This window comes from Bacillus rossius, chromosome 15 (genome assembly GCF_032445375.1).
Source record: "Bacillus rossius redtenbacheri isolate Brsri chromosome 15, Brsri_v3, whole genome shotgun sequence".
NCBI lineage: Eukaryota > Metazoa > Arthropoda > Insecta > Phasmatodea > Bacillidae > Bacillus > Bacillus rossius.
In genome coordinates this window covers 20487036-20729252 of record NC_086342.1, presented here as the reverse complement: position 1 = coordinate 20729252, position 242217 = coordinate 20487036, and the positions used below count along the sequence as shown (strand labels likewise).

The 242217-nt window shown below is 36.9% G+C and overlaps 11 protein-coding genes across 25 annotated transcripts; 6 read left to right on the top strand and 5 right to left on the bottom strand.

Annotated features, from left to right (window-relative positions):
* Positions 1 to 5886: 5886 nt before the first annotated feature.
* Positions 5887 to 19169, top strand: LOC134539695 (uncharacterized). 2 transcript variants are annotated; one of them, XM_063381906.1, is made up of 3 exons: positions 5887 to 6357; positions 10263 to 10498; positions 18306 to 19169. In XM_063381906.1, the coding sequence occupies exons 2-3, from the start codon at positions 10271 to 10273 to the stop codon at positions 18540 to 18542; spliced, it is 465 nt and encodes a 154-aa protein (XP_063237976.1). In that variant the 5' UTR covers positions 5887 to 6357; positions 10263 to 10270; the 3' UTR covers positions 18543 to 19169. The 2 variants fall into 2 exon arrangements, with proteins under 2 accessions (XP_063237976.1, XP_063237977.1); XM_063381907.1 differs by lacking the exon at positions 5887 to 6357 and having other exon boundaries at positions 10191 to 10498.
* Positions 19170 to 19582: 413 nt separating this feature from the next.
* Positions 19583 to 67914, bottom strand: LOC134539694 (extended synaptotagmin-2). Of its 2 annotated transcripts, none has more exons than XM_063381904.1 (20): positions 67435 to 67914; positions 67301 to 67342; positions 65333 to 65473; positions 65150 to 65226; positions 63905 to 63971; positions 62302 to 62447; positions 59822 to 59942; positions 57918 to 58088; positions 48344 to 48441; positions 37940 to 37988; positions 37577 to 37666; positions 36313 to 36399; positions 34491 to 34649; positions 33507 to 33659; positions 30713 to 30851; positions 29598 to 29787; positions 28636 to 28728; positions 27195 to 27291; positions 25483 to 25626; positions 19583 to 24790 (listed from the first exon to the last, which is right to left on the bottom strand). In XM_063381904.1, the coding sequence occupies exons 1-20, from the start codon at positions 67720 to 67722 to the stop codon at positions 24707 to 24709; spliced, it is 2436 nt and encodes an 811-aa protein (XP_063237974.1). In that variant the 5' UTR covers positions 67723 to 67914; the 3' UTR covers positions 19583 to 24706. The 2 variants fall into 2 exon arrangements, with proteins under 2 accessions (XP_063237974.1, XP_063237975.1); XM_063381905.1 differs by lacking the exon at positions 48344 to 48441 and adding an exon at positions 54908 to 54993 and having other exon boundaries at positions 67435 to 67913.
* A 5027-nt stretch (positions 67915 to 72941) lies between these two features.
* LOC134539407 (E3 ubiquitin-protein ligase RFWD3-like) lies at positions 72942 to 103807 on the top strand. 8 transcript variants are annotated; one of them, XM_063381415.1, is made up of 5 exons: positions 79779 to 81088; positions 84292 to 84393; positions 88759 to 88834; positions 89501 to 90946; positions 101950 to 103807. In XM_063381415.1, the coding sequence occupies exons 1-4, from the start codon at positions 81077 to 81079 to the stop codon at positions 90907 to 90909; spliced, it is 1599 nt and encodes a 532-aa protein (XP_063237485.1). In that variant the 5' UTR covers positions 79779 to 81076; the 3' UTR covers positions 90910 to 90946; positions 101950 to 103807. The 8 variants fall into 8 exon arrangements, with proteins under 8 accessions (XP_063237489.1, XP_063237490.1, XP_063237491.1 ...); XM_063381419.1 differs by lacking the exons at positions 79779 to 81088; positions 101950 to 103807 and adding an exon at positions 72942 to 73169 and having other exon boundaries at positions 84306 to 84393; positions 89501 to 93862; XM_063381420.1 differs by lacking the exons at positions 79779 to 81088; positions 101950 to 103807 and adding an exon at positions 72942 to 73169 and having other exon boundaries at positions 89501 to 93862.
* On the top strand, positions 74514 to 77920 carry LOC134539408 (uncharacterized). Its single transcript, XM_063381423.1, has 3 exons — positions 74514 to 74812; positions 74938 to 75082; positions 76312 to 77920. Exons 1-3 carry the CDS (start codon positions 74514 to 74516, stop codon positions 77119 to 77121), a joined length of 1254 nt encoding a protein of 417 aa, XP_063237493.1. The 3' UTR covers positions 77122 to 77920.
* On the bottom strand, positions 74802 to 79924 carry LOC134539409 (uncharacterized). Its single transcript, XM_063381424.1, has 3 exons — positions 77783 to 79924; positions 77323 to 77414; positions 74802 to 75952 (listed from the first exon to the last, which is right to left on the bottom strand). Exons 1-3 carry the CDS (start codon positions 78204 to 78206, stop codon positions 75275 to 75277), a joined length of 1194 nt encoding a protein of 397 aa, XP_063237494.1. The 5' UTR covers positions 78207 to 79924; the 3' UTR covers positions 74802 to 75274.
* On the bottom strand, positions 95675 to 127248 carry LOC134539404 (calcium-binding and coiled-coil domain-containing protein 1-like). Of its 2 annotated transcripts, none has more exons than XM_063381407.1 (14): positions 126967 to 127248; positions 126306 to 126450; positions 120361 to 120568; positions 119664 to 119854; positions 115908 to 116051; positions 114852 to 115019; positions 113131 to 113298; positions 111876 to 111936; positions 109017 to 109867; positions 107530 to 107814; positions 103664 to 103947; positions 102003 to 102108; positions 101114 to 101319; positions 95675 to 98042 (listed from the first exon to the last, which is right to left on the bottom strand). In XM_063381407.1, the coding sequence occupies exons 2-14, from the start codon at positions 126447 to 126449 to the stop codon at positions 97916 to 97918; spliced, it is 2943 nt and encodes a 980-aa protein (XP_063237477.1). In that variant the 5' UTR covers position 126450; positions 126967 to 127248; the 3' UTR covers positions 95675 to 97915. The 2 variants fall into 2 exon arrangements, with proteins under 2 accessions (XP_063237477.1, XP_063237478.1); XM_063381408.1 differs by having other exon boundaries at positions 113131 to 113286; positions 126967 to 127241.
* A 78-nt stretch (positions 127249 to 127326) lies between these two features.
* LOC134539406 (aspartate--tRNA ligase, cytoplasmic) lies at positions 127327 to 151316 on the top strand. Of its 2 annotated transcripts, XR_010076307.1 has the most exons (12): positions 127362 to 127532; positions 129787 to 129874; positions 131389 to 131669; positions 133407 to 133587; positions 136477 to 136620; positions 137539 to 137710; positions 140509 to 140656; positions 143238 to 143427; positions 144148 to 144228; positions 144598 to 144709; positions 146082 to 146354; positions 151135 to 151316. XR_010076307.1 is itself a non-coding variant. In XM_063381413.1 (11 exons), the coding sequence occupies exons 1-11, from the start codon at positions 127492 to 127494 to the stop codon at positions 146243 to 146245; spliced, it is 1602 nt and encodes a 533-aa protein (XP_063237483.1). In that variant the 5' UTR covers positions 127327 to 127491; the 3' UTR covers positions 146246 to 146371. The 2 variants fall into 2 exon arrangements, 1 of the variants encoding a protein (XP_063237483.1); XM_063381413.1 differs by lacking the exon at positions 151135 to 151316 and having other exon boundaries at positions 127327 to 127532; positions 146082 to 146371.
* Positions 148992 to 161350, bottom strand: LOC134539410 (mediator of RNA polymerase II transcription subunit 8). Of its 2 annotated transcripts, none has more exons than XM_063381425.1 (6): positions 161128 to 161350; positions 159629 to 159843; positions 157121 to 157366; positions 154972 to 155142; positions 151310 to 151430; positions 148992 to 149440 (listed from the first exon to the last, which is right to left on the bottom strand). In XM_063381425.1, exons 2-6 carry the CDS (start codon positions 159791 to 159793, stop codon positions 149361 to 149363), a joined length of 783 nt encoding a protein of 260 aa, XP_063237495.1. In that variant the 5' UTR covers positions 159794 to 159843; positions 161128 to 161350; the 3' UTR covers positions 148992 to 149360. The 2 variants fall into 2 exon arrangements, with proteins under 2 accessions (XP_063237495.1, XP_063237496.1); XM_063381426.1 differs by having other exon boundaries at positions 160951 to 161165.
* A 74-nt stretch (positions 161351 to 161424) lies between these two features.
* On the top strand, positions 161425 to 173897 carry LOC134539245 (protein KTI12 homolog). Its single transcript, XM_063381055.1, has 6 exons — positions 161425 to 161671; positions 163567 to 163618; positions 166499 to 166551; positions 167538 to 167848; positions 169696 to 169758; positions 172151 to 173897. Exons 1-6 carry the CDS (start codon positions 161509 to 161511, stop codon positions 172364 to 172366), a joined length of 858 nt encoding a protein of 285 aa, XP_063237125.1. The 5' UTR covers positions 161425 to 161508; the 3' UTR covers positions 172367 to 173897.
* A 732-nt stretch (positions 173898 to 174629) lies between these two features.
* LOC134539246 (zinc finger HIT domain-containing protein 2) lies at positions 174630 to 179266 on the bottom strand. Its single transcript, XM_063381056.1, has 2 exons — positions 178395 to 179266; positions 174630 to 175346 (listed from the first exon to the last, which is right to left on the bottom strand). The coding sequence occupies exons 1-2, from the start codon at positions 178523 to 178525 to the stop codon at positions 175058 to 175060; spliced, it is 420 nt and encodes a 139-aa protein (XP_063237126.1). The 5' UTR covers positions 178526 to 179266; the 3' UTR covers positions 174630 to 175057.
* Positions 179267 to 180509: 1243 nt separating this feature from the next.
* Positions 180510 to 209387, top strand: LOC134539405 (sushi, von Willebrand factor type A, EGF and pentraxin domain-containing protein 1-like). 3 transcript variants are annotated; one of them, XM_063381410.1, is made up of 11 exons: positions 180510 to 180860; positions 182006 to 182191; positions 183290 to 183478; positions 184522 to 184770; positions 188118 to 188348; positions 190624 to 190830; positions 191826 to 192121; positions 192940 to 193103; positions 198440 to 198619; positions 199527 to 199735; positions 203098 to 209387. In XM_063381410.1, the coding sequence occupies exons 1-11, from the start codon at positions 180767 to 180769 to the stop codon at positions 203223 to 203225; spliced, it is 2133 nt and encodes a 710-aa protein (XP_063237480.1). In that variant the 5' UTR covers positions 180510 to 180766; the 3' UTR covers positions 203226 to 209387. The 3 variants fall into 3 exon arrangements, with proteins under 3 accessions (XP_063237480.1, XP_063237481.1, XP_063237482.1); XM_063381411.1 differs by having other exon boundaries at positions 198440 to 198645; XM_063381412.1 differs by lacking the exon at positions 198440 to 198619.
* The last annotated feature ends 32830 nt before the right edge of the window (positions 209388 to 242217 follow it).

Below are 242217 nucleotides of genomic sequence, written 5' to 3'. Positions count from 1 at the left end.
TGGTGTATCAACTTCAGCTAGAAACCTTTTTGATGTAGTAACCATATCTTAGCTCTTGGTAGAAGTAGGCCTTATTTCGTAAAAATGGAACGGAAGTCGATGAACGAAAATATGACACATAGATGGCGGACATTTTCACTCATCCCTAGCTGCTATCTGCGTATAATGGCCCGTCTACAATAGCAATGTCCTAAACTGTGTCCGAAGGACTCTCGTCGCTGATTGGTCCACGTGACCCTCTGACGTCATGCGTCATGTGGGCGAAGGTCCGAACCTACCTGGTCCGAAGACATTCGTCAATTTGAACTTTTTGTCCCAACCTGTGTACTTCGGACACAGAAAAAGAACAGAACACTCACGATATTTGAATTTCCGGTTCCCGTTTGAAAACGTGGTGTTTGTTTTTGTTAAATATCTGAATAAATATATAATATTGAACTCCCACACCTTTCATAAGTTCGATCTCAAACTACAAAGCATCAAAACAATAAACAAAAACATTTGGTTTGGCACATTTACTGCGCTCTGGTGACAACTTTAGAAATTAATACATTCGGACATCGGACATCGCAATTGTGGACAGGGCAGTTTTCGGTGAGACAATGTGACGTCACTCACATTCGGATAAGGACACGGACCACGCACAGCACAGGTTCGGACTATTGTAGACGGGCTCTAATTGTTGCAAACAACTTAACGATTCAGGCAGCGAAGTATGTGTGTGATTAGCATCCAGAAATGTTGGTATTTAAAAAGCGAATATTTTATTTGTCAAGCTTGGCATTTTTTTAAAGAATTCTACGTTAAATTCTGTGTTCGAGTTTCGTATTATAAGTTTATTTGAAACATGAATACCACGAGAACACACGAATTTGCTCGTTACCGAGGTTCGATGTTCACACATCACTGACGAGTACTGAAAGACTCATTCAGATATTTTTTTTTACTATAAATATGGACTTGGCCCTTTTGGAAATAAAATAATTATTTAATATTTACACAGCACATTATAAGTGTCGTAATTTTCATGATAAAGGAAAATGTAATCAAAGCATAGGCCCTACATATTTTCCCCCTGTTATAAGCTTTCAAAGACCTCTTTTAATAATTTTGAGACCTATCCATTACAAGAATTAAATATGCAGAATCGAAACATGACAGGTTTAATTTTTAGCTGCTTGATACTTTAATTCATAAGATTCTAAGAGGAAATGATTTTACTTTATGAAATCATGGGTAGAGCCCACGTAACAATATGTTATGCCTGATAGAATATAGCCAAATAATAAAAACACTCGTAAAGCCATTTTTACTATATTATTTACCAAGATTAACATATAAACTGAAAAAAAATATTATGTATAAGTTTATACGGTAGATTCGACCAACACATGCAAAAGTAACAAACTTTTTTATGAAATAAAGATAGAAACACAGATTCCCATTAATTCGTATATTTGTAATTGAGTGCACAAATGTAGGTCTACTATTTTCAAGTAAATGTTATTCCCAAACTTAAATTTGTTTCTCGAGTAAAATATATTATCAGCCAAATGTTTATCTGACTAATTCCGTTTGTAGATGCCAAAAGTATTTCACCGAGTATTGTGAAAGTTAAGCATGAGAGGTCACTTACATGACAGTGAGTTTGGATTCGAAAGAGGTTTAAGACTGATATTTTTTTCTCGCATCGCTGGTCATCGCCGTCTCGTTTGTTATTATTCAAAGAAGTTTCCTGAAGCATTTGAAGCATTTTTTAACGCCTTGGCGACGGTCCTGGGTTCGATCCCAACATCACAACATGATTGAAATTCATAACTGAATCGATACCGCCATATGGTTTGGAGCACATTTAAACCTTGGGATGACATCGTAAGAAACCCTGACTTCTATCTTCCGAATACCTACGAGGTGCGTTTCAAAAGCAATAAGAGTGTTTTTCAAAAATGCATATTTATTGGGGGGAAAAAATTTCAGTTCAATGTTATCTCATTCAAAGTATGATCCTTGAGAATCTACACAAACTGCACAGCAATGGGCCAAATCTTTTTATGTAAGTCTGCGGTGAGCGCTCGTCACAGCTTGTTGGATGTTTTTGATTTCCTAACACGAGTCCCCTTTGAGATGCAATTTCACAGTGCACTTTCTCCACGCGCTGTTTTGATCAGTTCCAGTTGCGGTTCAGATTTATTGAGTTTCACGCGAAATTTAATTACACATAACGCTGTTCGAGGGACAGTTGCATCTTGCATTGCGACGACCAGAAAATACAACTCAAACGCGTAGTTGAAACTCGCTCGACTGAAGGTCACAAAGCTACTGACTGACTGAGCACCTTCCCCCTCCACGGCATCTTGGTGGGACCCGACACAGCGCTTATGGACGGTACTGAAATCTCATTACTTTTGGAACGCACCTCGTACAAACCATCCGAGGTTGAGCCGCGTTGAGGTGGTTCACTGTTAAATATTTTCAAGAACTCTGGTTACAAATTATCCAGAAAACTTCGTAAATTCACTGGTGCTAAGATTACCTACTTTGAACATGAATTCACAAGAATAATCTTGTTAAGTTGGTAAAATATTCAAAAGCTTGTTAAGACTACTGCGTAAACACACGCTTTATTTCTTTCACGTGTGTGTGTATCCTGTGTATAAAGAAAAACTGAACTCCGAAGTCAAAATTCTGCGCAGTTTCTATGCAGATTCAGTTTACCTGCATTTATAAATAACTCTTCGTTTATTTTAGATGATTTATTCTTTGGAAAAATCCGCAAATTTATAGTAAATCTAATAGTGTAGTTTTGTATCGACGTTTCGCTCTGCATTGATGGAGCCATCTTCAGGGCTGAGACTCGCCTGCTTCACTGCAGAGCGAAACTTCTGTACAATCCTCAACCTCGAGAGCCAAGTTTAAAAGGAATATCCGTAGACTAATGATACGATATTCATACGTAAACAGTTTTACAGACCTATTTCTCCCTAATGATCACTAGCCATAGTCGGCTTTCGATTTGCCAACAAAATGCCAATGTGCCAATCTCAGCTGGTACATTTACGCACACTTGTTTACAAATGGTAATCGAAGGTGCGTCTCTGTCCTTCTTAAGTTACTGCATGTTGAGTAATGCGTTGTTGGAAGCAGGGGCCCCACATGGCCGGTGCTACCGTTGCTATGACAACGGGGCCCATGGGTCTAAGGGGGAAAAAACTTAAAACATAAAAGTAGACAATTTTAAATAAATCATAGAAAAAAATTAAACAGTAAGGCCTAAATTTAGTTACCGATTAAATATTACACCCAGACTAATATTATTCGGAATATGCTTTACGTACAGAACGTGTCTGAATCTACAACTGTGAGTAACAAAACCACCACCAATTATTGACGTGACATCATGTTGACAGTGCTGAACACTTACACTCATTTATTTGCCATTATTCAAAATCAATTTACGTTGACAATCGAAACACTGACTTAAAACTAGTTTTAATATGTTAAAAATAATTGTGAAAATTTTAAAATATTTATATAACTAAAACAATGTACATAAAGGAAAAAACATTTTTTTATCTCTGTTATAAAAAAAGGGGGGGGGGGGGGCATCATGACTTCTAGCAACGGGGCCCACAGAATGATGTGAGGGGGGGGGGGGGGGTGTCTGGTTGGAAGTGACACAGGCTGTGCCTGGAATGCACTGTGAGTCGTGGTGTGTCCGTTACGCCGCCGAGAAAGCGGACAGGCCTCGACTTATATTTAGCGTTCCTCCGCGGTACCTCCGGCAGGCGACAGCAGTGGCCACGGGGCAGGTTGAAAACAGAGTGTCACGAGTTAACACTGTGAATTAAAAGGTCTTCAAGATATGACTCTATGCCCACTAGGAAAATGATTTATGATTTTCGTGTACGAGTTTTGACGTACAACGTACGAATCAGCCGTTGACATAAGAACTAACACGAATGGTTTTGTTTTATAGCTACGTTTCCTTAAGAAGAACATCAATCAGAGCCCAGTAGAATGTGTTGTTGGTGCAAAAAAAAATTGTTTCCCCTAGGGGAAAGGAGGTTATAATGTATCACGAAAGAACTAGGAAGAGGTTAATTATCAGCAGTATATCAAGAAAAGATAAAATTTTAGAAATAAATTGCCCCCCCTTGTTTTTGGAATTTATTATTTTTATTAGTTTCAGGTTAATTTTTGCTAATACACGAGTCTTTAAAAATGGGTACATTATAGTAATTATTTATGTATACGTTTGTAACTGAATAGACATTCCACGTTACACTGATTGGCTCTGGATAGATTACATTAGCTTTACACGTAATTGTATTTATAAATAAAAATTAATTATTCATGATTCTGATTTTTGTAATGTACGAATTCTAGATCACGAGATGAAATGCTGCAATATAAGGTTCAATCGTAGCCACGTGTGTGGTATTTCAATTACATGTATTTCACCATGAATAAAAAGTATCTACACATTAAAAAAATTACAAATCATCAACGATTCCTAATTAAAACACACCTAATATTTTTCGACGATACCTACAAATTCAAAAATTCCGCTATTTTAACAAAGATTCATTCTCACCTGTTTTCATTGGCTGAAAAGTAACGACCAATATTTCACTCATAAACTGGAAATTTGAAGTATTTTACTTAACTGTGTACAGAAGTTTATAATCTGAAGTTTTTTTTAAAACGTAAACCTAACTTTACTATTGGTATTACTGTATGTGGCGTTCTAAATTTAAAAAAAAAACAGTAACAGTATGTCGTGTGCACAAGATTAGACCACCATGTTTTCTAACCCATTGATTCACAATAGCGCATAGGGCAGTCGTGTGCATGGGTGAGAGGTCATACACATAGAAGGAAAATGAATTTTTTTTCTGTTACGGACGCAGTAGATTAGGATGTCATTTTTGTGGGTCTATAGAATATTTTTATTTGTCGATCATATTGTGGCAATAATTTGTCGAGATATTACAATGCTGGATTCTAATTTCTGCTTTAAAAATAAATTAATGCAATTCATACTAAACCTAAAACTTGAAACTGTAAAACTGTAGAAACGATTTTCATCAGGTTTCCTTTCATGATATTTTTTTTTTCATGTAAACGTGTGAAATTACTAATAATTTTATTCAAAAACGTTAGTTACTTACACTGCGCGATCGTTAATTAAAGTTATTCATGGGACAAGAAAAAAAGTATGTTCCTACTGTGACGTCTGAATATTAAAATGTTTTCGGAACACTTAAATTTCAAATAGGTGGAAACATAAGAAGTTATGTGTTGGCCGATGCTTACTTTTTTTTTTTAATGTGTGTGCTACATCTTAGCTCTCGGTGCACGGCATTTGGTAGGAGTGATTTCGTGAATGGGACGGAAGTAGCGTGGAACGGAAATGTTTACGGTGCTGCCATCTGTGGCGGATGGCGCTAGCCAAAGTTCACAAAACCAAAAGGAAACTTTGAAACTTTACAGTATTAACTGTTTAGTGAATTTTAACAATATGGGGAGTATTTTAATAAAATTCCTTGTCGAAAATCAGGTCCAAAGTTTTTTTTTTTTTTTTTTTTTTTTTGTCCTTATCGCTTTTATCAGAGCCGTTTCATTAAATTTCGGTCGGCAAATAGAATTCTAGCAGGTGTGATTCACGGCCTTGAAATTTAGTCGAAAACAAAATTTGCATATATTTAACACACTCTGCATTATTATTTTTAATAATTGTACGTGAAATTTATGCGTCCGAGTTTGGTATTATAAATGTATTCGTTACACATCTCTGGCGAGTTCTGATAGACTTGCTCACATTTTTTTTGTATTATCTTTGAAATATTCGTGCAATGGGAGTTGCATGACTTGATGTAAGCTTTTGGACATACGCCATTGCTAAGCACATGTATGTCTGTAGAAGAAAACTAAAAAATACCAAAAAGACAAAAACACAAATTAAGCAAAAAATTGCTGGTCAACAGACTTAATTTGTCTTTTTGGTATTTTTTTTAGTTTTCTTCTACAGACATAGGTACATGTGCTTAGAAATAGCGTATGTCCTAAAGCTTACATCAAGTCATTTTTTTTGTGCCTCGAATAATTCGTAAACCGTTATTTCGAAAATGCTGTTACTGGTTACTAAAGTTTTGTGCGGTGTTGCGTTCCTCGCGTGCTTGTGACCCCGGTACCGGCGGGTCAGCGGGGTTGAGCGGGGAGGGCTATATCCGTGCGCCCCGTTACCGCGGGGGAGGTCATATATACCGGCGCGCAGCCCGCGACCCTGCCTTGTCGCGCCAGACGCCACCCCTGCGGCCGCCTGGAAGCTCCGAGTGCTCGCAGCTACCCTCACAGGTAAACCTGGGCGCACGACTCAGAAACAAAATATAACAGTGACAGTCAAAGTAGGTCGCGTGCACAAGATTTGACCGGCATGTTTTCCAACCTGCTGATTCACAACAGCGCGTAGGACGGTCGTGGGCACGGGAGGGAAAAAGGAAATGTTTTATTTCTGTTACGTACGCATGGCGCTACAGCCATTGAGCGTAGAGTAGATTGCAGTTTTGACGAGACTATAGAACTGTTTATAACTGTTTACAAAGGAGGGAACCAGTAATTCATTGTTTACATGCTGTAGTATGAGGTTATATTTGGGGAGTGAGTTCTCATAAGTGTTTAAATAACTCAAACGTGTTCTGTTATATTTATGGTAGTTATGTAACTGCTAAGTAAAGTAAAGTCATCAGTAGTTTTGTGAGAAATGTGTATTATGCTTACTTCGGCATAAAGCTTGGTGATCAAGCCAAAAACTGGGCACCGCACAAGGTATGTCGTACATGTGTCGAGGGACTGATACTGTGGAAAAATGGTGCAAAAAAATACTGAGAAGAAGTTGGCTCTATCCGGCCGCCCGGGACAGAGAGCTTGGGACAACAACAGCCTAAGTTATTCCACGCAAATACGGCAATTTCCAACCAAGTTTTAATATTTTTACAAGAGAATGAGCAGACAAAACGTTAGAGCAGTTGCATGGTGACCTTCGTACATGTGTTTACTATCAATAAAAATTAAATTTAGAGTTTAAACCATCGTACAGCTTGCACCAGGGCCTCTGAAGGCCTCCAAAGTGTTGTTTTCATGGAATATACCACAAACATTTTATTATTCGGCCACTGCTCTAACGTTATGTCTGCTCATTCTCTTGTAAAAATATTAAAACTTGGTTGGAAATTGCCGTATTTGCATGGAATGACTTAGGCTGTTGTTGTCCCAAGCTCTCTGTCCCGAGCGGCCGGATAGAGCTAACTTCTGCTGTCAAAAAAATCAGTCCTTTGCAATTACAATGGCTTGGAGGTAGCCACAAAATCATATTAGCGATTGTTAATTCGTATGGTTAACGTTCAAGGTCGTAACGCCAAAACTAAGGACATACAATGTCGGAACATTCCTTCAACCATACGACTAGTTATATATACATTGTGAATCTCTTCGTATCCAAGTTCCACCCCCTTTCTCGAAAATGTGCTACAGTAGTGCAGTTCAAAAAATGAATGTGATAATGCTGATGATTACAAGTCCTAAAAAAATTCCACGCCAAAATTTTTCACTCAAAATGAACTTAACGATTTAACTCGTGATATAATTTTAAGTTTTCAGCAATTTTCTCTCTTGCAATGTAACATTTTTTATTGGTATCAGTTTTAATAATTAATTTACATTATTATCTAAATTATGTGCCACAATCGTCATTATAAATAAAGTATTAAAGAAGTTAGGCACAATTTAGCATCCGAAAACTCTTGTTCAAACCAGGGGTGTCTTATTGCCCCCCCCCCCCCCCCCAAAAAAAAAACTCAAAACTGAGTTGTATAAAAACTTTACGTGATACAGGAAAATTAAAATCATATTGGACATCAGCCTTAAAAATACTTCTACAATCACTTAAAATTCTAAAAACTTCTTTCCTAAAATTTTAAAATGTCACATAGTGTTATTTTTAACCACCAAACACTATTTTTCATCCCTTGTACTAATATGTAGTCGTTATAAAAAATTTGTCTGGACAAAGGTTTAAGGTAATATTAAGATGGTTATTAATAAATTGCGATGAATTTCAATAGGTTATGAAGTTTTAATTTTTTTTAACATTGTTTTTACGATCATTTTGTTTTATCAAATATTGTTTTAGCCAAAAAGTTTTAGATAAAGTTTAGTAGTTTAAAATAAATTATAATGGATTTGATAGTATATCTATTTACAAAAAAGTAATGGCTTTGTTGTCTTTCTACCCTTGTTATTTCCACTCCTGGCAGTAATGATTTGTTACATAAAATTTACATTAGACTAAAGCTTTCGAAGTTAAATAAAAATAAACATTAATTGTATTACATGGTAGGAAATTTTATTTTATTATTTAACCCCCGGTTTTTTTCAACCCCTTCCAATAATTGTTTGTATTATTAAAAAATTTATCAGACAAAATTTTAGATAAAAATTATAAGATTTATAAACAATCTAAACTGATTTAATACTGTACATACTAAGGGAGTTATGATTTTTTTTTAATTCCACCCCTCAGTTTGTAAACCTCTTGCAACAATGGTTCATCTAATCAAAAATTATTTGAGACAAAAGTATTCAATAAAAATTATAATATTTACAAAAAAAAATTGAATGTATTTAATGGTGTGCCTACGAAGGAAGTATGAATTTCTTTTTTGTCCAACCCTGGTTTATTCTACCTATTGCAGTTATGGTTGGTTGAATAAAAAAATATCTGAGACAAAAGTTGTAGTTAATTTAAGGTTTTGCAATAAAACCGAACAGATTTAATAGTGTACATGGTACGGAATATATTATTTTTTTTTTTTTTAATTTCTACCTCTTTATTTTTTCAACACCCTGCAACAATGATTCGTCTTATCAAAAATTGTTTTAGATAAATTTTTTTTATAAAAATTATAAAATAAGCTCACAATTCGTATGTATTCGATGTGCCTACTAAGGAAATTATGATTTTTTTTAGTGTCCTCGGACCCTTGTTTTTTCAACCCTTAGTAGTTATCGTTGGTCGTATCAAAAACTTATTCAGGAAAAAAATTGTGGTGTTACTCGTTCGAGCTATAATACGTTTAGATCAATGTGAAATTGTCCATATCGAAGGAGTTACTGCAATTTTTTAATTTTTCAAAAAACCTTTTTCATTTCTACCCCATTTGGTCGGATATTGCCCATTAATGAACTTGACCGAAATTTTCCACTATTAGATTTTATGTATCAATATTGATGTGTTTATTGTTAAAAAAATGTGACACTTATTGCATCCACAAATGTGATATATATATAAACTTTTGAGTTGACGTTGGTTTTGGGATCTATGTACCATGAAACTAAAAACTATATACAAAGTTACCAGAACGGCTAAAACATGTAGTATTTCTTTGAAAACTACCTAGTAGCAAAGTAACTAATAAGCATAAAAAAAGATGTCCACCACGAACACTCAGCTGACGGTCTGGTTGTTCCTACTGTTAAGTTCCGACCGATGAGTCCCGAACTAGTGGTGCCCTCGGTGCTTGCCGGAGGGGCTTAGCGAGTGAGTTACTGCTGGCTGCTGAATGAGTTACTAGTGTCGATGCTGGGATGGGTTCACCTCAGCCATGGGCGTCGCAACCGGGGGGGGGGGGGGGGGGACACGTCCCCCCCAATAATAAAAGTCTTCAATTTCGTCCCCTCCAATAATATATTTAGTTTCGTAGTTAAATTAATAATATTATTTTATTATTTCTGTGGTATAAGGTATAACCCATATGTTGCGCATGGTGCATTTAGCCCAATCGTGGTATAATGTGAGCACTTTTTAATTCGATCTTTGTGTAAAATAAAAAAAATCAGGTCCGATACCGAATACAGATATGTTAACTGTGTTTTTACAAATTTGTTCTCTGAAAATATTTTTTTGTAAAAAATAAATTATATATTGCAACCAACTATAATTAGATATATTTAGGAAAGAAAATGCCTAAAAAAAAACACCTTTTTACACCTTCAAACCCCAAATTTTCCCGGGGCCCCGCTTTTTTCCAGGGGATGGATATTCCTCAACACTAAATCAATTGAAGTCCCCCCCAAAAAATACATCCTTGCGACGCCCATGCCTCAGCCTCCCGACGTAGCCTCGCCGAAGTGGCACGGAGCCAAGCCAAGCAAGGGGCACCACCTGGCGTGTGGCTGACACGGGGGCACGGGACACCCCGCAGGCGGCGGGATGCTGAAGGTGGCGAGCGTGCTGCTGACGATGGCGCAGCTGGTGGTGTCTGCGGTGAACACGCTGCTGGGGGGCTCGGACCTGCTGGAGCACGAGGACCACGGGCCACCCCACGAGGACCACGGGCAGTACCTGCTCCCGGTGCTGCTGGCCGGGACCGAGGGCCAGACGGGAGGGCTGGACCTCGTGCACCTCCTGCCAGAGCTGCTGCTCCATAAGGTCGCCAAGGTCAGTCCCCGACACTCGCACATTCATCGCCAAACTGTCAGGGACGTCTCGGAACGTTTTCATGAGTGTTGTGGGGGGGGGGGGGGGGGGGGGGGCGAAAAGATGTATCACACTTACCTCAGTCTCCTAGAGCGGGGGGTCCGGGAATTTTTAGATGCAAAATTGTGCTATTTAATGAGTTTCCGAATAAAAATATTAATTATACCGTTCCAAGAATTTGATGACGTAGTATGTATTAAATACTATTCTGACAGTAGATGTAGTACAATTTAAATAAAATACCATCTAGGAATTTGCAATCATTATTTACAGTATATCGACAATCATAAATTTGATTTTCTAATCAATGTGATCACCAATGCAACGTTTGTAACTACTGGTTGAGAAAAAATAATACTACTAGGACCAAACATTTATTCTGGGAAAAGGAGGGGGGGGCGAAATGCTACTCTCGCCCCCCCCATGCATAACAGCACGGGGGCGACTTGCCCCTGCTGCCCTCCCTGTTCCGACGTCCCTGCCAACGGTCTTTCATCACTTCTGCTGAGGATTCAACTACAAACTTTAAGTAAATACATCATCTTAGTACAGCAGACTTTGCTAGTGGTCGTCAGGCATGACTCACCCGGTCAAAAATTTTGCAGTGATGATGTAATTAGCGTTTGAAATAGAGTTAGTGGTTCCAGTGGCGGATCCGGAGGTTCACCTCGGAGGGGGGGGGGGGGGGGGGGGGGGGGGCACTCTATAGGATTTCAGAATAGCCAGAGAAAAAATAGTCTTAAAATTACTAAATTTGTATTTTATCTACTCACACTACACGTAACATCCGACCACCAGATTTTATGATTCTACTAGAAATTCATTAATTATATTAAAATATTTTATTGGTTTCAGAAAAAATCATTTTTGTCGGCAATATTAATGTAGCAGACAACTGGTTTTTCGGGGGGGGGGGGGGGGGGGGGGGGGGGGGCACTTTCCCCTGGTGCCCCCCCCCCCCCCCCTGGATCCGCCACTGAGTGGTTCTGTAACCCCGAAGGTAATAGACCTATTTGTTTTATTTTTTTTTACTTGAAGTTGCTCGTGAGTTGAGCAATGATTAGGTGTTATTTGTGTGGAATAACTATGAAATTACTAACTTTGGTTTTTGGAGCCATTAATCACAAAATGCCTAAGAGAAAACTGGTTATGTTGGAGAAAATAAATGAAAAAAAAACAAGTGAAATTCTCAGAGCATAAGCAATTTAAAGTGCACATACGTGTCGTAGGTGTCAAATGAGGGAAAAATCAGCCGAAAGAAATAGCCAGTGGGGCAAAACGAAGCCCGGAACGAGGCGACAAAATTTGTGCTCAAGCGAGCCTCAACTGTCTACCTTGCGAGAAGCGATGGCGAATGTTGAAAATTGTTTGGTAATGGTCGTGGATATGCTCTCTGATGATATGGAGTCAATTGAGCCAGTATTATTGAACGATGGGCCTTTCAGCGTGATGAAAATTCATGAAACAAACCCCTGGCTGCTATAGCCTACCCAGAATTTTTGATGTGTAAACATCTTAGCTCTCGGTATACGGCATTTGGTTGGAGTAATTTCGTGAAATTGGAACGGAAGTCGATGAATGGAAATGTGACATTAAGATGGCGTACCAATGTAAACTTAAACCCATATATAGTCATTTTCGTAATAATTAGGGTACATACCAAACTTATTGATGTACCAAATGAAACTTTATGATAGTGAAACTATATATTTGGTAAACTAAAATTATAATAAAAACAATTAGAAGTTTTAAAATACCTAAGAAAACTGCCATTTCAATGACTATAATACATATACTCTTTTTAAATTCTCAAGAAGCTTAGAAGCACAGCAGTAGAGCGTGCACTTGGTAACCTCAAGTGGTGCAGTTCAAATATCGTTACTTGATATTTTTCAATAACATAATAATTCAGTAAATAGTGTTTAATCAGCTCAATAAGGTTGTTTGTTTGTAGGAAGTATTTACAGACAGATTTCAGTTGTTTAAGGAAAAACGAATATACAAATATATACCGGTACTTAGTGTTATAATTGTGTTTTAAAATATTTCAGGTTTATATTTTGGTAATACCACAGAAGTATAGCTTATAATTAGGGGCAGGCATTTTTCGCGAATAAATCTGAACGCCTATTAGACTGCAACAAGGAGTACCCGCACCAGCGGTTTCTTCCTTGTGATTGGCAGCCGCCTGCGAGAGTATATGCCTTATTTGGCTGAGCCACTCAGGACGCATTTGCTTCCACAATGAATTACTGTGATTGGTGTTGTAACAATCAACATGTACCTGAAAGAAACTCATCCAATCACGAAACACAGACGATGCTACAGTGTTTTAACTTTCAGCTAGTCTCGGAATCTTTTCGCGAAATATGCATGGCCCTACTTATAACGTGTACAAAAACTTTATAGTATTAACTATTTAGTGAATTTTAACAAGATATGCAGTTATTTAATAATAGGCTACAGCATTGACACATCAAAATTAAGTGGAATATGAGCTACATTATATCAAAGTGATATTCATTCAGTCAGTAGAAATGTCCTTATAATTATGTAAATATGCTGCTTGTATCATCTGCAAACATGACAAATATTCTTTTCTTTTGAATGAAAAAAAAGAAAGAAAATTAAAATGCCAGTGTAAAAAATTCGCCACAATTTTGATGGTTGTAATGAATTTTTAGTCGCTCTTTGCAATTGGAATAGTGAATGATAAAACAGACCTTCATGCCCAATAACTGATAGTATTAACTGTTTAATGAATTTAAACAAGATTGGAAGTATTTTAATAAAATTCCTTGTCGAAAATCAGGTCCAAAGCCAGGGTTTGGTATTTTTTCAAGTCTTTTTTACTGTATAGTTTAACATTTAGGTCTGCTAATCAGATGATTCAATAGTTTACGTAGCTGCTCCGGCAGTGAATTCTAGTGGATGTGCGGAAACTACATGTAATTAACGTCTAGAAAGTTAGTTGAAAACACAATTTGCGTACCTTCATCACGCTCTGCATTATTTTTAAGAAATCTGCGTTAAATTTTATGTCTGAGTTTTGTTTATTAAGTGTATTTGCAACATGAGAACACATGAATTTTCTCATGACCAAGGTTAGATGTTACACATCACTGACAAGTACTGAAAGACTTGATCACATATTTTGTTTGTTTTATTACGCTTATTAATATGCACAGGCAATACTGGAAAGCTATTCAGGTTTAAAAAATAACTTTAAATATGTAGGTACTGTAGAAAACAAAGCACAAATGCCCGGAAAAGAATCCGAACCCATTATTACCTACTGTGAACTTTTTTTTGTGATACTGTTGCTTGCAAGAAAATATACAAATTTTTAAATATTTCAAAATTTACAGTATTATGTATTTCAGTTCTATTTACTGTGTACGTTCCAAGTTTCAAGGGCGTACGCATGGGAGGTCGGTACAGAGGGGGGGTGTAGTACCAAGAGTTCCAAAAAAAAAAATTCCATCATTCCCACCAACACAGGGAAACCATTTGAAAGCAAACAGTATGCACCCCTCCCAAATGATACTCTACATACGTTCCTGCCAGACTTCCACAGAGACAAGCACTGCTCCAGACTGAGGAAGGCGATAGCCCCTCCCGAACCAGAATTTTATTATTATATTTTTATTTTTGAGTGGATATTAATGCTTATTTTAATTCATGTGTTAAAACTTTTCTTTCATAAAATTTGTTTACAACTTTTAAAGAACAGTATTTGAGATCATATATTTGTAAATATTCTAAGGCCAATCTTTAACATCCTTTCTTTTTTACAATATTCTCTCCAGAATGTCTTTCTGTAGCCGCCCCCTGAAAGGGATATATCTAGGCTTTCCTTCCACCTGGGACAGAAATTGTGATTATCACCCTTCTCTCTCTCTCTCTCTCTCTACATAAACTACGATAAACACATCAGGCATAATTTGTTTTGCATCTGTGTGCATTACATGTAACATTTAAAGTTAAATTAACTAATTATAAACAGAAATAAAGACCTCAACATTGAATACGTATTTATTGATAACGGGGAAAAATGAAACACAAAAAGTAGTTATTGTATAATTTATTTTTTATAATGTCCTTTTATTCCACATTTTATGTAGTTTATAAAAAAAACTTGTCGGGACATCCTGTGCCCTTTAACCCCTCCTCCCCTGACCATACCGAGAAACATCACTGAGTCCAGACATGATTACCGTATTTACTCGCACATAGGTCGCCATCACAGATAGGTCGCACCCATAATTTGAGGTCTTGAATTTGGTATTTAAGATTCCCCCCATATAGGTCGCACCGGTAATTCATTACACATACGCATTGCACCACAGTAAAAAAATTTAAAAAAAGGGCCGCAAATTGGTGGAAATTTACCGTCAATAGCGCGCCGTGCGCGGAGAAAGGTCATTGTACTCGGTCAGCTGGCTCTCTTTGTTCACTGAGCTGCGCATGCACAGTATAACTCACTCAATGCTCCGCCCCGACTCGTGACTTTCCATCAGCAGCCAACCAATAGATGCGAGCTTAGCGGAAAAAAATGTAAGCTCCACCTCCCATGTACCAATTTTGTCCAGTTCTAATACCAGTTTATTGGTATACGCACCAGTTTTCTCGCTGCCGTGACATGTTCAAGTTTACGTTCATCTTGATGGCTTTATACCAATAATTAATTAATTATGACCCCCAGGAATATTGTTAGTTTAAAAAATATGCATCAACTGTACAATACTTCCGAAATTATAAAATACGTATAAAACAGTTACCAAGACTCCGCTCATTTTATCTTGTGAAGTTTGTCTCGTACCAGTATTTCGGCTAAGTTGTGACATAAGTACAGTATCAGAACTTAACAATCAGCCACGTTTATACATTAGTGAGTTTACGTTTTTCCGTCGTGCATTTTAGATTGTCTCCTGCTGTAATTACTCGGACTTTTACACACCCAGGCTTAAATTATTACATGTTTAGAAATAAAAGCAACTTTTCATGTTATAAAATATGTATATTTTGCAATTTAAAATGTTCATTGCCGACTATAAATGTTACGTTTTTCACGATGTTTTAAGGCCTACTAGCTAATCTTATCTACTCTTAAAAGTACCCACGGTATTTTCTGGTTGTTTATGGTTGTTACGTGACACAAATAGCGGGATGGATTCGATTTTTCAGACGTAATTTGCGTGAAAGTATTGTATTGGACTAAATGGGAACTAAATGGGACCTGAAGAATATAGTGCAAATAACGGGAAAACGTAAATAACGGTAACGTAAATAAGGAGTTTCGCTGTATGTGTACATTGTAAATAAATTTGCCTATACCTATATAAACTTCTTTTTCGCATTTTAAAGCAAAATATTGCAAAAAATATTCCTCAAAAATTTTTTAAAATTTTTCTTTACATATAGGTTGCACTTTATTTTTTCCCCATCAAATCTGGTAAAATTGCCGCGACCTATATGCGAGTAAATACGGTATTTATTTCTTTATTTAGACAAGGTGCGTTGGCCGCCAAGCAAAATAGAAGTGAAACTTCATTGATAGTGGGGCAGGAAATTTGCAGGGCATAAAAAATATTCTAAACAAGTGTCCAAGTACATATGTATGCAAATGTACAAATATGTAGGTATGCAAGCGTACAGGTTAGTGTGAAAGTATGTGATTGAGCACTATGCAAGTGCGCAAGTTGGCAAGTATGCTATATTGCTTTACTTAATGCGCTACTGCTGCCGCCATCTCTTGTTGTGCTCTGATATCGCCATCACCTCGACTTAACCTACCAACTGTAAAAACTAAGTTTCACTTCAAAATAGTAACTTCAATTAACACTGAAAATGTTATCCTACTGAATACTGTTACAAAAAGAAATAATATAAAAAATATTAATGTGCCGAATGCAGATTATAATAGAAAAGTTAAATCACAAAAAATATAATTAAAAAGTACATGATAAACTTTTATGTTTGCAGTACAGTATAACCCTGTAATAATGTTCCTGCTTATAACGTCATATTTTTAAAGTCCCAACGTTTTCCCCATAAGGACAATATATTTATTTCCTGCATAAAGCATTTCATGAATGGTACATTTCCTGATTATAATGTAGGCTTTGAAAATTTCAATAAATACAAAAAAAAAATAGAAAACCTAATTGTTTTAACATTTATTCCATCTGTGAAGTTTAACATGTTAAATCTGTTTAATTTATACCTTTGAATATATATACTGTATAGAAGTCGCCAGCCCAGGTTAAAACTTCTAATACGGTTTTGAGGTAGTTGGTTAATTCACCGCCGCAATCGTCACCATCTCTAGGGCATCGACTTGTGGTGGTCCCTAGCGGACAAGTCTCGAACTCTTCAAACACCCCTTCCCCCTCCCGTTGAACGACGTTGAGCTGCAGTGAATGATGGAAGAGGGGAGCGGGGAATGACAGCGGGCGACAGCGCTGCGCTCTAACGTGTAAATAACAACTAAGACGATACAGGGCGTTACGGCAGCGCACTGCAGCGGTGAAGTTCCCAAGCTGCTCATCATACGCTTCTGAAAAACGTAGAGTAAATCCTATCCACTCGCGACTTCTATACAGTATATATATTCAAAGTTTATACTTTACATGCAATTTTTGTTTACAATCATGGCTGTACATAAATGTAGATTATTCAAATAGGAATGTATGTAAAAAACAAAATGTAAGTATCATAGAACACTAACGCTACATACTAGTGCTAGCAAACGGTGTGTATTCAATATATCGAAGGTACATGACATTCACCCTTGTCTTGAAGAAAAAAAATTTACAAATACGTATTTTCATTCCTTGCCATTCTAGCGTGTTTTCAGATGTATGAACATAGTCCTACAATATTTTAGTTTGCTAACTATTCCGCTATGATAATAAAAATAAAGTGTTTTCTATTGCTGATAAGAGTTAAATTTATTTCATCATCATCACGAATTGATCTTCATTTTACAGAAACATAACAGTGTGTCTTTAAAGACAAATAAAACAGAGGCTGGAAGCACTATTAAGTTAAAGGAAAATTGTTGGCTTGGTTTTAGCAAATTTGAGCATCGAGAATTCCCATCAGTTACTTTTAACCTTAAAATTAGTTTACATAGCTTGATGAGTCCATCATTAAAATGTTCAAACACTGATATTTCCTGCTTATGGTCTTGCCTTATGCCCGCTTGAACAACATTATAACAGGGTTCGACTGCATATTGCACCTTATAAAAAATATTTATTCTTTTTCTGCTGAGCAGGAGTTACATTTCTAGCACAACACCACAGTTAATGCGATTCGGTACCTGAAAATTTACATTTGTAGCATTTATTGGTTTTTTGTCTTATTCGTAGCAGCACTGAACCAGGGCTCGACCTCTCGTCGTCATCGGAGGTCATTAGTAGAGACCCGGAAAATTCGCGTGTTCAATGACCTCCAGGATGGAATCCAATATATCCTCTACACACTCGGGCAAATGCCAACTGTTCACTGGCTGCTGACTTGTGAGTCGTCTGGACTGGGTTGCCTGTGATTCGACACTTCTATAAGTGAGGGGTCTCTAATTGGCCCTCATGTCCTCCAGATTAACAGTGAACCAATGACAGAAGCGGCGCTAAGGTATAATATTACATATTTGAATTCTAGCACAACACGAAATGAACCCGCGAATCTTCCGGGTCTCTAGTCATAAGATAGGAGTTGGAGGTGACAAGAGAATGAGGAAACCGCACTTGTTGTGTCGCAGGTGGGGGTGTGGGCCGTGGGCCTGGTGCTCGTGGCCCTGGTGGGCACCGCCTTCTCTGCCGCCCTCTGCAGCTTCACGTCGCTCTGCTCGCTCAAGTTCCCCGCGCTGGACCACTTGAAGCCCGAGGCGCGCGGCATGCTGGCCGAGCTCGCCTCTCGCGTGGCCGGCGCCCTCGAAGAGTACGGCACGCGAGGGACCCGGCAAGAGCGGAGCGTTTCCAGCGACACATCCTTCTAGGGCGGTGTCCTCACATGAAAACTCAACTTGAAAAATTTTTATTTATACTGTTGCCTAAACAATGTACTTTTAAAGGCTAAATTTAATAAAGTTCTGTTAATTTTTAGCAAACAATTTATCTTGGGCATGGAGTGGATAAAACGGACATAGCTTTGCAGCTGGCCGAGAGCCTGGCTCATGAGGCACCCTAGCGACACAACTACCGCGACTTCAAACTTCCAGGGCGGTGTCCTCAAATGAAAACTCAAGTTGAAAAATATTTATTTATACCGTCGCCTAAACAATGTACTTAAAGGGCTAGATTTAAAGTTCTGTTAATTTTTAGCAAACAATTTATCTTGGGCCTGGAGTGGATTAAACCTTTGAATATATATATATATATACTGTATAGAAGTCGCCAGCCCAGGTTAAAATTTCTAATACGGTTTTAAGGTAGTTGGTTGATTCACCGCCGCAATCTCGCCACCACCTCTAGGGCATCATCGACTTGTGGTGGTCCCTAGTGGGACAAGTGTCGAACTCTTCAAACACCCCTTCCCCCCTCCCTTTGAACGAACCTTGAGCTGCAGTGAATGATGGGTGGAGGGGTGCGGGGGGAATGACAGCGGGCGACAGTGCTGCGCTCTTAAGGTGTAAATAACAACCTAAGACGATACAGGGCGTTACGGCAGCGCACTGCAGCGGTGAAGTTCCCGAGCTGCTCTTCATACGCTCCTGAAAAACGTAGAGTAAATCCTATCCACTCGCGACTTCTATACAGTATATATATTCAAAGATTAAACAGACAGCTTTGCAGACGAAAGTTGAAATTCGAAAGTGTTTCAAACTTATAAAACTCTGAAAGATTATCGACCAATTTTTCACAAGAGAAAAAAATATAAACTATACAGAAATGATTGATATTAATAACGACTAATTTTCTTTGCCTAGCAGGCACAATGACTGTTTAAAACATTGGAGTTGTGGTTATCAAATTGTATTCTGAATTTCTTAGAATGGTTCACAAGGATTACGAATGTTTAAGTTACAACACCACATTATTTTATGTTCAATTTATTTTTATTTGATGCAACAGTACAGTTGAAAAAGCAGCATATTTTTGACATTCTATTTGTAATTTTAAAAAAAAAGTACATTCCTGAATTTTTTTTAAGATAAAGCATCTCAAGGCCACGAGAATGAATGTACACTAGGCAGGTATTAAGAAAATATCAGCAAAGTGTTAGACAACTAAAAAATAAAATAAAGGCAGATAACAGTACTTAATAAATATTTGTAGTGAATGTACTTATCACAAAGCAGTAGTATTAGAACTGCCATAAACCAGTATCAGTCACATTGGTAAATGCACATTTGATTGTTAAAATTTATATGTACATGTTTAGCATTGTTTGTAGTAGTGATGGGCACTGTCAAATGATTTAAAAAGTCTGTGAATGCATAAGTTATGTATATTGGATTAAGAAGACTTTCATATTATAATATAAATGAAAAAAAAAATGTAATTTTATTAAAAGTCAATTATACCAAATCAAAATAATATATAAAGACGTAAAACCCAAACTAGAAAAAACTAAACTGTTCAGTGAGAACTGGGATGTGTTTAAATGGATTTTTTTTTTTTCCCTTCTTATTTTCCATGACTCATTCATTGAACATACGTAATTAGATAGGTAATTACTTGTTAACAAGACATTCCATTAACTTTTTGAAATGTTTTAACTTTTTATTTAAAAAGTAATATTATTATATATACTTTTGAAATCTTTATTTTTCTTTCAATATACTGTACATTATTCTATTTAATATGAAGCACAATTGCAAAATGAAGGTTTATAACAACGGTTACTACCACCCTGTTTTCCATACTATACATTTACTTCTCATATAATAGTACTAAAAACTATAGAAATATTTAACAGTGCCCATATACAATACACAGTTTATTATTTTATACATACAAACTATGACTAGGTATTATAAATATAAATAAAAAATTCATGTGCAAGAACAAACCAAGTTTTGGTTTGGTAAAATTTAAAGTTAACATAATCTTTCAACTTTGAATTAGAAAGATACCCCATTATCAGGCATCAAACAGCTAACTTTTTCACTAATACTTAAAACATTACTATAATGTACACACAATAATTAAAACATGCAATAATATTATAATGCCCAAATTATGAATTGAAAACAATGAACAATGTGTTTATTCTAAATAAAAAATTCTTTAAAAAATAATAATAATACATGCAATTAAAAAACATAGAATATGTAAATAAAAACAAAAAAAAAATGGAAAAATTTTAGCATGTTCTCAGATCTGATAGCAATTTAATAGTTTCAATGACATATGTAACCACAGTTTACAAATGAAAAAAAAGTGCTAGTAAAATAATGCAATTAGCTTTCACTAGCAAATATATTTTCTTACTAACACAATGGCATCAAAATAAATCCCGCAACTACATCAAAAAATGTTAGGTACTCTTGGCCAGTCATTGAAGGAAGACGCTGATGAACATCTGTCAAGCTATTTACAAGAACCTGTTTCTAGCAATGGTTTGACAGATATTAGAAACAAAATTACGGTAGTATGGCTACAATGCTAAATGCAACCAATTAAATTTTTTTTCATGATATGTCCAATGTAAAATGGTTCAGTATACAATAAGTTAGGGTAAATCATTGGGAAGTGAAAAGGAAGAAGTGGTGGGGTGGTTGTTAAAACATATAAACCCCCCTGTACATCCCACCCTACTCTTCCCACAATCAAATTACAAACAAAAGTGTTAGGAAAAATTTGGAAACTGGTAACAAAGTGGCAAAGGCCCTTTTGTAACGAGCGATGCCCCAGCTAATAATGTTAAGCAGTTTAAAACACTTAAACAACATTTATTTGATTGTGATCATATTTTTTTTAACACCCAGTAAAAACTTCAGGATGTTGCAAAGACAAGACAAGGCATGAGAAAGAATGATCACTCGGTTCAAGTCAGGCAAGCAAGGTTAACCAAACTTTAAAAGTAACTGAAACATACATTGAAAACTTCTTAACTGAGATTTGAGAATAGTTTGGGGTAGTGATGGGTCAATTCCTGTTTTTTCCCGGTTCTCGGTTCGGTACCGGTTCTTAAAAATCGGTTCTCGGTTCTGACTTAAACAATAAAATAAATATTATTCACAAGGTGTTTTAAGTAATAAACTATTTATTGTTTTGGCTACAAAAAAAGCACTGTTTCAAGCTACAGTAAACACACCAACCTATTAAGAATGTAATATGTATTAATAAAATAATAAATTCAAAATAATATAGAAAACACTTCATAAAACTAAAATTTACTATATCAATCTAGTAATTACCTCAAGAAATCTACATACACCCACCTTTAAAACATAGGAATTAAAAAAAATGTTACAATAACGGAAATAAATACAATGATGGGTGAACTTTGAAAGAATTAAAATATTAAATTGTCCATCAAACTTATTGCCTACATTGAATTCAGTTTGTTTGCAGTCAACAGTAAATTACTGCCACACTTCTGATGCCATTTCTTACACAATTTGCTCTATTTGGCCAGAATAATTTTACTTTAGAAGTGTCAATAAGCATTTCGTTTGACCAGCCAATAGTAAAATACATCTACACATCCATACACCACTTTACTAAAAAAAAAAACTTCCCCCTCCAAAGCAATCCCGTTTACCTAAAAGAGAAAGTTACTAGCCATTACGCTAGATGGATGCAGATGCAGTGAACTTAAAAGCACTGCACAAAAAGCATAAAATTTTAGAATGCCGAAAATTATTACGGAAAATTTTAAATCAATCATTAATTATATTAAACAAATATTCTGTGGAATTTTGCACTTTTAATTGTTTTTTATACACCAGTCACCCTTACTTACGTGTCAACGACTCAATTAACTACCTATTTTTAAAAACAAATTGAAACAAACATGGCGTCTTTCTGTTCTCACATCTCTGCTGAGGCACATTATAGAGTTGCACACATCTATGAACTACAAACATCTATGGCACCTTCAACTGTTATGTTTTGATTGTATAACGTACTTTGTTTACAGAAGTGACGAAAACATTAAATATTTTCACGTGTAATTTATTTTATAGTTAGAGATGAATATTATTCCACAGAAGTCCAAAAAAATAATTCATAAGTGAATTGAACGTGAGTTGAGCCATTTCATGCTGCAGTTAAGTTGTAGTGAAGGACTATTTTCGTAAAGTGTTTTGCTACACTGCCGGTACCGGAACCGGCACCGACATTTTAGCTGCGGTTCTCGGTGCCGGTTAAAATGCTGAGAACCGTAGGAACCGAGAACCGATACCGACCCATCCCTAGTTTGGGGTCATGCCAGTGGTACTGTGGCATACAAATAGTTTATTACCAGCAGCTAATCACGTCAGGTCACGTGTAATTGCTGTGAGCTGCCTACCTACACATATTTGGAATATGTCTAAATCTTTATATATCCTGTTTCAACTCCTTATGAACTCAAAAATAAAAATAAACTTATTTTGCAGAATTTTTTCTAGGTTTCTTGAAAAGTGTCATTAAATTTTTGCACAATAAACACTCCACTTTAGGTGGCAAAAAAGCTATGACCAAAGCAGTTTTTAAATTTGTTATGTACACATCAGGAAGGATTAATCACAGTATTTGAAAATTCAATTAGTACTCGTTTCAAATGTCTACTCCCAACAGCAAAGCCTGATACATCAAGATTTCACAGATGCTGTAAGAAAAAAAGGTATATTAGAAAAATATTACTAAAAAATTTCCAAAAAGTATTACCTAATGTATGGACATGTTATAAATGTTATAGTAGTTGAAACCAGCTAAAATAAACTGGAATAAAAAAGGGGGTGTAAGTGACATTTTAATGGGTAAAACCAATGCTACTCAGTTACCATTCAAATGGTGATAAATGCATGTCTATAAACACAAGGCATTACAATGTAAAAAAAGTGAAAATTACATGTTGTTTGAATATACAATACAGTACAGATATTTAGTAGAAACAGGCCTTAACATGTAAAAGCCTACAAACGAACGTATCTAGATTTTTATTCTGTAATATTAAATAATATTCATGGTGTTCAAGCTTTATTTAACAAAAGATAAGCTTGTAGGAAGAAAAATATGAAAATTTTAGGTTAAATGAGAATACATCAAGTGTACTTTAAATTCTGCAAACATTGTTAAGTAAGGATGTCAGTGTTGTTATTTCTAAACAAACTGCAGTTAGAACACCATGAATTTATAATCATAAAAAAATTGTGTTAACATATTATCCAATAAATCTGCAAGTGTCAAATATTACCAATATAAATTTAAATTCTATAAACTTGTAATTAAAATGAAAATAATGACTAAAAAGTGACAACTTGTTTAACAGTGACACAAATCCTTTTAAAAATTAATAATAAAAAAATTAATACCAACTAAAATATTACAAATATTGCCTATTTAAAAAAAAACAAGCAGTGGAAAAAAAAACACAACTTCAGTAGCATGCAATTTAAAAATATAAATTATAAATATATAATAAAGAACATAATTTTAACAACAAAGTCAGTCAAGATCATCTAGTAACTCATGAGAATACACACCCAGCGTAGAATATCACAATTAGCTGTAATTAACAATTAATTTTCCAAAACATGTGTGGCTTGAGAGTCTTACACATTGCACTATTGTATAGACCCGCTGAGATGCCAATTTGTTTCTCCGACAACATTTTATAACTTTTGCAATTTATATCTGATACTGTAATACAAAACAAAAAGAAAAATGAAAAAGTACTGAATTAAAAATAACAAGTGCCAAATCAAACCTTATGTACATAGTTTTACTGACCACTGAAATTTTTTAACCATATTGTTTCATCATCTTGACTTTTTTGGAAAACACAAAAATTGAGATTAAAAACATACAAAATGTCAGTTGAACAATAGGAGCTTAAAAATAAAGACAGAGATGGAAATGAGTGGTGAAAATATAACAAGCCATCCACAACATATTTGTGCCCGTGTTGTGTGCAGAACATAAGCAACATGAAAAACAATATGTTCAGCTTTACAGCATGCAGCGCACGTGTTCAAGTTTGCGCCACAGTTCCGAGACAGAGCTCGGGCTATTCCCTGGCTACTTCCGGCTGCAGATCAAACCACGAGGTGATAGCTTTCGTCAGGTCGTAGTCTGCAAGGCTCAGTACCACCTATTTCACAAAATAAAAAAAAAGAAGTTATTACAGTGAAACAACTTTATTTTAATTACTTGAAATAATTTTGCACTGGATCCACATATAAACACGCATGTCTACAAGTCATGTTTAATGCATGAATACCAGGGATGGGCCAGTAGAATCCTCGAATCCTCAAATCTACAGTTTTCAAAAAATTCGGGATTCTAGGGAGAAAAAAAATATAAGAAAAAATATTGAATTAAAAATAGTAAATTAAAAAATGTAACACTGGCAAACTCTTAAGTTTACTAGGTGTTGGATTTGTAAATAGTGCTTACCCTAGATTTATGTTAACTAATCCAAAGTGTTGGACGCTTCAAAATTCAAATATGGCGCCATTTTGCTGCCATTAACTCAAGCGATCCTGGTGGCCACCAGGAAAGACTCAGTGGTTCATCTGGTACCGGCGTCATTGGACGTCTGGCTATCGTTTTAGACTTTCATGTTATCTGGTAACAGTTTCAGTACGAAACACTAGGCTTATTTATGTTTTATCTTTGTACTTCTAATACCGTTCTCCAAAATATTCTTTTGATCTACGTATACTTATTAAGTAAATGAAACACACACCCTGTACTCATCTGGAAAACTTAGTTGACAGGAGAGGAAAGGAAATATGTGTAAAAGATTGCGCCATTGGCATTGACAGCGGTGGGTGCCGGTACCTGTCCCATGATGGGGCTGCCGGACGAGAAGAAGCCCTTGCGGGTGACCACGGAGACCTCGAGCTGCTTGGAGTTCAGCTCTCCCTGCGACATGACGTACTCCAAGGTCTGGTCGTACACTGGGTTGCAGTTGTCCTTCACCGTCTGCCGCACCATCCACAAGCCAACACGGTAGTCTTACGTCTCGGCGTCGGAGACGGACACATACGTACATTGCAAGACAGAGATAACGGAGAAGAAAAAAGGTCGATGCCTGTAGTATGGAACCATCCCCGCATTTGATCGAAATAATTTCTTGAAACTATGGAAAACCAAAATTTGGTTGTTTGGACCGGTATTTTAACGTTTTACCACTGCCGTACCTCACTTGGTCATGGTCAATACGGGATAACAATGATTACTATTTTCATATCTGTACCTTGGGAGCATGAGACACCATGTCACATAAACCATATTTTTCATGAGAGCAGTAGACAGGAATTTTAAATATGTAATACTTCACATGTTTACTCAAATTTTTTCTACTCAAAATATCTGAATTTTTTTACATATTGTCACGTAGTGGAAATTTTAATTTTTGGAAGTTTATTTTGTTCTGTAGTTGAGTTGCTTCGTTTCCTCGGGCTGTCCTGGCACGCTGTTTGCGACGCCGCCCGTGTTCAGTAATTAGGTTTCACCGGACATTTACAAAGCTGAGAGGGAGGGAGTACTGTTAACACGGCCACATGACCTCATGCACTAGCACACACACACACACACTCTCTTGCTCTCTCTCTGGCTGATTATTTATAGATTTTCCCCTCCTCTCCTTCCCCCAGCAACGCAGCAGACAAATCACTTGCGAGCACCGACCCAGTGCGCGGCAGACGCACACACATAATAACTGCGCTGATCACGGAGTTTCACACGACTCATGAGATATTTTGATTAAACAAATTATACTTACTTGTGGAGTTATATTTATTAAAAACCAACATAGGTTAGTTATTTATGCATATATTCAACGACACAGTACAAAAATATTATTTTTTAACCCAAAATCAAACACTTGCATAAGGATAGCACTTCTTTTTTTTATACTAAAAATCAGCATAAAATAAGTAACCCATGTGCAGGTAAATAGGGTAATGTAGAAGGTCTGCTACTCAAGCTAACAAAATCAATTTTGATGATTTTTTCAAATAAAATTAAAATTAGTTAAGTCAACTTTGAACCTAGCAAAATTCTATGTAGTTAAAATCTGCTGGGCATTTGTACACTCAGGTTTGAAAATCACTGAATAGTAATGAAACAAATCAAGTTTGATTGTTTTAAGTTTATAACAAATAATTTTTATTTTTTTTATTATTTTTTTTTTTTACTTTATGATTTAAATAATGATTTACAATGAATTGTGACATTCGTAATTTTCCTCGTACACAAATGTGGTCGATAAAGATTCGGGACACGTGGGTGATAAGTTTTTGTAGAAAGGTTTAGGTAGAATCAGGCAGATATCATACGCAGGTATCGAGACATGTATGGAACTGTACATTTAACACAACCTTACTAATGATATTAAATATATATTACTAGTGTGACACCACTGATATTCATCCTACATATAATAGAAATATATATATTTATTAAAAAGAGCACTTTCTATATTCATGAACAGTAATTACATAAACAAATACAATCTAATTATTTTAAATAGTTACAACACTGTTTACCTCTGTTTTCCTCTTGGACTCCTTCGACCTCTCAGGCAGGAGATACAGCTTCACGTACGGATCTGGGATGTATGCCGGGTCCTTCAATGGCAAATTGCTGTTGGAATAATACACTACGTTACATTCTCGGAACAGAAAGCAGTTTTTAATCCTATAGTGCCTTCAAATGGACATTTATTCATATCAAAAACTAAACAACATTTAACTTAAAATTTGTCTTGCATCTGTTTCAAATTGCAGCATATGTATTATGACATAGAGTTTTTTGAATGAAAAATATGATATGAACTTTATTAAAAATCACAACGCATGTGCAGGAGCTTTAATTAGAAAATATTCATAATTCGTTAATGCAGCAATTTATTTATTTATTTATTTATTTTTTTTTTGTTATTTTTTCAATCACATTCAATATTTCTTAATATACTTAGCCAACCTCTGCTCTTTGCACATACTCTATCATTCCCCTCCTATGCTCTTTCCCACCTTTCCTCTCCTCTCCTCTCCTGAAGCATCTTACTAGATGCTATTAGGAGCTCCTAACTCTCATTCTGAAGCTTCTAGGCTGGGCGGTTGTGGCAGGCTTTCTCCCTTTACCCTGCCTATAAATATGTGATTGTGCAAGCTCTCAAGTGAAGTCAGCCACCAGTCACGACACTTTAAAACAAGCCCAACTCATCAAGATTAAACTAGTAGTTCGCCTCAAACTGAGATTTCCCCATGTTCCATTTTTTGGACTGTAAATATTAACCCCACAACTATAATAACTTATATTTACAATTCTGACGTCGACCAGGGCTACGCCCTCCCTAAGCCCCATGTGCTTCACGCCACTGCCGACCCCTTCTCCTCCCACTGACACCCTCTGTTTCAAACCTCCCGCCAACAAGTGTGTGTGTCCGGTCGCACTGCGTGAACCATTTCGGCGCCCACCCTAACTGGAGCAGTGGAGACTGTATGTGTTTTAAATAATGTAATTCTTAAATATCTGTAATATTTAATCCTTAAATCTTAATTAACTTGCAATTTTTAAAAGGTTTTACTAGTTATGTTTAACTGTCAGTGCCTTCACACTACGTACTTAGTTTTCCACAGTTGGAATAAAATACTCAATTTTAAAAGATATTATAAATAGGTATTACTGATAGTTATATTTTACTTATTCACTTAACACAAATGATTCACTCAGACCTTTAATGCAATGCTAAATGATAAATTAACATAAAACACCAGGAACATAAAATTAATCTCAAACATCTCTGCAATTACTCAAGCTCTGCCTCAACTAAAAAAATTAACAAGTGTGGACTCAACTTGAAGGCATTATTACTGAACTCGGCTTGACTCGATCCAAAAATTTACAGAATCATTTATCTCTAATAATAACATAACTGAACAGAAAGATACTCCAAAATAACTTAAAACGACTGGCGACACTCACGCAACTTTGTGGATGACAATAATCAGTCTTTGTCGCTGGATGCTGTAACGGAGAGTGAGCTGTATCCTGCCGAGTCCTGCCTCGCCAGCTGAGCTGCAACACGGCATGAACACAAGTTCATTCGGGGTGTCTTCAAATACAAACAGATTAAGTTGTTCACAGTTGTAAACGGTGCTGCTATGACCACACACATGAAATATCATATAATAAATAAATTAACACTATTCACTTTCAAATTTCGTTGTTCTGCCTAAACTTTTCTGATGGTTGCTACTAAATGCAGCGCTACTGTAACATAAATTGCGGGAAATGCTTTAGCATAAAGAGGGAATGTATGCATTAATACTATAGGGAAAATGAGGGTGCAAATAAAAAAAAATATAAGTTAATCAAGGGAATTCCTAAATCCTGGTTACATAAAAATGAGGTTTCACGGCATTTCAACTTCCCGCCTAGATAAAAAAAAAATTATATTGCCAAAATAATGATGTCAAACTATTCCAACCAATATAAATTAAATGTTTTTTGAATGATTCTTGCAGTGGGGAATATTACTTTTAACTATTATTTTGGACATATGTCATTGCTAGCAGGGGCACAACAACTAAATTTCCAAAGGGGGGGAAATTCTTTTTATAAACAATCATCGATCCCCCCTATTGAAGCGGGGGGGCCCGGGGGTCCTCCCCCGGGAAAAATTTGTATTTCAAGGTGGAAAATGATGCTATTTAAGCAGTTTTATTATCTAAAAATCGATTACACAGCACTTTCTTTGCCCCCACTTCAAGGTTTCAGAGGGGGGGTAAAATACCCTTGCCCCCACCTGTTGTTGCGCCCTTGATTGCTAGATTGCACTTTTGCAGCTTTGACCAATTGAACATACTTACTTTCATACAATCTTTGGTCGCCCTTTGGGGCAACATTTAGAACCTAGATGGGAAGGTGACACGGGAGAGACTCACGAGGTGGAGCTGGTGGTCCGGTTGCGCAACTCGCTGGCGGCCGGCAGCGGCGAGAGCTCGGCGGTCGGCGCCGGGGCGCCCACGGAGACGCTCTCCTCCGCCAGCGGCAGGCTGGGCAGGCTGGTCGAGCTGCCCTGCCGCAGGGACTCCTTCGAGAGGAACTTGCTGACAGGGGTCGGGGTCGACTCGCCTGGCACCAGCAACACAGAGGTTCCACCCAGCTACCACCACGGTCGTCAACTACTAAGAGACTCCACATCCTCACCATCTCAAGTCACATGCAATGCTCGTGTTTGTTACTTATTGTGAACTCTTGTATATAGAACTGTTTTGTGAGTTGACTTTGTGGCACTTGTACCGGGCCAAGTGATAGACACAGTTTAAATCACCCGTGCCCCAGCTTTTTACAGTTGGCACCACGTTGGAACACTGCAAGTGTTGGCGTCCATAAACCGTGAGAGTGGCATCCCTGCAGTGAGAAACAAAAGACAGTCTTCGTTTCGACCGGAATGATGGCGGCAGGTCGCATTGGTGCGGGCCGATGCTATCGTGTAATTTGTGTTGCATTGTCGGTTAAAAACATCTCGATACAGTCAACATATGTTTATCAACATTAACAGCTCGTTATTTAATTTTTTTGTCATTTCATAACTATTATGTGATGGCTGGACAAAGTGGGATTAGAGATTGCCAGATTATCTAATGTCAATATGAGAATATCAAGTAAGAAATTGAGAAATATAACCGGCCAGAAAACAAGAAACACTGCATGTAAATTAAAACTGACAATGATGATAAACCCTGAGAGAACTAAAAACTATTTTACCTTCGAAAATGATGATCAGAATTTCCCACTCCACATCAAAATGCCAATAATACAGTGTGCCGGAATATCATCAAGTACCCGATAGTAAACTATTTAAACTTTTTTTTTTAGTTACGCTTAACATCTCGTCAAATACAAGTTCACTAAAGATTTTTAAAGTATGACATCATATAGCCTCAAGAAAACTCGGCCGCACAAGTCAAAGTCTACAAGAAGGAGTGCACATTCTTATGCAACTTGTATGAAGTAACTAGAGTATTATAAGTTAAAAAATAAAAAAGTGTGTCACCTGGGGTGCCAGGCAATGTTTTCCCAGTCTCCGGAAGAAGCGGTTCAAGTTCTTTGTCCGCGACAGTCACTCCCGCTCCATCAGTCTCCGTAGCTACCAAAGACGCTGAGTCCCCCTCTGTCTTCCCTGCCTTCATAATCTGCACGGAAAACAAGCACATCAGACATAGTTTTAGTAAACACATTGTACATGTGATTGGTGCATCCATAACAGGTTGGTATTTGTAAATCTTCTTAAGAAACTAAAACATAAAATTATGATTAACATAACATGTCTAGCATACACTAGAGGTTAAACTTAAAATTAGGATGAAAAATATTTTGAAGCATACACAAGTATAGCACCATCAGAAATATAAAAGTATAGAGTATGTTCCATTTGGGTACCAAAGAATGAAAACATGTGCCTTGCAGACAGTTAAAGTAATGGAACACAACCTAGTCGGTCACCATATTCCTTTCTATGATGTTGGTACTCATGCAACCAAATTATCTATTCAAATATTTTAAACTACTATGCTTATTTGATGTTTAATTTTATGCTGATTTCTATTAAAAATGCAGTACAGTTCTCCAAAACCCAAGGACAGACTACACGCCAGTGGGAACAACTTGTATAACTTCAATGGCTGTATGCAAGAGAAAGAAGAGATATTTCTTGCATTAACTGCAGCAGCTTTTTACAAGTATAATTTGATACATATTTTAATAAACTTTAATATTTTTATTTAAGTCCAGTGTATAACTGAACTATAGGGACCATGAAATCATCCATGACCTTTTGTAAAGAACCATTCCAGCATTTCCCTGAAGTGCTATCGGGATATCACGGACGACATAAAACATGGTAGTACGAACTGGGATTCGGATCCTATTCCTCTGAAACGGGAGTACAGTATCACAGCACTGAGTCCCATGGCGCCATCATACTACAGTGAAAGGCTTTTAATCCAGCATGATATGGTTCGGCACATTCGGTAATCCAGCACCATACCAAGCCACTTGCGTTCAGTTTTATGAGTTAACATTGGCTGCCAAATCATATTACCGTGCTGCCGAAGTTTTAGTTCGCTCAGAGTTTATCATTAGTGTTGGTTTTCACTTCAGTATATTGTTTCCTGTTTTCTTACAGGTTAAATTCCACATTTCACATTACATGGGTACATCTATCCCTCACTTAGCACGTCTTCAGATTGCGCGGATTCATTTAGCGCGATGTGAATTTTACTGCCCCAGTCTTGAATAGCACGTCTGTAAATTTCAGTTAGCACAAATTCTCGGCAGGCAAAAAAAAAAGTTGAGCACGATGCCACTAAGTCTGTTTCAACTTCTGTAAACAGATGTGCCATGGGATACAGTTAGCCAAACAAGGGGGGAAGAGATGCACGCACAGGTCTGACTACGCTATCGGCTGTTGTACAAACATCAGCTATGGCAAGTTAAATTGCGGCTATGCAGTGTAAAGGACCAAATGATTTTACGTCCGCGCATATGCCGCCGTGCCGTACCATCGTCGCCTGGCCACAAACCGGGCCGTGAACTCAGTCTAGCCAGTGGCAGGGAATTCACTCAAACAAAAGCAACGTTTGCCCATTCAGCTGCCGGTAACTGTACGTGCTTGATCACTCATAATACATTGCGTTTAAGTATTTGAGACAAAAATAAAAGTATTACGGCGCGCCGATTATCATGAAGGCTACGCTTATGTTGGTCGCACTTTAGTTTGAAGCAAGTCAACTGTACGCACAATCGTACGAAATAAGGAGTCTTACCAAAATTTTATATAAGTCTGAAGCTGTTGGTTGTACTAGCGGGAATATATTTGACATTAGATACCGGAACAGAAATGAACAGATGATTCACGTGGGAAAGATTGTTAAATGAATGTTGCAATGAAAAAAATAATCATTGGCCTGACAGGATTGATGTGAACCAGGTAGTGATATGCGAATAAGCATTTTATTATTTGAAAAATTAAAATGTTACTATCCGGACAGTAATATCGGTTTCACTGTCAGTAAAGGATGGTTTGGAAAGGTACGAGACATGAGTTGAAGGTCATGCTCGCGACTGACGATAAAGTACATAACCACGTATCTCCCGTTACGTGGTGTTGTATTTGTCATACAAAGTGCGATGAGAGGCATATAAAGATAAATGGTGTGACATATTTATAGTTGAGTGTTATTCAACGCATTTATATTACGTAAAGTATATTTTCTTACACAAGTTTGGAACACATTAAATAAATTAGCCTTGCTATTTATGGAAACTAATGCTTCAGAATACGCGATTTCGAATAACACGAGCATTTTTAGGAACGAATTAGTCGTGCTAAGTGAGGGATAGGTGCACTTTTCCAATTTTTTAAGAAGATTCATGCTCACATATCATCTATTGGTTTTGAATGAAAACCTCGTATATAAGAAACAAAAAATTTAAAATCAGAAGAAATAGGTTTTTTAAACATATCTTGTAAACATATATTGTATAATTTAATACATTTTAAATTAATTTATTTAGTAAGTTTTTAAATACTTAACCAAAGTTGATATAAAAGGTTTTCTAACAAATAATGAAATAAAAAAAATATTTTTTTTTGGGATACCATTTTTTTCATTCTAAGTCACCACTATTTTTTTTTTTGTGATAGAGAAGCTTCTCACAACTTGTTTCTACATTAAATTTTCTTTGGTATTCCCAATAAAACTACGTATATCGATGTTTGACGATCTGGCGCGGCCGTAGTCCCGAACGCGCCGGACTAAACACCGACCGTGAGGCAGTAGCGTTACCCTCAGTTGCAAGGACAGGAAGATCTTGGTGTCGGGTCCCGACTGCGCCAGGCGGAACGGCTGGCTCTCCAGCTCCATGTCCGGGGCGTTGAGGAGCTGGGTCAGCGGGTAGCTGAACAGCCCCAGCAGCTTCTCCGTCTTCTGGTCCACGACCTGTCGTCAGGGGGGACACGTCACACCGCAGCTGCCACCTCTCAAGCTTCGTGGGCTCCACCTTTTACAATCATGCAGCCAGAGAGGAAGAGAGTGCACCGAAGACAGAGACAGAAAGAGACGCAGAGAAAACGAAAAGAATATAAAGAGGAAGAGACACCTAAAGAACTAAAAAAAAAACAATATACCACTCATCACAACTTTCAGATCAACAATCACAAATGAAAAACTAATACTTTAAAGTGTTTGAATGTTAAAAAAACATTTCCATTTGATTGGACGTTCTTCATTGCCCATACGTGTTTCGCTATGGAAAACCTACATTACAATCTAGCAAGTGGTTACATGTATTTTTATTACTGCCATCAAACTCTGAAGATATAAGAGATCCTACATAGATTTAAAACATCTTTCCCAAATAACAACTAAATATGTATTATGAAACAAATTTAAGAATAAAAAAAGTTAAAACATATTTAACATATTGAAGTAAATTTGTTACTTCACATGTTTATGCACAGTAATGTTCAAGATTATGGAGTCTCTGAGATAAAATGATTAAATTGAGGTTTTATCACTTAATTATTAAAGCCTGAGGTTAAGTCCGAACCATAGCAGTCTTGATCTTTCCACTACAAGTTTGCCGCAATTTGATAGGCATAATTGAAAAACCTGACAGAAAGTAACCTATTCTAGCACACTTCATATGAATTCATGACTAATTCTTTTACATCCGGGATTGCTTCAAGTTGATACACCCTGTGGTAAATGCACTCGCACATGGGCAATGACACTACTCGGCTACTCAGGAGGATGGACGGAGGCAATGACCTTGACGTGAACAGTGTCGTGCTCGGGGTTGCCGACGAGGAACGTGAAGCCTTGCTCCCACACCGGGTTGGGGTTGCGGAACTGCATGGTGGTGCGCTCCTCCTTCTTGCCCACGGACACGATGACGAAGGGGTCGGGGTTCTTGGCGGGACGCGCTTCCTGCAACACACGGCACCGCACAGCCTTCAAATCATACCCTTTCATGCGCACATACCAGCAAAAAATTATACTTTCAAATGATTCATCTATTTCATCCTATTTCGTGCCATACAATCAACGGTAGATTGCAGTAGCCAAATCACACAGTCTAAAAAAAGAAATGTACACTTGTGATTGTACATTTAAAAAAAAAAATTACAGAATAATTTCTCAGAGTTCAAAATTATAATGTCAAACACAGTATTCTGTAAACTTAAAAAATTCTAACATTATCAAACTAATAGTATCTACAAAGTAACAATGTGTGCTTGTCACGTGTATGAATACTTCTGAAGACAAAAGTCTGTATAACAGTACATGCATTGAAGCACACCGGTAATTCAACTCATAATTAAATATAATGAAAAGTATCTAGAGCATTGAACATAATAGTAGGCATGTGGCACATATAGTTCCTTGGGCAGAAGTGGATTCACGTAAACATCTATCAAGATGACAGAGAAAATAGGAGAACATTAATATTTTTCTTCAAACTCTAAAAGCTACATTAGTGAGTGGCCATACTCCAGTGTTGTTTCATTTCTAAACAGCCTGGACCTTCCCCCATGAGGGTACCATTACTTGAAAATAATAAGTCAATGTATTCACAAGTTATTAACACCAAACATTTACTAGGTGTACAGGAATCAGAAATGATTAAATTTCCTCAACAGAGATCAAGAATTTACAGAAGCAAAAATTCCTTGAACAGAATAAAGATTGTAGCACAGCAGGCCATAAGAACTATTACAATCGCAGCGGTTTGTCCCAAGAAAGTAAGAAACACCTAATTTTTTAAAAATAATAAAAAAAGTAGCAATAAGCCTACAATACACAAATGTGGGGCATAAATTTAATGGGTGACAGAGAAAGCAAAACCAAGCAAATTTTTGTTATGGAACATATATCCGGAAGCAAAACCCTGTAAAGTTACAGGAATGAACAGAGGAGCACAAATTTGAATTTTGCCGGTTTCAGAGAACTGTTTAGGCATACGCACCAGTGACCAGTAGTCTTAGTTTAAATTAATTAGTACTCTTCATGGTATGAAAATCCAAGTTTCACGCAGTCTTGCAGTAATGCAGTACGAAGGTCTTCCTGTCCGATACACGTCTGTGTTGAAAGCGCCCTTGGTAAATGCACACTGCTTGCTCCTGCTGCAATTTGTTTCGTCTGCCCCTACGTCATTGACATACCAGCCATCTCTGCGAATGATAAGTCTTTGTGCAATTACTGTTAGTCAAATCTCTAACGGCAGCATCGTACTCAAGTCAACACTGTACTAATCACTAGTGAGTATGGCTAATTTTAAAAGTCTAAGAGCACATTGCCTGCTTCCTGCAATGCGTTGGAACATCGTAGAGCTGCGATTGCATGTCCTCTCGACGAATGCAGTAGTCCTCTGAAGCCTGCCAGATTCAAATTTGCGAGCTACTGTTCACGCCTGCAACCAGGCCCCGATTTCAGGCAGCTAGTGCTCTGGGCAGATATTCTTTAGCACAACTCCCCCTCCCCCCTTTTTATCCAGTTACTACCATACAAAATAAAATTTTAAAAATTCAAGCTTATTTATAATCTGTTTTAAAACACCACATTATCCAACTAAATATTAGGAAACACTTACAGGAAGTTGTTTCGCAGAATCAACAAACACCATTAGAAGAGCTGTGCTCATTGAGGTCACCCGAAGCTCTTGAGTTTCTGCAATAGCCTGAAAAACGTAACAACAATGCTAACAGTTGCATATTACTTAATGTGATGAAAGTTTACGGCAAATACTTTACACCGCAAAATAATTGAAACATTCAAACGACTAATCCTTTAAATAAAAGTTTAAAAATTACACAGGTATAAAAACAATTTAATATTACAAAAAATTAAAATAATTACTATCAGAACTTGCATTTATGTTATCATTGTGTGTAAAATAAATGCAGTATTAAATTTACACCAACTACTAGACTTTAAAAAAAATTAATCTTTACTCTTTAACAGTAACAAACTACCTAACTCATACAATTAGTTCAAAAACTACATAGGTTTTAAAAAGCTAAAGAATAAAGAAAGATTCAGGATTTTTTTTTGAGTACTTGACAAAACATTTACCTTATTATTACATTAGTTACATCAAGTTTTTGAGCAAGATTTTCATATGAAACGCTCATACAATAAGTTTTTTGCCTGAGGCGGGGTCTACATGGAGGTAATGGGGCTGACACTCACAGAAGTCGGATGCTCTACCTGAGGGACAGACCTGTCATTCTGTCCAGCCAGGAGAATACGTTAGTTTGAGATGAGATGGATATGGAGCTGTGACAGAATGAATTGGTGTGGAGTTTTCCAAGAAAACCCGCAGGCCACAGCAACGTCAGCCACGTTTCCCAATTGCAAAAAATCCTGGTGTTGAGTGGTCTGACCGCTCAACCACCACACCTCAGATATCACGAATGTACACCTTATTAAAGATGGTAACATACCACACAGAGGTAGATCTCTGGGATACTGGTATTGGAATCAGACGTGGTCTACAGAGCAGCTTTTGCCTGCAGTAATTCTTGGGAAAACGCACAAAAGCAAATCAGGATGCACCGACAGGGATTTGAACCCAGGCATGTTGAATTTTATGTCAGCTCACACCATATTTCTCTAAACAATCCCATCAATATGCAAACCTTTAAAAAAAAAAAGTGAACACAGAGTGCAAGTTAAATAAATTTTATGTAAACTCTTACAGTTTAAGAAACCTTGGAATATGTGCATCTAACCAACGATGCATGAAAGTACTGGAAACTAATTTATAACATGATCTTGGCACCATGTATAGATTTTAATGATGAAGATATCTAAAGCATTGGTCCTCATATACCAATAAATTGTAAATTACTTACAGCTTTCAGGTCTGTAGAATACTTGCTTAACTCCATCCACATCATTCGAACATGTAGCATTCCATGCTTGGCCTCTTGCAGGTCAACCCACTGTAAAATTTGTTGTTTTATCATTATATGAAATAAAAGTTTCCTTTTAATACTTTAAATATTAAATTAATCATAAAACCCTTTCAAGAGCACAGCCAATCTATCATCACAGTCTTTACAAATAAGATCAGCACATCAAATAAAAAAAGGGCAATAACTTCTAAAATAGTAACTACATATCATTTGGCCGGATAAAACTTGAGAAATTCAGGTTGGGAATTTAAGAGTTCCTAAAATCCAGAAATTGAAAATTCATTTCAATTTAAAACTCACCAAATCTACTTGTCCTTTCTTTTTTACATTGCTGACATCAAACGTAGTCCTGAAACAGATTTTAATGTGTGTGTTGTTATCAAATAACTGGGTTACACACTACAAATGTTACATATGTTTATAAATATAATTATTACATTTAAATTTTAATTCAATACTGTTAAATGATCCATTATTTAAACACATTTAACCTTTGAGACACTTTTAGATGCATTTGCAGTTTGACAAATTTTTTTAAGATAAATTTTTCATCATTAATAAAAAAGGACTGGTTTTATTAATTTTTATTTTGTAACACATACTATTACAGTTTAATTTTATTGATTTCTGGTCTTTATTTCAGCTCTGCCACACAATTTTAATGGCGAGCAAATGTCGATAACGAAAACAGTTTACGGATGAGTATGTGAAATAGGGAATACTAGTAAAGTCTGCATTTGGCACTCATGTGTGTCTGGTGCTGCTCTCTACGATTCGAGTGTAAAAGTTGTGCGAGAGAGGATTCGTCAGGAAGAGATGTGTTTTGAGTCGCAAGGAATAACAGAGTGGTCGGAAAGTGCACCAGCCTCAGGTTTGCGAGAGGGTGGTCGCTGTGTGTACGAGATCAGCAGCTACGTATCACGGCACTACTTCCCGACAAACTAAGATAATGACAGCTCCCTGAAGGCCCAGAGGCAAAGTGGAACACCAACGACCCGAGACTGCCTTTCTTGCTGTTCGACATGAGCTGGATGAGACCAACGAGGAAGCTCACATGAAAACAAACAGCCAGGTAGGAAGATCTGAGAAGAAATTCCCACTCCAAGTGAAACGAGATATTACAATGATAAAAATACAACAGTAAAGTTACAGAAGAATTAATATTTTTTCCTTAGTAAATAGTTTTTCTGGGCACATTTAGCACTGATGTTTAATTACAAGTGGACAAACTAGTTATTGTAGTAAAACTCTCAGCAGAGATTTTTTAAAATAAAATTTTTTAATTCAAGAAAGGTGTCGTTTCTGAAAGAGGTTTATGTACCCATTAAGAAAGTGGATGTTGGTACAGTTATTTTACATGGATGTACATCCATCTATATTACTTAAAATCTGTAACTATTCTAAAGCTGGTTGATAGCCAGAAATTAAAAGTTAAAATAAATGCACAAATCATAAATTTTCTGTGTTTCTAGCTTGTGATAGGTCTAGGCTGTGTTTTTCTAAGTTATGCAAGAGAATTATTACGTTATGTAACTTAAAGTAGTCTTTTATAGATTTTCTAAGTAATGAATTTTAAAGTTGTAATTTTGTAGGATATTGTGATGTTTCTAAGTTATGTAGATCGGCATCATGTATTTCTAAGTTATGATGCTCCTCTGTAATGATTTTATTTTATTTATAACATTTCTAATTTGTGTAGTCTAGACTTGTATGTTACTACATTTCATTTGCCTAAGTTATGACACATCTAATTGTGTGTTTGTAAGTTGCAATGGTTCAAATGTTCAATTTTTCATGTTGTGTTTCTAAGTTGATCTTTCTAAATAAAGAGTGTTCTAAGTAATGTGGATTTTTCCAAAAATTCAAAGTTATGATCATTTTAAGTTGTGAATTTATACGTTGTGCGTGGAACACAAATAATTACGTTAAAGTCTTGTAATGACAGTAGTTAATTCTCATTTTAACCTGGTTGGTAAAAAAAATTTTTGTTTTGTGTAGAATATGTTAGAAAGAGTACAACTGTAACAAATCCCAACAAAACCATGAAAGACACCCACTTACAAACCTCTTCACTTTAAGCTAAAAAAATAAAATAATAAAATAAACTATGAGATAGTACTCACGAGATGTAAAGAATTGCTGTCAGTTAACAGAACACTACATTTTAAATTTAAGCTGTTAACTGCAAATACTTCTAAAAGATTATTGTAATTTATTTCACTACATGCAATATATGACAACATGCGTTTTAAATTATGTAAAAACATCTTTTCAAGAGCAAACAAACTGTTTTAATTTTAAAATCCATAACATATATCAAGCTTGATGAAAGAGAAATCAAGAAATGTTTTACACTTTATGGAATAAAAAATTCTAAAATAAACTTATTTATGCTACAGCTTCATATTAGTAACTAAAAACAATTTTTTTGTTGAAAATAAAATAAAGATAGCATGCAGCAACACAAACCCACATTACTTTATCAACTATAAAAGGAATGCACATAATAACAAAAAATAAAGAAGATGTATGTACAGTTCATATAGAAACAACTAAATGACTTAGCAACAAAGATTAACTCCTTTCTCAGAAATATGTAGATGAAATCCTGAAATAACATTTTTTTTTTACAAATGAACAATTTATCAAAAACAGAAACCAACATCCAAAAATGTAAATAGAATTATTTAAAACAACATTTCTTGGCATACCTTGAAGGAAGTTCATTTTTCTTTGACTATATAATACAAGTAAATTGAGCATCTCTGACTCAATGTGACAACATTATTATGAAAATAAATTATGTGCTATTTTTTCAAATAAGTAAAATGTATTATATGTATTTAAACTTACACACTAACATAAAATACACCTCAACCACTGCCACCACAACCACCACCACCACCAAAATTAGGTATTCGCCAACCCACCACCAAAACAGCTCGGGCAGTTTATATTTGTAACAAGTGTGTGCAATAAAATGAATGATGAATACAGAGACCAACTAAATCCTTCTTTTAAAATATATACCACTTTATCTTCAACATTTACTAATGAAACGGCTAAAGAACTTAATGGAATGTCTAACAAAACTAACAATGAAATAATCCCAGGTATTTCAAATACATAATACACACCACAAAATAAAGTTAGACCGGTAAAAAATTATTCATTTTTTTGCTCGGCGAAAGACTAAATAAGAGACTAGTTCCTAAAACACAAAAAAAAAAAAAATAGTGCACGATTTGACAAGGGAAAGAAACAGTAAGAATCCCAAGTGCCATCACAAAAAGCAGTACCTGCCCAGGAAGTCGTCTTCACCGGGGTCTTTGTCATAGAGTCTGACGTGCAATATTTGGCCCCCAACGTCCTCTACCTCAAACTGACAAGAAACATCGCCAACGCAGCGTTATTAACAGAAGCAGGCAAGCCCACACAAGGCCTGTGGAGCCCAGAGCGTACCATTCTGCCCCTTCACGAGTTCGCACCCCCGCAACAAGGAAGGTTTGTCACGCGAGAGTGAAACAGACAGCAAACTATCAATAACTATGTCTTGCAGCTTAAAAAGATTCTTCAGTAAACTTTGTATTTCATTTTAGTTTTTTTTTTCTTTTCAATTTATGTGTATTATGAAGCAGAAAGTAATTTGAAAAAAATAAATGACTAAAAAATATTAAATTCATCATTTACTTATTCACTACGATTTTACACACTCAAGTGAAAATTGAAAGGGCATGGCAAAAACTGTGTAAACTAAAACTATTGTACATAAAAAAATATATAACACGTGAAAATAAATCCATAAAGTCGTGTCAAGTACGAGTTGAGCTGATTATCTTATACACTTCACGAATCAGAAATTCTCACCTCATTATCATAATATATAATGCTCACGATATATTCCAGATTATCTCATATCTAAAACTTCTTAAATTCTAAATAATTTTAAACTAAAAATCATTCATTAAAATGTTTATAATGATTTTATTTAATATCATCTTGTATTCAAAATTATCTTACAAATGAAAATGTCTAATATAGACAGTCATCCATCATGTTCGAGATTTCTTACATTTATTCATGTATATACATAACATTTGAGAGAATGGCAAAATTATTTGAAAGTTTGCTTCTTTTTTAATTCTTAATACAAGATCAACAGTAAAAATGAACTGCATTGTTGCATAGTAAAGCTTGATTTGTGACTACTCATATTTTTGAGCTGTTTGCGCAAACTAAAAACTGCTTATTATTTACGAAAGAATCTTCCACAGATCGAAACCAGGAAAAAGAGCAGCATAACGATGAAAACTAACATTTACACAACATCAAACTCTGAAACTAATATGCTTTTGACCTTCACTAATCAGCAAAGAAAAAAACTGTCTTTGTTGAATCAACCTTCTGAGTTCCTATAATACATCAACGCATACAACTTCATTGCACCAAAGCAGGGCATGCTCTACTTAATTCTACTCAATTTAAGCTACATAGCACAACTATACACATTCACTAGTCATTATTGCACAGTGCATTTACAACCAAGCTTATTATAAGTCGTACCAGATAGTTTCATCAGCAAACTTTAAAACATGTAATCAAAAGCAAACAAAATAAAGTAAATGCACATGCAAAATAAAATGCTTGTAACCAATTCACATATTTTCCATAAGCTTATGCATTAAAATAAAATAAAAACTTATCAGTCAAGTAACATTAATCATTTTAATACATATGGATGTGAGAACCCCATTTCCAGGGGGCGAACAAACTAAAGTAAGCTAAAGTTCAAGGTCAGTTTCTAAGTTGCATAGTTATGCACAGAGGCATAAGGTAAGGTAACATGAACTCCAAAATTATAGTGGGTTCCAAACCATGTGACTTAGACTCAATCTCAGTGCTCATAAATTCGAGCCATGCCACGGAACAAGAATCAAAAATTCTGTTTAAGAAGCCCCACGTGTATGACACTTCATCAATACGGCCACAGAGAACCTGCCTGTAGTAAGATGGTGGTGTAAAAGTGACCCTACCCAATACCAACCCCTTGCGAGCGATATAAGCAATGAGCTACAAGCAAAAAATTAATGTGTGAAATGTAGACAAAAATATTACTTCAGGAATACATACATACACACACACACACTCATGTGTCTATGTGTGTTGCAGAACACACTCGTGGATATGCTACTGCCACGCACGTATCAAAATCCTGCTATAACTGTGGTTTTCTCAAAATCTCATGGTGTTTCACAGGTCAAGTCTGAAAAATTTTGTTGAGATCCAAGTAAAACAGTTTTACTTGGATCTCAACAAAACAGTTACTGTAGATCTGTACAAGAAACAAACATACAAAGGGAAATTCTACTTTACACATACTGTCTACAGGCATTAGAAAAAAAAATAATAATAATCTCTATCCTTCATTCCCACCTCTTAAAGTAGAATTTTGTTAATTCTTGATGGAATTTTGCAAATTAACATAAAAAAAAATAAGAGTAAAATTATTACCAATATTTATTTTGGTTATTTGTCTTCTATCTAGTAAGTAAAATCTACATTTTCATTCCAGCTTGGTAAAATTTTGCACTATCGGCCTTGGACCAAAATAAGTTTGTCTACCTAAGATTTAAAAAAAAAACTACTCCTAAATGAAGCCTCTTCACTCAGTGCAAAGCATGGGCAATGCCCAAGTACTTCAGCTAGTATACACATAAAAATATTTGCAACAAAATATATTTTGAAAATTTATTATCATTATGAAATCGTAAGCCTTTTCCAAGAAATTCACCAGTTGGCATGCAAGTTAAAATAGTAGTGTGCAGACTTTGCTATGAAAGCTGAGAAAAATAGGTAACAATAATGGCTGACTATATGCACATACAACATTTTTATTATTCCTGTCCCAACTTATTCTACCAAAGCTTATGTTTCACTTCGAAAACAAAGAGAAATGTGAATTAAATTTTAAAGTGTATATCAAAAACATTTAAACATTGCTTATATTGGAATTACATATGAGGAAGTCAATAAGCAAAACTAAATATATAAAGCAAGAGAAAATTTAACTCAGAGAAGATTCAAAAACACAACTAAAGACACACCAATTGTTAATAAGGCAAAAAAAAAGTAGCACAAATATTATATTTTCAGTAATTTTACAATCGCTAAACTGTCACAGATAAACATCTTTAAATTATGCTTTGAAGATCAAGGAAAATTACAGTAACATTCAGTCCTTTAGGAAATATACCAACTTGTGTTTAGTGTCCCAAATAGATGATTTTTAGCAAGATAAAAACTTATAAGCTTTAGAAACATGCATAATTTAAATGAAAATAATGTACCGTAAATAGCACAACTCAATATGACAGCAAGCTACCTACATTAGCACATACCAAAAGCAGTCTGTTTAAAAACTCAGTATAATCCAAATTTACACAAAATAAATTTGTAATAGAATTTTCCTTACTTTCTCCTACTAAAATATCAAAATTTCTCTATACACTTTTTGAATAATTTACATATTTTGTAAATATTTTTTAAATATATAACAAATCTCCAGTTTCCACCATTCCCATAGCTGGCCTAGTTCTCTCTGTGTGCTTTCTTTGTTTCTTTTTACATTGAACAGAACTTTGCATATGCCAGTTTACAGTAAGTATGACTACGTACTAAAACACCATCTGAAAAAAAAAAAATCTTTCACAGTCTGAGTAATGACAGACTTGATCATGGAATTTCCCCCTCAAATTACTATCACTGGGAAACTTCCACGACTTTTGCTGAATTTCAAGTAAATTATTGATTTTACCTAACCATTTTCAATTTCCTTAACTTTCCTCTGATTTTCCATGACTTTTCAGTAGTATAGTAAATTTATTGTTGTTTTTTTAAGTTGATTGATTCATGAATGATTCATAAGTATTTCTAATCACGAAACTGCCAGACACTAATCTAGAGCTTGTACACGTAAATAAAGCACTTAGAGTAATTTGAAAAGTGTGTGGCAAAGGGGCAGAAACAAATGTTAGCTCTGAGCCCAGCAGGCCAAGCAAACAATGATGTGAAATATTAGGAAATGACAGACACATACAGACAGACAGACAGAAATAACAAGAATTGTAAAGCCATAAGTTAAATTAACATTGACACAAAGCAAATATCACTAACAATAACTAAGTATCAGAATAAAATTATAACTAGAGATGGGTTCATGGAATTCTCAAACCATCAATTGAATCTCTAGTATTTGAAAAAAAATTATATTTGAGAAAAAAAGATTCAAAGAAAAGCAATGAAGAAAATGTAGGAACTTCAAAAATTCAATACAGACAACCCTGAAGTTTAGTATTTTTTTTTCATACCTCTCACATTACCATTCTTCAAGATATTGTACTTTTGATATGTAATTATGTAAATAAAAGTATGATATGTATTTATTCAGGTAACTTAGTTTGTGAAACAAACATTTGAAGATTAAATGTTTTAACACTATAGTAAAAAAAATAATTTTTTGAACGTTATTTTATTTTTGAACCTTGAGACCCAGTTTTAGATTCAAGGGGTAGATTCGAGGCATTCTTTGTGATTCTAACTAGAGATTCATATTTCAAAAAATTGGCATTTCACCCTATCGCTAATTGTAATATAAAGACCTCAGAAGTCATCACGCATCAGGTATGGTCAACAACAAAAAAAAAAATAGCACATTCCTTTTTAAAATAATAAAGGACTATTTATATTGCAACACACAGTTTTAATAGTTACATACACTATTAGCAGTTATAGGACTGTGCGAATATCCAATAATTCAAACATCCAAATTAATAATTATTTATTTGTATTTGATTTAAATTAAATATACCTATGCTTCAAAATAACGAACATATTATTGCATTCAAAGTGTTTGAAAGAATCCTAGTTAATAATTTTTTTTTAGTTCAATACTAATTGCCATTGCATGATACCAATTCCAATCATACAAATTTTAAAAAAAATTTCTTACTCTTGCTTTGTAAATCTGATATTCGTATTCTAGAGTATTTAGATATTTGTATTCAAATTTCATTTGAACTAAAAACACTGAATTTCGCACAGGCCTCAGCAGTTATTTAGCAATTATCTACACATTCCATAAAAAGTTATTCAAATTCTGCTAAATTTCTTATCTCAATAGCAAATAGAAATTAGACAACTCAAGTTAGACCAAATGACTAGTTGCTCTTGCAGTTCACCCAGTATGATTCCATCCACACTGATGGAACTAATTTGCCTGATTTTCACAATTCCAAATATTTATCTAACAAACAAAATTCAGCAGTTTGAATGTGTAAGTACTACTGCATACTTATTTTACATTTCCTACCAACTAGAAGTAAACAAAAAAATATTTATTCTTAAAAAATTTATTTCAAAACCTTTTTTTGGTAATACTTTTTTCTTCCCAACCATTTTTAATTCTGATTTTTCTAACTTGTTACAAAAACCTTAAGTAAATATCACTTGTTTAATTACTTTTCTTATTTAAGAACATGAAAACCAATCACCCAAAACTTTACCCCTTTTCCAATAACCTTGCCTTCGCAGATAGCAGTGATGTATTTAGCAGAATGAGACAATTGTGATTTTGTGCAATGAACACATTAATTTTGGCTCGTAAAATTTTGCTAGTATAATTGGCATAATTCCACGATCCAGGATTCTACAGATCAAAACCTAATAAATGCAAAAATAGCTAAATAACATTTTTTGTTTGACAATGGATGAATCACTTTTTTTTCCTTAAGGTGCAGGATTACTTACACTGATTGTATATGAAGGCTGATATTGTGCAAGCGATCATGATATACACACTGGTTAAGCACTTTGTACAAAGTTTTTTCCTTTAACTGTACACAGAAATTCATAACTGTACATAATCCACCGTCGCACACAACTGCATTGCTGGATGGATTGTGACAATTACTAAGTGGGATTATAAGCAGGAGCTGTAAGTACCCACATACGTTTTACAAGAAGGCATCAATAAATATTATACATTATTTTTTTTACATAAATTTTTTACGTATTTTATTAAAATTAATTAATTAATTAATTAATTCTCAAGCATTAACAAAATAACAACTAGAAATACGTGTTAATTTAATATCATGCACAACATGAGGAAAAAAAATCACATGAATGATACTACCGAAAATGTAAACTAAATATTCAATATATGTCATTAAATTGGTAGTAATATAACAACCAATATGAAAATGAAGTGATTAATATTATAACTGCATTGAATTTGGAGCCACATACTTCCAAATAATTAAAATATAAATAATAATAAATAAATAAAAAATAAATAAAACATAAATACAGACTATTTTTACAATTGCAAAAACATGTTCAGACCACCCTAGTATTTTTGTAAAATGACATCAATAGTTAACAACCTAAACTGATAATGCTGATTGAATGTAAACTGCCTAAGATGCAGTGTACTGTTTGTTTTGTTAAAATATTGAGGGAAACAAACTACATAAAACCAGCTAACCCGTTCATTCAGTATTTCTGAAAAATTATGATGAAATGTAGTAATGTGCATGGTTAATTTTTGATCACGATTATTTAAGGTACAAAACTAAAGTAATAAGTACAAATATTGGGCAAGTACATCTTTAATTAATTAAAGTTGACAAAAAATTATTGGATGGAGCCAAAGTTCTGCATACTACATGCTGGTAGCTGTTATTATTTTAAGTAGTTGTGCATAAACTGTTTTTTTTGTATTTACGTTCAAGGTTTGAATATCTGCCCACTCAGTTCTGAAAGATTCTCAGTGACTATCACTGGAGCTCCACTGAAAGCTGTGCAAGATCATTCTCACAAAAATCTCAGGTTGATGGCTGCCTTGTACATGACTTGTTGAATACATCCAACAAGTAAATTTCAGAGACAGTGCAATTATTTTCACCCCCTGGCAGGTATTCCTGTCATTAATTTAATTCAGTATTTCTTTTTCACCTACCATTTATATTAGCATACCCTGACAGGAATGGTTTTAGCAAGCGGCTAAGAAAGTTCGTGGTCAAAAACCAGCTGTAACAAAATTACCTTGGAAATTTAATTTAATAGTTTTGAGAACCTTCAAGTCCAATTCGCTTTTCAACTTTGGTATTAACTAAGAGCATGCAGTTTCGTTTTTACTGTTTGTATCATAAAATTCTTAACTTGTACGATATCATTCATAAATCTCTCGCCAGCAGTGTCAGTACTCAAATAAAATAAAATAAAGCCAGGGGAAAAGTAATACATCTTAGCCATTCAGCTTTAAAAATTTCACAAAAACTAATTACATAAATAATTCTTCGTTAGTAAAAAAGTTTAACCTTACCGTCGTAAGCGTGCAAAAACACAAGATATGGGTGCGATTATCTATCACTTACTTACCGTGTGTCAATTTACCACAGTTGATTAAAAGGAAACCATAAACGAAAACCAATTTAAAAATAAATAAGACTTACTAAAATATGCGTTTTAGTTTTCGGCAAGTCACAGAAGGCCAAAGTTAAACACCCATTACACCACACAAACACAGACAAACAACTAAAAACTCTGCGGTAACACAAAAACGAGGGGGGGTTGAAAGAAACAAAGCAGGATGTTAGCGTTGGTTCTGGGTACTCGCAGCACACGCAACTGAATTGTTTCTACCTTCCGAGGAAGTCGTCGTTTTGGACTCCTGGGAACCCTGGATCCCAGTCCCAGACTTCCAACGACACAAGCTGTTGATTAAGGGACGAAACCATCGCCTCCGCGACCCCGACAACACACGGCCATTGTTAATACCACGACAGCAACAGTCAAGAGAGAGACACACACAAACACTCCCTAAGGGGTCGATCACACGTTGCTACCACAGAGCTGACGAACCCAGGCAGCAGACACACATTTTCTTCGTCTGATCTGCATTTAAGTTTACAACCTAGCCTGGGTCGACCTAGGTCAATATTAACAAAGCTTTATAATGCTTTGGTGGTTATCTCAGGATACTCCCAATTTTCTCATGTTACGTTAAAATCACATTCGATTTTATTAGTTAAGAATAAAACTAGAAAATGAATGTTAATATGCATCACTCATCCGGTTAGACTAGTACACAACCTGAAACCCACCAAACCAAATAACATAAAAAAAAATTATTACCACAAAGCCATGTCATAAGAACAAAGAACCAGTATTAGACAAAATACTAAGTACAAATGAGACATAAGACTACCAAAACCACTAGCAAGAAATGAACCACAGATGAGGCTTCATTATCTCAAAATATTGAGTTTTATTACTAATAAGTCTCTACTGACGAGACTTTTTAACCCTAACATTTAAAACTTATAGGAAATAACATGCTTCATTTTCAAAAGCATAAAAAATTACTGTTTCCATACTGTTTTCTTAATGTAGGTTCACAAGATATAATGATTCACAAGATATAATGATAAGTAAAAGTTGGTTTTTACAATGAAAATTTGGTTAGCTACAATAAATTTTTTTGGGTAAAGTTGTTTTAAAAAAATTGCAATAAATACAACACTAGCTATTAAAATACTCAAAGTATGAATAAAGGATGTCATAATTGACTCTCTATTCATCAACAGCCTAGATTATTAACAGAATTAAACTGATTATTAAATGATCAAGAATTTAAAGGTGCATTTCTAAAAATTCCAGTTTACCTACTTTTTATAGTTAATATTAGTAATGTGTTGGCTATAAATCCCGTAAGTCTGGATAATAGAACAGATTGGTGACATATCATAATTACATCAAAAATAATATGTAACTAATATAGGTATTGTAAATACACTACAATAAATTGTAACTATGCAATTATGTAATTTTGTTAACAGGTAACCAGATTCATTAGAATTGTAATAGTGAATGAAGAGTTGAACTTATTTTTCCCCCCCATCATTTTAATTGAAAAAGAGTGAAAAACTAAGAAGTTAATAATTTCACCTTATAAAATAGAATTAATATTATATTTTCTTGTATTTTTTTAAAATTAATGGTTTTTACCTTAGCAAATAGTCATAAATAAAATAGAACATACTTTGACCTAAAAAGTAATCTTATATATATATATATATATATATATATATATATATACACACAGGTAGTTAAGTTATAGTTATGTTTTGATTAAGTTGCTACATAGTCAATTCAATAATTTACAAAAGTAACCAACAATATAAAATTGAAATTATTTTAATGAAATAATTTTCAAAGACTCAAATATAGAAATGAAGTGCTTCGGTGGATTTGTACGTCGCCTGGACAGTGGCGATTTAAACGGACTTCAGCAGTGACCTCTTGAGGCATCAAACATTTTGCAAGGCAACGAATGTTGCAAACCAGGCATGTAAACGTACAAATGATGGGGGTTGAACACTTCATCAACATCACATCAAAGTTATTCTGATGAATGATGATGTGAACGAAGCAGCAACGGAATGCCTCCGCGGGGGAACGGGAGCGTCTGGAGAAAACTCAGCGGCTCGTGGCAAGTTTGAAAACTGGCGAAAGTTAAGTGTGTGTGACCCCGCCAGGAATCGAATCCATGTGGTCGAACCACAGCCACTCTCGCCTCTTTGGCAAAGTCAGCATCAGCTCCGCGGGGCTTTACATTGTCGTGCCAGCGATGCAAGAGTATAACACTTTGAAAACTGAAAGTCAGCACCTACTCTTATGATCGAGCCCTACACCTGCAACGCATTATCTTTCGTAGACTCCAATATGAGAAGCAGGTGTGAATTAAACCACTGCAAGGTTGATTGGAAGAAAGAAATTCTAGGGTTGTTTCCAATAACAATAAGCAATCATTAGCCAAGTTTCAAATAACTAACCTATGCTGATTTGGGAATGCAATGTCTCTAGTGCTCTACTACCAGGATACTCAATGTACCAATTTAAATTTGTTTAGTGAACACTTGGCTACCTGCCAAGAATTTAAATCATCACAAACAAAAAGAAAACTAAGAAAGACTAGATGAGCACTTACAGTGCTACATACAGTAAAATCTTGATTCAGAGACAACCCAACCTTTCACACAACCTTAAGAAATAGGGACACCCCAGATTTCACTTACAGCAATCACAATGCACATTCACACTTAATTGAATCTTCTGGCTCTTCCTTCACAAAATGTAAACAACAGTAAAACACCTGAATAACTGTGATGCAGCAATTAACTGTCTTCTTTTCTTTCTGGTTTTGTCTTTTAAAAACTTGTATTGCATTCTACATTGCAAAAAGCTTGTCATTTTCATTCAGAAACTACTGTGTAAATACTGCCCTTGAAAAAATTGATTTGAAACATTGGGTGAAATTATTGTTAACTGGAAATAAGGCTGTAAAAATGTGTATATTGATATAATAAAAAAAAGGGATAAAATAAAAAAATTGGTTGTAAAAAATAAACATTTCAACAACTTCAACTCCAACCCTACAATGTAAATTTTATATATTATATAATTACGTATAAAAATTTTAACATCTCTCTAAAATTACATTAATAAATAGGTAAAATAAAGGGTAGAAGAAAAACTAAAACAAGTTATCGATAAAAAAAATTGATTTAGAAAAAAAAAAAAAAAGAAACTGTTGTACATTCTCAAGGAGACGTGTTATTTACACCTTCAACCTGCAAAACAAAACAATCTCTTTTGACACAAGTGAAACAGTGAAACGTTAATTCAGTCGCAGACAGCATACGTGCTAAGAACTGTACCACCACATCACCCACAACCTCGTTAGGGTCAAACAAGGCAAAAAGCGACAATAACGCAGGCACTGATGCACCTGCGAACAAATAAGCATCATCGTCACCGCTGCAGGCCCAGGCTGTCATGTCATGCTGTGGTCAATGAAAGCTGAGATGCAGGCGTGCTCGTGCTTACATTATAGCTAGTCCACCAACATATCATAACATCCAACATGTCAGAACATGCCATAGTTCAACGTAACTACAAAGTACTATACAGCAAACATATCTAATTCTTGTTCCTTGCAACATAGGCTCTCTCTATAAAGAAAGAAAAAAAAGAAATAATTATGATGAATACACCAAAAGATGTCAAGAGTAATAATTAAACAGAAATCATAACACAGAACAGCCCATCTGTACCATTTTCTGTGTTCAATTATAATATTATATATACAAACTTAACCACTTACCTAATTTACAAAGAGTAAGAAGTTTTTGTGCAAACTAACTAAATATTTTCTAAAAAGATACAGTAAATGTGAATCAACAAATGTTAAGTTTGAATGTGAAATACTAATTCTGAATTAGTCCAAATTAAAAATCAGGCTTATATTATCAAATGCAAACATGAAACATATAGGCCAAATTCATTTTTTACGCAAAATTGAATGTAGAAATAAATAAAATATGAAAGTACTTAAATGTTTTTGAAAAATTTACATCTGCTTTAAGATTTGTAGAATTAATAATGTAGATACTGTATACATTCAAATTTCTTTCACACAAAAATTTTAAGAAATTTTTTTGAATAACTGTTTTCAATTTTTTTTATCAGATTCAGTAGCAAAACAGAACAAAAAGATTTTTGAAGTGAAACTTCTTTGGGTGCAATGAGAGTAAAATCAAGGCCAAATTGGAATCCATGTTTTTGTGAAACGTTTCTGACGTGAAAAGGACAGAGAATAGATACTCGGCCAAAGAGATATAAATGTTGCTGAGCTTATTTCCATTCTCATTTGTCCCCCACCCAAAAAAAAAAAATAGAAACGAGAGAGATAGATGAACAAAAGAATACACAGAGTGTAAGCGCATGCACTTGTTTCAGAAAATAGATATAGGTATCCCATACAGTAGGCTGTGAGTGCCTCAAATTTTATATTCGCTACCAGCGTGCTCGCGTTCCCCTTGTTCAACCAGCAGCGTAGAGAGCGCTGTTGAGACAGTCCCTGCATTTCCCGCGTAGATAGCGCTACCTGTTATGAATTTTATATTACGTTCAGAGATTTGGCGTGTTCCAAATGGCAGAATTGTTTGAACAAACAGTACCAAGCACATATTTTTTATTGTGTGTGTATTTCAACAGTGAGTAATATTTATTGTTAAATTATCATTATTAGAAAATTGCTTTCTTTCTGTTTCTCTCTCTCTCTCTCTGCCGTTTTACCCCTTACGATATACCTACGAGTCGAGGTTTCAATTTCCAAAGAAGTTTCACTTCTATCGCATGTCCTGAGTTACAGGCGCTCTTTTTTCTTTTTCACCCAAAGATGCAGGCAAGTTTACATCGCTACTGTCTGACCACCATCTCAACGTGACTTTGAGCTGGGGAAAGGAAGTAGGTCATAGTTTGACTTTCAAGAACACAGCGTCACATAACGACAAGTTACTTGTGTAATAATTAGCAAACACTTTATCTATGCAATAAATGTTTTATGGCAAAGGCTCATTTTATGCAGATAATTACCAACATGCTTTAGGTTTGGTCACATGCCATGTTGTTTTGTTAATTTTTTCATCATTATTTTTGTTTAAGAGCTATTTTAAAATTTAAATTTATTACATTCCTTGAAACTGGTGCTGTCACAAATATTTTCAACAGATACTCAGTAAGTGTAGTACAGTAGATGTAAACGGCCATGCGAATCTTTTTAAGTACTATCACTTCCGCGACATTTTACAACCATTATATTATTCTGGGGATATCTAGTGACTGACAGTGATAAATGGAATAAAAAATTTAACATATAAACTATTTGGCAACAAAATTTACAGCCATAGGAATTGCCCCCAAAAAAAAATGACATGAAAATACATAGATGGTGACGCTGAGCATAAGAATTTTTTTGGATTTCTGCAACCACGGAAAATTATCTCTTCAATAGGGCATAAGACACTATAATTCTTCGTCTCCAACACCCACACTGTGCCACTATAAACCTGACAGGGCTAAAGAGTGGTGCCCTGAAAGTTAACAGATGGTAACTTGCACAACATTCTGTTTATTCTTTTCTGATGATTCCAAATATCCAATCTTGATTAAAGTTTTTTTTTTCAGTTTCATCAAAAACTTTTTAAATGTTTTAAATAAACTTAGTGCTACAAAAAAAAATTTAACACAAATAGTAACCTCTAATTAGGGCTGAAAAGTAAAGTACAGTATCACTAATTATCTGTAATGCTACAAAAGAGGAGCTGAAAATATTAATAAAAGCAAAGAAGGAAGGGCTACCATTCCAACAACGGGAACTACTTAATTGAAAATATTAGCAAATACAGTGAAAGGACTTTAGACCTGCATCCCATGACTCGGCACTTTCTGTAATTCAGCAGCAATCAAGATGCTTGCCTTCAGATTTTTTTCGGATGAATTCCAGCTTTTGACCTTGGCCTCCAGCTCCTGATATTTTTATTTCAATCAGAGTTTACTGTTACTTTCAGTTTTTATTTCAGTTATAGATGGGGTCAAGTCCCGATTTTCTCGAATCCGAATCCCAAAATCGAATCCCAAAGATTACTTCAAATAAAACCCCCAAATCTGAATTTAGGTCTCAAGGATCCCAAATAAAATGATGTACAAGAAAAGAAAAATACACACAATAGTGTTGAAAAATTTAATCCTTTAAATGTTTTATTCATGAAATAAGTTTCCAGAATTAATTCATACTGTAATTTTATTTATATAATTACGTGTTAAAAATTCAATATCTTGAGGAATGGTAACATGATGGGCACGAAGAAAATAATTTACCTAGTAAACTTCAAAGGTTACCGGCACTGAAATTTTCATTTACTTTAATATTTTTTCTTTGAATCTTTTCTCTCAAAAATATCAAATCCTTCGAATGCTAAGAATTTGATGGTATTTGAGGATCCAATTGGTCCATCCCTAATTTCAGTACAGTGTCCTGTTTTCCAGTGGGTTTACGTTTCACATTCAGTATTCCCGTTAAAAAAACGTATTCACGTTAAAATAATCCCGCAAAAAATCGCTAATCCCGGCACGGCTACGGTCCTTTCACTGCACTGGCCTACAGAAATGAAGGGAATTGTGTGTCCTGACACACACTGCAACATGGATGGTGAGCTGTGAGTAAGAAACCTTATGCCTACAGTTACAAGTACGGACGCGGCACAGCCGCGATTGCGGGGCGGGGGAGGGAGAGGGAGGGAGGAGCGGGGGGTGTTAATGCCGGCAGGTAGGTAAGGTCGTGAAGAAGGTGCCCCGTCTCACCTGCCCAACAACTCATCGTCGGCCACATCGTCGGAGTCAAACAGCTTCACCTCGAGCGTCTGGCCCTGCGCCTCAAACACCGTGCTCTGGGGGGTCACAAGCAAGCACACGCCGTCACAGCCACGGCACGGCACGGCACACAAGAGCCTCGCTCGACACTGCATGCTCCACTCACTGGCATCGCACTACCGCAGAGGCGACCGACTCGGGGGGCAAAGTTAGGTCGTGGACCAATGTCACTTCGAAAAAAAAGGATGGCTTAAAACAAATGTCATGCGTTAGCAAACCACACAACTGCTTGAAAAAAAACTCAAAACAAACAAGCAACATTTAATTAGTTAAAAGATATGTATGGAAGCCGAAGTTGGCAGAATAATGAATAATACAATAAAATAATTTTCAAGAAAATTATGGGGAGGAAATAAACACAAATAGAACAGGAGCCAAAAGACCACTAGATTGTACAATTTTTTTATTTCATTATTATCACTGCGCTGTAAATGAATGCTTAAAAAGCAGACAATACAGAAACTTGCCCCACAAATTTTACAATTTTTTTTTTAAACTGGAACCTTAATGATAAAATGTTGGACACCCCCGCCTTAAAACAAAATCGCACAGCATAAGTGTGTTACGGCTTCAAGCATGCATTACCTTCATTCTAAAGCTGCAACTTTCAAAACTCAAGTACTAAATAGTCACCTCTTTATTTATAAAATTAATATTAATTGTTTTATTAACACCATCAATACTAATTTAAAAACTTACATTTATCACATTTATTGTTCACGACATATTTTAATTCACATTAAGATTTTTCCATTATACTTTGATAAAGATTTGTATGACAAAATATATGAAACAATAACTTAAATGAACCATGTATAGTAATCATGAACAAATATCACAAGGTCCTCCTCAAAACCAGAACACAAACATAAATTAAATTTATGTAATATGCTGCTGAGATACCTAACTACAATGTTATTATTGTACGAGGTTTGTTTAAAAAGTTCCTGACCGCAACATGAAAATGGCAGCACTCGTCAACAAAAATTAAGGAATGTGTGTGCGCATGCTTTCTAATATACTCTCTGAAACTGAAGCCATTTTGAACGTGCAGTTATCTTTTTAACAATTGTTTGCCAGACTCTCTGCAAAATAGTTGTTTAAGAAGGTGAAGGCCTCCTCATTTGACAAAAATCTCTGTTTTCCGAGCACAACTTTTAGCCTGGGAAATAAAAAAAAAAAAAAGTAAATTGTGTTTAGATCAGGTGAGTAAGGAGGGTGGTCAAGTAATTCAAACCACAACTCGTAGATTTTCGCCATGGCGACAACTGAGATTTCAGCTAGTGCATTGTCTTGGTAAAACAACATTTTTTGTTTCTGCAAATAAGAACTTTTTCTGCAATTTCTGCCTTCAGTTTGTCGATTAATGATGCGTAGTATGCACCTATCATGTTTTCTTTTTCTTTTTTCAAGATAATTAAGACAGTTTCAAGACTATCCTAGAAAAAAGTCACCATCACTTTCCCAGCTAAAGGAACAGTCTTTGCCTTTTTATTTGAGCGGATTCCTCCTTCGCCAGTTTTTGGTTTTGCAAACGTTCATCATCAGCCAAGCTGGTACAGCCATGTTTGAATTCAGCTGCCCAAAATATCACTGTGGTGCACAGTCCCAGTACGCAGTGTCCAACTCGTCTTTAATTTGCGCAGGCGTATTTGCCTTTCAAAATCAAATATTCAATGACAGCTTGATACTCCATTTTACATTTTCACAAAAACAAGTGCATCGACTCACACAAACTATTGTTAAAAAAACAAATATTGTCCAAAATGGCTGAAATTTCAAAGAGTACATTCCAACAAATTACCCAACTTTTGTTTACAAGCACTGCCATCTTCATCTTGAGGTCAGAAATTTTTCAGGCAAACATCGTAAAATTGGAGCATTAACAATACGCTAAAATCAACTTCTGTAAGAAAAACTGAGTGAGTTGTTATCAAATATTTTGCTTATAAGCAGAACTCTTTCAGATCAGCATTAAGTAAAAGAAATCACATCACTCAAGCATATGCATTTGCTGGCATTGGCTAATTTATCATTCCAGCAACAGGCATTAAAAACAAATAAACAGCCTCACTTACCTGACACATGGAGCACTAAATTGGATCGGCTGTGGGGTACAAAGTAAAATATCTTCCAGCTTTGCAAATACATAGCTACAAACTTTTGTAAGATACTAATAATAATTTAATATTTTTCACAGACATGGAAATAGAGACCAACAGTAATTATTAAATTTTAAATGGCAGGTTTTCATGAGTTTGGAAAAATACTATTAATCTGTGAACACTATAATTTACTAACTACTCCATCAATATACAGATGCATGCAAGGTAGAAACTGATGTGAGTACAAAAATGAAACTACCTATTTTAATTCAATGTGGTGAGAATGAGTAACCTTTTTATATATTGCCAACCAAAATCTGTATGCATAATTTTAGATCATTTCACTATCATAATAATATATATATTTAATTTTGTAATTTATGTTGTTATTGGGTCTCCCATTACAGACTACTCTTACGATATCCAGCATCAAAAATTTATAAAATGAACTTAGCAGGTCAAGTTACTGAAACTAACAGGGTCACAGATAAATCGCTTAGCCTGAGACGTATTAAAAATCGACTGAAATGTGTGTGTTCCTACGTAACTGAAGATAAATTAAACTGGCCGGCGATTCCAATGGGGCATTTTCTTATGGCACTGATAGAATTTAAAAAAAAATTATAAAAATTAAAAAAGAAAAACTGTTCTGTAAATAATCAGCACCACAGTTCCTGAAATTAAATCAAATGTGTGAAATGCCACAATATGACGAGAACAAGCATGACAAGACTGCTGTCAAATTTCCAAATCTGAAAAAAAAAAAAAATTACAAAAATGAAAAAGTAACGACTGCCGCACAATCCCACGGGAGGAAACGGCGCGGAGCGGCTCACCTCGCACCAGAAGTCCCACTTGGGGTTGACGTTGTTGTCGATGATGGGGGTGCGGAACTCCTGCGCCCCGAGGCTCACCACGGCGTAGGGGTCCGACTTGCCCTTGCCCAGCATGCTGATGTCCTTCTTCATGAGGTGCTTCGCCTCCACCACGTGCACGCGCAGCACGCCCTGTGGAACGCACGCCCGCCGGCTGCAATAGCCGTGCCCTCGACCGGGTCCACACACACACACACACACACACACACACGTGCACGCGTGTTGGTATATAGTAATATATGTATTATGTTCTGTAGATCCCACATGGCATCTAGCACTCCACAATAATAAAACCTTCAAGTATACTTAACAAACCACACACATACAATGGGAAAAACTTTTCTAACTTATTAAAATAGAATATAAATTTAAACATGAAACAGTGTGTACGCAAGAATGGTATAGAGTATCATTTATCCGACCTTCACTTATCAATCATTCCACTTTCCTTTTATGAACGAGTATTGAATTTACGTTTCGCAAAGAGGGCTTACGTGTGTTTTTTGTGATATCTTTGTGCTTTTATGGGTCAATACAGGTGCAAAGTTGCTGTTTGTTTAGTGACGTTGATGGTGTCGACAACTTAAGCATACACTGTTTTTTTTATAATATAAAAATTAGTTTGCCGGAGGTTTTTACTATTAAAAAAATTGGTTTTTTCCATGATACTATCCAGAAGAGAAAAATTATTTCCCCGAAGTTTAGGAATGGTTTCTTTCCCGACTCTTATCCCGAGTTTTGGGATCCCGTCCACCTCTAATAGAAATTAAAAGTCATTTATGAAGTCAGGGTGGATAACAAGGGGTTAAAACACAAAAAATAAATTAATAACTCCCTTAGTAGTCACACCATCAAATTGTTCAAATTATTTGTATAACATATAATTTTTATTTTAAACTTTTGTCTAAAGTACTTTTTTACAATACAGACCATTATTTAAAGGGGTTGGAATAAGAACATAAATAAAACTTTCCTATAATGTACATTACTGAATCCATTCTTATTTATGTTTAACTTTCAAAATATTGTCTAAGACTTTTGTTCAAATAAATTTTTATGTAACCAACCATTACTGCAAGGGGTGGAAATAACAAAGGTTGAAGGGAAAAAAAATCATTACTTTTAATAGATATACAATCAAATCCTTTATAATTTATTGTATAAATCCTAAATTTTATGCAAAACTTTGGCTGAAATAATTTCTGATGAAACAAATTATTACTGTTTTAAACAGGGGAAACTTCTTTAGTATCAAATTTGTTCGAATAGATTTCAAACCATCTTAATATCATTGTAAACCTTGGTGCAAAACAAATTTTTATACGACCACATTACAAGTGCAAGGGATGAAAAATAGTGTTTAAATGTAAAAAAAATTGAATAACTACCTTAGCTGACATAATATGAAATTCCCTTTAAATTATTCAATGCTGGATGCATTGAGTTAAAAACTTTCATAATTTTTTTTGCAGTATGGAAAATGAGACACAGTTTAACAGATCATTTTGTAATATTGGAGAACAATAGAATGTAATGTACATTAAGTTCTTAAAATGTTCCAGAAAATTACAGCAGTTTCCAGAACTTTTCCAGAAGAAATAGATAAGTTGGAATCTAGCTACGCTTGTTGGCTGTGCCAAAAGGGATTTTTTTTTTTACTTTGTAAAATAAGTGTAGTTACAGCTTAGCTGAGAACAATATTTGCGATTCAATTTTTTTAGTATTTTAAACATCCCATTTGATATTCGCTTCACATAAAAAAAACAACTAGTATTCGCACAGGTCTACTGAGCGGTCCTTTATTTTCAAGACCTTCCTGACCTGTAGGCATCCTGGTACTTTAAAATGACAGTCTTCAGCGTTACCTCTGGCTCTGGAATCTTGAGCAGCCGTGCTGGGACCAGATCGCTCAGCTTGATTGGCAACTTGTTGGGAAGCACCATCATGTTGGCTATCTGCTCCACGACAACTCTACGCAGCAGGTCACTGGAACCAAACAACACAGCTCCGTCGCACACCGTTCGGTTCCCCACGCATCAATTAACTTTTCTCAAACTGCATTACAGCCAATCCTAACACTAAGAGTATTATTTCATTTTTTAGGGTTGCTACAAGCTTAGAATTTAAAAATTCCCTGGATTTTCCAGGTCTGAATCGACTAGTTTCCTGACCTTCCAGACACAAAAAAATCCCAGGGTCCACTTGGTGTTGCTTTCTAGTGCAGGGGAAGTGGGGGGAGGGAAGAGGGGAAGGTTGTATATAGGGATTGCAATCCGGCACCAATTCCAATATGGTCGGATCCTGCCGGCTCTCCATCAATCCGGCCGGATTGGTCACAATTAAAAAATATTTTTTCGTTCCAAAATAATCTGTATAAAAGATGTTTAAATGAGTGTATTAAAAGTTTATAAAAACAGACTATTTATTTCTTAGGAAATCAACTTTATTTACTCCTGTATAATACTTATAATTAAGCAATGATTACGAATAAAATCAAATGAAGATGTAGCCATGGCATGGTGGCTGGTGGCAGTCTCCATGTGCAAAGCTGAAAAATACTGCGGGTTCTACAGCATTTACAGATTGTCTGTGCTAGCTCAGTACAAATTGTCAAATTTGATTTGTACAAGTGGTTGCTAGTTGGTTCACGACTACATTACATGTCGCGTGGTTGGATTTTGACTTTGTCCGCAAAGTATTTTCTTTGCCCAATTTTTTGATTATTTCTTTAACACGTATGAATGTATTAGTTTTTACAAAATATTCAGTGATTTCTGAAGGAAATTCTATGCATCTGTTTAAAACTTTGCTTGTATCTTTCTTGAAGATTTGTTTTTCTCAACTAAAAAAAAAAAAAAAGACATTAAATTAAAAAATATATATTTTCAGTGCTTCACCGCATTCATAAAATTTTGACTTGAAAACATTACTTACTAGTCCATGTGAATCAAATTTAGTCCATGTTTTTTATTAAACGTTTTATCATTTTTTGCGATGTCTAAAATATGTGGAAGCTGTATTTTCAGATTATTTATGCTGTCACAAGAAAATTTTCCAGAAATATTTGGTGATACCCCTGATTTTTCCAGGTATTCCCAGATCCATTTTAAATTCTTTGTTTTCTATACCTGTAGCAACCCTGATTTAAAATGACACAACATCGAACTACTTACAACGGCAGATCCCACTTCGAATTTTGGGGAGGATTTATGGCTGTTAGGGAATACTTCCCAATTAAATATGTGAAACAAAAATTTGAAAAATAGAGCCCTTTAAAATGCTATTTTAACAAATTTGTGACATCTTGAAAAGTCATAAAAAACTATCTTTTTTACATGATATATTTTTCATTGGGTTAAAAAGAATTACTGTGCAGCAGCACTAAATAATATAAAATAATATAATACAAAACATTTTACATTTTACAAAAATATTGAACAGACTTCAAAGATCTGGTGCTGATTGAAGATTGTTTAACTTTTTTTTAGTTTTAAGGGAACTATGAAAGGAGATGCATCGTACCAACTGTGATTTATTGTCCGGAATGAATGACTTAGCTTAATGTCTCGTCATTGAGATCAATGGAGAAGCTGAGGTGGAAGAGGGAACTATGAAAGGAGATGCATCGTACCAACTGTGATTTATTGTCCGGAATGAATGACTTAGCTTAATGTCTCGTCATTGAGATCAATGGAGAAGCTGAGGTGGAAGAGGGAAGTTGAGGTGAGAATGGACTATTGAATGAATGAGGGGGGGAAGCAGAAGCACTCAGAGATACCAAACGGCTCGCCGGTTCAACCCCGCCAGGAATTAAATCCAATCCGGTTCACCTTGGTAGAGGGCGGATGTCTGCCTACTCGACCACCACAACCTGCCCAGACACTTAAAGATCAATAACAAAAACCTTTTGCTGTATTTGCGACAAACTTACGTCACATGTCCCATGTAGGAATTACGATGAGCAACGGGTTGCAAGATAAAGTGAAAAGTCTTTAATCCAGTTTTCCACGGTTCGGCACAGTCTGTAATCCAACACCAACGGAGCCGCTCGCGTTCAGATTTTTCGGGTGGATTACGACTGTTGACATAAGCCACCAGGTCCCGTTATTGCCCTGCCGCTGTTTTAAGTTTGCCCAGAGTTCATCGTTACTGTCGGTGTTCATTTCAGTTCATTTACTTCCTGTTTAAAAGCAGGTTGAATTTCACATTTTTTCATTTGTCATTCCCATTAAAAAAAAAAAATTTGATGGCCTGGAAAAATTGTTAGTTTGGCTTGGCCGTGGTCCTGAATGAGCTGGAGTAAAGACCTTTCACTGTTCTACCATTCGCGAGCACCGCGACGCACCTCAGACCGGGCATGTCGAGCAGGTCCGCCACACCGACCAGGTTGAAGTCGATGACGGGGTTGTTGAGGAAGAACAGCTGCAGGCCGCCGAACAGGGGCATGCTGCTGATGAGTGGCTTCATCACCACCCGCATCATGCCGTGGATCTGCGGGCAGCCCGCACAGCGACACTTTCACACTTCTGCTCCTTTCCTTTTCTTCATGTGTGACATTACGTCAAAAGTCAGGTCATTGGAAAAAGCAACACACGAAACCGGCCAGAAACATTTTGAAAGAAATCAACCACAGGCTATGCCAACAGACCATCCCAGCAGTCACCTGGAGTGAATTCAGAATGATTGCCGGATCGGGATTTCACCACGGGTCCTCTTCAAAGCAAGCCCAGGGACTTATCACTTTGCCACCTCGCTCCATTGTTTTTAAACAAACACACAAGCATGCACGCACAAATACATACGTAAGTGTCATTTTCCACAATCATATTGCATAGTGAGAAGATATAGGAATTAAATAACACTGCTGAACACAGAAATGTAAATTACTACCCCTCATAGCCTATCTATGTAGCTCCTCTTTGGCATTCCACCTTACATAGTTAACATTTATGTAATCCACATAAATGCTGGAAATAAAATCACACATGTGAATAAATAACCAGTGAAAACTTTTAACTGTAACAAGTCACCGGACGCGATGCATCACTTGGTCACGAGACACTGCACTAACGGGTACGCTGGTTTTCAGAAATACGTGTCCAAGGCAACAGCTGACTAAGGAACCTATATCTTTGAACTTGCTTGCGGACAGAATCTCACTTCTCCAAAGACACGGCTATGCTACCTCCTACGACAGCAGTTTGGGAGCGAGCCTCCGTTGCAGCACACTCTTGCGCTGATAAGACCCATCTTCAGAGCTATGGCAATGAAAACTGTAGTAGCAATTGAGATTATGTTGCTTTTGAAAATATATTCCATTCATTGTGAACATCTTTCATTCTTACGACCACCATCTAATTTTAATAACAAAAAACTTTGCCAATGATCAACTTTTTGATGTCAGTTTATGAGAAAATACCTTTTCGGATTTAAAAAAAAATTATGTAACCAACGCAAAGATTGAAACATGAAACTTGAGATTTATTCTGTGGTGTTTTCAAACATGAATTTACAAACAGAAAAAAATCTGAATTTAATGCAGCCTTATGTTAATATTGTTTAATGAGATACAGTTTGGAATACTTTTAGACAGTTCCCAGTACTAAGATATCTGATTGCATTTCTAAATAACACACAGTTGTTTGTATCTGTTACATATAATTAATGTTAGTAAAATCTATGTTTCGATTGTCGAGAGCACACAAATTTATGATAAAAATACATACCATTTTTAAGACCTTAAGATATTATTTTGTATGAAAAATTACTGAAATGTTTTTGTAACTAACATTATATTTTTTTTAATTTCCCAGAGTTTTGCAAGATTTTAAGACTTTTTTCAACTTCTAGCTTTTTCCCTGTAGGCAAAAACCCTGCATAAGGCTTAAATTTAGCTATCTCATGTATACCACCTGTAAGTAAATGCAAGTTTAAATAATCCAACTTACCTGGAAATCTTTGATGCCTCCTCGCACCCCACTCAGAAAGAATGATATATCACAATCACCTGCATAGCTGAAATAGAACAATCACTCATCAATCTAAAACACAAACTTTTTCCCAAATAGCTGCTAAATAAAAGATTGCTGATTGCATGGATATGCAATGTGAATTATGTCACGTAAGTACATATTACAAGTGACACAGGTGATTCCTTACAAGAAGATACAAAAAACTTAATAACCTTTTTTTCCCCCTTGAGATAATGAAGAGAGTTATGTGACACCAAAAAAATTAAATTTTTAAAACACTTTTTTATTAAATTACAAAAACTTCTTCCACATAAGCAACAAATTGGCAAATAATGTTAACTTATAACAGAAATCATTTACTTGAGAAAACATGGGTGACAATATCATTCTCCTTCATTAATAAAGTGGGGGAAACTAAACTTGTTGATTAATTTAAAGAACTAAGTAAGCCATCCCCATTTCATTAACAAAGTGGAATGATACTGCAGACCAGCGGTTCCCAAGTAAAGTAAATGGAAAACCACGATGAAATGATAGTGCTGGTGACAGGTTGCTCAATCTCTACCTGTACCAATCTTAAAAATTAAGATTGCAATTTTTATGATTTAAAATTAAACATACATCTAAAAATAATAATAAATAACATATTGTAAGCATGCTCAATAGTTACAGCGGATAGCAACTTTGTTTTATACTATTTAAAATAAGAAAATTTATTTGCAGGTATGTGGCTTAGTGCAAGTAATTTTCAATGTTTAAAAATTTTTAATGGTGCATAACTCTCTTAGTAATAATTTTAAGGAAAAATTTGCAAATATGTTTTTTTCTTATTTCCTTTCTGAGTGTTATCTAGTGTTAATTGAAAACGACCTAAATAGTTGATTCACTGTAAAATCAACACATGAATGTCCAGATTTATTTTAACTCTTTGTATCTCTAAACAGCCCAGTAAAAATAAAACATGAGGGTGACAAATAATTTGAATTCACTAGTTGATCGAGTGCATTTGACACAAATAGGTACAAACAGGCTGCTATACTGCCAATTCTTACTCTAAGCCAAACAGTGAAAGTATAGTTTTTACCCATCAAATAAAGAATCAAAAAAGATATAAAATTATTCCATTATAATAAATTTAGCTGATTAAATCATACACAGCATGCAGTAAAATCCAAATACTAATTCAATTTTTTAATTGTAATATCAAACATTACAACTTACAATAAATCCATATCCATTATTACTTCATTCCTGTCGATGTTGCGGTCATAAACTTTGACACCACCTATTCTCAACGGCTGCAAATAAACAGAATAGTTTTGTAGCACAAAGGTATTAAAAACACTTTACAGAGATAATTCACAACAAAGGAGTTTGTGTTATCGTACATTATAAAACACTTACGATACTGCCGAGAATCATCTTATCGAATCGGAATCCGTACATTTTGTAAGATTCCAAACTGGTGCGAACATTAGGCTCGATGGATTCCTTCAAGAGTCCTTTGGTCCAATTGTTCATGTTTGGCCAAACTTGGCGTAAAATCTGTAACCAGTACACTTCCTTTTAGCCGGTCAACGCAACAAGAGAAAAGCGGATGTTCACAGTGACAGTGTGGCTACAAGCGCACATACACTCACAAATCTTTAAAGTTATTAATACAAAAAGTACAAGTGCAAATGTAATAATGGGTATTTACGTATTAACGTTACCACAGCTACAGATTTGGCGGTTTTTAAATGCCGCCAAACTACACCTAAATTTTTTCAATACCTGTGCGTTGCTGCTACAGCCGCAAAAAATTGTTTACCCATGTATATTTGTGTGTTTGTTTTGATGAACTTTATTCAAATAATGTGAATGGTAATTTATCTACATTAAAAAAAAACTATAAACTATTTATTATGGTTGCTTAGGAATTAAAAATTGAAGATGTGGCTATTCTGACCTTTGGAATCTTATTTATCAGAGTTCATATGGCGACAGAATCAGTTGAAAGAAAATAGAGACTGTTTTGAATCTATGTTAAACTCTATATCAACCCATTTTCCACCGAAAATGTTTTAAATTTTGAAAGTGTAGATTGGCGGCACTTAAAAACCGCCAAATCTGTAGCTGCGGTGGCATTAATACGTAAGTACCTAATAAGGTACATAAATCCCCAAATAAATGTGCACAAATAAAAATCAGGAAAATAATCATCTAACACTAAACATAACAATAAAAATTATAAATATTCAATAAAAAATGAGTTTATCACCAATGGTTTTAATTATTAAACTTCTCCATTTCTAAGGCCCACTTGGTTGTGCTTCCAGTAGTTATATAGTTAAGTAACTCATCTGAAGACGCCAAGCTACCAGACTAATGCACCGTTGGCTAGTACTTTGATGGGTGACGGGAAAAGTGGAGTTTATTCCAGTCCACTGGACTGACTGATGCTTTTCATCCCTCTCTTCAAATTGTATAATATATTAACGAAACAAGAAACTTTTGCGGGTAAAAGGGTGTGTACTCTGAGCTCAATACACTTACACTTCGAGAAGAAAAGTGGCTGGCACAGATCTGCTTTGAAAACAGGAGAAAGGAATCGCTTTTGCCGGATAAGAAAACATTTTAGTATCACCAAAAAAACCACAACTATTAGAGACAAAAATACCTATGTACAAATTTCATGAACTTTTAGAGATACTTATAGCAACTTTTGCAATGTGTTTACTTTTTTCTGAACTTAATGATAAGTCACAGCTACTTTAGTGTACAAAATGTTATCCTGTTACTACATGAATCAAAATTCTACTTTAAATGCAAATGTCAGAAAACAAAGATTCCGTTAATGCAATTAGTCATTTACAAAAACTACAAACAAAAAAATTTAACATAAAAATTTCCCTTGTATTTGCAAACAATCATCATATTAACTATTTTGATTATCAAAACAATACCTCTGTTTACTAAATTTCTCCGAAACAAATGCACAGACCCACAAGGAAAAGAAAATAAATGGCAGCGGCCACGTCAATGCACAAGCTTTTTAATGTAAGGTATAAACTGTAATTTCTTAGAAACACAGTCCATCACTGATAGCCAGAATTGGTTTTTGTTCAGTTTGGATATGTCCCCCATCCCAACGATGTTCCACTGCTATTAATTTAAAGGTAGCACAATCAATAGCCTGACAGATTAAGACAATCTAACAAATATAATTTACTTAGAGCTAATTAATTTCAGCCATGCCGGGCCCACAGTACATAAATATTATGTATCAGCAGTCACAACCAACGAGTCCTATACTACATGTACAATATAATTGTATATTTTTGTAGTCGACTTGGACAATAAAACTACTATACTAATACTGTTCATACTTACCCTGTTAACCCATTCCACTCTCTCTACGTCTGGGAAAAATACCTGTAAAGAACCCAAATATGTTAAAAGGCTATTTCACAAATGTCAACCCTTTTAACACAAACATATTAATCAGGGTTGAATGGAAACATTACCCATGCCGGCAGATCATCAATTCGAGCTAATATTACATCTTTCTCGTTGGACAAGGCAGCTGCTTTAGCGATATTTCTTTTGGATTCACTTTCTTTCTTCCATTCTTCCCGCACAACAGCAAAAATGACGGGAGTTATTAACCATGCCACGCTCAAATTATAATATCCCAGCATGTAAACAGCGGCAACAGTTCCGAGTTTCTTCACGAAACCATATAATACACCAAGAATATTCATTCCACCTAATTTCTTCGAGGCCTCCGCCCCATCCTTATTTACTTCCGACATAATAAAATTAAAATTATTGACAAGCAGCCGGCTGTTTCACAGTTCTGGAACTGAAGCCACGCCCACCAGTAACAACACTTTATAGAGCCATTCGTCCCATTTAGAGGACGTAATGTTTATTTTAAGAAAAACCAGACTTTCACTTTCCTATTAAAGAGATAGATGTGCATCACCAAAACAAACTAATGACATCAGAGTGCGAGGTTGTTTTCCTACACTAATGAATACTTAAAAAACTGCTCTTTACAAATTTACTAAACGAAAATTAATTATTAATCGAAGTAGGCTTAAGCGAACACACATATTAATTAGCTGAGTGTGGGGATAATTTTCATTTATTTTACTCCTTCAATTACACTTCGATTCGTGTGCTTCAGTATTAAGAACAAATTAATATATTTATAGAGATGTGTAGAGACGCTTATATTATGATAATTACAAATTTAACTTAAAAATTGACATTAAATGTGTCTCTAATTGTGTAGTTAAAGTTGAAAATGGTAGAAAGACAGTTTATGTAACCTTACCTTAGTATCAACTTGACGTCTCTCGGCCTGCGGTCCCTAAGTCCCTGTTGCGAATTGTCCTGAGACTCGCCCTGATTTGCCCGCGTAGCTCCAGTCGGATAGATGTGGAGTTCAGGCCAACGTGGCCGGGACCGTGAAACCTGGGACCGGGAGGGAAATTGGTATAGGTAAGGGGAAATGTAGAAGGTCGCTAGGAGAAGATGTTGATGTCCGTTTTCACGAGCTCCTTTATTCCGTCGAAGCCCTATCGCAGCCTGGCCGACGCGTTGCGGAACGAGCGTCCTCCCTCACCACGACCCGGACTCCCGGAAACACACTGGTAACAACTGGAACGCGACTCGATCTGACTGCGGAGGCAGTCCCGTAACGAAACGTATGGTTATGAAAGTGCAGACGTGCACAGCGTGCGTCTCGAACAGAGCGAATTGCGAAGTGAAGAAGACGCAATCTTGTTAACGAGATTTATCACTGGAAATCCTGTCACAGCCTGGACGACCACGTCGGGTGACGGACGTTTCATCCACGCTGCGACCCGGACTCCGTAACGTGCTACTTCTCGCGGAGCGGAGCGATGCAGGTCTGCCCCGTGCGGCAGGCAGATAGCAACTAACTCCTCCGCCGCCCGCCCGCGCGGTCTGCAGAGGGGAAGGGGAAGCGGGCTGGCGTGGGAGAGACGAGACTCGCGTGGCGGGCCAAGCTTCCGGTTCTACATGATAACATTGGCACTGAAAAATATATACAAAAATATTTAAATGCAAAATCATTTAGGAATCACAAAACATTATAAATTACTTTAAAAAGACGCAAACACAAGTTAAGAACTATGACATTACAAAGTATTACACAAAATATATTTTACAACAGGAAATGTACTGACACGATAATTACAAGATAGAAGGAATTATTTACAAACACATATTCGTTAAAGGACGTTCCAGGGCGCACGCGGGTGCGTCCCTGATTGTAAACACCACACTGCACTTCACTTAATGCAAGAGAGGACGCTGACGAGGCATAATGGCCTGAAGAAGCTGGGGAGACACTTGGGTCGACGTCAAACTCATTAAATGTAGACTCCTATGGAGTGCATAAACATGGAAGATGTCTCTCGGTAGCTTCGTAGTTAGACTTTATTGCCCGGCGCAAGCTCTTTCAGTGTGACGTCGTCCGACCGAAGGCCACCCTAAAGCCCGACCTGCAACTGCCAGTATTCACCCCCGCTAACGGAACGCGCCCCTAGCCATGGCCCACCCGAGTCAGGCGAGCCACCAGCAACCAAGGTAGAACCCGGCCCCCCCAAAATAAACAGACTGTCATTAAAACCAACCACGTTGAAAAACAAACATAGATTATTAAACAGTGTTACGTATTTATTTGAAGTTGGTCAACGAAAGTGCGACGTAGGAGTGCCCGGGCACTCACGTGTGTAACTAGAGCAATACGCGTGTGAGTGTCCCCCTGGCGGCCTTCTGCCTGAATCAGCCAATCAGACCTTATGACATAATTATTCAAACCTTGTGTTGCGTCATTAACCCACCAGAGCAATCCGACAAGAGACGAACAGTCGCTGGTGTGACGTAAAAATTCAAACATAATAATTCTTAAATATAATAACTTTCAATTCGTAGAAGGGACGAATGACCTTGATTCAGCCTTTATAATTAATGTAAGAATTTAACATCATTAAATTCTCTTATTAACATATCAGATCAGAAACTAGCGTAATGAGGTCAACCCTGGCGCGAGGGCCACCGAGCCTCGGCCAGACGCCATGACATGACGACAGTACAGCGCGACTCGTGGACCGGGGCGGACGCACGTCCCACGGAGAGACATCATCCTTTGTCCACACCGAGTTCACTTCTGGTAAATATAGTCATTCTTCAAACCCCTTTTTAATAATCTCTCCGTGTGTACCCGGTCCAGTTTTTCGGTCCAGGACCTAATCCGGCCGCATAAATATCAAACCCCCCCCCTGCACCACACTTTGTCCGCGGGGTAGGTTCAGTATCCGGTACGGGCTGTCTCCCGAGGACAGAACTTTGGTTAAACTCAGTCGCTCCGGCACTGACACTCCCCGTAAGGGAACTTTTGAGCGAATTTAGCTGCGGTCCGCGCTCCACTGCCGTGGACGCGAGCACCGCCTCGATACGCAGATTTACGGGATTGGCCGCCTCCAATCACCCTCACCCCTCGTTGAGCAACCAGGCTCAGAAACGCCTAGGGACACGATAATACGGAATAATTAGTGACTTTGTAACATTTCTTTGTAACCTTGTGCAACACACCCTCGTGTAACATTTTCTTTTGTAAACTTGTGCAACGCAACCTCGTGTAACATTTCTTTTGTAAACTTGTGCGACGCACCTCTCCACGTAACATTCGTAAACTTGTATAACGCAACCTCGTGTAACATTTCTTTTGTAAACTTGTGCGACGCATCTCTCCACGTAACATTCGTAAACTTGTATAACGCAACCTCGTGTAACATTCCTTTTGTAAACTTGTGCTACGGTAATTCAGTAACTCTCAGACTTAGTTGCGTGTAATTGTGTAATTTGTATCTTGTGACGTCACCTGTTGTACGACGTGGCGTGTAACCAACAACGTTACACCAGAGCCACCGTCGACTGAATAAATGACGCACGTCATTTATTACCTCACTTCAGCGTACGCTTCTTTAAACCTGCTACCCCCAACCACCGCCGAGTAGGGAATTCCTTAAACCCACGCAACACCGCCGACGGTCCTAGTGGGCCACGCAGGGCAATCGACCCCACGACCCAACTACCGACTAGCACCAGAACTAGTCTGGCGCCCACCCGGACTCATTAAATTTGCAACAGCCACTCCCGCTAGGAACCGCACCGGGACTCGAGCCCGAGACCCCGGACGACGGCAAGTGAGAGTACTCTCCCATGGGGAGGTCAGTCGTGGACCATTCGGTCCGAATGGCTTACCGAGGGATGTTACCCATGCTGGAGAAGAATGCAAGTCAGCCTAGCCTTAACCCTCACTGACCCACATGTTGCAGATCTTTGGGTATGAACTTAGCTAGACTGGATACTTTGTGGGCACTCACTGGGATAAGATAATGATCTGTATTAATCAGTACTTACATGTCAATAGTGGTCATGTCTCTGACTTTACTGCAATGCCCACGTGTACTTACAATACAATGGCTCGAACCTCTTTATTACTAGATAAAACAGTAATTTGGATGGTTACAATGGCCCTTGCCCCTAGTCAGAAATATTGTGGCCTGCATGCATCCATGCTAGTGAATTACTTGGCAAACACACACCAGAGTTGGCCAGTCTCCTAAATGTGGTATGGACAGTGACAGTGAGAGGAGAAAAAATAAAAACTTGGGGGGGGGGGGGGGGGGGGGGGGTTAAGGCCCAACTCAAAATAGTACACTGTGTGCAGAACTCCATGAAAAAGGAAAAACAATGTTTTAAATAATACATAAAAAATACTGCATGTACTAATCAGTTAAGAGATAATGATAAGATCACCATGAAACTGTGTCTGGGTGTGGGTCACACAGGACTGGAGCAAGGGTTTCAAGGCCATGACTTCTGCTCCATGGGAGTTTACGTCGTGTCAACAATATTGACGTCACCTCAGGTGCTCTTCCCAGTCGCTTAGACCGTTGTTGCACATTACCACCTCTTTGCCCCGATGGCACCATCAGTGCGCATGTGGGGAAAAGTGTAGACACACTGTAGAAGTGGGGAGTGTGGTTAGGGCAGAGATAATCTTGTGGGCTAGACAATCGTGCCGCGGCAGTATCGCGCGAGTCGCAAAAGCCTTCACATCTGAAGGAGGTCACAGCTGCCGCTGTTGGCAGCAGAGACGTCAGATGCGCAGGAGGCGCGTGCTACCGGACGGATGCCTTGGCTGACGCGGGATGCAACCATGGCGAAGAACCTTCTGAGGTTCGTCATCTCGTTTCACGACAAGAACTTGCGGTACACTTTGGGACAGTTCCTGAGCGGAACTGTGCTAATCGTGCGGGATAGCTACATACCTGCGCTAGGCTAGATCCCCCAGGCCACGAGGCTCGAACCCCTTCTATTACCTATCTGAACAGCCAGGTCTTTAACCACATTAAACAGGTTCAGCCCCAGCGGCATCATTATCACTAATTTAAAACTCAGAAGTTGCTTGTTTGTAACTGGGGGACTGTAAACGAAAACATAAATTAAACAAAATATATAATGTCAATCATCATGCTGGTTTAATTTTTAAAGCAATATCTATAAACACTGGCGACGGCAGGCTCTGACATCACAGGGTGGGCTTCAACAGTGGTGGATGTTACTGCGACTAGGCTTTTACTAACTGTCCAGGACAGTACCATAGCAGATGCACTAAGCTGCATGGATAAGTGTTTGTCGCATATTTTAGGCACCCGCAATACTCACGTGGCTACCTTATTATAAAACATAGTTAATTACAATGAGTAAATATTTCTAATATACTCTTCATTAAATAACGAAATTTTAATATATAGTAAAGCTATTGTGGTTAAAAAAATACTATATTTTTTTATAAAATGATTAATGATTCTTTCAGAAAGTGGTAGCATCAATTGTTTTTTAGTCTGTGCCAATTTGGCGTGTGAACACATCCTTTTTCTTGCATCTTTGGTTTCCCCCCCCCCCCCCCCCCTTCCCTAAAGAAATTCGTTCCAAAATCAACATGTTTATATTAAATTGGCGGTTTTGCAATGAAGCTTTCTAATTTGAAAACCCATGTTACAAAAATATAAACACAGAAGACGACAGTGTAGGAAAATGAATGTTGTAGTGAAAACGTCGTTTGTGTGGAAATTTTTAAGTTGTGAATCATTTAATGGGTAGTATTTATTGTATTATTTTCAGAATGTTTAAGAATTTAACAAAGTGATACAGCGTAAGTGAATGTTAATAAATATAAGTTATTTTAATGTGTTGTTATTAAATACTTATGTGTCATCATTTCATTTTGCATGGTACTGTGTAAGTAGATTATTTAGGAGTAAACTGTTAATTTTTTAAGTGCCTTTAAAAGTTTAATCTTAGGCCGGGTTTATAGAAAACGCAAGAACGCAGGACGCGACAACCGCAAGAAATTCACAGTCGTTTATAAAAATCGCAAGGACGCCGGCCATCGCCAACGTCAAAATATAAAATTTCAGGAATAAGTCATGATTATTTTTAAAATGTTTATTGTACTTATCGTACAGGCAGGGAAAATTGTGGATAAGCTGGGTAAATATGTATTGTACGGATTAGCGCCAAAAAAAATCGTACAAATATGAAATAACTTTCATTATATGCTATCTTACGTCCTCTTTTCAGAACCGCCTGCGGAGATAAAAAATTCCAAATACTTTTGGAGATATGGCCGTTCTTATTTTGCTATACCAGACGTGTGTAATAATTTGACCGTCACCATTTTATATTTTGCCGTGTGCGCGTGAATGTCTAAATAACAGAAATTTTCCATTAGGTAAGGTTAGTTACATTATAAATACTTCAAAATAAACCGAAATTAAAAATAATATCAATTTATTTTACATGTTGTATAGTTTTAAGTATTTATAATGTAACTGACCTGACCTAACAAAATGGGACAAAGGTAGATTAGGTCAGGTCAGCTACATTATAAATACTTTGAAACTGAACAGACATTAAAAATAATAAAATTAATTTTATTGGTTGTTTAGTTTTAAAGTATTTATAATGTAGCTGACCTGACCTAACAAACCGGGAAAAAGGATGAACAGAATAAACTCACGTAAGTTTCTTTTTACATGATGTATTCGTTCGCGTGAGAGTCCTAAGATCCACATAAAGTTCTGCCATTCCCGATTACACCTGAATATTTACCTTCGGCCAACCTCGGGATTTATTTATTTTTGCGCAGGAAAAATGAATTTAAATATTAAAAGTGGTCGGATAGGTTAGCTACATTAAAAAAAAAACTTTAAAACCATTTGGATGGTTAGTTAGGTTAGTATAGCTACATTAAAATAAACAGAGAAATATTAATAAATAAACCCGAGGTTGGCCGAAGGTGAATTGTTCGGGTGTAATCGGAAATGGCAGAACTTTATGTGCATCTTAAGCCGCGTACACACTTGCGCGCCGCGGCTGCAATGCAACACGAAACGCGCGCCACCCGCGCGGCGCGGAGCGACACAGCGCGCCGCGAGCGCGCGCCGCGCACCCGGCGAACCACCTGAGACTGACGAACACCGCAGTTCAGCCGGTCATGTACGACGAGGAAGACGAAATTCTTCTCGTTAGCAGTGCTGTGGTTGTAATAGCTGCTTACCATTGTATGCAACGAAAACATAAGCGTCGATCTCGACGATGGTGGTGCTCAAATCTTTTTAAAGATCGTGTATCTAACCAGATGTTAGGAGTCCTGAAAGCTCAGGAAATAAGTGGCCAATACAAAAATTTCACACGAATGAGCCCGACTACTTTTGAAGATTTATTGATTAAAATTGGACCAAAAATCTGTAAGAAGGAAACACACTTGCGAGAACCGATCACTATTCAAGATCGGTAAGTAGCCTATGAATTGTTTACAATTTGTACTAATGCCTGACAGCAATTTCCCTGTCAGCATTATTAAAAGTGTTAATGTTCAATATGTTTAAGTACACAGGTTTTCAATTTTAATGTTCCAGGTTAGCCGTGACATTGCGGTTTCTAGCGACAGGAGACTCGTACTCAAGTCTGCAATATCTGTTCAGAATTTCAAAGCAGGCTATAGGAGGAATAGTAACAGAAGTCTGCTCAGCGTTAATTGAAGTGTTGAAAGAAAATATCAAGGTAAGTTGAACGTTAGAACAAATAAACGTTCTTATTGCTTAAGTTTTTATTTATAAAACGATATTTTCAAAAATACAGTACTCAAATGATGTAAGAAAGAAAAATTAAATAAATGAACTCATTAAATTCAAATTAAATCAGAGTAGTTCACATAAACAAATAAATAAATTAACACAAAAATTGTGATGCAATTTACACACAGTCATTAAAATCATCAGAACACTGAGATGAATGCGATAAAGGACTTTGCATTGACGCCAGCGGTGAAATGGTGTGACTTGAATTTGTTTGTATACTTGTAGCCGAGGCACTAGGTAGCATAGTAACTTGTGCATGTGGAGTCATTTGTCTCGGGGACCGACCAGCTGGAGAAGACTGCGACAGATTTGGCTCAAAGGGTTGTTGTTGTTGTTGTTGTTGTTGTTGAGCAGGAAGATAAACTGATGAAGTTGATGAGTGGGAAGCTGGCTGTTGCATATACATGCGAGTAGAATAGTTTTCAGGTGCATTGGAATGAAATAGTTGACCTTGACCATAGTTGTATGTAGGTATTTCAAACAAACCTCGATCTGCTTTCATCAAAATGTCATAAACAGCGTGCTGAACCCCCAATCTTGTAGCTGAAGAAAATGTCGCCATTTTGGAAGATAAATATGCGCAAAATGTTTTAATCTCGCTCTGTTCAGGAGACATGTTGAATTTTCCAGCAGTAGCTTGTAGAATGCTAACAGCATCCGCTAGCAGTGCAGTTCCATCACCCTGTTGCCTTCCTTTTGCTCGCTTAGGTGCACTTGGAGAAAGAAATTCTTGGTCTTCATTTTGCACATTCAGTTCTTGATGGACGTGGTTTCCTTCAATGATCACCGGCTCCTTAAACATAATAATTAATAAACATAAATATACTTGCGATAAAAGTATTTATTACATAATCCCTCTACATTAAAAATTCTTAGCTTTGTCAGTACAGAAAGTTTCAATATTTGAAAACAAAGGGCAATACTTGTGAGGGAATGTAAAATTTCATCGAAAACAAATGTGGATATTTTCATATTAAATACTTTCTCTTAACAGTGCACAAAAATACGATTTAAATAGTTCCCAAAAGAATCTGTTTTCCTAGGTAAATTTCAAATGAAAATGAAGTAACCTGATTTTCATGTGAGAGGTCATACAGAAATATTATGTCTGTGACCACTATTGTCTTATCATGTATGTATCTATCCTTTCAGCTCCCCAAAAATCCCGCGGAGTGGATGGAAGTTGTGAAGGTGTTTGAAGATCTTTGGAATCTGCCTCATTGTGTGGGAGCTATCGACGGCAAGCATGTCATTATACAGTCTCCAATGAACTCTGGCAGCGAGTTTTACAACTACAAATCACAATTTAGTATTGTATTGTTTGCTTTGGTAGATGGAAATTACAACTTTTTATTTGCTGATGTGGGATGCCAAGGAAGAATTTCGGATGGGGGAGTTTTTAACAACAGTAAACTGTATGACATGATGACGAAGAGAACTTTGGGGTTGCCATCTCCAACAGAACTTCCTGGACGACAGATGAAAGTGCCGTATTTTTTTGCAGCTGATAATGCTTTCGCCCTTGGAGAAAATATATTGAAACCTTACTCTGGAGATTTAGAGAAGGGTTCTTGTAAAAGAATATTTAATTATCGGCTAAGCAGAGCCCGTAGAGTGGTAGAGAATGCCTTCGGAATAGCAAGTTCAGTATTCAGGGTTTTAAGAAAACCAATCCTCCTGGAACCTGAGAAAGTTCAATTAATCGTTACTGCGATTATACATCTGCACAATCATTTAAGACGGCATTCAACAAACCTATACACACCGCAAGAATTAATGGACTACGGGGAAGGTGGTGTCTTGACGGAAGGTTCCTGGAGAAAGGATGAAAATATGACATCCCTGGTTCCATTAAGAAGTATTCCTAGAAGATCCTCTGCCCATTTTCAAAAAATAAGGGATGAACTAGCAGACTACTGCGTTAAAGAAGGTGCGATATCGTGGCAGAAGTCATATGCTTGAAACTAACGTGTGTGCCTAATTCGAGAGGTTTACAATGGTGTTGGCAGACACATAAGTGTATTTGATGGTATTATATCCACTTTTTTACTATCTTCCATTTTAAGGCTAAATAATTTAAAACATAAGGCCAAGATACATCTCTCGCCATTTAATCATACTTATAAAAACTATCAACATGTACTGTTAAAATGTTGAGCTTACCGTGTTCATTGTTGGCCGTGGCTTATCTCTGCCTTCCAGAAATTTTAACGACTCGTAGGCGAACCATCGGCTGGTATACACTTCGGAAGTACCTGCAAAAACATGCGCCAGGATTACATAATTTTTTGTTAAAAATATGTCAATAATTATTTTATATTCAGGTGTGTCAATTAATTAAAAAGTATTAAAAATTAGGATATAATTTGTCATGTTATATAAACACATTGATTGTTCTATGTTCAGCAGTTTCATTCAATTAAAGGTAGTGTAAACTATTAAACATATACAATATGCAATACATTTAATGTACATTTAATGTACTGATAACAACAATTTCTATTATATATAAGAGCTACGTATTAACTACTAAATATGGTATTCAACGACGGTACAGCAAAATACTGTGAAACCTAAAATTAACATTAATTTACTTGCAATGAGAAGTATAATAAAATCTTACCTTTACCAGTCCCTATTGTGTTTTTTTCTTTTGACTTCTCCCTTCTGTACGACGACAGCAAACTAATCATTTTTTTCCTGCATTCATCTTCTAACTGCCCGACTGTAACAGCTATGTCTCTCCACGCATCCATTTTTTTAGCTTTTTTGTAGTAGTCTCTATTACTTGGGTCCCAAAGCACAGGATGTGTTCTATACACTTCAATCAAGCCCAACATATCTTCTTCGCTCCACTCCATGTTCGCTGCGTGTGCGCTGCGAGCTGCAAACACGTCCACACTGGCGCGCCGAATCCCTTTGTGTTCGTCGAAAAAACCGACAGCTGGCGGTTCGCGGCGCGCGGTTCGTGGCGTGCGCGGCGCACGCTCGGCGCGTGTTCGAGGGCCCGTACACACCTGGCGAATCCTGTTCGTGGCGTGTTGCATTGCAGCCGCGGCGCGCAAGTGTGTACGCGGCTTTAGGTTTCTCCGTTCGGGAACATCGCAAAAAAAAAAAATGATACTTGTAAACAAGCAACCGTTATCGCCGCACGAGTGCACAGGATGAAAATTAAAAAATTCGATATCTCCAAAAGTATTTGGAATTTCTTATCTCAGCCGGGATTAATGAAAAGAGGAAGTTTAAGAGCACAGAATAAAGGTATTTTCGGATTTTTAAATTTTTTTTTAAAAAAAATCGCCAAAAAATGAAGATTAAAAAATTCGATATCTCCTAAAGTAATTGGAATTTTTTATCTCCGCAGGCGGTTCTGAAGAGAGGACGTAAGATAGCATATAATGAAAGTTATTTCATATTTGTACGATTTTTTTTTGGCGCTAATCCGTACAATACATATTTACCATAAGCTGAACAAGAAATTCATCAGCTTCCTCCATTGCGCTGTATTCACTAGAAGAATGCCAGCCCAAAACGGTAAATATTTACTTGGGCGGTATTTCCGAAAAAAAATGTTAAATCCGAAAATACCTTTATTTAATGCTCTTCAACTTCCTCTTTTCATTAAAATCGGCGGAGATTATAAATTCCAAATACTTTAGGAGATATAGAGTATTTAAATTTCTTCATATGTAGTTGAGCGGTATTTGCGAAAAAAAATGTTAAAAATCCGAAAATACCTTTATTATATGCTCTTCAAATTCCTCTTTTCATTAAAAGCGGCGGAGATTAGAAATTCCAAATACTTTAGGACATATCGAATTTCTAAATTTCAGCACAAAACCAGCCCATTCCTGTGGCGTGCGTGCACAATTGTTTCTTGTTTACGTACGAGTATCTATTTTTTATTGGATAATGATGTCACGTGATTGTTCGTGATAGGCCAGAATTCAAATGAACTAATACGTGATTATTTAGTTCAATTATTGTTTAAAACGGTGTTTAATTACCGCCTCCAACTTAAGTGAGTTTTTAACGTTTCTAATTTTAAAGTCTTATTTGTTATTTTGATATTGTTGCGCAAGTAATAAGTAACAAAAAAATTTACGTGAGTTGTTACTGTACATCCTTTGTTACGGGTTTGTTAGGTAAGGTCAGTTACATTATAAATAATTTAAAACTAAAGAATTAAAATTAATTCACATTATTATTAATATCACCTTAGTTTGAAAGTATTTATAATGTAACTGACCTGACCTAATCGACCATTTTACTGTTCACCGTCTGTCCGGGTTTGTTTGGTCAGGTCAGTTACATTATAAATATTTTAAAACTAAACAGCCATTAAAATTAATTCACAAAATAATTTTTAATGTCGGCTTAGTTTGAAAGTATTAATAATGTAACTGACCTGACCTAATCAACCATTTTATTAATTACGCATTCACGATTCACGTATTCACGAACACACGGCAAAATAACAAAAATGGCGCCGCTCGAATGGTTCCACAGGTCTTGTATTGCAAAATTAAAAAATTCAATATCTCCTAAAGTATTTGGAATTTATCTCCGCCGCTTTTAATGAAAAGAGGAAGTTGAAGAGCATATGATAAAGGTATTTTCGGATTTTTAACATTTATTTTCGCAAATACCGCTCAACTACATATGATGAAATTTAAAAATTCGATATCTCCTAAAGTATTTGGAATTTCTTACCTCCGCCACTTTTAATGAAAAGAGGAAGTTGAAGAGCATAAAATAAAGGTATTTTCGGATTTTTAATATATTTTTTTTCGGAAATACCGCCCAAGTAAATATTTACCCCCAAAACATAAATAAAGAAACACAAGCGTAACGATTACAATCGCAGAGCCTTCTATATGCATTACACGACAGTTTCAGTTTCCACATACTAAAGCAACCAGTATAGAAGGCCGAAACGCAAGGAGAAAATGCAAGAAGTAGAAAGTTGAACAACTTCTGCATTGTGTTATTGCGTGTCTTGCGTTTTTTATAAACGAGCTGGTAGAAGAGTTAAGGTTGGACTTTTACCGTAGTTGCGTTTCTTGCGTTTCTGCGTTCTTGCGTTTTCTATAAACCCGGCCTTACTTTCAATCTTATTTTATATATTTTTTTGATTATCCATTTGCAAATACTACAGCCTTTGTAGGTAAATATGTAGAGTAACGGTATATGAGAAAAAAAATGCTAAAAATCCGAAAATACTTTTATTATATGCTCTTTCACTTCCTCTTTTCAAAACAACCGCCGGAGATAAGAAATTCCAAATACTTTAGGAGATATCGAATTTTTAAATTTTCATCACAATACTTGTGCAACCATTTGACCCTCGACATTTTTGTTATTTTGCCGTGTGTTCGTGAATGCGTAATTAATAAAATGGTCGATTAGGTCAGGTCAGTTACATTATTAATACTCTTAAACTAAGCCGACATTAAAAATAATGTTAATTTTAATGGCTGTTTAGTTTTAAAATATTTATAATGTAACTTACCTGACCAAACAAACCGGTGACAAAGGATGAACAGTAGGAACTAATATGGTCGATTAGGTCAGGTCAGTTAGATTAAAAATACTTTCAAACTAAGTGGACATTAAAAATAATGTGAATTCATTTCAATGGTTGTTTATTTTAAAGTATTTATAATGTAACTGACCTGACCTAACAAACCGGGACAAAAGATTAACAGTAGGAACTCAAGTAATTTTTTTTTTACTTATTACTTGCGCAACAAATCCAATTAACAAAAATAAAACATTAAAATTTGAAATGTTAAAAATTCAACTAAGTTAGAGGCGGGTACAATTCCTTTGCCATTAGTAGAAAATGATGTAGTCGTTCACCTGCGTTGCGAAAAAAAAAAAATCATACTCGTAAACAAGAAACAATGGTGGCCGCATGAATGCACAGGTATTGTGATGAAAATTTAATAATTCAATATCTCCTAAAGTATTTGGAATTTCTTATCTCCGCCGATTGTTTTGAAAAGAGGAAGTGAAAGAGCATATAATAAAATTATTTTCGGATTTTTAACATTGTTTTCCGCATATACCGCTACTCTACATATTTACCCCTTTGTAATAGGCAGTGTTAAGAAAAAAAAGCTGTAACCCTCATATAATACATTAAATAAATAACACTGTGCCTGATTTACATTGACAACAGAAGTCCTAGTGTGTGTTTGTATTGTATAGTAAGTATAGTAGGCATATTTATTGGTAAGAAATAGAATCCAACTGTTACGACCACGACTACATATCAAATTAACTGTGATTAGGAGACAGAAAACTAAAGCTGTATGCAAGTTACTTTGATGTTTTGGTGTATATTTCAGTTTTTCAATATTTCACTTTGATTTTAGTATGCTTTTGGATACTACACTGATTCATGTTCCTAGAAATGTCTTGTTTTATAGCCTAATGGTACCTACCCTAATTAAAGGCTCACATGAATAAATAATAAATTAATAAAATCACATGATTTGCAAAATTCTGTTAAAGATTAATTTTTTTTCCACATTTAGTAATTTTCTAGGTAATTCTGAAGGAGAGTGAAAAAAAAAAATATAACGAAAAAACTTCCCCTCCCCCCGGGCCACTTCTCTCAGTTAGGATCATCTTTATTTAAAACACTTTAAAATGTGGATGTTTGGTAAGGTTATGTTAGCTACATTGCAAATCATGTTATATTGTGAGAATAGTATGGTTAGCTACTTTAAAAATGTGTATTTGGTTAGGTTATTTATGTTTAAAATACTTAGAAATAGTGTGAATGGTTTGCTAGGTTAAGCTTTTTACATTTAAAATACTGTAATATAGTTTGACAAATTGGTTAGGAATTATCAAATTTAAATTACCCAACCAACCATCCTTACTATTTTACTGTATTTTTAATGTTGCTATCTTATCTGACCATTCTCTTTATTTTGTGCAATCTCTAAATGTTATAAAACAAAGTCGCTATCGGCATCTGTCCGTTGGTTTTCTTATTTATTCTAAATCGCACAATGGATTTTGATGGGCTCTCACTATTTTGGTAATTTCTTTGGAAGATTCTTGTGTATAAATACATTCATATTATATTTAAAGGTAGATTACGCTACCGTACATTAGTAGATCACACCCACGCGAAGCAGGACGGATTGCTTATTTTTAATATATAGAACAAAACCAATTTTTAAAACGGTTGACTAATGTTCACTAATTATCACAACAATCTCGTAAAGAATGGAATGATTCAAAACCATGCCAGGAAATGTAAAAAAAAAAAAAAAAAAAAAAAAAAAGTTTGGATTTTTTTTTTCTTCCAAAAAAGGCTCTGGTTCAGAAAGCCAAAGGTCCAGTCATGCATTGATTTAGCACAATAGGGTTTCCTGGTAAATGAAGTCACAAAAAAGTAATGAAATTGGTCACAAAAGTCCCAAAATGTTCCTTAAATATAAATGGTACTGGAAGTCATAAAACTTAAATTTTCAACAGCCTTTGTTAATTTACATTTTGACTTTTGATGCCACATCTCAGTTTAAAGTCGCACATGAAGTATTAGTAGAAGTAGACTGTGGACCTAAATGATGCGGAAACTATCCCTGGAATATTTTTAGGTTTCTAACATAAAAATTGGCATGTTCCTGCCAATAGTAGATCTATTTTGTACCATGTTTATTTTGATTATTATATATTAAAAAAATTACCCTTATATATTTAAAGTTGCAAGAAAAATAATATTAAAAGGTGCTGAAAGTCTTCTGGATTAGGTTCACTGGATATTTGTAAAGCACCATTCGTGTGCCCCCAAAGAGAAAACAGCAGAGAACATAGGTTAAGTATATACCTGTCCACATACTGTGAATCAAGAAGTCAATTCAGTTAGCAATTTTTACCACACATTCATTGAGCACAACCAAACATAGATGAATTAAAAACAAAATAGTAGCGGTGTAATAAATGGAACGCACATTTTTTTAATCATTTGCTTTTTCCCATTGAAACTATGCAGCTTGTGAAAGGACTCTTAGCTGCTAGATTAGCAAGTTTGCTGATTAATTGAACATTAGTATAGTTTTGATGTGGATGCCAAACATTAATTTTTAAACTTCTAGAAAACTGGAAACACGCTACTGAAATGTAAATCGACAGTAATGGTGATCTCTCAGAGAACTAAAAACTAAAGCAGCACAGTAATGCCCCAAAGGTCAACAGCCGGAGTCTGGCTCAAACACTCTGAATGCATACAGCTGGTTTGGTGCTGGATCATAGAATGTGCTGAACCATAGAATGCTCAATTCATTTTGTTTTATTTTGTTAAAGTGGAACTTCTTTGGGCACGAGAGTAAAATTTCAAGGGTGAGTTTTAATGCAACCTTTTCGTGAAACATTTCTTGCAAAGGTTTCAGACACGAAAATAGGTAGAGAATAGGTACTTGGCCAAAAAGATATAAAAGCTATATGTTGCTGAGCTCATTTTCGTTCTCTGTGCAATGATTCGTCCCCCGCCCAAAATAAAATGAACCGAGAGAGATAGATGAATGAAAGAATAATACAGAGAAAATAGATATAGGTATCCTATAGCCTACAGTTAGCTGTGAGTACCTTGAATTTTATATTTGCTACCAGCACACTCACATTTCTCCTTGTTCAACCAGCAGCATAGAGAGCGCTTTTGAGACAGTCCCTGCATTATACCGCTTAGATAATGCTACCTGTTATGAATTTCATATTTCGTTCAGAGATTTGGCATGTTCCAAATGGCAGAATTGTTTGAAGAAACAGTAACACGCATAGTTTTTCTTTATGGTGTATTTCAAGAGTGAGTAATATTTATTGTTAATTAATCATTATTGATTTATCAATAATTATTGATATTTTTTAAGCAGTTATTTTCAAGGGAGTAATAATTTTATTTTATTAATTCGTGCTTATTTAAAAAAATTGTCTTCTTTCTCTCGTTCTCTATTCTGTTTTACCCCTTACGATATACTTATGAGTCGAGGTTGAATTTCCCAAAGAAGTTTCACTTCTTTCACGTGTACTGAGTTACACGCTCTTACACCTGGTGTGGCGAAGGAGGCGACAATGCCAGGTAGGGCAGAAGAAAGGGTCTGCAATGAAAAGCAGCCGTGTGTCGGCAGGTGTCGGGACGGAGCAACATCCACGACAATGAGCGACCAGAGCCCCTCGGCAGAGCCACCGGGGGAAGTGGAGGACGACGAAAACGAGGTTCGTATCCAGCTTTTCATAATTGTTTACTATATCATGTCTTATCCTCAGTTTGCTGTCTGCATTTTAAATGGGCACTAACCATCTCTTTCCAATAAATTATTTCTTTAGCTAGCACTGTCCTAGTTACAGTGTACTCTGTTGCCAGACATACACCATAGAGCACAGAAATGTTTGAGACACAACTTTATAATGTAATGAAACATTTTTTTAAATGAACCTGAGACATTGTAATTTTTGAAGAAAAATTTGGAATGAGAATTTCGGAAGTACTTTTTATTGTATTTTTCAAAAGCATCATTTGAGCTATTTTGGTTTTAGACAAATTTGTCAAATTTTTTTTAATGTTATGTAATATTATAGCAAAGTATTTATTAAAATTAATGCCTTGTTATTCACAGTGGCTGACTGCTACAAAATCTTTTTCCTGTAAATTAATAATTGGTGTATAGCATAGAATTTGTTTTCTTTTTCTTTCAGAATGACTAAAACTGTAGTATAGTGTCAATAGACAATATTTTTGGTACATACTGGAAAAATCAACAAATAGTAAAACTAAAAAAATTAAAACTTATTTTAACTAACACTAGTATACAGAATAAAAATGAAATATAAACAAGCCGGATAGTAGCAGTCTGGCAACAGTGAGCACCATTTACTCTGCACTGCAAACTAAGAGTGCGAAACACTATTTGTAATTGCTGTACCCATTGTTAGTGGTTTGGATTTTAAAATTTTACTTTACACATGTTTTGGATTTATCCTGGGATCTACTCTGGTCCTTAAAAATTCTTAATTTCTAATTGTCTATTGCAGGAGTTGAAAGTATTATTTTTATTTGTTTCATGTTTTAACATACCTACTAGGGGAGGTAGGGGAGAGTTGATACACAGGGAGAGTTGATACAATAAAAAAATTTCAAGTAATTATCAATGTTGGTACCAATGATAAGTTGTGAATTATATGTTAGGTTCTAATAAAAAAACACACAGGTAAATCAAGATGGCAGCTTGAATAGTACACGAAGAAAGAAGCTCACAGTGTTTCTTCCAATGTAAGTTTTTTTTCAAGCCTACTGAATTCTTTTCTATAAAAGTTTTATATAATTAAAGCCTGTCATAAAACTTTTAAATTCAAAGAATATATACACTCAGTGAACCATAATTGCTTTTATTAGTTTGATTCTAACCTGTATGAGTGCAAGAGATTATGTTTCTTGTATAAGGCACAACAGGGGAGAGTTGATACACCCGAATCAGGGAGACTTGATACAGTGAATCATTTCTCCTAAAAAACATAAGACTATTTTTTATTTTGTTTTGATAGCCTGTTTGAAGAATCTGTTTGCAGAATTTCTTGATATTATTTTATTTAACTGCTGTAAGCCTTTAAACTATGGTTTAGAAATGAAGTTAAAAAATATTGCCATATTCCGTCACATTTATTAGGGCTCTGTTTGGATTGTACCTACATTTGGTGTTAAGACTATTTTAACCTTAATATGTTTGTTCTTTTTTAGATGCCATTTTTCTACAAAAGAAAAAAGGAGAACTCCAGGACAATCTATGATCTAGGAGAAGTGATTGGACAAGCATTCCCAAAATCATTTACTCCTGCAAACATCCTAGCCGGTTTCAAAAAGGCTGGAATTTGGCCCTTCAACAGAGATTGTTTTACTGATAATGATTTTATGCCATCATTGGTTACAGACTGCCTGCTAAAAAATGCTGCAGAACCTCAAGATGCTATTATGAGTCACGAAGAGGCATCATCCAGTTCCAACACAAATAACGGTTGCAACAACATGGTGTCACCTTCAGATGTTAGACCCTTACCTAAAGCTAAAGCTAAGGACAATGTCCATAACACCACTAGGAAACCAAGAAAAAGAGCCAAGTCAACAGACACGTCAGTGAAAAATCAATTAGAAGAGGAATATGCTGAAAAACAAAAGTCCACAAAAAAGGCTCTATTTCCTAAAAATAAAACAAATAAAAACAAAAAAAACGTTATCCTCAACAGTGTGCAACTATTAGTTCTTCTGACAGTGAAGAATACGAGACAGAATCTAAGAATGAAAACATCAGCAGCTCTGAATCGAGTGAAAGTGAAGCAAAGCGTATGCCTAAAAAGGGATAAACATAGCACACATAAAACGTTATAAAATGCTTTTAAAATTATGGAATTCTATTTTGAGGAAAATAATCATGTTCGGTTCTTGTGTCATTCACAACTAAGAAAACAATTGTTTATTTTGTGGGATTAATTGAAAATCTCTTTGATGACAGTGTGTGTAAAATAAAATTTGACAGGTATGTTTCCAATTCAAAGTTTAAGTGGCCAGAAAAAGAAGTCATTACTGTGATAGATGAAAACCAAATAGTGAAAGTTCTTAGTGAACCCACATTTACTCTACGAAATGACAGGATTGAAGGATTCAGTTTCAGAGAAGGTTTTCATGGTTATAACATGAGGTAATACTGTTAAAGAAGTTTTTTTTATGAGACTATATCGTTTTTTTCGTGTTCAAAAGTATAGGTAATTTTCATGATCTGTAGAAAAAAATGTAATATAGGCCTATTTTAAGAAAAATGTTAAATGTGTAGTAGTAAAGTGTTGTGAAACTGTTGATTCTGTTTTGTTTAGTTTAGTTAAATGTATTTATGGGTATTATTTCAAACTATTTATTTTCCTACCATTTAATTTGGTAAATCTTCATTTATTAAAACATTTATTTTTATTTAACATACTTTGTTTATGCTTCTGTGCAAAACCAAATCTTTGAAACCATTATAAATAAACATACTTAACAAGTGTATCAGCTCTCCCTAACATACGTATCATCTCTCCCTAGCATGGGGAGATTTGATACACTATGCAACACTGTGTAATATTATAATTTACAGGCACTCACGCAAACATAATTACTTTATTATTTTTTATTATGTGCTAATAACACCATGGATTAGGCAGACATGAAGATATGAAATATTTGGCTTTTATTGAGCACATAAAAAATATATATATAAAAAGTGTCTCAACTCTCCCCTACCTCCCCTACTATTGGCTGAAAAGCCATAGGTGGTAAGCATCACACAAAAAATACAAAAAAAAAAAAACTAATGCAACACTTACGTAGATATAATAGGTACAGTTTTAAAATAGACAGTTATAGAGACAGAAATAACAATTATTAAACACTACACACAACTACTGTTGCCTAAAAATTTCCCAGCATTTTTGGATGAATAACAGAAATTCTATAAAATTATGCTGGACTATTAAAAATTGTTGAACTCTTCAAATGCAGGGTCATTAGACAGACCACTAACATGATATTTATGCTATTTAAATGCTGCTAGTACCATTGTTATACTTATACCCAGTGGCACTCACAAAAGGAAAGGGGGGGAGGTGAGGGGATATATCCCTCCCCCCTCTGAATGTATAAAAAAAATTTGCAAAATATCAGTGAAGACATTATGTTACAGTGTGAGTTGAGCTATGTAACCTACGGCTAACTACTGTAGGTCCAAATGTTAGTTGCAGTAGTAATGTAAGTTTTTTGAATAGGCCTACATGAATTTAAACTTGAAATTTTCTTTTAATTTTTTTTTTTCAAATCTATCTCGCCCCCTTCCCTGAAAAAAAATTCCTGTATCCACCACTGTGAGGCCTACCACAAACACAAATATAATGCGTTATTTTGACTCATGTTTGCAGAAAGACGGAAGATAGAATTTCGAATATACATACATGCTGTCTAGTGGTTAGCTTTAAGAAAAGTGAATAAAACTCAAATAGTTGAACAACAAAAAAATCCGGTTGAACCACTTGGACAATAAACAAAATGACAAGTGTAGTTTGAGAACAGTAGGAAAACTAAGGAGATTGAGGGAGAAGAAGTGATGGGTAGGAATTGTGGTCAATGCTCTCTCCCAGCGCTATTATATCTGGCATTTTCATCCATAATGCCCTGTGACACACTAGTAGCAAAGCATTTTATTACCTTAACTGTGTAATCTATGCAGGAACTGTACATTGGATCAAACTAAACAGCAAATATTTGGCGTACTTATTATTACGTTCTTGCTATCGTAGTTAAAAATTATTTAATGTGAACATTAAATAAAAATAATGTCTAAAAATTTTATACGGATTATCCGGAGATCTGGATAAACGAGAGCCGGATAAAGGAGGTTTTAATGTGTATAAAAATGACTGTATATGAAAATGTTTCAAAAAATTTTATGGTAAATGGTTTACCAGTTACTTATTTCTAGACATTTTGAAACAGAGTTTTTTTTTTCAAGACTGTTTTCTTTAGTTTTAATTCACTTGTTGAGCTGAGAAATATTGTTACAGGCGCCGGGAGACTCCGATGTTGGGAAGACGGCAGGCCAGCCTGAAGAACCAGAAGAAGATGACCAGTGTTTTAAAGGTGAGCAATTTACGAGCGGCTCCTTTTGACTCTGCGCCTGTTTCTGTTCCTTAACTGTAAGTTGCTTGTTGTATTTCTCTTCTTGTGGTCTGCCAGATATCAACTTCTGTAACCTGATGTGCAGGAAACTGTTACAGGTAAAGAGAGGTCAGTCTGCTGTTAAATTACAATGCTGTTGTTTACGTGATTGTAGTAGATAGATTTCGTTACCATTTGGTGAATCCTCTCCAGTTTAGCAAACCTTGAAGTGTCAGGTTAGCTCTCAGAAGAAATGGCAGAATTCAAGCATTGGGGAAAAGTTAGCCAATTTAGAATTTTTGGGAGAAAAAAAAGGAGGAGTTAGATATATGTTAAATCGGATGAAATAAATTAATTCAACAAAATTTTCAGCATCAAAAAATTTAGAAAATGTAAGGTTTTACTTTCAATTAATTAAAATAACTAAGTTTATGACAGTGATACATTTTGTGGCATTTGTAGAGCTTGTTCAATTTAACATTATCCAGACTCTTGGAGCATTTGATTTGGTGTACGAATGGAAAATGGTCTGCTTTAGCAGATGTGTGCATTCCACTGCATACTGTGTGAATAGTAATTTTTGCTTCAATCCTTTTCTGGGCTCATGATTGTTATTTTGATCAGCGTGCAGTCATTTGAAGGAAGTAGGTGGTTGTGCAGGCCAGAAGCGCAAGCACATGCCGGACGAGACGGACGACGACGGCACGATCTGCCCCGTCTGCCTGACGGAGTGGACGAACGCAGGGGAGCACCGGCTGGTCAGCCTCAAGTGCGGGCACCTGTTCGGCCTGAGCTGCATAGAGCGCTGGCTGACCACGGGCTGCGGGGCACAGCAGCGACGCTGCCCCCAGTGCAACAAGAAGGCGAGCCGTGCGGACGTGCGTTCCCTGTTCGCGCGGCGCGTGATAGTGCTGGACACGGCGGAGCAGGAGCGGCTGAGGGCCGCGCTGGAGGCGGAGCAGCGCGAGAAGAACCAGCTCAAAGTAGAGCTGGCACACGTCCAGCTCAACAACAAGTTCCTGCAGCAGAAGCTGGCCGAGACACGGCAGCGTGCGGACGACGGCTGCACGCCCGTCAGCACGCCCTGTGGCACGCCCGGTCCCCTGCAGCTGGTGGCTCGCTCCACCATCGCCATCACCCGCGACGGTGGCTGCAGAGTGCTCGCGTTCAGTCCCGCCCTCAACCTCCTGGTGGTGTCGCAACCGTCCACCAACCCTGTGTTTGCTGGGTTCGGGGTGCGCAAGGTGGACACGCTCGACTTCCGTCCCACGCAGTTCGCGCATCTGCACCAGCAGCAAATCCGCGACCTGGCCTTCCACGGTGACAAGGTGGGCTTGCTGCTCAGCGTGGGCACGGACAAGCGCGCTCGCTTGTTCGACGTCAGGAGCAACGCTACGGTGGAGACTTTCAACACGGACTCCCCGCTGTGGAGCTGCTGCTGGGACGCGGACAACCCCTTCGTGTTCCTGGTGGGTGGGCAGAACGGCCAGCTGCTGAGGTTCGACACGCGCCGCTCGGGCGGGGCGGGGGAGGCCATGGACCCGGAGGTGCAGGACCGCTCCCCGCTGGTGTCGCTGGCGAGCGTGTCGTCCGGCAGTGTCCTGGCGTGCCACCTGAGCTCCGTGCAGCTCCTCAGGAGGCGGGAGGGGCGGGTGGTCGCGGAGCCCGTGCCCCTGCACGGGCCGTTCTTCTCTCTGCGCTACGACCCGGCCACCCAGCACTCGCTCGTGTCGTCCCGCCCCAGCGACCGCTTCCCGCAGACGCGGCACGCCCTCTGCCAAGTGGCCCCCGTCTCCGTGGTGCGCGAGTTCTCCGGGGGCACGTCCCAGAAGCTGCTGTCCCGGCCCATCATCATGTCTGTGGGTGCGAACGTGATGGTGGCCGCGCACGAGGAGAGCTCCGGCTGCCTCGCCGTCTGGGACGTCTCCTCCGGGTCCAAGGTCGCGAGCAGGCTGCGGGATGCCGTCATGGACATGTGCTCCTTCCAGGTCAATGGCTGCGTGTTCCTCACCGCGCTCACGGAGAAAGCTCTGCACGTGTACGAGCTCAAGAACTAATTATCGTAGCCGTGAACCATCAACTTGATTTTTTAAGGTATTTTCCACTCGGCATGTTGACACGCGTGGCTGTGCATTTGTGCACACTGTGAAATAGTTTTTGTATGTTAGTTTTTTCATGCCAAATGATTTACGCATCATCTGTTTTTTTCTTAAAGAATTTTTCAGTATGTTAGCTTAGACACAATATATAATAAATTTATGCATTTTAAATTTCCCAACCATCATGCAAGGGCGTCGCCAGCTGATGGTCAGTCGTTGGCCGGGGGGTGGGGGGGCAAGTTGTGGAAAAAGTATGTATTTCTTTGCATTTGGCTATATTTTTTTGAATCTCTAGGGCTCTAAAGGGGGGGGGGGGGTCTTATCCCCCCTGGCGACACCCTTGCCATCATGTAAAGCATGAGGCAAGATGTCAAGTCATTGCTTTCAAGCTAAGTGTTTCCATTTCTGTAAAAATCTTGCGAAAATATGAGTGAGTTGATACTGTGTTGCCACCATTGCTTCCAAAACAAATTTGAACTGATTAATTTGTTTTGAATGGTCCGTCACGAGTTAAACTCTTAAATGCTAGTCACAATATTGTCCAATTGTAAACAGTACAAATAGGGCTTTACTTAGTATGGTTATGCATAGATGCTTATGGCAACAGAGCCTCCATTATGAAAGTGACATTTGAGTCACTTGGTTAACAATTTGGTACTCATAACATTGAGTCGTACCAAGGGTGGGGATTGAGCCCTTCTATCATCCTCACCACAAGGGTACGATGTGTCAGCTATCACTGCCATAGAGGATCCACCTTTCCTAGTACAGGAAAGACTAGAATGTTAGAGCTCCAGTGCAAGACGACCTCAAAAACACAGTGAAACCCTGTTAAAGATGTTTTTCAAGATATTTAGAAATATTAACAGGGAAAAATTAAAAAAATGGAGAAAGTAAATTGATTGTATTAGTAGCTCAGTGCTAAATTTATTAAATTTACTTTGCAGAATTTATTAATAAATTGAAGTTTCTTTAGAGGTTTTTACTATTTTATTTCAATTTAGTGAATTTTTTTCTGTGGAATTGAGGTATAGTATAAATTTTACAAGGTACTAGAGTAGTTGAAGCTTAATTGAATTTTATAAAATCTGTTATTTTAAACAATTTTTTTTTGTGCATTTAGCTAATAATATGTTGTGTTTTTTTTTCTATTTTTTTATGTATAAATTATATATTTTAGTTTAAGCTGTTCTGAAAACAATTTTAAAATTTTAGACTCATACTCCATGCTTATTCTAGCAATGAGTGCATAAGGTGTTATAGTTATCATTAAAATGTTTGTGTTAAAATATCCGTAGAGAAACAAGATCTTATGGTTTTATTTTTAGTCCAATTTAGATTTTAAAAGAAAATTTTAGTGTTTTTTTATTATTTTATATAAATTTTTTTTGTGATACTTACTTCTCCAGGATGGTGGTAAATTTACATGCTGTATTTTTACGATGAAATAATTTGTCATATGTTGGTCTAAAACAGATACAGCAAGAAAAAAACAATTGTGAAGATTTGTGGTTTAAAAATTATTCAATAAGAGATGCACTATAAAACAAAAATTTTCTGTTCCAAGCCCTTTTGGTACAATTTAATTTCAAATGTTAAAAGATGACTTTTTTATGATTTTGATTAAGATTTAATTAAATGCTTCTTAATTCCATGATATAACTTGCATTTTGTTGCTATTTGCTGTATTTACTTGCATTTCAGTGTTATTTCGGTTTTATCACAATTCACTGTAATAATCTTGTCCCTAGTAATCCAGCACCAGTCAAGCTGCAAACATTAAGATTTTTTTGACGTGACGTCTAATAAATCGATGAACGCCGGTTGCACGCACGAAAAAGTGTCCCACTACGGATGTGTCCTGTTTGCTCATTGTACGCATGCGTGGCATCTCTCTTCATGTTCATTGTACGCATGCGTGGCATCTCTCTTCCACTCGATTGGAACAACCATCGATTTGACTTTTCAATCATATTTTCATCGTTTGAATTATTAATATTATGTAATTTAACGATCGTCCACCGATTTACAGCACAATTGGTACGGTTATTTAATAGTAATGTTGAATATTCAAATACGTTTTAAACCAACAATGGTGTTTTACAGTTACACATAATAATTCAAATTACACCAAGGATCTTTTGCACAATGTTTTAAAAAATATTGTAACACATTATAAATAAGTTTGGTGTATTTGGGATGCGTATTTGTTATAAAATCGTGTTATAAAAACGAAATAATATTATTCCCCTACCATGAACAAAATTGTTATAAATATGTATATAACATCTGAAACTATTACTTTTCAAGTATGGCCTCTTGGCCTTGTGATTAGCATCGCTAACTTCCACACTAAATGTTATCGGTTGGAATCCCGGCAGCTGCAAAATTTTTATTTTGTACTTGTAAAAATAAATGCGGCGCACGCAACATTTCAAAAGTAATAAATATATTTGAATTAATGAATGCAAATAAAAGTAAATTTATTAATTAAATTGTACATTTCATTTCACTCCTGTGTATCCATACAAAATAGTGATAATTCAATAAAAATGATTCAATTTTATTCAAACCGTCAACACTGCCATTTGGCCTCGCAGACACATGCACTCTTGATCCCTCTTTGACTGGTTTAGTTTTACATTTTCCTCTCCTCTGCTCTCGCCCTCGCAACGCAGTAGACTTGCCGGTGCCGCGACAGATAGGGTCGCAGGCACAACTCACGTTCAAATATATATATATATATATATATATAAATAAATATAAATAAATAAATAAACCACTTTACTATATTTATATAAAGTGGTTTATGGATGTGTAGATGTATTTTACTATTCGCTGGTCAAACAAAATGCTTGTTGACACTTGTAAAGTATAATTATTCTGGCCAAATAGAGCAAATTGTGTAAGAAATGGCATCAGAAGTGTGGCAGTAATTCTGTTGACTGTGCAAACAAACTGAATTCAATGTAGGCAATAATTTTGATGGACAATTTAATATTTTAATTCTTTGAAAGTTCACCATCATTGTATTTATTTGCATTATTGCAACATTTTCTTTTTATTCCTATGTTTTTAAAGGAGGGTGTATGTAGATTTCTTGAAGTTATTACTTGATTACTATAGTAAATTTTAGTTTTATTAAGGTTGGTGTGTTTACTGTAACTTGGAAACTATACTAAACCTTTTAATTGACTTTGATAGCCTCTTTAAAGACTGAAACATTGTCCAATGCACGATGGTTTGTATGCCTGGGAGGGATGAACCTTGAAGTCTTGACAAGGGAAGGAGAGGTAGGCCGTATGACGTCATGCATCCGCCGCCTGTGCTGCCGCCAGCCTGTCTAGACGGATTCCCGCGCTCCCATTTAGCTACTGCTGTCGTATTTTTAAGCATAATGTCCGATTTTTTTTCTCTTCTTGTACGAACATTAGTAAGATTATTATAAACTCACACAAAATATGTGCTGCGTGTTAAATAATGGCTTTTTTTTAATAAGCTTTTATTGTGAGTTTCACAATTTTTCCCCCCAATTATTTATTTTTTGCCAAAATATCAGATTTTTTTTCTTTGACGGTTCCCGAGAACGTATGGTACTTTTTAAGAGAAAATGTTTAACCATAACATTAAAATTTTGATTACATGTGATTCTAAACAACACAATAGGCCCAACTGCTATTTTTTATGGCACAATCGTGAAATATATTGTGTAAGTACCATGAATAGCTTAAAAAAATCCAATTTTTTTAAAAAAAGAAATGTGTTGTTTTAAATGACGAAATCAGGTTCAAAATAAAACCATATAATCTTGGCTCTAGTTATAAGGGAGGACACTAGATGGTTTGTGAAGAATGTTAACGAGAGGGGAGGGAGAGGTGAGCTTATGCGTCATGAAGCCGCTGCAGCCAGCGTCGGGCGAGCTTTGTGTGCGCCCACTTGCGTTGCAGAACCTACAGTTGCCATATTTTTAAAGGAAATGTCCCATTATTTTTCTGTTATTCTTACATGAACATTATTGGAAGTATTAAAGCCAACACAAAAATACGCTGTGTGTTAAAATTAACACATTTTAATGATCTATAATTTTTTTTAAAATTTTTTCCCCCTGATTTTTACATTTTGGCCAAAATTTCCAATTTTTTGACGTTTCCCGAGAATGTATTCGTAAAATCACTGCTTCGTTAAATCCGGGGTTCGTGACATTGGGGTTCTAGTGTATTTAACTACGAAAAGCAGAAAACGTACATGTAAACTAACACATATTTTCTTTAGAGGTGGCCTGTAGGGCGACAGACTTGTCATGAAGGTTGAAGTGGGTTTAAAGAAAAGCCGTCTAGCATTGTGAGTGACAGCATCCTGCCATTGTAGGGCTGGTTAGTGAGTAGCGGTTTGGGAAATTAACTGAAAATTTCTGAAAACATCTATTACGACCCCCCCTCTATTTCGACCCTATTCCTGGGAACCGTGAGGGGTCGTTTCAGAGGTTTGACTGTATTTTTTGGAACTGACCCTAGTTTCTATTTTTATTAATGTTGTACATGTCACTACTATTGTGTACAATGACCACCTGACTAAGATTACAGCTTAAACCCTTTGGAATGAATATTTAGTGTGTTATCATGCCACCATAATTATTTAAAATTGTATAAACAAAAAGCTATGGTTACCACCACCTTACATACAATAACAATTTTAAAATAGCAACACTTAAAAATGCATAAACTTGACAATTGTAGGATAAACTTTATTACGTTTAATTTTTACATATATTACATAATGAATTTATTACATATTAGTGATTACAATTTACATGACAATCAAATGTAGAGAGTTCTTTAAAATATAATAAATGGAAATCTTCAGTAGTATACAAAAGCATCTACACATTGTTTTTACTCAAAATGTTTTGTGCACTTATATACTCTACCTAATCACACTTTGGACATAACGTGACTGTACACTGTCCGACTCGACCACTATCTACATGCATTATCATTATCTGTACGCTAATCATAACACTACATGTGTGCCTGAAATTGAAATAAAAATAAAATTAAATGTGCTTAAAATTATTAAGATGTCATGCTCAGAGAATATGTAGTGCATCAAAAAAAACTTTGAACAGCAAATGTATGATTCTTTAGTTTTCTTAATAAAAAGTCTTCACTGCAACAATTGTAGAAAACACCGGACGAGTCGTAATAATCATAAAAAATGTAATATTAGTTAATATTTTTTTTCCTAGTAATTTAAGTGCATATTTGCAGCACTAGCCATTTAACCTGCACAAAAACAAATACTACTACATAAAACTAAACCATGGATACATGTCAGAGTAATATCAAGATGAGTAAAAACAGTATAGACAAGCAAGTAAGAGAATCTTTCACAAGATTCGTCCAAAATAGTTTTGTGATGCAAGCTCTTTTTAAACAATTTCATACTTGAGGAAATATAATTTGAGAATCCATCAAAAAATGCTAGCTCGTTAAGTTGCCAATTCAACTTTCAGTGATAAAAAAAAATGACAAAAAGGTTTGTCAAAATACTTATGCTTGTATGTTCAAAATGAATGTTCCTGTGGAACGACCGTGAAATAAACTATTACTGTATACGTTTGTGATCTTAAAGAAAACCTGTTTAATCATCCAACACAGAATATAAAATATTTCTGCACACATTCACACTTTTTTCCTTTTATACAAAATAACCATTTCTTACATGTGCTTCCATTCCTATGAAAAACTACGTACAATTGATAGCTATCTGTTACCACGTAGAGCAATTACATCGGCAAACAAACACCACTACGAAAATTTAACTATGTACCATTGTGGTTCTTAAGTTCTAAAGACTGACTCCCTGCCTGCTTTTCCTTCTCAGAAATCTTAGGCATATTTTAATCCCAATTATTTGCTGAACAGCATCTCAAACTTAACATCATTACTTGCTTAGTACTTCACATGTACACACATAAGTTTACATAACTGAGTCCATTGTTTAAGCAAAGATGAACACCACTAACCCAATGCTGACAGTTTTTATTTTTCACAGCAAATGCTCTTAATTTTGATTGCTTGCAAGATGATATTATGGAAGTAAAATACATGCTTTAATTTGCATCTATTGCCACTTGGCTATCACGTCAATGGGACAGGTGGAAACATGCACATTAAGTTTATACAGGTTCCTATAGATTTAGGTGAAATAGTAAGGTACAGATTAAAAAAAAAATAATAATAATTCATACAGATACATTGATGGTTTCCTCTGAACAACATACACATTATCATCTTTAAAAATAAAGTAGGAGAATATTAAATAAACATTATTGAATATTAAAAAAAAACATAAAATCTAATACATAGTTTAAAAGAAGCATTATGTTACTTCATAGGACTAAAATTGCACCTTAAACTAAAATATGACACTTGCTTGTGCATTCACTAAAATAATGTCATCATGCATTTGAAAGGTGCTAAATTCACACTTTTACATCAGCAACACTAAAGTAAGCACCAATTGAATCAATACACACAAAATTGCACAAAAATGTTTTTTGATACAACAAATAGTACATCCTAAATAGAGCCAGGATTATTTCATGGATTCATTGTGTAGCAAAGTAGACTAGGAGCACTTGTACATCTGTTTCACGCTGATGATTGGACTACCGTGCTCTTGACATACCTCTGATGATTCTGAGCCAGACAAAGGATGTGATTTTGTTACTAGCCTGGAGTGAGATGAATCCACAAAATAATTGTAATCTAGTACTAACTAACATAAATGAACAAATATAACTGCACCAGTAGAGTTATCGCTAATGGACTAAGCTCATGGGGCTAATATTGTTTGCACCATGCTGTTTCTTGCTAAAATATACTAAAAGAAAAGAAAAAACATACAAAGAGGTGTGCCCCAGGGCATGCAAGGGACGGGAGGGGGGAAAGGGGGGACCCCTTTATGAGAGGTGATTGTCGAAGTGTTCCATGAACACCTCGCAGCCCCCGCGTGGGAACGACGACGAACAGACTGGGCAGACAAACGAAAAGCTGGTGGCTCCTCCTGGAGTCTGTGATGAACTGTTACTGAAACAGACCGAACACCATAGTTCTGAAGTATCATCTTCTGATGTGTCTATCTAACCTATGGGCTGCATCAATTTAAAAAAAAAAAAAAAAAAATGGCAGAGGCAATATTGTAATTATGGTGATTAACGATCAAATACCAAGATTGAGATTGAAGTCGATATACTGCCAAACACCGGATGCAAGTCAATATAATACACCACATAAACCCAAAATTAGGCCTGTGCTAATATCAGTTTTTTTAGTTAGAAACAAAAATGAATATAAAATTATTCATCAATATGAATATCAGATTTAAATAGCAAGAAAGAATTAGAACCCCAATAAATTTTTTTTTCACATCATTAAGCAAATTTTTGAGAATTAGGCAAATAATACTAAAGTGAAATGCTGTTAAAGTTGTCAGTTACAATAATTATATGGAAAATGTTTGTTAAAATATTGAAATTATGAAATATTTATTTTTTTAAATTATGCAACTAACATAACTTAACCTAACCAACAAACCTAACTTTCATTAAACTTCCTACTCGCGTTATTTCCCAAAACCTGCTACTCTACATATTGATCCAGAAAATTTTCGTGAACCGTATATATACGGTATATATAAACCCTAGTCATTCACGAGTTTTAGTTGTTAACGGCAGCCAGGTCAATTGTATTTTAGTTCAGCAATATTATAACCACAATTTTTGCTTATTTCATCTGGAATCTTAAACCATTATTTACTTTTTTTAAATTTTTTGAGTCGCAATGTCTGTTTTGTCATAGACATACACAGCAATTAAGCAGCTATTGTATCACATGATAGACGGATTGTTACTACCGATATATACGATGTTGAAACGACGACGATTGAATTACTTCTTTTAATGCCCATCTCAATGGAGTTTCTGTATTTTGTGATGTTTTAGTCTATGGTTAATGATGTTTATTTTTTCCTACTTCTGGTGTAAATGATGAAAAAGAATACAGATAATATTTATACCATTTTTTTTCATCACTGTTTAGCGAGATGGTAGCGTAAAAATTTTTTTTGATTCTTGTTGCATGTTTAAAATGTTGCTTATTGTTAATGTTTTTGATTATGAAGTACACGAAACATCAAAAAAGGTTATTTATATAGCACACATGACAAATCTCAGAAGTGGATATTGATACATGACAAACTCACGAGATATTTGTAAGCAAATAAATACTTTTTATTTTGAAGTGAAAGTATTCGAGGTTGAATCGAATAGTTTATTATTAATATTCAAAAATTCCAATATTTGCATACAAGATGCGATGAGGGACTGATGCAAGTGTAAAGTATGGAACAATCATGCCGATAAACTACAAAAATAATACGTACTTCCTTTTTTTTTTGTTTTGCACCTCATACATTACTTTCCTCTGAATGGTACCAGTAAAGACCACTAAGTACATTTTTTTGACAAGAAATGCTTTTAGTACTCTGGTTGCAGACTCAAGTTAGGCATAACCTGTAACTAGGCAGACATGCCTGTTGATACCGCCACGTCTAGATAAGAATTTAGGTCTTGACAGCCGAGGCAGACGGGACTGAGAGTATAAAACGCAAAGTTTTATGGCCTGCTCTGTCTCGCTCCCGCATTCCTCATCCAGGCAGAAACACGCTCAGATGACAAATTGGTGTTAAAATTAGTTTTAGCAGTACAAAAAAAATACTGAGATTATGCAACACTAAACTATTTTTTTTTTAATTTGGTCCATATAAATATTTTCTACACAAACAGATAATGATTTGGCAAAGAAATTTTTTTTTTAAATTTAAAAACATGATCTTGTATTCTGCCCTACAGCAGGACCGTGAATATGATAAATCATTACTACTTTATTTTATTATTTTTCAATATTGACAACTGGCTCATTAGAACTTACGAGTGATGATATATGAATGGACGGAATGTGTCTGGGGATAAATCATAAGTGCCCTGAGAAAACACACCGGCACACTGCAACTTCCATCACGTTTCCCACTCACAGGCGCAAACCAGCGGGGAATCGAATCCAGCCCTCGATCGGAGATGAGCGATCCGAAAGCTCGACTGACCGGCGTGGTCCCCGGGAGGTAGGGATGGTCGGGTACCCGAAATTTCGGGCAGTGTTTCGGGTATCAAGTATACCCGAAATTCCGGGCGGGTATTTCAGTGCCCGAAAATATCGGGCACCTTGGAAAACGGCAATACCGCACGGCGCAAGTAAACAAAGCTTCTTTTTTTTGGAACGCGCGGCAGCTGCAGGAACATGCCCCGCCGCCGCCGTCCCGGCACCAGCCGGTGAAGTGAGTGTGCGTGAGAGATAAGATAAAGAAGGTGCCCGGTCAGCAAGTGTGTTTGTGGGAGGGGGAGACAGATATAAGAGAACGAGCCCTGCAGCAAGCGGAAGTGGTCAAGGTCAACATTTACCGTTACTCTCGCTGGCTGACAAACGATGCAGCTGGTCGCCCGTCTCTCTCACACACACACACACACACACGCGCGCGCGCGTACGCACGGCGGATGCTCACTGCTCAATAGTCACAAAGTAGTGTTCAAGGCCGGTGGAGCTGCTTGCTGTGTGCGAGAAGGATTATAAGCTAACTTTAATTACACACATTGTAGTTGCGTGGCATTTGCAGAAAGTGGTTGTGAATTGTTTCTATTTAATTCATGTCATTATTTTACCAAAATGGATACCAGTGGAAGTGTAGGTCAAACAATCAGCAGTGACAATGAACCTTCAAGCAGCTACCCAAACACAATTTAGTTAATAAGCACTTTATTTCCAAGATTAATATGCACTCTATTTTTTAGGTTAATGTTTAACTTTCATATCAGTGCGGTATAGTAAATAAATAAAAACAGTTCAGGTTTGTCAATGCAAACTTAAGTACGACTATTTTATGTTCAAAATTTATTTCATTAACTGATTTTGATGCCCGACCGAGATTGCCCGAGCCCGAAAATTTTGGACAATTACCCGCCCGAGCCCGCCCGAAGTCAAATTTCTCTGCCCGACCATGCCTACCGGGAGGACCCACGGACTCGAGCAGATTGCGTACGACTTACGAATCCGCGGCACCGGAGATGTTGACCAGCTCCGCGGTGGGCACCTCGGCCGCGGGCACGCCGGCGCCGGCCTCCTTGTTGCCGAGCCGCTGGTACAGCTTCCTGAGCCGCCGGTCGGCCTTCTGCTTCTCCGCATACAGCTTGCGGTACTCGGCGGCCGCCAGCTTCAGCCTCAGGGCCAGCTCCTGGGCGCCCTCCCCGCCGTTCTGCACCGAGACGAGGCCCCTTCTCAAGCAACACGCTTGCCTGTGCTAGTCCGTGTCACGCTCACGCTCAGATTGCACTGCAGACTTAATGGGCATTTTACTCTCTCTCCAATTTGCTGTTAGTGCTGCTATTTGTTTCTGTGTGCTCTGTTGTCGCATGTGTCCAAATCAGGGGCGCAACAACTAAATTTTCAAAGGGGAAGGGGGGGGGGGGGGAATATACCTTTTTATAAAGAATTATCGCTCCCCCCTATTGAAGCGGGGGTCCGGGGGTCCTCTCCCGGGAAAATTTGTATTTAAAGGTGGAAAATAGTGCTATTTAAGCAGTTTTTTTTATCATCTAAAAATTGATTACACAGCACTTTCTTTGCCCCCGTTTCCCCCACTTCAAGGTTTCAGAGGGGAGCAAAATACCCTTGCCCCCCCCCCCCCCCCCCCCCACCGTTGTTGCGCCCCTGGTCCAAATGCCACAAAAGTTTTAGATAAAACTATATAATGGAATGATGGAATGATAATTTTGTAGAATGTACTTTAAAATTTTATATTTTGTAAAAGAAAACTTTGAATGAGAATTTCGGAAATACAATTTCTTGTATTCATAAAATAATATTCAAATTCTTACTTTCTAAGGAAACCTGACTGCACAAGTTCAGCGGCGCCTGCGTCCCACCAGGTTGGCTCACCTGTGCGATGGCAGCAGTGTCCTCCAGCTTGCTGAGGACAGCTACCTTGTCCCCGTCGCCGCTGGCATCTGCTCCCGCCGGAGCAATCACCACGTCCAAGTGTTCCCTGCAACAGAATATTCCTAGTACACTGTTTACCCAAAAATAATCCATGATTTTCTTACTAAAACAGCTGAAAATGAAAGTGGGGAGGTCATATTATAATCGTAAACTTATATCTTGCAGCTGGAAGAACGCAAATTAACAGAGCTTATAGTAGCACCCAGGTTAGTAGTAGTAAATAGTCAATCCAACTCGATGAAAACATCTTAGTTGAAAAACTACACACACTTGACTGTAAAATGTATCACTTGTGCAACTAATGTTGCTGCAATTTTAAAACCTGCAAGATGAAGATTCTACTAACCGTATTTACCCTATTGCAAGACGACTCGAATGCAAGACGAGGTCAACTTTTTAACCTTTATAAACCAGAAAATAATATATAACAAGCTATAAATAAACATTTTACCGCCACCGTCGCACGTTTGCTTCGGATATGCCAAAACGTCTTGATGCAGCACTGTTGTTGTTTTCTTCTGCATATTTTACCACAATGAGCTTAAAATTTGCATCGTGATATGTTAGAGAGCCTTTCTTTATAAAAGAACTTGATGTTCCTTGCCTTTCAACACTATCCATTTTAGGTTCCCGCAATTTACCGCATTTGTTTATTAACGAAAATAAACAATTTCGTTTACATAGAATAACATTGTTAAAATGTATACAACACTTTGGGTTAATAAATTGTTACAGCGCTCGCAACATAGTGGAGATATCATGTACTACAAAATTCAGCATGAGAAATGACCTGGTTTACCAACGCCCAAGTCTAGGTTTCACGTCTTCTTTCGTGCATACTTTATCTATGGCGTGAGCGCAAATAAACAAAGCATGGCGACTAGTACCGTAGATGTTTTTTATAATCTTTTTGCGTACAAATTAGCTTTAAATTGTACTGTATTTTTCATTAAATGATTATAATGTTAATAGTTATTTATTGCCTGTACCCATAAAAGTAATTTCACATTGTATTAGCCTAAAAATGTGGGACAAACTACCATCAAAAATATTTTCAAATGCAAGACGAATGTGAAATTTTTTACCGTTGCCGGGAGAAAAAATAGTCGTCTTGCATTCAGGTAAATACGGTATAATTTAGTTTTTCCATGCCACACAACGGAATCAAAACGGAAACCTTACAAAACTAAACTTTAAAAAATATTTACACAGGTACTTCATAGATCTTATGCTGAAAAATAAAACTTTGTGTTACATGTGGATACACTTTCACATCAAAAGCGTGTCTTCAACTGTTTATGTAAATGGATATCATTGTGTTTATAGTCAACGTTATTACTCTACAATTATTCAAGATTTAATTCAAGAATGGACCAGTTCAGAGATGACATGTTTCACACATCCGGGTAATCACTGTCTACCACAGCATTCTTTGCTTTTGTAACGACCAATTTTGAATTTCAGGTTTTTAACTCAAGTTTATTATAACTGCTGCTTGCTGTTTAAAAAGAGGAGAAAGTGACACATTACATTTTTATTTATATGGAAGGTACAACCATGATAGTTCACGAGACTAAAACTCGGCCAGTGTGCGAGGATACCTGAGCAGAATGCGCTCCGACTCCTCGACGGCGGCCAGCCGGCGCTGCGCGGCCTTGCGCTCCTCCCCGTGGCGGTGCGCGCGCTCGACCGCCGCCTGGTGCTGCGCGGCCAGCACGGCCCGCTCCTGCCCCAGCTCCTGGCGGCGCTGCTCCAGCTGCATGATGCGCATGTGCGAGCTCTCCACGAAGCACTCTGCGTCCCGCATCTCGTCCTCCACCCGCGACAGCTCCAGGGGCGAGCCCACTGCCGTCCAGTCGTCCACCTCCGAGGTGAAGCCACTCGACTGTTCCCAGACAACGTTCAAACACGTCTCTTCACTCTCTTACAACATTCAACAGTCCAAATATCAACACCGATCATTTTTTTACTCATAAATTCAATTAAGAGGGAATGTGTTAAGAATACTGCTGTTCCGATACCCATCAGTGTTATTGAAAAAAATACCTACATAAGTTTTTTGCTTCAAATACTTGTCTTTGCTGATTTTTGATTGTGACAGATTACATATCCTATTTGCCGAGAGATCATGTCATTCAACTTTTATCTTGATAATAGTTTAATTTCTACTGGTTAAATAAGAGTAAACAAGAGACTGTTTACCTAACAAATACATGCTTTACAGTGTTTCAATCAGCTTACTTTTATTTTAAATTATTTATTTTACATTTAACAATAAAATTATGGTATTCACCAACAAATATATAACAAAAATAATGTTTCAATTACTTATTCTTAAAGCATGGCCTGTAATTATAAATGTTGGTTAAGTATCAAGTATTGGTGGTGGTATCAAAACAGCCATTAAGCACTGTATTCACCCAAAAATAATAGTACATACAACGATTAATACCAAAACTGCAGAAACTAAAAGTGCAGGTCGGATTATAATAGCCAACTTGTATATTGCCACTCTAAGAAAGAGAATTACCAGCGATGGTAAGAGTTGAAAAACTACAAGCTCTGTGTCATAAATGCGTCACTTAAGCCACTTTAGACAGCTGTTAATTACTGCTTCCTAAACCTCCAATAGTTGAAATTACCTCAATCTGCCTGGAAAACTCGCCACTAATGCCGCTTTAGTTAGCTTCTTCCAGGAGTAGAGGGGGTGTAGGCAGACAGATGAGAATGCTGAGGAGGGAAGGGGGAGACAGTTCAAGTGGAGTTTGTTCCCTCTACTTCCTTTTACTTCTCTTCACTGTGGTTGCTAGCCATGGCACCCCCTTCCCCTCCTCTTTCACCCTCCCAGGCAACACACAGTACATCAAAGCATTCTTTGCTTTCTGACCAATAACTTCTGAACTACAACCATAAAAGTCAATTTATTTTTTATAATTGCTTATTGTTTTAAAAAAGGTATAGTAAATAAATCTACTGATGAAATTTTCAGAATGTGAGCACCCTGATAAAAATATTTTCCCTTTTAATGAAATTTACCTGTTAATAGGTCTAAAATTTCTAAGTAACATGATAAATTCAGTATGAATTAACTATATATAAATATGTATCCATTTAAAATGTAATAATGGGGCTTATTATAACTTGCAATAATATTTCAACATAAGCAAAACATATGTAGAATGGCTATAGTTAGAGACCTGAAAAAAGTGGGGTTATTTTTTCTCAAAAGTGGTGTTATTTTCCCCAAAATTCGTGATATAAAAGCGAGGTTATTTTATTTAAAATTTATTTTTAATTTGACATCGTGGATGTTTCAAATGAAGTATTCTAAGTATTCTGAAGTATGTCTGATTATTTGATTAAACAAGTGTTATTTTTACTTTTGAAAACATATTCTGATAACACACAATTGCATAGAAAATAATAAATTTAAATCATCATTTAACAAAGTAAGTACTTACTGAATACAAGAAATTTCACTAAAGGAATTTTGTTACAGAGCACTTTTAAAATGGAAAGGCTAGTAAAAGGGTAGGCCTAAACTTACGATGCTAAATCATTTTATTGCATTAGGATTTATTTTTACATTCATTCTGCATTCCAAGAAATCAAATAAGTTAGTGTCAATGTTTGTGGGGTAAAAAAACGTAACCTAACCTAAAATGCTACAGAAAAAGTAAGTTGGGCCTAATTACTCTAATACCACAGTAGAGTGGCCTATTAAACATCAAGGAAATTAATTCACACACTTTTTGTAAATAAATTGAGATGTCAGATTTTTGTACTTTGAGTTTTGCCTACTTCGAAGCAGTAAAAATACTAAATAAAGTAGGCCTACAAGTTACCAACTTGCCACCGTATTTTTACTAAATAGGCTTAAGTTACATTAAGTTACTTTACTAAACACGTGTATATCACAAATATAATAAATATTTGGTGAGTAATTCACCGAAATAATTTTAGGAAACACTTTTAATATTGCAGGTATGTTGTGTACAGATCGAGGCGGTGTTTTCACACATTGCAAAATGCAAAAAAAAGAAACGGAGGAGGTTGGGGAATGAGTTGAGTTATACCCGGTTTATCAATGTGTATGGACATTGGTATTATTTTTATTAAAAGAGCGAGTTTCACCGACTCTCTGACATGGTTAGGCCTATGCACTGTAGGACCTAAGAATACATGATTTAATGACCTAGAATTATTAAAAACAGAAGAGCTTAACTCAGAATGCAACGGGGAAAAAATCCTACCTTCAACGAACTCATTTAACCATGACTTTAAATGTGGGTCTTCTAATTTCTCCAGCGGTATATTTGCCTTGGCGAATGCCTCTGTCGTTTTCATTGCCATGTGTTCAATGTCGATTTTACGTTGATTTACGCTGCCGAAATTCTCGACAACAGACGTCTGGATTTTCCTTTCAGAAGAACCATTCGTGTATTTTCTTTTAGAGTTGACATGTTTTTCACTTTTTGTGTGTTTTAAAACGGAATCTTTCCTCTCAAATACCACTCTGCAGTTGCAGTATTTACACATAAGCGTTGACGCATCTGACGCATAAACACCGCCACTTTTGAATTCGTCGGCTCGTTGCCGTACACTGACTGGAAGTTTTGGCATCTTTAAACTTATAATAACGGCATGAAACTTTAGATAAATCACTCGTATGCGACAATCACGTTAAAACCCAAGAAGTGAAATCTGAAATGGCGATCGTTTCGCGTCGCGTGTGGATGTTTTACTCCAAATCGATTAGTCGAACTTATTTAGATACAGCGACTTAGAGAACACGTATATCAAAGATAACGATAAATATTGATGTATTCAATAGGAAATATCGCCAGATCGTAAATTCGTTAAATGAATCGTGAATTGTTATTTGTTTACAACAAATTCGCGTTATTGACTAAAAACATAAAAAATCGCGTTTCTACTGTGAAATAAAGAAATTCGTGTTATTTTTCGGGTTTATCGCGATCGCGAATTTTTCAGGTCCCTAGCTATAGTTCAGAGGGCAGGACGATCTGCAATCCGAGAATATATTTAATTGGCTGAAAACAAGGAAACAATAAGCAGTTTGTTTGCAGTTGTCGTTTAATATTTAAAATTATTAAGGGCGATTAGGCCCTGGAATCTTAGATTTTTTTTTCCTCTTATGCTACAATTACAATTTTGAAATATTTATTCCAGTTTTTCGGCATGTCAAGGCATGAATCATATCTCCCTGACCTTCTACACCTTGTTGCTAGCTCGCACTTACTAACAGGCTCTAATCTGTCAGAACCGCGAGGAAATAACTTATTTCACGTGGGGGACTATAACTAGCTTTGATAATCACACCAGTTCACGAGCGTTGACTTCAAGACGTAGCCAAAGCTAAGTCCTATGCACGGAAGCTTTATTGTAAGCGGTATCGTGATGTCAGAAACTGCAAGATGGCAACGAAGAAAGAAGAGTCACGCACCTGGTTGCTGAGGGTCTGGAAGCGCTCGCGCAGCTTGCCCAGCTCGGCGCTGCTGGCCAGGTACGTCTGCTGCACCTCCCCCCGCTCCAGGTCGAGCGCCTCTGTCTCCGCGGCCATCTCGTCGATCCGCGCGGAGATGCTCTCCTGGCGCTCCAGCTGCTCCCGCTCGCAGTCCCGGGCCTCGCCCAGCTGCGCCTCCGCCGCCAGCTTCTGCTGCTCCAGCGACGAGAACAGCTCCCCGAAGCAGTTCTCCTTCGACGGACCGTTCCGCGCGTCAACCAGGTTCTGCGTTAACAGACACAGCAGGCTTCTGCCAGTTCTCATTTTCCCCTTTGAATCAAATATTAAACAATTCAACTATTCATGAATATGAATTTTTTTCAAAACAAATTTCTCAGGAGTCCAAAACATATAAATGCAAAAGCTACAAAATACAGTAAAATTAAAAAGAGAGAGACATATATGGAACCATTATAGTAAGGTGTAAAATGAAAGAAAATAAAACAAGTGGCTGTGGATTTAACTTAACCTAATTAATTTATAGTTTGAATATTGTTTTCTTGATCAAACTGATTACATATATACAAATAGAGTATTTTTAAATAATTTTTAACCAAAATATAAAATATATAATATAAAATAAAAAACAGCATTCGTGACCAAGCTTTAAATTATGGGACAATATTAATACGTTATTGGGCAGCAATTAGAATTAGACTAAATCTGGAAATAATAAATGATTGTGTATGCCCTTCTACGGCTCATTTTAATCATTAATACTTGTGCTTATTGATTCATATTATATTTCATTACCAACACTGTTATATTGACAGTAGGAAACATTGAATTATGACAATCACTTCAATGGCCCAATGGGAAATATTTAACTTCCACTAACCGTGATTGTAACAAGAGTAAGTACATGAGAATGAAGAAACCACTTAACTATGAATAACCTTAAATTTACAATCACGAGTCATGCGAGTTACTGTTTGTGGCTCATCACAAAGGAACTATACTAGAAGTATTTACTCACCAGCACTAATGTATCTTCTTAGCTTTTGCTTAAAGTCAAAACCATTACGTATTTCTAATTTGTAAAATGATATAAATTATTTCGAAATATAAAACATACAGTAGTTTAAATAATGTACAACTTAACCTCTATTTCTGCAGTCATATCCTGGGAAAAAAAGTGTAATAGAAATTAGAGCCAATTTAGCTTTAATAAAAAAAAGTTATGAACCAGGCAACAGAACATAAAGCAAAGTGAGAGGGAGAAAAAGCAAGTAATGTACAGTCGAGCAAGCCTTAACTCACTACCACTTAACTTCCAAAAACAAGCGGAAAGTTACTGTCTACAAAAGATTTTGAAAAACTTTCCAACCTCGTAAAGCAGAATTTTGGTACTTCTTGAAACTAAATGAAGCCTCTCCACTCTGGTGAATGCTGGTAGTAAGATAAAATCTTTACGAGAAGTGACTCACCTGCAGTCTTATCGTTTCCTTCTGCAGCAGTTCTATGCGATCCTGAAGCACAATCACCCGCTTGTTGCTGATCTTCTCCTCCGCCTCCAACTGTTCCACCCGGCGCTGCAGCGTCGCCCGGCTCAGCGCCATGTCCGCGAGGCACTTCACGTCCTCCGACTCGGCCTTCACGTCGCGCAGCTTGGACAGCTCCTCTGCGGCCTCGGCCAGCTCGCTGGACAGCTGCGCCAGCTGCAGCTCGCTGCTCTTCTCCTTCCCAGTCAGGCGGATCAGCTCCGCGAGCATGCTGTCGTGCTTCCTCGAGTTCTCCGCCTTCTCCTGCCGGAGCTCCTCCGCGGCCTGCTGAGCGGCCTGCTTCTCCGTCTTGAGCAGCTCGATCTCTTGTGCCAGGCCCACCTCCCGCTTGCTGTCCTTCGCCAGCTGCTCCAGCAGCCCCCTGAGCGACTTGGTCTCCTTCGCCTGCTCCGACTTCTCTCGCTGCAGCGCCTGCTTCTCGGCTCTCAGCTGCTCCAGCTCCTGCGTCAGGCTCGCCTCCCGCTGGCCGTCCTTCGCCAGCTGTCCCAGCAGCTCCTTCAGGGAGCTGGTCTCCTTGGCGTGCTCCCGTTTCTCCTGCTCCATTCTCTGCTGCAATTCCTCCAGGGCCAGCTGCAAGGCCTCCTTGGCCGCCTTCAGCTGCTCCACTTCCTTGGCGAACTTCACCTCTCGCTGACTGTCTCTGGCCAGTTGCTCCAACAACTCTTTGAGGGAGACGTTTTCTTCTCTCAACTTGTTCAGTTCTGCCAATGATGTTTGCTCTATCTGCAGGGCTTCTCCCACCAAGCGATCTGATTCAATTATTCGTTTCTCAAAAGCTGAAAACCAAAAATTTGTTTCATATTTAACATGCCTCAAAACTCAAGCATCATAGCTTTCAGTAAATAATTTTTCTTAGCATGAACATAGGTTGATCTCAACCATCTTCAAAATACAAATTATAACAAAAAAAAAAATACACAAGCAAAACATTTTTATAGTCACCTTAAATATTTCTGCCTTGCTTATACTTATATGTACTACCATTTAGCCCTTCTAGACTTAAAATTTTATTTTGTTAGGTATCAGTAATCATTATATATTTTTTTTTTCCAAAATTTAAGATGGTTTGTATACTACCACACTTTAAAAAGTTTTATTATAATGACATTTTCAACATAATAAAAACTTATCATTTTGGTCTCATTAAAGTAGTAACACCCAATTTTATAATAAAATTTTACTAATGATAATTTTTATACAATAACTATTGGCACTTATGAAAAGAATGTTGAATTACAATTTCAATTTAGTACAGAACTACCAGGAGCTTGTTCAATGCCTATGACTATCCAGCTATCACACTCATATGGATGGCAAGGATAATGGGTTTAAAACTCAATTAAACCCCCCACCACCAACACAAATTTAAAAGCACTGAGTCAATGCCACACTGGTTAGGAGTTTACCAGTCTTGGAAGTTTCATCACCTTCAGGCTCTGCCATTTAGCTCCATGGTGTGAAACCCCACCTTGTCAAAGATTTCTTAAAAAATAAATAAATAATACAGTAGAATCCCGCCGATGCGACCCCCCTCTGATGCGTCCATTCCGTTTATAAGACTGTTTTTTGAGAAACCGTGAAAAATTTGACCAGAGGAAGTCGAAAATTTGAGTAAAATCGGCTGAAAAACAAATCTGTTACACTTTGTTGTGCGCTATGTGTTCACGTTTATCTTGGCAGGTGCTGTACTGTAAGCAGGCAGGCATACAAAAGACGGCTAAAAATAGATACCACCCCTCTAGACTGTCCACGCAGCAGTGTCCAGCCGAGCTTGGCGCGTCCACTTTCGCACGAAAAGCCGTCTCAGCTGGCATGTTATCTTACCTGCCCGGCGGCTTGACGTCATACGTGAAGTGACGCTTACCTCTCCCATCCCCTGCAAATTCTTCAAGGCTCATCCCACCCAGAGCCACAAACATTGTAAAAACCACCCCCACCCCCCTCCTTCTTAGCAGCTAATATTTCAACACATTCCCTCCCTTATTTCAACTTTCTGCGTGAGAAACTGTCAGCATCCTCCTCCCCTCCCACACTGCGTGCGGCAAAAGCCAGGTTGTATAGTCCATTCTCTGTAAAATAAATATTTTTATGGGCTTATACGACTGTTCTTCGCCATTAATAAATACTTTATAAGTTTAAGTTATTATGATACAATTTGTTTATTAGTCACACAGCAGTTTCTGCTGAAAAATCACCAATACCTCAAATTTTATTGAATAGAAAAATTTAGCAGGGCCGTAAATATATTTATTTTACTGCATAGTTACTTTTCCATCTGCATTCCAACGTTTTTTCTTTTCTTTTTTCATTTTTACGCTGCGAAGGGACGATGAAAAGATAATTGCTTGAGCTGTCAAAATAAACATCGCTGACGGCAAGGGCGGGAACGCATCCTGTCGGTCTGTTGCTGTGATTATCTACTCCAAAAACATGTCACAGCATTTCAGGATAGCATTGTTCTCATATCTTTCATTTATAGCCGAATGTTTTGTACCTGATCCACACAAGTTCCTTCGCCACGTTTTGAACGAAAATACCAGCCGGCTAGCATAGCCGAACTCGCGTGACGCTAATTCATTTAGCGCGAGTATTTTATGTATTTGTATATATTTTTTTGGAAGGGGAAGGGGGGGGGGGGAGGGGGGGGGGGGTGTGTGTTAAAAATTGGCCCGAATTCTCTATTGCGACCATTCTGTTTTTAAGTCCGTTTTTTTGGGAACCGTGAGGGGTGGCATCAGTGGGATTCTACTGTAATAATAATAATAAAACACACACCAAACATACCTCCAATTTTCTCCTCTAGTTCTTTCTTCTCATCTGTCAATGTTTTGATTAAGCTCTGGTGCTGAAAAATAAATCATTTCATAGGGATAAAAATTTAAAGCCATAATCATTGCTTCATTATTAATTCCTGAATATATAAACATTACAACAAATTCATAACATAAAAGTTCAGAACTTAGTGTGTCGCAATTGACCGCAGGATTTTGTCAAAAGAACTATAATAAAATAGTACCCAAGTGATGAACTGATTTGTTTTGAAAAGTTTTTTTTGTACTACGAGTTTTGTTTGTTTTCGTGGTGTAAATATTACCGAGTCATAGAATAATGGCCATGTTTAGAGTTTGGTAAAGTAAAAATAAACTGACAAACTTTATGCAGGAATTATTTTATTTATGCAAGATCACCTTTAAGATAAACAGACTTAATATCAAAAAATAATAATCTATGAAACATAAATTAGTCTCAGCACTATCAAAATTCTCCAAGTGTTTTTGTATGAATAATCTAGACGAATATTGAGCTAGTCAGAGGTGTGGGTTGCTACAAAATAATTTTGAATACTTGTTTCATATTAAAACGCTGAATATTGTTCATATTTTTTCATTACACAGTTCCATTAAAACATTTAAACTGGATATTTATATCGCACAAATGACTTAACCTAAACAGTAAACGTTTGTATAACACAAACTAACGAGGTATGCTATGTCAAATGTTCGTTACCAACTGAATATTTGTCATGTTAGTATTCAAAGTTGAATCAAACATAAATAATAAACTAATCGTATTCGAAAATTCACATAGGTTTAATGTTAAATAATAATTACGGGTGTACAAAAAGTAAATTTTAGTGGTTGAATATTTTCGAATCTGATAGTAACATTACATTTTCAAATGAAACGCGAATAGATTCAAAGTCGAATATATGTCTCAATTCTCTTTGGTGTATTACCATACAGACCACAGCAGATTAAACAACATTCACAGACAAAGTTTCTGGGAGCAAGGCTAAATTAATTTAATTTAGCAACATTTGCTGTTTTCGAAACTTAATTTGGATGAAACAAGGGAACCCCGGTGTCCGAATGTTTTTTTCTTAAATGTGGTTTAAGGGATTCTTGAATGCTAATTGAATTAAAAACAACTAGATGCAGAGCAGACAAACTGGGACACACACTCACGACACTTCTACCGAGACATGGGCCGTTCAGCGCCGGGACTGCAGCCCGAGGCGGGCGGAGTGGTGGAGTCTCACCTTCTCGTTGGCGTTGATCTCGAGACGGAGCTCGTTGGTGATCATCTCCTTGCTGGAGGTGAGCACGTTGATGGTGTACTGCTGGTCCTCCAGCTTCCCTCGCAGCTGGCCCAGCTCCAGGGCGCCCCTCGCGGCCTCGCGCAGCTGCTGGGACACCTGCTCCTTGTCCTGCCCCGCGGGACCACACTCACGCAACGTCGGCTCCAGGGACGTGGTTTATTCGAGGGAAACACATTCGCGAACTTCAGGCAGACAAACTCTCCTTTTATTAATACAGATTACAATAATTGAAGTCAAGTCATCTAGACATGAAATGATTTTTTTTATTTAAAATGTTTTTTTTTTTTTTTTTTTAAATTTATTTTAAGATACGTCAAGGCTGGTTTCATCGTTTGTCACAAGAAAAATCCATAACCGACAAAAAAGAAAAGTTTGAATCAAACACATAAAACAAGCCAAATAAGCCAATATCCAAAAGTTAAATGCAACACTGATAACCTCTGAAGTTCACCAGGTCGGTTATTTTCTTCACACCCATCCTGTTATCAATCCCCTTAGATGCTGTACGTTTTAACATGTGATTATATACCGTATTTACTCGCGTAAAGGCCCCCTTTTTTTCCCAAATTTTGACTCCAAAAAAGGGGAGGAGGCCTATACGCGAATTTGGAGGAAAAAATAGATTTTTCTTTTCAAGTCGTGCGTCTTTGTTCTAATGAGGAAGGGCGGGGGAGGCAGCGACGCGGCAAGAGGAAGAGAGAGGCAACGACTCCGCAGGAGGGAGAGGCAGTGCTAAGAAAGGGGGGGAGAGAGGCAGAGGCAGCGCTATGGCAGGAGGGGAGAGAGGCAGAGGTGTGGCTTAACCTCCCTCCTGCCAGTTAGCCAGCCAACCAGACAAAGGAGTGTTAGAATCCTTGACCCACTTCCCTTCCTCCTTCACTTCCCCTCTTCTTCTCTGACAACACTCCACATCAACACAGAGGCAGCGCGCGAGTCCAGCTTTCTTTATCTTTATGTCGTTTGAGATAGAACTAACTGCTTACGTCTGGCATGCCTCACATCGGTCTTACTGAGAACGGACAAACTATAATACCAGTCTCTGTATCACTGCCGCTTACAAAATCACCTCCCGCCGCTCACAATACATGGCTTGTTGTTTGATGCATGCCAAGCTGCCCTGCCCTCAGATAAACCCAGAAAAACACGGTTATTAATTTTTTTCTCAAAAATGTTTACAAAACAAGGAGGGGAGCTTATATGCGGGCGGGGCCTTTACGTGAGTAAATACGGTATGTAAATAAAAATTAAACTTTGTTTTGCTCCCGGAAACTTAAGTTTGTGAAACAATCGTTTAAAGGGTAGAACACCATAATATTATATTTTTTTCTTCATTTCTTGTCAGTTTTTTTTTACCTTTAAGACCTAGATTTGAATTCGAGGGGTATATTGGAGGTACTATCAAGGATTCGAATTTGTCATTTGGATTCAAGAAAATCGGGATCTGACCCATCACTAACAAATACGACTACTTGTGTGACATCTACGGCTTGGAAATAATTGGCGACCCAATGCAAGGCAATAGCCGATAGCGCTACCAGAATAGAGTTGAAGGAAAATCCCTTAGTTAACGGTAATGAAAACCAAATTAAATAACCAAGCCTTACAGATAAACGCATAAAAATGATAGGGAAGACATTTTGTAAAGTCAGTCAGGTACTCACGGAGGTGAGGCTCTCCAGGGAAGCCGTGAGCGCTTGTATTTGGGCCTCTGCCTTCTGCAGCTTCGCCTGCATCTCCATCTTCTCCGCGTCCAGCGCCTGCAGCTCCTTCTGCAGACGCTCCATGTGCCGTTCCAGGTGCGCGCACTCGTCCAGCCGCTTGGCCAGCTCCTGGAGGGGGGCAACCCGCGCGCTCTTTCAGGGCGTGAGCGTAGACCTCAGGCTCAAGTTACACCGTAGCACATTTCCGGGCCCAAATACCACCGCATGCGACTCTCAACACAAAGCCACCCCAAACTTTTTCATTATAGAAAAAAAAACCTATATTGATTGGAATTCAGAATCCAAATACATTGAACCTGAAAATTCTTTAGAGCAGTAAATTTATATGTAGGCCTGTGCCGATAATTTTTTTTTATGTGAAGCGAATATCAAATTGAATGTTTAAAATATTCACGAATTTGAATCAAATTGCGAACACTATTCTAGGCGAATTTCTATTACATTTATTTTAAAAAATACAGGATTGAAGTAGAAAAAATAATAATTTGTTTGTAATGTTTGAACTGATTAAGTGATTAATCAATTGGGCCCTATTTATGACATCATTCAATAAAAATGATAAAAAAAAATATGCATAATATTAATACTGAGCACAAAAGCAAACGGAGGACCACCCTTGATTTTTTTTTAAGGTAACAAACTTTATAAAAGCAAAACAATTACAAAAAAATTTTTTTAATATTTTCATGAGCGAATCTTAGGCTTTAAATGTTTTGAAGCTTTGCAACAAATGCAAAACTTCACATCAGGGGCAAAGCTTTGCATCACAACCGACACTTAAAATAAAATGAATAGCAAATTTCCCGGCAAAGACCGTTATTCCGAATTCCTAAAAATCTATCATACCCACCCACAAATGGAAAATAATTTTTGAAAGCAAAAAAAAGCAGGAAAAAAGTGGTTCTATCTACTTCTCCAAACTGAAATCTTTGTAAGCTCCCGGCGGACGCACATATCGGTGTCATCTCGGTACCAGCGTTAAAGACGGCAGCTCACCTGCTTCTCGGCGGCGACGGCGGACAGCCGGCTCAGCACGTCGTCCTTCTCCTTGTTCTTGAGGGCCAGCATCTTGGTGAACTGCTGCAGCTGCCCTTCCACCTCGCTCTTCTCCTTCTGCAGCGTGAGGCTCGTCTGCTGCGCCTGCGTCAAGACCACCGGGGACCAACTCAGCTCGGCTGATCACGCCCCGCCATCTCACGCTTTCAAACAGGAACCCACCGCTTACAGCCATGTTTTAATATTTTATAGGGCTGGGCCGATGCCGATTCCGATTCTTAAGTATCGGCCGATATTCAGAGTATCTGCATCGGCAGCATCTGTAAAATATTTGCCGATACTTCGCGCCGATACCTTAATCCAAATTCTTAAACTGTGTTATATTGTTTTTGTTAGTAAAAAATCACTAAGGAATAGTATTTCACGCAAATGGTTTTTTTGGAAGTCAAAACTAATTTTTAAAATAATTTCCTAATTTTGTAATTTATGCACTATTACCCTAAGTTTCCTTCTCACAGCGCTACTGTTTTAAGGAAAACCGGCCGTGTTGATTGTTTTAAAAATACAATGGAGCCCGAGAACCATAGAGACGTGCATACTATAAATGTCATAAACTTGAGTTTATACCATTTCTTATGTACCAATGTACTTTATAATGTTTAATAATTTTACTTATGCAGTATGTATGTATATATGTATGTATGTATGTATGTATGTATGTATGTATGTATGAATGTATGTATATATGTATTATCTGTATAAAATTGACTTGACTTGTTCTGTATCCCAGAGCCTTAACTCCATATGGGATCCAATGAACACAAACTGAATAAATAAATAAAAAAATATTCATTGCCAACTGTGTAGCAAAGAAAGCCTCACGTTACGTTTACCAGTGCTCGCGATAAAGTAAATTGCACTCGTGATCACGTTTACAGCACTCGCGATCATAGAAACAGTTGCTGAAGAACGTCTGAGTAGCTTGCCTCATCTCTATGTTATTTATATATCTATGGCTTTGCTGATGTTATGTTGTTGAGTTTGTTTACAATTTAGTATTTACGTTAGCTTGAATTATTAAAATCTAAACCTAAAGTGATATTTTAAAGATTTTTCTGAGAGTGATGATATGGCTGGGAAGAGAAGTGAAGTATGGAAATACTTCACTCTTCAATCAAATGAAGATACCAAGGCTACATGTACTTTCTGCCATGTAAAAATATCACAATGTGGGGCAATGCTTAAACATGTGGGCTGAAAATAAAGTATTTGTGTGTGTTTTATTATTATTGTAAGATGCATGTTAGTAAGTGTTTTTGACCGTTTGATGGTACTCTGTCATTATAATATGAAATTAAAAAATACTTTATAACTAAAATATCCTTTCATAACACAAACATTTCTTTGGTAGGTATCGGCATCGTGTATCGGCAGTATCGGCCCATAAGAATCGCTATCGGTGGAATCGGTGAAAAGTGGTATCGACCCAGCCCTAATATTTTACATTCAATTAATGTAAATTATTTAGCGTCAAGACGCCTGGGTGACAACTAAGGACTACCTCAGCTCGGAGCATGAATTAGTTGAGGCTGATCACGCCCCGCTATCTTATGCTTTTAAACATTAACCCACCGCTTACAGTCATGTTTTAATATATTACATTCAATTAACGTAAATTATTTAGCATTGAGTTGGTATCAAAATGCATGCACTAAATAGATTGGAAAATTTTGCTTTTTTATTTTATATTGCAGCCTTTACTAACATTTAATTTTTACATGCCATTGGTACATTTTTCAAACACACATATACTTGATGATTTATTGCAGTGTTCCCAGTATAGTTTGCCATGCCTATTATAAGTTATTATACTGTAGAAGTGCATCATGTAGCAGTCAAAATGACACTGTTTTGGTAAAGTATCATTGAAGCAAGAGTCGTATATGTTTAAAATGGTGATATCTTCATTAATAATCAGAGTTCATTATGATAAAAATAATAACATCAAAATCAGTTTTAAAATAAAATTGGCATAAAAATAAAACCTTAAAAACTTGCTTCTACTTATGAGCAGACTTTTAACCTGTATCAATTGAACCAGACACCTAACGTATTAGACTTAGAAATTAAGGAAGAGTTAATTACCGAATTTTTACCTCCGGGCAAATCAAAATCTTAGCTGACCACTATCCCATTTACATGGACTTACATGGCGTATATACAGAAGTCAATAAATCTGGTAAAATCAAAGATTAGAAAAAGATAAATTGGCATGAATTTCAAAATTATATCATGCGATTAAGAATGAGGCTATTATGACCAAAGGGGAAGTAGATAAAGCTGTCACTTCCCTTACTTTTGCAATTCAATCAATTATTAGTTTATTCCAGTGCACGTACAAGAAAAAGAAATTAAACACTCTCTATAGACACTTTTCCGCCCTACGTCCGGAACAGTTTCACAGAAAAATATAGGAAAGACACATTAAAATCCACATCAATGAACTTCAGTATGAAATCCTTGAATAAGTTACCCAATGGCACAGCTGTGTGTGGGATGCAAAAATTGCTAAATTAAACACTTGCGACAATAATCTCTGGTACTAGGATGCACTGAGCACTGTAACAATAATATCTTCAGTTCCTACCACTTGTCTATCCGTATGTTTCACAAATCATTGCGTTAAAAGAAGCCTACAAATTATTTATGTATGGAAAAAATGAAACAATTTTTTTTTTAAACTTTCTCACCGTCTCTTCTTGTGAGGGAAAAAACCCTTGTCATTCACCAACATTAATTAAAAAATATTTTGTAAATAGGGAAATATAGTTTTATTCAAATAAAATCCTTTAATGTTATTTTTGTTTTATTGCTATTCAGCTTCTTTCCTTACTATATATCAATTTTAAATATTTTTATTTTAATTCCAATTGTACTCCTTCAGCAAAGTTTTGTGCTGAAACTTTGACACACATTTTCATCTATGTATCTTATCAATGAAAGATGAAAGATAATATAACTTCATATTTTGTGCGGTGAGATACATTATCTGTGATTCCTTGACAGTGAGTCACGGTAAACAGATTAATTGACTGTGATCATGTGCAACATTTTCCAGAAATAAAGTGAGAGCAACACAAGGATTGAAATCATTTGCAACACCAGCCACAACATTTAGCAATGTAGACTGATTAGCAAACTTGAAATAAAAGCAACTTATGATTAAAATGTGTTTGCTTTTGGTACAGTTATTTGAAAAGTGACAGTTCAAATAGACAGCTTAACATACAGTCCGTAACATTAAAGAAAAGTTATCAAACAGATGATTTATTGGATAGAAACTTGAAAATTGGCTTGAAACGAGTTTAAAAACGATTAGATGTAAGAGAACTTAAGATTTGAGGATTTATTTCGCATTTCGTCTGTGAAGGTTGTGAAGGTGTCGGAGCAGTGCAATTGTCAATGCAGCACCAAGGTCATAATTTCTGAATTTCGGTTTTCTCAATACATTTTTCTTTGAAAATAAGTAATTTAACGGTATTTTAGGATTTGACTGGTCCGTCCCTGGTCAGGACGTTTCCACCTAGTTTGTCATTGGTACGTTTCGGGAGGTCCAGGGGTGGGGAAGACCCCCTCGCCTGGCAGTCATAACTGTGTGTTCCTCCCAGCTGAAACAATGTGCCCGTGTTCTCAGATCTTGTGGACCTTCAGTCGGGAGGTCCAGGGGCGGGGCAGACCCCGAGGGGATGCACGAACCTCTCGCAGCCTCTCCTCGGCGACGGACGAGCGGGAGCGCACAATCACTAGGCCGTCCTGCTCCTCCACCGTGCACAGGTCGTTGTCGTACGGCTGGTGGAACTGGAACGGGCCGCTGGCCCCGCGCATCTCGTCGCCCGCCGTCATGTAGCAGAACTGGTAGATCTGGTCGTCTTTCGGCATGCTGCTCGCTGCAAGCAAAAAATTAACGATAAAAAGAAGGCGTTTCCCACTGGACGGTTGTACTCAAATCTTCGTTGATGGGATTTCACTGCCCATGATGATGTAAAAAGGCAGGCTGACCGGACATTTAAAAATAATAGTGACTCCACACCAATTAGATAAAAGTGCTCTAAGCAATCTCCTTTTACAGTGTACCCATTTTTCCATGTTTACAAGAAACAATACATATTTAAAATAGATAAATTATATAAAATCATAAAAATTTTCCTTTATTCTGTAAAGTTTTTTAATATAGCATATCTTGCCTGAGCTCTGAAACTTTTGGAATCAACTTTCGACACTTATACTCATCAACAACTGCGTAGAAATTTTACTTGAACATCCACTGCAGTACATCTCTTTGTACTGACAATGTATTAGGAGATGCATTTCCATAGTGCAACACCTTCCTGAGTGAAAAACACCACTTAGCAAGGATTTGTTAGTGTTCAGACTAATGCACAGGGTCGCTCACCCTTGAAGAGGACCTGGAACTCCGACTGGCCCGAGACGGCGGGCTGCGGCGCCCACATGCTGTGGAAGAAGTCGGCCGCCTGCCTCCACCCCACCTTGTAGATGTTTATCCTGTCGCCGCGGGCGTGGCTCACCCCTTCCGTGAGCGTGTACTTGCACAGCACGTCGGCGTCCGTGGGGTACGAGTCCTGGATCTCGTGGAATATCACCTGGGACACGTCACACACCCGTGCTCCACAACCATCTCGTTCTCTGAACGGAAGCCAACGTGATTAGAGGTCAGATCACGGTGTCCGCAGAACTATAGAGTTTTAAAATTCTACCACTGTTTCTCCGAATAATTATTTTATTTATTTCTGATCACTAAACGAAAACAAATAGTCAAATAATTAATCAGTGAATTTAAAGAAAAACTTTTTAAATTGCTTAGCATTTAAACTTTTGAGACAATAAGTCGCCGCCATTGCACATAATGTGTCGCACAACTATTTCCAAGCAATCTTAACAGCTGGCAAACTGAAGAGGAAAGAATTACCAGCACAAAAAAAATAAAAACATTCCTAGGATTTTTTTTTTGAAATTCCCTGCTCTTTCCTGTTTAATTCAGAGTCTCATCGAATTCCCGCCATTCTCCGGGTTTCCCTGAATTTCATGGTAAGAATACACTTTGACAAATCACGGACATTCCTTCAAGGCAATCTGGGAGGATGAAACCCAGAATTTGCATTAGGAAACTTGGCAGACATTGAAATAAGCTAGTGGGTTTTCTATGGCACTCTTGTTTCCCCTACATCATTTTTATTCTGTCAAAGTTCTTATGACCCCTCATTACCTCAAATGACTTTGATTTCAACGGGATATTAAGTTTGTTCATTCATTTACCAAAACTTCAAAGAAAAAATTAAAATTTCTGAATTCTAGACAATTTCCCAGAGTTTTCAGTCTCTGAGTTTTTTCCCTCAATATATACTAAATATATCATATATCACACTAAAAGTGTGTTTCAAACCATGTTATGACCACACATAAAATGTCAAATTGACCATAAAATGTTCCAGCACAATACACAGTTTATACGGTTGTTATTTCCATCAATGCTAAGCAACCAATCCTACTAGTTTTAAAATGACAATATATCTGATTAAAATTTGAAACAATATATGTTGATTTTGACAATGTGAATGACTATCAACATTTGATCATGCTTCAAATCATTAAATCAGTACTCAGTTGATCATTGATTTTTGTTTTTACATTTAATTAATTACCATATGATGAGATTGGTTTTCAACTCAACACAAATTTGTGATTAAAACTAAGACTTTCTTCAAAGACATTAAAGAAACATACTTATTAAAAAATTACCAATCCAGTTTTGTAATTAACACTTTGAGTAAATACAGTAGAACCCCGATTTTACATTACCGCTTTTTACGTTTTCCCGTTATTTGCACCATTTTTTTGGGGCCCGTTTTAACCTCATTTGATGCAATTCAATTAATTCCCGTTTATTACAACAAGCCCATAACCTACTTCCCGCTATTTACGCTGTTTGTTTTTGCAATGACCTACATAAATTCGTTATTCCCGTGTTTGTCACGGACGTCTTACCTTTGGAGATATAACTTTTGTATGACATACAAAATCCTAACTGCTGTTGGGAACACTAGCGCTATATCTCGTCGATGTTTCGAAGTTCTCTTCTATTAAAAACGGTATTAACAGGCTGCCAACACTGGTATAATCATGGACTTCACGAGAACGTTAGCACGTGACACTAGCGCTATAGTTTATAGAAATCCCTACTGTTAATCAATAACTTATACATTCAGGATTTCCGGCATGTATCTTTGTCAAGTCTGTTATTGACAACGTGGTCGGCAGTATCGTGAAAGGAAAAACGTATTTTACCCCTGTAATTACTGTGTTTTTAACAAGAGGCAACAGGTAAAAAACGTAAAACATTATCGATTGACGAAAAAATTAAGTTTTTAAAGTGCGTGGACGAGGAACTTGAAGTACTTTTGAAGGAATGGTTTGTTGCTGCAAGGGCCTCAAATGTACCAATAAACGGTGTTTTGTTAAGAGAAAAGGCACTATTTATAGCAACACAGCTAGGAATATTAGATGAGTTTTGTGCATCTAATGGTTGGATTGACCGTTTCAAACAAAGACATAACCTTGTATATAAAGCAGTATGTGGCGAAAGTAGAAGTGTAGACTCTACAACTGTAGAAGTGTGGAAACAAGAGCAGTTACCCAATTACATACAAGGGTTTGCACGGAAAGACATTTTTAATGCGGATGAAACAGGCCTGTTTCATTTTCTACTCCCAGACAAAACACTGTGTTTGAAAGGGGAACAGTGTCATGGTGGAAAACTTAGTAAACAAAGGCTCACTGTTTTGCTAATGAGTAGGGGCCGGAAAAATTCGCAATTTGCGATAGATGCGATTTTTTTGCGAATTTTGAGGTTAGATGCGATTTTTTACTAATTGTTGTTATAAATGCTATATTTGCGAAATCGCGGTAAAATTGCCATTATCGGGCGAAAAACCACTATAGAATGCAACAAAATGGCTTGAACACACATTCCTCAAAGTATTTTTTTTGAAAATAGCCACCATAACACAATTACCGTAAACAATAGCTTCTGACAAGGCTTGTTGAAGGAATAAAATCCGAATCCTAACCTTTATTTATAAAACATTCCTTAACCAAATATCACGCATGATAGTATAGAATAAGTAATTTTGTAAATTTATTCTTTACGATTTACTCAAGATACCGTTGAATGTTGTTTAGAAAAGAATGTTCACACTACTTATCGACGCAGTTATTTTGTTTTGTTAGATCACATCACGTTCGCCTACGTTCGCCATTGCATCGTGTGTTGCCTGTTCATGAAGAGTATCTAACCTAACAAAACAAAATTTCCCGGGAAGCGCATCACGGAAACCAACAACCTAGAAAATATCTAGGTCGTTGACGGGATCGTAGTGAACTTGCAAAGATAAAAATGAAAATATTTTAAATGCTGAAAACTACTACAAATATTTTAGTACGCGGTTTTTTACATTCGTTGATAATCACTTTAGTCTTCAAATTTTTTTTCTGATCAATATTTTACATAGGGACAAATCATACATTTTGTGGTGCACATTTAGCGTACTGAAGTTGGTCAACTCGAATCGTCAGTTTGTTTCCATCTGAAATTACTAGTGGTCAAACGTTTGTTTACAAATACCGTTTAATGATTTTGGTTTGTGTTAAAATTCGTCATAATGGGTATAAACACTATTACAACTTCTTGTATTGTTATGTAACTTTAATATCTTATGCAAATTTCTCAAAAATAGATGCTAATTTCTGGAAAATAGATGCTAATTTTCAACATCATAAATGCTAATTATGTAATAAATAGATGCTAATTTTTCCAGGCCCTACTAATGAGCAATTCAGATGGCAGTGAGAAACTTCAGCCATTGGTGATAGGGAAGGCACAAAAACCAAGGTGTTTTAAAAACATAAAAACTTTGCCAACAAAATATTTGGCAAATCAAAAGGCCTGGATGACGTCAAAAATCTTTGAACAGCAAATGCGTGCTCTGGATGCATCAATGGGTGTTAATGGAAGAAAAATTTTGTTGTTTCTTGACCAGTGCCCAGCTCACCCTCAAAACTTGAATTTAAGGAATGTACAGCTTGTTTTTTTTCCCTGCGAACTGCACCAGTGAGCTTCAACCTTTGGACTTGGGCATCATTCATGCCTTCAAGTTAAAATACAGGAAAAGGATTGTCCAAAAAATGTTGAATCTCTTGGATGCTGGCAAAAATCCAAAAGAAAAAAAAATCAATGTTCTGGATGCAGTGCATGAAATTGCCTATGCATGGAAACAAGTTGCATCAACAACAATTTCAAATTGTTTCAGGAAGGCAGGTTTCCCAAGCTCAGGAACAGTGTCTACAAATGAGGACAGTGAACCAGGCAGCAGCATAGCGGAAGAAGACTGGAAGAAAATTCAGACAGGCAGTTTGTTCAGCGACTTTGTCAATATTGACAGTCATGTGCAAACAACAGAAGTACAATCAATTGATGAAATAGTCAGTTCGCACATGAGGGAACAGCAACCTGAAGAAGATGATGGTGGTGAAGATGAAGAAATCCCTATACCTCACAAGCATGAAGCTCTCGAAGCAGTTTCTGTTTTGAGAAACTTTTTTTCTGGGTTAAACTGTCCTGACAGTTTGTTTGACCAGCTGAACCATATAGACAAAAAAAAATAGAAGAACTGAGCAGCCAACAATTAAAGCAAACAAAAATTTCAGATTTTTTCACATAGTGTTGATATAATTGTAAATTCTTTTTTGTAACCTATACATACTTATTTGCTTTTACTGAAATTAATTTTAAACCTCTTTCATAACCTATATTGTAGTAATTGTAAACTGGAATTTAATATAGTATGTAGTTGTGACTTTACCTTGTGTGTGTGTAGGTAGACTGTATGAGTTGTTTCTTTATTTTACATTTAAAAATTAAACTTTTGCATTAGTAAACTTTTATTACTATCTGTATCATTTTTATTAATATTCTTAGCCTATGAATGTCTAATGTTAGTATGAATTGCTAGTTAAAGTAAGTAAGTATGTACATAGACTGTGCCAATTTTTGCCCTCTACAGAATATATATAGTATGGGACTTAAGTGTTAATATAATAACCCTTTTTAGCTATGTGTCAGACACTCATAATGAATAATTATGTGTATACCAGAGTACACTGTGTTCAGGTCTTATAATATAACAGTTCTTCGGGCAAAAAATTTTTTTTTCCCATTTCCCTTATTTTACACTTTCCCGCATTTTACATTTTCATACACCCCCTTGAATAGTGTAAAAAAAGGTTTTACTGTATGTAATTTAGCGGTATTTGCAAAAAAATGTTAAAAATCCAAAAATACTTTTATTATATGCTCTTTAACTTCCTCTTTTCATTAAACCCAGCGGAGATAAGAAATTCCACATACTTTAGGAGATATCGGATTTTTTAATTATCATAGTTGGACGATATTTGTTAAAAAAAAAATTTTTAATTCCGAAAATACTTTTATTCTATGCTCTATAACTTCCTCTTTTCATTAAACCAGGCAGAGATAAGAAATTCCAAATACTTTAAGAGATATCGAATCTTTTAATTTCCATCACAATACCTGTGCATTCAACATTGTTTCTTGTTTACGTGTATGAATATTTTTTTTTTCCGCGACGTAGGTGAACGACTACATCATTTTTTACTAATGGCATAGGAATTGTACCCGCCTCTAACTTAGGTGAGTTTTTAACGTTTCAAATTTTAATGTTTTATTTGTTATTAGGATATTGTTGCGCAAGTAATAAGTAAAAAAAAATTACGTGAGTTCCTACTGTTTATCCTTTGTCCCGGTTTGTTTGGTCAGGTCAGTTACATTATCAATACTTTAAAACTAAACAACCATTAAAATTAATTCACATTATTTTTAATGTCCGCTTAGTTTGAAAGTATTTATAATGTAATTGACCTGACCTAACAGACCATTTTAATAAATTAGGCATTCACGAACAAATGGCAATAAAAAAAAATGTGACAGTAGAATGATTGCACAGGTCTTATAGGCTATAGCAAAATAAGAACGGTGATATCTCCTAAAGTATTTGGAATTTCTTATCTCCGCCGGGTTTAGAGAGGAAGTTAAAGAGCATAGAATAAAAGTATTTTTGGATTTTTAACATTATTTTTTCAGAATTACCGCTAAACTACATATTTACCACACTTTGTTGAAGGTTTTTTAAGATCCCTTTTTCAAATCCCTATAGTTTCTCTTGTTTTAAAGATTTTCACTGCCAGCGATAACTATGCAAGCTCGTGTGGCTATCGATGTATGCTATTTGAAAGAGTGCGACTCACTTTTCCATACTGCGACCTCTCCAAGAGGCTCTGCGAGCTGAGTCCTGAAATGTAGGGCATGCTGAACTCTTCAAAGGATATAGTCATGTCATTCATGTTCGACGACAGCCTGTGCATGTCATCGTCTGTAACCTGCGTCACCATCCTGAAAAACAAACAATGAATCATCACTGTGGATATCACTGCAACTGCCACAAGTGTTACCTCCGACCTATTCTTTACAGAAATACCTGGGCTCATTTGTACAAACGTAAGAACAAGTATTAACCAAAAAGTAATAAAAGATTTAAGGGACTTTAATTAAGGTTATGTTTTTATTATCAACACATACCGCCACACATTTCCTGAAACCCCCATCAAGTATAACTATAAACTGTCCTTTGTGTGCTAAGTCTTAGTGAAATCACCTCTCTAGTACTGTTATTTGAGAGAAAGTTGCCAAACTACACAATAACTAACGTTCTTAAAATATGTATTTGTATAACTTGTATAAACCTGAAAACGACATAATCTCTACAGACGGCATGTCAATTAAATATCAAAAAGAAATATTTTAATCTACTTACATTTATGATGAAAATGTAATTTCAAGAAATATTACAACTCAAAAGTTTATTTTGAAATAAAATTAAATGGCATTACGAAACTGTATTGCACTTACCTGCAATCAACCCCGCAATATAGTATCTAATGAAGCAAAGAAGAAATTTACAGGAAGTTAGCCAACATGCGAACATAAACAAACCTATCACAAAGTTTTTAAAAAACTACTTAATCCTACTTCTCAAAAAAATTATATTAAACTCAAAAATCATTCAATCGTGGCCTGATTTCACAGGAACACAACATATTATAACCATAAAACTTGACACATCGCAAAATACAGTCAACGACAACAAATACGCCAAAGAAGCCGTACTGCAGGTTTCGTTTTCCAGGTCATAAATTATTACTATTATTAGTGGTGACATTTCCTGGCCTTTGTGAATAATACAGCCATGAGTCAATATACTCTCGCCCCAAAATAATAATATATTCTAAAATAACCTTGTTTTGACTTGAGTGTGAGTGTTTGTAGGATGCTATCTGTGGGTTGTTTGTAATGTTAATTTGTCTGCATGTTGCGATAGAACCTGTAGTAAATATTTTGTTTGTTTGAGTGCTAACTTCTGATATCATTATTGAAATGGTTGTAGAAAATAAGCTCGGTGCTGAAGATACACTAGGGTAAATAATAGCTTAATCTCGTGTAGTCTAAGTATGTACAAATATTTGTGAATTTTTGCTGCTGTTGGGGGGCACGCCCGATGGTAGGCATTCCACCATACGCCTTACGAATCACATTCTTCTTATAATACTTTACAATCATCAAAACTATTCCATTCACTAATGTATCAATAAAAAGTGCAAGCCTGATTTTTTTTTTGCTCCTTCTAAATGTCAGAGGGTTGGAAATACAGAGGGATGTGTATTAAGGGAGTTGAGGAGACTGAATGTGAGGAAGGCGGTTGGGCTAGATGGGATAGGAAACAGACACCTCAAGCTGGGAGGGAAGGTGATCGGGAAGTACCTGCAAGTACTGTATGCACAGTCACTGGAGGAGGGACAGCTGCGAGGCAGTGGAAAGAGGCTGTGGTGGTGCCCATCTATAACCCTTTCCTGCCTGGCGGTACTTGTGAGTCCCACAATGTTTGAAGCCCCATAGAAATAGTGTGTGCATGTTTGAAACCACATGCCGCCTGTCGGGATCTCTGGGTCCCTGCATAGCTCCGCTCCGCCAGTTGTCGAAGAAGTTCGATTGACAGCCAAGAGGTTGCAGCACTAAAACGACAGCACTGCACCAGTCTGGAGCGCCCTTTTTTTTGTTTGTTGAGCTGGACATATGATAAATGCCTGTCAGGACTTAAAAAGTCCCATCATTAAAAAATATATTAAATATAAATAAAAAAATTTGGAAAAAATTATGGCCTCCTTTTATGCCTACTTAAATATAAAAATAAAATAAAAATTACAAAATTCAATTTTTTTACATTTCTAGGCAGGAAAGGGATAAAGGGAGTGGCAATAAGGCACACCCGGCAAACTATAGGCCGGTCAGCTTGATGTCGAACGTAGGCAAGGTGATGGATATGCTGGTAGTGAGGTACATAGTAGAAAGGGTGGATGAAAGGGACTGGATGGATGAGAGGCAGCATGGCTTCCGGAGGGGTTACTCCTGTGAAACGCAGATGGCGGGGCTGCTGGAGGACTTGGTGGAGGCAGTGGATGAGGGAAAGCAGGTAGACGCTACTTTTATAGATTTTGAGAAGGCGTTTGACAGGGTGCCGCACAGGAGGGTGATAGAAAAGGTGGAGGGTTTGATAGAGGACAAGAGGGTGGTAAATTGGAAAGGGGACTTCTTGAGGGACAGGATCCAGCGAGTGAGACTGGGTAAGGAATGGTCGGAAGAGGGAAATGTGATGTCTGGGGTACCTCAAGGAAGTGTCGTGGGACCCCTGCTCTTCCTGATCATGATGAATGATGTAGGGGAGGGGTTGAAAAGTAGACTACGGTTGTTTGCGGACGATTGTGTGCTCTATGAAACTGTGGGGGAAGGGGCGCACCTGGCGGAGGACTTGGAGAAACTGGAGTGCTGGTCGAGAGAAAATGAAATGGGGATAAATGTAGGGAAGACAAAGGTGGTGAGGTTCACGAGGAAGAGAAGGGTGGAGGAAATAGTGTACTGCTGGAAGGGACGGGTGATCCAGGAAGCTGAGTATTATAAGTACCTGGGAGTGATCCTGCAGAGCGACTTGGGGTGGGGAAAGCAGGTCAAGAAGGTGGTGACGAAGGGCAGGAGAGGGCTGGGGCTGCTGAGCAGGACACTGAGGGGGACAGGTAGGAAAGTTAAGGAAAAGGCGTACGCGACATTGGTAAGGCCAGTGTTGGAATATGCCGCGGTGATGTGGGACCCCTATGTGGAGAGGGAAATTGAGGAGTTGGAGAGGGTGCAGCGCAAGGCAGCGAGATGGGTGACAGATATGTGGAGGAGAAGGGAAGGCGAAGGCAGGATGGGGGAAACACACAGACCATCGGTGACGATGAAGGAGCTGGGGTGGGACACACTGCAAGAAAGGAGGAAGGTATAAAGGCTAGTGAGAATGCATAAAGTAATTCAGGGGGGGGGGGGAAGCAGGGAGCTAGGTTGAACAGAGGGCTGTATCGAGGAAGGAGGGATCATGAGTGGAAGATTCAGAGGGAATGGAGACGGACAGAGAGAGGAAGGCAGGTATTCCTTGTGAGGACGGGGCGAGAGTGGAACGAGCTTGAGGGGAGGACACTGGATCTGGAAGGAGGGAAGGACTTACGAAGGAGGCTCCAGAGGGGGGGAGGAGTGAGGGTAGTTGGGGGGTGGGAACTCCTTGCCACCGGGCGGATGCCCGTTTGCAAGTGAAATGTATATTATTACTATTCTCTATCTGTGGATTTTATCTACTTTCAGAGACAATGCAAAATCTAAAAAAGCACTGAAGAAAGAAGCAAAAAGTGCTGCAAAAATAGCAAAGAAGGAAGAAAAGAAGACACTTGATGTTAGTATAACTTTATTTATTATAATGAAGGAATATTTTTTCAACTGTTTCAGTACATAAACTAAATATTCTTGTAAATTGTAATTCATTTTAGCAATTTTGAGTTCACATCATTTAGTTTTTTCATTACAGTCCATTTTCACAAACCATGCACAGTAACACTTGTTCCATTACCATTTTAAGGCTACTACTGATGCAAATAACATTTCCTTTCTGACATGTTTTCCAATTATTCTGTAAAGGCCCGGCCACACACAACGTAATCTTTTCACAAGCACAACACAGTATTATACATATCTGTTGAACTACATCTAATTCAACCTGACTAGCTACAATCTTACATTGCGATAAGCATCGCACGAGCTCAGAATTATTATTTAGTAAAGCTCACTCTAGGTTTTGCGCTTGTAATACTATGTTACTACCAAAACTTGATATATTTTTGGCCAATCAGTAGCTCTGAATGTCATACTATGTTATCTTTTGAAGACTTACTAAGCTATAAACGTAAGGTTAAATTTCCAGGGGAAAAAATTATTCTGCATTAATTTTGAAATTCTTGTGCTATTGAGGAATTTATTGTGCCAATATTATTTTTTTCCCCCTATAATCACACATTACCATGTACAGCAAAATAAATTTTTCAAAGCCTAAAAGAACCAAAATGAACAAAGAAATTGGGTTAAGTTTATGTTTACGGTAGGTAGCCAAACCGCTGTGCTTGTTCGTATTGTGAAAGTGCTGATCGCTATAACTATCGATGTGTTAATACTTTGTTGATTGTAGCAGGGCCTCATGAGGGCATTGTTATTCTCAAGTAGTTTACAATCAGTTTATTATTTAAATGAGTGTTAAGTTTAGGTTTATATATTACAAATATTGTAATACCATGGTCTGTTAAGTGAGGTTAGGTACATAAAAAATAATGGTGTGCTGTGTTGGTAAGGTTAAGTGAGCTATATTAAAATTACTGTAAAAATAGTAACTATAGTTTGTTAGATTTAAAATTTGTGATTCCTAACCATTGGTCAAATGATTCTACCATGTTTTTATTCTAGCTAATCTAACGAAGTAGTACAAGTATCCATAATTGTTATCACTTGTGTGATTTTTTACAACCATTAGTTATCTTAAGTATATTACACTTAGTGATTGTCACCTGAAAATATTTGTGACAGGACAGGTAGTGTGTGTCTGCCTAGGGGAGAATACATTATTCTGGCTTGCCACAACTCATTTTATGAAACCATTGGACACAGTCTGCTGAAGGAACTGCTGCGATTGACATTAGTATATGTGTTGGAGTGACGTTTTGAAATTTTTTTTCAATTACTGTTTGCACGTTTAAAAAAAACACATTTTGTTTACAAGGATGAAAAACTCTTATTATGCAAATCAAAATCTGTGTACACAGTAAAGAGTATTTCTTTTACCAGGATTATAAATTGTTATTCCATTCATTTCATCACACCTGCCATCACGTGTAATGTGTGCGACACGCCATGTGTGTCCAGGAAGGCCAGCAGGAGGGCGATGCGGAGGACTGCTCCGTGGGCAGGTACGGCGTGCCGGGGCTGGTCCAGAGCTCGGAGCAGCCGGCGCGGGCCTTCGCGCACGTGCGGGAGCTGGCGGAGCCGCTGGCGGAGCGGGCCGTGTGGGTCCGCGCGCGCCTGCACACCAGCCGCGCCAAGGGCAAGCAGTGCTTCGCCGTCTTGCGCCAGCAGGAGTACACGGTGCAGTGCGTCATCGCCGTGGGCGACCGCGTCAGCAGGCAGATGGTCAAGTTCGTCTCCAAGTGAGTGCAAAAGGGATCTCAGATACGTTGAAAGATGATGTTTAATCCCGATTGTTTGGGACCTCGTCCATGCTGGATTAGAAATTTTGTAGGATTATCGAACGCCAATGTCACGTGTGAAAATGTAAATTGTAACCCGCTAGAAAACTGTAATCATTGTACTGAAATGAAAACCGACAGTAACAATAAACTCAGAATTAAGAACACACGCAGTGCAATAATGTCAACAGTCGGAATCCACTTGAAGAAATTTGAATGCGAGTACATAGCTATATTGGTGTTGAATTATGGAAAGTGCCGAACCATACAATGCTGGATTAAAAATCTTTCACTATTATTAGGGCTGTGTGAATACCTTTAAACGTAAATGTGTCAATAATTAGAGAAATTTTGTGAAACTGAAAATGAAAATTTATCTTTTATGTTAATTTCTAACAAGGATCATTTCCATGAATATTAACAAGTTCCTGGTTTTTTGAAGTATAATTAGTATTTAATTTAGTACTACTTTTTTTTACACAGCCTAATCGCTACTCTTTAAACTCATCAAACTCCTGTGAAAAAATTAATTGACATAATATTACATTTTTTTTGTAGTTCATCCTTTCACAATTTGAAAATAAAAATATTCTATATTCAGTATTTAAGGAAAGTTTTGCTTTAGTGAAATTAAAATAAAATCATAGTATTTTTGCATTTTTTTCATGATATTTAATATGTCTCATATTGGAGGTTACATTACAGTTAAGTTCTTGTTTTATATCTGTGTGTGTGTGTGTGTGTGCGTGTGTGTGCGCGCGCGTGCATGCGTGTCTCTCTCTCTGTCTTATATTTGTGGTAGTCTTAGGAAATTCTCGATAGTTTGATTTAAAAGCATGAGTTTCTTAGACTGTGCGATACTTAAATAAATGATAACGTAATGCATGTAATGAAAAAAAAATTGAAGTCTTCTACAAACATCATGTCTATGTGTTTTAAATTGTTTTTGGAGCAGTTCATTTCAAATAAGGAAGTTGGAAAAGCAAGAAATTGAAAGTTGGCAGATGATTGCATTGCAGGTTGCATCTTGGATTATTTATAAATAAGTGTTTGAAAACTTTAATTTTACTTGTTTTGTTTCTTGCCCCCTCCTTCCCCCCTCCACACCCAATATAGATTAAAATCTGACCGTGCCGTTGAGCCAACTTTGGTTTACTTTCTGCTAGGACAATGTTATCGTAAACCTTACACACAGTGGACTTACACACCTTCTCTTCTTCTTTTTTGTTGTAAATATTCATTGAGGATTTTAGATACACACATTGTAATATGAGAAGTATGATGCATCAATCTAAGGCAGGGGTTCTCAAACGTCTCACAGATAAATACTGTGGTTCTCAAACGTCTCACAGATATATACTGTAATAGTCAACTCAAGGCTTGTTCACAGACAGTAAAGAGCGACTGCAGTGCAGTTGTCCGTAGATCATTCAAGTAACACACAAATGATGTTTCAACAAAGGAGAGCCTTAAATCCGTAACGAAATGGCATCACGAATTGAATTGTAGAAAGTGCCGAACTTTCTATACTAATTATACGTATGTTTTTATATCCGGAATCCCGCAGAGCGCATCCGGAAGTCATGTAGGGTGTCGGACTTTGAGAACCACTGATGGAAGGAAATGAAGTGAGGTAACCTGGGAAGGCTGCACGGTGAGAGTAACGAGGTGGTAACTCGTGCTGTCTGGCGCGCGCAGTGTGACCAAGGAGTCGTTAGTGGACGTGGAGGCGGAGGTGCGCGCGGTGCCGCGCAGGATAGAGGCGTGCAGCCAGAAGCTGGTGGAGCTGCACGCGCTGCAGTTCTTCGTGGTGAGCGCGGCCAGGAGCCAGCTGCCGCTGCTGATAGAGGACGCCTCTCGCCCGGTCAAGGATGAGGAGGTGAGTTCGGTCGGGACGTTGGTACTTTTGCGTGCCCTAAATATCACTTGTAATGGGTGAAATGACTTGATGTAAGTTTTTGGACATACGCCATTGCTAAGAACTTTTTCTGTTGAAGAAAACTAAAAAATAAATAAATAAATAAATAAAAATACCCAAAAAAGACAAAAAAACACAAATTAAGCAAAAAATATTGCTGTTGTCAACAAGTATATAAACAAGCTTGTTTCTCTTTTGGTAAAACTATTGTGTTTGTTTCGTCTTTTCGTTTTGTCGTGGTTTTGTCTCGTTTCAACTGTTGTGCTGAATTTATTTTGGGTTCAATATTTTTCTGCTGTCATAATTTGTGGGGTTTTTTATCGTTCTATTCTGTTTTGGAAAATTATTGTGTTTGTTTCGTCTTTTCATTTTGTCGTGTTTTTGTTTCGTTTCAACCGTTGTGCTGAATTTTTTTGGGTTCAATATTTATGTGTCGTCATTTGTGGGTTTTTTTTTTCGTTCTCTTAGTACATTTTTCTTTGTTTTTCTTTGCTTGTTGACCATATTCCTGTTATGGAATATTTTGTGGTGTTTATATCCTTGTTGACAACAGCAATTTTTTGCCTTTTTTGGGTATTTATTTTTTATTTTTTTTTTATTTTTTTAGATTTTAGTCTTCTTCAACAGAAAAAGTTATTAGCAATGGCGTATGTCCAAAAACTTACATCAAGTCATGCACTCCCATTGCACAAATCTTTTAAAGATAATGAGTGAAATGATAAAACATGACAAAATTATGGGAATGAATGATTTTCTCCAAGATGGCTACTCTGCTTGGTTTTGCAAGAATAACGGTAGCCGATTTTCGCTAGGCTTCGTCGCTAGCGAATCCTTTTTTTTTTTTTTTTGAAAAGTATTATTGCAATGTTACAATAGTTATTTTTTTACAGAATGGGATAGGCATGATGGCTAAGCAACGAACTCAGATCTGCAAATGCCGGTTTCAGATCCTGTTTCCAGCCATCCCATTTTTTTTTTTGTAGGGAACCATCCTTGAAGTGACTTGATTTCAGGATGGATGCATCGGGACTCGAACCGGGGTCTTCGCGAATAGTGGGTCCGAGGTGAAACGGTTGCACCTCCTCGGTTGTGCACGGGTTTGATTGAGATCACTGGCCGAGTACCGAGTATTCTCGGCTCCGTGAAAATTACGGTGTGCCGGACGCTTCTGCCTCGAAGATGGCTGCAACGAGGCATACCAAAAACGTCAAGCACTCCTTTATGTATTCCCACGAATTAGTAAGAAATAAGTAACTCTGGCCACGATCGTGGTTTCAGGACCAGGTGTTGTGTTGGCCATACTGCGGAAGGGAATGGAAAACCATTGTAGAATTTGTAGAATCACCATGCCTAGTTTCAGTCACATCGGTTGTCGTTCCCTAACAGGGGGATCCAAACCATCTTCCAAGGGAGGTGCAGTCAACCCATCATCATTGAGTTGCCTAGTAACATGTTTTATGCCTTTTTTTGAAGTAAAAACTTCTTTGGGAAGGTTTGGATAGGGAGTAAATTCATGTAAGTCGTCATCGACATGGTTGCGTGACGTGTTAACGATAACACTATATCTGTTCCTATTAGTATAACTTATTGCGCTTTTAAATCTTAAGTATACGATTACTGTCCAGTAAAAAGTGAGTATAAAATATATTAATATTCTCATATGGTATATAGTTTGAATAACGAAGAAAACTGAGTCTTTGTAGCAATATAACCTAAAAATTAAGAACATTATTTACTTTTTTATACCTACAATTATTATGCAATGCATATATATAGTAATTTAGGAGTTATTTTACTAACGTAATAAAACAAATTTGTTGTGTGATAATATTTTTTCGTAAATATTGCGAAAACGTTTTCACTTCTGTCGGCAGTCCTCATGACTGCTTTGAAGTTTTTTTTTCAATGCTTTTTTGCCCCATTATTCACAGTGAAACTTAGTTTAGTCAGCCCCCATTAACTCTGATCTCTGGACCAAGCCTATTCTCTTAAAGAAATAAAATAAATAGAAATAAAGCAGTGCTCTGTAATTAAGAATGTGTCAAAATGAACAAAAAAAAAATAGTTTGAAACAAAAAATGCTTTTGTCTGCAATCAGAAAGCAAATACAGGAATGCTTCTCATTGTTCTTCAGCCATTTTCACAAAGCCTTGCAAAAAATTTTCCATTTCAGTTACAGCTGCATACTTACTGATTATTATCCATATAAAATTTGTTTTCAAAGTACTAACATCTATTGATCACTTTTTTATTCCAACCATGTGTCCGAAACTAAGAAAATGGCGGTAGTTTCCTCCTTGCTTAAATGTGTCAATTCAAAATGCACACAACTGTAACTGCATTTTCAGCGAACTTGTATTTGCTGGGAGTGTACGCATCACTGCAATGAATCAAGCTGGGCTCAAAGATAGTGTTGACGGGAGACATATCTGGTGATGTAAAGGATATTTTAAGTCAGTATGTTGTCTTGTACAAGTTGACTATTAATTCATGCAGATTTTTCCCGCTAATCTCGATTTTCACTATCCAGAATCTGTTACAGTTCCAATTGATCCTATTTAAAGATATTCTGCTGTATTTTCAAACTGAATTTTTCTCACATTCGAAGTGGAGGTGCTAATTTTCGAAATATAAAAGGATCACAGCTGATTTGTTTATGTAGGTAATGTTCTTTAAAGAATGCTTGGGATGTGGAGAGTTAAATTTAACTCAAACATTATAAGTCTTAACATCTTTTTTAATGGACAACCTAATATTGCAATTTTTTTTTGTACTTTTATAAAACTGTTAGCAGGAATTAAAATATATGTTCGGAATAGCTGGAATGGACTATATGTTGGAATTTTGCAGGAGTTGGAGGGTCTGAACATCCGAGTGAACCAGGACACGAGACTGGATAATCGTGTGCTAGACCTTCGCACCCCGGCCAATCAGGCGATCTTCAGACTTGAGGCTGGAGTCTGTCGACTGTTCAGAGACATCCTCACGGAGAAGGTATGGCATTTACAATCTTAGCTCGCCGACATGGGTGCTTGATCAAAATCACATCTTATAAATACATTTTTTTATGGAATTTAATTAAAGAAATCGATTAGATTTTTTAGACTGCTGTAAAATCAGCATAATTTAATAATTTAATAATCCATTTAATATATGGTAGTTACACGAACAAAATTTGTATTTATATTATTTTTCTGGTAAATGTTTTTATTATGCGATTCTATTTTTGTATAATTTGTTTACCCAACGTTAAATCATATTTTTTTATTGACTATGGGATTTGTGTTTCAACGTAATCGTTAGAGACAAGATTTTATTGTTTTATTTTTAATCCAATTTTGTTTTTAAAATTAAAGATTTCAGTGTTTAATTTTTTTTATTCTTATAAAAGCGGTTTTTGTTATACTAACTCCACCAAAATAGATCTAAAATTGATAAGTTGAATTTTTACGATTAAATAATTTGTGTTAAATTGGTCTGAAACGGATACGTTCAGAACAATAAAAAAAAAAAATAACTATTATTTGTGGTTTGAAAGTAAATCAATAAGAGATGCAAAAAAAAAAATCGAATCAATTTTTATGGTCTATGCACTTCTGTACAAATTTTGTCCGGAAATATGTAATGACGGGCCTCGAATTACAAATATATAAAAGATTACTTTTTTTAATGATTTGATTAAAGTTTTGGGTAAATGCTACTTGATTCAAAGTACTAACTTGCATTTCTGTGTTACATATATGGTGTTATGACAATATTTTCAGTTTTATTGCAATTGCATTTCTGTGTTGGTATATGGTGTTATGACAATATTTTTGGTGTTATTGCAATTCACAAACATGATCTTGTCAGTAAGGACTGCAAGTAGCTCGAAGCTTGTGCTATGCCGCACGTGCGCTCATCGGTCCCCAGGGGTTCGTGGAGATCCACACGCCCAAGATAATCTCGGCGGCCAGCGAGGGCGGGGCCAACGTGTTCACGGTGTCCTACTTCAAGGGCTCCGCCTACCTGGCCCAGAGCCCGCAGTTGTACAAGCAGATGGCCATCGCGGCCGACTTCGACAAGGTCTTCACGGTCGGCGCAGGTCGGTCCATATCCTTGCTTCGCTCACGAGCGGGGGCCAAAGGTGGCAGGCTTCTACTCGAGCCCGTGGACTTTCCTCTGGGCGCTCTCTACGACCTCAGTGTAGACTTTGAATATATATACTGTATAGTAGTCGCGAGTGGATAGGATTTACTCTACGTTTTTCAGGAGCGTATGCTGAGCAGCTCGGGAACTTCACCGCTGCAGGGCGCTGCCGTAACGCCCTGTATCTTAGGTTGTTATTTACACGTTAGAGCGCAGCACTGTCGCCCGCTGTCATTTCCCGCACACCCCCCATCTATCATTCACTGCAGCTCAAGGTCGTTCAAAGGGAGTGGGAAGGGGTGTTTGAAGAGTTCGACACTTGTCCGCTAGGGACCACCAACAAGTCGATGCCCTAGAGATGGTGGCGATTGCAGCGGTGAATTAACCAACTACCTCAAAACCGTATTAGAAATTTTAACCTGGGCTGGCGACTTCTATATAGTATATATGTATATTCAAAGGTGTAGAGGAGCAGATGTCACACTCGATCTCGTACACCATGATGGTTTTTATTTTTTATTGCTGTTTTTAAGGGCTATTCCTCTACTTTGACACTCAAATTTTTTTTTAATATTTATTCTCAAATTTAATCTCTAGATAATAGGCCTGTGGGAAGCTTCGAGTATGTGTCAATCAGAGGTATTTTTAATATTAAATTTGACTTGGCCAGGAAATTTGTCATTCGTATGATTTGAACGCTTTGCGTCTTATGTGAAGCTTCACGTTTGTTGCAAAGCTTTAAAACATTGGAAGCCTATGATTTGCTCATGTGTTGCTTGAATGAAGTGGGTTACTTAAAAATATCAAAGGTGACACTCCGTTCGTTCAAATGAACGCTCAATTTTAATACTATGCAATTTTTTTTGTTGTAATTTTTAATGGATTATGTTTTATACAGGGCCCAATCGGTTAATCACTTAATGAGTTCAAACGTTACAAATTTTAAACAATTATTTTTTTACATCAATCCTGTATTTTATAAAACAATAGTCACAATTTGATTCAACTTGGTCGCGCCAAACAACTGTCTTCAGTAGAATACAAGTGAAGTCTTTATGGTCCGTGTCTCAGCTTATTGCCGTGTAAGAAACACAGCACTGATGTCCTGCATCCTTCCCCCTCTCTATCCTTTATGGCCCTTCCTCCCCCTCCCCCATTGCCATAGCACTATCAAACAAGAAATACAAAGGACACTAATATTATTTTTTGTACCTGTGTTTCACTTCCCATCTTTATTTATTTATTTATTTATTTATTTATTTATTTATTTATTTATTTAAAAAACCGTTCCATTCCCAAGATAGAAAAGACCGCAGGCTATTTCCTTGTCTAAATTTTTTTGTCAGTTACCTGCAGTTACAGCAGTTTTGTCATGAATGAAATGTTGCAGTAGAAAGCGTAGAAAATCTCAAGCAAAAACAATGTTTGGCACACTTGCATCACAAATCCTGTTGAGATAGAAACGTAATGATTGAGTACGGTGCCAGTTCATTGACATTAACAAAAATGAGAGAGGGAGGGAGAACCATAAACACTGCTGCTTGGTTGGTTTATTTTTAGATTCTCCCTCTTGCCATGTGCCAGCCCGGCGACAAACTGTCACGTCACTTACTGGCACCGGCCAGATAGCCACCAGACAGGCAGCGGACACAGCTTATTGGCGCAGTTCATGATGCTTTACACTCACCGCTGAGATATTTTAACTAAACAATTTATATTTACTTGTGACATAATTTATTAAAAACCAACTCAGGCTAGTTATTTAAGCACATAGTTAACCACAACAGTGCAATGTTAATTTTTTTTAAACAAAAAATCGGGACAAAATCTGTGACTCATACGCAAGTTAATACAGTATTCGCCCAGACCTACTAGATATTTATTAAGTGTTGTAAAACGTCATGCCTGAAATTCACAGCGTTTCATTTTTTTTTTTTTTTTTTTTGCAAATAAGGTTCAGTAAATATTTCAATTTCAAAAATTTGCAACCAAACAACAAATGCAAAATAGCTATCGTGATAAACTTACGGGAATACCACTTTAATAACATTAGTAATGACAGGAAATTACATAACCATCAATGTGTGGGACAGAGCCTAATGTGTCCATTCATACAAGCTTGGGTTAGATGTGTGTTTCAGAGATGATTATGGACAAAAGAGGCTTATCTGTAAGAACTGAACTAACAAAGTTTTTTTTTTTGTTCGATGAATTAAAGGGGTCCAGAAAAACTCCTTAATTTTTGATTGCCCCAAAGGTTACGAACCATGATCTACAGACTGAGGGAGATTGAGCCATAAGATTTTTTCGGGGACGCACCACAACGCCGAATTACCACAACGCCGAATTACCACAACGCCGAAAAATATCATTGCAGGACTGCCACAAAGGTTAGGTTATGTTAGATTAGGTTAGGTTAGACTAGGTTAGGTTATTATAGGCTAGGTTATTATAGGCTAGGATAGGCTAGGTTAAGTTAGGTTAGGTTATATTACGCTAGGTTAGGTTAGGTAAGTTTAGGTTTGATTATGGTATTTTGGCGGTAAGGTACATTTAAGAAACACACACAAATTCATTCAGTTGTTATTTCGGCATTGTGGTACACAGCAGTTTTCTAGCTGTCGGCGTTGTGGTCAATTTTGACATTCGGCATTGTGGTATCTCGGCGTTGTGGAAACGACCCGATTTTTTCACTATAGATGTGTGACATCAGTTGTTGAGTGGAATTTGGGGGTGTGTGTTGTTTTTTTCCAGTGTTCAGAGCAGAGGACAGCAACACGCACCGTCACCTCACCGAGTTTGTCGGCCTGGACCTGGAGATGGCGTTCAAGTACCACTACCACGAAGTCCTGGACACGATCGGAGACACGTTCACGGAGATGTTCAAGGGGCTGCGCGACCAGTAAGTCACGCCGGCCGTGTCGCTGCGTTCCTTCTGTTCAGAGTCCAGTATCACTCTCGCACATCAAGTTGGTTGTTCGCTTCCAGGTCATTACTATTAGCAGATTCAAGATTGTGTGGTTGTATTTTTAGTCCAGTTTCATTTTTAATACCGTATTGGTCCGAATATAAGGCGACCATTTTTACATAAACGAGAGATGCAAAAATTGGAAGTCGCCTTATTTTCGCACCCAAGACGTCAGAACCGCAAACATTAGTTCCAAGCTGAAAGCTACAGTAGAAACATTGTTTAACAAAACGTTCACAATTTTTTATAATAACTAAAACTTTGTTACCTCACACAGGGAAAAACAATAAATCCACCTAATATTGCAGTAATTCACAATTGTTTGAAGTTTAAAATTAAAATATTTGTTCTTGAGTAAAAACGTGAATGTTGAAGCATCTCAAAATGGCAACCTTTTATTTCACAATTCATATTTGTACTTTGTGTACAATCGCGTGTTAACATTCACGGTATTTATCTTCATATTTTTAACGGAAATATTTGTACTAAAATATCACAGTTATTTTCAGAACGATTGTTTACGTTTACAAACATTTTGGATGTAATGTTTGGAAATTCACGGCTGACAACTGTCTTTCCACAATATTTCTTTGTTGTAAAACGAACATTGCCGAACACGCACGAAGACGCCATATTAACAGGAATTTGGTACGTTGCTTCAAAAGCTATTTTAATAATCCACTCTTTATTTATGTAAAAACCTTTCATAATTATAATAGATTATTCTTTCAAATTCATAGAACAGACTCTCTCTGTCAGAGAGTAATATGGACAAATATACGCGGTCACGTAACCGAAGTTATTCTTGGCCGTATGCTTCATCATGTCAGCTAGCCACTTGTTTTGTTCCGGCAAGATGCATTCTTTGTTTGCTTTTTTTACGTTTAACACACTACTAAATAGTAATACGCCTTGTTCTGTGGTAATATGTAGCTTAAGTCAAACGGAAAGTTAAATGCTGTATTTTAAGAGGGATTAATAGCCATTGTAAAAATTTTAAATTCGTAGATACAGTAAACTGTGAAAAATGAACAATCACACATCGGTGGAACGGCGGGGAACGAGCTCTAGACAAATAAACAGCTCTGAAGAAGACAATTATGCAGCTTCATTAGAGTAAACATACGAAAAAATTTCTAGTGTAATACTTGAAAATGTAAATATTTTTTAATTGTTTTCTTTTGACTTTTAGGGTAGGCCATTCAAACTTATTTTAAATAAGTAATGTGATAAATATAAATTAATTGTTATACATAAATGCAAAAACGATTTATCAACACAAAATGTATGTCTAATGAATTTTCACATTAATTTCTACCAAAAATTAGTTTTACATTTGTTTGGCCTCCTGAAACTGCAGGTCGCCTTATATTCGGGCCAATACGGTACATACTCCACACCACAATAGAATATTTTGCATTACCATATTTTCCTGCAGAAGGATCACCCCTGCGTATGGGTTGTACCTTTAATTTTGGACCAAAAAAATAACATTTTCACAGTTTCACTCTTCTGGAGGTAATTATGGTATTATTTTCTTATAATGTATTATGATTAAGATATGTTATCTAATATATCTGTTATTTTCCTTGGAGATTGATTACCCGTGGTGGGGTTAGATGAGACAGGTAAAACTCAGGGAAATTGGCCCAAAATAAGTGTTTGGGAACCCTGTCTACCAAATGTTATTTTTGAGTTGTAAGAGGTCCTGAAGTGAATCTTATTGTGAACATTTGCATGTACATACACACACACACACCCATACCCGCACACATGCATGCACACACACAGAAACATACACACAAAAACACACACAAACAAACACTCAAACTAACTTATTGTTATTGTTAACCACAAGGTAAATTTTTTTATATAAATATATATCTGGTCATTAAAATTCTTAAAACTTGAAAAAAAAAGTCTGAAAGTACGAACAGTAAGTTTGTCAGGATCCGCTAGGCGTTACTCGAGCACAGGTGTGTTAAGGCCCGTCTACAATAGCAATGTCCTAAACTGTGTCCAAAAGACTCTCGTCGCTGATTGGTCCACGTGACCCTCTGACGTCATGCGTCAAGTGGGCAAAGGTCCGAACCTTCCTGGTCCGAAGACATTCGTCAATTTGAACTTTTTGTCCCAACCTGTGTACTTCGGACACAGAAAAGGAACAGAACACTCACAATATTTGAATTTCCGGTTCCCGTTTGAAAACGTGGTGTTTGTTTTTGTTATTGAAGGAAATGGAAGGTGTTGTTAGTCACTTATAACTTACATAACTTTCATTAAGTTCAATCTCAAACTACAAAGCAAAAAAAAAAAAACATTTGGTTTGGCACATTTACTGCGCTCTGATGACAACTTTAGAAATCAATACATTCGGACATCGGACATCGCAATTGAAGACAGGGCAGTTTTCGGTGAGACAATGTGACGTCACTCATATTCGGATAAGGACACGGACCACGCTAGGTTCAAACTATTGTAGACGGGCTCTTAGGCAGTGGTGTTTGCGGCGCAGGTTCGGCGGTGAGATAGCGGCGGTGGGGCAGCAGTTCCCCGTGGAGCCGTTCAAGTTCCTGGACCCGCCCTTGAAGCTGGAGTTCCCCGTGGCGGTGGCCATGCTGCGCGAGGCAGGGGTGACCATGGGCGACGAGGACGACCTCAGCACGCCCGACGAGAAGCTACTTGGCCGCCTCGTCAAGGCCAAGGTGCGGCCACGACCCCCCTTCCCCCTCCCCCCCCCCAGCCCCAGTGGCAGGGACGGCCCCTGCCAGGGGCGCCGGAGGAGGAGCAGGAGGGGTGGGGCGCGATGCCGCGACGGTTTCGCGGTTACTGAACCATCCCTACCTGTTTTAATCCAAGAGGGGGCGCCACTTTCAAGTCTGGCCAAGGGCACCAGTAAACCTTAGCTACGCCACTGCCCTACCCCCCCCCCCTCCCCCCTTGCCCGGCGCCCAATCTCTGCTCGATGTCTATGGGAATGTCTCATAGTTTGTAACATTAAGACTTATGCGAATCTTGTTTTTTTTAAACAAAGTTTGAATAATAGAAAATTGAAATTTTTTTTCCAGATAAAAAAATTGTCATAATCCAAACGAAACATGCAGCGAAACCATTTTTTTTTTTAAATTTAAAATTCACATAATTAAGGGTTTAATAATCAAGGTTCTCGTTTACTTCTACATTTTAAATATTTTGATAATTTTGTTGTGTGCCAAACTGTCAAGTTGTTTTCGACACAAGTAGACATGTAAGCGTTAGTAATGGAGTTGGCTTGGTTTTCCAGTAGTTTATTGATACTACAGTATTTCTGTTTCATTGAAGGTCTTTGTTCTAGACATTTTTGAAATTGGGTCCAGTTAATAATTTTTTTTTAGTGTGTTCTGAGTAACGAAAGGTAACTTAGGCATACTTAATTTTTGTTCCAGTATGACACAGACTTCTACATACTGGACAAATACCCGCTGGCTGTTCGGCCATTCTACACAATGCCTGACCCTTCAGACAGTGTAAGTATCTGTGTGCCAGGTTGTAATGCTTATGTGATTGATAACTTATTAATTTGTAGTTTTAAGACCAAATGATTGATGTTTTAAAAACTGCAGAGTTTCAAAATAACAATTTCTGCCGTCAATCATTAGCTAGCAAAAATAACAAAATACAGGAAAACACAATCAAAGAAAGATACCGCTTGAAAAAATTGTACAAATGTAGAAAAAAATGGAAACAGGTACTACTACTAATACTGCTGCTATCAGTCACATGTTTTTGAATGTTTTTGTTTTCCTTTTTTTTCTCTCTCTCACTAACCCATGCTTGGCAATTGAAATCGTCAATTTAAGTCTCAATCGCTCATTATTCTGCTTTTTTGATTCCAGAAAAAGTCCAATTCATACGACATTTTCATGAGGGGTGAAGAAATTATGTCTGGAGCACAGAGGATACACGACCCTGAATTTCTCACCGAGAGAGCCAAGCATCACGGAGTTGGTGAGCTTCTCGTTAGCGTGTTTTTGAAGTAATCCTGGTATTGCTGGCACATGAACCAGGTTTAAGGGCCCTGCCTATCTGGGTGCACATATGGTGTGTGTGGAGAGTTTCAGAAAAAAACCACACAGTGTTTGATAACTGCTCATGATGTGAGTGGTGTCTATTTACGAAAAGTGTTTAGGAAAATGCTGAAGATGGATGAGTAGTCTTATTTGCATATTTCGTTTTAAAACTGTATTTTTTAGTAGCGTTGAAATGGTTGAAATTTGTGTTTTCAGAATAATTTTAGACATGAAACATCAGTTAGGGATTCTGAAAGCACTGACGGGACTTGTATTATACACCTTTACCTTCAATTCCCTGCCAATGAATGTTAAGGTTTCCTCTCAGATCTCTTAGTTGCTCCATGCAGATGCCCTATAAGGTAAATAAATACATATATAAATCTGGGGTGACCAATTAATACTTTGTAATTTTAATGTATCAAAAAAGTAGGTTAGTCATACATGTGAATTGTTGATGTGAATTTATTAAATAAATAGATATTGGTATAAAATTGACATATGTCACAGTTTTATTTCTATAAGTAAATTAAAGTTTAGAAAAGTAGCACTTTGGCAGTTTTTTTCAGAATATAAATTTATATTTGTCCATCTAGTTGTGAATGTGTATTTGTGTTTGCTTTTGGAGAAAATATGTATGTGCCAAAATGAAGCCAAAGTGAATTGTAATATTGCAATATAGTTAATCCATTCTCTAAAACAGCATTTTTATTTCATAACTTAACAGGAAGGAAGTACTTGTTTGAACTTTTCACTAATCCAGTAATTACTTACGTATACCTATTTGCAAATGTACAAAAAAGCAGCATTTTGTTTTGTACCACCTCCCCACAGTTTTCATTTCATATTCTTTTCATTTGTACATGCTGATACTGTCTCTGAACTCAATATGCAAGTCTATGATCAGTTTATCCCCCTCTGTATTTTATAAGTATTAGCAATTAAAAATTTAGTACGATTTCATACTTTGTGAGCTGGTGTTTGAAAATAAGACTAATGACTGTTTTGTTAACTATTGTACATTTGCTTACATGAACTTGTTTATACAATAAGTTATAATGTTATAATGGTACATGACATATATTCATTTCAATTTTTTGTTTTTTTTTCCGGAGTTCTCTTGTTTCCCAATGTCAACCTATGCTATTATTCTTTTATTTATTTATTCTCTTACAAATTTTGTATTACATACAAACTATACTTGGTTTTTTGCAATTTTTTGGAAGATAAAAGTGTTTCACAGATCACTGATTAAAACGAACTTCTCTAGTTGTGGGGAGTAATGAAATGAAATGTTTCCTTATGTTCAGACTTGGAGAAGATCAAGGCTTACATAGATGCGTTCCGGTTCGGCTGCCCTCCGCACGCGGGCGGCGGCATAGGCCTGGAGCGGGTGGTGATGCTGTACCTCGGCCTCGACAACATTCGCAAGACCTCGATGTTCCCTCGTGACCCCAAGAGGATCACGCCGTAACAACCAGTCGCTCCTGCCGTACACCGTCGTAGTGAACTTCCACGGTTCGCTGTGAATACTTTATCGCTGCTTGATATGATCGGTGCCCAAATGAAGCACAGATTAAAGTGTAAGCTGACTTAACTATTTTGTGATTACTTATTTCATTCTCCAAGCATTTTAGTACGTCCTCTCGAATTACTTTGGTAGGAATTGCAGTTATGGCCAGAGGCTGGAAAAATTAGCACCTATTTTTGTGGAATTAGCATTTTCATTAAGGTATTAAAAACTTAATAACACTCTTAATTGTAAAAAAATAAGTATTTAAGTATAGAAATACTTACAAATAGCACTAATATTTAATTTTGTACAAAAAACATTTGATTGAAGCATTTATGTGTAAATACTACCAAAAGCAATTTGGCATGTGATATTCATACGAATTTTTCTTAAAAAAAAAATAAAAAAAAAAAAAATACTTCAAGCTTTCTTGCAGCCTTACTAGAAACTAATTCATCATTAAGATTTTTAAAAAAAATTAGGGACAGTGAAGTGAAGTGAAATGAAATGAAATGAAAGTGCTGTGAAAAGTTCAGCATTATTTTTCTTTGAGTTTTGTTCTCCTTTCTGTTACAAATTTATTGTAATGGAATAAAAGTCTTCCGCAGTCAACATTGTTTGTTGGTGTCGAAACAGTATGCACGATTCGCTCCACATCCACTTTTTCCCCTTTCTTAACAGCATTTCTAGCAAAAGCTTTGATTACCTTGTAACCCATGGAAATAGCAGTGTAGGGTAGTTCTGAAAATCCTCTCTTTATTCCTGCTTCTTCCTCATCTTTTTGTGGAATCATTTTGGGGTTGGAGGCTTGTGCAACATTTCGGAAGAGTTCCCTACTTGGATCCCATTCCCTTAATTTAGACTGTTTGAGTCTTGCTGAACATGCAGCTTTTTTGATTTTATCAACAACTGAAGCTTTTTCCAAGGCACTTACTTCAGCCAAGGCTACCTTTGTTCCTGACAGAAACTTCCCCTCAACAACTTCCCCAAAAGCCATGTCCAATGTATCCAACTCTGGGTAGAGATGATGCAAGGTTGGATACTTAGAGCCTTCGAAAAAGTCAACATATCCATAATTTCCTTAGCATACCAAATTTTGCCAGAGCTGTAACGCCATTTACCTCCTTTTCACTGAGCTATGACAAGAAGTTGAGGCCAATGTTGTTTATTTCCTTCACTTCTGGACTTTTGAAGAACTGAACATCTGTGAAGAAATCAGCTAAATAAAAAAGAACAAAAAACGAGCTGTTCCAATGTGATAACACTGGGGATGGAAACAGCATGGCTGGTTTGTCATCTCCATGTGTTTCTGTCAAGTAGTTCAGGTACTCGTACTTTCGTTTTCGAGTGTTCAGAAAAGGAATCTTGACAGCAGTGACTACATGATTTAAGTATGCCATTTCCAAAACCCAAGCATTGTCTACCAGACTGATTTTGTGGACCCAGCATTGAATGTGCTGCAAATGGTCACCTAAAACCACTTGTAATGTTTGGATACAAGCAAACAGTCATGTTTGCAGCACCATCAGTGACAAACACTTGCACATTTTCGTACTTAATTTTATACTTGGCAAGTGTGTCCGAGAGAAAGAAGTTGCAGTGCATGCATCTAGGTAGGATACGCTAGCAACAAACAAATTGACATCACAAGAGCCAGCTAAAATTAATACAAAAACACCGCCCAACTGTCTGTTGTTTCATCACAAAGTATGTTAATTGTTTTTCCTTCAAGTGCTGCTGTGATCGACAATACTAAGTCTTCTGCAAGAACTTTTATAGATAAAGATAACACATATGTAATTGTTATTCAATGTAATACTTTACGTAAATAATTACCCAACGTAGAGATATGTTTTAATAGAATTATGTCCCCTCCATTTCCCTAAGGCTCATGCCACATTGATATTAGGATTTTAAAAGTTATGGTTTAATGTTACATATTATGGTTAAATAACTAAAATTTCTTAACTAACCTGGAATGTGTTTCTCTCGTAGAGTTTTGACACACCCCACATATCCACCTTTTCCAGTCAATTCATTGATCCAATCTCTAAGTGGTTTATTCTCCAAATTTTTCAATGGAATACTATTTGCTTTGGCAAATGCCTTTACATTCCTCTTTGCAAAGTACTCTATATCGTTTCTGGCCTTTCTCCCATATGTTTGTCCACTCACTCACGAAAGCTAGCATGTCATAGAAACCACAAAAAAACTGTTGTACGTCCATCTTGCAAGACAGCGTGGATGAGAAGCATTAGATGCATATTTGACAGCAGCGGCTGTCTCCTTTAAGAGTGATAATTTTTATAGGCCACCCATTTGCTGACACTTCTAGCTTCTGAGACCTTGAACTCAGAAGTACTACTGAAACCTTTGTACGTAATGGCAGGTTTGGTACAGAAAACACTAGAAACTAAGGTACATAGCCTTAGGCTATGCTTCATTGGCAAATAAAAAAAATTTGCTAAGGTGTAATGTGTTACAACATTCTGCATTACTTGTCTAGCAAATACTCTCATTACAATCCTCTAGACTGGTCACGCAACTGCTCACCTCCAATTGGTCAACCCTATCATACAGTCACTTTCAACTTCATTTCCACATAGCTGCATTCTTTTAGTTTTATATTTCATTAGCTTTGCCACGTGATAGTAACTCATTTGATGCTATTATCAGTTACTAAATAATAACAATAAAGAAAATCAGATTAATTTTAGCAATATATATATATTATCATCTATATGTTACAGATTTGTTTTTCCATTAAACACGGAATATGTTACAACTGTATTTATTTCTACGCATTATCAAAGAGCAATTTTATTTAAGGTGTTCACAACTGTGACCACTGTTCGGTACAAAAGGGCAAAGATTCCAATGAATTTGCCATGTTGAATGAGGACTTTCTGTTCAGTACATTCGCATTGGAAAAAAGCTTAGCTTTAAAGGAAACTAACTTCGAGAACATTAGTCACACATAATATACCCTCATTCACATTTTTTTTATGCCTCTTACCATTATTTAAAGCTTATGTACAAAGAGGCAGACAGATGTCCAAGTACCGCGCTGTACTGTTCACCGATTGTACGGGTGAATCTGTGTTGCAGCCTTGATGTTGGTCTTGATCGCACCGGGCGCCTTCCCCATGGCTCCCACTGAAACACACGCATCATACATTACAAACACTTGCACCGAAATAGTGCCAAGATGAAAACAGCCATCTTACAGCTATTACTCAATAAGTACGAAATTACATACAAGTACCTTCCTTGACTTTTAAAAATGTGAGGGGGGAAAAAGTTACCAAAGGTTGTATATAAAATATATTCAAGATCATTTTGTTTGAAATGTGAAAAATTTCAACAATAGTTAAAACAATTTTTATTATAGCAAAAGCCATTAAAGTGCCATATATAAATTTTAAAAAAATATCTTTGAAATTTTTATCATAAGTAAACAATAGCAATGTACTTTTTGATAAAAGAAACAAAAATATAATAGCAAAATACCCAGTTTACAATTTACCACACAGTCATAAATATACAAGGTAAGTTAAGCTTCTTTTCCACATATTTTACAATGGATCAGAAACTGTATGGTTTTGATAACCACAGTGTAGTAACAGTAATAATTATATTAGTATTACATACAATTGTAGAAAAATAAATAAGATACCAGCATGGAGCATAATATGGTACGTAAAACATGTCCATGATTAATCACATAGAAAATTTATTTGCCAATTCCATTTGTGTAAAATTATAAATCTTGTATACGGGCATAAATTTGAATTTAACTGGAAAATGCTAACTTAGTAACTGAATTTTCATACAGCTTAACTGAATTTGAAATTGAAAATACGTACATATAAACAGCTTTTCTTAACCCCTTAAATATTGGCAATATATTCATATATCTTCATTATTTTTTATAAGTATATATTTTTAATTAATTTATCATATTCTTAAAAAGAGCCCAAAAAAAAGTGTCTACGAATGAATAACGATTAAGTTAATTTATTTAAAATTTTGGTCATGACAATAATGGCTTAAAATTATAATTACTTTTGATGAGACATTAGGATCTATTTTAGAGTCACAATTTCATAAATCCAAAAATTTAATTTTGAAAAAATAAGCAAACTCATTACAAGTGGCACATTTAGGGTCTCTGCAGGTCATGAAAGTCGCAATTCGGTAACTAAATAAATAACAACGATACTGGAAGTCATGAAAATTTTATTTCCAGCAGCTATTCACTTGCTAACTTTTTTTTTATGCCTTCAGTTTATGGTTGCAAATAAATATAAATAGTCTCTGAAAACGGGTTTTAGCTTTATAACATAAAAATTGGCAGGTTCCTGTGAATAGTATATCTATTTCTTATTATGATTAATTTTGCTTATCTTTAGATATAAAGAACAGTTTGTGTTTATTCTGTTAAAATTTACGATTTTACTCTGAGCTTAATGAAATTTTGCACACTTGACTTTCGAACTCAGAGGAAGGTCACTGTCTACATAAGATTTTAAAACACTTCACTCTGAGGAAAGCCTGGGAGATACGAGGGTATTTCAGCTAGTTGCATGGGCCAAAAACTGTTGGATTCCCAGAGGGAGGCCTAGAGGGATAACGTTTATCATTCCCATTTCACAGGTACAATTTTGCAAGGGCAAGTCTTTTTGATTCCAGTGGGGCCGGGCCCCCCTGGGATCTACGCCCATGGCTAGTTGTATATGAAGTTGCAAGAAAATATTTTTTTAAAAGGTCCTGAAAGAGTCCTAAAATTAGTTCATAAGAGCATTTTCAGATATCCTTTACATAGTCGTAAACTGAACTATCATTTGTAGATCACGCTCGTCACCACGTAGTTCCGCAGCACCGGCAGCGGCCGTGGCTCACTGGAGTTCTGGACGGAGGAAGGGGAGGCGGGAGGAAAGGACATGCAGCCAGCGAAAGGACGGGAGGACCCTACGAGGCAAGTCAGGGACGGGACGGCGTGGGCTGCAGGCAGCGAGTACGTACTCTGGCCGGGCTGGTTGGGGTTCATCTGGCCGGGCTGCTGAGGGCCCCCCGCCCCGGGTCGGCCGACCGGAGCGACCATCATGCCCTGCGGCCCCGGCTGCACCGGCGGCTGGATCACCGCCTGCCACAGAGCCACGTCGCAACCCTGTAGCGCTCAACACGCGTAGCCCACCCCAGCACCCGTCGTCTTCCAGCTTTCGAATGCTCGGCTGTTGTATTTCAACTTCAGATCATCTTAATATATATAAATCCAGTGTCCTGATGTTTCTTTCCAGTGAACTCTTCACCAAGTCAACCGATTTAGATGAAAATTGCCATTTATGTGTAATTATTTTCCAACTTGAGAGATAGGATAGTTTTTATTTTGATTAATGGTATCAATAATTTATAATTAATAATAAATAACCAATCGCCATGGGTAAACAAAAAAAATCATAGGTCATAAACATACAAACAGTAACTGTGTGACATTTCTCTATGACTCTATGTCCAACACACTTTCATATAGCGCTATCCAGTTTGCTTTAACTCGCAGACAATAAAGCTCAATGTGTTTAGCCCGGGCAATGCCGGGTACTGCAATTATGGCAACAAGAGTGTGCACACAATATTTTCGCCTTTTTATTTTCATTTTATAGATTTGTAACATGCCCACAAACAGCCGAGGGCTTTAGCGGTGGGCACGGCACATACAGACAAGAAACACGTGGTCGCTGCAAATAAGTGGGAATCTGCAGCAGGTACGCACAAGGGTCAGCAGGCTACATACTTGCAGTGACCAAAACAGAACAATAAGAATAAATAAAAAATAAAGGTGCAAAGATAAAACATAATAAATAACAGCAATTTTACAATGAACAAAAGTATTCGAACAGCAAGTTTACATTATATAAGTTAAAGTTACTAAGATGATACCCTCTTATACAAAATTGTGATAAGAAATAAAAAAATAGCTATATATTTCCAACTGAACAAAGCCTGATTGAAACTCATTATTTGAATAAACAAATTACATTTTTTTTTTTAAAAAGCCTGATTTGCTGTCAAAAAGATTGGAATGTTTATCTAGGTTATTGAAGATATTAATTAATCTGTATAAAATATAATTGAAACTACACACAACACAGCATTTGGGGAAAAAAAAATTGTAAACCACAATTAAGATGGCCAGACCGTGATTCTAACTCCTCTGGGATGTGAATCAAAAGTCTCACTGATGAGTCACCTCACTCGGTTGTTTCAATAGTCTATGCATGTCATCTTCAAAAAGGGTCCTGTTCAAATATTCAATGAAATCTGTACTGCTAATTAGTACGTCTCAATATTTGAAAACATTAAATATTGCAGGAAACTCTGACTTTCCCCTTTTCTGGATAATATAAAAAATAATACATTATTTACTCGAAAATAACGCAACTCTGAATATAATGCGACCCCAAACATTTTTATTTTGAGTGAATGAAAAAAATTGTATAAAAAGGGAAATCATAATCAAAAGGTATAGAAATTAAATAATATTTTAGAAAAACACACACTTCGGTAGTAGGAAAAAAAATTATTTTGATTAATATTCTTATGGAAAAAAAAACTTATTTTATTAAAGCTGTTTTGATTAATACTCTATTTTCTTGCAATGAATTAAGGTGTTTCTTCAGGGGGAGAGTGAATTTAGGATTGTGTCTTCAAATAATAAGCACATAGAAAGAAAATACCCACAATTTTGTAAGTACATACGTATAAGTACATATAGTTCATATAAGTAATCATCAAAAGGAAGGTGGGATCACACTGTACATACTTGTTGCCACTTCATTAAAGAAAGAGAAATTTAAGGCTTAAAATCTTATCAAAATGTGAGCCACTAGAGATATTGAGTGGTAATACGATTTGAATTCAACATTGATGGAATTAATGGATGGGGAAAATGGGAGTACCATGACCATAAGTAAACATACCATCTAACAGCCATGACAGCCAAGTTTGCCACTTAGGAAAAATCTAAGTGTGAGCCCAAGGGAATTAACCTCGGATCATCTTGGTGGGATCTGAGTGATCTGACCACTCAACCACTGTAGCCCCAAAACCCTAACAAACACTTCATTAGTACAAGTAAGATTATATATATTAACGAAATTAAGTCAATACAGTGCCAAACACTAAAATGGAAGTAAATAACATATCATAACACCGAAATGCAGCAAAATCACCTCAGTTACCTCATTTAGGCTATTAAAATATATAATCATTTCATAACTTTTTAATTTGGTTTTTTTAAACCTAAAAGGTAATGTAGTAAGAATAAAATTATTTAGTTTCTATTTATGGTTTTTTGAAAGTAAATTAAATAAAGTCTATTGCTGATACCACAGAAATATAGGTTAAGGCCCACAGAAAAACATTACAAGGAAATGTAAAAAATATAATGAATTTGGTTTTTTTAGATTGCCTACTAAAATTTTTAATTATTTCATGTTTTCTTTAAAGTTTTTTTTAAAACTTACTTTCATCAATAAATGTAGAATTGTTTTATGTAAATATTTTAAGTGTCTATCAAAACATTCTTGAATTAAATGGTCAATGTAAATGTGTTTGAGTATTTTATTTTTTAATAAGAGAAAGATGACATCCACTATTTTTAATGACACAATTATTTTTAAGTAACACCATAAAGGCTTGACTCTATTTATTAGATGACAGTAGAATTAATTAAAAAAAGATTAGTCAAGAGTGTCCACACAAATCTAGAATAAAGTTTCCCTAACCAAAATTTTAAATCTAGAATAAAGTTTCCCTAACCAAAATTTTAGATTTTTTTAAAGACAATATCCCTATTTTTCAATTTTGTGACCATAATTCATGATATTGCCATGTCTCTGCTGAGATGCAGTCAAGTTACAGGCATTCTGAAATAACTTCAAAATATAACCCAATAGAATTACTCCAGTTAATTTGTGAATATATACTTTTAATATTTGCTAACATATTTAAATAACAATATTTTCCGCAAAAATAAATATTACATTATTTTTATGGTTTTAATCTATGAAGGCATTAAAAAAATTGTTTTTTTTTTTTTTTTTTTTTTTTTTTTTCAAAACTGAACTAGATGGTTATTTGCAGACTTTTGTACATGTGAATATTTAGTTTTTAAATATTTATAATGTGAATATTAAGATTTAAAATAAGTTGCATTTGAAATGCTAATTTCACAACAACAGATGCTAATTTATAAAACAAGAGATGCTAATTTTGGAAAAAAAATAGATGCTAATTTTCACAGCCCCAATTCATTAGACATGACCAGGGGCGCAACAACAGGGGGAGGGGGGGGGTTAAGGGTATTTTGCCCCCCCCCCCCCCCCTCTGAAACCTTGAAGTGGGGGCAAACGGGGGCAAAGAAAGTGCTGCGTAATCAATTTTTAGATGATAAAACTGCTTAAATAGCACCATTTTCCACCTTGAAATACAAATTTTCCGGGGGAGGACCCCCGGACCCCCCGCTTCAATAGGGGGGAACCATGATTCTTTATAGAAAGGTATATTGCCCCCCCTTTGGAAATTTAGTTGTTGCGCCCCTGGACACGACAGTTAAAAAGTATTTTGAAAAAGCTTGGCCAGAATGAAAAACAATGACGACGGCAGCCGGCGGGCGAGAGACGCACCTTCAGTCCCTTGCCCATGCCGACGGCCGCGACGAGCGTGTGCGTGTCGCTGACGGAGGAAGTCTGCACGGCCCCCGACCTGGCCCCGGTCTCCGTCTCCCACTCCTCCCGCGCCTTGCTCACAATCTCCCACACGTTCGTCACCACTTTCACGTACGCGGTGATCTGCTTCTGCAAAACAACAGCCCACCGCGCGGAACATGATGCGACCTTCCTTCACGGCTCCCGGCTTCATCGCCCACGGCATGTGTTTCGGTATCGTACATACTCAAGGCTAGGTCTCGAACGCAAATGTTGGTTATTTAATTTTCTTGTAACTGCTTTGCTTGAAGAGCTATTCATGCACATTTATCACGACAGCTCTCTTGCATTTGTTGCACAAACTAAAAAAAAAAAAAAAAAAAAAAAAAATCTTTAAAATCAAGAAATTTGTTTAAAACAACAGAATGAACTACAACTCTGTATAATGTATTTTTTTAATATGCTTAAAATATGAAATAAGTAATAAGCAAAACAATTAATTATAATGAAAAAAAAAACATTGGGTGCTCTCTTTATTCAATTTCATAATGACTCAGTCTTAAAGAATTACCATTTGTGGTAGAAAATTTAAGATATCCTATATGAAGCATGCATTGCTCTCTTTCATTTTCTTAATAACCAAAGAGTACAACAAACTTTCAAAACTCTATGGTTTCAATATCCCTCCAGCAAGACTCAATTTACAGACTTGACTTAAAAAAAAAAACAAAAAAAAATCACCTTAAAACTACTCTTGACTTTTTTGGAATATCAGAGAACATACAGTATGTTTAAGTTCCAAACATTTTCCAGACGTTTCCAGAACGTTACAGAAGAAATACCTAGTTACTTCAATATCTACCTGCGCCTATCGACTGTGCTGTGATTTTACTTAAAATAATTTACCAAATTTTGCAATTCTTCTGAAAGAAATAAAGACAATCCAGCCTGTAGCTGTACTACGTAGTTCAAACAGAACCTTGCACAAGCCATTTTACAGTGTGTGTGACTACGCACTTAAACACAATCTGGAAAAAAGAAAAAGTGTTCGAAGTCGGGATGACGGTGTTCCGGAACACGACATGACTATTACCTTTGAATATATATACTGTATAGAAGTCGCCAGCCCAGGTTAAAATTTCTAATACGGTTTGAGGTAGTTGGTTAATTCACCGCCGCAATCGCCACCATCTCTAGGGCATCGACTTGTGGTGGTCCCTAGCGGACAAGTGTCGAACTCTTCAAACACCCCTTCCCCCTCCCGTTGAACGACCTTGAACTGCAGTGAATGATGGGTGGGGGGTGCGGGGGAATGACAGCGGGCGACAGTGCTGCGCTCTAACGTGCAAATAACAACCCAAGACAATACAGGGCATTACGGCAGCGCCTTGCAGCGGTGAAGTTCCCAAGCCGCTCATCATACACTCCTAAAAAACGTAGAGTAAATCCCATCCGCTCGCGACTTCTACACAGTATATATATATTCAAAGGCATGCTTAAGTTCCAAAAATTTTTTTCCAGACGTTTCCAGAACGCTACAGAAGAAATATATCTACCTGCGCCTAATAGACCGTGCTGAAAGGGATTTCACTTGAAATAATTTACCAAATTTCGCAAATTATCCGAAAGAAATACAGACAACACAGCCTGTAGCTGTACACTAGTTCAAACAGAACCTTGCATGATGCCATTTTACAGTGGGTGTGACTATGCGCTTTATATAATAATAATAATAATAATAATAATAATAATAATAATAATAATAATAATAATAATAATAGTAACAATAATAAAAATAATAGTAGTTGTAGTAGTAGCAGTAGTAACAATAATAATAGTAGTAATAATAATAGTAGTAACAATAACAGTAGTAGTAGTAACAATAATAATAATAACAATAATAGTAGTGACAATAATAATAATAATAATAGTAACAATAATAATAACAGTAGTAGTAACAATAATAATAACAGTAGTAACAATAATAATAACAATAGTAACAATAATAGTAGCAGTAGTAGTAACAATTATAATAGTAACAATAATAATAGTAGTGACAATAATAATAATGGTAATAATAATAACAATAACAATAGTAACAATAATAATAATAGTGTTGAAAGCCGACCTGGGCCGCCTCGTAGGACAGGCCGGCGGCCTTGAGCTCCATCTGGGCGGTGCGGGCCTCCACCTCGGGCTCGGGCTTGGTGCGCAGGTAGTCGGGCACCAGGTCGTGCGAGAAGGTGTGCACGCGGTGCTCCGTGAGGCGCGCCAGCTCCTCGTCGCGGTCGGGGCTCAGCAGCAGGGGCAGCGCAGTGAGGCTGCGCAGCGGCGGGCACTTGTCGTGCGACAGCATCTTGGACAGCGTCGCCAGCTGCGGGCAGTCACCACTCTCTCACTCGCTCTCTCTCTCGGCCGGCGAACCAGGCGACCGCCCCAGGGCGCCAAGCGGCCGGGGGGCGGCGCAGCACGACACACGACAGCTCATGCAACATGTTTCAACGATCATTGAAACTAGACGAAAATGGAATTTTTTTGCTTACAGTTTGGAATGTTCATATTGGTACAAGTAATTATTTAAAGTCCACGTCGACCTGTTTATGATTTGTAATAAGTAAAAAAAAAAAAAAAAAAAAAAACACTAGCCTGCTTACATTTGATTGTTGACAAAATCGTAAGGCTTACGTGATGTATTTTGAGGCAAGGACAATTTTTTTTTGGGGTGTGCACGGGCCCTGCTCACCACTCTCGGCCGGTGTTAAAAAAAAAACTTTCAATACTCACGAATAATTTTGATATTTCAAACTCAATTTCCTTGAAGTATCGCCGATAATTTCTTCGGCAACTGGCCTCCAGAATAATCTTTCGCAAAAAGTACAGAACGTTGTTCTTGCGTGGGGGAATGAATCCCCGATCGGGCGAGCAGGTAAGGATCTCCTGAGCCAGACTCGAACCACATCCCCGAACCGCCCGGCAGGCGCCGACACTCGGTATTCAAAAATATATAACTAAAACTTGTTATCTCTTAAAGATAGGTACGTATCATTCTGTTGCGAAAATGTATATTTCAGTTGATCAATGTCGTCCCACTTTGAATTTGATATGCGTATGAATATGTATATTGTAAATATTCTGTGATATGTGTACAAATGACTTGTTCCATAGTCTCGTGGTACCCACCATAGCAAATAAAAATGTATATATTTATTTTTAGTCATTTGTTTCCAGTATATAGGCACAAAGCATGTGAGAATCTTCCATGAAACAAAAAAAAAAATTATTAGAGGAAAAAAAAGCAACATAAATGAGGCTTATAGAATTTATTGAGAAATTTGAACTTGTTTTTTTTTTTTTTGCAACATTCTTCACACATTGCTTATTTTATATTTGACAATCAATCAGTGATTATGATTTAAAATCATTAATAATATTCTATTTAATATATATAATCAGTTCGTCCAAAACAAAAATTCTGAAAATAAAAATTTATTGATTAAAAAAATACATTGCCAGGTTTTTTTTTTTTTAATTATTTTCCTTCATTTTCCACCTCTTTATTATGGTTCAATGTATTCCTTTCAAAACCATTTAACTGTATTTTGGATAAAAATTTTTTGGACTCTTGTGAAATGTAAAAAAAATAATATTTTCACTATATGTTAAAATTATATTTGAGAAATATTTGATATTTGTGAATATGATACGTATATTCAATTTGATATTCAGTTTAACGAGAGAAAAAAAATTATTCACAACACCCTAGCCTCAGTAAGTGAAAATTCATTGTATGAGCATGAATAGCAATAGAAAACTTTCAATTAGTTTCGTTCTCAGCGTTGTGGTTGGAAGATGGCTGGATTTGTACAAACATGAATTTTTGGTGAAGGTGAATAAAAAGCAGTAAAAATCTATCTTTGTGTTCTCGACAGACTTATTTTCATAATGAATCATTTAGAGCAACGTTTTTACGAAACCTAAATAGTATTTATGAACCAAACAAATTCAAGTGTTTTTATGTATGTGCAATTCAGATCAATTTTGATCTACCTGGGAGGTCTGGGTTGTAACAACAGAGTGAAAATTTACTAATACTGTTTTGTAACCAAGATTTGATCCATTTCCTCGTGTTTATCAGGTACCGGATTAAAGAAGTTACACTGTAAAATGTACACTGTTCTCCTCAAAGCCTACCAATAAAAAGTGCAGGAAAATTAATACACCCATTAGTAGGTACCGGAAAAATTCGCGGGTTCAATGACCTGTAGGATGAACTCCATAGTTCTATGTACACTAGGTCAAATGTCACCCACTCATTGGCTGCTGTCTTGTGAGACGTTCCAGCGTAGCAGCCTGTGATTCGATAAATTTTTGGTTGGGTGTTTCTCATTGGCCCAGAGTCATCCAGGTGAGTTGTGAACCAACAGCAGAGGCAGCACTGAGGTATAACGATTTGTATTTTAGCCTATCGTGAAATAAATTCGTGAATTTTTCCTGCCTCCACCCATTAGATAAAAATGATAAATGAATGAAAAAATAAATTTTTTAGACCATTCACCATAGCAGCAAGAATAAGCAAAAATTTGTAGTACCTACGTACACTATGTATTGGGATAACTTGGATGGGAAAGTATCTTACGTGACCCGACATGAGTGCGAAGTTGTCCAGGAAGGTCGGCCAGTGTAACGTCTCGTACTCGTGCTCCAGCTTCATGAGCATCGAGCCGATGGAATTCTTCAGGTCGTTGACGCGCATTATGATTGCGTCGAGCGCCGACTCTAGCTGCTTCTCCTCCCGCTGCATGATGTTCGCTCAGCGACTCTCGCGGCAGATGCAGGTAGCGAGCTAGAGAGCTGAGGAAGAACCCAAACATTGTGTGATGTACTGGCAATACACAAGACAGCAGGGGAAAAAATTATGACTCAATTTGCAAATTGCTCTATGAACTACAGGCAATATCTTATTAAATATATAAAAGGATTAGATTTTTTTTTTTTTTAATTGTACCTACGAGTGTACCAATGAGGGTAACATTACATAAGTCCAATAATCATTTGTAACTGTAGAAAGAAGCCCTTAAAAATTTGCTTAAAGACATAACAAATTAACTTATCTTTATTGTCCTAAGAACAAGTTAAAATTAATAGGCATTTCATTGAGATTAAGTAGAGGAGCCGACAAATTTAACAGTTTCCCTGCTGTGCAGAAAACACCAATTATTTACGTACATTCTAAAATGTATGCACTAAACAGTAAAGATGCAAACCAAGAGTAGGTGAATCACTTGCGTTAAATCTTGGTGCCCATCAATTTCAGTCGTGACACTGGTTGGTAGCAAACCCACAACCCTAGTTTAATGAGCCTGATGCATTAACGATCATTGCCACTAAGCATTCTTGAAGGCTGAGGCAATAAGATCTGGAGATGATATAGTAAAGCAAATGGAGATGCTAGTTGTAATTTTCAGCGTGAAAGTTATTTACCCTAGGTTTATCCTCCAAAAAACCTTTAAGGACCTTCCAAAGTTCCCTTGTCTCTTTCAATTTGAATACCTTACGCTAATGCTCATTCCAATCCCAAAGAGAACTGTTTTCCCCTTTACATTCTTCTCCACACCCTTTGCATCCTCCAATCAAGAGTCTCTTTCAACCCCTGTAATGCAATGTTTCCATCTTCCCAAGGGCCCTCCTCTTAATCACTTAATAGACTTTCCACCTATCTCCTATCCTGTAGCATGCCTAAAACTACAAGTCTCTGACTATTACCAAAGACTCCCTCTCTTTTCCCCTCCCTCACCAATCACACTCACCTACCCACATCGAGATTTTTTTTTCCTTACCTAAGTTTAAATCTAGGTGTTTTTGTGAGGTCTAGTTAGGGAAAACTCTTAAGTATGTACGTCTCATGCCAAAGCCTATACACTCTGCTATAATGCGTTGTACCTTTTACAACTAACATACCTCCGTCACCAAGTACGGGCCCTTCAGAGTTTCAGAACAATGTGGGGAGGGGTGGAACGTTGTTTGTGATAGAAGAAAAAAAATTGAATCTACAATATTGTCACAATCACTTAGCAATGTAGCAAGTTAACCCATGGTAATTATTAAAATATTAATACATTAATATCAGCAGTCTACCTTTTTTATACCAATTTATTACATCAAAAAAAAAATACACTTATAACCTCAAATTCAAGCACCACTCGTTCTTGTTTATTATTTTTATTTTTTATATTTGTTTGGGTTTCGGTACATATCGGCAACTGTTGATCAAAAAGACTTAAAGGTTTCCTCTTATATCTAGAGTTTCTTAAAGGTAATAATAAATATTAGTTAATAGGATAATATTTATTCATTGAGTATTTTTTTAAATTAACAAATGATTTATTTTTGTATGTTGGCACAGCAGTTTTGAATCGTCTGCTAGCCTTTTCATTTGTCGCATGTCTCTGGTTGTGCATGGTGTTTACATAGTTTATGTTTATAAATAATTGAGGTTATTTGTACGTACATATTGCAATGCCCTTAGTAGTAGTGACAGGTTTTCCTTCAAGTGGTAAAACAACTAGATCCCTAGAGTTGAAATCATATTTAGAGGACAGTCACAACTGCACTGTGCATGTGATCAGTGAGAATGTGGTACTCAAGAATTCTGGTAAAGAGAAGAATGCCGTTGTTTTCGGTAAAATTGTTGTTTAAATTAAAATTGTCCTTGCAATTGGCCATACTAATGTTGACTGTTGAGTATGTTGTAATTTTTTGGTATAGTGACATGTCTTATTCTATCTTCACAACAGTCTAATGGATGCAAATCATTTATTTCACTTTGAGTTTGTTTCAAATTAGTTTCATTAAGAGTTTTAATGTAAAATTTATTTGGATGATAGTTTGTTATGCACTACAGACTACCTTGCTGATTCTTCTTGTCCTAAATAAGTATTGTACATTCTTCCAGCCAATGCAAGCTTGCTGTCACATCCTGCTAACATACAGGTTTGGCAAGTAGTTTAAGTATTTGAATAGCTCGATCCAATGTCCACCAGTACTGATAAGTGTTATCAATTCAAGCCACATGTCCTTTCATACAATCTTCTTGATGTTTTTTAATAGTTCATTACAGTAATTGCCTCACATGAAATGATTTGTGTTTCGTTAGCTGCTAAGTTAGTGAAATTGGGTAATTATTCATGAAAGCTTAGATTCTTGGGAAGAATAGATAAATTCAAGTAGTAATTTTAGTTTTAATTATTTGGTTGTATTAAAATGCAAAATCAACTTTTATGGTTCCTGTTTAATTCTGCAAAAAAAAACAAAAAAAATCTAACAATATTTTTCAAATCATAAATGTGAATAACCATTAAGGGTTATTAGGGCCTGCCATCTTGCAATTTCACGTATTTTGATACTGCTTGTGATAAAGCTTCTGTATTAAATTTTTTTGGGTTGACAAGTTACAGGATGGAGCTTTGGCTACTTGTTGAAGTCAGCACTTGTGAACTGGTGTGATTATCATGATAGTTATAGTCACCCTCGTGAAGTAATCACTTATTTCCTCCCAGAGCCTGTTAGTAAATATCGTCGGACAACTGCCAAAAGTGCCAAAAGTCAAAAAGTGGCAAAACTGAATAAGTTAACTTAATAAATTTTTTACTGGTTCAGATACTGACTTAGGCATTTTTTTTTAGTTTTACTTTTGTCCTTTATTAGACAGTTATTTATTTAATCTCATTTTCGCCACTTTTGGTAGAGTACCGACAATATGTAGTTGCAAAAAGGTGTAGACAGTCTGGGAGATAAGATTAATGCCTTTACATGCCAAAAATGGGATTAAATAGTTCAATATTAGAATTATAGCAAAAAAAATAAAAAAAAGAATTCCAAAATGGTGGGGCCTAATCCCCCTTAAAGAAAATGTACGAACTGTGTTTCCATTCACCTAAGACATGGCTTTGCGCCCTTGGAAACTGCATCGAATCTGTATTGTCAAAATATGGCCGCAACATTTCAATTTTCCAAGCGCTCCTGAATGTGCCCTTCTAACCAATGCCATGAGCAGTATGCCTTTTCAGTCACCTGAATTGTCTGTCGCAATGGCGGCTTCAGACATATTTTTCAGGAGGGGCTATAGTAAAAAAAAAAAAAAAAGGATACAGATGCAAAAAGCATGCCATGAATAATTTTAAGATTGGGCTTGGAATATTTATAAATTTATGGTCTCAAATACATAATTTTAATACAACTTCTGATGAAAGGAAAGTTTAACACATGAATTTAATTCTTGAAAAGGACTTAAGGGGTTGAAACAAGTAAAGAGCAAAGGGGAAAGTGGACTAGGTCACTTTGCGACGAATTGGAAAACAGCTGAAGCCAAAATCCTCCACCTAGTTTTTTTCATATATTTTTTACCTTTTGTTCTTAATGCAACACAAAATGTCCAATATCAACCAAGATAAAAATGTATCTACTATATGCAATAATCTATTTATAGTTACTACTTATTATGCTATTAGCTATAAGTCTCAGATGTTTTGATCATATTTTGAATTAGATGCATATTTTGACTTTTTTTGTTTACAGATTCAGGCAAAGAAAAAGAAGTAAGAGGACTGATAAAAGCAGAAACTCAACGGTAGGTTTAATTAATAGCAAAATATTTTGCAGAAAACTTGTAATATGTTAGCAGTGCTGAAAACAACTAATATTAAAAAAAAAAAAAAAAAAAAAAAAAAGGAGAAGATAATTTTTTTATGCATAGGAACTCTACAAATAATAATTATTATTGTGAAATTAGCTTTTTAATGAATTTTATTTAAAACCTAATATTTACTTTCTAAATGACACTACAAATGACACTGTTTCAGTTTTTGTATCAAAAAAATTGTTTATGCCTTTTAAGATTAAAAACATAAAAAAATTCCATTGTTTATTTTACTTACAAAATTGGTAGTAAATCATGCTAGCAAACATTAAGTTGGATGTTTAATCTGTAATAATTCATAAATCAATTGGATTAATTGGGTTAGGCTCACGACAAGTGAAAATCGGCAGCAAAGATGTTGGTCGTCTTTGTGTGTTAACTGATTTGCTGGTATAGGCCTATCTTCAGTTACAAAAATATTTTTAAAAAATGTGCATGTGTCCCAGAAAAATGGGCAAGGTCCGAAAATAAAGTGATTTATGTTACTATGAGTCTACAAGACAGTTGTTTCTTTCTAAATGTGAAACAATACATATTTTTTCATAATTTTGATTACTTTACAAATGAATGACACTGAAACTTACTTAGCTGAATTAAAGCATTTACTTAAAAAAAATTAGTCCTAATACATAGCATCCACATAAGAAATTAGCAAAAAAATTCCATTGAAAGTGTAAATTAGCAATTCTATAAATTCTATAAAAAAGATGTAATTTTTCCAGCCCCTATTTATATAATGATTTGTTATTTATTTGGAAAAACTAAGCATTGAAGGACATATATAAGCTTTTAATTGAGCTACATTGCTATAAATGCTGTATTTTTTAGTTAGGAAACAACTTTGCATTGTTAAGACCCATGCATTCAAATTTTGTATTTTGGTAGATATAATCATACATACTAACTTCTGTTCTAAGAAGCTAGAGTGAAAGGTCTTAAATCTGGTTCATTCTGTGTATGGCCTTGCTGGATGAGCGGTTTTGCCACATTGTCAACCGTCAATATAGTTTCAACATACCAAAGAAAAATTAATATTCAGTATAATGCAGTGGCGTAGCCAGAATTTGTGTATGGGGGGTGTTAAGAAGCATCCCCCCCCCTCCCGTATTAAAGCGGGGGGTCCGGGGGTCCTCCCCCAGGAAAATTTTGATTTTAAGGTGTAAAATAGTGCTATTTTAGCAGTTTTCGGTGCTTAAATTTAAATATTGTAATGGTAAACATTTTATTAATTTTAATATGAAATTTGTTTGAGTGATGAATAAGAAATTAATTAAAGATTTGGTGCTAGGGGAGGGGGGGGGTTGAACCCCTAACCCCCCCCCTCCCCTGGCTACACCCCTGGTATAATGGTATTCAAAAAAAGTAGTTGTCATTTGCTCTATAGAAAAAAAAAACATATGAGCATTAACTGTTTATGACTGTCTGATATGACGTTGCGACCTTGATTCAGATCTCTTCTTAAAAATAATCATTACGGAAATGGACCTTTTCAATGCAACCCACTAGTAAACAGGAAACACTGTATGAAAATGAAAACTGACAGTAACTATAAACTCTGGCATCCAAGATCGACAGCTGGAATCTACTTGAAATTTAAATGTGAACTGCTCGATTGGTGCCATATTACAGAATTTCTGATTAAACACCCTTCCATGACGTTGGTTGTTACTTGTTTTACTTTAGAGGCCTTATTCCAAAATATTAATTTATTTTTGTATTGTAAAGTATATTTTTTAATATTCTAGTCATAACTAGGTGTACGTGTACCTTAGTAATGCATGCTAGAAATAATGGAAAATTACTGCTACTAAGCAGTTAAAATTGGTCAATTTTGTGATTTTTTATGGATCAGTTGGGATCCATTTGTCATTAATTTTCATGCATTTGATACTAATTACTAAACAATATTTTTTTTTTTTTAAATTTCAGAAGTTAAATATTGTGCAGTTTTAATAAGTGCATAGCTCAGATAGATCAAATAATCCTTAAAAAAAATTTTTTAGCTATGTATCATGGCTCACCTCAATTTATAATATATATTGATTTTGATTGTCATGCCTAATGAATAATTAAAAAATAACCTCAAACATGTTTTTATTATAACATTTCAAACAACATGGATGATACATGATGGTAAATTTTCGGATTTTCTCGTGCAAACTACAAATTATGTTTCGTTTGACTATTTTTTCTTCAAAATATATAAATTGAAAGAAAAAAAAACAGTCTGTATGAAATTAATGGAAACTGCTATTTATTGTTAAAGTAAATTCATATTATATTTGTTCAGTTTGTAAACATCCCCAATATTAATGTGCTCCAGTAAGAGTTGTAGAGTAATAGAATATATTTTTATATTTTTTTTTGTACACTCTCACGGAAGCACATATTATGCTGGTACCAATAGCAGCAATGTGAATGCAATATTTTATTCCATTGTATTTTTATTCACCTTTGAAAATTTGCAAACTTTTCATAGGTACCTGATTTGATTTTAAATGTAATTTAAATCAAACATTAACTTACATAAATAAAAGTTATTATATGTGCGTATTCACTCACCTTTAGCTTTCATAGCACACTATACAGACTCACAACTTAAATGAGTGCTACAACAGTTTTAATACATAAAATTAAAGTGTAAAAATTGTTTTTCATATGACTCTTCAAACAAAATGTAATAATTTATCAAAATCATCTCAGTCTTTTTTTTCCTCTATAAACAATGTGATATTATTATTGCTTCAAATATTACTAAAGACTTGAAATCTGCACTAAAAAGTAACTTTTTTTTCTTCCTTGTGATTACAGATTAATAGGAAGAGAGACAGTGGTTATTATTGATGCCGGAAACTACATTAAAGGTAATGATTTTTTTTTTCATGGGTAAAGACTTCCTATAAATTTTTACATGTTCACTGACCTGTATGCTAAATTAAACAGTACATACTAAGATCAGTTTTTTTATTCTTTGCTAAGAGAACCCATCTTTTTTTAAATATTGGATGAATATGGAATACCTCCTATTTAATTGGAATAAATAAATAAATAAATATATATGTATATAAAAAAATCCTTTGTAAATACTGTGTTAGCACATTTATGAAGTCATGTGAACAGAAGTAAAATCAACAAGTAGCAAAATAATGTAAAATAATACATTTATAATTTTTACGAAAAAAAAAATTGAACCAATTTAAATATCAGGTGCGGCATGAATTAGATTAGGTATTATTTTTGTTAGCACTCAAGTTTTTTCTTTTAGTTTTTGGGGGGAGGGGGGTAAGATTGGTCGGGAACCCCCCTCCCCCTATCACCTCTCACATAGAACCGCCACCAAGTGCATTTTATTTGGTTCATGTTACGTTATGTATTGCACTATGTATCTCAGTCGATTCTTCCTTTCGAACATGTGCGACACTGCCGCAGTCAACGTTGACGAGTGGAAAGAACGCGTGTAAGCATTTGCAGCCTAGCTTTCATTTTTTTTCTGCAGCCGCACAGTGTGGTTTATTTGAAATGTTCTGCTGGACTCATGATCTGAAGAACAAGCCCCGGGTGTGTAACCCACTCGAAACAAGAGCAGCCGGTGAAAACGTGATGTGCGATTCAATAGCGGGTGGTATCGAGGAAATGCAGTTGGCACCATGTACTAATCCATGAGCCCGGGGGCTGGGACTCAGGAGTATTATGTAGCCTGTAGGGTTCAAGGTCGAGGTGGTTTGAGTGCAACACATGCAAAATGATGCTTCATCTGGACAGTCTGTCGCGTGAAACTTTCAAAATTTTTTTCCCTGTAAGTGCCGGTGGTTGGTTGAAGCGGGGCTCCTGCGATGGTGCGTGTGCGCAGGCTTCAGGTACGAGCTGTACTGCATGTCGAAGGCCAGCAAGTGCACCCAGTGCACCCTGCACTGCGTGGTCCCGGTGGAGACGGCCCGGGGGTGGAACGCCGGCCGGGCGGCGGCAGCGGGCGGCGGCGACGACGGCTACTCGGCGGAGGCGTTCGACGCGCTGGTGGCCCGGTACGAGCCCCCGGACAGCCGCAGCCGCTGGGACGCGCCGCTCTTCTCCCCGCTGCCGGGCGACGAGCTGCCCGGCCCGGAGATGTTCGCCGCCCTGTACGGGAGGAAGCCCCCGCCGCCCAACATGTCCACCCAGTGTGTAGGTGTCTCCGCCCACTTTCTTTGCACTTTCGTACTTCGGTATGCATGGACGTCGCAAGGATATATATTTTTTGGGGGAGGGGGACTTCAATTGATTTAGTTTGTTTCAGGAATATCCATCCCATGAAAAAAAGAAAAAAAAGCGGGGGTGTCCGGGGCTCCTCCCCCGGGAAAATTTGGGGTTCGAAGGTGCAAAAAGGTGGTTTTTAGGCATTTTTTCTTTCCTAAATATTCTAATTATAGTTGGTTGCAATATAAAATTTATTTTTTATAAAAAAATATTTTTCAGAGAACAAATTTGTAAAAAACACAGTTAACATATCTGCTGGTGCTATATCCAAACAAAATCATTAATTTAAACATCAGGAGAAACTACGAAACTAAATATATTATTGGAGGGGACGAAATTGAAGACTTCTATTATTGGGGGGGGACATGCCCCCCCCCCCCCCCAACCCGGTTGCGACGCCCATGTTGGTACCAGCAAACATAAGTAAAATTCAAATATACATAAAGTACAGACATGAAAGTAATAAAAACTATTTTTCAGGTATAAATATAGCCTGTAAAAATAATGGTTTTGAAACAGTAATACAAGTAAAAATATACCGTATGGAGATAAATAAAGATGTAAGTAGATACAGATAAAATTAAAGCCGTAATGCAGTTACAAAATATATTATACTTTACAGTCGAAAAATTTATCTGAATATAAACATGTAACGGTAAAACAGTAATATGGATGCATTATACATAGAATTTAAAACATATAAGCAGATTACTTAATCTCGTAAACATTATTGAAATATTTGAGAAAAATGTGGTTGATTTCTGTTCAAGTGTAGTGCGTGAAGACCTGCATTGGTGGGTTTTTCCTTCAACAGAATTTCAAGATTTTATGTTTTATATATGTTTATGTTATATTTGGGCACATTGATGGTGAAATTTTAGCATGAAATGAAATGTGCACGCACCATGCAATGGAAATAAAACCTATGAACACATACATCGTAGCATCTGGTTTATTTGCAAACGAATGAAAAACAGGTTATGTAACAAATATGTAAATTGAAAATAAAATATGCTTATATGTGTGGGTATGTGTGTGTGAGTGCTTGCGCGAGAAAGAGAAACATTATAGCTGCAACTACTAGAAATTGTTTTTTTGATACTGAAACCACCAAACATGTTTTTGTTTCCTACAGGTTTGCTTGTTATTAGCTAAGAAAATTATTGTGTAGAACAAACGTGGCATAGATAATATCTGCCCCTATGTTGGTTCTCTTTGATACCACAAATGCTGCAATAGTTCTTTTTCTACATTAACTTTGTTTTATTTAGTCATGCCAAAGAAGTAATAAAGCACTCTTGTCAGATCACACTGAGCTTGAGAGCTATGGGAGTAGAGTGGTCAGATAACTCGTCTTTCACCAAGGCAATCTGTGTTTACTTTACCCCAGGATCGAAGGGCGAATCCAGAATGGGGGTCATAGAGGAACAAAATTAAATTTTCTAATACAATTACAGTACATTTATAATTGAAATATTCAGTGCATTTTATTTGTGGTTCAAAAACTGCCTGTTATCTGTAATTAGTAAATTTTGTTTTAGATTGAAATTGTGTCAGACCATCTACAAAGAGTTATTTACTACCATCTTTTTAAATTTAATTAAATTAGTGTAAAGAGAGAATTTTATTTTTAAAAATTAAATTACTGCAATTCATGTTTATAATGTTTAGTTAGAACAATAAATCTGTCTTAATGAGAAACCCTAGTTTTTATTTATTGTCTGTTAAGTATTCCTGTTCATGTAAAGTATCTTTTGCACTTTCTTTCATTCTAGGCACCTTTATCTTCGACAAACTTCTTGTACGAACTTGACCGCATCACCCAGGAGATTGTAACGGTAAGTCAGAGGATCAAACTTTGATGTGTTACATATTTTTATGTTGGCTTTACTGATGATTTGCATTATAGCTATGAAGTGCCTGATCTGATCTGATCTGATCCTATCCCAAACAGAGAGGTTAAAGTATCAGCATGTGGGGTTACCTTTAAGAGGCCCTCCCAATCATGGGTGTATTTGTGTTTGTGAGGCATAATGATAAGCGCAACGCTTGCTGGTGCTTCTAGCACTGTATTGCCTCTAAGTGCAAGTCTGTGAACTGGCACACAGTCTTCTTGTCGAGAGTTTTGAACGGTGACCACAACATTATATGGCAGAGATATGAAGATAATGTTGTAATTCAAGGCCCTGACCCCTGACTACTTTAAAGAATTTCTACTGGGAGTTTCATACCTAATAATTACTCTGAAAACACAAGTTTTAGCTATTTTCACTCTTCCAAAAATACAGTTTTAAAAAACCAACTACGGAAGTAGAACTTCTCATAGATACCGCCTTCAGCATAGTATTCTTAAATCCTTTTCGTAAACTGACACCATTCGGATATATCTAGCAGTTTCTAAATCACATAGTTTTTTCTGAAGCTCTGTTTGAGCTGGTAGACAGAGAGACCTTAAGGCTTGGCTTTATGCTCCATGTTGGAGGTTTGGTTTTTTATAGCGGATTCCAAATTTTTATGGAGAAATATTTTGAAATTGGGACTAAGGAGGTTAAGTTGTAAGCATTAAACAGCTGTATGTATAAAGAGTGATCCTGGTCATTATACATATATTTATTGTTATATATATGTAGTGTCATTATAGGTACCTAATGTGTAAAATATATGCAGTACATAAATTAACGTTAAAAATAATTATGCAAAAAAGCAGTAGGTCAACATTGCCATTTCTTAAGCAATTCTGCAAAACAAGCCATTAATGTACGGAAGATGTGAAGTTGAGCAAAATATTTAGTAGTCAAGGTTAGGAAAAAAAAACTAGAAATAATTTTTACCATGGAAAAAAAGAAGACATTTTTGTGATGTAGACCTATTACTTGCAATAAATAAACATTAAGAATTGAAATGTGTTTTTATTCATCAAAAGACAAAAAAAAATTAACTGTGTAGGCTAGAATATACAAAGGGATGTAGTCTTCTGGTTTTGAACAGACAATGTTAGAATTAGGGGTGGGCTAGCAAAATCCTCAAACTCATCAAATAATTACTAAACCAAAATATTTAGGAAATGAGAAAATTCCTATTTGAATACTATCAACTGTGAAGTTTACTAAATTTGTGTCTTCCTTTGTACTGTATCTATCCTAATTACCATTTGTAAAGATATGGTACTATTCATATGTAATTATGTAAATAAAATTATGACATGTATTGACTCTGGTAACTTAAGTTTCATGAAACAAACATTTAAAGGTTTGAATGTTTCCATCACGATAGTTAATATTTATTTCTTGTATCCTATCTTATTTTTGACCCTTGAAACCTAGAGCTTTACTTTCATAATTCACAATTTGGATTTGAGAACATTGTGATTTGACTCATGACTAGGGTTAGGAGTTTTCTGCACACCAAAGGCCAAAATTCTGCAATAGTGAAACACAAATTCTGCGATAGAAAACAAGAAATTCTGCGATAAGAAATGTAAAGTTCTGCAATTTATTAAAAATAGTTTATCACGTTTGAAACATGTATATACAACCTAAAGAAGCCAGTTTTTTGAACGAGCTAACAAAAACAATTTTGGATAGCTGTTTTACCCCCGCTGGCTTCTTTAAAAACGTATTTACTCAAAGACATTTTCATTTACTTTAGTGGATCACGATAAATCTATATATTTATATTTTTTAATATGCTGTGTGGCCTACATCTTGCGCCAACGGCCATAAGGTCATTTCGTTTGTATACGAAGCCTTGTATCGATCGATTAGTTGATTGATGCGCACATATTTCCATCGACTGTGACTACAGTCGTTTCATAAATGCCGGTAGGATCACTCGCTCAATGTAATATAATATATATATATATATAATCTTATCTTTGCATTCTCTGCAAACAAAATTTATTTTGCCGTACATGATATTTTGGTAATTCAAACTTGTATTTTTTAACGGCATTGCAGCATTAATCATATGAAAACGTATGTTTTATACAGTGTTTGGAAATTATTCACTCTGCCCATAATAATTAAGATATTATTTGGGAGAACGTAACCCTTGCACGCATTATTACTGCACTCAAAATGGACAAAAAAGGTACAGCAAAATCGGTTATTCTGCGATTATGCGGGACTCTTGTAATTCTGCGAAATATTCCGTGGCCGCGGAATCGCGGAAAACTCCTAACCCTACTCATGACTAGTTGCGATGCTCGTGAGCGTGACGCTGCCCGCGCAGGCCGTCCTGTCGGCCCAGAAGCTGGGCGCGGAGGGGCGGGTGCAGATACCGGGCCACGAGGGCCTGGCGGTGGAGGGGGTGGGCCCGGGCGTCACCCCCGCGCAGCTGGCACGGCTGCGCCGGCAGTTCCTCTCCTACACCAGGCTGCACCCCGTCGGCGACGCGGCCGCTGTCCCGCCCCTCTTCGCGCAGTTCCTCAACGCCAGCCTGCGCTGACCCCACCGGTGCTTGCCGGCGTCCGTGCGAAACTGCTGCCAGCAAGAACAGTGTTGAATCGTGATGAGTATTAATATTGATTTCATCTCCCGAAACTTTCAAGGCTCGGTCTCGTGACAAATATCAATAATGTTCGCAGGCTTTCCCACGGCCATCGTCCGAAGTGGCTCGGCTTCTCGGTTGTGGCCGCGTCCTCGGCGAATGATTCACCGACGTTTCGGTCGACATTGCAGTCGCCGTCATCAAGGACTGAATGTTTCTGTAACTTGCTCCCCGATGATGGCGACCGCAAGTGTCGACCGAAACGTCGGTGAATCTCTCGACGAGGACGCTGCTACGACCCGGAAGCAGAGCTACTTCGTAGCAAATATATACCTGTGGGGATATTATGGTATAAACATCAATTTTTTCCTGTGAAAAGAATATATGTACTGACAAAAATTGTGTGGAACTGAAACATCCATACCGATTATGTAAATTATACGACAGTTTGAAATATGACGACAGTTCGTTTATTCAAACAATAGTTTTCATGTAAAAAGTGATGTAAAACTGTAATTTTTGTTCTGATCATTTACTTAGAAGAGCAGGTACCTCGAGAGTTTTTCCCCCACCACTTACCAACTTCCACCCCTCCCTCCACCCTCTCCCTCTCAGAGACCATGTCAATTCCCAGAAAAACAGGATCTTCCGCTGAGGGGTTATGATGGCTGACCACAAAAAAACCATGCAGCATTAACAAGTTCCAAAGGAATAATTAACGTATGTTAACATGGTTTAAATTTTTAAAAAAATGTGTCACCATAATAGTTTTCATATGAAGGTATGTTGGTCTTTATACTTTGGAATGTTATTAGTGGTTATTACAAATTTAACCCAATAGTTATTACTGTGTGCTGAAATATACTTCAAGACAACTATCTGTTAATGGTTTTATGGCTAATACATTTCTATGACTGTAATGCAAGTTGAAAATGTGTTCTGGAGCATTAATTTTTTTAGACTTAGAATAAAGTTTTTTTAAATTATATTTTTAAGTTATTTTCCTATTTCGTTTTGTTGATATTATATATACTGAAAAAATTAGTAACGTGCAATAACTCCTGTTCATTTGCTAAATTTACACGTACAATATACCTGTATACAGAGTGATTTGTAGAGGGTTAAACAATCTGAACAGGCGGTAGACCCATTTAGAAGGAAACCCTTGGGGTTCAATTTTTTTTAATATATTTTTTAATGTTTTTCTTAAGTTTTATTGAAATTTTACCTCTTAACACCTTTAGCTTTTTTTGTCGCATGTTTTATATTTGATCCATGCAAGGTGGTGTTAGATGTAAAGAACAACTAAAGAATTATTTCTGAACACAAAGACAGAAAAATGGAAACAAATAGGAAAAAAAATCTCATTGAGGAAGTTCAAATACTTTTAATAACTTGCCTAGGTTTTATTTATTACAATGCTGTACTAAAAACTGGTATAAAACTTATATCAGCTTGTGTGAAAAATAAGACGTAAGGGGATAATGGAGTTAAATTACAAAACGAATTAGTTTTATTTGTATATCAAAACATTACAAATCTGACTAATATTACACCCTTTTTTCTAACACCAAAACATCATGCTACTAGAATAGGATTTGTGACTTTTTGTTTAAAAAAATGATAATTTTTATTATTGTTTATGCCTTTTTTTCTTCTTTGCATATATGAGAAAAGGATTTGTTGCATGTTACTAATTTTTTTGCAGTGTAAATATTAATTACTTCAGTATCTAGAGCTAACTTCACCAAATCTTCACTACCTCCACAACTTCTATACATTAGACATTAGAGTTATCATGGCGAGCTCCAAATACTGTTCTGATCTGCCATTGGTGCGCACTGCCTAAGTGACCCCTATACTTGAGACAAAAGAGATGGCTGTTGCTATGTCCAGAACAATGTGTTGATAAACCAGTGTGCGTGGCAGTTGCACTGTCTATGGATTAGTTTTTTTTTTTTTTTTTTTGGTAAAACCCAAGGCCTTTTCAAATGCTTTTTTTATATTATTTTTTTGGTTGCTACACTGTGCAAAAAATTATTTTGAATTTTGTATTTAACAACTTGGAGGTATGGTTACTAAAATACAATTAATTTTGTTTCAATTTCATATAAGGCTGGTTTTTAGTCTCCATGAGTATCACCTTACTACTGCAAAAAATACAATTAAACATAAAAAGAACTAATCACTAAAACCCATACTAACAAAAAGGAATCACAAATAAAGTAAAAACTCAAAGTTTAATAGTACAATAAATTAAAATGTAAAAAATTTTTACAATGCCCTTGTAAACTGAAATATATTTGCATCGTTGTGACCAGACTTTTTCGAACTGTGGAAATTTCTTATTTGGATGCAACTCACAAACCTGACCAATGAGTGAAAATTAAATAAAAGTAGAGTAAATGAGTAAGTATTCATTTTGTACAAAAAAAATACTACAAATATGATGTTTATTTCATAGTTATAAAGGTAATGAGTTGAAAAGTTTATGTCAACCCAGAGGGTAGATTTCTACTAAAATAATAATTTTAGAACTAACATTCTGGTAACAATACTCTCTTATAGTCCTTACACCCTGTTCAGTTTAAAACATTTCAATCTCGCAGACTTCAGTCATAGTAAAAGTACAAAAGGATCGTAGCCTCATCACTGCTTTGCGTGACTACTCGCCGATTCCTCGTCATCACTGCTGGAGGGGTCATCGTCCGCAAATATATCGCCGATGTCTGGCTCCTGCTGCGACATTTCGTAGGCCCGCTGCAACATTTCCTCTGCTGGTTTGGGGTTCACGGGAGAGCTCTTCATTTCTTCCATCACGCACTCCCGGTAGAACGCCTCCGAGCAGTTTGAATGGGCTGGCGACTTGTAGCACGGAAGTGAACAATACGGGGCATTGCACCGCGGGCACACGTATTTTTGTGGCACTGAACGACATCTGAAAACAACATAAAAGCCTGTCAGGAAGTAATACTTACCTTGTTCAATTAAATTACATGTTTCATAATTTAATGCTAACATTATTACATGCTTTATATTAACTTCACCTGTATGTTTGTCTGTCCGTCTGTAACTCTTTCGACTAAGAGTGAGTGGCTCATCACTATAAAATGTCCCACCAATTTCATTATGTTCGTTAGCCGAGCGGTCTAAGGCGCGCGACTTTTGTGACGTCAGCTTGCGGATTCAGCAATCGTGGGTTCTACTCCCGGCCACGCCGAAAAAAAAAAAATTTTTCCCGGTAAATTCTAAGTTTATATCCATACTTCTAACTGTAAATGATTCGGAGAGACTTTACCATTTCTTTGTGACGTTGCAACTCCAAATAGTTATCTCAGATGGTAATAGGTAGTGTCGGTAACTCATTTCCCTATGATAACTATACATAAATATAGTTTAAAAAACTAAAAAAACATGCTTTTAAAGAATATCAAACTAAAAAGTAAAAAATAATTTTAAAATTTAATTTATGACAATAGTATATAAGCAATACTAGTATAAATGAGAAAAAAGCATGGGGCGCTTAATATACAAAAAATATGGCACAAAGCGCCTCAAGCTTTTTTCTCATTTATACTAGTATTGCTTATATACTTTTGTCATAAATTAAATTTTAAAATTATTTTTTACTTTTTAGTTTGATAATCTTTAAAAGCATGTTTCTTTAGTTTTTTAAACTATATTTTTTTCCAGATAATCTCCAAACCATTAATTTTTACTTAATAAAAATGTTATATTATTTGGTTTACAGCATTCAACCTTTTCAAAAAAAAAAGATCTTAAAAGGTTTCTCTAATTGTTAATTTTATAAATTTGACATGTTTTGTCCTCTATCACATATTCCAATACTGTTGCTATTTTAAAATCACATCCTCTATGCTACAGATTTCATTTATTGCTCCACAATTGCTTGTTAATTCCTAACTTTAAACATTAGCTGAAATGCATTAAAATGGTTTGGTAAAATGGAGATTATCTAATTAAAATATTTTTACATAACATAATTTAAAAAAAAAAATTGTGTTAAACATCTTCAGTCTAAATAAATTAAAATGAATATTTTTATTTATCAAAAGGGTATTACAATTACACAAAAAAAAAATAAAAGTTATACCCTACTGAAATACTGCAGCGTACAATTTTACATGATGAGTGAAAATGAGTTGAAAAATTTACATTTGGACATTGTTGGGAAGGTTTTGTCCAGTAGCAGGTATTGATATATCTAAATTTTTCAATTGTTGTGTTTTGCCTGTGTGGCGGTATAGTGGCTTTTACCCAGGGCTGGGCCAGCCATGCAACAGCCCAAGGCCCTGTGAATGGTGGAGCCCTGCACCAGCCATTTTATTACTGAAGCACAAGCACTGTAATGTAAAATGTTTGTCATTAAACTGTAGAATCCTCTTTTTATTATATAAAACATAATTTACTCAAAATTCAATACCTCTATTATACTTATATTAATGTTATACTTTCAACATACAAATAAATGAGCAAAACCATCATTAAACTTTAAGTTCCTGTTTGGCTTTAATTTTAATTTAATTTTCTGGGTTAGGGCTGTTCAATTCTACCATGCCCTTCAGTAAGTGTCCTTTCCAAAATATTACATCCCTGCAAAGTCTACTGCAATGTGCTAGTTTGTTTTTGGTTGTATAACACAATTTGGGAGCTAATATTTGGTTAGCATTGGCTACCTGTAACTCATTCATCTAACTGGTTCTCTTCCTTTTACTAAACAACCTAGGCTAGGTTTGCAATGGTCCCTAGTTTTTCACCAATAGAGACTTTGTTATGTGTAGGCAACCATGCTCGTTAGAGCAATTCAGCTACATTCTGGTCATTATGCCTTTGGTACTGATGATTGTGCATGTGAATGCTGGGCTCTTGATAGGCTGCTAATGCTCTTGCAGAATCACCACCAGTTAGCAGGTGTGGCAACTCACCAAACCTTAAACTTACGAAGCCATCAAAGCATCTGCTATTACATAAACACAACCAACTAAAAATTATGTGATTTCCAAATGTTGAGGTGCATGAATATAATTTACAAAGTAATATTTTAACACCAGTTTTGAAAGATGGTAATACGGAATGATAAGTGCAGCTTCACGCTAAACTATTCTGGAAATCTGAAGAGGGAGAGAGGCTCCTTACCACATGTCAGTTGCCCAATTGCTGAATTAATAGAATAGAGGAAAGCCATGCAAACAGTGCTTTGGTGGGTCATGAGGAGAGGGTGCATCCAAAAGAAAAAAGTATACCTATTTGAAAATTCACTTTGTTACTTCTTAACTTTTTTCTGATCATTCTGTGCAACGGAATAACGATATTCTAAGTAGTATACCGGTAGTTTACCGTTTTAATGGTTTGATAAGTTAGGTTATTTACATTTAAAATACTGTAAAAACAAGTCTTTGATATGTTGGGTTAGGTTGAGCTACAAAACAAAAAATATACCTATAGTAAAACCTCGATTATCAGTGAACCGATTAACCAGGCATTCGGTTAACCAAGTTTGCAATTAAAAATTAACATATTTTTTCTGGAAAATTTGGGGGGGAAAAGGGGGGGGGGGACCAAGCCCGCAAAGTGTAACTGTGTCTTAAGGTGATTACAAATAATTTCATTCAACATATTTTTTAAAAAATTAATAATTAGTGCCAGTAATACTTGTATACATGTTTTGTATAAATTACTTACGAAATTTTGCTATATTTTATAATAATACATCTGAATCCGATTATCTGTGCTGACCCGACCTAACCGACCGTTCTCAACTTTTTACAGTATTTTGAATGTAGCAAACATAACCAAACATTTAAACAGTAAAACGACTTAAAATGTCACGCTGCTGTTTAACAGAACTATTATAAAGATATGTCAGATTTTATTTGCTTTTTTTTTTTTTTTTTTTTTTTTTGAATGCGCTCAATTCTAAGATAACGAAGTTTTGTCAAGAAGTAATACTAGAACACCGACTTACATTGAGCATAGTCGTCGATCTGGTTTGTCACTGCTATTTTGATTATTTCCTGGACTCACGTATGAAGCATCAGATATTTCCGTCAATTTTTTCACTGCCTTAATAGCGCGGAAATTAGGAGCACTCAACATTTTTTTAAAATAAAAATATTATTCACTTAGGGATGAAACGATACTCCAGAGGTATCGATACTTTCACTCGACACCCTGTCGGCCGTAAAGTATCGATAACTACTCGATATCGTATGAAAAGTATCGATATTTACTTGTATCGAATATATCTGTTGTTTTTTCAAACAAAACATAACAGCAGTTTTAATATTATGTTTATTAATGAATTCAAAAAATTAGACTAAGAAAAAACTCTGCTTTAGACATACTCCCCAAGAATAATAATTTTTCGAGGCGTTTTCCTGTTAAATAGTTTATCGATGCAGTGATTGTTGCACCAGCTTTTTTAAAACAATCTCTCGCAAGGTACAGAGGTACCAACAATGTGCATATACATTCGCGCTTGTCTGCATAGCGTTGGAAATACATGTTTTAATTCTTCCCATTCTTCTAATGGGTTGGCTTTTAATGAGCAAACAGGATTAGCCAAATATATTGACACTTCATCAGTTTTTGAGCTGGCACATCGCTACTTTTGGCCCACTGCTAGTTGTTTATTGTGAAACTAAAAGTCAAAATCTTCAGCCGAAGTTTCTTCTTCAGATCCACTAGTTGAAGCTGTGAATCTTCTTTAACGATGTTTCTTAATTTTTGTATTACCCTTACACATGCAATTGCATCTGGGAAATGATTTTTTAAGCGTGGGTCTAAAATTGTAACCTACGACACAAGCGTATTAAATTCAATGAGACCAAATCTTTTTTTACACTCAGCCAATATTTTGTTTTGTAACTGAGTGACACATTCTATTGATGAGGAAAATTTCTGTACATGCGATTTTGAAGCATTTTTTGCAGCTTGCTGTTTTATCGATTTTTCTTATGAAGTATTGGTACACCTTATTCTTTTGAGGCCCCATTTTAAGTCAGGCAATAAATATTACACTCACATTAGTATAAAATATCATAATTTATTGTTTCGTAACGTAAACATTGACAAAGCCAAACCAACAATGCTGCCAACTGAGTAAAACTAGGAAAGGATGCATTCAGAAATTTAGAAATATACATAACTTAGACCGGGGTCACATTAGAGATCAAACCTCAGTATAGGATCGTGGATTAAGTAATAACGCTTAGAAAACCAATTGAGAAACGCGTAAGTGTACGATTACATGTCAGTTGTATAAAGTAAGTTCAACTCCAATATTGTTTGCCTACTGTCATCGAATGAATGCATTGTGATCATATTTATTTGAGCAAGTGTATATCTGTTACCAAAATACTGTCAGAATAAATTTCAAAACAATAAAATATATACCTGTTGATCGTTTTTGTCGCACTTTATACATGTCTTGTGACCCGACTAAATAAATCTCAGTTGTTGCTGCATACCGACTATCGATTATGTCCGATACAAATACTTTTGGCTAATACCTACTCGGTATTTGATGCCAAGGTATCGATACCAAAAGTACTTGGTATCGAATGGAAAGTATCGAGTAAGTACTCATATTTAATAGTAGCGTTTCATCCCTATTCTCATAGTCTTTGCATTTCTCTATCCTTCCATGTTCTGTACCTTTCTCCCCTTCTGACTCCTGACCAATTTTTCGCACCTCGTCCATCCTTATCTCTAAATTCGTTACGCACAGCGACTATTAATGTATGTAATGTATAAAATATATCTGACTGAGCGAAATAACTTAATTAATAAAGTCAACATACATCACGCAGTTTTCAAATAATTACGTAAACAAAATAATTCGTATCAGTGCACCAGTCTAACCAAATTTAGCATACAAAATATTTCCTTATGTGAATACATTTCAAACAGATAAAAAATTATTAAACTAAATGACTCAAGTAATAACACAATTACAGATTCACCCATCGCTCGAAAACGAAATTCCGAATGAATTTAAATAAAATCGTACCCACCACGCGATGGAACTAGATAAATATTTTCCGTTTGACTGTTCTGTTGGTAACATAGACACACAGCTGATCGATAGAATGATAGAACATAATAAAGAAATTGTGGCGATGTTAGTACCTACTAGTTTTAAGCTTTAGTGTTGATCAGAAGTTCGGTGATAATTGATTGTGATTTCACGTGTTGGGAGTTATCGTACTATTGACATTCGTATCTCGTTATTATGAAAAGTAATTTAGTTTTATGAATATGTATTCATATAACAAGTCGTGCGATATTATTCACCAGAGTTAAATTACATTTATATATTTCCAGCAGTCTTTAAAAATGACCGTGAAGACTTTATTTATATTATTCGGTGGCATAATTATTATTCTGTCAATGATACATTATTCATCAGCAAAAATCAACAGAACTAAAGGTAAATATTCAAGGAACGTTATTTTCTGACGATAATATTTTGGGTTCTACTAATTAAATATTCTTCAAATGCGCTTTCTTAAATTGTAGTTTAATCGTTTGCAATCGCAAATCTTTGCCATTCTGCTTCTTAAAGCATGATGAAAACTGGTGATAAATGGTATTAAGTGATTCAGTGCTCGCTCATCCCCCTCCCTTTTTGTTTTTTATAGTTGAGTATTAGTGTTAGTATTAATGCATACAAGCACAAACGTTGCTCTGGTGGAAACATGAACTCAATTAATTAAGAAAGGTAATTAATTTCTTAACACAAACCTGCAGTAGTATATTTTGTTTCTCTGATATCTTAGATGCGGAAATCCTCCTTCAGTAATCTGGTATGTTCTGAAAACCTTCATGTCAACAAAACCAAATGACTTATGCTGAACTTAAATATGTTCAACTCACGAGAATTTGCATCCTTGCACTTAATATGGGAGAAAATTTTGGGAGGTGGGGATTTTTTTTTGTTGAAAAGCTACACTTGTGCAGAATTACCCTTAAGTGTTAGACCAGGAAATTTAAATTAATTGGCTGTACAAAGGCTTGCCCTTTATTGTGAACCATTAACTGTGCCATTCGTGTTTTACTGGGATTCAGTCTCTTTATGTTGCAAAGATGTTTTGCCAAGTATTTTTGAGCACTCGTGTTTTATGGCTTGTGAGGCTGAATTTAGTGTGTAACTTAAAAATGCCTTGGAGTTTACTGTAACAAACATCACTTTGTACATGCCTAATTTCCTGGCTATTATTGTTACTCTATAAAACATTTTTGTTACATCATTGAAGAATCTGTGTGGGAAAACTATGTCAGTGTTAGCAAGTGGCACAAAATTTTTTTTGGTTGTTTTGGCAGAGCAAAAAATTTATGTTGGTTGGGTTTCTTTAGGAATTTACAATTTTTGGTTTGGGAAAAATTGAGACACCTTGAAAAGTCAGAGAATTGGGTTTATGGGTTTTGATAGAAAAATTTATTCCTATGCAATAAACTAACACACGTAATAAATATTAGTTACAGTAATGTGAATATAATAGTAGTGCAACATTATGTTTACTGATCTGACTGTGTATGATTATTTTATAAGTAATTAATAAACGTATGTTCCAGTATCCTACAATGTGGATTGCCCTGACTTTGGCAGCATTGAAAATGGGAAAACATCCAAAATTGAAAACAGCAACATTCAATCACTGCACATTGATTGCCTGCCAGGGTTTTATCTAATTGGGCGGCCTAAAGTATTATGCAATGATGGCCAGTGGGAGCAGATACCTAGGCCACAGTGTGCAAAACGTGAGTCATGATTATTTTTGCATGTAATTTTGCAGTAAGTTGGAGTGAATTTCATTACTGCTTGTGACTGCCCTACACAAAATTTTAATTTTTTATTTTTAATGATATTTTGAAAAGTCTTGGAAATAAGTGCGGTAAAAATGAAGCTACATTCACATGTAAGGGCTGGAAATGTGTGAAATTGTCAGTGTCTACTTTGGACTGGGCAAGGATAGTTGCTGGTTTGGCACTGTCCATTTGCTTGTCATTCAGCAAGCAGTTACACTCTTAAGCTTCACCTTAAAGAGTGTGTGCTGCGTTTTTTTTAATGTTTACATAGAAAGTGTTTCATTCGGTAAGCTGTGTTTTGCTTAAGAATATAAAATATAAATACAAATGAATCATTTAATATTTCACTAAATTTCTACGTTAGACCAGTTAAAAATTTTATTTTCTCTCAAAAGTAATTGGTTATTATGGCTTCCTATTTCTGCCAGGAGTAATTAGTGAACCAGCAGAGTTTTTTTTTAAAAAATAAACTGAGATGTAGTTACAAATAAACAAGAACGTATAGAATAACTCTGTAAATTCAATGTCTGTCCACAACCCAAAAAAAAATTTTCATTAAAAATGTTTTACTAATCACTGCCCAGCTTAACTGATATTGATTTTTAATGGTTGGGATGCTTCTTTACCAGTGGCGTAGCCAGGATTTGTGTATGGGGGGTGTTAAGAAGCATGGCCCCCCCCCCCCCCCCATATTAAAGCGGGGGGCCAGGGGGTTGTCCCCCGGGAAAATTTGGATTTTAAGGTGTAAAATAGTGCTATTTTAGCAGTTTTTGGTACTTAAATTTAAATATTGTAATGGTAAAAATTTTATTAATTTTAATATGAAATTTGTTTGAGTGATGAATAAGAAATTAATTAAAGATTTGGTGCTAGGGGGGGGGGGGGGGTTGAACCCCTAAAACCGCCCCCTGGCTATGCCCCTGTTCTTTACCATAGACCCTGACCAATTCCTTTTCTAAAAGTGTGTGTATGTGTGAACTCGCCACTGGTGAGTCACAATGTCAAACCAAAAATACAAATGGGCCATCATGTTATGAAATCTGCTTGCAGAGTGCCCACCTCCGCCATTTGTGCGCAACGCAGTCATCACGATGGAGAGACACAAGGATGCCAACGACCACTACCGCAAAGGTTCCGTCGCCACGTACAGCTGCGGGGGAGACTTTGTCCTCACCCCGGCCAGCAGCAGCGTCAGGATATGCAAGGACGGAGTGTGGACCGGGACGCAGGGAACTTGCGGTAAGAACACCGGCGCTACCTCTAGTGTATCCTGGCATTCATTTCAATTTGTTGGGAAAGAAGGAAACTGAACTAAGATGACCTGGACCACACAATAGGAGTTGTGGACGCTTTTGCGTATTTTGTTATCATGATGGTCATTTTTTTTTTACAGTCTAATTAACTTTATATTTTATACCTGTATAGTAATTCAATTTTTTGACACTGGTCTTAATTATTGTGCAATATTGAGTTGGTGAATCCCACATATATATTGAGCGGGGTTTAACTAGTGCAGTGTAGGGATAATCTAGGAATAACAGTGAAATCTGAAATGATGCAATCCTTCTATAGTTAATGTTTCAATGACATTGCATGGTTAAAACCCAACTGCCACAGAGAAATTTCAAAAGATTTCATGTTATGGTTAAAGATATACATGCACAAGACACAGAGGTGAAAATGTTATTAGTGGTAGCAGGTTTATTGACCTTTATCGTCATCGTCTCCAGGAAAAGGCAGTTTCCTTTTTTTTTTTTTTTAATTTCTAGTCTCGGTTGTTGTGTTTTTTACATTCTCTAAAGGCCTTGCTGTTGACAAGATGTCGAGCCCAAGCAGAAGGAAAACTAAAATGAAAGTACTGTGATCAGGACCGGTGCAAGGTAAATTGGCGCCCTAGGCGAAAAACCTTAATTCCCCCCCTCCGCGGGGCAAAAAAAAATTTCCTTGCCTCAAAATACATCATGTAAGCCTAAGATTTTGTCAACAATCAAATGTAAGCAGGGTTGCGTTTTTTTTACTTTTTTACTTATTACAATTACAAATCATAAACAGGTCGCCGTGGACTTTAAATAATTACTTATATGAATATGAACATTCCAAACTGTTAGCAAAAATCCATTTTCGTCTAGTTTCGGTAATCGTCAAACATGTTACATCAGCTGTTGTGTGTCGTGCTGCGCCGCCCCCCAGCTACTTGGCGCCCTAGGCGGTTGCCTGGTTCGCCTGCGTGGACGCGCCGGCCCCGACTGTGATGTTCAGGGGCTGCACCTCGTGTGTTCCAGTGGCGTACGGATGCCCGGCCCCGCCGGAGATCGCAGACGGCTACTACGTGCTGGAGCACGTGTTCAACCCGGGCCAGCCCGACGGCTCGGCCGGCGCCGTCAAGGCGGCCGTGAACCAGCGCGCGCACTACATGTGCAACCTCGGCTACGCCCTCGAGACGGAGGCCTCGGGCTCGGCCACGCTGCAGTGCATCGAGAGCGGGGACTGGTCGCCGCGCATCCCTCCGCAGTGCTCCAAGATCCTGTCAGGTGAACACGCGCGCGTCTCGGGGCAGTCTCTCTTGTTCCCGGATCCACGTTACCTCCCAGGCGTTCGTTGCAGATTATGGGCTGGTCAAGGATGTTCATGACGGAGTGGTGGTTGTGCAGTGGTGAGGCGTCGATCTTGCATTCTAGTCCCGACCCGACCATCCTGATTTCGTTTTTCCACCTGGTGTGCCGAAATCACCCCATTGGGATACTGACAACAGATCACGCACATTGCCAACTCCTGTATGAATATTCTTGATTTGTGTCGCGTGTTGCCATCTTTAATAACCTCGTTGTCGACAAACCATGTAGTTCAACACCATACACAAACTTTTCTCTTAAAAAATTATTGGTTAAGAATAAATCATGATTATGTAAAGTTGGTTGTTAGTTGTACAGGATGTCCATAAAAGAATGTCCCAGTTTTAGTGGTATATTATAACAGTTTAATTTGGACTATGTACAGCAAATTATACATCAAATTGAAGGTAAACGAACTTAGTTTTTCTTACAAATGTTCACTATTTGCACCTTTAGTTATACAGCACTCATCCAATCTGAAGTCCAATTCTTCCCACATTTTGGTTAATGCATCCGAAGTAATGGAAGCAATAGCCTTTTCAGTTCTTTGTCTCAACTTTGGCAAGTAATAAGGTAGCGGTGGAACGTAGACACAATGTTTTATAAAATCACATAGCGTTATGTCAGGTGAACGTGGAGATCAGTGAAAAAGATCTCTGTCTTCTCAGCCATTACTACCAAGCCAACAGTCAGGGGCTTCAATGTTCAACAACTCTCGTACAAAGGAAACGCACATTGACCTGAAATTACAGATTCATTCGTAGCTGATTCCAGGACATAAAAGCTTTACGCTCAGTAGTCGCCATTTTGCGTGGGTGGTGCTAAAAGCGAGAAGAAAACAAAGCAGTACACATGCATGCGCTTATCTAAAACTGTTTTGATTTACTCTTTAATAGCGACTTTGAACCAATACTCTATAACCTGTAAGGCTTACAGTTGATACTATTTAAATTTATAACTGGGGCATTCTTTTATGGACATATAGTATTTTATGTACATTTTACTATTTCTCTTGGAATCTTTTCCTTTACTTCATACATTGCTGTAGTTTTACCATAATCAATATCTCATGTAATTGGTTTTGCAATTGTGAATCTAGCTGTTTGTTTTATTATCTGCAAAAAGCAGTATCTTATAGGGCACATTAAATATTCATTCATTTCTTTCTGAATATAACATAATATACATACTAGAATGTTCAAATTTTTTTTATATATACTGAGTTTATTTCTGTAGCAGTATTATTATTTCAATGTAACTGGAAAACAAAACATAGTTTTTTCTTCTAATTACTTTAATCATTTTTTATTCTTATTAAAGAACTTACTAAATTTCGTCCTAAGTTTTGCCCTCTGTTAAAAGATATTTAAAAAATGGTGTTTGCAGACGTAAAACATCCTTGTACAGTAAATCCAACTTATTAAAATTTCCAGAAATAGTATGTTAAAAAAATTTAGCACTTGACCTATTAATACATAATTTTGTCCTATTAATAAATTTTCCCGGTGAAAAAGTTAAAATTCCTAAGTACCTTCTGGACAGGGATTTTCTGCAAAACCCAAAAATAGAATAATAGTTAGTCGTACGTGCAAAAAAGCAAGAAACTTAACATAAATAATATAAATGTACATACGTATCTGCTCATAGAATACTGACCATACACTATACATAGGGACACCTGTATTTCGCGAATACATTTCGTGTCAAGGTATTTCACAAAATACTGTAGCTTTTCTCCCGTGGTTATCGGCCGAGGTCGGTGAGAGGTGTCGTCCCGCTCTTGACGGGGCCAATGTGAATGTGGTCACCGTACTGCTGCAGCCCTCACAATTTGCCATGGCTCTTAGAAAAAGCTGCAGTGTTTTGTGAAATACCTTGACGTGAAATGAAATCGCGAAATACAGGTGTCTAGTTATGATGTCCTAGTAGTGAATGGAGTGTACTAGGCAATATGGCACCATGATATTTATTTGTTTACTTCCGCAGTATTTTACGGTAGGGAAAATTTTTTTCCCTCAAGTGAAAAAAAAAAAAAAAGAGAAGATACTTCCAAAAGCCAGAGATTGAACACCGTTAATAATTTTCACCATAAATTTACGAAAACGCAGATCACACTCATCTTGGGATCTTCGAAAATTTACGGATACGAGGTTTAATAACTTTGAACATATCAATCCACGAAAAAAAATCTTGGTGTAAGAGCAAAACATTCAAACACACTCCTGCAAACACACTCTTGTTTATTCTACGTGTGTGTTTACCCCTAAAAAAATACTCAGATGTCAAAATACGGCCTAGTTTCTACGAAGATTGAGATGCCAGAAATTACGAAGACCTCTACCAAAAATAGACTAACAGTTAGTCAGATGTGCAAAAGCAAGAAACTTAAGACTTAACATGAATGTGCATAACTGCCCGTAGGACTGACCGTACACTCACTCTACGCACCGTGAGATGCTGACAGACGATGACTCTCGAGTGTCATGCGGCTACATATCTGCCCGTAGGATACTGACCGTGCACTCACTCTATGCCCTAATGTGTAGACCAACGCTAAATAAACCACCCAAAACAGTGGTTGAGCCTTCAGATTTATTAACAGATTACGGTGAACAGACAAATATCTTACAGCTGTGTACAGTTATTAAATTACTCCTTTACATGTTCTAACATACACCCTATTGGTCCTTTCAATTTACAATACTAGGCCTCTGGATCTTAATGCCTGGTACGTGTTTAACTGGTCCGTCCCCACCTTCAACTTGGAGTTGTGGTTGTGTCTGGTTTCAGCTGTGAAACCCTGGCTGCTCCTGTCCACCCGGGGTCGGCCTTCGTCTCCCAAGCGGCGCTTCCCGACGATAGCTAACAAGCAACCGCCACTATGGGGCTCCGCCACCATCCGTTCCCCGCAACCTTCGGCCTCCACTTCCCAGAGACGAATTGTCCTAACACCTCGCCCGCCACTATCTGGCCGCCAGGCGCGCATGCGCACGAGCTGCCTAGCTCTCTTGCGCGCACCTGGTGTGACGTCACTCGGCGCAGGTGTCTAAACGGACTTGTCCGTTTCAACTCTACGCGCCCCGTGTTACAGACGAGGATGACACTCGGGTGTCGTGCAGCTACATATCTGCCTGTAGGATACTGACCGTGCACTCACTCTACGCGCCCCGTGTTACAGACGAGGATGATGCTCGGGTGTTGTGCGGCTACATATCTGCCTGTAGGATACTGACCGTGCACTCACGCTACTGTGCCGTGTGTTACAGACGAGGATGACGCTCGGGTGTCGTGCGGCGCCCCGCAGCTGGGGCCGCACACTTCCGCCACCACGCTGGCCGGGCTGCGCACCTCGGACGGGCGGGCGCTTCCCGGCACGGAGCTGGAGCTGAACTGCCGCGAGGGCCACCGCGACGCCCGGGACTCCTGCCCGCCCACCGCCCCGCCCACCGTGCTGCGCTGCGTGGAGGGCCGCTGGCAGGGCTCTGCCCCGCGCTGCGGTGGGTGCCCGAGACACCCTGATATCCGCCGTGGCATTGCTCCAGTTCCCGCACACTCTCTTGTGGCTTCCTGCGGGCCGGGAGCTGGGGATAACTCTTCGGTTCAATGCCTGACCGTCAACGACACAGGATTTTTATTTTTTACCTTACACATTTTAGTCTTAATACCGCATTTTTGCGTGTATAGGCCCCACGCGTGTACAGGCCGCACCATAGATTTAAAAATAAAAAACTTGTGTACAGGCCGCACAGGAATTTTAAGCGCTGGAGTGTTCATTATCGCCATCGGTAATAGGTGGCAACTGCGCGCTCCCATGAAGCGACTGTAGGCCGCGCGTACTCTTGGCAACGCTGCAGTTACATGTGTTGTGCAGCACGATCTTGGCGCGTGACCTTGCTAGCTAGTCGCCTAGCCTGCGCCATATTGATTAGCCTGTTGCTTCAGATCATCACTTGCGTGCGTTGCCTACAACCTTTCTCGGTCAAAACAAGTTCTTACACGTGAAAATGGGTAAAGTACGTGCAGTGTACAGTGCTAAATTTAAACTACAAGTAGTTAGTTACGCGTTAGAACACGGATAAAGGGCAGCTGCCCGAAAATTCAGTGTCGATGAAAATAATTTTATATTTTCGTGGTCACTTGTTTTTGTTTACTTTGTTTATGGTGGGAATATGGAAATATTTGTTTACTTTGCACAAGGGCGGTAACATTGAAATGTTGCAACATTGCGAGGGCATTTTGCCGACGTATTTTGTCGAACAGTTGCCAAGTTCAATAATAAAAGTAAAATTTTATGCATACAGTTAATTTTCATACGTTTAATGCTGTTTTATGCTGGTATCGGGCCTTTGGTGTTACTTTATTGTCATAGAAAATTGTTTCCTAGGTTAAAAAAGAAGTAAATAAATAAGTTGAGTGTATAGGCCGCACCCTAACTTTTTATCTAAAATTTAAGTAAAAAATGTGCGGCCTATACACGCAAAAATACGGTATATATAAATCCAGTGTCCTGATGTTTGTTTCCAGTGAACTCTTCACCAAGTCAACCGATTTCGATGAAAATTGGCATTTATGTGTAATATTTTCCAAGATAGGATAGTTTTTATTTCGATTAATGGTCATAATAATTTATAATTAATAATAAATAATAAATAACCGATCACCATGGGTAAACAAAAAATCATAGATCATAAACATACAAACAGTAATTGTGTGACATGTCTCTATGTCCAACACACTGTCGTATAGCTCTATCCAGTTTGCCTTAACTCGCAGACAATAAAGCTCCATCTGTTTAGCCCGGGCAACGCCGGGTATTGCAGCTAGTATTTTATAATTAATAGTGATACAGACTCACTTTGAACAATTTTTTGGTATTCAATTTGACTGCGGGAATATTTTTAGCATTCATTTTGATATTCGCTTAGAATCACATTTAATTTGGCATTCATTGTTTACGACAGAGGTAGCTATAGGGCTGTATCAATTTGAATATGGATTCATCAAAATCAGTTGAAATTTCTACATCGGTATCGGAAAAATTGTACCAGTAACCTCACAATTACGTGAACTGAAAATCATCCAGTTGGTGGCTCCGAAATGTAAAATAGAAGTCTATTTTTAGTTTTCAATTTGGTTGAAATAATCGTACGTATGGTTTTGAAGCACTGAAATAAACGTGTAACTTCTGTTAAAACAGCTTTTTTTTTTTTGCTTCAATTCCAGATTTTCGTGGTGGGTATCTGTTTACTCTTGTTGATTTCAGCTGAAGTTGAGTTAAGTTTTTAAGCTGCCATTTTAGTGTGCATTAAAAAAGATTGAAAAAAAGAAATGTTATTTTATTAATACTAGGCATAGGAGAATCAGATACCCAAATACCATTAATATTTGGTATTTCATAGATTTAATGTTCGAGGAAAAAGAAGTGATAAAATTTTTTATTCTGAATCTACCACCAGTTATAATGATCTGAGACTGTTTAGCATATCAGAAAACACAAGAGGACATTGTTTCCATCATAAACATGTAAATTAATTTTCATTTTAAAATTAAAAGTTAATAGTTTGAAATTTTTCTTAAAATTTAAATGACTATGTCTTACTATATTGTTTCATTTCTGACTCGTTAAATCTATGTTTAATTTGAGGTGCTTTTATAATAACCAGATTCAAGTACTGGTATTAAGGAAAAGTGTATTCCACCCAAGTGTATTCACTTGTTGGATTCCAATGGCAGTTTTGGTTAGAGTGGGATGGGGTGGTGTGTTGGTTGCAGTGGAAGTGAACGGCTGCGTGTCCCCCACCAACATCCCGAACGGCGTCTTGTTCGGGCAGTCGATGGACGGCCGCTACCAGATCAACGAGCAGGTGGCCTACACGTGCGCGCCGGGCTACGTGCTGTTTGGCAACCCTGTGCTGTCGTGCGGCTCCAGCGGCTGCTGGGAGCCAGCGATGCTGCCCGAGTGCCGGGCCGAGGTGTTCGGTGAGCCCCCCCCTTCGCCCCGTTCCCCTAGGGCTGGACCGCTCTGGATGCTTCCCCCCATTAACCATCAAAGTATATCATTGGTCGTTCATGGAATCATTGGTGTTATTTACCGTGTTTAATCGCATAATTGTCGCACGCGCGTAATCTTCGCATCCATATTTTAGGCTGTCGAAATTGGGATAAAAAAACTTCTCGCGTAAACGTCGCATGATGTTTTTGGTCCCGCTAGTAGATGCAGAGCGCTTTGTGTAGGTATCTTTTCCGTATAAAACGATATATTTTAAAGTAGAAATATAATATTTATTCGGTCATTACCACTTACTTAATAATTTAACGGAAAAATACGAAGTTGTTTGACGTGTAAATTTTCTTATAAAGACGTTTTTAAACGTTATTTCCTTTATCTGATTGTCTGCGTTGCAGCGGCGTACCGCTTATAAAAATGTAGCCAGCGCATCATTCATGTTTGGTTATGTTGCTTCCCGTATAGAGCGCGAGCACGTAGTCGAATATCGATATCTCGCCGAGTGCATACAACGCGTGCTCTCTGTACGGAGCCGAGTTAACTACATTTGATATCCCACATTGTTTCGTGGCAAGTGTGTACTACGACACGTTAGTTTCACGTCAGATTCAAGTGGCTTGCGTTCGCGTCGGAGTTTTTGGTTTTTCTATTTAAAGTTGAAGAAAGGTTTTTGTTTAAGGAATTATTAATATAGATTGTTTGGCGTGCTCTTGTATGCTCCACCTTTTCTTTTTAAATGAACGTACTTCCCACGAACGGGTTTTGTTTTTACGAATAACTTTACCTAGCGGAAAAAAATTTTTTCCGCGCAATCGTCGCACCCCTAATTTTCAAACTTGATTTTAGAATAAAATGTGCGACGATTGTACGGGAAAACACGGTGAACGTTCCGTTTGTGACGTTGTTTTTCCGAGGAAGAGCTGGGGGTTTCGGAAGGGCAGTGACCGGACCTTGGTGGGTGTTGCAGTGAGTGCCGGCTACATCTCGAGCAGCTCCCTGCTGGTGTCGCTGGTGACGGCTCTGGGCGTGATGCTGGTCCTGCTGGGCGTGTGCCTGGTGGTGGTGTGCCGGCGCCGGCAGCGACCCTGGCACCACCGCCCCGGCGGAGCGGCTGCCATGCCGTGCCAGCGCTCCCGCCCCCGCCCCCGCCCCGTGGTCTCCTCCCCCTCCGCCGCCGGGGCCCCCTCCCCCTCGGGCACCGCCCTGCACGACCCCGACCGCGTGGCGCTCATCGCCTGCGCCGACGGCGTGCTGCTGGGCGAGGTGAGGGTCAGGAAACTTTTATCGAATTTCGAAAAAAGTTTCTGAAATTTCACTAGTGATGATAATTCCAGGGGGAAAATATGTCATGAACTTGTTTTCGTATTGTAGTGCATGGTCATGTGTACTATAAAATGTGGCACGTTCCCAAGGTCTGTTTTCTTTTCATATTTTTTGTGTAAAAAAAGAAATAAAAAAATGTTGAAGCAGATCTCGATCAGCTGGTGGATGGTTGGGGGCTGGATTTTTTTTTTTCATTTTTTATAAGACAGTTGCAAAACCTGTAATTTGTTTTCAACATTAGTCGAGGAAAATTTTTTTGTACAGTTGTACTTCCAATTTTCTAAATTCTAGGCTGTCAGATGTAGAGTGAAAGTATAATTTTACTTTTTCTTTTCCTATAGAGTTTGGAAAATTTTGACTTATATTATTAAAACTCAATGTAATGAATGCTGTAAATAATGTTTTGATAATACAGACTATTGCTGCAAGTGTTTTAAAAAAAGGGTGGAAATTAAAAAAATATATCATAAAATCCATTCCTTTTACACTGTTAAATCCATTCCTTTTTATTGTAAAACCTAAAAATATTATCTACAACTTTAAAACTCCTTTAAAACTTCATTACTATAAAAAGTGCAAACAATGCAGTAAGTGATGTATATTATGAATGATGATGATAAACAGTTCAGACCTCTTATTGTTGAAGCATTTTTATTTTTATTTGTAGAAAATAAATAGTTATTCTATATTATCCCCCTATTTGTTTCCAATCCCTCTTGCCTGAAAGAGTTTTCCTGGACTATCTGGCACTGTTGCAGTCGGTGCTGCCGAGCTACGAGGAGGCGGTCAGAGAGCGGTCGGGGTCCAGCAACCCTTCGCTGCTGGCGTGCCGGGCTCACCGCCCCCACTGGGCAGCTCTGGGGACCGGGCGCCGGCCGCGGCCGGCCGGGGACCAGGTCTACATCACCCGCCAGTCCTCCAGGTGAGGTTGCTGCTGCCCGCAGCTGTGGAGCCCTGCCGGCTTTATCCGGCATGTCCCGTACCACGGATCATTCAACGTCAGTGTAGTTTAAAGGTACTGTTTGATGTTGTGTATCAATAATGGCAGACCTGCCAACTCTCACGATTTTGGTGTGAGGCTCACGATTTTATGGTCCATCTCACGCCCTCACTCCAAAATAGTGTTTCCTCACGATTTTTGGGGTCCCAAGATTTTGTTTGTAAAAGTTACAAAACAAGTTTTACGAAAGCTTACAGTAACTAGTTTCCATCAATACTCGAGTCACGTAAAGGAAGCAATTTTGCGTTTTGTAGCGTGTGCCGTGCTGATTTTTCTATCTCGCATAGTGGAAGAGGAGACATTGTGAAACATGTCTCTACAAAAAAACACAACTAACACGTAAAGTGTATTGCTTCCAATAAAAAAAATTAATTTTGCTGTGAACAGTGTTAATAGTGTTACATGAGCAGAACATTATTTTACATCTTTTTTAGTTGCGGCCCTGCATGATCACTACACGACAGCGCTAAATTATGTTCAACTAAATAAAATCTGCAACCTATAATTTGTTGAAATAAATTTTGAAGCAGAGACCATGTAACATATGTACAGGTATGTCACTTAAATTTAAAGATTCTCATTTGTTGTTTTTTATATCTAACCTGTATTTATGGGCCTAAAATTTTTTATCGAGGACTTCATGATTTTTTAAATTTGAATGTTGGCAGGTCTGTAATGGTGATAGACAGACTGTACTGGCAGAAGAGGGTCATGGCAGGGGAGGATTGAAACCGGTTTTGAAGGGTAGCGGACAGAGGGGTGTGGTGAAGCGGGAGCGGCAGGGCTCTCGAGGGGTCAGTGTGCTTGTAGGCTCTGTGCGTGACTGTGCATGCAGAGATATGGTGCCCAGTAAATATTACAGTAAACAATGTTGTCTCATCATTTCACAGCCCTGCATTATAGTAAGCTTGCAACATTTTGGATTATTTAACGTCAATGTAGATTAAAGGTACAATGGCATCTAAGAAAAGTTGTAATAAAGTGCTTTATGAAAAATACAGAGGAGTCTTGGCCTTCTTAATTCTTACAAAATTTTACCTTGAAATGTGAAATGCGTATTTGTGGAAACAATAAACACTACTGAAATTAAAAATTGACAATGATGAGAAAAACTGAGTGAACTAAAAATGCCAGCAGCGTAGTTACGCAACCTGGCGGTCAAGGTAAACAGCTGGAATCCACCTGAAAATAATCCGAATGCGATCGGTTTGATTGGTGTCGAATTGCAGAACACGTTGAACCATAAAATGCTGTATTACCCTCTTTTATCGCATAATCGTCGCACGCGCATAATTGTCGCACCAATATTTTAGGGCGTCAAAATTGTATATTAAAAAAAAACCTTTCGCGTAAACGTCGCATGATGTTTTTTGTCCCGCTATTAGATTCTGAGCGCTTTGTGTAGGTATCTTTTTCGTATTTATTCTGAAGTTACCTCTTATTTAATTAATGGAAATACGAAGTTGTCTGACGTGTAAATTTTCTTTTAAAGACGTTTTTAAACGTTATTTCCTTTATCTGATTGTCTGCTTTGCTTATAAAAATGTAGCGAGCGCATCATTCATGTTTGGTTATGTTGCTTCCCGTATAGAGCGCGCACACGTAGTTGAATATCGATATCTCGCCGATTGCATGCAACGTGCGCTTTATGTTGAGTGCCGAGTTAACTACATTTGATGGCCCGCACTCTTTTGTGGTAAGTGTGTACTGCGACGATAATTATGCGTTAGTTCAGGCTGGCATTTACATTTTATTTTTTATTTAATGTTATAGAAAGGTTTTTGTTGCATGAGATATTAATTTAAATTGTTTGGCGTGCTCTTGTATACTCCACTTTTAAATAAATGTACTTTCCATGAATGGGTTATGTTTTTATGATTAACTTTACCTAACAAAAAAAATTTTTCTTTGCATAAACGTTGCACCCCTACTTTTCAAACTTGATTTTAGTATAAAAAGTGTGATGATTATGCGATAATACATGGTAGATACCATATTTACCCGATTAAGCTTCACCCCTTTAATATTTAGACCATATACACAAATATTTAGAATAAGCGTTATGCTTAAATTTTTGAAACAGAACTTGTAACCATATTTCCAGTTTCTATTACATGAATATTTATTGTGAACTAGTAATTATTGAAAATTATAAAGTCCCTTAAAGGTTTTTGGTATAACTAATATCATTATTGGTACTGGTGTTGATGTCTGCCAATTATTTTTTTCAGCACTTTTTATTGTTTCCACAAAAGTACTATTAGAAGTATCAACATATCCAGAAAAAAATCATAAGTTAAATGGTAGTGGCAATAGCTTCCAAATAAACAAAGTTGGCTTGTTTATGAAAACATGCATGAAAATGACTGTGTTGTTGATATTTTGTGGTTAGTGATGGTATAGCGTTTTTTTTTTGCTGATAAACGTGTATATTACATGTAATTTGCAGCTAGTATATCATTGAAACTATTTTCCATCATATTTAACTATGCAGCATTGCCATGCAACATTGTGAGGTTTCGAATAAGCCACATACATACCATGCTTTATCAACACACATTTTTACAAAAAAAATTGTACTCGGTATATTGTGGTGATTAATGGTACCTTTCGCTTGACGCTTGCCCGCCCTCCCTATATTAAATATCACGTTACTTTACGTTATAATTAAACCCAAAACGAGTTTTAATAAGCTCAGAAGCAATTCAGGGAAAAAGGTATTTTGGCAATAGGCCTACTCACGTAATGTGCGGCGACGAATCTGTGCGACGTCGTAGGTTATAAACAAAGCGACGAACAATAGAATAATTCATTAAAGCAACCAACCATCTTCGTCCTTTATTTTTTATGTTGGTATAACCACGCATATTAACGTACTTCAGAATATATTAGTAAATATGGACGAGTTATGTAAACAATGTATATTTTTCTTTTGTCACAGCTAAATATGTACATTGGGACGCCATCTTGTGACCGGCGATCTACCAACTATATTTATATTTTATAAAAGTATATAATTAAGTTGTAAAAGCAAGTTTAAATACTTTTTAATACATAGGATTTAATATTAGAGATGTACGAACCTGCAAATTTTTAAGTCGAGTCGAGTCGAATTTTACAATAATTATTTCGAGTCGATTCGAGTCGAGTTTGTAGATCATAAATTCAAGTCGAGTCGATTCGAGTCTGAATTTTTATTTGAATCTTTGACACTTAAGTCGAGCTTGAATATTTGCACTTTATTGCTAAGAGTCCTTAGATGTATGTCTTGTTATATCATGGCCCACTTAATCAAATATATTTAAAATACAAGTATTAATACAAATAATTCATTTAGGTTAAATTCTTAACTGATATAATACAATTCAATAATTGCGGTTTAGAGCATAGAATAAAAGTATTTTCGGAATTTTTAAATTTTATTTAACAAATATCGCCCAACTGTGAAAATTAAAAAATTCGATATCTCCTAAAGTATTTGGAATTTCTTATATCCGCCGGCTTTAATGAAAAGAGGAATTTAAAGAGCATATAATAAAAGTATTTTCAGATTTAAACATTTTTTTTTTTTCGAAAATACCGCTCAACTACATATTTACCTTATTTTGAACCGAACGAGTTATCTGCGGCCTGTAGCATTCACGAGTCAATAAAAAACATTGAATATAATTTAGACTTGTTGGCGCGAAGGTTAGGGTTTCACACAATCATTAGAACATTTTTGAAAACTTTCACTTATGGGAAGTGTAAGGCCGTGCTACAACTGGCGCAACATTACAATAAACGTTCCCATAACAAATATAATACATTTAAAGATTATTGCTACAACACTAACGCCGTTATGTTGCCGGCCAATCGCAAGCTGGCACTTCCAACCAATACATGCTTTTGTATTTGTATTGAATAGTTACACTTTATAAAATACTTTATACTTCATAATTAATTTTAACTTGCCACTTAACTTGGATAGCAAACAATTATACAAAACGCAATTTCGCCGAACGTAATATTGTAAACAAACACGGAAAAAAAATCATGTTCGCCAACCAATACTTCCTAAAATTAGTCGAGCAAAGTTTTTTTAAATGCCATTTCGTGATTGGTGGCGTATCAGTCGCAAACATGCGCACAAATATAACGCTACCGTTAATTTATTATTGTAACGTTGCGCCGATTGTAGCACGGATTTACTAAAAAAAAGTAATATTTCTGCCGATATTATGATTATAAAATTTAATTCGTGTTTTGTTTATTAAAAATGTGTTCGTCTTCTTTGCTATGTGGTTACACATGTTAAGTTGGCAATATGTAAAACTAAAATATAAATAATATAGCCGATTGTCGTCATTGTTGGTAAGTACGTGTTTCGGTCGTACGTACGTAATTTTTAGTGTCGGCCGAAGTCACGTAAGGAGATATTAAGAATTTATTGTAATTCAATTTTATTATATTTTATCATCGAGTTTTACCCAAATTTCCTTTCGAGTTTCGCCCCGCCGAGTAAAATAAACTCGAATTCCGAGCCGAGCCGAGCTGATGCTACTCGCTCGACTCGACTCGAATTTTCGAGTCTCGGCCCATCACTATTTAATATATATATATATATATATATATATATATATATATATATATATATATATACATACATATACATATAATTATTTATGTCAAGTTTATCTTTTCTTTTTAATTATTACTATCTAGTTTATACTTCCACCACCAGGGCAGGGAAATTTTGGCGAGATTTATGCGTGTGCATCTCATCCCTTCCAAAGAGGAGTTAGTTAGCCCCTCCCTTCTTTTTCTTCGTTCCCGCGCATTTCTCCCTATATAAAGGCGAGGTCATCCACTTGAAGTGAGTTGATCGGCCCGACGGCCAGTGAGGCTGGATTCCGCCCACTGACCATAGGACGATCATAGGGGGAGCAGCAGAACGACTGGCTATCCGTTTTCTGCTGCTCGCACCCCTCCTTCGCGAGTCAGGCCATCCGAGGACCTATCTCGGCCTGTGGAATTTGTCCCCCCTCCCTCCCCCTTTCTTGACGATAGGGTGTACTGTGTATAAATTCTGTGTATGTAGTGAAAGCGGACGCAGGCGACCAATGGAACTGTTTGGACATTCAGGTCAATAAAAGTTCTGTGTAAAATACGGACATTTTTCAATGAATAGTTTAGTCCCATCCCTCACCCCACTAGCTATTCGCCTTCACCAGCCAACTGCGAATCCTGCCGCAAGACCAGCTCGACCTTCTCTACAGGATACCTGGCAGTCACTCAAGAGGGCTCGGTGCGAGACGGATCAACAGCAGACCGCACTTCCGAGCATCCGTGCATCCACCGTCAAGAGAATGTGAATCCTGCCTCAAGACCAGTTCGACCTTCTCCACCCCTGTCTACCCCTGTAAACAGGATACCTGGCTCTCACCCAAGAGGGCTCGGTGCGAGAGAGGAGGAGGATCACGCTGTAGTTACGCTTCAGCTGCCTTAACTAAAAAAAAAAAAATATTTACTGCATTTAACATGAGTTGTTTTTAAAACAGTCAGAAGTTTATCTTGAGTTCTGTACATGTGAGACATACTAGTGTATGTATTCAAAACCTATAAAATGAAAATTTAGTATACGTGTGTGTGCAGCATACTTTATATTTAACTGCGATAATGTTTCACTAATATCATTTGTTGGAAGAAGGTACGGTCACCATTTTTTTTTGCCCTCACTGGGTTTTAACTGAGAACTCCGAACTCCGTGCCGTAAAAGTATGATTTTTAAAAATTTTTTATTAAAATTTTATTATTTAATTTTTTTATAAATTTTAATTTTTTTTCCATTAAAATCGGGTAATAAATAAAGATTTTAAAGATGGCGGCCGTAACGGAAATTGCAATGGTGACGACATTATCCATGATGACATCAGAGGCTTATCGGAGGCTGTAGACATGGATGCTTAAGCCTATATATGGACATTTATAGCCTGTGGTATTTTTATGGACTAAAAACGGGAAATTTTCTCTTGAAACGGGAATTTTTCCCTCAAAAAGAGAATTTTTTAATTTATCAAATTTTTTGAGATTTTTTGGCGGAATTTTTTTCCAAAAAAAAAATTGAAATTTTGGCTATTTTTGAGGAATTTCGGGCAAATTTTGAAGGTTAAATTTCAAGGTCAAGGTCAAGGTCACAACCATCCAAGATGGCCGCTGTGACGTCACAATACAAGTGGCGTCGACAATCTTCAATCCACACCCTGGACCCTGCGCCAGCTCCGTCATTTACATACTACATTTACATTGACTACATATTCAAATCGTCTAACTGTAGTTGTAGACGAGGCTGCACTGTGCTTGCAGCACGTCGCACTCTGCGTCGCTGCGCAGCGGCTCGGCGGGGGACTCGATGGGGTCGACGGACACGATGGCGCCCAGCGACGTCTCCACCAACGTCACGCTCGACACGGTGTCGTCGCACACGTGCAGCAGCGGCTCGCAGACCGCGTCGTGCCGCGCCATCTGCGGCAGCCTCGCCTCCTTCGACACCAGCTCCGTGCTCAACACGGAGGGTGAGCGCTCGCCGGACTGTACCTATACCTCGCAGTTCATGGGGGCCCGCCTCGTCAGGGGTGTGTGTGTGTGCGTCAGTGAGGCGGGATGATGAGCGCGACGCTCGCTGGTGATTCTAGCGCGCTGTCCCCTCTATGGACTGGCGTGCAGTCTTCTCGTTGTCACAGGATAGCTGTGAAATTTGAGCGGTGACCATAACATTATACGTATCAGTGGCATAGCCAGGATATGTGTATGGGGGTGATAAGAAGCATGCCCCCTTCCCCCCCCCCCCCCCCCCGTATAAAAGCGGGGGGTCCGGGGGTCCTCCTCAAGGAAAATTTGGATTTTAAGGTGTAAAATAGTGCTATTTTAGCAGTTTTCGGTCCTTAAATTTAAATATTGTAATGGTAATTTTTTTTATTAATTTTAATATGAAATTTGTTTGAGTGATGAATAAGAAATTAATTAAAGATTTTGTGCTAAGGGGGGGGGGGGGTTTGAACCCCTAAACCCCCCTCCCCCCCTGGCTACGCCCCTGCGCTGTATTGCGGAGAAATTTAGATAAAGGTGTAATGCAAGTCCCTTAAGTGCTTTCAAGAATCTGTACCGGTTGTTTTACGCCTAAAAATTACTCTGAAAACATGCGTTTTAGCCATTTCAACTCCTCTAAAAATACAGTTTAATAACCTAATCAGAAATCAAAAGTACTTTTCGGCCCTCAGCGAACTCTTAAATGCTTTTCTTAAGCAGACCCCACTCGGATATCTTCAGTAGTTTTGGAATCGCGTTGTTTTATCCTGAAGCTCTGCGCACCGTGTGTGTGCCCGGGTAGGCGGAGCCTTTAATGGGGTGTTGAAGTATCAAACTGTAACTAGTTCAAGTTCAAATTAATTACAGTAAATCTCTCTCTCTCTCTTAACCCGTCATTGGTCGCTTTGTAAAATGTTACACCAGTGGTCGCGCATGAGCATTTTGCTCACAGACTTTATTTTACGATTAGAGGCGTGCTTAACCACTTTTAAAAGGCCAAATATTTTTACTTATTGTAAATGAAACAACTCTGCTTGTTTAAATTATATTTTATATTATTATCACATAATTTTTAAAATTTTTATTACATAAATCATCATCTTAATAAACTACTTGGCTGTATAGTGAGTTTCCTTTGTCCGGCCTACGAATACATCAACAATAAATGCAGAAGTGTTGGAAGCAACAGAAAATCACACATTATTCACAATTTCATCATTTTCTAGCACAAAAATTATTAAATCTACTGAGTCTTTTGAGGGCACACTAATTTATGTTATACATTTGAGACTATGACTAATAGAACACACATTATGCAATAGAGAATTTCTACATCAAAATTAACTGCTTTCATGGAAATTTACATTTTCTAACACCTAACTTTATTAGGATTTTTCAACATTATCTTGGTCAAAGTTTTGATCATTGGCAGCTGCTTGGTTTTCAGGTAGTAACCTCTCCGGCAACCATGGTGGAACTTCTGTAAATACAAAGCACAGAATATATATTACATTACTGAAAATTCTAGTGAAAAATAAAATAGAAACATAAAACTATGGAAAGACTACAATTACATATCTTCCTCTGGAATTCCTAAGTGCTTTTCCAAAATTATAAAAATTTTTCTCACTTCTATCCAAATTCAGATTTTCAGCTTCCGTATTCCAAATTAATTTCTTATTTTATACGAAAATCAACAATTTTGTGACAAAATGTTAATATTTACTATAATTGATGTTTTATGTAATATATGTTTTTTTTTTGTATTTTCAAAAAAATATTGATAATTATAACACAACTTACCTGTTATGGAACATTCAGCGATTTGTTGAAAAGCCAAAGCCACAATTTTCTTCCCCCGATTCATTTCAATAAGTAATACCACGAAACATTAGATTTAGTCTCACGAGAATATATTCCACGACTAAACACAGCACTTTGCAAACCGAACAGTCGTCACAAGTGTAGCAACGCGACTGGTCGCACTGTGAGCAAACTGCTCATGCAACGTGCATGCCTGTAAGCGATATCTTATATCAAGGCCAAGTATCAGTTACATCCTGTCAGCCACCTGGTGACTTAATAAGGAAGGTTCAAAACTCAGCTAGAAAAAAGGACACCTCCAAGCAGCAATAAAAACAATAACAGTAAAACAATATTTCTGAGGGTGAGCAAAATGCTCATAGCGCGACCAATGACGAGTTAAGAAATATCATTTAAGAAAATTTATTGCATAGTAAGTTTTAAAAAAATGTTTAGTGGATCTGTAAATACATACAGTTTTACCCTTTTAATAAAATATTTCCTTGTAAAGAAGTTTTAATTTCTAAGCACCTTGAGAAACTTATTAATAAATATATATATACAAGTATCCAAATCGCTTTGTCAAAAACGTAGTAATCTGCAAACTTGCGTAAAGCAAAGCAAAATGACACATTGGTGCTACTATCACTACAACTTGAAGCCTCTAAATTCAAATGCGGCCCTAGTCCTGTGTTCATGCAGACTTGTGAACTTGTTCTTTAATTCCCAGTGATTTTTTTGTGAGCTGTTTATTCCAAAAGTGTTTAGATAATCGTGGTTGTATTCTTAGAATATCTTCCAGTTAGTCTAGACACTCTGTTAACAACTGTTTAGTGTTTCGTTGCAGTAGACAAGATGTTCAAATAAAATGCTTGTTCTAATTATTCAGTAAAACTCTCTTAAGATGTTCCTGCATATTACGTTTTCCCATTTGTAATGTTTAAATAAATATTCCCTTGATCACTTCCATATATCCCTATGTTAATCCAATTCAAAACATTTGCATTTGTAGATGCTTCCTGCATGTAATGTTTGCCATTTCAAGATTAAAATAATGTAATAAAGTACAGTCTGCTGCATTCCACGTATTATTGCGATAGACTCCCTGTAGGTGTTTTGCACCTTGGCTACCGATTGTGGTCATAACACCTAGATTTGGATTCTAGGTGCTCATTCTGATTCAAATTCGATAATCGTATTCGAGGAAATTAGGATCTAGACCATCATTACTAAAAATTATAATTTGCAATTATATATTTTGCAAGAATGTGTTACTTTCTTTTCTTCCAGTTAACAAGTCCAGTACCATGAAATCCTCATTACAACCGGCCTGAAAAAAAAAAAAAAACTTTTTAGTACTTTATAAGGATAGTACTTTAAACTGAACTGTTTCTACATGTATATCATTTTGTTGGCACCTGGAAAATATGTACTTTAAAGTGAGAAATCATTTATAGTGAGGTACAAGCCTTAGTGCCGCATGTTTGGTCCTGGGACAATGGGCTGCCCTTGAAGCACGGGCGTCATTACTCGCTTGATCCTGCAGGTGTGCCGCTGCTGGAGGAAAACGAGCTGGAGGACGGAGTGACAATGGCGACCCCTCGTCGCATGTACGAGCAGGCTCCGGACGCCGCCTCCTTCAAGTACCGCCGGGCGTCCCCTGATCTTGCCTGATACATGCGCTACAGCTGCCGGCTGGAGTTGACGCCGGTGCCTCTGTCCTACGTGGACGAATCAATACGGGTGTGAAGCATCACGCGTAGCTGCAGGGGTGTGCTAGATGGAGAGGTAAACTTGCACTGTGCGCACTTGTGGACCTTGAGTTGCGATTTGGGTCTTCGTGTAGAAGTAGTCGTTTGGAACTAGTGTGTTTATGTTTGCCGTACCTCTCTGTCTTCCGTACAAATTTCTCACGAAATGAAATTGATCAGGTAAAATCGCTCTGAATGGTTGGAACCAAATATAATGCGGTAATAACTCTTTCACTGTGTGGGATGCAGTAATCCCACATATGTTGAGGTTAACAAAGTGGAGCATTTTCACAAAACTGCCAGTTGTATAAACTGCAACTACATTTCAGTAGTGAATTTTAAAGTGCGTAGGTAAGTTGGTTTTCTTTGATATGATTTCAATTATAATTTCCCATGTAATTAATTAATAATTTTTTTTTTGTGCTTGGAAATAAATATTTGCAGTTAGAGCAAGATCATGTATGTGCAATATATAAATTTATTATGTCTTGCAATACCATTTGCAAGACACTTGTGTTACTAGCCATGCTTGGCTGATGTGAATGTATAGTTTTATCAGTGTTAAACATTTTTTCGTAAAGATATTTGATGTAACATTCCAGTTTTAGTAGGTGTTTAAGTTATTTCTCTGAACTGTGTCTAAATGTGGTGTGGCTGTTTTTGCTTGAGATTTTACAACATTCAGAAAGTTTTGAACTCTCAATGTTTGAATAGGAGAGTTGTGCAGACATCAACAAAAGATGGTGTGAACCACTTTAAAATTCTCAATTTGTGCCATATAATAGTGTTAGTGATATAAACTATGTTTTAGTACATAAATTGGTGTGTGATGAAGTAGTTTTCATTGATATGGTGAGTTATTTATTTGAGGAAAAGTGATCTGTTTTAAAATAAAAACCAGCACACTTTTTTTTTCTTTTCTCATGGTCTTGTTGTGGGATGGCTGTAGGTTCTGTTTTCATTACTGGTGACAAGTGTACAACTGTCTGAAATACAGAAGCCGTTTTCAATTTATGAAATGTTTTATGTGGTTCTGATACATCCTAATCCAGTTGTGTTTTAAGTATCTGATTTTAGCCTCGTGATCAGAAACCCATACAAGTTATTCTTAAAGGATCCGCCTAGCGACGTATGGTATTACCGTATTAGTGATGTGAAGTAAGTGCGATCCATGCTGGTGTTTCTAGTGCGATAACGCCTCTTAAATGCAAGGTTCTGAAATAGAGTGCAGACTTTATGTCATGCATGAGATTTGAGTGTTAATGAAAAAGTTTTATGGGAGAGAAATTAATGTTTATTGCAAGTGCCTTTATTGCTTTCAAGAATCTCAACTAAGAGTTTTGTATTAAATGTAATTCTGAAAACACCACCTTTATTTTTGGCCAATTTCATATCATTCCTACCTCAATATATTCTTAAATGCTTTTCGTGAACTATTTGCATTTTCTTGAGCAGTTCTGAAGCTCTGCATACTGCCTGTGTGCACCGTTAGGCAGGGCCCTTATGGGGGCTGCCCTACTGGGCATATCAGCTCTAAAAGCATGAGAGCACTAAGGGTGACATTGGCACGTGCATCTCCCACTTCTTCACCTCTACATGCAACAGGATGTCCACATTCTGGAAAATAAGGGAAAAGTTAGGGAAGTTGTAATTTGTCAGGAAAAGTGAGGAAATTTACATGAAATCCTGTAGAAGTCAGGGCAATTTCCCAGTGATAGTAGTTTGAGGGGAAAATATTAATCTCCAATCTACCATCATCCAGCCTGAAAGCAATTTTTTTTTTCAGATGGGTTTTTAGTGCGTAATCACCAGTCAATTCATACGCACATTAAAATTGTGGAAACTGGGCTTTCTTTATATCTTTTAAAAAAATTTGCATAATGGTAAATTAGTTTTTAAAAGTCTAGGAAATTGTATTACAGATATGTGTGGTCATCCTGTGTGAGGAATTTTAGTGGTAATCTTAACCTGTATGTTGGTGTACTAGTTTCAATACCATGAACCAAATATTTTGTACCAGTATCGATACTCGTCCATGAAAACACCAGTTTTAGCTTTTTTTTTTTTTTTTTTTTTCCAAAATATCTGTTTGAAATGTAATGCATTTCATATTCAGACACCTTGAATAAATATTGAGCAATTTGTAAATGGTGCATTAATACCCAGTGTGCTCTGCACACCATGTGGCAACCTTGCCAGGTAGCCACTGTAAATGTTTGGCATTAATGACCTATTGCTGAGAACCCGCTTTTGATTTTGATAGTTATTTCAGTGTTCGTTGGCCACTGTATTTTTGATGCAGTACCAAGATGAATTTGTTTTAATATTATTCGCACACCTAGATTTTTATGAGATTTTTGATTTAGTAATTTTGATTTTATCTCACGAACGGTTAGAAAAGTAAAAGACATAATTGTGGTGCGTACTAAAGAAAATGCACGAGGGTCATTTCTAAATTTACAGGGTAGTTGTGAAATAAGCGAGTTTGTGGAGTCATTGAGGGTGCCGAGTTGTGTGATAGCACACCTGGTGCCAAGGCAGAGTACAAAGTGTTTAGTGGAGCATGAATTACGTAGGACTTGTAAACACAATGCACTGAGTGTACCTTAAAGAGTGATGAAGTATGTACTTGTTCCTTGCAGCTTTTTTTTTTTTTTTACCTATTCAACTATTCATCTTTTTTTTGTTGTTATACTGATTAATTTTTTTAACGAGTACTCAAGTGGCATAGCTAGAGTTTTGGTTCCGGTGGTACAAGTCAAGTGTGAAAGAAGAGGTTTAATTATGTTGTACAGTGAATACTACAGAAATACTGAACAGTAGGCCTGTGCTTATATCATTTTTTTAAATTTATAATCGGATACGAATACAAATATAAAATTATTTTGAAAACAAATATCAAATTCAAATAGTAAGAATTAGAATTCCACTAAAAAAATATTTTCATGTCATGTAGTAACTTCTGGAAAATTACACAAATAATACTAAATTTATAGATGGGTTAAGGTAGCTACAATAATTATAAGTAAAAAGTTTGTTTAAGTATTTAAATTTTGTAATAATTTTTTTTTAATATGCATCTCACCTAATAATCTAACCTAACTTAACCTAACCAACCACCCAACTTTTAATTTCAGTTCCCATTTGCTTTATTTTCCACAACCTGCTACTCTGCATATTGATCCAGAAAATTGTTGTGAACCGCAAAATGTTGCAATTTATTTTATAAAAAACTGTAATTTTTTTTAATGTTGTATTTCTAAGTTAATGATTGAATCAGCTCATATGTACATATTTAAACTCTAAATATTAAAGAGTTTTCTTCGTTAACAACCACCAGGTAAATTGTATTTTAGTTCAGTAATATTTTAAAAACAATTTTTGCTATTATAGTCTGGAATCTGAAACTATTATTTACCTTTTTTTATGTATATTTGAGTTGTGTCTGTTTTATCATAGATTAATACAGCAAGTAAGCTGCTACTGTATTACATGGTGCTATATTGATTGTGACTGTTGATTTATATGGCGTTGAAACTATCACAATTACTTCTTTTAATGCTTTTTGTCAATCTCCGTTCCTGATAGTGATCACTTTGAACCCCACAATTTTAAAAAATTCTAAATACTAAACGTTACTGGCCATAGCTGTAAATGTGAAACTACCACATATATGTTATGAAAATATATATATAAAAACATTTATTGGGTTATGTATGTTTAGCTTGAATAAAGTTGGTTACTTGAAAAATCTTAAAAAGGCTTTCCATTTGCTTTTCAATGCTTAGTATTAGTTTTATGATTTCCTTTATATTTTTGTTGAATTTTATTATGTATAGAGCCTAATTAGTTTTTTTTTTAAATTCAAACCTGTATTTTATAAAAATAAGTGTGTAATACAACTGCGTCGAGAACAATATTCACAATTTAATTTTACTGCATAAATATTTTAAATATTTGATTTGAAATTTGTTTTGCAGGAAAAAAAAACTAGTATCTGCTAGGCTTAGTTTTATCTGGTTATGTTATTATGGACAAATTTTGTTCATAAAATATGCAGAAGTAGTTTTAAAGAAAAAAAATAAAATGCAATTTCTGCATTAATAAATTGAATGATGTTAAAGTTAAGAAAGGAATTGTTTGGTTTTAAGACTGTCTTTGGGGGGGATACTGCCTCTAATGATATCTATACTCATTGTTAGCAGCAGTAAAGAATTTGTGTGAATGGGTTGAAAATAAGTTTTTAGGTAGTTGTAGCTGGGAAATACTCATACCCTAGAAATAGCTGTTAAGTTTATTGGAAATATATAAAAATGTGTTTTTAAAAGCCACACTATAAGACAGCGAACAGTTACACTTGTATGTAGTTTTACTACTGAGTAGTGTTGTATTATGTAGTTATGTAGTTCTAAATGTACTGTACATGTAGTTATAATTTTAGGCAGCATTTTTTTAGTTGAGTGGTTTCGTACTTCGTCTTTTGAAATTAGACCATTGGCAGGTAGTTGATGTTGATATTATGACAATATACCAAAATTTAAATATGTGTCTGTATAGTAAAATACATCACTTTTAGTAGAATATTTAACTGTTGCAACTTTATGATTTTTTACTATTGTATTTTATTGTCATATATCTGTATTTTAATGTATAAAATACAGTTTTCATAATTTGTATCAATTAATGCTGTAGTTCATATATGTACATGTTTCCATAGGAAATGTGAATGAAAGATGTAGTGTATGTATATACCAATGTACTATACTAAGTTATTATTTTTTTTGTAACTGGTTGTAATTCTTACTATATTATTATGCTGCCTATTTTTTTGAACCAAATTATTATTATTATTATTATTAGCGAAGTTTATTAATGGCAATATAGTTTTCAGTAGAATGTATTTTTTGTTAAAGCTATTTGTTGTTTTATTTTATAGATATAAAATACATGTTTTTGAAGTAACTTTATAACATGTGAGTTCAGTGCTAAAAATTATATTTTTTGATTTCTACAGTTTAATTTGCTTGAAACTTTGTATTTTTTAAATTAGCTCTATTTCAGTGTACAATGTGAATCCTATTGATAAATTTGTATTCTCCTGCAGAGTTTTAAAGCTACTTTAAAAATATTGTTCATATGTAACTGTTTGCGAAATGAGATCCTAGTTGAGCCTTTGTTTGTTGCAATATTATTTGGTTAGTTAGTTTTCATTGTTATAAATAAAGCTCATTAATCATTTTCTTACATATATGGAATTACTTAGCATGAGTCTGTTTTTCATGAAGTTTATTTCTTCATGTATGTGAATATTATTGTATATTTTACATTAAATAAATCTAATTATGGTCAGGATTAAATTACTTTTTGTTTGTGTAGGTACCTGCAAATTACACAGGTGCTATTAAGCATTCCTAATGTTTTATTATTGGTTATGTAAACTTTTCTAGTCAAAAAAAACTTTTTGAAATAGGTTCATAAGGTTTCTTTAACTTTGTGTCATGTTTCCAGATGCAGCTTTACAAATTTTTGTACATGAAATTGAGTAATTTCTAACTATAATATTTGTTTATAACTAAAGCAAGCGGACTTTGATATAGTTAAACTTATTTTATATATCATGTAATAAATATTTTGGTTTAGCTTGGTAAAATGTAATCTTGTAATTAATGTAAGAGAAAATTATTTCAGTAAATATTTTTCAATCAAACTACTAGTACTTGTTTGGTCAATAGTGAAGAGATAAGTCTATTCATAAATTTTAACTGTTTTACTATCAAACATTAGTCCTTAGCAGTTAATGAATGGTTAGATATAAAGTTAAAATGCAACATAAAAATAGACAATGTTGTGTAAAAGATGACTGTTATCTAGTCCAATTAAGGAAAAGTTTTGATTTTTTTTCATTTACTGGCAGCCATTTTTGGAGTTAAATCTCATTTATGTATGTTAATGATAAAATAGGTTATGAATTTTTTTGTTATAATTGGTTTTATTTTACAACTGATCAATACTCTGAATGTACTGGGAATTGAAATAAATTATTTTCAGTAACTGTAATTTAGATAAATAAACCTATTAGACTTGAGTGCTATTGTCTCATTTTAAGATACAAGCAAAGTTTACTTGGTCTTGTTTATTCTTCACTAGGCATTGATTTTCATATAGAATTTAAGCTACAGTATTTATATTTATTATTTTATTAGGAACTCGTGTTAGTCTATACAAAGTAACATACATTAGCTCAATGCCAAACAAAATCGTAATAGCACCATGCATGTGTTTTTTTTTTTTAGTTACAATACTGGGACCAGAATAATGTTAATATAAACTGTTACTGTAAGAGTGAAAATGCATGTTTGACCGGATCTGTAAAAAAAGGGAATGATTTAAAAAGTATTTAGTCTGTGCTAAAGAGACATCTGAACGAGTTTGGCCTGAATACTGTCTGATGCATTGCAGATGTTTGACGTAAATTTTTAAGAATTAGGGCAGTGGTCTTCAACTCACGAACATTTTAGCATCCATAATTTTTCTGACAGCACTTGCAAGTACAATCCCAATTCAAAAATCAAATTGGATCCGATGGTGTACGACTGTCTCGAGAGCACATCTAAATGAAAGTATGTACTTGGTTTTTTGTATTTACAAATATTGTAGCCCCCGCCCCACATAAGGGAGCGACGGGAACAAAAATAAAATACATTGGCCTTATGGAGAAATCTAATAATATGGGGGTTTCCGCAAAAGTTAAAAATGGGTCTTTTACCATGTGCTCCCCCCCATAAATGGGGGGGGGGGGGGGTTCCATAAAGCTTTTGAAGCAATCTCCCCCGGAGCCCTTTTGATTGAGGGTGGGATTCACCCCCTCAGATTTCCCTGGGTGGAGATATAATTAAAAGCGAAACTAACTAAATTAACTTGGATTTTACCTAGACCCACCGAAAAAGGCACTTTGCCTCTCTGCCCTTCTCTACCCTCAAGAGGCCCATCTCACTTCAATACAAAAGTCCTCTTCAAGATTCAATAATTTTAGGAATTTTTTTAAACTTCTTTGTTTGCAGGTTGTTGTTCTCTATTACGATATTGGTTCAAACTTACTCATCGGTGAAAACAAAAGCTCGTATGTGTTTTGGATAAGTGTCCTGGTAAGGCATGGATATAAACTTTTGTTGGTATTATCGGTCATAAATTATGTCAATTTGGTCAAGTATTTTTCAAATAAAGAGTAATTAGTAATAGCTTAGCAAACAATTTTATATAAAAGAAACTACTATAAAAATATAGCTTTGCTTATGGTTGGCTGAATGGAAGAGTTAATACTAAATAGTTGTCGAGTTTAATAGGTTTTGTTGAAAAAAAAATTATTTCTATTATGAATTTTTGTTAAATATTTTTTTGGGTGATATTAGGTACTGTATATTTGATTGTACAGATAACTATGGTTATAGATCTATATGAAAGAAATAACTAACTTAAATAATTTTAAAAATCTAAGCTAGTCTTTCAATACTCGCCAGTGACATTCAAACATCTTCAGGGGCTTAACCAGGGGGGGTGGGGGGGTGGTTTGGGGTTCAAACCCCCCCCCCCCCTCCAGCACCAAATCTTTAATTCTTATTCATCACTCAAACAAATTTCATATTAAAAATCAATAAATTTTTTACCATTACAATATTTAAATTTAAGTACCGAAAACTGCTAAAATAGCACTATTTTACACCTTAAAATCCAAATTTTCCCAGGGGCAGGACCCCCGAACCCCCGCTTTAATACGGGGGGGGGGGGGGCATGCTTCTCAACGCCCCCCATACACATATCCTAGCTACGCTACTGAACATCTTACCTCGGTAATGAGCAAATTTACATGTTCCCATATTGCAAATAAACTTATAATACAAAACTTGGACACAAAATTTAACATAGAATTGTGTAAAATAATGCAAAACGTGATAAATTTATAAATAGTATTGATTTTAGGGACTAGTAAAAATTTTTATGCTTAAAATCTTATTACACGCTGGTTAGGGAGTGCAAAAAAAAACTTAAATAATAGCAAGGAGTAGAGTATGCTAACAGTTTATTGACAAAATTAGAAAATGCAAATGCATTACAAAAATCATTCAAATATTATTTGTAATTTAGATTTAACACACGTGCTTCTGCTGTGAACACACAAATGATTATGATTATATTCAGGGAAAAATATAACAAGCATTGTTAAAGAATGTTAGGGGCTTAACATTGAAATAATTGAGCCATAACAAAAAAAAAATAGATGTTGCAATAACAACAACCATTGAATTACCCGCTCCTTAAAACAAACGTACAAAGCTCGCATTAGAACATTTACCACGAAATGTAAATTATTAAAGAAATAGCTACAGCTGTAGTAGTAAAAATCGTGTAATGAGCAGCAGCGGAAAAATTAACATAGCTCAGTAATCAGGCGTGAAACGTGTGTAACTAATTAATAATGCCTATTATGAATTTTATCTGGTAAAGATGTTCTTGGCAAAATATGAGTTCTCAAAATTAAGAAAATTTTATTAAGAGTCCGTGGCCAGTGCGTATCTTGTCCTAGTTCAGGCGGCTCACACGTCTCCTAGCGAGTAGTCTCAACTCGTTCTGTCGACTCAGGCTACTGGCTCTGGCGTGTCGATACCTAAAGTCTGTGACAGTCATCCCGGACTCACACTCTTGCCCGCGGAGTCCCGCTGAAGTCGAACACGAACATTCGCGGACCAGCACACTTTTACCTAAACTGTGGCTGATGTACAGCGCTGAAAAAAAATCATCTTTCACCTCGTTATTTGTCGTGTCATCGGTAGTGAAATATGCCAGGGATAGTTTACTCATTCACGGGTATTGTCGAATGGCTGTCATTCAGCATTTATACCAAAATACATTTCACTACTTGCTACTCACCTGCCATGCAATCGCCGTCACATCCGGCCCCCCACTTACTTGCCCTTATCCTTAAGTATAAAAAAAAACCACTCGCTGGACGAGCTCTAATATCCAGTCATCGAGCGAGTTACACTCTCACCTATTTAAGAACCTTGTTTTAGACGTCCAACATCTTGACGACACATTGGAAGTTTACTTTTTAACACGCAAGGATCGCTGTGCTTACCCTTCTTGACGACCTATTCCGTGGGCGTAACGGAAGGCGGCCGGGGGCAGCGCGAGGTTGTACGTCGGTGGCGGCCTGCTTCTCTCGGCTTTCAGGCGGCCTGCTTCTCATCTCAGCTTTCAGTCGGCCTGATTCTCCTCTCGGCTTTCAGGCGGCCTGCTTCTCTTTCTCTCGGCTTTCAGGCGGCCTGCTTCTCTTCCTCTCGGCTTTCAGGCGGCCTGCTTCTCAACCTCTCGGCTTTCAGGCGGCCTGCTTCTCCTCTCAGCTTTCAGGCGGCCTGCTTATCCTCTCAGCTTTCAGGCGGCCTGCTAATCCTCTTAGCTTTCAGGCGGCTTGCTTCTCTTCCTCTCGGCTTTCAGCCGGCCTGCTTCTCCTCCTCTCGGCTTTCAGGCGGCCTGCTTATCCTCTCAGCTTTCAGGCGGCCTGCTTCTCCTCCTCTCGGCTTTCAGGCGGCCTGCTTCTCTTTCTCTCGGCTTTCAGGCGGCCTGATTCTCTTCCTCTCGGCTATCAGGCGGCCTGCTTATCTTCCTCTCGGCTTTCAGGCGGCCTGCTTCTCTTCCTCTCGGCTTTCAGGCGGACTGCTTCTCTTCCTCTCAGCTTTCAGGCGGCCTGCATCTCTTCCTCTCGGCTTTCAGGCGGCCTGCTTCTCCTCCTCTCGGCTTTCAGGCGGACAGCTTCTCTTCCTCTCAGCTTTCAGGCGGCCTGCATCTCTTCCTCTCGGCTTTCAGGCGGCCTGCTTCTCCTCCTCTCGGCTTTCAGGCGGCCTGCTTATCCTCTCAGCTTTCAGGCAGCCTGCTTCTCTTCCTCTCGGCTTTCAGGCGGCCTGCTTCTCTTCCTCTCGGAAATCAGGCGGCCTGCTTCTCCTCTCGGCTTTCAGGCGGACTGCTTCTCTTCCTCTCAGCTTTCAGGCGGCCTGCTTCTCTTCCTCTCGGCTTTCAGGCGGCCTGCTTCTCCTCCTCTCGGCTTTCAGGCGGCCTGCTTATCCTCTCAGCTTTCAGGCGGCCTGCTTCTCTTCCTCTCGGCTTTCAGGCGGCCTACTTCTCTTCTCGGCTTTCAGGCGGCCTGCTTATTCTCTCAGCTTTCAGGCGGCCTGCTTATTCTCTCAGCTTTCAGGCGGCCTGCTTCTCTTCCTCTCGGCTTTCAGGCGGCCTGCTTCTCCTCCTCTCGGCTTTCAGGCGGCCTGATTCTCTTCCTCTCGGCTTTCAGACGGCCTGCTTCTCTTCCTCTCGGCTTTCAGGCGGCCTGCTTCTCTTCCTCTCGGCTTTCAGGCGGCCTGCTTCTCCTCTCGGCTTTCAGGCCACCTTCTTCTCCTCCTCTCGGCTTTCAGGCGGCCTGCTTCTCCTCTCAGCTTTCAGGCGGCCTGCTTATCCTCTCAGCTTTCAGGCGGGCTGCTTCTCTTCCTCTCGGCTTTCAGGCCGCCTGCATATCCTCCTCTCGGCTTTCAGGCGGCCTGTTTCTCTTCTTCTCGGCTTTCAGGCGGCCTGCTTCTACTCTCGGCTTTCAGGCGGCCTGCTTCTCCTCTCGGCTTTCAGGCGGCCTGCTTCTCTTCCTCTCGGCTTTCAGGTGGCCTGCTTCTCCTCTCGGCTTTCAGGCGGCCTGCTTCTCCTCTCGGCTTTCAGGCGGCCTGCTTATTCTCTCAGCTTTCAGGCGACCTGCTTCTCTTCTTCTCAGCTTTCAGGCGACCTGCTTTTACTTCTCAGCTTTCAGGCGACCTGCTTCTCTTCTCAGCTTTCAGGCGACCTGCTTCTTTTCTTCTTAGCTTTCAGGCGACCTGCTTCTCTTCTTCACGGCTTTCAGGCGGTCTGCTTATCCTCTCAGCTTTCAGGCGACCTGCTTCTCTTTTTCTCAGCTTTCAGGTTGCCTGCTTACAGAGCTGGGCAAAATACTTTGAAAATGTATTTGAAATACAAATTACAAAATACCTGTGTACATTTATAACAATACAGTTACAAAATACTCAAAATAAAATGTAGTTTAGATACAAAATACAAAATAGTATTTTATAATACAGATGAAATTACAAAATACACGCAACATTTTTGTGAGCAACGAAGGACAAATTCCCTTTAAGACAAACCAGTCTCTCAAACATTGTGTTACTCAAGCTGTGGCGTTTCTGGTTGTGTATTATACCTGCAAATTAAAACAACCTTTCCACGACCACGAGAGGTTAAACTTGTATTATATCGTAAGAAAAGCTTTCGCTCCACTGGATAACCATCTAGCATACACGTGTGAGTAGCCTTATCTTGTAAGTATTGTAATAACTCAAGTTCAATTTTGTTTGTTTGTGGTACACTTGATTCATTATTTGTATTGACATCGAATGCAAACCAATCATCTTCTGCTGGTGTGTAACTGTTCTTCTTGTCATCTCTTGTCATCTCCTTTGCAGCCACTGTTAGAACCTCTTGGATCCGTTTCCTCGTGCTTTAATTAGTTGCAGTTGCAGGTAACCAACGCAATTTGAAGTATGGATGTGCACATGTTGCAATAATGGCTTCATTTACCTCTGAAGTTAATTCAAAATATTTCTCAAATCTTTTCAAAAATTATGTCTTCACAGCTTGCAAAAGAGGTGCACCAAGTCTGAAAGTTTGGAGTTCTAGTTCTTCAAACTTTTTAACCACTGTAAAAAGGGTTGGTAGTAATTGGCCATAAAAGCAGCCATCTCCCTGTAGGCGGTCAAGAGCAGCAGCAAGAGGGCTAAATATATCTTAATAGTGCATTTCAATTTTAGTGATTCAAAAACTTCTGGTAATTTTTCTTAAAATTGTATAATCTGGCAGATAGAATCGTACATAGAATTCCATCTGGTAACACAAGGATAACTAAGTTTATGTCCTAGGATAGAAAATATTATTTCAGCCGATTTTGGTCGGCTTGAGGCATTCCATAAAGTAGAACACTTGGCCAGTGTTGGGTGACGAATCCTCGAAATTGATGGATTGCTTTCAATGGCCTTATCGATATCTGTTGTTGCAACGAGATTTAGTGTATAAGATGCGCATCTCAAATGTTGAGGAAGAATCAGTGGATGTTTAGTTAGATGTCGTAAGACTGTCATCGACATAAATGAACATTAACTCAGCTTCATGAACTTACGTGAAAAGACAGAAATTTGTAAAATCTGTGATACCGTTTCTGTTCAACTAATATGTACAATGTTATCACTCACTAGTGCCAGATTGCAGATAAATAGCCAATCCTAATTTCCAAAATTAAAATATACAGCAAATAAATTAGATATTTTATAAATGCAAGTACGCAATGTATTTTGTATTTTATAAAATACAAAATACAGTAAATACACTTCAAAAGTATTTTAGATACAAAATATAAAATACTGAGACATAACTTTCTACTGATACAAAATACAAAATACCCAAAAGTATCGAAAATACGTATTTCAAATACTTGTATTTTCGATACTGCCCAGCTCTGCCTGCTTCTCTTCCTCTCAGCTTTCAGGCGGGGTTTAATACTCCCTCGGCGCCACGACCTTCTGTTGCCAGTGTGTTCTTCAACTGGCTCGGCTGCCACGTGGCGCGGACTTAATGCGGTTAGACGTTTATTCCATATCCGGGACCGAGCTTTGCTGTCCTATAACTAACTACTGGCGACAAAGAGGCGTACTGCCGAAGCGTTCGTGGTGATATTCTGACAGTGTCAAGGGGCGGTGACAATCATTCCGTAACACCCTAACTATAATTAAGTTTAACAAGATGGTAGGCCTTCTATTGTTTTCTAAGGGCTAGCCGAACAACAGGAGTACCGAATGCGTTGCGTGTAAATGTCTCAATGCTAAACCTGTGACATTTCTCCCTATACCGAAAATAATTATCATCACCTGCGTTATTGAGGTTATACTTATTTAAGTATATTGAGGGTAAGATTTTAGTATGCACCATAAATCTGATGGAATAAGCACGCATTCCAGAACAGAAATTTAACAGTTTGAAAGTCCAATGCACATTCATGATAGCCATAAACAAAAGTCAAAATGGTAGACCCATGTGCGGAAACATTCACCAATAAATATTAACTTTTGCATATGTCGGGGGATTTACAATGTGTATTGGTATGCCAGAGTAAACTTTATGGTAGTGAAGCTATCCTGGAATACATTTTGTAAAATTGAATAGTCATAACAAGATATAATCGCAGCTTTAAAAATACCTATAATGTATTAGCTATGAAAAATATGTTGGAACAAACATGGTTTCAAAGATATTTAACGTTTTGTGGGTTCTCTTAAGCTTAACGAACGCGGTTTTATCTTTTAAGTATTTTTCAAACTAAAAGTTGCAGCTGAATATATACTCTAAAACAAAATATACCGGAAACATTTTAAAACATATATTATGACACTAAGTATATGAATGCATATTTGTTTTTTGCTTAAAAGACAGAAATCAGCCTGAAAATTCTTCCTATAAACAAACATTTTCCTTTCTGAAATAAATAAACATTTAAAATTTAGCAGTAAAAACTTCATCACGATATTATTTTATTCAAAACGGTGTCGAATATATGTAGGCTAGCAATTTTTTGTGTGTCTATAGTTTGAATAACTTTGTGCTATCTCTGCATTCAATGTTATATATGGACTGTCAAAATTGTAATGTGTATTTATTAAGTTATCATTTTTCCTTTTTATGACTATAAATTATAACCAACAGTATTAAAGGATAGATTTACTATTATAAAGTTAGTTTAGTCCACTAATATGCTTAGTAGGCCTACATCCCCCGAATTTTGTGAATATGGCATGAAATTTCTTAGACTTCCACAGATGGCAGCATCGTGTTTACTAATTTCCGTTACATTCACGAAATTACTCTTACCAAATGCCATATGCCGAGAGCTTATATGTTTACACATCATAAAGCACTCTTAAGTTACTGCTTACCGTTCTTTTCTGCGTCTGGCCATCAATATTTTCCGTCATAACACTGAAAGACTTTAACACTGACGAATCAGTATAATGATTATAGACGTTGGATGTGCTGGAAACATAGTGTCTATAGTTAACTTTTATTTTTGTTGTGAAAATCTCACGGAGTTGGTATTTAGGGTGAAGTGAAAACTTTTGCCTTGTTACAAACAAGATAACTTTTTTAATTTATGGAACTGACCCTTCACCTTTCAGGACATAAAAATAATATTAAGTGTTTCCGTAACAACCAGCTACATAATTTCGCAGCGACGTGAACAAAGTTCAAGTGCAATACTTAATCATGATTCATGTGGAGAGAACACCGTTGTTAACTCACCAAGAAATAAAGAAAAAAAGGGAATGCAGTTCAAGAAAGCCCAGATGGCAGGTGAGCTGTTGGTTTTCGACGAAGGAATGAAATGGGTGAAATGGGTGAAATTTCTTCTGTTTAAGATTCCACCGACGGTAACGACAGCTCTCTCGAGGAAGTGGTGGATATTTATAGAAACGTCGTACGACGGTGGCAGTGTTCAAAAAAAAAATTGGTTGTCTGTAAAGTCGGTTTACGGACGATAGTTTAACGTTACAACGTCATAACAAAACATTGATGAAATGATTGCATACTTTTATGAATAAAATTGAATCATTTTTATTGAATTATCACTATTTTGTATAGATACAAAGAAGGAGTGAAATGATATCTACAATTTAATTGATAATTTTACTTTTATTTGCACTCATTAATTCAAATATGTTTATTACTTAAACGAAGAGATTATTTTAACTATAAATTTTATACATGTTTGCTATTTAACTTCTTCCAATCTGTGTTATTCTGTCAAGGATAGGACGATGATAGGAAAAGTAGGAAACGAATGGGAGTGTTTCAAGTTTAATGTGCCTCGAAAAAGTCAAATCGATGGTTTGTTCCAATCGAGTGGAAGAGAGATAGATGCGGCGCAAGCGTACAATGAGCGTAACGGGACACAGCGTAACGGGACAATGTGCGTAACGGGAAACATTTTCGTGCGTGCATCCGGCGTTCATCGATTTATTAGTCGTCGTCACGTCAAAAAAAAAAAAAAAAAAAAAAAAGGAAGAGTCTAGTTTTGAGCTCGCCGTCGTGTGAAGGCTGGTACAAGGTGGGCAACAGCAGACGTTACGCTCTCGGTCAGACCCTGTGGACGAGTGGTTCGCCTGGCGTGCCGTTGACGACTCAGTGTACCACCCTGTGAGCTGCAAGAGAGCGCACAGCTACGGCGTTCATTCCCGTCAGTCTGCACAGTGGCTTTGAGGAAGCGTTTCGATTCTTGCTGTTCACTGACGTCTACGACGACGGTGAGTACTTATAGTTTAGAAGAAGGCAATTTGGTGCCCGTCCTATCAACAAAATGAGCAAAACGGATGGAGGATTTCACATTTGATTTTAAATCCTCAACTGATAATATATTCATATTAGTTGCAAAGATGCCTCCAGAACCGCCGATGCAGCCTTTCATGAAAGGTTAGTCGGTCGCGTCGTTACATGCATCCTAATGGCCTTTCAGGGTCTAATGGGGCAATAGTTGATAGTCGAACCTGCCAGCTGCTGTCCACCTATTTTTTCTTTGTTGTGTATTGAAAAAAACTTGATTGCATGCAAATTAAAAATTTCTTGGTGAATGATGAAGAATCTGTAATACATAACATATGATCCCTTAATGTAGGCCCTAAATGCAAGAACTGAGATAAAAATCTACCTTTAAGTCCATAAAAACCAATAAATAAGAACTTTTTAATAGAAAAATATATTTTTATAAACAATAAAAATAGGTAATTTTTAAATCTATTAAAAATTTTGTCCAAAAATAAATAATAAACGCAAAATAATTTAGGGTACTGCGCTGTTAAGCCTGAATATACCTATATAAAAAAATATGTTTGGGAACTCTGCTCGCGTTAGAAATGAAAAGTCACAGATATAGGGATAGGAAATTGGTAGGGTGCACAAATATTTGAAGCACGTGTAATTATGGTTCTACATTCAGTAGTGTCCATGTATTCTGTGGATTCTAAGTTTTAAGAGAAACTTCTTCGTTTCCAGCGTAACGGGAAATTCAGCACTTCGTCGCCGCTTCACTAGCACTTGCCCGAGAGTGACGAGTGGGGCTCTCAATGTCATCCCTCCCCCTCTCCGCCATCGAGCTTCCCACTCCTGATCGTGGGAAGGTTTTCGTTGCTTCTCGACGAGTCATCGCCTCGAACTACCCTATCAGCGCAAATCTGAGAGGTTTTAACCGACCATAGTCACTTACGGATGGGGTAATTGTATGTGTTGTACACTGCCCATAATTTGGCCTACATGGAAGAAATTAGCACAAAACATTACAATATACATAAAGTTTTCTTTTCTGTAAGACATAGTTTTAACGTTTCCGTTTATCAACCCGGTTTGGTAGTCGCGATTTCGCAAGCATACAGTGAGGGGCTTCTTAGTTCCACGGTATTTACGCCTATGGTGTCAGCTGCACAACAAGTTTCACTGCGGGCAAACGCGCGTGAACCGACCTTAATCGTCCGAAGCGCGCGAGCGTCCGCCAATTAGGCTGGGTTCACAATTAAAAAAATTAAGCGAGTGCATAGCAAGCCGTGCACACAACCTGTGCGAACTGCGAAATCGGTTCACAATATTGAATTCTTACTGTTAATTTCAGCCAATGAATTTTAGCGAACTATGCGACATCTTTTTGCAGTGTTAGTAAACAAACATATTAACTTTCAAAATAACGATAATACTATTATTATCTCGACATTTTCTTACCACAAAATGGTTAGTAAATATAAACATATTTCTAGTCCCGCCAAAAAAGCACCCTGATCTTCTCTCATTGGCTGTTGTGCCATGCGTACGCGACCGAAATAAAATAGCTACATATATTCATTTCACTCCTATGCGCACGACCTCGCTCCCATGCACACGACCAACTTTCTGCTATTGTGAATCGTTAGGTTAGGAAACACGGCGTTCATATACTATGCACACGACCTACTGTTATTGTGACTGTTATTGTTTCAATTGTGAATCCAGCATTACGCTAACTACGCCGACACGTCCAGGGCGCGGGCTGGGTCTCTGTCGGCGCCCGAACCGGCTCCGACACGGCTAACGGTTCACAATAGAAACCGCGAGACGGGATTTACAACGGACCAGTCCCACCCCTTCTCTCTCTCTCTCTCTCTCTACAATGTACGCAAACTAGATATTTTTTTTTCTTTCTGCGCGTGTATATTCAGTTTAATGCTTCCAAAACACACGGTGTCGACGTGTTGAAAGACGGGAATCAAAAGTAGTTGTGTTTGAAGTTGCGGAGCCTCGTTTTCTTTCATGCCCGCTTTAAGCGTTGTCCGGAGGAGGTGTGAACCGTAATTCCCGGGTAGCCTGTGTTTTACTTTCGACAATTTTCTCACCACCCTCCCGCCACCATAACCCAGCGAGCGACCTCATAAAAAAGTACGTGCTTTCGACAGCGGCCCCCCTAACTTTGTGTCAGTTTTTAACGAATTCCGAACCTCTTTACATGCGAGAATTTTTTTTTTTTTAAATTTTTTTTACGAGCTGGTTCACATTATTTCAAACACCGTAAAGAGAAGAATGAAACATTCTCTTGTTGTTACGACTTGGCAGTAAAACAAGTTAACTGAGGAGGCTGAGGCAGAAAAAGAGGCGGAGAAAGGACTTAAAAGGGAACTAGTCATTTCTGCAGCTTACCTCGCAATGGGAATAAAATTGGGCAGCTAAGTGCCTTTGCCGCACCTGTTATCAAGCGAGATCAGTTTAGTTTTCAGTGTAGCTACAAAATAAAAATTAATTTGTAATCTCAACTGCCCTAACTGTTATTGAATTTTTTTTCTGTATTCTTTTAATTGTGTCATTGAATAATGTAAAAAAAAAAAATTCGTGATTCGTAAATTTCGAGAGAGCAAACGAAAGAACGAATGAATTGAAGTTGAACTTCTCGTTGAAAACGAGCTCATGAATATTTGACGAGGAGTGGACTGATGTACAAGTTCACGAAAAGGGGGGCGGGGGGTTTATCTCAAACGTTTCTTTTTCAACTCAGCGCCCTTAGCATCCTCAATCCCGCCCTGGGGCTTCCATGGATGTGGAAATGGATACACCATATACGCAATCAGAAAGGCGACGAGAGGCTGAGGCTACCCATCCCAGCATAGTCACCACCTCGGCCTAACAGCTCACACAGTTGGCTGTGTCCTTAGCCCTGTAGACCTTATCAGCACTGCTGGCGCCTACATCCCACTGGGACCCTTCAAGTCGCCCAGGGAACCCGTGGTCCGGTGGAGGCCTACCCAACCTCTCCTAGCTGTCCAGGCCAGTACCGGAGCTGTGTCGCCGCTCACCACGTCCACTCGTCATAGGAAACGTCACAGTCAAATGTAAGAATATGAAATTTCGAAAATAAATAGAAATAGTGGTCCCTTAAGGCGACTGGTGCATGGTAAAAAACGGTCACAGGCCCGAAAACAATGAATTTTGTATCATATGACCACTAAAGAGTCTAGATGCCTATGTGGGTGACCGTTACTATGTAGGGAGGTCAGGAGCTTAGTTCCAGCTCGTCAGTGGCGAGATGGCCTTCATATGGGAAGGGTGTCGCTGGTGGTCGCTCTGCGGCCTGCCATCTAGCGGGAACTAACAAAACCTCGAAGGTTGTATCTCGCTCTCCCTCTAACACACAGCCGATAAGGTTCTATCGTGCCCGGAGGAGGGGAAGGTTTATCAGGTTTCTCTTTCACTCATCCTTCGCTATGGGGAGGCGGAATGGATTATTTTTTGTCCGCAACTGCGCAGACGTCATGTGGCCACTCCCACTCTCTTCTCACTCAACTCGCTCATTCTCTCACACTATTTCAATAAATCTTTTCAAATCTTCAACATCAATACTTTAAACCATTGCGCTTCCTACGGATTAATTATATTTCATGCAAGTGCCCGAATTCAGCTGCAAAAAAAAATAAAACGCGTAGTCAATTTTTTTCTTCAAAAACCTTCCCAAACACTGTGTGTTAAAAACATTCTGAAAGCCCATTTTTCTAGATAAATGGAAATTCTAAATCACCTACGCCACAAGGAAACATTGTGCTTTAATATTATGTAAAGAAAACACCTCTTAGTTTTATAGTTATGTAAAGGTGGTGTAATATGTTTTAGATGTCGCACCATCTTATCATCCATGTAGAATAGTTACCCGAAAAGCTAACAAGACTATTGCCATGGAAATGGAAATATGGTTAAGGAAATATTTTTCAAATGTTTGTAAACAGTAAACATCATAAAAAAATCTTATAACTGTAAAATTAAAATACAAACAACCCTATAGCAAATTTAATTTCAATATGAAAAGTCTACAATAATGTTTACAAGAAACGAAATTGCAATAGCAATAAAAAAATATCGCAATTTTGTTACATTGTTAATATATATATTATTTTTAATAAAGGCAATAAAAATGACATACTCAATATTTGGAATACAATAAATACCTTAAGCCCTACATAATTGCTGCGATATTCACAACAAATGCTTTTCTTAAATATAGTAATTAAAAAACATCGTAAATAAATTATGAACATACATATTATGGTGAAGGAAAGTGGACACTATCACACTGAAAAATCTTAGAGGGTAGTTTTCCTCATCTTATTTCTTTCTTTGCGTTTTTGGTCTTGGTCGTTAAAATATTTCATGTTCAAATACTTGATACGCATATACGTTCTTGTCCTGACAAAACAGTATATAACTTCTTCTGGATATTTATTTTCAGTAGTTCCGCAAATAATTTTAGTCAGTGATTCAAAAATCCGCTTTTTTGCACAAACTGTTGCCATGAATATTATCAAAACACATTTCAGCGATCTTTATTAATTCCAAAAATTCATTAGTGGGACATTTTAAGTTACCCTTTGATTGTACATGTATCCAGCTATCGTCCTCCGAATTGAAATCCGTAGTGCCAAGGTCAGGATATTTATTTCTGAAACGATGAGCTATATAGCCAGAAACATATTTCAGCCCTTCAAGAGAAATTTCGTTACTTGAAAGGGGCCTGGTCTCTAAATCTAAGTCTATTTCTTCCATGTCAGCAAGATCTATTTCATTTAAAGGTGATTTCTCTTGAAATGTCTTTGTAAAATACATTTCCTTGCACAAAAGTAGTTCTGTAATTTCATTCTGATAAGCACTGTCCTGTTCCATTTCATTTGACGAAAAATCACTTACCAAACACATTTCGTCTGTCTTCTCATCCGTGTTTTTCCGTTCAGCAAAAACTGCTGCAGAATGTTTTCACAATATGTAGTTTATAATTCTGTATCTAAAGTAAATGGGCGACAGATGCGTATTTTATTACATGCTTTATATTAGCTTCACCTGTGTGATTGTTTGTCTGTCCGTCTGTAACTCTTTTGACTAAGAGTGAGTGTCTTATCACTGTAAAATGTCCCACCAATTTCATTACGTTCGTTAGCCGAGCGGTCTAACGCGCGCGACTTCTGATATGTCAGCTTTTGGATTCAGCGATCGTGGGTTCTACTCCCGGCTACGCCGGAAAAAAAAGGTTTTTTTTTTTTCTGGTAAATTCTAAGATTATATCCATACATCTAACTGTAAATGATTCGGAGAGACTTTACTATTTCTTTGTGACGTTGCAACTCCAAATAGTTATCTCAGATGGTAATAGGTAGTGTCGGTAACTCATTTCCCTATGATAATTATACATAAATATAGTTTAAAAAACTAAAAAAACATGCTTTTAAAGAATATCAAACTAAAAAGTTAAAAATAAATATAGTTTAAAAAACTAAAGAAACATGCTTTTAAAGATTATCAAACTAAAAAATAATTTTAAAATTTAATTTATGACAATAGTATATAAGCAATACTAGTATAAATGAGAAAAAAGCATGGGGCGCTTAATATACAAAAAATATGGCACAAAGCGCCTCAAGCTTTTTTATCATTTATACTAGTATTGCTTATATACTATTGTCATAAATTAAATTTTAAAATTATTTTTAACTTTTTAGTTTGATAATCTTTAAAAACATGTTTCTTTAGTTTTTTAAACTATATTTATTGATGTTCCAGACCTCTAATATACGGACAGAGAAAAAACCACTCTAACACACCTTAGTTCAGTTTAACTGTTAACAAATATTTAGGTTAACAGGTCCTATACATATTTCCGAATGTTTTACTGACTGAGTTATACTGGACATTAATTAAATTGATCGCTGATATTTATACTTTTAAACGAAATTTTGAATTTATCATTTTATGTAAACTCTAATGCGTTAAAAAGTGTAACGCAACACTACACACAGGTAGTGATGTCTAGTGCACTGCCCTATGCTCATTAGTTAACAAAAAAATAAAATGAAATATTAATTACTGATAAATAATACCTTGATGTCGTGATACAAGTAACACATGCTTATCTGATATTTATCTCAATTAGAATACGAAATAGGAAGACAAAATAATTAACTGATTTTAAGACTGATTGATTACTTACACAGTACAGTGCATTTTGAAGACAAATGGGTCTTAAGAAGCGAAAATCGTACTCGATTAAAGGATGGTATGGTGTTCGGTATATTAAGGTTTCCCTCAAAGTAACAGTTTCACAATGCTTTTAAGATATTAGTTACATCCCAACATAAGTTTAAAACATTTCTCTTAAGAGTGTGCTTCGTAGCATTAAAAGATGTGCCTTAATTATTTTGCAAATTTATCATTGTTATGGTGACGATGTCAGGGGTTTTCGTAATTTTTTTTAAAAATATAGTACAGTATTAGCAACTACGTTAAGAACTGTTATTTTATTCACACAGAGAAAAGAAATACAAAATGCTAAAATTTGGCATTTGTCTTTTTATATACTATATAGGTTTGTTATTATATGTGTGTTGTAACATGTATAAAAATGTTAAATATATTCAACAATAATTGGTAATTATATATATTAAAAAACTTTTATGTACGCGACTTGAAACTACGTGAAAGGTTTTCAGTCTATAAAGGCCTATTCTATGATTTTTTTTAAAAATTATTAATTCTTATGCAAACAATTAATAAAATTGGAAGTTTCTTACATTGTCAGTATATGCATATCATTACAGTTATTCCAAACAATTCTCTACCAGTGTTTACCTAAGGTTTGCATGTTACGTTGGTTCTTCTACTAATACACGTATATTACAAGAGGTTTGTAATAGATTAAATGAGATAAGTAAGAATTCGTTTTTATAAACGTTGTGTATGAAATTATAAATTTTGAGACGTATAATAACAAAAAAGAAGTGCGTTCCGAAGACATATGTCGGTAGTGTTACACACTGAAACATTATTCCCACTTCAACTCTCTGTAAAAATAAAAGTATGGGGTTGAATGCGTCAAAAGGGGTATATAAATAAAATTTGAGCCTTCTTCATTATTTCATACGCTGGTGTCCCCCCACTTATAATTGCAAACAAAATTTTTTCCTCGATGTTGTAATTTACTCTGCGTATTCACAAAATGTTTTGGCAGTAAATATGTATTTAATTTTTAAAAATGAAAGCATTCATGTTTCGAAAAAAATATTAAAGCGATGTGGGGAAAAATGTTTACAGATACTCCAGTAAAATTTTCAGTTTGATTGTTTTGATAGTTTCGGAGCTGTTGCGAGTTTAGTTTGGAGGATTTTTCGGCCGCGCGAGGCAATTTTGGTTCTTTTTCGTTTTCTTCCAGCGTAGGAAGGAGGGAACAAAAGCCGATACCCGGCTTCACCTCGCATCCTCTGCTGGCCTTCCCTTGTCCTCTCCAGATGTATTACTGTATATTAGCTCCATGAGCGCGACCTTGACAGACCCTTCGTTTCTTCGGTCTCCTCTCTCGTCATCCCTCTACACCCCATTCTTCCCCCTCCCCACCCGCAGGCTGCGGCCAGCCGGCCCGAGCTCTGCCGGACTACCTGGTTGCGACAAGCGCCTCCCTCAGCGCCACGTCGCGGGGACATTCTTCCCGGCGGCGAGAGTTTTATACGCAGCACTAGAACTGTCACTCCAGAGGGCGTGTTTTGAGTCGGATCGTATCAAAAACAAAAGGATATGAAAATATATACATAACTCAATAGTGTTCTGCCAATTATGTTTTCATTTTCATTTAAAGTTATTCTTTAAATCGCTCCGGAAGTAGTCCAGCAGTGATCAATGGAAATTGTCAATATTAAACTGTAATTTTGACGATGAAATTTTTTTTCTTACTTTTATAGGTGCAGAAACCTTTTCGTACACTCGTTTCTTGAACTATACTTAAGTTTAACATAATAATGTGTTTTATAAATAATTCTGGCTTGGAATAAAAATAAATGCATTTAAAATGACATAACTCAGTAAAAAAAGTTTATTAAAAATATCCTAGGTATATTATGTCTTAAAAAGAAACATCAAAAATAAACATGTACAGTTAAATTAGTTTTGTCGTAATATTTTCCATGCACCAATCACCTTAAGAGGCCACTCCATGTTTCAGGGGCACTACGCAACCCGCGCTAACCTCATAAGATTCAATGCTATTTTTATTTTGCTTATAACTTAATAACTAATATAGATTTTTCGAAATGATGCTTGCTTGATATGTAAGACAACGATGATCTTATCAAAGCTCTTTTTTCAAAAATGTGCATAAATTATGGTTCAAACCTAGACAATACACTAATGCATATTAGTAAAGATTAGTATAAAACCATAATTTATGCACGTTTTTGAAGAAAGGGGCTTTGATAAGAGCATCGTTGTCTTACATATCAAGCAAGCATCATTTCGAAATCTATATTAGTTAATTAGTTAAAAGTAAAATGAAAATAGCATTGAATCTTATGAGGTTAACGCGGGTTGCGTAGTGCCCCTGAAACACTGGAGTGGCCTCTTAAAATGTTATTTTTTAACCACTTGCGACGTCTTGAAAATAAATTATTAAAACTGTTTTGGTTTTACCTGCTTTAGCGTATCAAAGTTTCAAAAATAAAAATAAATACGTAGAGTAGTACTAATAAATAGTTCCTTTTTACAAATCAAAATTAACTGTTTCAGTCAGGTTCAACCTAGAATTAATTATTATTTTTACATTACTCCAGTTTATTTAGTTATTTAAGAAAAAAAGGAGAAGGGGGGAGTCCCCATCACTCCTCCCACAGGACCGCTTCTGCATGGGTACAATATGTGACGTCAGAAAAATGAAGTAAGGATGGAGATAATTTGAAGCGCGAGACTTACATTCTCGACATATTTATTTATTATTTTGAAGTGACAACGTCTAATAAATCGATGAACGCCGGCTGCACGCACGAAAAAGTGTCCCGTTACTCACATTGTCCCGTTACGCTGAGTCCTGTTACGCTCATTGTACGCTTGCGCCGCATCTATCTCTCTTCCACTCGATTGGAACAACCATCGATTTGACTTTTTCGAGGCACATTAAACTTGAAACACTCCCATACGTTTTCTACTTTTCCTATCATAGTCTTATCCTTGACAGAATAACACAGATTGGAAGAAGTTAAATAGCAAACATGTATAAAAGTTATCGTTAAAATAATCTCTTCGTTAAAGTAATAAACATATTTGAATTAATGAGTGCAAATAAAATTAAAATTATCAATTAAATTGTAGATTTCATTTCACTCCTTCTTTGTATCCATACAAAATAGTGATAATTCAATAAAAAATGATTCAATTTTATTCATAAAAGTATGCAAACATTTCATCAATATTTGTTATGACGTTGTCACGTTAAACCATCGTCCGTAAACCGACTTTACAGACAACCAATTTTTTATTTTATTTAACCAGATGCCACAATTATACGGCTTTTCTGTTAGCCGTCGGGCACGGACTGATTTCATCTCCGCCGCTCCAGCCAGGAAACACCTACATAACGAAGAACTTGAATCGCGCGAAGATTCAAGCATCCGATATGTTCCTCGCTCTCATTCGTGGCTGTGCGATCTCAACGGCGAGGCCATTATGTGCCTGTAGTTGGATCGGCAACTATGCTCTTCGCTTAATTATAGCCATTATTACAACCCGAGCCAAGGCCAGCTGTGGTTAGCATATCTTTGCAAATTATAAAGATTAGCGAACTGAAGATTCAACGCTTGAGCAAACACAAGATGTTTATTTATTTTTTTATCTTTACGTACGCCATTGCTGGCTATACTGTATGCCACAAGAAACCTCAGTAACGGACAAAAAAAAATATGAATATGGAAACACACAGAAAACAAGGCAAAATCTGCGGTTGTCATAAGTTAAAAACCTATACAGAAAAGAAAATTACGTGGAAGGAATTACGGTAGTCAGAAATATAATAAATAATAGTAATAACCAACATATAGTAACTAATTCCTCTCACATCGGCTTAATTAGTTTCGAAGAAACGATTTTTTAAAATAAATGAAAACTTACTCTCTTTTCACTACCTTAAAAGACGAGATTCAATAATGAAAAAAAAAAAAAAAAAATACAAAGCGTAACTCTAATGTAAGTGGTTCTTTCTTAGTTTCTAGCCTCTAGATCTGACACAATCAGAAGAATTCATTTTTCATTTGAAACCATACTTAACCCTTTAGGAGTTGAATTCGCAAAAAGTTAAAATTATTCTTGGTAGTTTTCGTATGTTTATTATTGATACCAATTGCATTTATAATGTTTGATTATATTTCTTATCTTATATTTATTATCTTCAAACCCCTTAAGGATTGAATTTCGCAAAATTGCAAAACTGTGGTTGTTAGTTTTCGTAGGTTTATTGTTCTAACCAATATATTTTATCATGCTTCATTAGATTCGATTATTTATCTTAAAACCATATTCATCCCTTTTTCACCACTCCTAGGGGTGGAATGCTGTAATTATACCAGTATGTTAAGTTAGACCTTACTAATGAAAAATGTTTCATCAAAACCCGTCGAGTAATTTTACATTTCATGCTGTAACAAACAGACAGATAAACAGAAAAATAGACTAAATTTTTTAAAATTATTATTTAGAGTTGAAAATAATGAAAGTAGCCAATTTCAAAAAAATATTTGTTTATCGTTTAAGCCAAATTACAGATTTTTTTACCTGGAATAGTTTTATTATTAGTATAGATAATAAAGAAAGTTAGTATTTAAGCTGAGCGTCTGCATTGTGTTTAATGTTGTGGCTGTAGCAAAATAATAATTTATTTCAAATAATTAAGAGTAACATCTTTATTTTCCACACACTATTTTTGACGTGTTACAAGCTACAATTATTTCAGTGAAATACCTAACTGTTCTGCGGCCATTAAATTCGCGGTGGTTGTAGAACTTAATTCAGTATATATATATATATATATATATATATATATATATATATATATATATATATATATATATAAGACAATTTTCTAAACTCAAACCCCGTTGTGTTGCCCTATGCCCAAATACTTCTTTACTATGTTTTACGAAAACGTATTAAAATTCGGCCTTGAAATTTTACTCCCATCGCGTCCTTAAGAAATCTCAATTCAATAAATTCAAATCGAATATAAATGTGTTTTGAAATTCGTGGGTGCGAGGAAATAAGGGAATAAGTCAAACGTTGGCAAAAAATGTTTTTTGTATGGTATGGAATAAATGAGAGCAAGCTCTACAAAATGGTCCAAATGGGTCAAGTCAAGCACCCTTGTGTGTTATTATTCTATGGCACTGAACTTTTGGAGTTAACATCATAAACCGACAGTTTTCGTGCGCTAAAAAGGGGATAAGTCATTTGCAATTACATTTTGACATAGCCCCCTTTTTCCCGCGCACCCGCGAATTGAAAGTACAGAACTGACATTGCTGACACGCACCCCTCGTCTGTTAAGGGGCCCGCCTCGTCAGGGGTGTATGTGTGTTAGTGAGGTGGGATGATAAGTGCGACGCTCGCTGGTATTTCCAATGCGATATAGCCTCTAAGCGCAAGGCTCTGAACTGGCGCGCATTCGTCTCGTCGTCACAGGATAACTGTGAAATTTGAGCGGTGACCGTAACATTATATGGCGGAGAAATGAAGTTAAAGGTGTTATGCAAGCCCCTTAAGTGCTTTCAAGAATCTGTACTGATTGTTTTATGCCTAAAAATTACTCTGAAAACACGCGTTTTTAGCCATTTTAACGCTTCTAAAAATACAGTTTAAAAACTTAATCCGAAATTAAAAGTACTTTTCGGCCCTCAGCGAACTCTTAAATGCTATTCGTAAATAGACCCCACTCGGATATCTTGAGTAGTTTTGAAATCGCGTTGTTTTTCCCGAAGCTCTGCACACCGTGTGTGTGCCCGGGTAGGCGGGGCCCTTAACGCACGTTCCGGTGCGGTACCTCGCTGGTCGACATTCCCTCCGCCAGGGCGACTGACGACTGCCCGGAGGGTTTCGCCGCGGGGCAGGCGCGTCCTTAATTACGACAGGCCCGTCTCTGGGGGCGGCTTCTTCGCTGATTGGCCGCGGCCATCAGTCCGCGGCAGGCTAATGAGGCCGCGGCAGGCAGACCACTGCGGCGGCCTGCCTCCTGATGGTCTGTGCGCGAGAGCCTGTTCCTCAGAGTCGTGGGCTGGCCCAGGACTTGGTCGACACATTCGCTGGCTGTGCTGTTATCTCTCTACTTCTCTTTCTTTTCCTGCTGCTGCTGCTCACTTTTCCTCTATCCTCAATCATGGGCGTCGCAAGGATATATTTTTTTTGGGGGGACTGCAATTGATTTAGTTGTTGGGGAATATCCATCCCCTGGAAAAAAAAAAAAAAAGCGGGGGGCCCGGGGGTCCCCCCCCCCCGGGAAAATTTGGGGTTTGAAGGTGCAAAAAGGTGGTTTTCAGGCATTTTTCTTTCCTAAATAATCTAATTATAGTTGGTTGCAATATATAATTTATTTTTTTTATAAAAAAATATTTTCAGAGAACAAATTTGTAAAAACACAGTGCTCACATTACCACGATTGGACTAAATGCACCATGCGTAACATATGGGTCGTATCACAGAAATCATATTTTTTATATAACTACGAAACTAAATATATTATTGGAGGGGACGAAATTGAAGACTTTTATTATTGGGGGGGACGTGTCCCCCCCGTTCCCCCCTCGGTTGCGGCGCCCATGCCTCAATCGCCTCAATTCTTTTTTTTTATTCCTCTTTCTTTACCTCTATTTCTCTGGCTTACCTTTCCCATTTATTCTGTAATTTTCTCAATATCTCCTTTTCTCTCGTTCTCTAACTTTCTTTCTCTACTTTATATTTATCTTCACCCTTTCTTTCTGTTTTATTTCATATTTCTTCTCTCTCTTTTTGTTTAGGTATTTATCTCGTTTTTCGTTCTCTCGCACACTCTATGTGCGTGTTTATCGTTTCACGGTAGTTTCAGGAAAATAACTAACTTGAAAATACTCACCTGTTGAGAGTTCCACAGACACTTCCTGCCATTGACAATGGAAGCTTACAAGCAACCTGGCATTGTTAGGTATACCAACGGGAACATCACCTCACTCATAGAAATACACTTGAAGAAGGTTATAAACGCAATTTTGATCACTAATGTTCACAATAAATAAGTGTTTTGTTTTAATGATATTTACCAGTATTCAATATCAGTCATTAAAGTATATGATTTAAAAGCACATGCATAATTAGTATATGTATAGTCTTTTTTCCATCCTGTTAGTTTTTGTTCCACGCTGTGTGCGCATTGTAAAAATATACTCTCATGATTTTTTTTAATAACGCGCCTAAAGAGGTTATAACATGAAAAAAAAATGGGTGTGGCTGTGTCATGGATACGGCCGTGTGTTAGACGTGAATACGTGTACGTAAGAGGTAATATTTTCTATACAACATAAAAATACGCTATTTTATGTATGTTATAATCATGTTTAAACACTAAGAAGTCGCGTATAGGCCGACATTACATATTTTTGATTATATATATTTTATTCTAACACCATATATATTCACTGTAACTATTTTACACTAACGTTTTATATATGCAATCGATATGTTTTGACGAGAGCTGACGATTGAAACTCAAACGAACGCCGTAGCTTCTCCGAGTCAAAAATTATACTAAGTGGAAATCTCGAAACACAGCAAAATGCCCTCAAATGGCGGAGCTTCCCCCCTCCACCGTGCGCGATGCGTCGCAGACCTCACTTAGAGTAACGAATTCTTTGATCCTTTAGCTATCCAGTGGTGTAATTAAATTTTGGATGGAGATGATAGATATGTAGCTGCAACCAATGGCGGCTGCAGGAAGACCTCTCGGGCAGGGCTCTCTCACAGGAGGATGCAGTTCATAATCATGACCTTGCCCTTGGGATATTCACAACATATATGGTCTCAAATACTGAAATGTAGTATTTTCGTACAAATTTTGATTGAAAGAGAAGAGTTTAGCACATTGACGAAAGTATTTAAGTTAACATTATTAATCCATACAAAGAAATCAGAAGTAAAATTTGGGCTCGGGAGGGGCTATCGCCCCCCCTGCGCCCTTTCTCTGGAGCCGCGCTTGGCTGCAACACCAGAATGTATCCCCAGATTTTGTTATCATTCGTTTTTTTTTTTTAAATTGCCTCCCACTATGGAAGCGATTTTTAAAGTTGTTATTCACGTCAAAACGTTTTTCTGCGCGGAGCGTTGCCGGTGACGGGAGCACCCCGGGGGGAACTCTAGCTTCCCACGCCCGCGGGGTCGCCCGAGGACGGAGGTGATCCATCGCCGCTCCTCTCCCGAGGCCATCAGCTCCTTCCACCCCACCCCCCACCACTGCCCGCGGCGCCAACCAGCGAGGCCCCGAACACGGCCCCGAGTCCGTGACGAGCGAATATACGGGGCGACTGAATTGTTGCCCCTTGGATGGGCTGCCCTTCAGGATTTTTCTGACAGTGGTTAGTTTGTAAAGTGACCTAACCTAACCTAACCTAACCTAACCTAACCTTACCAACCTAACCAACCTAACCAACCTAACATAACCTAACCTAACCTAAACTAACCACTGTCAGAAAAATCCTGAAGGGCTGCCCATCCAAGGGGCAACAATTCAGACAACCTTTCAAAAACACCACTGTCAGAAAAATCCTGATGGGCTGCCCATCCAAGGGGCAACAATTCAGACAACCTTTCAAAAACACCACTGTCAGAAAAATCCTGATGGGGTGCCCATCCAAGGGGCAACAATTCAGACAACCTTTCAAAAACACTACTGTAAGAAAAATCCTGATGGGCTGCCCATCCAAGGGGCAACAATTCAGACAACCTTTCAAAAACACCACTGTCAGAAAAATCCTGATGGGCTGCCCTTCCAAGGGGCAAGTTTTCAGGATTATTTAAACACTTAAAGAAACATGTTTTCAGAAATTGGATGAGCTGCCCTTCCAGTCGCTGTACAAACAAACCATTGCCAGAAAAATCCTGAAGGGCTGCCCATCCAAGGGGCAACAATTCAGCTCCCCCAAATATACCTGTGCTCTGGGTCACTCAAGTTCTTCGAAATAATCCCCGGGCGTGATAGAAACGCGCGCAAAAAAAAACCTGCTGTTTTCAACTGCATTTCTGGACGCGAACCAAAACCCTAGTTTCCTGCAACCGCCTCTAGAATTCGCTGCTGGAGCAGCTACGACGACCATCGACAAATTTCATTTGCAGACCGAAATTTTTAAACTACCTATATAATGAAACGGCTCCCATAAAAGCGAAAAAAAAAGACGACTTTCTGATTTCTTACGTAACAGTTGACGTTTTCGCCTAATCCCCTCCACCTCACGGCTGGTTCCGGCAAGTTATACGTGTACGTAAATCTCTGGAAATTCAACCGACCTGTTTGTCACAGGAAGTTGTTCAAAAAGAAGAAGCTTTTTATATAAAAAAAGCTGAGCCCAACCTGCACTTGGGTTCACCTCGGTTGGTAGCCAGACATACTAAGGCTCAGCCTCACACGTCAAATTGGTTATTATCAAGACATTATTCTGTTAACCTATTCCGATACCTTTATTGCATCTGTGGTTGAGACATATTTTCGTACCGTAACTGAACTACTAATATATTATATAGTATATAATTGATAATATATAATAATTATTATATATGATATATAATATAAAAATAATTAACTAGGATTTTCGAGCTGTAATTTTTAGCCCTTGCGTGACTTTTTACAGCTTTTAGATAATATTTCGTAAACATCTGTTGAGAAAATTTGACACAAGGTATAAAATGTAGGGAAAGCACCCACGTAATTGCAATGCCAAGGAATATATATATATATATATATATATATATATATATATATATACTAGCTGCAGTACCCAGCGTTTCCCGGGCTGAACACAGGGTGAAGGGGAACTGTTTAGAGATCAGATGTAGTTAGTAATTGTCTTATTAATTTGAATGTCAAGTGTGCAAAATAATTTATATCACTTTCAGATCCAGACAGACGTTGTTCTGCCAGTTTATAGTTATTTACCTGGTCTGTATGTAATCTAGACTCTATAAAGCAATATCGAAAAAAAAAAAAAAAACTGAACAATAAGGGATTACTAATATTGAAAAGATTCCAATATCTAGCGAATGCTCGGCATGCATTGCAATGCCTCATTAAGTTTTGTTTTGTAATATGTTTGAAGTAGTTACACATATACAAATAATCTATCCATGTCTCTAAATATATATGTATCTCTATCTACATATATAGTCCTATATATCTATGTATCTCTCTATCTGTATTTATCTCTTTATATCTACATATATACCTCACACTATCTCTATGTTTATATATGAGGGTACTGATTGCTTCGTTGTTAATATCACACGGGTGTTTTTTACTTGTATGGAAAAATTAAAAATGATAAGGCATCTAGTGCGTGGCAACAATGTTAATAGGCAATAGGAAATAAACTTCTAGCGCCTGCGCCATTGTCAACACACACTTCGTACGTGTACTGCATGTTGTATCTAACCCCCTCCAACGCATTTGATTCTAAATTGGACTTTTAGTAAGGATCCCTAACGTTATCGATAATATAATATAGCCTATAGCCTTCCTCGATAAATGTACTATCCAACACTGAAAGAAATTTTCGAATCGGACCAGTGGTTCCTGAGATTAGCGCGTTAAAACAAACAAACAAACAAACAAACAAACAAACTCTTCAGCTTTATAATATTAGTATAGATATAAACCTAAATGGCGTGGGAGACCTTCAGCGAGACGAAATATGCCTTTTACTATTCTCCCTCTCGCCCTACGTTCAATGGCACAGTCAGCGACTGCGGATGGCGCGCCGCATGCGTCTCGGGTTAACGGATAGCGGTTCAGTAATTGGCCACCAGGTGCTCTGCCGCGCACGCAACGGCTAGAGGTCAGTGTTGGGGGTCAGCTGCTCACTGCGCGTGTTTGATTCACGTAACACCTTTTTATTTTTTGTTCACGCGTTCGCGTTTACTCGAACACCTGCCTTTTTCTAGCTTCATTGGGACAAATTAAAACTCTGCGTTCGCGACGGAGAATAATTACAAAAGCTGCGTTTTGTAAACTGGAACGGTGGTAGTTAAGACCCGTCTTCAATTGTCCTAACCTGTGCGTGGTCCGCGTCCTTATCCGAATGAGAATGACGTCACATTGACGCACGGAAAATAGCTTTGTCTACAAATGCAGTGTCCTATATCCGAAACTATTGATTTCTAAAGTTGTCACCAGAGCGCAGTAAATGTCTTTCGATTTTTTTTTATTGTTTTCGTGCATGTTTTGCAAACGGGAACCGGAAACTCGAATATCGTTAGTGTTCTGTTGCTGTTCAATGCTATCAAAGGACAAAGGTTGGGACAAAAAGTTCAAATTGACGAATGTCTTCGGACAAAGTAGGTTCGGACCTTCGCCCACTTGGCGCATGACGTCAGAGGGTCACGTGGACCAATCATCGACGAGTGTCCGGACACAGGTTAGGACATTGCAATTGTAGACTAGGCTTTACTGTACTCAGAGACTGAGCGTTTCCTTACACAGTTTTGCCGTATGGTACCTTTTAATATTCACAGCACCGCGATTCGCCTAGCGCAAGCAGGGTTGCCAACACTTGTCATTTCCCTCCAAGATGATCACTGTAAGGCCCGTTCTACAGAGACACGGAAACGGAAACAGGGACGTATCACACGGCACAGAGTCTCTACATGACTTGATAATAGCTTTTGGACATACGCCATTGATAAGCACATGTATGTCTGTAGAAGAAAACTAAAAAAAAAAAAAAAAAAAAACACCCACAAATGACAAAAACACAAATTAAGCAAAAAATTGCTGTTGTCAGGATATAAACACCACACAATACTCCACAACAGGAATATGGTCAACAAACGAAGAAAACAAAGAAAAATGGACTAACAGAACGAACCCAAAAAAAATTCAGTACAACAGTTGAAACGAATTTTTTGGGATCGGTATTTTTGTGCTGTCATCATTTGTGGTTTTTTTTTCGTTCTGTTAGTCGATTTTTCTTTGTTTTCTTTGTTTTTTGACCATATTCCTGTTGTGGAGTATTGTGTGGTGTTTATATCCTGACAACAGCAATTTTTTTGCTTAATTTGTGTTTTTGTCATTTGTGTTTTTTTGTAGTTTTATTCTACAGTCATACATGTGCTTAGCAATGGCGTATGTCCAAAAGCTATTATCAAGACATTCACTCCCATTGCACAAATCTTTCAAAGATAATAGAGTCTCTACAATAGCACCCTGACGGAGACGGATCCTTACGGGTTAGTTGCTCCGTGCGACCAATAGAAGCCGAGTATACTTAGCTGCGGTGGCAGCCGCGTTTGTTTATGTTGTAAATACGTTAAACAATCCATTTCAAGTACAAGTATATCTAGTGTTCTTTTTATTACTTTGTCATTTATAGAAGTTATTCTTCTTATACGAGGTTCTCGCGTTTTACGTTTGCGTTACTTTCTAACGCTGCCCATGGAGGGGGGAAAAGAGAGAGATTTAGCCGGTGAGTGATTGTACGCTGGGTTTAGCTGGTGACGAGCACAAAAAGCTGCAATACAATATTGTCTAGCTCACATTTAACATTAACTGCCCTCTTTGGCGCAACTTTCCAAGTCCATCGATTATGATATGCCAGCTTACGGAATTTATTCTTTACCAAACGTATTTATGATAGCACTCTAGTCGTTTTATTATTTTACTTCTATCAATTATTTAAATTAATCAGTTTTTTTTATTACACCACGTACGTTTAACTTCTAACCGCGCGTACATAAGTATACACACACATTTTATTATATATGTAAATTCTGCCCGTGCAATGATCTCTAAGCATAGTTTATTTTTATTCAATTAATATTTCGTAATCTTGAAATGCAATCTTATTGGTTGCCATTTGTTACGTTTCCGCGCACTTTGCAAGCAGCAGACATGATAGTGAAATGTTCCGGAGACAAAGGGTTTTAAAATTTTCCTTTTATGCAAACCATGTTTATTTAAATAATTTCTTATGGAAAACTATACATACGTCAATTAGATTAGGCAAAAGAGCACTGAGTGCTGGAATGTCTCGTTGTAAGTACCAAATCTGTAAAGTGTCAAGTATGTGTTAGTAAAAACTTTTGAATTTGAATTTTTTGTCTCCGTTTACGTGACTCGTCTCCGTTTCTGCGTCTTTGTCGAACGGGTTTTACAATTTCACTTGCTCGATGTTTGGCGTGGACTTGCACAGAGAAGTTATTTGGTGAAAAATCAGTACTTATATTTGAGGTTGACTTTTTTATCTACAGGAAAATTGAGGCCGTGTATTTCGAATACCACTCCTGAATAATATAAAAGCATGGAATGTAAGAAGCAGCGCTGGTTGGTTTAACTGCATTGGAAATAACGCCACCCCAGCTGTCAACTGCGTTCGTGAATGCAAACGCGTGAATAAAAGAGGCCTAACAAAACCCGTTTTTCCGGCTACAACAAGTGAAGCAAATACCGCACGGAATGTCTACAATTTGTTTATCCAACAAAATAGCGCTTTTGTCCGGAGATATTTGAAGGTAATATCAACACAGGCATAAGTCTCAGTTTAACCGCGACAGCAGAAGTCAATTTATGTAGCAGTAATGCTCGATCGAAAAAAAAAACAGAGCTACATATTTCCCACATATCTGGTATGCTTGGAACACTATTATCGTTTGATTTTCCTAGGAAGACCATACCCAGTGTTGTAGACATTTATGTATCTCTTTTGTATGCTCGAACGTATCGCACGAATGTTGTCGCTTTATAAGCCTTAGCTTTTAAAGACGTCCCTTTAATCGAATCGTTCCTATACCTACTCCTCCGAAATTTGAATTTTAAAAGCGGAAAGCTTTATATTTTAGTTGTGGTTACGTGTGTACGGCCGGGGCTCATAGCTTCTTTTCTCTCACTTAACACCTCTATTCGTTTCGTCTGAGCGTGGCATGTTTTGGATATCGTGGTGCGCGCGCCCTTTTAATAAACATGTCAAGGTAGTTCCACGGCTACGGCTACAAGTTATTTATCTGACGATTTCGACTGAATGCCCTTAATTTTCTGGAACGTCGACGCCCGCAGGAAGAGGAGGGTTCCCGGGAAAAGGGGGAAGGGGAGACCCCCGCCCCGTGAGATACGTTTCTAGCCAAGCATTAAAGTCTCCGCGGGGCCGCGCGGCAACAAAAACCCACAAAAATTTTCAAGCGCCGCCGCGTCAACGGGAAACATCAACGCTTACAACGTCGTTAAAAAAAAATAAAAAAAAATAAAGGGGCGAGTGATTAACGACAGCGGCTGAGTTTTGAAACACATTGTGGGCGCGAGTATTTTGGGAATGTTCGTGGGGAAGGGGAGAGTGGCTTGTTCGCTGTGCTCGCCGCTATCACCCGTGCACATCGCCTTACGGAAAGAACTGCCCACGCCTTCATAACCTCCGCGCCTCGCAGCATACACGCGGGTCGGGAAACACTCAACGGAACCGAACCTCAAAAAACAAATAAACACACCAGACACGGTCCTAGCCATACCCTGCGGCGGAAAAAAAAATATTTATTATAACGACCTCCGGAATGTTCCGTGTTCAAACGACCTGCCCCATAAATTCGCTTGTTTTCGCTCGCGAACATTTCAATTTTTCCCCTCCCCCCCGGCCCTGTTTTAACCGATAACAGAAATGAAGTTCGGATGGACGGCTGTTTTCAGGATCGTTGGTCAGTTGAAAAAAAAAAAAATATTGCAAATAGAATGTAAATATTTTATTGCCTACGCAGTGAACCGCGCCCTTTGGAGGTTGAGGTGTCTCGCTCAGGGGGCGAGTAGGTTATGGCTTCAGCCCAACATTTATCTTGTGACATGCTTGGTGAGCAGAACATTCAGCTTGTGACATGCTTGGTGAGCAGAACATTCAGCTTGTGACATGCTTGGTGAGCAGAACATTCAGCTTGTGACATGCTTGGTGAGCAGAACATTCAGCTTGTGACATGCTTGGTGAGCAGAACATTCAGCTTGTGACATGCTTGGTGAGCAGAACATTCAGCTTGTGACATGCTTGGTGAGCAGAACATTCAGCTTGTGACATGCTTGGTGAGCAGAACATTCATCTTGTGACATGCTTGGTGAGCAGAACATTCAGCTTGTGACATGCTTGGTGAGCAGAACATTCATCTTGTGACATGCTTGGTGAGCAGAACATTCAGCTTGTGACATGCTTGGTGAGCAGAACATTCAGCTTGTGACATGCTTGGTGAGCAGAACATTCATCTTGTGACATGCTTGGTGAGCAGAACATTCAGCTTGTGACATGCTTGGTGAGCAGAACATTCATCTTGTGACATGCTTGGTGAGCAGAACATTCAGCTTGTGACATGCTTGGTGAGCAGAACATTCAGCTTGTGACATGCTTGGTGAGCAGAACATTCATCTTGTGACATGCTTGGTGAGCAGAACATTCAGCTTGTGACATGCTTGGTGAGCAGAACATTCAGCTTGTGACATGCTTGGTGAGCAGAACTATACTAATAATGAGTGGTTTAAGGTCACTAGTGGGGCTTCCATTGTTCTTGGTCCTTTTTGCATAACTGTGCGATGTGAGAACCTTACCTACACAATTGCGAGATTTAAATTATAGGCACATTGACGATCATATAATTTTTTTTGAAACTTAAAAATATTATCTTTTTTAACTTTTAAACTAAACAATAAAATTAGGCATTACGCCTACTTGGAGACCAGCCATGGGATGAGATATGGTTTTACATGTTAATTAAAATTTGGTGCGTTTAGGCACCTTTCGTACTGACGCTTTCAAACAAAAGCAATATTTTTAAAGCAAATATCGTTTATTAACTAACAGCGAAACAATTCAGAAAATCAGTCACTTAAATTAATAAGCTGACAATAAAACACGCTCAGGTACAAAGAAAGTGATTCAATTTGATCACACGTGTGGGAAGATGAACAGAGCAGTAGTATAGAAGAATGGCAGAAAAGGGAAAAACAGTGAAATGTTGAAAATACTTTGTAAACATGTATATGTATATAGACAATCTTGTACGTGGCAGTGAACATTGAGTGACCAGAGGAAAAAAAAAACATTAGTAGGGCCATGTACATTTCGTGAAAAGAATTCCAGATCAGATGTGTGTTAAAACTTTATAGCATTGTCTGTGTTTCTTGGTAGGCTGGGTTTATTTCAGGTGCATGTCTACTGCACTGTCAAACGCGTCCTGAATGGCTTAGCCAAATAGGGCAATGACTTCTCATGTAGATGGCCGCCAAATATAAGGAAACAATCGTTAGTACGGGCATACCTAATTACAGTATGAATGGTAAGATTATATAGCGTAAAATACATGCCCCTAAACATTAGATAAGCTTTCCAGAACGAATGTTCTAGGAGAATTGGAAGATTGCAAATAATCGATAGAAAAAGAAACAAACTTAAACCACAAGAATTATAAATGTACACATACAATCACCAATAACGAGGATGAATGAAAGATGCAGGAAACATGACTATCATAACATATTCTGTTACACAAACCTGTGGGAAGAAATGATCTATAAAATATGGGCTAAGTAAGTATGTAAAATTTAGAAGACGGAAAAAGTACGTCCTCTAGTCTCTGAGAGTGTTGAAAATAGAGCGCGTTTCAAAATACATCTTTTGCATGATCTCCAAAATGAAAATAGTGGAATCTGAATGTAGGCCCTACATCAGGGTGGGTCGGAAAACAATTTACAATATTCGAAAAAAAATATATATATTACTTAAAATTTTACGATCCACACGCTAAAGTAATTTACTCCTATTTATATTTTGACGAAGTTAAATAAACTAAAACACTATCATTTCAATATTTTCCCGTTGCACAATGTTTTAGATAAACCGGAAATTACCAATATTTTGTATGTTTCATTGTGCTTAACATTTTAAAACGTTTTTAGCTAAAAAAAAGATTGCCTCTGCAAATATTTATAACTCAATATGTCCTTTATTAAAAATGAAATAAAAAAAATACAAAAAAGTTTCATTTCATCAATTCCTATTAAACTTTGGTAAAAAATGAGTGAAATGAAGATGCGAAGCGATTTTTAAGTTATTAAGGTAGTTTTTTTTATTGTATGAAGCTTCTTTTTCGCACTATAACGGCTAAAGAGAATAATCTTAACTTTATTTGACGTGACAACGCCTAATAAATCGATGAACGTCGGTTGCACGCTCGAAAAAGTGTCCCGTTACGCACATTGTTCCGTTACG

What these genes read in the sequence shown, in the direction of transcription:
- LOC134539695 (XM_063381906.1), top strand. Translation starts at nt 10,271, where the DNA reads ATGCTGAAGGTGGCGAGCGTGCTGCTGACGATGGCGCAGCTGGTGGTG. An exon ending in TGCTCCATAAGGTCGCCAAG is followed by an intron (nt 10,499 to 18,305) that starts GTCAGTCCCCGA and finishes GTTGTGTCGCAG; the next exon opens with GTGGGGGTGTGGGCCGTGGG.
- LOC134539694 (XM_063381904.1), bottom strand. Translation starts at nt 67,722, where the DNA reads ATGTCGGAAGTAAATAAGGATGGGGCGGAGGCCTCGAAGAAATTAGGT. An exon ending in CTCGACATGCCCGGTCTGAG is followed by an intron (nt 59,943 to 62,301) that starts GTGCGTCGCGGT and finishes GTTTGGTTCCAG; the next exon opens with TGACCTGCTGCGTAGAGTTG. An exon ending in CGGACCACCAGCTCCACCTC is followed by an intron (nt 28,729 to 29,597) that starts GTGAGTCTCTCC and finishes GCCGTGTTGCAG; the next exon opens with CTCAGCTGGCGAGGCAGGAC.
- LOC134539408 (XM_063381423.1), top strand. Translation starts at nt 74,514, where the DNA reads ATGTACGACGAGGAAGACGAAATTCTTCTCGTTAGCAGTGCTGTGGTT. An exon ending in CCGATCACTATTCAAGATCG is followed by an intron (nt 74,813 to 74,937) that starts GTAAGTAGCCTA and finishes TTAATGTTCCAG; the next exon opens with GTTAGCCGTGACATTGCGGT. An exon ending in TGTTGAAAGAAAATATCAAG is followed by an intron (nt 75,083 to 76,311) that starts GTAAGTTGAACG and finishes CTATCCTTTCAG; the next exon opens with CTCCCCAAAAATCCCGCGGA.
- LOC134539409 (XM_063381424.1), bottom strand. Translation starts at nt 78,206, where the DNA reads ATGCAACACGCCACGAACAGGATTCGCCAGGTGTGTACGGGCCCTCGA. An exon ending in CACAATAGGGACTGGTAAAG is followed by an intron (nt 77,415 to 77,782) that starts GTAAGATTTTAT and finishes ATGTTTTTGCAG; the next exon opens with GTACTTCCGAAGTGTATACC. An exon ending in CACGGCCAACAATGAACACG is followed by an intron (nt 75,953 to 77,322) that starts GTAAGCTCAACA and finishes ATTATGTTTAAG; the next exon opens with GAGCCGGTGATCATTGAAGG.
- LOC134539407 (XM_063381415.1), top strand. An exon ending in TGGAGGACGACGAAAACGAG is followed by an intron (nt 84,394 to 88,758) that starts GTTCGTATCCAG and finishes ATATTGTTACAG; the next exon opens with GCGCCGGGAGACTCCGATGT. An exon ending in AGATGACCAGTGTTTTAAAG is followed by an intron (nt 88,835 to 89,500) that starts GTGAGCAATTTA and finishes TGAAGGAAGTAG; the next exon opens with GTGGTTGTGCAGGCCAGAAG.
- LOC134539404 (XM_063381407.1), bottom strand. Translation starts at nt 126,449, where the DNA reads ATGGTGACGCAGGTTACAGACGATGACATGCACAGGCTGTCGTCGAAC. An exon ending in TCCAGACCCTCAGCAACCAG is followed by an intron (nt 103,948 to 107,529) that starts GTGCGTGACTCT and finishes GTCTGGGAACAG; the next exon opens with TCGAGTGGCTTCACCTCGGA. An exon ending in TCGGAGCGCATTCTGCTCAG is followed by an intron (nt 102,109 to 103,663) that starts GTATCCTCGCAC and finishes ATTCTGTTGCAG; the next exon opens with GGAACACTTGGACGTGGTGA.
- LOC134539406 (XM_063381413.1), top strand. Translation starts at nt 127,492, where the DNA reads ATGGTTGTAGAAAATAAGCTCGGTGCTGAAGATACACTAGG. An exon ending in GCCCGGTCAAGGATGAGGAG is followed by an intron (nt 133,588 to 136,476) that starts GTGAGTTCGGTC and finishes GGAATTTTGCAG; the next exon opens with GAGTTGGAGGGTCTGAACAT. An exon ending in TGCCTGACCCTTCAGACAGT is followed by an intron (nt 144,229 to 144,597) that starts GTAAGTATCTGT and finishes TTTTGATTCCAG; the next exon opens with AAAAAGTCCAATTCATACGA.
- LOC134539410 (XM_063381425.1), bottom strand. Translation starts at nt 159,793, where the DNA reads ATGCAGCGGGAGGAGAAGCAGCTAGAGTCGGCGCTCGACGCAATCATA. An exon ending in TCGCACTCATGTCGGGTCAC is followed by an intron (nt 157,367 to 159,628) that starts GTAAGATACTTT and finishes GACTGCCCGCAG; the next exon opens with CTGGCGACGCTGTCCAAGAT. An exon ending in GCATGGGCAAGGGACTGAAG is followed by an intron (nt 151,431 to 154,971) that starts GTGCGTCTCTCG and finishes GCTCTGTGGCAG; the next exon opens with GCGGTGATCCAGCCGCCGGT.
- LOC134539245 (XM_063381055.1), top strand. Translation starts at nt 161,509, where the DNA reads ATGCCCTTAGTAGTAGTGACAGGTTTTCCTTCAAGTGGTAAAACAACT. An exon ending in GAAGAATGCCGTTGTTTTCG is followed by an intron (nt 161,672 to 163,566) that starts GTAAAATTGTTG and finishes TTTTGTTTACAG; the next exon opens with ATTCAGGCAAAGAAAAAGAA. An exon ending in TCACCCAGGAGATTGTAACG is followed by an intron (nt 169,759 to 172,150) that starts GTAAGTCAGAGG and finishes CTGCCCGCGCAG; the next exon opens with GCCGTCCTGTCGGCCCAGAA.
- LOC134539246 (XM_063381056.1), bottom strand. Translation starts at nt 178,525, where the DNA reads ATGTTGAGTGCTCCTAATTTCCGCGCTATTAAGGCAGTGAAAAAATTG. An exon ending in GATCGACGACTATGCTCAAT is followed by an intron (nt 175,347 to 178,394) that starts GTAAGTCGGTGT and finishes TGTTGTTTTCAG; the next exon opens with ATGTCGTTCAGTGCCACAAA.
- LOC134539405 (XM_063381410.1), top strand. Translation starts at nt 180,767, where the DNA reads ATGACCGTGAAGACTTTATTTATATTATTCGGTGGCATAATTATTATT. An exon ending in ACGGCGTGCTGCTGGGCGAG is followed by an intron (nt 192,122 to 192,939) that starts GTGAGGGTCAGG and finishes GCACTGTTGCAG; the next exon opens with TCGGTGCTGCCGAGCTACGA. An exon ending in CTCTCACCCAAGAGGGCTCG is followed by an intron (nt 198,620 to 199,526) that starts GTGCGAGAGAGG and finishes CTGTGCTTGCAG; the next exon opens with CACGTCGCACTCTGCGTCGC.